Source organism: Selaginella moellendorffii, unplaced genomic scaffold, assembly GCF_000143415.4.
Source record: "Selaginella moellendorffii unplaced genomic scaffold, v1.0 SELMOscaffold_11, whole genome shotgun sequence".
Lineage (NCBI taxonomy): Eukaryota > Viridiplantae > Streptophyta > Lycopodiopsida > Selaginellales > Selaginellaceae > Selaginella > Selaginella moellendorffii.
Genome location: NW_003314272.1, coordinates 2,141,365 through 2,401,009, shown reverse-complemented (window position 1 = coordinate 2,401,009; position 259,645 = coordinate 2,141,365). Strand labels below are relative to the sequence as shown.

Genomic DNA, 259,645 nt, shown 5'->3' with positions numbered 1-259,645 from the left:
ATTGAGTGCACACACCTAGCTTGTACAATTAAGTGACCTCTCTAGGCTGTGGTTTTCATATATTAGTACTATATATTGAAGAAATTTAAAGAGCTTAGTGGTGAATAATATGCAATCACTAGAATATTTGCCAAGTAGTTTGAAGAAAACACATCTATTGTAGGTTATAGTGTATACAAATGAGAAACCTAAAGCCAAGTGAGGTGACCTACCTTTCCATCACCCCAACATGAGCACTAGAGGCTGTAGTGGTGGGGTTGTTTCTTTGTTTGTGTTGTCACCACCATATTTCCCATCTGTGCCACTATTGCAATCTTTGGTAGGATGTTCCACTTCCAAAGTTTCACTATTCATACCATGATATAGAAGCTAGTGTTTGAGCCAAGTTGCAAAGTGTTGGGTCTTATTGTTGTCTTTTAGCAGCCTATATCAAGGATAAATTGCTCCCAATATTCGTCACCACCACTACACCATTATCTATAATATTAATGGCTCTTTATTCTCAAACCTCCTCTTGTTGTGCACTTCCCATATCACTTAAAGCCTAATTACCCTCCATAGGCTTAGCAATTGTGTCTAATGACCTAGGGGTTGCTATCTTGGCCCCAAGTTTGTCCTAATACACTTGAGCTCCCCACCCTTGTCTTCTAAAGAGATTTTACACTATTGCAAATGTGATTGTGCGTATCAAAATTTACCTGTGGGACTTGAACTTGGGTCCAATCTCAAATTTGTGTAAGCAACCAAAAAGAACAACTTAAAAAATGATTAATATGGGTTCAAATATAGAAGGAAAAAGCTTATAAACTAAAATGCCCCTTTTCTAATCAATTAATGGTTTGATGCTTATGGGTTTAAATAATAGTGCTAAGGAAGTTTAAATTCAGGAGTTTATATTTGGTATGAAAAAAATAAAGGTTAAGGGAATCATACCACATATTGATTGACATTTGGTAGGTTTAATTTGCTCTAACTAGGCTCAACCTAAGGGGTAAGGTGTCAAGAGAGTGAAGCTTTTGGGAGAGTTGTGGCTCTTACTTTTCATTCATGAGGGTGTGAACTTGCATAAAAGTGACTCAAAAATGGTTTGATACATGATCCTTAAAGTTAAAATATAAAGGGAAAAGGCTCAGAAACAATATTGCACCCCCTTTCCCAGTTAGTTAAAGATTTTAAAATATTTGGGGTTAACTCGATCCCAACACTTTTGTAAGCTCTTGAGTTTGAACTTCCCGGGAGGTCACTAACCCAGTACTATTCAAACCCAAGGACACTTAACCCCAAATATCCTAAGACCCTTAACCGATTGGAAAAAGGGGTGCACTCTTGTTCATAGGCCCTTTCCCTTTATATTTGAACCCAATGGATCGTCTCTCAAGTCATTCTCTTTGGTTACTTACAATCCACCATGCTTCCCTACAATTTCACGCCCTTGTGAACGGAAGTTAAAAGCCGCAACTCTCCCGAGAGCCCTACTCTCTTGAAACCCTACCCCTCTGGTCGAGCCCAGCAGAAGCAAACTAGACCAGCCAGATGTCAATTAACATATGGTGTGATCCCCTAGCCATCCAACAGAGTCGGACTTGAGACCCCTAAGGCCACAGTGTTCCGAAATGTTGTCCTAAAGGCCCAGACTGTGGAAAGGAAGAGGAGTAGTCCTCTCGTGTAATGACCAAGGATACAGTTGGGTGGTGAGGAAGTTCCAGAGGACTATGGGACTTAGTGGTCAGGTTTGTGGGCCTCGATCCAATGGTAGTGTTGGCAAACACGGCCATGGGCAGAAAGGGACTTGGTGGGGACCGGAAAAGGGATATTAGGGAAGGTTATTTCCCATTAAGGATGCTAAGGAGTGGATCTGGGATGATCACTTATGGATGGAAGGCCCAATCTTTGAGAGATAGGGCTATGATGTAGGTGGTGTCAGACCACTGGTATGACCAAGGTGAATAGGCATGGCCTTAGCGTAACGGGCTGATATGTCGGTGGTACCTTGGGGTGTCAGTCATGGGATCGAACATGTGGAGCACTTGGAACAAGTGCAAAGGTTAAGTGGCATGGATGCCATTCTTAGGGCTAACAAGCCCCTAAGTCCAAAATAGGACTTACGGAGGTTGTAAGTGAGATTCTTCCAAGTTGTTGGAGGTGTGGTTAAGTGACTAAAGTAGAATGGAAAATTTAATCATTTATAACTTGGTATCAGAGCTGTTCCTTAGTCTGACTTTTATTAGTGTTCAAGTATATCACCACTAGTGTTGGCATCGGAAGGTCTAAGGAGTGGGTCTATCCTTGAGGAGTAGCAGGTCAGGAAGACATGGCTCTCCACTACAGTTCATGTGTGAATTTATAGGCGAGGTGGTGGATAGAAAAGGGCCAATAATGGAATGACTTTGGGATCTTAAGAACAGTATAAAGTTGTCCTCAGAGAGTTGAGGATGTGATCCAGATGAGCATTTGACTTAGTAAATTGGCTAATGTAATTGTAGTAAACAACTATGGTTGGGATCAGGGGAAAAATAGAGACTCCAAAATAATAAAGGAGTTACAAGATTATTCTTATATAGTTAAGGCTGGTGCTCATGAATTTGAGACCGAAATTAAGGACCTTGAGAGGTCAAATATGGATAAGGACACGAGTCTTTGAAATGGTAGCTAGGGCTACCCTTTATAAATGTTGGAACAAACCCAAGGAGTTAGGGGTGTGTTCAAAGGATGAATCAATATCCTCATCATATGGACGGATAGTCCTAATGGGCGAAGGTAGCCCACAATTATCAAAAATAGTCAAGTGTTGGAATAACATTTATAATGGTGGTCCTGGTGAGTAGGACATGAATACAAGAAGTTGTATTCCAATGAGTTGGCACCTCAAAAGTAAGACCTTATAGGTTGGGGGATTAAAAAAAATCCAAAAGGCTGAATGACTTAAGTGGAGTCAAGGAATAGTCCTAAAGGACTGATGGAAGCATTTGGATTGAAGTGTGTTGTGCCCCATGGAGGATGGGGAGGATTCATCCCTATGAATACTTGCTAAGGCATGGTAGAATGTGCAAAGTTATTCTCCTAGTCTGGAGGAGAATAATTGAAGGAAACATATGAGGCCAAAAGGCAAATAGTATTGGGATGGAACTGAACTATAAAAATTGAAAGGTATAACCAACAGTGGTTATGCAAGTTGGGAGTGGAAAATCAAAAGGGTGCTCGAGGATGTTATTACTAGCAACTGCGATGCCATAGAGAGTCTAAAATGTAAAATTATCCATGTTAGACCATATAGTAAGTAAGGAGTTTGCAAAGAAAAAACCTTAATAAGCTAAGGAACAGAATTCCTTGAAGGTTCCTAAAGACAATTCTAGGTAGATAAGTACCTAGAAAGCCAAGTGTAAATGATTCCTAGAGCGCGCAAAATTAGAGTGGCGTAGTAGAAGCGTGGTTTTGAAACTGGCCATAAGGCGAGGCTATCAAAATTGGGGAAGTAGTTCCCGAGTGTTCAAAGAGAGGGCTTTGAACAAAAGTTGATAATTAAGGACTTTCACACTTATGCATGAACCATGTTACGGTGGCCGGATGACTTGTTAAGTGAGATTTGCAAGTCAGGGGGACAAATCCCCTAGTTGAAGGTGCTAACTTCAAAAGGGGTGGCCCATGGGGCCGAGCATGGAGGAGTCTATGCATGATCATAGACTTGTCAAGTGAGAGGACTTGGCAGTGCAGAGGAACTAGGTTCCTAAGCTATGATCTATAGCACGCTTTAAGTATAAGTTGGTGCACCAGTGTGGGGAGTCATGCTAAGCATCCTAAGCGATGCCGTCCGTAGATGCATATACAGAGATTGGGTTCGAATTCCGACCCTCTAGTGCTTAGGTTCGAGTCCCAAATCACTAGGGCATGGTGATAGTTTGGAATATGAGGACACTCCTTTTTCGGTGGTCATAGACTCTCAGTGAGGAGACTAGTTTGGGCACACCGCCAAGTGAGGGATACCTCGGAGTCATGATGCACAGTTAGATTGCTTAGTGCGAAAGCTTGGCATATCGATCCAATGGTAGTGTTGGCAAACACGGCCACGGGCAGAAAGGGACTTGGTGGGGACTAGAAAAGGGATATTAGGGAAAGCTATTCCCCATGCCTACAGGCATCCTAAGGATGCTAAAGAGTGGATTTGGGATGATCACTCATGGATGGAGGGCCCAGTCTTTGAGAGACGAGGCTGTGATGTAGGTGGTGTTAGACCGCTAGTGTGACCAAGGTGAATAGGCATGGCCTTAACGTAACGGGCTAATATGTCGGTAGTACCTTGGGGTGTCGGTCATGGGATCAGACATGTGGAGCACTTGGACCAAATGCAAAGGTTGAGTGGCATGGATGCCATTCTTGGGGCTAGCAAGCTCCTCAATCCAAAATAGGACTTACAGAGGTTGTGAGTGAGATTCCTCCAAGTGGTCGGAGGTGTGGTTAAGTGACTAAAGTAGAATGAAAAATTTAGTCACTTACAGCTAGAATAAAATTACTACCAATAGTCATTGCTACAAAAAAACATGTATTACCACCTTTAGTTTGTAAAATTCACGTTTGTTTATCTCGAGGTCAATGTGATATTCTGTGAACCACTTGATCATCGTTATTTATTGGTAGAACCTGATCCAGATCTTGGTTGTTTGATGGTTGAATTGGAGCTTGATCCTGGCTGTCTGGTGGTGGAACATGAACTTGATCTAGAGCTTCCTCATCCTCACCTCTATCGTCACTTATATTGCTATCATTGCTAGCATTGATAACTTCCTTGTGATTTAGTGTAGAGGTCTCCTTCCCTAAGAACTCCAACTCCCAAAGGCATTTTATCTTTTATGCCTTCGAAACTCTTGTAAACATTTTTGGGTACATTCTTCCATCCCTTACACCTTTTGCAACAAGTCGAGTGCAAACTGGTGCCTCAAATGGCATACCTCTATATCAAAGATATTTGTAAACAATATATATTTAAAAAAAGTCTTAGAAATGTAAGCTTTATGTCACATGAAATAAGGCTAACCATGTTGGCAATTATAAATTGTTGTGCTTGTATACTTCTCTGACAACCACCCCTCTTCAATCCTTTCTAATGATGTGTTGATGTAGGTGTCGAAAGACATAAATGTGCCATCTAGATCGTTATTAATATGCAGTGCCAAGAACTTCTCACCTTCACTTATAGTTTGCGTGATGTAGATAACTCTTCGCATCATGTTTTCAAATAGTTTTGGCAATTCTTTCTCTCCGTTCATCAAGTAGACATTGAGGAACTCCAAAGTCTCTATTTGTTGCTTATATAATAGCTTCAATTTTGTGATATTGTAAATCATATTATCTGGAGTTTTATTCACTACAAAAGTAATATATGCATAATTGAGAAAATGAAGTGTGATAAAAAACTTATATCATGAGAAGAAATTTTAGCTATAGTCTCTAGCCACTCCTTCGGCCTACAATTGTTTGCAATGCATACTAATTTCTTCAACTTTGAAGACTTTGCATATTGAATTTTGTGCTCAATTTATACGAACTCAGCCGAGAGCTCTTCCCGACTCTTCTCTAGATATGAAAGTTTATAAGCATCTTGCTCAACCTTCACCAAAGACTAAAAACCAAAACAATTAAAAGAGGCCCTTATAAAATGAAAAGGAAAGACATACCTTGCACTACACAATGAGCATAAAATTGATTGGGTTGTTGAACCAAGTTGTACTGTCATTTCGAGTGCATGAGTGCTGAATAAGTGTTGTGAGATCACCATCATAATGTTGGCAGATGTTATCCTCACTCAAGTCTACCAAAAATTGAAGTTGCTCAATATCATGAACAAAATTTTGCTTTTGAATAGCGAAGTACCCAAGTTTATATTTAAACATGACAAACAAGTTAAAGTGGAGTTGGAAGTAAAATTATAAAACTTACACATTAATCTTTCGGCAGGCCAAGATAAGTCTGTTGACATCCAAAGGTCCTCTCGCATAGACATGGCTGACTGGAACATTGATATGGTAGATAGGATCATTGCAAAAATGATAGTTGATACACTTCATCTAAGCCCCATATCAGTGGTTACCGTCAATAATTTGGAATATTGTCCCTGCAAGTTGTTGAGTCTTAGGATGTCTGATAAACATGTTATCAAATTCCAAGGACTTCCTCCTCCAAGTAGGATCCCAACTATTCACAATCTCAAATGTGATGGTAATGATCTCTATTGTTCCTGGCTTGCAAAAAGAGACTAGAAACATACTAATATTCATTGCAAGGCCATTCTTTTTGAACAAGCTGTATATATCTGAGTTGACATACTTAGATGCTATGCGGAAAAGGTTCATCTACTACAAACAGCAAAGGGGGATTTCTCTGATCAAGTCATAAGGGCCTGGCCACTTGAGTGCATTAAATGTTTGGTGAATTGCTTTTTCCTTTGTCCACATAACAGTCTTTTGGAAGTGCTTATCCACCACATTGTCAAGAAGTTCTACAACTTTTTCAACTTTAGGCTATTCCTCAAGTTTCCTGGTCCTTTTTGGGTCCTTTTTTGGAGCCTTGCTTATTGCTCGCTTCATGCTTGTTCCTCGAGCACTTTGTTGGGAGTTCCACTCCCGCTCTCAACTTTCCAAGTCGGAGCTTTTAGTCCAAACGTGTTACGCTTGTTTGGCTTTCACTTCGGCCACTACCACATGGCACCCTTCCGGCTCCACTTTGGGGCCTAGGGATTTTGTGTCTCACAACTCCACCGCCCATAGATGAAGTTCGATATCCTCATCGAACGGTAAACCCTTTTATAAAGTAACACCCGCAGGTATTACCATTCCCATCCTTGGCACCCAGCCAATATTTGTCTATGGTTTGACCCCGAAGGCTCACCATGCCTTGTCCATCCTCTAAGGAGGATAGTCTCTCCAACTTAAAAACTGATTGGACCACTTGGGGTGGTTCTTTCCGTTTATTGGTTTAGTTCTCGCTAAACCCGTTAGAGACACCCTCTCTAACTCAATTCCACTACTCATTCTTGAGTAGTCACAAATTCCATTGATCTACTTTTGCACTTTGGAACGTTTACTTTTGACTTCTTGAAGTCAATTTCCTAGGTGTCTCCGACACCTTGCTTTGCACATTTTGTGCAACTCCACTTCCCCTCCTAGGAAGTTCTCTACTCGAGGGCACCCTCATCCTCTTTTCTATTTTTGTGCCACCATTGGCATTACGTTCCATTTATCATTATTTGTGCTAGGCCTGTCCATGGCCCTATCTTTTGGCTACTTAGTTGCTCCTTCACTTGGAGCCTTTCCTTTGCCAAATTGGAGCACTTGGGAATCCATCCTTGGAAGTCCACTTCTTTTTCCGCAATTCGTTAGCATGAAACACATTAGTGTTCCTTGGCTAACTTTGCCACTTGGATTCTTTCCAATGGATTCCATGGCCCTATCTTGGGCACTCGTCTTTTGCTCCTATCGTTGGATTGTTGCACCAAGCAACATAGGATTGCTACCTCCATTTTTAAGGCTTCCTTTCGGTTCCATAGCAAACACTTTGCTTTGCCAAGTCCAAAGGGTGTTCACCCCTAGTACGTCTCTTTAACATTTTCTGTCGTGGGCTCTATCCACGGCCCAACTTTTTGAGACCCTCCCTTGGATCTTTTATAGAGACTACTTTCCTTGGACTTACTATGCCATAGCATTGACATAGCTCATTTCCCTTAGGTGTGCTTCCCACTTGGTCACCTCAACCAAGCCACACCTTTATCAATGGTTCAAATCAACACTTTGAACTAGGAATCATATTTCTTAACCCAAACAAAGACTTTGTCCTTGTTTAGCCACAAGATCACCTAGTGATCTTATCTTGATCCCTTAATAGGTCTATCAATAGGGACTAGGTCTTCCAGACCCTTCTAAGTTGTTGACTATGACCCCGGGGGCATCCCCCACACTTGGCGGTGCGCCCAAGCCAGCCCTTCCGGCCAAGGATCCATAGCAACTGAGACTTGGGTGTCCCCATCTCATTCACCACGTCCTTGGTGCCCTTTGCACCAAAGTGTTCAAGTTAGATATGCCGAGCTTTCACTCTAAGCAATCTAACCGTGCATCACGACTCCGAGGCATCCCTCGCTTGGCGGTGTGCCCAAACCAGTCTCCTCACTGAGAGTCCATGACCACCGAAATATGAGTGTCCTCATATTCCAAACCATCACCACGCCCTAGTGATTTGGGACTCGAACCCAAGCACTAGAGGGTTGGGACTCGAACCCAACCTCCGTATATGCATCTACGGAAGGCATCACCCAGGATGCCTGGCGTGACTCCCCATACCGGTGCACCAACTTATACTCAAAGCGCGCTACAGATCACAGCTTAGGAACCTAGTTCCTCCACATTGCCAAGTCTTCTCACTTGACAAGTCTATGATCATGCATGGACTCCTCCATGCTTGGCCCCATGGCCCACCCTTTTTGAAGTTATCACCTTCAACTAGGGTATTTGTTCCCCTGACTTGCCAATCTCACTTTGGCAAGTCCTCCGACCACTGTAACATGGTTCCTGCACAAGCGTGAAAGCCCTTGATCATCGACTTTCGTTCAAAGCCCTCTCTTTGAACACTCGGGAACTACTTCCCTAACCTTGATAGCCTTGCCTCATGGCAAGCTTCAAGACCACGCTTCTGCTGTGCCACTCTGATTTCGCGCGTGCTTTGAACCATTTACCCTTGGCCTTTCTAGGTACTAAGCTACCTAGAATCATCTTTGGGAACCTTGAAGGAACCCTGTCCCTTAGCTTGCTAAGGCCTCCCTTTTTGCAAGCTTTCCAATTACTATATAGTCTAACATGGACAATTCCATATTTTAGACTCTCCATGGCATCACGGTTGCTAGCGGCAACACCCTCGAGCCCCCACTTGATTCTCCACTCCCAGCTAGCATAACCAACCTTGGTTATACCCTTCGATTCCTATGATTCAATTCTACCCCCTTACTTCTTGCTTTTGGCTTCACACCTTTCCTTTGGTCATTCTCCTCCAGACCAGGAGGATATCTTTGCACTTTCTATCATGCCTTAGCAAGTATTCTTAGGGATGAACCTACCCGATAGCCTAGGGAGTGGTTCCTTAATCCAAGTATGCTCACCCTATAATCCCACACACCGAGATTACGTTGTTGCTTATGGGCCTTTACATGCCCATTGCTAGCCTTGCCAAAATTCCATTTTTGGCTTTGTCCAATTCAAGTAGACAGTCTTCTCCTGTCTCCGCCACCTTGGACATTTGGATAGCACCTTCTATCCATCATTCGCTAGGGACTTAGTCCCTTGGGCCTTATCTATTGCCCTTGCAACATCAAACACCACCTCCTGGTGTTCTAGAGCGTTCTGGTGTCCCAATGACGGCTTCCTTGACAATGAGTATTTCCTTTCATGACATTGACTTACCATATTGCAACATAAGCAACTTATCCCCCGTAAGGGTATATCCAACTTCCTTATGCCATTAAGAAGGCTTGGGTAGCTACCTTCTACCCGTTTAACCAATTATTTTGCACCTCTTGCTTAGTTGCCTCATAGTTGTTAAGTTCTACAACTCATTGCTGGTGCTTCCACACCTCCATCATTATCTGGGTCACCACACTCCAACTGCATGCTCTGCAACTTAGGCTATGCCATTCCCATTTCCATTGGGATTCCTTTGGCAAGGGGTTCTCATGAACCCACCAACATAGCCTCAAGGTACCACACCTTGGCACATTTGGTGTGTCCACACCATCGGCTCCACGAGCCTACCTCTATGACACTTCTTCTTTGTGTCTAAGGTTTTGCCAAGACCAATACCACTCTTTCTCATGCCAACCAACCGTTAGTATTGCACCATAGAGGTCACACACAACTTTGTTTCAAAGTTGTTTTCTTTTGGGAACACCCTTCCCACGACTTTAGCATGGCACATTTTGCCATCGATGAGATACCCTCTGTTCTCATCCTTGGATCCTATGAAGCCCCCCATCCTTCGTGGGGTACCACTCAGTCCAAATGCTTCCATCAATCTTTTAGGATTATTCCTTGACTCTATTGGAGTCATCCAGCTTTTTGGACTTTGTCATCCGATGACCCATGAGGTCCTACCTTTGAGGTGCTAGCTCACTGGAATACAACTTCTTGTATTCAGGTCCTACTCACAAGGACCATCTTTGCAAGTGTTACTCCGACACTTGATTTGTTCTCTTGGGGCAACCTTATGCCTCTTAGGACCACTTGTCCATGTGATGAGAATACCAACTCATCCTCTAAGTACATCCCCAACTCCTTGGGTTGTTTCAGCATTTATCAAGGGTAACCTCAGCTACCATTTCGAGGACTTGTGTCCTCTCCTATATTTGACCTCCCATGGTCATCAATTCCAGTCTCAAAGTTATGAGCACCGGCCTCAACTATATGAGGGTAATTTTGTGACTCCTTTATTATTTTGGAGTCTACATCTTTCCCGTGATCCCAATTATAGTTGTTTACCACAACTACGTTAGCCCGTTTGCTGCGTCAAACGCTCATCTGGATCACATCCTCAGCTCTCAGAGGAAACCTTATACTGTTCCCAAGATCCCAAAGTCGTTCTATTATTGGCCCTTTCCTATCCACCACATCGTGCCCAAGTTCACGCATGAACTTGAGTGGAGAGCCATGTCCTCTCGACATGCTACTCCTCAAGGATAGGCCCCCTCCTAGGACCTTCCAATGCCAACATCAATGGTGATATACTTGAGCACCAATAAAAGTCGGACTAAGGAACAGCTCCGATACCAAGTTGTAAGCGACTAATTTTTCCATTCTACTTTAGTCACTTAACCACACCTTCGACCGCTTGGAGGAGTCTCATTCACAACCTCCTTAAGTCCAATTCAGGACTTGGGGCTTGCTAGCCCAAGAATGGCATCCATGCCACTCATCGCTTGCACTTAGTCCAAGTGCTCCATATGTCCGGTCCCAAGACCTACACCCAAATGCACCACTGACATATCGGCCCGTTACGCTAAGGCCATGCCCATTCACCTTTGCCGCACTAGTGGTCCAATACCACTTGCATCACAATCCCGTCTCTCCAAGACTGGGCCATCTGTCCACGAGTGGTCATCCTAGATCCACTCCTTAGCATCCTTAGAATGCCCACAGACCTGGGGAACTGCCTTCCCCAAAGTCCCTTTGTCAGTTCCTACCAAGTCCCTTTCTGCCCCTGGCCGTGTTTGCCAACACTGCCACTGAATCGAGGCCCACAGGCCCGACCCCTAAGTCCCATGGTCCTCTGGGACTTCCTCACCACACAACTGTGTCCTTGGTCACTACCCCAGAGGACTGCTCCTCTTCCTTTCCACAGTCTGGGCCTTTGGGACAACATTTCGGAACACCGTGGCCTTACGCGAGCCACCTGGGTACTCTCCCCACCTTTCGCCTTTAGGTGCTCTAGCCATGGGCTTAGAGCGAGGTTCTGTTGAGCCACGCTTGGTATCCAAGTAGGTAGTGCCACCCACAATTGGACTGGGAGCATCGGCTAGTCGATCTCCCGGGGGAACTAGAGCCGGCTCTTGAACACTTCACCAAGCTACCCCGCTTGTCGGTCCATATTCACTCTAGTCTTGGACTTCCCAGTGGTCAGTTCATCACCCAACACTGGGTCTGGCCTTCCTAGGCCAAACTGGCCTTTCCTGGCAAAGCTGGCTCCACTGCAGTCCTCCCCCTACTATACTTTTGGAGCTCACCAAACCCCTCAGGGTCTGGGAGACGAACGCTTTGGGCTTTCACCCTCTCATACTCGAACTCGGACTCGGACTCGGACTCGGACTCGGGCTCGGGCTCGGGCTCGGTCTCAGCCTTGGCCTCGGTCTCGGTCTCGGTCCCAGTCCCGGTCTCGGTCTCGGTCCCGGTCTTGGTCTCGGTCTCGGTCTCGGTCCCGGTCTCGGTCTCAACCTCGGACTCCATCTCGGGTCCTTCTCGGACTCCATCTCGAACTCCATCTCGGACTCCGTCTCGGTCCATCTCGGACTCCATCTCGGACTCCATCTTGGTCCATCTCGTACTCCATCTCGGGTCCATCTCGGACTCCGTCTCGGTCCACCTCGGACTCCATCTCGGACTCCATCTCAGGTCCATCTCGGACTCCATCTCGGACTCCATCTCGGACTCCATCTTGGGTCCATCTCGGACTCCGTCTCGGTCCACCTCGGACTCCACTTCGGGTCCATCTTGGACTCCATATTGGACTCCATCTCGGACTCCACTTCGGGTCCATCTCGGACTCCATATCGGACTCCATCTCAGACTCCACTTCGGACTCCATATCAGACTCCAACTAGGGTCCGCCTCGGACTCCATCTCGGACACTTCCACGTGTCATGTGTTGGTCCTTTTTGTGTCCCTTTTTGGAGCCTTGCTTATTGCTCGCTTCATGCTTGTTCCTCGAGCACTTTGTTGGGAGTTCCACTCCCGCTCTCAACCTTCCAAATCGGAACTTTTAGTCCAAACGTGTTATGCTCGTTTGGCTTTCGCTTCGGCCACTACCACATGGCACCTTTCCAGCTCCACTTTGGGGCCTAGGGATTTTGTGTCTCACAGTTGCAAAGTGTCACAAGAGCATATATACCATCATAGTGATCATCGCCATTGTTTCCACCAAACACTAGAAAACATATAAGGCATTTTTTGAAAGTGGTAGAATTGCAACAAGTAAGAGGGCATTTTTTTTCACCCAATTTATTGTGCCCTTTGTCATTGCATTTATTTATAACTCATGATCACTATCCTCACTATCTTCTTTTTTATTCTTTGGTTATGTTGTGCAATGGGATAGTTATTGCATCTCCTAGCCCTTAAACCTTGGGAAGAAAAATTGTGAGAGTAAAAATTACCAATACTAGAACTTATAAACATTTGTGTGTATTTCCCTTTTTTCGAATAAGAGTGTGAATGAAGATCTATAAATTTTAAATAGTATGCTATAACAAACCCTTTATTCTAGAAAAGAACTAAGTCTTTCTTTTATATGCAATAAGCTTACATTAATGTTTTTTTTTCTTTCAAATGGTTATATGGCTTTACGTAGAATCTTATTTCGAATTTAATAATTTTTTAGTTCTAATAAATCTAACATTTACTAGCCAAAAAGCACAAAGTACAGATTTAAGGGAGTGACAAGAATACTTTTTCTGCAAATATCTTATTTTATATTCTAACAAACATCCCTATTATAGCATGTAGTAAATATTTAAATTGTTAGAACAAGAAGTGTTCCTTAGAACATTTTTTATCTATATAATATGTAAAGAATTATGAAATTATTAAGTTTGCCATAACCGTAATATTTTAAAGTTTTTAATGTTTGTATTAAAATATAATTAAAACTTTAGCTCAACTCACGAGCTCAACTTTTTAACTCGTGAGCTCAAGTATGGTTTGCACTCCTAGAGATCAAGTAGGGGACTTTATCATTTAATGCATATACCCATAAGTTCTATGATCTTTACCTTAGTCTTATGGGCATCTATAATGAGTTGCTAAATGTGTAATGTTTCATTAAAGGTTTAAATTTAGTGGATGTGTAACAAAAGGTTAAAAAGGATTTTTTAATAATGTTGACTAATGCTATCACTAAGTCTAAAATCTTTTGTGAAAACCACTTATCAACTCAATGGTCAATGCAATGATCAACAAAGAAGTCAACATAATGACCAATTAGCTTATTCAGGGAAGAAATAGCCATTGTTACATTAGAGCTTGAAGAATGAAGATAGCAATGAGGCAAAAAAATTTCATTCAGACCAACGTGAGAGGAATAAAGTGGAGGGTAATTATTTTTAGTGCCACAAAGCTAGACATTAATGCAAAGATTATTTTCTTGAAAGAAGAATATTAAAGTGAATGTGGTGGAATCTATTTCACATCCTGTGGTGAAAGTTTCAAGTTCATATTAACTCAATGGTGCTATATGCAATCAACTTATGAAGGCTAAGAGGGACACTCAAAGTAGTGAATTAATATTCTTTTCAATCCAAATGTTACACATAACTTTTTGATTTTCCAAAGTGGTGAAGAAACTTGGTTTGCTTATGAAAAAGAACTCAATAATTTATAAAGTGGTTGTAACAAATGGATATAGCACTCATGTTTATAGTGAATAGGCTCTGAGTGTTCCTTTGACTGTTTAGGGGTTCCTTGACCATCCTTCATTCTAAGTTATGGATCTTGGTCATATATATTATTCTTGGGAAGGAATGGTTTTATGATAGGAAGCTAAGGATCAATTGGGAGTGCAATATTTAGCATATCACAATTGGTGGCACTATGAAAGAGATTCTCAACACAGAGAATAGTGATACTTGATTGATTAATGCTTTGAAATAGAAGGAGTTCCATGACTTATTTTCAAATAAGTTTCCTAATGGTTTGCCTTTGGAACATGGGATTTAACATAAAATCAACTTGGTTCCTAGAGTTACTCTTTATCATTGACAGCCAATTGATACTAGTCCTATTGAAGATGAGGAGATCAATAAGTAGCTTATTGAATACCTTTGAAAAGAGTGGTTACAAATAAGTAAGTCTCAAGTAAGTCATTTTAGTCTACTCTAGTGATGATGATCAAGAAGGAAAATGGTACATAACATGTGAACTATAAGGGATTGAATGATAGAATGGTGAAAAATATATTCCCAATTCTTCATTTCAATGATTTACTCGATCATCTTCGTAGTGCTTGATATTTTATAAAGATTGATTTGAGGCAAAGGGTATCATTAGATTTGTGTCAAGCTAGAGGATATTCTAAAGATTATATTTTGGATGAGGACAGATGACTACGAGTTTTTGGTAATGCCATTTGGTTTGACAAATGCTTTTGTGACTTTTCAAAGGTTGATGAATCAAGTTTTATAACCTTACTTGGAGAAGTTTGCAATCGATTACTTGGATGATATCTTAGTGTTTAGCTCTACAATGGAGGAATATAAGATGCATGTGCAAAGTGTTTTGCAACTCTTGAGAAACAATAAACTCTACTTAGTTATTCAAGTGCAGGTTTTTTTTAGAGGAGATTGGATATTGTGGGCATTTGATTTTAGTGAGTTAATACTACAAAGATCTAAGTTATCATTTATTAGCTTATACCTTTGATAGTGTATGATTTTTGTAGTTTCCTTAGTATAGCTGGAGTTTTTCATCGATTTGTGAACAACTTTTTAAAGATAGTTGCTCCCTTGATCAATCTTCTTTAGAACATGTCAAAACATGCTATTATTCATGGTTGGGATAAAAAATGTCAAGTGATATTTTAATGATTGAAATAGTGTTGTGTTTTTGCTCTCGTATTGAAGTTTTTTTATCTTAAGAAGCCTCTAATGGTCAAAATAGATGTGAGTGATATTGCTATTAGGGTTGTATTGCTTCAATTTGGGCATCCTCTAGCATACATAAGCCATAAGTGTGATGCCACACAATGGAATTTGAAATAAGGAGTTATATGTTGTGATCATTGTTGTAAAGGAATGGCAACATTATCTATATAAATCAAAATTCTAAATTAGTGTCTCCATTATTTCAGTCATCAAAAGGATATTTGAGGCTGCCAAGAGTTTCTATAGGAAATTCCTTTGTGAAGTTATTTAATGATCTCTTGAATAAGCTTAAAGACTTTGTTGACTTCAACTCCTTTATCACTGATATTTGCATGAAGGTTTTATTGAGGGACACCTCCATAGATTTGAAGAATGATAGAGATATGAGATGATAAACTCATCAAAAATATTTTTGTTGAGTGTTATAATATGCCAAATGCTGGACAGCTAAGGGTACTAAGGACATATGTGTTGGTGAAGAGGCATTTCTTTTAGCCTAGGATGAAATTAGATGTTGAGAAGTATATATGTGGTTATTTGACCTGCCAAGTGGTCAAAGTTGATCATCAGAAGCTTGCTCGCCTTTATCATCCTCTATATGTATCCAAAGATAAGTGGGATAGCATTTTGATAGATTTTATATCACTAGTTTACTTAAGATCTTTCGAGGAAATGATGCTATTTGGGTTATTGTGGATTGTTTAATGAAGATGGCTCACTTTTTCTTAGTGAAGATGACAATTAAAGGTTTTGAACTTTCTTAATTGTTTATAAACCAATTATTCAATCTCTATGGTTTGCCAGGTGACATTGTGAGTGATTAGGATCCCAAATTCACATCTAAAAGTTTTGGCAAATAGAAGCTAGAGAAGCTAAAGACTAGGTTGAGCATAAGTACTGGTGAGCATCTATAATTAGGTGGGTAGACAAAACACATGAATCAACTATTAAAAAATATGATAAAGTTTTTATAGGAAACTTGACTCAATAAAGTGTATAGGAGAAGTAATTACCTTTGCTTCAATTTTCTCACAATAACACTCATTAATAAGTTATTGGCATGTCTCCATTTATTGCAATGTATGGCTATAAGCTGTTTGGTTTAGGTGTCTTATGCTTGTGATTTTCTGGAGGATATGTAAGACAAGTTTGAGTTAGCAAAGTTGAATATAAGACAAGCTCAAGATTGAGATAAAAAAATAGTTAATAAATATTGTGTAAGTGACTAAATTTTCCATTCTACTTTAGTCACTTAATCACACTTTTGACCATTTGGTGGAGCCTCACTCACAACCTCTATAAATCTTACTCCTAACTTAGGGACTTGTTAGCCCCGTGAATGGCATCTATACTATTTAGCCTTTACACTTAGTCCAAGTGCTCTATGCATCCGATCCCATAATAAACACCCTAAAGGTACCATTGACATCTCAATCTATTATGCTAAAGCCATATCCATTTAGCTCTATCTCATTAGTAATCCAAGACCACCTGTGCCATAATCCTATCTTTCAAAGATTGGGCTATCTATCCATGAATGATCATCCCAAGACCATATATTAGCATCCTTAGAATGCTCGGAGACATGGGGAACACCCTTCTGTGATACACAAATCCCTAAGCCCCAAAGTGGAGCCGAGGCGGAAGCCAAACGAGTGTAATAGGTTTGGATTAAAAAGCTCCAACTTGAAAAGTCGAGAGTAAGAGTGGAACTCCCAATGAAGGGCTCGAGGAACGAGCCCGAAGCAAGCACTAAGTGAGTCTCTAAAAACATGGAAATATTGAGATAGAGTCCGAGATGGACCCAAGATGGAGTCTGAGATGGAGTCCAAGATGGAGTCCGAGATGGAGTTCGAGATGGACCCGAGATGGAATCCAAAATGGATGTGAGATGGAGTCCAAGATGGACCCGAGATGGAGTCTGAGATGGATCCAAGGTGGAGTCCGAGATGGACCCGAGATGGAGTCTGAGATGAACCTGAGATGGATCCGAGATGGAGTCCGAGATGGACCTGAGATGGACCCGAGATGGAGTCTAAGATGGAGTTCGAGATGGACCCGAAATAGAGTCCGAGATGGAGTCTGAGATGGAGTCCGAGATGGACCTGAGATGGAGTTCGAGATGGAGTCTGAGATGGACTCGAGATAGACCCGAGATGGACCCAAGATGGAGTTTGAGATGGAGTCCGAGATGGAACTTAGACTAAGACCGAGACCAAGACCAAGACCGAGTTCGAATTCGAGTTCAAAACCAAGACCAAGACTGAGTTTGAGTCTGAGTTCGAGTTCGAGTCCAAGTCTGAATACTAATACAGGCTATTGGGTGAAAGCCCAAAGCGATCATCCCCCAGGGGGGGGGTGGCTGCAAGGGGTTCCAAAAGTATAGTAAGGAGAGTGTGGGGGTTGGACCCCAGTGGAGCCAATTTGGCCTAGGAAGGTTGTACCCAGATGTTGGGTGATGAAATAACCACTAGGAAGTCCAAAGCTAAAGTGAATATAGACTAACAAATGGGGTAGCTTGGTAAAATGTTCAAGAGTTGACTCTAGTTCCTTCGAGATATCAAATGGTCGATGCTCCCAGTCCAAGCATGGGTGGCACTACTTACTTGGATACCTGGCATGGCTCAACGGAACCTCACTCTAACCTCATGGCTAGAGCACCCAAAGGCAGAAGGTGGGGAGGGTACCCATGAGGCCTGCATAGGGCCATGATGTTCCAAAATGTTATCCCAAATTCCCAGATAGTGAAAATGAAGAGGAGTAGTCCTTTGGTGTAGTGACCAAGGATGCAATCACATAGTGAGTAAGTCCTAAATAATAAGAGGACTTAGTGGTCGGGCCTGTGAGCCTTGATCCAATGGCAGTGTTGGCAAATACGGCCATAGACAAAAAGGGACTTAGAGGGGATTGAAAAATGGATATTGGAGAAGGTTATTCCCTATGTTTACGAGCATCCTAAGGATGCTAAAGAGTGGATCTAAGATGACCATTCATGGAAAGATGGCCTAGTCTTTGAGAGATAGGACTATGATATAGGTGGTGTTGGATCACCAATATGACAAAGGTGAATAGACATGGTCTTAGCATAACAAACTGATATGTCAGTGATACCTTTGGTGTCGATCATGGGATCGGACATGTGGAGCACTTGGACCAAGTGCAAAGGTTGAGTGGCATGGATGCCATTCTCGGGGTTAGCAAGCCTCAAGTCCTGAATTGGACTTATAGAAGTTGTAAATGAGACTTTTCCAAGTAGTCGAAAGTGTGGTTAAATGACTAAAGTAGAATGGAAAAATTAGTCACTTACACCTTCCTTAATGTCACTTCTTTAGTCCCTACCAAGTCCCTTTCCATCCACGGCCATGCTTGTTGACAATATCACTGGGTTAGGGCCCAAAGGCCCTACTCATGTGTTGGGTGATGATATAACCACTGAGGAGTCCAAGGCCAGAATGAACACAAATGGACAAGTGGGGTAACTTAGTAAAATGTTTAAGAGTTGGTAGGAGATTGAATAGTCAATGCTCCTAATTAAATATAGGTGGCATTACCTACTTAGATATCTAGTGTAGCTCATCGGAACCTAATTTTAGCCATATGGCTAGAGCACCTAAGAGTGGAAGGTGGGGAAAGTACCTATAAAGTTTGTGTAAGGCCACGGTGTTTCAAAATGTTGTCCTAAAGTTCTAAATTGTGTAAAGGAAGAGGAGCAATCCTCTTGTATAGTGACTAAAAATATGGTCACATAGTGAGAAAATCCTAGAGATCAATAGGACTTAATGATTTATAACTTTCCATAATCATATTAGCCTTTCCTAGCTAAACTAGTTCCATTGAAGTCCTCCCCTTACTATCCTTTTGGAGCTCATTAAACCCCCTAGAGTCTAGGAGATGATCACTTTGGGCTTTCACCCTTAGACTCGGACTTGGTCTCCACCCCAATCTTAGTCTTGGTTTTGGTCTTAGTTTCAGTCTTGGTCTCGATCTTGGTCTCACTCTCAATTTTCATCTCAGACTCCTTCTTAGACTCCATCTTGATTTCCTTCTCAGGCTCCACTTTAGACTCTTTCTTTGTTGCGAATGTGACTTCGGGTATTGAAAGTTATCTGTTGGCTAGTCCTTTTAGATATTCTTTCCTTACTACTATGACAGTAGAAGGTCGGTATTGCTGGTCCCTTTTTCATTCTCCGCCTAAATTAGTTGAGAAATTGGTCTTTGCATATGCACTTGACCAGATGAGCATAAGGATGGAATTCCTAAGTGTTATTAACATACTTGACCTGGTTAAAGAAACTTATTCATTGACTTGCACTTGCTAGTGTTAAGAACCCTAGTGATATTGAGTTTGGTCCTTTAATATTTGCTGGATGATAACTTATCGTGTCTGCCAAACACCTTTGCTATCATGCCCTTTGTGTTAGTCTTATTCCACTTCTAAATGCTATTTATGGAAAATGTCTAGATCTTCTTATTTGGTATATTTACAGAATGTAGAGATTGTAAAGGGTTTTAAAGGCTTGTAAAGGGTTTTAAACATATAGAAGGGATAGTGGGTAAGTTGGGCATGGCTGACTAACTTAAGGCATAATTTAGCTCTCGCTTGCGTGCTTGTTTTTGTTTTGCATCTAACTTAAGTTTAAGCCTAAGTTCCATACCATGCTAGATGGTGGAGTACCCATATCCTCGCATTAGGCCACTAGTATGCTAAAATAACACTAAATTCTATTTAGCTCCGTTTTGCATGCTAGTCCTAACATTAGGATGCTAAATGCTTTCAAACTGTTCCAAGTTGCTTTGTGTTCCTCTCCCTCCGCTCCTTGGGTTGAATTCTCAAGAATCACTCCATACTTTGGTTCCTTCACTCCTTAGCTCCATGCTTAGGAGTTTAGCTCCATTCCTTCATTCAGTGGCTTAAGGCCCTGACTATCCTTTAGACACGTGGTATGTAGCATGTGGCATATGACACATGGCATATAAAAGGTTTAGGTTTCACTTCGTAGTTATGCTATGGTAAATCACTATAGGATAAAGGGTAAAAACCACATATGATACATTTTTGAACTCCTTCTCGAACTCTATCTTCAATTCCTTCTTGAACTCCATTTTGAATTCCTTCTTGAACTCCTTGGACTCCATTTTGAATTCCTTCTTGAACTCCTTGGACTCCATCTCCGATTCCTTTTTGGACTTCATCTCATACTCCATCTTGGACACAATCTTGAATTCCTTCTCGAACTCCATCTTGGATCTGGTCTTGACATTTTTATGTATCATAACACTTGTCATGTGTTAGTCCTTTTTATATCCCTTTCTAGAGACTCATTCCTTAAGCACTTTGTTCAGAGTTCCACTCTTGCTCTTGGCTTTCTAAGTTAAAGCTTTTGGTCTAAACATGTTACACTTTTGAACTTCCACTTCAACCACTATTATATGGCATCCTTTCAGCTACACTTTAGGGCTTACACATTGTCATCATCAAGAGTACAAAGTTGGTGACAAGGTTTTCTTTAAGCTGTCAAATGCATAAAAGTCTTTGAGAGGTGGCAATGTTAAGTTGTTTTCATGGTATTATGGGCCTTAAACAATTTTACAGTGTATGGAGGATCTTGCTTACACTTTGGACTTGTTAATTAATTTAAATATTCATCTAACATTCCATATGAGCAAATTTTAAGTGTGTTTACACTCTAGTGATGTTGCGGATCAATCCATCATCTAGATCTCTGAAATTAATGTTGAAAAGGCTGGTCCAGCCAATATTCTTGCTTAAAAATTGGTGAAGACACACTGTAAGACAACTCAAAAGTTGTTGGTTTAGTGGAATAGTTATTCCAACTTCTATGACATTCTTGATGAAGGGGAGAATTAAATTTTATAGCCATATTGCTATATAATTTGAGTTGTTTGCTTTATTTTCATTCATTTGTTTCTATAACCATATTGTCATGCCAAAAAGTCATATTACTTTCTTTCTTTCTTTCATGGTTGTTTGTTGTGATGTTAGTGTTTTTTGAACATCTTTTCTTTATGGTCATATTGCCTTGGATTCCCTTCATATGAGGCTCATTTAGCTTTTCAAAGCTACTGGTAGTGGTTGGGTCACTAAGGAGATATTCTAAAAATATTATATGGTATATGGGATTTAAAGCCGGAATGCCTTAAAGGGGCTTAGGGTTCACTCCTTGTTTATTTCAAGAGTGATCCTCTTTGTTCAATGCTTTACTAGTATATTTAGAAATATTAATCAAGAGTGCATTGCCATTAATAAATTACAACACTTGTGTAAAGGCCCTAAATCTATATTCACTTATTTCAAATGGTTGCTAATTAATATTTCATGAGCCGATGTAGCTTTCAAGGAACATGTTTGCCTTTGCCTTTATGAGGATATCAAAGATTTTATTCTTTTTCATCTATCCAACATTTATGTGCTAACATCTCATCTTTATTGATTTTATTATTCACTATGATAATCTATTTTAAGAATAGATTGGAATTAGTACATAATTATGGTAAAGCACAATTCTAATGGAAATTAGAGTCATGTGTTGATGGTATCTTTTCGATGTTGAACAATGACATTAGATTGAAAATCACTTTTACATGTATTATAGAGATTTAGATCTTGTCTTCACACTCACCCTTAAGCTTATGCAATGGATGTTATTCTTCTTCTCATCTTGGCTCAATTCCTTTTTCATGGATTTTCATACCTTTTTACATCACCAATTATTTTCAATCCATTACATTTAGTTTCTCTTTTTAAGTTTTATGTAACACTTATGCTAATACAAACTTCATTAATTGGGAGTTTGCACTTTTTCATAGCATTCTCTTTTGATTAGCATAATGTCTAACTTATGCTAAAGTGATGGACAATTGACAAACCTTTTTCATGTTTATCACACATGAGATTGAGTTTTGGTGGAGGATAAAGTGTTTGAAACTCATTACAACATCTCCTTCATCTCCCTTTTATCATTCTTGGTTTTTCTTAATTTGAACTGGTAAACCTAAAAGTGGATTGGAAGTGGCATAATGTTGATCAGACAATTTTTCCTTTTCTAATATTAAATTCTCACAATTTTCTTGTATAAAGTCTAAGATATTGGCTGTCATGATCTTAATTTTATCTTTACAATTGCCTTTATTTAATATCAATTTTATTTATTGAAACTAAACCCAAGGATTAATTTATTATTTTAGTTCTTAATTAATTAGCAGAGGAAATTTATTTCTTTGTCATGTTATATTACTTTAATAAAACCTTCCACAAAATTTCAACGACACCTATTGATTCCGGTAATAATATTATTAATATATGCCTGCTTTTCTTATTATTTATTCATTTAGATTTTAATCAATTACAAACATTCGAAAAAACTAGACCTAAATATACTGAAGTAAAAGTGATTCGCCTACAAATTCTTCCTGGACGACTGGAGTGATCTTGTCTCCCCCATGGCTCTTTAAAGTTCTCTTATTTCCACCGGTGGGTGATAGCGATACGTCCCTTACCTTGCCACCTTGTGTCCATTTTCCCTTGCACGACCTACAAGCGTAGCGCGGCTGGTCACGCTTGCCAGTACTCTTCTCGTTGTTGTAGTAATCGAACCGCGTGTTGTAAGATTGGCACCTTGGGCACTGGTACACGTTGTCCGGAAGGTCGTGGTGCTCCCACACGCCATACAATTTTGATCCCTCACCTCCTCGGCCGTGAGCTTGCAAGCCCTCTCGCTTCTCAGTCGACGCTTCTTTGTCAGCACCATGATACCATCGTCTTCTCTACTTCTCTTGCTTCCTCTCGCCATAGCTCGTACGATCCTAAAGGACTTGACCTTATTTATTTATATATGCACTAAAGTAAAGGCTGGGTTAGCTTAAACAGCGTAGATTCCCACTAATCCTGTGCGGTTTAAGGTAAAAATAGTCGAAAGATGCGGGCAAGAAGAAGAGAGTCTGTCGAGAAGCCAGGCATGCGCAAGTATTCCCATCACAATGTATGGCAAATGGTTTGGCTGTAAATACAATCAAGGCGCTAGAGGTTGATGATAGAAAACTGGTGAAGCTCAAGATCTATCTATAGGCATTTCCATGGGTTTCTGTGAGCTCCTTCGTCGTCGGCTTACTGATGGACAGGAAACTATTTGAGAAAGAGGAGAAAGAAAAAGTATATATTTTTTCTTATCTTTGCGGCTTTTCATATATTTGACATAAAGATTGAAATATAATACTATGTAGGTTTCTATTCATCAAACAAATCTGGAAACCCTAGGATCCAACTATAAATTCTTTTGACAAAAATTTCCATGAATCAGCAAGCCTGTATTTCTGGCAGGTCTGCCAGAAATCCCTCAATATCAAGAAACACATCATTGAATTCTTGAGGTTGCCCCCAGCAATTGGTTTGCACATCTCCACCTTGAACCCCACCAACAAACTCCTGACTAACTTGATCAGCAAACACTCCATCGCCAAGCTCGCTAGCTTGAGCAAACACTTCTTGCACACAATCACCGAAAGGTCCTTGACCCAAGGCTGGCAGAAGCTCCCAACAACTGTTTTGATCAAAAGCCTCGTGAGATATTGGTTGGGCACAATCACCCAGACCATGACCTTGCTCCCAATGAGTAGTTTGATCAAAACCCACAACACAATCACCCATAACTTGAGATGATTCGCCTACAAATTCTTCCTGGACGACTGGAGTGATCTTGTCTCCCCCATGGCTCTTTAAAGTTCTCTTATTTCCACCGGTGGGCGATAGCGATACGTCCCTTACCTTGCCACCTTGTGTCCATTTTCCCTTGCACGACCTACAAGCGTAGCGCTGCTGGTCACGCTTTCCAGTACTCTTCTCGTTGTTGTAGTAATCGAACCGCGTGTTGTAAGATTGGCACCTTGGGCACTGGTACACGTTGTCCGGAAGGTCGTGGTGCTCCCACACGCCGTACAAGTTTTGATCCCTCACCTCCTCGGCCGTGAGCTTGCAAGCCCTCTCGCTTCTCAGTCGACGCTTCTTTGTCAGCACCATGATACCATCGTCTTCTCTACTTCTCTTGCTTCCTCTCGCCATAGATCCTAAAGGACTTGACCTTATTTATTTATATATGCACTAAAGTAAAGGCTGGGTTAGCTTAAACAGCGTAGATTCCCACTAATCCTGTGCGGTTTAAGGTAAGAATATCGGTCCGGAGCGCTGAAAGATGGAAGGAGCGATCAAGGTATGCAGCATCCACATCGCAGAGGGCAAGAAGGAAAGAGTCTGTTGATAAGCCATCGTAAAACGGCTGTATTCCAGGACGTACTTACCGGAGGACCTGACTCAGCGGCCATTAACACAGAGGGGCACTCTCGGAGCTCATAAAAATCCATCCTGCATGGCCAAAGCACAAGATGAGATCGATCTAATATTTGACGGTAGAGAAGTAAACGAAGATGATCTTTCCAAACTAAAATACCTCAAAGCCGCGGTCAAGGAGAGCATTCCGCTTGCATCCGCCGGCTTCTCTAATGGCTCCCCACGAATCACTCCAAGACTGCGAGGTAAACGGCTTCACCATCCCTGCGAAAACAAGAGTGCTGATTAACATCTGGTCGATCGCTCGAGATCCAAGGTGGTGGGGTGAGTCTGCAGGGATTTTTAATCCTGAGAGGTATGGGAAGCACTTTGAGCTTCTATGGATCCGGGAAAAGAATGTGTCCCGTGATGAACTTGGGACGGACAACGGTGGAAATCACTCTGGCTAGGCATTTAAGTGGGAGGTGAGCGTAGGTAACTCTACGGTCTTTATCAAGGCTATGTGATTTTTCTTCGAGCGCGAAACAAATGAATGCCAGCCGTAGGTTCTAGGGCTCTTGGCAAAGGTCCATCGAACGGCTGGGTTTTTGCGCTTTTTTCTTCCATGTGGCTTCCACTTATAGCATTTACAACTTTATTTGCATTTAGGAAGGTGATAAGTGCAAAATAACATTTTTTATATTAGTTATGGCTACTTCAATAGCATGAAAAAAATGAGAGCTTTATATGCTGAGGCGCTTGAGGAATTGTGTCGAAGGCTGAATACAAACTTGCCATACCCATCTGAACAATTATAAAGTAGATTTAATGCAAAATATCAACTCCCCTCTTATTGAAAACATCCTTAAATTCACTTGGAGGGAAGTTGCTAACATTCCTTTTATGGGCATAAAATACATTTATTAATTATTGAGAATGTAAAATAAAACCTTTGAAAATATTCTTTATGATAAATAATATTAACCCTTTCACAAGATCAATAATACTATGCAGCAGAGTGAAATTTCTATGTGGTATAGTCTTGATGCACCCCAAGTGGAGATATTGCCATGAAACCCCACCAAGGCAAGTGAGCAACTCTTTGTTTGATTTGTTTGCGACAGGCCCATGGCATAGAAGTATCTATGAAAGTGTATTGGATCATCGAAAAGGAAAAGAACTATATGACTGTCACGATGAATGAAGATGACCTTGAGTGACCTTAGAGGCAGTGGGAGGACTCTGACTCTCCAGCCATGTATGCGTTGCTTATCCCTAATAAAATTTTACCCTTTGTTATTTCTTTGCTAATAACGGTTTCCTGATGGAGGAGGTCGGTCGTGTCAAAGGAGGGAACACAAAATCCATGAATCGGAAATTATCTGCAAGCTCTAGGAAAAATCCGGAGTGTTTTCAAGCTGGGGTGGGACATAGAACCCTTCCGAGTTTGCCAAGGCCTGAATTCGATCTTGCCTGTGAAAAGAGCTACTTAGTGACTTTAGAAACATAACGGAAGTACCTGTTTGGAGCCAATGTTGAGCTTCGTCCAGGGAACCTTTGTACAGCAAGTCTGCAGACTTGATCTGCTTCGAGTTCGAGTTGCACACGTCAGAAGAGAAAATAAGCATAGCACAATAAAGATCCAACAATCTTTACCAGCTTTCCAATGTACAGCAGAAAAATCATGGAGTAGAGATCATCAGAAAGCTCCAATTTTGCCAACATTGTCGCACGGCCAATGTTATAGGATGACCTACGTCGGGAACTTTCCCTGGATTCGAGCAGTATGTTTCCTTCTCGAAATCTATAAGTTTCCTCTATATAGCTCTCGAAAGGTTTTGATGGTTTTAGCATCTCTTCAATTCTTCTTTCAGAGCTCCACATAGCCCGCTTCAGAAAAATCATTTTCGAATATGGCGTTAGGGCTTTCTTATATTTTAGCAATGAGTTATGCATCTCTAAGTTGAAAAAATTCATTGTCAAATGAAATATTGTCTATAACCCTATAAACAAAATTCGATGCTTTCCTTTGTACTTGAATCTGGGTTTCTTGGAGCTTGAGAGCAGATTTTATTTTTTTCTTTGTTGCCAAAAATTTCATCACGCCCGTTAGTTTGTTCTACACATTACTTGTTTCGCCAGATTCCCAGTTTTGATACAGGAGTGCTGCTGCTGCTCGGGCAGCTGCGGAGGAGCTGTATTTCTTACGAAGAGAAGCCAGCAGTGCTTCGTGAGATTCCTGTGAAAGTTGAATTTTTATAGGATTTAATTGCCTAGCAAGAAAAAATGAGTACCTTGAGCACGCGAACTTCTTCCTCGAGAGCAGTGGCAGCTTCTTTCTGCGGGCTTAGTGTGAGAAGGATTCGTATGTGATAACCGCAGCTTTTACCTGTCTCCTGATCTTTACTTCCAGCTCGAGGCTGCGCTTTCTCTCCTGGACCAGCGCCTGGATCGCGGCCTTACGGTTATATTCTGCAGCTTGGACACTTTGTCGAAGGTCTTCAATTCGTTTCCTCAAGTCAAGCTGGAGATTAAGAAGAAACATTTCATATGAGAAAAAGAAAGAGAATCTCAAACCTCATCTTTGTCATTCCAGTTACGTTGAACGTGAGTTTCACCCGCCTGTTCCTTGATAGCCTCTTCGGCAGACGTCTTTTTCGAGTTCTGAAAGAGCGGCCTCGCATTGTGATCGTTTGTTCTAGAAAGGAAATTTCGAATCCTCGACAGTCTGTTCGCGTCAGCTAGCGTGCTGCTTTTGACACCTTGACCACCAGTATTGCGAGGGGCAAGAGAGATCTTTCTTCTGCTACCCGGCTCCAGTTTGCTGTTGTTAGAACCACCCCTGATTACTTCGCCATCATGTATAACCAGCCTTTCGAACACGGGAAAGTCGGCCTCTTCGGCCTTGAAGTTCTTGCTGGGCCGGAGTAATGCTTCATCCAGTTTTCTTTTCCCGTTCGACGACCTGCTCTCCTTGAACCACTCTGACCTCTGTATTCTCGATTTAACGCCACTTTCCGGGGATCTACGTCCAAAAGGAACGAATTCCCTGAGCTTGAGCATGCCAACGATGACCACCAGCGCGAGCACACCCAGAAAAACATTTGTTGGAAGTGATTTCGATGCTGGAACAATCTTCCATTGAGCAGCTCCTACAACACAAGAGTATTAATCGAAAGATATAAAACCCAAACGTCCTTTAAGCGTACCTACCTTGAAGTGCTAGTGACTGCAAATCGCGAATTTTCTTTAGCAAGTGGACGTCCTACATGATTTTCTTTCATCAGTCCAAGAGCCCAAAAACAAAGAAAAAGAAAGATCAAAGTACCTGTCCCTCGTCCTTCCTAGAGATCCGTCCAGTCCCATTTATCGTGAAAGAAGAAGGCGCGGAAACGTCGCGAAGATTTCCCCGGCGACGAGACGAGGCCAAAGAATTGCTTCTCGGGTTCCTGATCTCTAGCCCAAAGCTACATTCTGCTATATTTCTACCTTGCAAGCATTCCAGCGACAAATTCCAGCTTCCACTGGAGCCGCTGCCACTGCTGCTAGTGCCACTGCCACTGCCGCTAACCCTGCTGCAAGAACACAGACCTGCGACAATCGCTGCGCGGTGGAGCTCGCCGCAAGCCCGCATTCTCGCGCGCGCGCGCTCACCGCCTGTGGATCACGCGATCGCCGTGGCACTTCATTTAGAGGACACTCCAGCCCTAATCCCTGGCCAGTTTCAAAGAGGAGGATTTCTTATTTGATATGTCCGAGCGATGACTTGACACAAAAGGAGAGATTCTTTTTTATTTTCTCTCTCTTTTGAGCGTGCGTGCCTGGCAATGGCATTATTATCTATCTGGAAAGAAGCGAATCTTTTGGGGCAAACTTTTAAATTTTGGCGGGAAGAGCTAGGGCAAGGGCGAGCTAGGGCGCCATGGACGATAGCTGCGCCTCGGGCGGTCTCGGTGTCGAAGGTATGCTTTCGGGATTCTTGTTCTTGTGCCAATGCGATGCTTTGTAGCGAACGGCAAGGAGAATCTCTTACCGACACAACAGGTTTGCTTCTCTCGCTCTCTCATTCTCGCTCGTAGCGTAACAAGAGGTTTTCCAGATCAAGAGGAAGCCTGTCACTGCTGTGAAGCCCCAGGATCCAAAGCGCTTGCGAGTGTGCAAGGCGGGAGGAATGGAGTGTTCCAGCAAGGAATTCTCAGGAACGTTGGGTTCCGAATTGAGCGACGGGTATTCCTCTCGGATTCTTCAGTCGGGCATGGTCATCAACGTACAGCGATGCGGGGAGAGGTCCGCGAGCGAGATCCAAGCAGCAAGTTTGCGTTTTGGTGGCAAGCGCACTGGTTTGAGTCTCGGGGGAGTGAGAGCTCCTTTGGCAAGAAGTCTAGACTCAAAAGTTACGATGGATGAGGGAGATTTTGGGGATGTGACAGAGGTAGAGAAAAGGAGCAAACGAGCACCAGCTGTCGGAGGAACTTCAGATAGCTCCGGAAAGCCGAAGGTCTCGCAGAATTCCGCGGGGAATTTTGTGAAGCTCAATATCAACGGAAAAGGACGTAAGAATCGCAAGTTCCTCAATCGTGCATCTTCTGGCAAGAAGTCGTCTTACCGTGGACGTAGAAGATCCAGTTTTAAGAAGAAGGACTGCGACAATGCCGTCGATGAAGGGAAGGATCAGATTTGGGAGGACGATGGCTGGTGCGATTCTGGGAATGGAGAGCCTCTTCAACGCCAAGATGAAGCTTGCCTCCCCGACGAAGCACTCGCGGCTTTGAAAGATCCAACTGACCACAACTTATTGAAGGTTCTTCGTTCTGTTTTTGGATACGCTAGCTTCCGGAAGGGACAGGTAGAGACGATTCGTTGCGTGCTGTCAGGGCAGTCAACCATGCTTGTTCTTTCCACCGGTGCTGGAAAGTCACTTTGTTACCAGGTATTTCCTTTTCTTCTTTTTCTTCATCTGGTTCTTAAATTCTTGCAAACTATTTCAGCTTGCAGCCTATCTTCTACCTGGAACCACTCTGGTGATAAGCCCATTGTTAGCATTGATGGTTGATCAGTTGCGTCATCTTCCATCGGCGATCCCTGGCGCTCTTATCAATAGTACTCAGGTTTGTTTCCTTTACTAATCCAAGGTGCATAACATTCATGATTGGATAGTCTGCAAAGGAGAGTTTGGAAGTACTAGAACAAGTAAGGACTGGAGCCGTGAAGGTATTCATTTTCTTAGCTGTGAAAGTCGTCCGGTTTTATGGATTTAACGATTAATCATTGGCGCAGGTTCTTTTTATGTCTCCAGAGCGACTATACAGTGAGAGCTTTCTGTCCGTATTAACTGATCTTCCAAGTATATCACTGGCTGTGGTTGACGAAGCTCACTGTGTTTCGGAATGGTTTGTTTATTTTCTGGTACAATTTGCCTGCTCACTAACAACTTCTCTGCAGGTCACATAATTTTAGACCGTCGTACTACAGGCTTGGGAGTGTTCTTCGTAATAAAGTTAAGCCTAAATGCGTGCTGGCTATGACCGCTACAGCTACTCGAAAAACGAAGGACTCAGTTTTGTCCTCCCTGGGAATTTCATCGAATAATGTACTGAATCAGCCTGAAGTTCCACAAAATCTTGTTCTTACGGTTTCCCGCTGTGAAACCAACAAGTACGTGCTGATTCATCTTGGATCTAACTTACTCTCTTGCAGACTGCATGCTCTTGCTCAGCTGCTCAACTCTAGCCCATTTGTGGATGCGCAGAGTATTATCATATATGTCAAATTTCAGGTGACGCTCTCTTTCTCTAATGCTTGCGGGCCAATTTGACGGAATGCGTCACAGAATGAAGCGGACCTAGTGTGCAACTATCTCCAGTCGAAGGGCCTCCTTACAGACGTAAGCACAACGTTCTATGCTTGCTGAATGTACAGCATGGTTGAACTTCAGAGTTATCACGCTGGAAGAACGTTACAAACGCGGCGAGAAGTCCAGGAAAAGTTTTGCTTGAACAAACTTCGAGTGGTAATGTGCTTGCTTCGAGTGCTTTACAGGACTCTTACATGAACCATATTTCTTAGGTGGTTGCGACCGTTGCCTTTGGAATGGGACTTGACAAAAGTGATGTGAGGGGGGTAAGAAAGCTAATTAGAAGGTCATATTGATATTAAACAATGCAATACTCAGGTAATTCATTATTCCATACCATCAAGTCCCGAACACTATGTTCAGGTGAGTTTGAGAATTTTGAAAACAGGCATTTGATTGTATAAACAGGAAATAGGACGTGCTGGCCGCGATGGGAAACCTGCATTTTGTCATCTCTTTCTTGATAACTGTAGCTATTTAAAGCTGAGGAGCTTGGCACACAGGTACATACACTAAATTTGAGGTGCTTTGCTAATGATGAACGAGTGCTGCAGCGATGGTGCTGATGAATACGCGATAAACAAGCTCCTTTCTCGCGTTTTTGGTTCTGGCCGTGGATTGCAATCTTTAAATATCGAGCAGGCATGCAGGGAATTAGATTTAAAAGAGGAGGTAAAAAGTCGCAAAGTTTTGGATTTTAGAATTCTCTCGTCATCATCCTTACATTACAGGTGATAGCTACAGTTCTCTCCTACTTGGAAGTCGGAGAAGAGCAGCAGTTAAGAGTACTCTCTTCTCTTAAGGCCACATGTATCTTACACTTCCACAAGGTAACGTAGCAGCTATGCGGGACCGAATTTTGACGCAGCACATTACAGGGTTCACCGCACGTGCTGGCAAGATCAAATGCATTTTGTTCTGCGGTTTTAGAAAGGTAGGCTCACTTTGAGTCAAGGATCCGACTCAGCTGCGTGGCATGCAGGAAACAAGAAAAGAACGGCGGATACACTCTCAATCTACCATCTCTGGCCGCAGAGATGAAAGTAACGCTGATGCAAATTCAGAGAGAGCTTCAAGCCCTTCAGACAAGAGGAGAAATCGCGTACGAGCTGAAAGATCCAGCATTTTGCTACCAAGTCCTGGAATCTCCGGAAGACATTTGCATGCTCACTTCAAAACTTGCGGACTACCTTTCACAAGCCGAATCGTGCAAGGTTAATCTACTCTGGTTATAGAGTGTAGTTCTTTTAACGCTGCTCCACAGGTGAGAAAACTGGACGCGATGTACAATGCCGCAGCTTTGTCAGTGGGACCTTCGGCTGAATCACCTATACGAGCCAGCATAAAGGCTTATTTCGATTCCAGCTCCGACCAACAAGCTCTTACGATGCCAGGCTTTCTCAAAACCACAAGGTAAGCAAACTTCTCTTTTTCACATGCAGCTAAATTCCCCCTCACTTGCTGCGATTTTAGCTCCTTTTTGCGTGCTGATGTCAAGGTCAGTTCACTCGACTTCAAGCGAATGGTGTGAAGCTGAAAACATTTGGCTGACAGGTTTTCCTACGCTCCAACGAAATGGACTTCACTGGCCGTGCCATTGCCAGAATTTTCCACGGGCTGGGAAGTCCCATGTACCCGGCTTCCTCATGGTCCAGGAACCATTTCTGGTACGTACGCTTAGCACCAGACATTGATTCTCCTGTTCTTTTTATTGTTCTTTTGTTTCTCAGGGGCCGACACATGGACGTGGATTTCTATGCCATTAGGGAGGTTGCCACCGCGGAGCTCCTTGCTTGTCGCAGTAGCAAGAGATAACAAGGTCCCATCCTAAATATTTCATGATCTTCACCTCATCGAAAATCCCAGGAGGAGGACGAGGAGGAGGAGAGATAACCGTTTGGAAGAGCGTGAACCAACTGCCAAGCTTATAACTATAGGTACATAGAAACAGCTGGTCTCAAAAATGGTCTCACACTGCTTTTAGGGTAAAGGATAAAGGGACAGCTGAGTGAGGAGCGAAATGGTGGAGCGGTAGCGGAGAATTGGCATTGGATCTCGTTGGGTTTCGAGGAATCTGGCCAATGGTGGTGGATCTGCGACGCTAGATCTTGGCTTCTCTTCTGGGTAGGCTCGCAGAAATGGCTCCGACGAGCAGCAAGGATAGGAAGGCAGTGGCCGATGTGGGCGCTTGGCTCTTCAATGTGACTACGTCTGTGGGGATCATCATGGTGAACAAGAAGCTCATGGACCACTACGGCTTTAGCTTCGGTCAGTGGAAAGTTTGGATCTGCTCGTTTCTGATCTATCTGGTGCTGAAGTTTTTTGTTGTTTTGCCTTTCGTTTTTGCAGCCACGACACTGACGGGCCTGCATTTTGGAATGACCACGCTAATGACTCTGGTGCTCAGATTCCTGGGTTTTATCCAACCGACCCACTTGCCATTCGTCGATCTCGCAAAGTTTGCTCTTTGCGCAAACTTCTCCATCGTCGGCATGAACGTCAGCCTGATGTGGAACTCCGTTGGCTTCTACCAGGTAAGCTTGTCTTTGCTCTTTTCTAGAGCCTGAGTTCTTGTGCCTCCTTGCGCAGATTGCAAAGCTCAGTATGATCCCCGTCTCTTGCCTTCTCGAGGTCCTTTTCGACAAGATACGCTACTCGCGAGACACAAAGCTAAGCATCGTGGTGGTGTTGCTAGGAGTGGGAATCTGCACGGTCAGCGACGTGAGTGTCAACACGAAAGGATTCGTGGCGGCCGCCATAGCAGTGTGGAGCACAGCACTCCAGCAATATGTAAGTGTTTCAGAAGACACTTTTCATTGATCCACTCTTGTTTGTTTACTGCAGTACGTGCACTTTTTGCAAAAGAAATACGCCCTCGGCTCCTTCGATCTCCTGGGCCACACCGCTCCCGTCCAAGCCGGCTCGCTCATCCTTTGCGGCCCCATAATCGACTACTGGCTCACTGGCCTGCGAGTCGACTTGTTTCAATTCTCCTTCCCTTCACTGGTAAGTGTAGCTTAGCTGTTTTTCTTTTTATCTCATTCCATCGATCCAGCTTCTCAAACTCGTTGGGAATTCTTTTGCAGTTTTTCATCATCCTCTCGTGTTCCATCGCCGTGGGAACCAACCTCAGCCAGTTCATCTGCATTGGGAGGTTCACGGCGGTGTCGTTCCAGGTGCTGGGACACATGAAGACGGTGCTGGTGCTGGTGCTGGGATTTTTCCTCTTCGGCCGCCAGGGACTTAATCTCCAGGTGGTGCTGGGAATGCTCATGGCGGTGGTGGGAATGGTGTGGTATGGCAACGCGTCGTCCAAGCCCGGCGGCAAAGAGAAGAGAGCCTACGTCCTTCCCATCAAAGTCTCTAAGAACAGTGTTAGTAGCGAGGACGACGAAGAGCTTGTGAGCAACAAGACTTGATCCATCGATCGATTCTTTTGTTCTTCTTTCCATATTTTTTTCTCCCTACGTCCTTTTTATCTCTCTTATAGGGAGCGATCGAGAATAATTCTTAGAATAAGTGTATCTATTTTGTTGCCTAGAGTTAGGGTTTTTGGGTTGCGCCAGGCGCCAGCTCTCCTTCCTTCCATCCAGATCTGCCACAATGTGGAAGAATTTCAAGGAGAATCTCTCCCAGATGGCGTCCGAGGTGCTCGAGACGGTCGAGGAGCTCGATCCGAAGGCGCATCGCGAGGAGGACGAGGAGGGAGATTCTTCGCCGGCGGTGTCTGGCAGCTCCAGATCGCAGCAGGTATGGGCGAGTGTGGCCGGATTGTGATCCAGGGCTGAGGATTTTGTGCGCAGGCCGGCAGAGGATTCCACAGCCGGCGGAGATCTGAGGATGGTTTCCAGAATTTTGATCATCGCTCTTGGAGGAATCGGGATTACAAGGAAAGGAACGGCGTGGGAGCAGACGATTTCGGGGACTACGAGTCACGCTTGCTGGAGAGCCAGAGGAAGTGTCAGGATCTTGCGAATCGCGAGAAGGTATGTGGTTTCTTTTGCTTTTGTAGTGGTAAACTTTAGATTCCAGGAGCTGCTAGATCAAATGCGGGGCAAGGAACAAGCGTTCCGGGACCTAGATAACAGCCATCGTAGTGCGCAGCAAGAGCTGGAGAGGCTTACGATAGAACTGGAGAAAGCTCGTTTGGAGTTACATAGTTTCCAACAAAGTGGCTGTCTGGGAAATCATGATGAGAGGACTGCTACTCAACCAGATGCTGAGAAACTACAAAGGGAGTTACAAGAGAGGGACGAAACAATCAGTCAGCTTCGAGAATCAATATCAGCACTGACGACCGAGCGCAGTCTCTTCCAGGTATAGTGTTATATGTTTTTCTTTTCTTTTCTATAGATATGTGTATGTAGGCAGAAAAGGAACAGCTGAAAAAGGCTTTAGATTCACGCGAGCTTGAACTGCAGCAGCAAGCTACTTCTGCAGAAAAAACGACGAGTGAACCAGAGGTTGTCCAGATTGAAATGTTGAGAGCTCAAGCTCAACAGGTATGTTCTCTAGAGGGATAAGTAGCTAAAAGCAAATGCTGTATGCTTGTAGGCGGATGTCCTTTCAGTGCAACTGCGAACCGCGGAGGAAATTCTCGAGAATGAGAGGAACGACTTCAGAAAGAAGCTCGAGGCTGTCACATTGGAGAAGGATAAAGCTCTTAACAACCTCAACAGGTTAAAGCAGCACCTTTTGGATAAGGTACGAGAGCATGTCTGTTTCATTGTTTTAACGCTGGATTGTAAACAGGAAAATGCCGACTCAGAAAAAATGGACCGAGATAGCGAGCAGATTGCTATACTTGAAGGAAAATTTTCAGCAACTTGTGCCCGTGTTATACAGCTGGAGCAAGCGTTAGCGCAGGCTTTATCTTCTCAAACTGATACCAGTAAACGATTGAATGAAGATTTGCAGGCATCGAAGGTGGAGATTGAATCTCTAAAGTCTAAGCTTGTGAACTCTTATTCCGTCTTGGAGGCTAGAGACAAGGAGATAGCCAATCTCCAAGTGGCACTTGGGCAGTACTATGCAGAAACTGATGCGAAGGTACTCTTGATCGATTGGGAAGCTGCTTAAGTTGATTATTGCAGGAGCGCCTTCAACGAGAACTCAATACTGCAAAGGAAGATCTCAGGAAGTTTTCGGACAGTTTGGAAGTAAGTAGTCGGTCAATGGAAGATTCAACTTACATATTTGTTCAACAGGCAGCAAAGCGGATGGTTGAGGTAGTAGAAGCACAGAAGAAAGAAGCTGTAGAGAAACTACACATCGAGGAACGACAAGGGCTTGAAAATCAACAAAAAACACAGAAAATGCAAGAAGACATGATCAGGTTACGCCGTGCTCTGGAAGAAAGCATGATCCGTCTAAACAGGATGTCTTCAGATTCAGATTATTCCGTAGACAGGTAAAGAGGTTCGTATCATGTACTGGCTAAATTTCTTCTTTTAGGCGCATTGTCATCAAATTGCTCGTGACATATTTTGAGAGAGGACATAACCGCGAGGTAGTTGGAGCTTTTTGAAATTCTGACTTTCTAATATTTCTAACAGGTTCTTGATTTAATGGCCCGTATGCTGGGGTTCTCCGACGATGATAAACGAAGGGTTGGACTCGCTCATCAAAATTCTGGGAAACCGGGTGTTATGAGAAGCGTTTTTGGCCTCCCAAGGCGTGTCGTCGGAGGTATCTTATCTGGCGGTAATGACAATTCGTCTTTTACGACAAGCAATGATCAGGTAATCTTGTTCATGGTATTTTCCTATTCAATTCTGTTTTCGTGCAGTCATTTGCGGACCTTTGGATCGATTTCTTGCTGAAAGAATCCGAGGAAAGAGAAAAGGCTCAAAACTCAGGGTTGGGTGCAAGAAGCCCGCAAAGCGATTTTCATTCTTCAGCTTTTAACACCGGGTTTGAAAGTGATGGTGGTTTAGAAGCTGACATTTCAGGAGTTAGAGGCCACAGGAGGGTCTATTCCAAATCCTGATAGAAAGTTTTCCAGTTGCTCTTGCAGCTCGAGGCATCCGGATGTTTTTTTCTTATATATTCCTTGCCTGGATATGCAAAATTAACTGGTACGTGTCCTGTCAATTTTACAGTTGATTCGTCTGGAAATATTGTTTTGTTTAGTCGTAAATTGCTGCTTTTGTTTGTTAACTATTACTTTCATTGTGTAGATTCGATACAATCGATTTGATTCTTTTGGCTCTCGTGCTCCAGGTTTGGCCAATTTCATTGTCTTCAAGCGTGACGGCGTTGATGTGGGTTTCTGTGAACTTTCAGTAACAATTCCGGCTACGCAACTACCCTGCAAGAGAGAATAAAACAGCGGTCTTGCAACGAGATCATAAGTGGGATAAGCGATGGTTGTGGTGGCAATTCCCATATTCAACGGGTTCACAGCCCTGGATGCGATCGGGCCTTACGAAGTTCTACACAGAATTCCGGGGGTGCGGGTGGAATTTGTGAGCGAGACTGCTGGCCTGTACCTTGCCGATGATGGTCATCTGCGAGTGGAAGCCCCGGTTTGTTTCGAGCAAGTTCCAAGCCCCGATGTGCTCGTGGTTCCTGGCGGTCCTGTCAAGAACCTCCCTCTGACGAACAAGGCTTTTCTCGATTACATTGTCAAGGTAATGGAAAGAACCTCGCGGCCCTGGTTGTGATTGATTGCTTTGGTTTCACAGGTTCACAAAACAAGCCTGTACACCACTTCTGTGTGCACTGGAGCGCTCCTCTTGGGAGCTGCTGGAATCCTCCATGGCCTCAAGGGGACGACGCACTGGGCAGCTTTTGACAACCTCGCTTCTTATGGAGTTACTCCTGTTCATCAGAGATATATACGTCAGGTGAGTTCGCTAGATTCGTTTTCTGGTGGGCTAATGAGCTCAATTCGTGGGATGCAGGGGAAGATTATCATGTCCGCCGGCGTGTCGGCTGGGATCGACTCGAATTTGGAGGTGGCAGCCTTGCTAGCAGATGAAACAATGGCCAAGGCTGTCCAACTGGCGATTGAGTATGATCCCCAGCCGCCATTCGATTCGGGCAGCGTGGGGAAAGCAAGCAAGGAGGTTGTGGATCTGGCTAGAAAGATCACCGCAGCCTTGCCTTCTCTTCAAAATCAGTGATCTCGTTTATTCCTCTGAATAAAGATTCTCGAATGGATTCGCTATGCTAAATCTCTTGTGGCATCTGATAATTAAGAAGGCATAAAAATCACGAACACGATGTCAAAGTGAGATTTTTATCATTTTTTCCATCTTCGTGTAGAGCTTGGTGTAGAACTGTTCCGAGAGCCTGGACTCGAGGAATCAAAAATATACAGAAGCTAATATGTCTCAAACAGTGTGCTCAGCTAATTGTTCTTGCTGTTTGTATTGCCAGCAACAAGCCACTCGTGTTGCCTCAAGTTGTCACACGTGTTGCCTCACAGTCGTCACAGAAACACTGTCAGAAACATATTAGCATCAGCAATTTGCTACAATTTGTTATGAATTATCACAAAATTTACTTCTGCCCATGAGATTTGAGCTGGCTGATAAAATCCCAAGCCAACAGAGACAGAGGGACTGCTGTTTTCTCCAGCAGCAGCCCAAGCTGATGAAGATCTGATCCGAAGGTGTAATAGCAGCCTTCCCTCAGAATCGTTTGTGTTCAGCCGGTCAGAAAAGACTCACCAACATCACTTGGCTCTCCAACCAATTGAGATCAATCAATATAAAATTCCTTGTTGATAAATAGTCACGGATCACGTTGTCCATGTGAATGTCCTGATGAACCAAACCTGAAGAACAAAACAGTACAGCTTTTCAAAAAGAAAAGAACAGGAAAAAATCAGCTTTTGCTTTTTTTACCCAGACAGTGTAGAACATCCTAGTGCAGATAATAGATTGGACACAAGCTTCTAAACCAAGACTTATGGAGGTTAACAGTGAGATTCTTCCAACATGATTAAGTGATTAAATTAGAATTAAAAATTTAGTTGTTTACAGTTGGTAAATGAACTAATTTTTGATTTTTATAATTTATTTTAATATATATTTAATAGATATGTGGGTTGTTGCTGCTCGAAGTAGACAAATATTTTGATTGAGGCATTCCATGCAAATATAAAGGTTATACTCTCGTCTAAAAAATATATATATTCATAATTGAAGGATAGATGGGGCAATTCACTAATTTATTACTAAGGTTCATATGAGGTATTGATTTATTAATTATTATAAAGATCATGGTTTTATTCGAATCTATGCATACAAAAAGCTAATCGATGGTGTGATTGTTAAAGCAAGAAATATTAACAACTTTCAAATAAAATTTGACAAGGACAATACTCACAAATTCCATGTATAATCCTCTTCAGATCCAGTTATATGGTATTTTGTTGTCAAAAGTAAAAAACACAGTGATTGAGCTTTTCTAACTTAGTATAATTATATATGGGCAACCAAAAGAAACTTTTATAAGCATGAAGCAAAAGTTATTATATCAAACAAGAAGAGTAAATTAACTAGACTATGAAACTCAACTATCACATTTATATACAATCTTAAAACCTGGGTCAGATGACTTATTTTATTGTTAACAAGATTTTAAAAAACTTGACTTGGAAGCTATAACAAAGGTAATTCACTTATTAATTATAATTTTAAAATACTTATAAAAATTTGAGCAGGAAAATATTCATTGAAATGTGCAGCATTAAAAAGAATTCAACTAAAGACTACTATAAAGGTAATTTATACTAAAAAAAATTTAAATATGGAGCAGGAAGATATCACTTTATCAAAAGTTATAAAAGCAACATTGCAGTAAAAGATGATGGATATCTTACAAAATTTTCTTAATGAAAATATTATTTTATCTATGATTTAATAACAATTTAAAAATGATACAATAGAAGCTAAATGATATTATTCATCCTATATTAAAATTTCAACAACATATTGATAGTTATAGTACATCTTTAAAGTAGTCAAAACCTTTGGTGGAAAGAATTATAGGTAAAAATATAAAATTTTAGTAGTCCAGAGTGGTGGCTGCTGCTGCCATCACCTCATCACTAGTGGAGCTCAAATAATTATATCCTGCCGAGATGGAAAACCCTTTCAAAGCTGAGACAAAGAAGATCATCCATGTCAAGGTGAGAAGGATTTCTTAGTGCCAGTGGAGCTCAAATAATTATAGCTAAATGCAGGCAGTGGAAAGGTTGGAGAGCATCACATACGGCGCAGACTCCACGGGTTCCAGCAACATAATCTCGCCCCCAACCCAGGCGCCAACTTTCCCATCCACCAGAACAGTGCTGCACACGTTTAGTATCATGTTCCATGGAATCACGCCCGGATGGAAAGGCATGCTTACAGTCAGCTCCACACCTCGCTCGAGCTCCCCCGCCCGGCACACCACCTCCACTAGGCAGTGGTAGTGCTCGGCTCCAGCGGCGATCCCATGCTCCGCCATAAGGACGAATAGCTCCCTCGCCTCCTCCACCATCCCCGCGTAGCCACAGGCAGTGAGAATTCCCAGGAATGCGACACTGTCCAGCTCCATTCCCTCGAGCAGCATCCGGATGAAGAGCTCCACCGCTTGATGGCCATGCCCATGCCTCGCCAGCGCTGCGACCATCGCATTCCACCCCGACACCGCTGCAGGAGGAGCCCCGTGGAAGATCTCCCGGGCTCGATCCAGGCCGCCGCCACACTGGCCATAGAAGTTGACGAGTGCGCTTGCGAGCGAAGCCTTGATCACCAGATTGGCAATGGCGATATCCCGGTGGATTTCCATGCCTTGCTCGAGCGCCGAGGCAATGGAGCACGCCTCGAGGATGCTCGCAAAGGTGGCATCACTGGGAGGGATGCCTTCCTGGTCCATGCCGCAGTAAAGCGCGATGGCGGCCCGTGGCTCGCCATTGAGGGCCAGCGCCTGGATCATCGAGTTCCACGACACAATGCTACGAGCGGGCATGGCGGCAAAGAGCTCCCTCGCATCGCCGAGGTGGCTGCTCTGAGAGAGAGCCGCAATGAGGATGTTCCAGGAGAAGCTGTTGCGCTGCGGCATGGCACGCGAGAAGATCCACACTCCCTCTGTGATGCGACCGGCCTGGACGTAAGATCGTAGCAGCGCATTCCACGACAGCAAGCTCCACTGTGGCATTCGATCGAAGACCCGGCGAGATTTCTCAGGCGTGGACGAGTCCGCGAAGGCGGATACCATTATCGTCCACGAGAGATCGTCCCTCCTCTCCATCCTGTTCTTGAAGATGCTCCAGGGCCCGTGAAGGTCCTTCTCGATCGATGGCGAGCATCGTTCGCGAGCGTGGGCCGAGAGGAGAGCGTTCCAGGAGATCTCCGACACCTGCGGCATTTTGCTCAACACGAGCTCCGCGCTCGAGCTCTGCTGGCTATGGCCCAAGGCTGTGATGAGCACCGTCCATGACACACCGTCTGGTTTCATTGTTTTAACGCTGGATTGTAAACAGGAAAATGCCGACTCAGAAAAAATGGACCGAGATAGCGAGCAGATTGCTATACTTGAGGGAAAATTTTCAGCAACTTGTGCCCGTGTCATACAGCTGGAGCAAGCGTTAGCGCAGGCTTTATCTTCTCAAACTGATACCAGTAAAAGATCGAATGAAGATTTGCAGGCATCGAAGGTGGAGATTGAATCTCTAAAGTCTAAGCTTGTGAACTCTTATTCCGTCTTGGAGGCTAGAGACAAGGAGATAGCCAATCTCCAAGTGGCACTTGGGCAGTACTATGCAGAAACTGATGCGAAGGTACTCTTGATCGATTGGGAAGCTGCTTAAGTTGATTATTGCAGGAGCGCATTCAACGAGAACTCAATACTGCAAAGGAAGATCTCAGGAAGTTTTCGGACAGTTTGGAAGTAAGTAGTCGGTCAATGAAAGATTCAACTTACATATTTGTTCAACAGGCAGCAAAGCGGATGGTTGAGGTAGTAGAAGCACAGAAGAAAGAAGTTGTAGAGAAAGTACACGTCGAGGAACGAAAAGGGCTTGAAAATCAACAAAAAACACAGAAAATGCAGGTTACGCCGTGCTCTGGAAGAAAGCATGATCCGTCTAAACAGGATGTCTTCAGATTCAGATTATTCCGTAGACAGGTAAAGAGGTTCGTATCATGTACTGGCTAAATTTCTTCTTTTAGGCGCATTGTTATCAAATTGCTCGTGACATATTTTGAGAGAGGACATAACCACGAGGTAGTTGGAGCTTTTTGAAATTCTGACTTTTCTAATATTTCTAACAGGTTCTTGATTTAATGGCCCGTATGCTGGGGTTCTCCGACGATGACAAACGAAGGGTTGGACTCGCTCATCAAAATTCTGGGAAACCGGGTGTTATGAGAAGCGTTTTTGGCCTCCCAGGGCGTGTCGTCGGAGGTATCTTATCTGGCGGTAATGACAATTCGTCTTTTACGACAAGCAATGATCAGGTAATCTTGTTCATGGTATTTTCCTATTCAATTCTGTTTTCGTGCAGTCATTTGCGGACCTTTGGATCGATTTCTTGCTGAAAGAATCCGAGGAAAGAGAAAAGGCTCAAAACTCAGGGTTGGGTGCAAGGAGCCCGCAAAGCGATTTTCATTCTTCAGCTTTTAACACCGGGTTTGAAAGTGATGGTGGTTTAGAAGCTGACATTTCAGGAGTTAGAGGCCACAGGAGGGTCTATTCCAAATCCTGATAGAAAGTTTTCCAGTTGCTTTTGCAGCTCGAGGCATCCGGATGTTTTTTTCTTATATATTCCTTGCCTGGATATGCAAAATTAACTGGTACGTGTCCTGTCAATTTTACAGTTCATTCGTCTGGAAATATTGTTTTGGTAAGTTGTAAATTGCTGCTTTTATTTGTTAATTATTACTTTCATTGTGTAGATTCGATACAATCGATTTGATTCTTTTGGCCCTCGTGCTCCAGGTTTGGCCAGTTTCATTGTCTTGAAGAGTGGTTGACGTGAGTTTCTGTGAACTTTCAGTAACAATTCCGGCTACGCAACTACCCTGCAAGAGAGAATAAAACAGCAGTCTTGCGACGAGATCATAAGTGGGATAAGCGATGGTTGTGGTGGCAATTCCCATATTCAACGGGTTCACAGCCCTGGATGCGATCGGGCCTTACGAAGTTCTACACAGAATTCCGGGGGTGCGGGTGGAATTCGTGAGCGAGACTGCTGGCCTGTACCTTGCCGATGATGGTCATCTGCGAGTGGAAGCCCCGGTTTGTTTCGAGCAAGTTCCAAGCCCCGATGTGCTCGTGGTTCCTGGCGGTTTTGACCTCCCTCTGACGAACAAGGCTTTTCTCGATTACATTGTCAAGGTAATGGAAAGAACCTCGCGGCCCTGGTTGTAATTGATCGCTTTGGTTTCACAGGTTCACAAAACAAGCCTGTACACCACTTCTGTGTGCACTGGAGCGCTCCTCTTGGGAGCTGCTGGAATCCTCCATGGCCTCAAGGGGACGACGCACTGGGCAGCTTTTGACAGCCTCGCTTCTTATGGAGTTACTCCTGTTCATCAGAGATATATACGTCAGGTGAGTTCGCTAGATTCGTTTTCTGGTGGGCTAATGAGCTCAATTCGTGGGATGCAGGGGAAGATTATCATGTCCGCCGGCGTGTCGGCTGGGATCGACTCGAATTTGGAGGTGGCAGCCTTGCTAGCAGATGAAACAATGGCCAAGGCTGTCCAACTGGCGATTGAGTATGATCCCCAGCCGCCATTCGATTCGGGCAGCGTGGGGAAAGCAAGCAAGGAGGTTGTGGATCTGGCTAGAAAGATCACCGCAGCCTTGCCTTCTCGTCAAGATCAGTGATCTCGTTTATTCCTCTGAATAAAGATTCTGGAATGGATTCGCTATGCTAAATCTCTTGTGGCATCTGATAATTAAGAAGGCATAAAAATCACGAACACGATGTCAAAGTGAGATTTTTATCATTTTTTCCATCTTCGTGTAGAGCTTGGTGTAGAACTGTTCCGAGAGCCTGGACTCGAGGAATAAAAAATATACAAAAGCTAATATGTCTCAAACAGTGTTTTCAACTAATTGTTCTTGCTGTTTGTATTGCCAGCAACAAGCCACTCGTGTTGCCTCAAGTCGTCACACGTGTTGCCTCACAGTCGTCACGGAAACACTGTCAGAAACATATTAGCATTAGCAATCTGCTACAATTTGTTATGAATTATCACAAAATTTACTGCTGCACATGAGATTTGAGCTGGCTGATAAAATCCCAAGCCAACAAAGACAAAGGGACCACCGTTTTCTCCAGCAGCAGCCCAAGCTGATGAAGATCTGATCTGAAGGTGTAACAGCAGCCTTCCATCAGAGTCGTTTGTGTCCAGCCGGTCAGAAAAGACTTGCCAACATCACTTGGCTCTCCAACCATTTCGAGATCAATCAATATAAAATTCCTTGTTGATGAATAGTTACAGATCACATTGTCCATGTGAATGTCCTGATGAACCAAACCTGAAGAACAAAACAGTAGAACTTTTCGAAAAGAACAAGAAAAAATCAGCTTTTGCTTTTTTTATCTAGACAATGTAGAACATCCTAGTGCAGATAATAAATTGGACACAAGCTTCTAAACCAGGACTTATGGTGAGATTCTTCCAAGATAATTAAGTGATTAAATTAGAATTAAAAATTTAGTCGCTTACAGTTAGTTAGTGAATTAATTTTTTTATTTTTATAATTTTTTTTTCTTTATATTGGATAGATATGTGGGTTGTTGTTGCTCAAAGTAGACCAATATTTTGATTGAGGCATTCCATGCAAATATAAAGGTTATACTCTTGTCTAAAAAATATATATATATTCGTAATTGAAGGATAAATTAAGAAATTCATTAATTTACTACTAAGGTTCATATGAGCTACTAATTTACTAATTATTATAAAAATCATGGTTTTATTTGAATCTATGCATACAAAAAACTAATCAATGGTGCGATTGTTAAAGCAAGAAATATTAACAACTTTTAAGTAAAATTCAACAAAGATAATACTCACAAATTCTATATATAATCTTCTTCAGATCTAGCTATATAGTATTTTGTTGTCGAAGGTGAAAGACATAGTGATTGGGCTTTTCTGATTTAATGTAATTATCTATAAGCAACCAAAAGAAACTTTTATAAGCATGAAGCAAAAGTTATTATATCAAACAAGAAAAGTAAATTAACTAGACTACAAGGCTCAACTATCATATTCGTATGCAATCTTAAAACTTAGGATAGATGACTTATTTTTATTGTTAACAAGATTTTGAAGAACATGACTTGGAAGCTATGACAAAGGTAATTCACATATTAATTACAATTTTAAAATACTTGTAAAACTTTGAGCAAGAAGTTATTCATTGAAATGTGCAACATTAAAAAAAATTCAGCTAAAGACTACTATAAAGGTAATTTACACTAAAAAAAATTTAAATATTAATATGAACTTTGAGAAGGAAGATATCACTTTATCAAAAGTTATAAAAACAACATTGCAATAAAAAATTATAGATATTTTACAAAATTTTCTTAATGAAAATATTATTTTATCTATGGTTTGACAACAGAAGGTTACAACTTTTAAAATTAAGCCAAATGATATTATTCATCTTATAATAAAATTTCAACAACATGTTGATAGTTATGGTAGGTAAAAATTAAAATTTTTAGTAGTCCAGAGTGGTGGCTGCTTCTGCCATCACCTCATCACTAGTGGAGCTCAAATAATTATATCCTGCTGAGATGAAGAACCCTTTCAAAGCTGAGAACTTGACGAAGAAGATCATCCATGTCAAGGTGAGAAGGATTTCTTAGTGCCAGTGGAGCTCAAATAATTATAGCTAAATGCAGGCAGTGGAAAGGTTGGAGAGCATCACATACGGCGCAGACTCCACGGGTTCCAGCAACATAATCTCGCCCCCAACCCAGGCGCCAACTTTCCCATCCACCAGAACAGTGCTGCACACGTTTAGTATCATGTTCCATGGAATCACGCCCGGATGGAAAGGCATGCTTACAGTCAGCTCCACACCTCGCTCGAGCTCCCCCGCCCGGCACACCACCTCCACTAGGCAGTGGTAGTGCTCGGCTCCAGCGGCGATCCCATGCGCCGCCATAAGCACGAATAGCTCCCTCGCCTCCTCCACCATCCCCGCGTAGCCACAGGCAGTGAGAATTCCCAGGAATGCGACACTGTCCAGCTCCATTCCCTCGAGCAGCATCCGGATGAAGAGCTCCACCGCTTGACGGCCATGCCCATGCCTCGCCAGCGCTGCGACCATCGCATTCCACCCCGACACCGCTGCAGGAGGAGCCCCGTGGAAGATCTCCCGGGCTCGATCCAGGCCGCCGCCACACTGGCCATAGAAGTTGACGAGTGCGCTTGCGAGCGAAGCCTTGATCACCAGATTGGCAATGGCGATATCCCGGTGGATTTCCATGCCTTGCTCGAGCGCCGAGGCAATGGAGCACGCCTCGAGGATGCTCGCAAAGGTGGCATCACTGGGAGGGATGCCTTCCTGGTCCATGCCGCAGTAAAGCGCGATGGCGGCCCGTGGCTCGCCATTGAGGGCCAGCGCCTGGATCATCGAGTTCCACGACACAATGCTACGAGCGGGCATGGCGGCAAAGAGCTCCCTCGCATCGCCGAGGCGGCTGCTCTGAGAGAGAGCCGCAATGAGGATGTTCCAGGAGAAGCTGTTGCGCTGAGGCATGGCACGCGAGAAGATCCACACTCCCTCTGTGATGAGACCGGCCTGGACGTAAGATCGTAGCAGCGCATTCCACGACAGCAAGCTCCACTGTGGCATTCGATCGAAGACCCGGCGAGATTTCTCAGGCGTGGACGAGTCCGCGAAGGCGGATACCATTATCGTCCACGAGAGATCGTCCCTCCTCTCCATCCTGTTCTTGAAGATGCTCCAGGCCCCGTGAAGGTCCTTCTCGATCGATGGCGAGCATCGTTCGCGAGCGTGGGCCGAGAGGAGAGCGTTCCAGGAGATCTCCGACACCTGCGGCATTTTGCTCAACACGAGCTCCGCGCTCGAGCTCTGCTGGCTATGGCCCAAGGCTGTGATGAGCGCCGTCCATGACACAATGTCTCGCGCTGGTATCTTGTCGAAGAGATCTTTGGCTGCTCCGGCATCCCGGTGAGAAGAAGCTTGGAGCATCATGTTCCACGCACAAGTGTCGTGACTTGGCATCCTCTCAAAAGCGAGCCTTAAGGACGGATCCACCAGATCTTCGCTGCTTGATTGCTGCGAGAACAAACCGATCGCCAAAGTCCAGGTCAAGGCGTTTCTCTTTCCGGCTCGATCGAACAGTGCCTTGGCGTCTCCCAGATGCCCGTTCTGCACATACGCCTGGATCATGGCATTCCAGGCAGCAACGTTCTTTTCAGGCATGAGATCAAAGATATGACGAGCTCGAAGGAGATCACCAGCTTGAGCATATGCATTCATGACCACGTTGAATCCAACAGAACTTTCTTGGGGCACAGTTTCCACCATCGCCAGAGATTCAGCAAGATACCCGCACTGGGAATAAGCTAAGATCACTGCATTCCACGAGTAACTATCCTGCTGTGGGATCCTATCGAGCAAAGCTAGTGTTAAATCCAGTTTACCATGCAGCGCACACGCTTGCATCAGCGAGTTCCAGGAAATCAAGCTCCGCTGCGGCATGGCTGTAAAGAATTCCTGGCACTTCTCCAGATCCCCCTCCTCGGCAAATGCCGCAATCAGAATGTTCCACGCAATCACGTTTCTCTGGGGCATCTTGTCAAACATCTGGACCGCCACATCGATTCCTCCAGCGCGGGTGTAGAGGGTGATCACGGTGCTCCAAGAGATCACGTCTCGGCGGGTCATCCAGCCAAAGAGGACAAGCGCCTCTTCCAAATCGCCACTGCTGGAGTACGCCTGGATCATGATGTTCCAGGAGCTACCATCTCTTTCGGCCATGGCATCGAAGATCCTTCGCGCCTCGCCGATCAGCCCCTGCCGTGTGTGTGCAGTGAGAAGCAGATTGAAAGACACGAGATTCCTGGCGGGAGCACGGTGGAACGCGCGTGTGGCAAGATCGAGGTCGCCATTCCGGACGAGCTGCGTGACGAGGATGTTCCACGAGTAGACGTTTGGCGCACTGATCCGCTGGAAGGCCTCGATGGCCTCTCGCAGGGATCCGCAGCTACCATACATCTGGACGAGGAGATTGCCAAGATGGGTGTCAGTGTCGCGGCCCCATCGCGCGATCCGAGAGTGCGCTCGGCGTCCCTGCTCTAGCGCGAGCTCCGCGGCGCACTGGCGGAGTATCCAGGCGCAGGTGTTCCAGTCAGCGGCGGCGCCATCATCCAGACGATCGATCACTTCCGCCAGACACCACAATTCACGGGAGGCGAAAGCTTGGGGGAGATTGCGAGGGCGTATGATGCTACAAGAGGAAGGAATCATACGCCATTCTCCATGGTTTAAAGTTTAAAGGGATAAGCATTACAAATTAAATTCCCAATTGAATTAACTTTTAAAACTTTTTTGTTTTTTAATTAATTATAAATAATGACTTAACCACAAGGTCTGTAAATAAATACACATCCATCTTTACTAACTTATTTGCAACTTGATTTCGAATGATATATCAATTGTCTTTGACCTTAGAGAAATAATTAGGCAATGTCTTGCAACATAAACAATCTTTTGAATAATGTTTGTGTTTGATCAGCTCTACTTGGTTTTGCACATACATTTATAATAGTGTCCAAGGAATTGTACTTGTTTGTGTTCAAGGAATTGTAGCTGTTTGTATGTAGCCACTCTATTTCAAAATAAATTTCCAAAACCCATAACAAACCCAAAATCTCAAATATAATGGTGTAATTTATATTTATATAATTGTTTTGCCTTTTCCATGTCAGTTTGATAGAAGCTCTTTGAACAAATCCATACTCTACATTTCAATGCTTAAACACAATCACTGAAAAATTACATTCCAATGCCACCATTTAATGCTTGTATAAAACTTTGTTCACCTCAAACATATCTAACCCAAAAGGCATTGGCCATTTTTTATATAAACATAAATGTACACTCATTATTTACTTTATTTGCTCAAAAGAACTCCTCACCGTGGAAAGCTGGTACACTGTTCCACAAGCATGGTGAATTCCAAGTGTTTGAAATTCTCTACATTCCTTCCGTGCTGTGCGTGTCGTCGCACTGGACCTCGGCCACCTTGGGCAGCGCCAGGGAGCTGTATCCGCGAGTGGGCGGCGACAAATACCTCCCATTCCCCAGGTTGGATTGGTACTCGCTCATCTTCTTGCCATACATTTGCTCAAACTTAAACATCTCGTGCGCGTGGAGGGCCTTGAGCTCTCTCACGATGTTCTTATGCCGCTGAAAGGAGGGAGAGACGATTGGATCAAGAGCTTCCAAAAAACGCACAGACCTGGTGGATTCGCTGCAGATCTTTGGCTCGCCCTTCTCTTAGCTGGTCCCGGCCTTTGGTCGCCTTTTGGAGAAGCACCTCCATCTCGCTGTGCTGCTTGGTTCTCAAGGCTTGCTCCTTCAGTCCCACTTCGGCCTGGTATGACTCGATCGTCGCCTCCAGCTCCTCGTGCTCCAGTCGGTCGGCTGTTTTCTTCACTCTCAGCGCCTCCGAGTACTTGCCTTGCTTTCCCAAGTATTCCTGCAGTGGGAGTTGAGTTGAGAGCTTCCTTCCTCTCTTCCTACCTGGACTTTTCTTTGGTTCAAGAGCTCTGCCGACCATTGTGGCTTGCAAGGTTTCTTGGAAGCCATTTTCGTCCTGAAAGTATCGAGGATAGTCGTGTGCTGACGCTTGAGCCGTGAAGCGTGTTCCATGACATCCTTTTGGAACAACGTGATCTTGTCATCCCAGTACTGTGTTCCATCTTTGCCAGGCGGATTAGCGATGGAGAAGATAACCAGCGAGGATGAGAAAACTTACTTTGTTCCTGTCGTCGACTTCGGCCTTGTATGCCCTCTCCGCGCTTTGCCTCTCTTGCATATGTCTATTTAGCATTGCTCCCCTCCTCTTGTTGTTCTCGAGGATCTACAAACGTACTCAAAATGTAAGAATCTGGAAGCTCAAGAGTGACAACGTTTAACGTACTTTAAGTTCGTTCAAGCGTCGAGCAGTTGATCGCGCCTCGACGTAGTTCCCTTCCCTCTCGCATCTTTTCTTGTGGTGCTCTAGATCCTTCATCATCGTCATAACCTGAGAGGAAGGCAAGCGTAAGATAGTCAAGTTTCTCACAAGTCAAAACTCCAGACCTGTGGCTCAAGACCTGGATAAAACTCTTCTATGTCTGGCTTTCTAAGGTTGGATTTCTGGAGGCTCTTCCAAACAAATGGTGGTCCAGTCCTGCGTAAGTTTCGGAATCCATGAAAACTCGAAGAAGATATAGAAAATGTACCTGGAATTGAAGAAGGATTTACTGTTGTCTTTGCGTTCCAGGTGCATAGCCACATGTAGCAGCAAGTCCCATTTCAGTGGCTCCCCGGGATCATATCTCTGGTCTAGCTTGTGAATTATGGCCAGTAGCACGTCCTCGGTTGGGACCACGAACCTCGACGACTCCAGGATCTCTGGCAACTTCCAAAACACCCGCACAAAAATCAAACTGAGGAACTCAAAGCAAAAAGTATCAAGCAGATTAGAGCAGTGAAAGTATGAGCAAGAGAAGAAGACACAGAAAGAGAGTAATGGCTAAGTACCAACTGTAGAGGAACTCCTTCCTTCTCGTTCTCCGGATCCTTGAAAGCCGCGTAAGTCATCTTGAGCGAGCCAATGTGATCAAACCGTGAGGCTCCCGCGGCCGACTTGATGCTCGACGCCCTGCTGCCAGCGGCACTACCATGGTCGCCATACACGAGCTTCCTCATCCCCGGCCCCCCATGCCCGAGCACAAGATCCCGCAAGTTCTTGGACCCCAGGCCGGATATGAGCGACAAGTCGGACACGCTCGTCTCGTCGTCCGCCGGGGAAGAGATCTCTCCTTTCTCTTTGTTCGGCACCACCGCCGCCGCCACCGCCGCTGCGTCCCAGTGGTGGTGCGATGCTGGCGCTGTGGATTCCAATGGCGGCCCCGGCTCCACGTACACTCTCCTATATCCCCTCTTTCTCCCTTGCTGGAGAGGCGACCACTCCCCTCCAGCGTACTCCGGGACGGCAACGTCGTTATTTGGCGTCCCGACCTCCCACACCGAGTACTCGCTCTTGCCATGCCCATCGTTGATACCCATTCTGGAGAAATGCGGGGTTCCTGCAAGACCTCAGCGAACCCACATCCAGATCCGCGGCCCTGCCCAGGAATTGCGACGGAACGAGAGCTCTGCCGATGATCTCGCTGCCCACGACAAGGATCGGTTGAAACAGCCACTGGGCATCTGGTCGCCAGTCGCGCGTCCCTGTCTGGGAGACTCACTCATACCTGGCGATCCATGAGGAGTTAGCTTGCGATTGCTGCTAGCTCGCAGCGAGCCCTCGGGGAGGGTTTTGGGCGGTTGAAGATGTCACGGCCGCGGGACATTGGCATCGTCAACCGCCCAATATTCCAACGGTGGAAATGCATCAACACTTCATAGTGAATCAAAAAACAATATGTTTCAAGTGATCAACCCTAGGGGTAGTGGTTAAGCCCGGGGAGATGGGATAGTCCTATAGAGCCGAATCCCAGGATCGAGACCCTACCCTCTTGAAACTGATCACTCCTTTTTATTTTTTTGATTGAATTTAAGCACGACCCAACTTAGACGTTTACACACAATACCTCCCGGTCGTCCATGGTTACGCAGTGTTTGCTCTAGTTCCCAAGACTTCGTCTCCTAGTTCTACCATCATCTTGTAGAACTCGTGTAGCTCCGTTAGATCCGACGTCTTCATCGATTCCATCATCGACTTGGCAGCCGAGCGACGCTGCTTGAATCTCTGGAGCCTCTCTAAAAGAATGGTCGAGTTTCTTACTGTGGCTCCCATTTGCTTGAGCCTCTCCATTTGCTCGAATTCATTGAACTGCGCAAGAAAGATCTCACATACCAGAAGAAAGAGATAGGTAGGTCGTACGAACCTGTAGAAACTCCGCGCCTGCTTCCAAGTCACGGCTGCTCTTGACACGGCTCAGCTGAGGAGTTTTGCCATCGCTCCTCATCTTGCAAACTTGCTCCTCCTCGTATATGTGCTTGGCCAGCGAGAAGCTCCGAATCAGCTTTTGCCTCTGCTTCTCCATGTCGCCGTCGAGCTTGACAAGTTCTTTCGCTTTCTTAGGAGATAGTAGCCTCTTTTGATATGCTATCACAGCCTTTGCAAAGTCCTGCATTCATTTTTAAATCAAAGAGATGAGCCAGACGTGAGAGCTTACTTGATAAGCACGATGACATCCCGGGTAGTCGAACTCGTTCTCCAGCAGAGCTCCATCCGAATCAGATCCGCCATTCTCAGGGTGTCTCATACGCTCCGGATGAAACTGGAGGCCAACGATGAACTTTCCTTCCGCGGGATTGTACACGTCCGGATCAAAAAACGCTTCTACTAGCCCGTCTGGAGCGAAAGCCATTGGTTCGAACCTTCGAGCTAATCTCTTCACGCCCTAGAAACGTACAAGAAAGCCAAGCATGAAAACAGGAAGAAAAGACAGAAAAAAAACTGTGTCTCTTACCTGGTGATGGTAACTGTTCACATGAAGACACTTGTCTTCGGAATTGCTAAGCGATTTCTCAAACCAGTCGTGCAAAGGAGTGCCTTGGACAACTTTCACAGGGTGTCGGTGTCCGTCATAGTCATCGTAGTTGATATGTTTGACTTGGACGCTGCTTTTGCCTGAAAGCTCCTTCTCAACGTCCTGGAAGAAAACACCTTCATTGAAAACCAGAAAGTGGAAAGAAAACTCTCTGACCTGATAGAGTGATCCTCCACATGCAACGTTGAGTACCTGGGAACCGCGGCAAATCCCGAGATATGGAATGTTTCTCTCGAGGCACCGGCGAGCAAGCTGGAGCTCGATCGAATCCTTGTTCCGGTCGATGAGAATGTCACTGGTGTGCGTTCGCTTGATCTCATCCACGTCCTCGGGTGTCAAGGCCGAGACATCACTGTCGTACAGAGTGGGATCGATATCCTCACCCTCGCACAGTAGCACGCCGTGGATTGGCTCGAAGCTGTCGAGGAGCGAGTTTAATCCGGAAACTCGTGGAACAATGACTGGAACCGCCCCATAGCTGACGATCAAATCCAGATGGTATTCTCCTGTGAGAGAGAAAAAGAACGAACTGTTAGCTAGCTAGCCATGCTTTCTGTGAAGAAGTCACAAGAAAGCAAGCAAACGGTAGGTCCCCCGAAAAAATTTCCAGGGATTTTTTTGATCGATCAGGAAACAAGAAAACAGAGAAAACAGGAGATTTAGAGGATGGAATCGAGGTCGACATTTCAATGACAAGGATTGAAAAGGAAATCTAGAATCGGCTGGGAGAGGAAGAGATTTCGATCCATTCTCAATCAGTTACCAACGAAATCCACGAATTTGTTCTTGCGGACGGTGCGCCTGGAGACGATGAGGACGCGCGGCAGCACGGAGGCGAGCTCCGCGGCAACAGCGCCGTCCATCCCAGCGCTCTCGCCAAACCCTTCCTTCATCGCTTCAAACGCACAATAATGCCGCTCGAGAGAAACAAAGAAAAGAATACTTCCTAAACTATCTATATGAATCCATGGCTCAGTTCTAATCCTTCCAGCCTTCACCGACGTGGCGTTACGCGGCCACTCGACATGTGGGCGGCTTTTGAAGCATATTCGAGAAAAGATCATCGCTGACCAATTCTATTGCTTGTGTAGTTAAAAAAGAATGTAAATCGCGTGGTGACTCACTGGTCGTTGAGAATGGTCGCCAATGGTCACCGTGGTAGTACCATGACCATGCCTTCAAGGACGTCCTGGGTGAGGCTTGATTGGCTGATGAGGGATTGGATGAAGTGGCCGAGTCTTGATTGGTTGATGTGGTGGTAATGGACACCCTGATTAAAAACGATTAAAAACCCGTATAATCAAGGAAGGGACTTACGTGGTGGCGAAGGTGTCATAGGCACAGGTGCTTGTTTGGGGGGGGCCGATTGTCCTGTAACTTGTGGAGCTGGAGATGGTGCAAATGCTTTGGGCGTTTCAGCTGCTGGTGATGGCGATGAAAGCGACGATACAATCGCTGGTGGTGCTTGTGTTGGCGATGAAACTGAGGGTGATGACAATGCGTGTGAAGATGCTGGCGAAGAAACTGGTACCAGCGATGGCGATGGTGCAATGGATCTTACTGGGGAAGAGACTGGCACCTCTGATGGTGAAAACTCCGGGCTTGCGGATGTCGGCGAGGGTGAGATTGAGCGTGACAAAGCTGGCGATTGGGCGGTAGTATAAGCCGATGGTGGTGGCGATGGTGCTTGGCTTGGAGCGGCAGAGGAAGATGGCGTTTGAGAAGGCGATGGTGATCGGCTTGTGGAACATGGCGTCCGAGAAAATGATGGTGGTGGCGATGGAGCTGTAAATCTATCTGAAGACGTCGGTGCCAAGGAAGGAGTAGCAAGTGGAGATGGCACAATAGGCTGCGAGCTTGCTAAGGGAGACACTGGAGAAGCTTGTGGAGCGAGCAATGGTGGGTTTGATTTCGGCGAATGCTCCGGGGCAAGGAATGGAGAAGGAGCTGGTGAAGCATTCGGTCGCACTGCGTTCACTGCCGCAAGGATTGACAAGATCGAAACGAAAAGAGCCAGCGCCATTGCTTCCTCTGTTCTTCCGCGGTTTGACATCCAGCTTTATACTAATGCGATGCTCCTCGTTTAGTGAAGCTAAGATTATTTTCTTTTGATTATTTTGGGCAATTGGCAAATCTATGAACAGGAGCCAATGCTTGGAATCGATACGTGAATGCACGAGCTTGTCCGCAGCCCTAGACATCCATTCTCGTGCTCGTCACCTTCTCTTTCGAGAGGACGACACTTTCCTCACAAACAAGCTTATTGAAATGTATGGCAGATGCCGCAGTGTGGAGAATGCCCGCCGGATATTCGACTCCATGCAAATCAGAGATTCTTTTTCGTGGGACATGATGTTGTATGCCTACTCTAGAAACGGGAATACGAGCGAGGCAAGGGCCTTCTTAGATGAAATGCCCAAAAAGAGCCTAGTGTCTTGGAATGCATTGCTAACTGCATATGCCGAATATGGGCATCTTGATGAGGCCACTTATCTGTTCTACGAAATGCCAGAGCAGAACTTGGTAACCTGGACTGCCATGTTGGTTGCATATTCGAGGCATGGAAATCTTGAGAAGGCCAAGAATATTTTTGATTGGATGCCACAAAAAAACCAAGTGACGTGGAATGCCATGCTGGTTGCATATGCCCAATCCGGGCGTCTTGAGGAAGCTTACAAAATCTTTCGAAAGATGCCCGAGTGGAACCAATTGGCTCTCAACGGGCTCCTGTCTGCACACACGAACAAACGGGACGTTGTCCGCGCGAGAAGTTTCTTTGATGACATGGTGGAGAAAAACCTGGTGACATGGACTGCCATGTTGGCGCTATATGCCCAGCACGGGAAAATGACTCAGGCGAAGAAACTATTTGATCGAATCCCTCAGAGAAACCTTATCACCTGGAACGCAATGCTGAGCGTCTATGCTGCGAGCGGCGATCTCCAAAGTTCCCGCGAGCTGTTTCTAAAGAGCCCCGAGTGGGACTTGTTCTCCGCCACCACCATGCTCGTTGCTAATGCCGAGAGTGGAGACGTCGACACTGCCAAGGAGCTCTTTGATGGCATGCTTGAGCGGAGCCTCGTGACTTGGAACTCAATGCTGGCGGCCTACGCACAAAACAACCGGCTGGAGGAAGCCATCTTCACCTTTGAGAGAATGCCCGAGTGGGATCTTGTGTCCTGGACCACATTGCTCGTGGCTTATGCCCAAAAGGGGTTTCTCGACGAGGCCACGTCCATCTTTGCCGGGATGCCGCGTAGAGACTCCCTCTCCTGGAGCGCCCTTTTATCAGCGTACTCCCTGAACGGGCATATCAGCAAAGCCAGGAGAGTGTTTGACACCATGCTGGAGCCGAGCACCCTGTCCTGGAGCGCAATGCTCGCTGCTTACGCCCAGAAAGGCCACTTCCGCGACACTCTCGATCTCTTCGACTCCATGAAGCTGGTAGCTATGCCGGACGAGTCCTGTTTCCTGTCCGTCTTCCTAGCTTGCAGCCACGCCGGGAAAGTCTCCACCGGGACGTCACACTTCCTGGCGATGCTGCTCGACTTCCAGATCCAGGCCACCAAGCAGCACTACTGCTGCCTGGTTGATCTCTTCGGACGAGCCGGATACTTGGAAGTTGCTCAAGAGCTTATCGCGAGCATGCCGTTCGTCCCGGACGCTTTGGAGTGGAGAAGCCTGCTGGGTGCGTCGACGAGTCACCGGGATCTCCAGAACGGAGCCTGCGCTGCAAAGTTCCTCGGCAACTTGGATCCAGGAGACGCTTCTTCATATGTCCAATTGTCCAGCATCTATACCACGAGTGAGCTGAATCTGGCTGAACCTCGCCCAAATAGTTTCCAACACAAAACATTTTAATCAGGCTTGAGCTAGCAGGATCAAATCTGTGAGATGAAGAAAAACATCTTTGCTATTCTGAAACCAACCGGAGGTACCGAACTCCTCGGCACGGTGCATCCTCAGTTTCGGCCTGAGCCCCGTCAACCAGTTCTACAGCACTGGCTGCATCTACACCACAGGCAGTAGCGAGCTTGTGTAACCAGTGACGGTACTCCGGAAAAGACCTGGAGGATTGCAGAGTTGATGCATATAGCGCAAACTCCCCCAGCACAGGGTGCATGCTTGCGATGGTGATGGCAGCTGCGAGGTAGCCACCTGTGCATTTCCACCCCGCCATTTCAGCCAGGCTCAACACAAGGCTGACGCAGTCGTGAACCTCGTCTTCTTTATCCTTGTACGCCTCCTCGTGTGCACTCTTAAAGTCGACAAGCACAAACTGCGCCTGGGCCTCCACGTAGATGATGTTCTCAGGCTTCACATCCCTGTGCCTGCGCTCCAGGAGATAGAGATGATACAGAGCCAGAAGAATGTCGAAGGCTGCCTTGCATAGTTGCTGCTGCTGCTGCTGCTGCGAGAAAAGCATGCCCTTGACGCAGACGCCCACAGGCTTGAGAACGAGTCCTCCGGAATCCCCAAAGTCAGTCATCATATTCCCACTTGCAATAAACCAACCATACCAAACCATGGCTGGCAAGCTCGGGCATCTTCGTCCTGTACTCGACCTCAGCTTCTCCAGCTCCTCCAACGTCGGACGCTCGGCTGGAAACATGACGGTTTGCTCATAGAGGAGCTTGAGAACCAGCTGTTCCTGGCTACTATCCCCTTCCCTGATCACACTGTAAACCCCTGTAGATGCGGACGTGAAAAGCTGTTGCACTACCTCCAAACTCGCCTGCTGCCCATGGATATCTAGGAAAGTGGCCTTGAAGCCCGCTGGGAAGGGGCCAAAGTAGCCCCAGATGACGAAAGGCCTCACTTCGGTGCCTAGGTCCGGCATCAAGCGCCTAATTGCGCTCAAGCTCAAGCTCTGGTCTTGCAGTTGGCATACCCTGACGGTCGCCGGAACTAGACCATATAGCTGGGCGATCTCGTCTACTGGCAAAGGTTTACACACCGATACCCTCAAGGCTTTCAGCGCTTCCACATTCCTGGCCTGGGGCCTGAAATACACCACCGCCATCCCAGACAGCCCTAAGTCATGCAATGAATTGTTATCATAGAAACTTGTTAAGCCAAGCCGTCACTGATAATAGTCAGGCCGACATCAGTTATTTCCTTTATAACCTGCTTGAATTCACTTGCCCCGGCACCACATTCAAAACACCTCTTGCCGAAGACTGGTCATCACGTTGAAGTTAAGCGTTGTGAGCATATCCCTCACATTCACATCCTGATCAGACTTGTGAGGGCAGCTAATAGCTCAATTCCAAGCAAACGAATCAATCCTCTTCTGCTTCACTGTGCACAGTTTTCACATGCAAATGTCATCTCAAGTCCTGCGTCAGCAATCTGGGCTCAACTTCCGGGGTTTCAAACGTGCTCATTTCACAAAAGTGGACCACCTTCATCAATAAAAGTCCTTTAAAGACTCATTGATCTACCATTCAGTTGACCAGCCCAGCTATGGCGGAACAACAGAGATCTCTCCGAGTGGCTATTCCAATCTTCGACCACCTGACGGCGCTCGACGCTGTTGGCCCTTACGAAGTTCTCAACGCGGTTCCCGGCGTATCTGTGGTGTTTGTGAGTGACAAGCCGGGTCTAATCTTGGCTGGTGAGGCCCAGGATTCCCATCTGGGCCTCCGGGCCACCGCGTCGTACAAGGATGTTCCACATCCGGATGTGATTGTAGTTCCTGGTGGGCCTCCTACCAAGATCCCGCTGCAGCACAAGCCACTTCTCGACTGGATCCGCAAGGTGAGTGCCTGCAGCTTTGTCCATCTCGGCTGGGAAACGGGCTCTTTGCTTGCAGGCTCACGAGACGACCCTGTTCACCACTTCTGTTTGCACCGGTGCGCTGATCTTAGGATCTGCCGGACTTCTCACCGGACTGGAGTGTACCACGCATTGGAGCTCCTACAAAAAGCTCGAGGAGTTTGGTGCCAAGGCCTCCGCAAAGCGCTACATACAGCAGGTCAGGTGTTCCAAGAAAACTTAGAGAGAAAAAGCTTCACAACCTTGTGGTGTGTTGTCTTCAGGGGAAGATTATCACTGCTGCCGGCGTCTCGTCGGGGATCGACATGGCTCTCTACCTCGCCGCTCTTCTGAAAGACAAGGTTATTGCAGAAGGAGTTCAGCTGCTGGTGGAGTATGATCCCCAGCCACCATTTGACTGCGGATCTCGGGCGAAAGCTAGTCCGGAAGTCTTGGCATTGCCATTTATCCGTCCGCTCTTGGATTGAGAAACATGTCTGTGTGACAAAAAGTGAATAACAGAACCTTTCATATATCGATGACTCTTGAGAGCTTCTGTATACGGTTCAGCAAGAAATCTCCCTGCTTGATGGTGGACTGGTAGAGAGCATTCTTGGCGTCGGGTCTGTTAGTCTCTAGCACACCGGCCACTTTGTCAATTTTGCAGTTCAGCTTCCCCTCGGCTATGAAACGTGACAACTCACTGTAAGAAGAAAAGAGAATCCAGGCTAGATTTGAGTCCCAAGAGAAGGAAACCGAGGTACTTACGTATCGAGGAAGCTTATGCTCACTCCGAAAGCCTTGGCCATGGCGTCCATTGTCACACTTTTGTACGACTCCAGGAACTGTGCATAGACCACCTTGCGCACTTCTCTCATGTAGTATCGGAAATGTGGCGCTAAATAGCGGTCCAAACGAACTTGCTCTGTAAGCCGAGCTGCAACAGCAGAATAGTTACTACACAGAAAAGCCAGGCAAGGATCTTACAGAAAGCGAAGAAGAACGTTTTGTACTGGCAATTGTAGAAGGCGTTTAGAAAATCCGACAGATGTGGAATCTTCTCAATGACAGTAAGAACCTCCGGAGCATCCACGACCTGCAAGAAAATGAGGTACTGAACAGATACTTACAAACTGCTCATCCATACCTTTTGCTTCAGAGCAACGCGGTCCAAGGAGATGATACTTGTCACCACGCTGTAGAAGACGAAAGTTTCATACGAGAACAGCTCGTAAGTTGTAAACGTGGAGATGGAGTCCAGGAACAACTCCGCAGCTTTCTTGAAGTTCCGGGTCGCCATGCAGTAGAGCCCCTCGTAAACTTTCAGGCGGTTCTTTCTTTCCCAGTCACCGCCCTCCTCGAACAAGCTGAGGTCAAACATGTCAGTTCCAAGTAAACAAAAAATCACAAACATCCCACCTCTTAGCCTTCTCAATGTTCTTGGAGATGAGATCACAATCTAAGAAAAAGAACGCCAGCCTTAGTGTGTGAAACACGAGATCCATCTTGTGACCAACGGCAACAGTTTTTGCCTCTGTAATCTTCAGCTGCTCTAGCGTCAGCTCCTGGCAAGAAAAAGAGACAGAGAATAATTAAACGAATCCACAAAAATCGTGCGTTTCTTACCTTCTCACCAATACGAATGAAGAACAGCGCTTTTGCCAAAAGAGCGTCTCTAACTTCACTTTCTCCCAGGTTCTCTTCGGCATCAGCGATTCTAAGGAAGAAAAGAGAATGCGAGGCGTTTGATTCAAGCAAAGAGACAGAAACGCGAGCTACTTACTTCTCATCCAGCTTCCTGACCTCCTCGTCGATCTTGGCCCGCATTTTCGCCAGCAGCGCGTGATCGATCTCCCACCCAAACTTGTGACACCAGCCCTCGTAGGGGCCAGCCATATCTACACACCGCCATGAGGCTGGAATCCCTCAAAACCTCACCGAAATCTCTTACCGTCTTCTCTCGCTGCCGCAATCACATCCTCCTTGAGCTGGACCTTCTCGATGTCTGGAATCTCCGGAGCTGAGAGCAAGAAGAGCTTACGTGCGAGCTCCAGCCGAGGATCCTGGCACGCCTCCTTGTCCGCCTCCATGGCGCTCACCAGTAGAAAAAATTTAGGGCTTGAGCTAACCTAGCTAAACACTATAAACCCCAAGTTCTCGATCGGCATGGGGAGATGCAATCGTCCTGGAAGCGCTGGAATCACAATGTGAGTCTTACATTTTCCAGTAGCAGCTCTTCATTCTCTGTCCGCTTCTCGAGCTCACGAACGAGCTCTCTCGAATTATCTCCGAGATCCATCGCCGAGATCCTTGCGGAGATCAAAGCCTGTAGCCGATCCAGGGATTTGGAGAGAGGGAGGAGACTTCATGCCCGATTATCTGGAGGAGGCCGAGGATTCGAGACGAACGCCTTCGTGGCGAACAGCTTGGTGGACATGTATGCAAAGTGTGGAAGCCTGGTGGACGCTAGAAAGGTTTTCGCGGGGATGGGACTACACAAGACAGTGGTGTCGTGGAACGCACTGATACAGGGATATGTGGAGAATGGCCAAGCAGAGATGGCCTTGAAGGTCTTCTCGGCCATGCAAGAACAAGGATACTCTCCAAATCCTCGAACTTTTGGTGCTGCTATGAAGGCCTGCTCCATCCTCGCGGCAAAAGAATCGATCACACAAGTTCTAGACCGTGGAAAGGAGCAAGACAACAACGATGAAGAAGAAGTAGAAGCTTTTGGTGTGAAGCTGGAGTCTCTGAGCAAAGGAATGGAGATTCACTCCCAGGCAGCGGGATTGAAAGGGTGTTTGGAGGACATCTTCGTTGCAAACACACTGGTGGACGTGTATTCCAAGTGTGGCAGCATGAGTGATGCTCGGCGAGTTTTCGACCGGATGGAGTGCCACGACGTTGTCTCGTGGAACTCGCTGCTGCTCGGATATGGCGAGAACGGGCAGGGGGAGCTGGGGCTCGAGCTCTACGTAGCCATGAGAGATCAAGGTTGTCCTCCATGTCCTCGAACTTTTGTCAGCGTGCTCAAAATCTGTGCTTCTTTGGCAGGCGACGAATATGGCAAGCCGGTAGCCGGGGAGCTGGTCAAGCTGAAGTCTCTGGAGCGAGGTATGGTTGTTCATTCTCATGTTGCTAGCGCTGGTTGTGACGACGTTTTCTTGTCTAGCACCCTGGTCGATGTCTATGCAAAGTGTGGGAGCTTGAGGGACGCTCGGGCCGTGTTTGACAAGATGGATTTCCACGACGTGGTTTCATGGACGGCTTTGATCCTGGGCTACGCAGAGAACAGCAGGCCTGAGCTCGCGCTTGAGCTGTTTCTACACATGGAAACGCTAGCAAATGCGCCGACTTTCGCCGGAGCAGTCAAGGCTTGCTCGTTTCTGGCACTTGAGGAGGAAGGCAAGCTAGTCGGAATGGATAACAGGGGGACTGTCAGGATCAGAGCTTTGGAGAAGGCCATGGCTATTCATTCCCAGGCGGCAAGCAGTGGCTACTTATCGGACATCTTCCTGCAAAGCTCTCTGGTAGATTTGTATGGGAAATGTGGGAGCATGCTTGACGCTCGCCTCGTCTTTGACAGGATGCAACACAGGGACGTTGTGTCGTGGAACTCTTTGATCCTGGGATACGTAGAGAACGGTGAAACTCACCTGGTTTTCGATCTACTGGCTCGGTTGACAGAAGATTTCGCACCAAATGATACCAGCTTTGTTGCTGCTATCAAGGCTTGCGCAACTCTAGCAACGACTCACGACGGGAATGGGAGGCCTCTCAAGGGGGAGGCTCTGGAAAGAGGCACTAGCATTCATGCTCAGGCAAGGGACAGGGGGTTTGAGAAGGACAAGTTCGTCACAAGCACGCTGATCGACATGTACGCGAAGTGTGGAGCCTTGGAAGACGCTCGCAGAGTTTTGGAGAGGGCGAGGCCGAGAGATTCAGTGCCTTGGACTGTGCTGATGCTGGGATACGTAGACAACGGAGAGGAGAGGCTAGCACTGGATCTCTTTGCTGCGATATTCGGCTCAAGCAGCGCTCAAACGAGTTCTCCGGCGTTCGTCGCTGCTCTCAAGGCGTGCATCGGCTTGGCTGCACGAGAAAGCACCGACGCAAAGGTGGCGAAACTGGAGAGCCTGGAGAAATGCATGGAGATCCACAGGGAAGCTGCGAGATGCGAGGTTGAGCTGGACATCACCTTGGAGAGCACTCTGGTCGACGCCTACTCCAAGTGTGGAAGCTTGCTAGACGCCCGCATGGTGTTCGACAGGATGGAGGCTCACAGCACAGTATCGTGGACGGTCATGCTCAACGGCTGCACGGAGAATGGAGACGAAGAGATGGCGCTAGATCTGTTCGAAAGTATGGAGCTCCAACTCCAGCTCGAGCCAAATCCAGTCACCTTCGTCGCTGTGCTCAAGGCCTGTGCTGCTGCCGCTGCCAAAGAAGCTGGCAAGGAGATCGACGATGACAAGTTCGTGAAGCTCCGGTCGCTGGACAAGGCCATGGCGATCCACTCACGAGCTCGAGCGAAGTTTGGTGGTGGTGGCGAGCTCGACCTCGTGGTTGCAAACACGGTGGTCGATCTCTACGCGAAGTGTGGGAGCATGACAAGCGCCCGGGGGGTGTTTGACGCGATGAAGCTCCACAGCGCGGCTTCGTGTGCTTCGCTTGTCCGGGGCTACGCTGAGAACAACGAAGGGGAGCTGGCTCTGGAGCTCTTCTGGCGGATCAAGGAGAGATTTTTAGCGGTGGAGGGCGGTGCCGGATTCGTGGCGGCGCTCAAGGCGTGCTCGAGCCTGGTGGATCTGAGGGGCTGCCGGGCGATCCATGGCGAGATCTCGCGGCACGGCCTCCTGATCGTGGTGGAGAGCTGCCTGGTGGACGCGTATGGCAAATGCGGCAGCACGACCGATGCGCGGCGCTGCTTCGAGGCCGTGGCGAGGAGGCGGCTGATCGATTGGAACGCTCTCATGGCGGCGCACTCCCGCCAGGGCGATTGGCGCGCGGTGGCGGAGCTCTTCCACGCGATGCGCGACGAGGAGCTCGCGCCCGACGCGGTGAGCTGCCTGTGCGTGCTCACGGCGCTGAGTCACGCCGGGATGGTGGAGCTCGGCCATGGCTTCCTCGGCGCGATGGAGACGAAGTACGGACTCCGCCCGGGCGTGGAGCACTACACGTGTACGGTGGACATGCTGGCGCGCGCGAACCGGCTGGACGCCGCGGTGGCCGCCGTACGGGGGATGCCGTACGAGGCCGACACGGCCACGTGGACGGCGGTGATGGCCGCGTGCTGCCGGTGGAAGAACGCGGCCGTGGCGGAGGTCGCGTTTGGCGCGCTGCGGGCGATCGATCCGGGCGATGGCGCGGCATTCTCGCTCATGGCGAATCTCTACGGGAGCTTGGGTATGTGGGAGGAGCAGTCGCGGATCGAGGAGCTGGGGAGGAGCTGCGGCGCGCCGAGGAGAAGTGGGCGGAGCTGGTGGATCGATGATAAAACGGGGATCCTCCACCGGTTTGGGGCTGGAGATGTGGGCTGCGGCGACCGCGCGATCGCGGCCAAGCTCGCGGAGATGAGGGGCTGGATGATGAGCGGTGATGTGGGCGGGATCGCGCACAACATTGGCGAGGAGGACAAGAGGGGCTTCGTCCTGTGCTCGCACAGCGAGAGGATCGCCATGGCGTGCGCGCTGGTGAGCTCGCCGCCCGGGACGACGATCCGGATCGGGAAGAACCTGCGCGTGTGCGGCGATTGCCACGCGGTGAGCGCCGTCGCGTCGCGGATGGAGCGGCGCCGGATCGTGTGCCGCGACGCCAGGAGGTTTCATGTCTTCGAGGGCGGGAAATGCTCGTGTGGAGATTATTGGTGAATCGCGGGCTGACACGTGGCGCAATGTCTGGTGAATCGCACTTTGGCACGTGTCAACATGTTGGTGAGTCGGGCGCCAACACGTGGAAAATTTTGGTTGAATCGTGCTTTGGACACGTGGTCGCGGTACATGAGGCGCATTGAAGAGAGACCACTTGGCCGAAGATGAAGCTATAGGGTTATTCCATTGTTGGATAGCGCGACAAGGAGCAAACAAGGTGAGATCATCTCGAGTTTTTTGGCGGTAGCTCTCTCGCGTGATCCTCGCATCGATCGAATCTAGGACAAGGTAAGATCTCTCCCAATCGTCCTGTTCCAACGCTTGGATTCGCGAATCGCGTGTATAGGAGGCGCAATGCAGCCACACAGAGAGGACTCGGCTCCCAATGCCGCCGCAGTGAGCGTGGAGACGCGGCTGGACAACTCGGAGCTCGGCCCGGGCATCGCCACGGGCTCCACGGTGGACAGGACCGACATCTCCACCGCCTCCTCGGCGGGGCTCACGGCAGCAAAGAAGAGCTTCCCCCCCAAGGCCCCGCAGCCGCGCAAGGGCGACGAGGAGGAGATCAAGAGGGGCGGGAGTGGGATCCAAGGCAGCAGCGATGGCGTTGGCGGCGGGCTCCAGAGGGAGGACTCGCTGGAATCGGCAATGTCCAAGACATCGTCGTCCTCCACCACCACCATCTCGCCCATTGTGCCGGTGACGAAAGAGGCGTACGGTGGCGGGATCTATGGCAAGGACGACGAGCCCAAAGAGAAGCGGAGCAATGGCGGAGGTGGTGGTGGCGGCGCCGCTCCTAAGGTGTACGAAGATGGTAGCGCGATTCCGTACATCCAGTAGTATAGAGAAAATACTCTCTCTCTCTCTCTCTCTCTCCTGTGTTCTTACTCTTTTTTTTTGTGGGATTTTTTTTCTCTCTCGAAGCGTTGGTTGACAGCTTTTCGCTGATCAAAGTCAGAATATGTCTGTGATTACGCTTGATCTTGACATGCAAACGAACTAACAATTCTTTTGGCGATTCATGCGCTCTGATCCAACCGCGGATTAAAGAAACTCGCTGGCGAGCGAGCAGACAGTGGAACATGTGCAGCGCGCTCGCTTTTGGCTTTCAAGAGAGAATTGGAAGAACAAACAAGGCCTTGAATCCAAACCAAGGAATACAAAAAGGAAAGAACGAGCAGACAATCCATCTGAGCCACGACGCCTGGATTCCTGTGCATTGAATTGGCCATCATCTTCCTGCCACCATCCCTTCCAAATGGGAAGCTTTTGGCGATTGGGACACGCCCCACCTTTTCTCCTCCAAGAGAGGAGGGACCCAAATGGTTTGGTGTGTGATGCTTGTCTTTTGGCTAGCAAGGTCAGACGGTGCCAAGCTACACAGCTACACGTTTCTTTCTAGTCTCGCAATTCCTCCTCCCTTCTATCGTATTCTCCTTTCCATTTTGCCGCTTAAAACCATCGCCACCCCCTTTAGCCAGCGCTATTTGTTTTTGGCCATTTTTGCGGATCAATGATCATGGACCACCACTTAGCAGAAGTTTCTTCCTCTTCCCGAGTATATAAGTAGCGGGGCCTGGCTAGCACTCTCTAGAACAGGGTAGAGAAGAAGAAGAAGAAGAAGAGTGTACCACTCTAGAGCTTTGCATTTTCCAAGTTCCAAGAGCCCAAGCTTTCCGGAGAAGAAGTCTAGAGCGTTTGCATTTCCAAGCTCGAACGATGTCAACTATGGCGAAGATCCACAACGTCCGGATCCTCGGCCAAGGCCGAGAGCTCGTGGTCCTCTCCCACGGCTTTGGAGCCAGCCAAGGCGCGTGGGAGGGGCTCCTCCCGCATCTCTTGCCGCGCTACTCCGTGCTGCTCTACGATCTCCGGGGCCATGGAGGAGCTACTAGCGACGATGACTTTGATGCGTCCAGGTACCGGAGCATGGAAGGCTTTGCCGAGGATCTCATCGCCATCCTGTCCGAGCTCCAGCTCGGCAAGTGCCTCTACGTCGGCCACTCCATGTCGGGCTTGATTGGCTGCCTCGCCGCCGCCGCTCGCCCCGACCTCTTCTCCAAGCTCGTCCTCCTCGGAGCTTCGCCCAGGTACTACTGCTACTCTTGTTCTTCGAAGTTCCCTTCAAAGTCCTCGATTGATCTTGCTCCATCCAGGTACATCAATGACGCTGGCTACGAGGGAGGCTTCGAGCAGCAGGACGTTGACGAGCTCCTGGCCGCGATCAAGCGAGACCATGCCTCGTGGCTGCAAGGATTCGCCCCTGCCGCTCTGGGACCCGAGGCGAGCGAAGAATGTATCCAGCGCTACATGGCCTTCCTGTCCGTCGTAAAGCCCGACTTCATGCTGCTCATAGCCGAGACCATCTTCAAGAGCGACCTTCGCAAAGTACTGTCGCTCGTCACTGTGCCGTGCCATGTTATCCAGACCAAGGAGGATTTCGCGGTGCCGCAAGCCGTGGCCAAGTATCTCCACCAGCAGCTGGGAGGGGAGCTCGAGATCCTGGATGCCCGCGGACACCTCCCGCACGTCACGCATCCTCAGATCCTGGCTCCGGTTCTCACGAGGCTTCTGAGCGAGGAGTAGTCGAGCAGAGTGTCGAGTGTGAGTCCATGGATCCAGTTGCTAGATTGCCTGGAAAGTTTCTGCAAAAAAGTCTTTGCTACGAGTTTGTCGTCTTAGGATCTGGAAAGCTACCTCGAGTGATGGAAGTGAATCGATTGCAATCGTAAAAGCTGTGTAGGAAAGGAAAGGAGGTCGCCTCCACTCGACGGTGCTGCTAGAGGACAAGCTGCGCCGGAGGAATAGTTCGTCACAGAGACTGTAACAGAGCTTTCAATGCTGCTGGAAACATAAAAACAAGAGCTTTGCTTACCACTGTTTGTCATCTTTGTCCGTAAAGTCTGCTACGAAAAGAAGGAAAAGAACAAACAAGAACTTTAATGCTGATAGAGGAAAAAAACCAGCTTTTTGTTACTTTACATTGTACCCTCCTGCGAATCAGTGAGTGGGTCTTCGCTGCTGAATGAAAAAGCACTGCGTTATTGATCGGAAGAAACAAAATGTAGAAAGGAAAAAGTACTTACGGGTATCCAAGATCATCAAGCTTTCCACTCAGCATCCGCGTGTTCTTCTTTTGACTCCAAGAGGTGGTCCTCGACAATCTTGACGAGATCAGTATCACCGCTCTTGGTCATGCGGTGGCCCCTCTCGCTCGCAACCTCCACAATCCTGCGTGCCGAGTCGGTCCTCTCGGCGTCACACAGCGCGGCAACCAGCCCCGCGAGCGCGCGGCATATGTTATCCCCGGCCACCGTCACCTCCATCCCGTGGTACATACCGCAGGCCTCCTCCAGCTTCCCGGCTCGGCACAGGCTCGTGATAACCATGCTGTAGGCCGCCGCGTCGGGCCCCTCGCGGCTTGACTTGATAAGCTCGAACAGCTTCACGGCCGAGTCGAGCATCCCGGCCTTGGACAGGCCGTTCATGATGATGCTGTAAGTCACCACGTCCGGCGAGCAGCGGCTCTTGAGCATCATCTCGTAGACCCTGTGAACCTCGTCCATCTTGCCGCTCTTGCACAGCCCGTCCATGACGCTGTTGTAAGTCACGACGTTCGGCGGCGACCCGGCCGCCTCCATGAGCTCCAGCAGCCGGAACGCGTCCTGGAACTTCCTCTCCTTGCACAGAACGTTGATGAGCGTCGAGTAAGTCACCACGTCCGGCTTCACGCCGTTCCTCCGCATGTCCTCGAGCAGCTCCAAGGAAGCGTCAAACTGGCCCGCCCGGGCGAATGTGTTGATGAGCATGCTGTAAGTCACCACGTCCGGGACGACCCCGGACTGCCGGAGCTCCTCCACAGACTTGCGAGCTCGGTCCAGGTAGCCCGCCTTGCACAGCGCGTCCAGGTAGCCGGGATACGCCGCTGCCTCGAGCGAGCCACCTTTTCGTGCCTTCTCCTCCTCGAAGAAACGGATCACCCGGTCCAACTCCCCGTGCTGCCGGAAGCCATGCACGAGGTTGCTGTAAGTCACCTCGTTGGGACGGACTCCCATCTGTCGCATCTCCTCCATGAACTTGAGCGCGTCGTCGAGCCGGCTGGCCTTGCACAGCCCCCCGACGATCGTGGTGCACGTAATCACGTCCGTCGGGAGCTCCAGGCTGCGCTGCTCGATCATCACACGCAGCGCCTCGTCGATCTCCCCGGCCCGGCTCAGGTGCTGGATGAGCGTGCCGTAAGTTATCGGGTTTGGCTTGCAGCCGTTTCGCTTCATCTCCTGGAACACCTCGCGCGCCAGCTTCGTCTTGTTGCTCCGGCACAGCCCGTTGAGCAGGATGGTGTACGTGAAAACGTTTGGAACGATGGACTCCTCCACCATCTTCTCCAGAACTTTGTACGCGTCCATGACTCTGGAAGCCCGGCACAAGCCCGTGATGATCCCGTTGTAGATGAAGAGCGTGGGAGTGTAGACGCCGCTGAGCTCCCGGACGAGCTCCAGTGCCTGGTTCGCCATCCCGGCGCCGCAAAGGCCGTCCACGACGAGCTTGTACGTGGTCTCGCCATAGACCACGCCTCTGGACGCCAGGAGCGTGAAGAGCCGGACCACCTCGGAGAACTTGGAGCGCCGGAAGAGCTTCGTGGCGAGGAGCGTGAAAGCCTGCGAGTCGACTTTAACGCCAGCTTCCACCACCGATCTCTCCAGGAGCTTGGCCGCCATCTCCAGCTTGTCCGCGCGAGCGAGCGCGTCCACCACCACGCTGCAATCCACGCTCGCCACCTTGAAGTTGTGATCCAGCAGCGCTTGCAAGCATCCGGCGGCGACGTCGATCTTGTCCGCCTTGCAGAGCGCGTAGAGCAGCGGGTGGTGGTCGGCGGCGATGCCCCGCGAGAGCGCCTCGCGGGAGAGCTCGAGAGCGTCGTCAAAGCGGCGGTGCCGCGCAAAGGCGTCGATCATGCTCGAGTAGGCCTCGGGCGGCACGGTGGCGGCACTGCGCACGTAGCAGAAGATCTCCCCGGCCTCGTCGATCTGGCCGAGCTCGACGTAGGCGCGGAGGAGCGCGACGAGGCTGTGGATGCTGGGCTGGAGGCCGTCGCTGCGCATGGCGCGGAGGAGGAGGAGCGCGGCGGCGGCGTCGCGGGCGTCGCAGAGGCGGGCGATGAGGGACTCGTAGGCGGCGGCGGAGTGGCGGTAGCCGGAGGCGCCGCTGGTGGAGCGAGCCCAGTGGAAGAACTCGAGGCCTTTCTTCCGGCTGGCGCGGCGGATGATCTCGAGGACGACGTCGTGGGAGAGGTAGCGCGCGAAGGGAGCGAGCGCGGCGGCGTTGAGACCCACCTCGGTAGGATTGAGCGCCGAGAGGATGCTCTGGACGACGAAGGCGAATGCGTCGCCGCCCCCGCCGCCGCTGGCGCAAGTGGTGGAGCTGCTTGATCGTCGCGCCATTGCTGGAGTGCGGCTGGGGCGACGAGCACATAGCCTTGTCAAGAGCGCAGCGCGCATGGGCGAGAGATGTGGTGGCACTCATAGCCTAGCTAGCAAGGAATGTGGCTACCTGTGATCACCCCCGGCATTGCTCTTCCTCTTCCTCTTCCTCTTGCTCGTAGGGTGTAGGGTTTTACGATTTTAGGGCATATCGTTAAAAATGAAAGAGTGCGAATCGAACGGTCGATCAATGTCCTAGAAATTTTAAAATCTAGATTTTAGGGTTTATGGGGCAGGAATTTTTAGACGACTCTTAAGTCTTGTATTAATCAACTTAGGTTTTAGGTTGCGCATACCTTCTTTGCTATTATGAGAGAAGGCTCAGGTCTAGCTTGACACAATCCAACCAACACTTCATCAAAACAATCACGCTTTTCACCATAGTTGGCCGTCAAAACTGATTTGAACTTTTAGCTAAATGGCAAGGAGACCTTTTCAGCCTGCACGCTCGAGCTCGCTCTTCTCGACTTTAGCTCCTGCGCCGCCAGGCAGCTCTCCGGGAACACATTCTTGCCCGCCACTCCATACGCATTGCTACACCTCGCATCAGCATTCGCCCCCTTGGTTGCCTGAGTGATCTCCACGTTGTCCAGCTCGATTCCGTCGCAGCCCACAACTTGGCTACACCTGAGCGTGATCGCCGTCTTGGTCTTGGAGGTACCGCTGATGTTCTTGTACCTCACGCCACTGATGCTCACGCCACTCACCTCCTCTGCCGCCGCCTCCGCGCCACAGTCGTGCTCGTGCGCGTCGCAGTAGGCCTGGTCGATGATGATGGGGTTGGCCACCTCGTCCATCCTCACGTCCTCGAAGCTCACATCGCTCACCGCGCCATGCCCATTCTTGTAGCTCTTGATCCTCACTCCGTTGGTGGTTCCAATCAGATTAGCGTTGCGGACTCTCACACCGGACACCACGTCGCCACCTCCCAAGCTCCCAATGCTGATTCCATGGCCGGGGCCGCACACGATGGAGCTCACGTCGATGTTGGAGGAGCCCCCGACGATGGAGACGCAGTCGTCACCCGCGGCAACCATGGCGTACTTGATCACGACGTCCTGCGAGTTCGTGATGTGGATACCGTCGGTGTTTGGGCTGTTGCCGGGGGAGTTGATCCGCAGCCACTGCGCGGCTACGTGCTGGCAGCCATTAAAGTTAACGTGCATGCGCGGGCTATTGACCACCTCCAGGCCGTTGACCCGGAGGTTCTTGACCGTGTTGAACTCGATCGAGGTCGGGGCTTTCCTACACGACGTCGACCCCGGCGTGGGCTTGCAGGCCCGAGACCACCACGATGTGCCGTTTCCGTCCAGCGTCCCGGTTGCCTCCACCTTGAGGCCTTCGAGGTTCTTGATCTGGATCCAGGGGGCGGAGTTGGAGTTGCTCCACGAGGATGCGTCCGGGGCGTGGATGTTGCCCTCGATACGTATCTTTGTGTTGGGCTTGCATGGGCCCTGGAGTGAGACCTGGGCGATGAGGAACGTCTTGCCACCGGGGATGAGAAGCGTTGCGTCTGGAGATTTGCATGCATCTTGCCATGCTCTCTCGAGGGCTTGCGTGTCATCTGTGACGCCGTCACCTTTGGCACCGTAGTCTTGCAAGTTGAAGGTCGTGCCACCGATCAGGCAAGAGGGCTTGGAACTGGAAGCGGTCTTGCTCCCTGATGCAAGAGCTGCACAAGTCCATACCATGAACAACAATAGAATTCCTTTGAACATTGCTACGTGAAACCCTACTATAGAGGATGTTATTATATAGTTTTTGTCACCTTTTTCACAATTAGTGGATATTCTGGTCTAACATCCTAAATAAGATGCGTGTTATAGAAAACTTTTCCCTATAAGTTCAACTTACAGGTCGAATATATTTTCTATACAAAATATATCACTTTTTTAGAGAGAGAGAGAGATTGGGTGTTGAGTCTCTGAGTAGAGAATGATGCTTTGTGGCGATCTGGCTCAAGTGGATCTAACGTGGGTTTTATATTCAAATATCTGGCTGCAAAGAAGATTCTGCAAGACTCTATTTCATAAGATTCTTTGGTTTGTAATGAATATACTAAGTATAATCGAATGGTGGCTTGTTTTTCTCTTTATTATAGGTAAAAGATGTCTATCACGTTCTATATGACGTGAGGCTCAACTCCCTGGGATCTTTTGGGCTGAGAGGGATCTCCCTAGTCAGGCTGCTTTGTGCCACTTGGCTATCTACTTGCGTAGAACGGAAGAGATTCGGGTGGCTGAAACAAGAGAGTGTAGGGTGTAGTAAAATTCCTTTTGTTCCTTCCAAGTGATCTTTATCTCGAGATAGGCTTTAACAGATTATTGCCAATACAATTTCTCTTTCTCTTGGTAATAAAACACTTATACAAACTCTAGATTTGATTGAGTTTCTCAAGTTGCAATACTCCACATACTAAATGGATAAAAAAAATCTACTGTAAATTAAATATAAAACCTACATGGACTAAGAATTTTTTAGTTAGTTTAAGCCAAATGTTTGAAAAAACTCTAATCAAGTTGTTTCTTTTTGTTAATAGGGTTATTACTAGAAAAAATTTCTGGGGGAGAAAGAAAAAGAATCATAATGTTTCCTTTTCACTCTGCTTTCGACTTTCGTTGCCTTCGTTCGGCTGCCGACATCTTTCGGCCCACAAACTTGAGCAGCTCGTCGATGAGAATGACGGGAAAGGAGACGATGATCACCAGCAGCCACTCGTTGAAGCTGAGCGGCACGATGCCAAAAATGTTGGCCAGAAACGGCACGTAGAGGATGAGAAAGTGGAGGCCAAACGACACCGACATGGCCAGGAGCAGCCACGGGTTCACCCACGGCGGCATCACCAGCAAGCTCCCGTCCTCGGACAGCGCGTTGAGCGAGTTGAACATCTCGATCGCCACCAGCACCGACAGTGAGAGCGTCGACGCCTTCACCTTCCCGTCGGTGAAGTAGTCGCACGGGTTCTTGTCGAACGAGAACACCTGTGACCCCGCCGCGAATGGAGCCACCTCGAAGCCTTGCCACGACGGGCACTCCCCCCAGCTGGTTAGCTGCGAGAACGTCACGAGTGTGTGTCCATCCCCGGAGATATCCAGCCCCAGAAAGGAGCCGTGTGTGTACCACAGCGCGAAGATCCCCACTGTTGCCAGTCCGACGTAGAGGCCGATCACCTGGAACATAGATTCTTTCGTGAGACAAGACGCGGATGGGATTTTCTTGCTACGTACCATGTATCGGAAAAACACCCAGGAGTTGATGAGTTTGTCGTCGCTTCTACGGGGAGGCTTTCTCATGATGTCCACGTCAGGGGGATTGAATCCGAGAGCTGTAGCGGGCGGTCCATCGGTGACGAGATTAACCCACAGCAGTTGCACGGGAGTTAATCCTTCCGGCATGCCAACAGCAGCCGTCAAAAATATGGAAGCGACCTCGCCAATGTTGGAAGAGATCATGTATCTAACGACGAAAAAGAAAGTTGTCAGCAAATATCAAATCGAGACACACTAAGCGCACCTGATGAATGCTTTCATGTTGCTGTAAATCGATCTTCCTTCGGCAACGGCACTCACAATCGTGCTGAAGTTATCGTCAGCGAGAACCATGTCTGCGGCCTCCTTGGCAACCTGCAAAGTAGAGTTAGATCTTACCGCAAAGTGAAAAACCAGTGAAAAACCAATGAAAAAAGTATACCTCAGTTCCAGTTATTCCCATTGCAATGCCGATATCGGCGAACTTCAAGGCCGGAGCATCATTCACACCGTCGCCAGTCATAGCCACTACTTCGCCAGCTTCCTTCAGCATGCGCACAATTTCTTGCTTGTGTCTGGGCTCGGCACGAGAAAACACACGGCCACCTTTTCCGGAGAGGACTTTGCGTCGTTGATCATCAGGAAGGGATAAAAAGTCTCTTCCCGTAAAACTTTTCCCACTCAGATTTTCACCTGAATAGAAAATCCCGATCTCGCGGCAGATTGCTTCTGCCGTCTTTTTGTTGTCACCAGTAATGACCATAACCTGAATGCCAGCTTCTTTACAATCCTCGATGGCAGCCTTAACTTCCCCACGAGGGGGATCCTGAATAAAAAAACATAACGAGGTTACAACTTGTTCTCCCAGTAAATAGAAAGTACATACCCGCAAGCCAACCATCCCAACGAAAATAAGATCGCTTTCAATATCCGGGTAGTTTGCAGGATCTTGAAGCACTACATGAGCAGGGTGAGTCGCACCATTGTAGCTAGAAAAATCACCAAGATTATCCTTGTATGCAAAACCCAGGCATCGCAAGGCTTTGGAGCTCATCGAGTCCAGTTTTTTTATCCATGCGTCACGTGAATTCGAGTCGAGGCTGACAATGGAGCCATCTTTGAGTTGCAGATACGAACTCCTTTCCAGCAAATTTTCTACAGCGCCCTGAGAAAAAAGAGAGAATTTTTTTAAAATACGAGCTGCTACAAATGCTGCATTTCTTTACCTTAACAAGAAGACGATTCTTTCCAGAAGTATGGGCAATAACACTCATAGATTTGCGAAACCGGTCGAACTCAAGCGAAGCCAATACTGTTGAGCGAGAATTCCACCAGTCGCAGCAGCCTGCAAACAAATACATGAGGACCTCTAACAGAAAGAAAACAGACAGAGCTTACTCAATTCAACCACAGAATGGTCCACAATGTGGTTCTGATAATCAGAATTATAGTTGTGTGGAAGCTTCATCTTCTCAACCAAAACCTTAAGAAAAAAAAAAAAAAAAAACAACAAAAAAGGTGAGCCAAAAGTTCTGCAAAAGACATTCTGAATACCTTTAGAGCAGCTTCAGTTGGCAAGCCCGTGGCACGAAACTGGTTCCCCTTGCACATAATCCCCGCGTCATTGCAGACAGCCGCTATCTCTGCAAGGGACTGTAGATTCTTGCTCATCATCCCCGGATTGTAGCCCGTGATGCCTCCATCTTCCGGGTTATACGTCGTTCCCTCCACTCTAAACTCCTCCATGTCAGCCGGGTGGATTCCACTCCCCACGAGCTGCATCACGGACATCTGGTTAGTCGTCAGCGTCCCCGTCTTGTCAGAACATATAACGGTGGTACAACCGAGCGTCTCCACGCTCGGAAGCTTGCGAACTATCGCGTTTTTCTGTGCCATCTTCCTAGTTCCCAGAGCCAGGCACGTCGTGATCACCGCCGGGAGGCCCTCGGGAATGGCAGCCACCGCCAGTGCCACCGCGATCTCGAAGTAATACGTGCACTTCTCAAAGGAGAACCTGACGTTCGTCGGCCAGCCATCAGCGTAATCCCACGTCAGGAAGTACTTGTAGTTGATAATCCATACCAGTAAGCAAATCACACCGATGACCACCGTGAGGCGCTCACCGAACTCATCCAGCTTCTTCTTGAGCGGCGTGTCATCGTCTTGCATGGAGGCCTCTTGGATCTGTGCCTGGATCTTTCCAATCTCCGTAAACATGCCCGTGGAGACCACCACCCCGACGCAGCAGCCATTGACAATGGTCGTCCCAGAGAAAACCATGCACTCTTTCGCTTGGAGCTCGACGTCGGCCAGCTCCACCGCCTGTGTGCTCTTGACCACCGCAGCGCTCTCACCCGTGAGAGAGCTCTGTTCCACTCGAAGAGTGGAAGTCCTGAGAACCGCGATCCTCATGTCCGCCGGTACCTTGTCGCCAACTCTAAGCTCCACAACGTCGCCAGGGACGAGCTCCCTGGCTGCCAAGTCGGGGATCCAGTGACCATCGCGAAGAACTTTGGCGTGCTCTGGTTGCATCTCCTTGAGCGCCTCCAGCGCGCTCTCGGCGTTGGTCTCTTGCCACACCCCGACCACCGCGTTGATGATGAGGATGAGGAAGATCACGAGCGGCTCCACGTACGCTGTCAAGTCCGACTCGCCGCTCTTCTGGCCGTCCAAGTAAGTGAGGAAGAAGGAGAGCACCGCGGCCACCAAAAGGATCTTCACCAGCATATCGTCAAACTGTTCTAGCACAAGCTTCCACATTGGCTTGCCGTTCTCCTTCTCGAGCTCGTTCCAGCCATAGAGCTCCCGCCTCTTCTCTACCGAGCTCTTGCTCAATCCGTGCGCCAGATCGGTGATGTACTCATCTACGCACCTTTCTACGCTTCTACTCCAAGCTGGAAACGGTGACTTCGCCGCCATCCCCATCGGAGAGTGCCTGGAATCCTGAGCTCTTCCTTGAGCTCGCGAATTCATGAGACTACCGATCGACACGTCGCGCTGCCCGAGGCGCCGATCGCCGGATCCTACAACCCTAATAGTCCAGCGCCCAGCGGTTACACCGTAAAGCTCCAAACCCTAGTTTCCGCCATAGCCAAAAAGAGATATAAGTTTCGAAAAGAAAAAGGAAGAGGAGGATCCATCCCGGTTGCTTCGGTGAAGGACTCGCCCAGCCTTTACACACAGGCTTACGTTGCCTGACGTGGCGGAGCTCCAGCCCTTACAAGTGCCACGCGGGCGAGATGCAACGCACTAACCAGTGTCAACGCTTTATAACGAGAAAGAGAGGAAGAAAGTTCGCGTTCAAATGGGCGAAAATAAAATTAGTAAAGGAGTGACTTTGCGAGCCTCAGATTTTTCCGCATCTCCACTCAAGATCCAAGCTCTCTTCTTTTTCGTTTTCTCGGTGGAGTGGTGTCGGATCTCCACGGCGCTGTTCTTGAGAAAAAGACCACTGCGGTGATGGAAAAGGCCAGCATAGTGAAGCTGGCCTCCTCGGTGGCGAAGCTTTTCATAGCTAGGAATCAAATCCCACGCCGTTCAATCCATCCTCTCTCTCATGATGCCTCTCCATGTCGAGACTCAAGTACCTCCATGTCGGAGAGACTCTCACTTCACTTCTTCTTCCTGTTGTTCATTTCATTGGATTTGTCAATCCTTATCACCACATTGTATTTTTACACCGGCCGTTATTCACGAAAGAAAACGAGAATGAAAATTTCGAGAGCGTCGACTTACGCTGTCACGGTTTGCTTCTTGCAATAGTTCTCCAGCCACCCCATGGTCATGCTCTTTGGCCTTTCAATTGGAAGACCAAGTGCGCGATCCCACACCAGCTGAAGGTACGATACAAGCAGTCAATTGGAGAGCTTGGAAGCACAATGGTAGTACCTGTGCAAGAACGCCTAAGGCCCGAGAGACGCCAAACAACACGGTATAGTAGCTGCGAGAAGAAAAGTAAAGTGGTCAGAGCCTTTTTTCCTTTAATGAGAAAAAAGAGAGGAAAAAGAGGAAAAACGTACTTCTCTTCAGTCAACCCGAAGTATTGTAGAAGCACTCCGCTATGCGCATCCACGTTAGGCCAAGGATTTTTCACCTGGAAGGGGGGCATTATGATTGCCGTGAATAGCGAGTATTACCTTTCCCGTTTCAAGAAGAATATCAGGCACAACTTCGTAAAGATTGGATACCTGTGATCAGAGTGTGGCCAAATGAGAAAATAAAGCAACAATTGAAGGCTACCATTTTGAAGATCGGATCGTCGGGCAGATGCTTTAGTGCAAATTCGCGCTGGCAAGTGTACCTAGGGTCCGTTTTACGCAGCACTGCATGTCCATAGCCTGGAACCACCTGTACAGCAGAGTTAAGCAACTGATTTTTTAAATTTTTTTCATTCCAAACAAAGCTGACCTTTCCACTATTCAAAGTATCTTTTACGTATTTTGTCAGCTTTTCCTTGGAAGCATCAGCTCCGATCGCTTCAACGGCTTCATTAATCCAACGCAACACTTCCTGATTGAGTTTCAGACTTCAGGCCAGAACACACGATGATAAACTCAAACCTGGTTTGCAAGACCATGCAATGGACCCGCCAAACCATTCATTCCGGCCGCAAAAGAAAGGTACGGGTCCGATAGTGCACTCCCCACCTAGAGATAAATAGTCATCAAGAGTATTTTTGGAGAAGATCACAAAAACTTACCAGCCGCACGGTATGTGCACTAACATTTCCTCCCTCGTGATCGCTGAAAGTCAATTACGCCATCCTCATTTCACGGCAAAGGAAACTGTAGCAGACTAACCTGTGAATAGAAAGATACAGGCGCATCAGCTCATACATTTTGGGCTCCTTAAAACCCAGCATGTGAGCAAAGTTGGCTCCATAATCCAGCGACTTGTTTGACTCAATCAGCTTGCCTCCATGGTATGTTCTGCAGCGAAAACATTTAGCATCACTACAAGTTGCAAATTATGCAAACCTTTGGTAGATGTAGGACGCTAGGCCTGGCAACCTAGCAATCAAGTTCATCGAATCTTCGTACACTGGTTCCCAAAACCTAGACACACCGCTCAATTATCAGGAATATATATAACTACGACTACTCACTTTGATTTGTGAATTCCCTTCTCATACGCCTTCTGAAACTCGCTGTCGGTCTGTAGCACGAGCTCAGTAACTGTTCTTGAACTATGTCAAACACTTACTTGCAAAGCCATAACTCCAGCAGTCAACTGTGTCATTGGATGCGCATTAATCGGAAGTGCATTCACAACGTCATACACATGACCTGAATGAAACACATTTCTGTGAGACAAGCAAAAAGATTGTAATCGAACTTGCCCGGAATGTCAGAACGAGAAGCCCAGTCTTTCGTCAACGTCGCAGCTTGTTCCTTACTGGGAACCTGAAGGGAACAATGTATAAGAAAGTCAAAACATTTGAAAGCCTAATGCCTTACCTCACCAGTAACAAGCAGCCAAAACAGTCCTTCTGGTATCGGTTCACCGTCGGAAACGGCAGCTGGAAGCTTCTCTTGACACTCTGGAATGGACAAGCCCCGAAAACGAATACCCTGTTTGCCAAGGACGCTGAAACAGCAAAGAACAAATAAATCCTTGACTACCTCTTCAGGATCGAGCAGGGACGTTTCCCAAAGCATGCCTTTAATCCCTCGCATTCCACCAATGGCCTGAAGCGAATAGAGAGATCATAGATATGACTAACTAGCTCAAACAAACGCATACCATATCGACTGTGGTTTGGCCGAGCGGAACTGATCCATGCTCCTTTTTCAGCTTTTTCAGTCGCTCCTATAGAGAAGACGATAGTGCTCATCTACCGCTTTCCAGGAAAGCTCAGTGACCTCACCTGTTCTCCCGGAATCAGTTCCGCCAGCCGCGATCGAAGATCCTACAAGAATTGCCAGCACAAATCACACGCCAGATCCCGAAATATCGCACGGGCAAGCGCCTACCGTCGTCAGCAATCGCCGAAACCACCAATGCGGAGCAATCTCGCAACCAGCCTGCACGGATCAATCACAGGAGCTAAGACGAGGTCGAGAGATGCGACGACACAGACCGAAATGCGGCGAAGCTTGGACGCCACACCGCGCGCTCTGCCGCCCATTGCCATCGCTCTTCCTCTGCCCCAACCCTAGCGCCTTCGTCTGACGCTTTTGATCTTTTTGACCTTGCAACGTGGCGCCGTACGAGCTAAACCCCATCTCCCCTGTTTTTAGGGCAAATGGGGGAGGAAGGGCCGCCGTGCTACCTCCCAGAGTTCGACGAGGAGGACGAGGTTTGTATAGGAGAGCAATGCTTCACTCGGCCGTACAGATTATATGTACCTCCAGTTCACTACAAGCGCGTTCGATCGCGGGTGAGCTAGCTTAGATCTAATGGATACCCGCATTTTCTTTCATAGGGACTAATTCCTCTTGCAGGAGTATAGATGGAAGCTGGGAGCGAAGATCAGCCCCGCGAATGGATTTCTTGTCAAGTTCCAGCGCGCTCTTGCGTTTCCAGATTGCTTGGGCTTGTGTGAGTGTTCTTTTCCTCCTCTTCTTTCAAATGGTTCTTACTTTTAGTTTGTAATCCAGCCGACGATGCAAGATGGCGATGGCAGTGGTGTCCCCTCTCCCTTGTCTTGGGGATCAAAGTGACGAAAGAGGACTGGAAAAAAGAGGACTGGAGAATGGATTCCCCGCGCACATTTGCTTATGCGAAGATCAAGCCAATGTCACTGTTTTGCGGGAAGCTAGGTACTGCAGCTTTTATTCTCCGAGTGGTTTGATCTTTCACTTTTTCCATCGTTTAGTGATTGAAGGGTGTTGGGCTGTGCAGCCCTGCGTCCTGTCGTCGAGCTTTTTCCCGTGCCTGCGCTGAGCATAACGAGAACGTTTGATGCTGGTGGTGGCGAAGCGAAACTATGTGCAAGCGTAGAGGTTTTGGGCATGATTGTTTTGTGGTGTGCTAAGTAAGGTGTTCTAGTTCTCTGACAGGTTAATGGCTCACTTGGACCTCAATGGAGATTAAAGCTCGACTGGCAAGCTGCAAATCTGGTAAGCAGATATTTATATTTGGGGAAACCATTGCCAACTTTTCTGCAGTTTAGAGTATTAGTTCAACAAGGAGAGGATGTTTTATCAATCCAGTACTCGAAGCGGATCAAAATCACAAAGACATGTCAAGCGGTGAGTTGGAAACTCTCGGCAGTGGCGATTTTCACTGGTCATAAGACTTGGTTTCCAGGTTGCTACTGGAGAATTAGATGTTCCATCAAATGCGTTTTGTGGAAATTTCGCAACCAGCTTGCCGGCTCGACTAAAAATCGCTTCTATCAAACTGTCGCAAATCTTAAGCAAGCGGGTACTTCGACTTTATCTTAAAAGTTTGTCTAGTGATTGTCTCTGTTTTGGCAGACAAAAAGGCACAAAGTACTACCTACGTCTACATACCTCAAATCCTCGCGTGAAATTGGTAAGAGTGACCGAATCACAGTCGTTCCAGGTCATTGGATAGATCCTGGATATGAACCTGGTGCTCCTGGCGAGCGGGAATTCAACCTTGATGTAAGTTACGCTGGTTGTAGTGAACTTCTAATGTTTTTTCTTTGTTCTCCAAGGTCGTCAATGTCTTGGAGCGACAACTTCGTCGTTATGGCTGGCAAGTTTTACGTCCTGATCGCGACGCTCCAAACCTCTCCTGGGAGGAGTATTTGAATTGGGCGTCTAGACAGGTAGCATCAATTGTTCTAAGATCAATCGTGTTTACCGTTCGTGTAGAGTTTGAAGGGAACGCCAGTTCTAGAGATTCACGGACAGGTTCGTGTTCTGGTTTTGATGATACGATTTCTCATGTATTTTTCGTACTGCAGGGATCGAACGCTGATTATAGAGGCTATGTGCTTGGAGTAATTGGCGACCCGGAAACACCTTTGGGTCGGGTATATTACTTCCCTCCTGCTTCTAGACAGTATAAACTCCTTGTTTTGCTCCAGGAACTTTCCAAGGACTTTGGAATTTTTGACATGGACTGGTCGGATCTTGCGGTGCCCTGTCGCGGCGGGATAATCCTCGAGAGCTTCAACTCGGACGAGGTAACCTGGAGAAATCATCTGAAGCTCACCATAGCTCACACCTTGTTTTGTTTGAGATCCAAAGGTTTTGGAAATGGCACCTTGGCATCGAGCTTGCGCTGTGAGGAGACTCGCCAACAGGATCATAACTTGCATCGAGCGAGCGAGCTACGCGAATCGAGGCGCTCGAGGGATGATCCACGAGACCCGGGCGGACGGCGGCGATTTGAGCACATTAGAATATCCGGAAATTTAAAAACGAATAGTTTAGAGAAGCTCCAGCGCTAGAAAGATCGATCCATGAATAACATATCCTTGACGAGAACAACACACACAAGATTTGTGGGTACGCCCCTCGAAAGCATGCCAAGATTGGGCGCCACGCCCTTTGGGCAGGTCATTCGCATTGTCGTCCTCGCCCACTCCCCTAGCTCTTGAAATAGAGAGAAAATTGGCGCGCCATTGCGATGAGAATCCTCCAATCCCGGCAGAAATCCACGATGCAAAGCTCCGCGCTGGTGCTGCTGCTGGCGCTGATGATCGCGCCAGGTAAGAAAAAAAGAAGCGAGATTGGATGATCGATCGATCGATCGCCCCAATCTTTCGCGCAATTTTTAAAATGTTTTCTCTTGAATCTTCTTCTTCTTCTTCCTCGCGCGCGCGCAGGGATGGGCGCCGACGAGACCTATCCCTACTCGTTCCTCCGCGACGCCGCCGACTCCCCGGTGTACGAGCAGTACGACTACATCATCGTGGGCGGCGGCACCGCCGGCTGCCCTCTGGCGGCGACGCTCTCCCGCTACTTCCGCGTCCTCGTCCTGGAGCGCGGCCCCTCGCCCTATGGCAACGCCAACATCACGCGCATCGAGAACTTTGGGCGCAGCCTCAACGACACCGAGGGGCAATTCACGCCCGCGCAGGCCTTCACGTCCACCGACGGCGTTCGCAACACTCGCCCGCGCGTCCTGGGCGGTGGTAGCTGCCTCAACGCTGGCTTCTACACGCGCGCCAGCCCCGACTACGTGCGCAGGGTTGGCTGGGATGCGCGCCTGGTTAACCAGTCGTATCCGTGGGTGGAGAGAGTGGTGGCGTTCGTGCCGCAGCTGGGAGCGTTCCAGAGCGCATTTAGGGCGGGGCTGCTGGAGACCGGGGTGACGCCGGACAATGGCGCCACTTTCGATCACATCTATGGGACCAAGACTGGGGGGTCGATCTTCGACCATCAGGGCAACCGCCACACCGCCGCCGACCTCCTCCGCTACGCCACCGCCAGGAATATACTCGTGCTCCTCCGCGCCAGCGTCCAGAGGATCCTCTTCGACACCTCAGGTAAATTTCTCCACTTGTTGTCATCGACTTCTTTCTCTCTGTCCGATCGATTCGATTGATTCGATAACTCCTCCTCGATTCTCTGCGATTGGCGTGAGCCACCGAAGCCCGATCTCTCAGATTTTCTCGAATTTCTTGCGCTCCAGTTGGGATCCCCTGTTTTCTTATTTTACTATCTTTCTCTTCTCGGCCGGATCGTCGTGTGTGTAGGTTACCAGCCGCGCGCGATCGGGGTCCAATACCGCGATGCCAACAGCCGGATGCACATCGCGCGCCTCAATTCCAATCGCCAGAGCCAGGTGATCCTGTCCGCGGGCGCCATGGGCAGCCCCCAGCTGCTGATGCTCAATGGCATCGGGCCGCGCGCGCACCTCGAGAGCATGGGCATCCGCGTGCTCGTCAATCTCCCAGGCGTCGGCCAGGGCATGGCGGACAACCCCATGAACACCGTCTACCTCCTCTCGCCCGCGCCCGTGGAGACGAGCCTCATCCAGGTGGTCGGGATCACGCACTACGGCAGCTTCATCGAGGCGGGCAGCGGCGAGCTCGATGGATTGAGCGCGGGCGTGCTGCTCGAGAAGGTGATCGGCCCCAGATCGAGCGGCCAGATGACGCTCACCTCGCTCGACGCCGCGGACAATCCCCAGGTCACCTTCAATTACTTCCAGGACCCGGAAGATCTCCAGAGCTGCGTGGAAGGGATCAACCAGATCGAGGAGATCATCCTCTCCAGCTCCATGCGCCGCTTTCGCTACGACGCCCAAGCTCTTCCCTCGGGCGGGACGGTGGCATCGCCGGTCCGCGCGGATTCAACGCTCCGGTCGTCGGTCAATGTCACGCTGGCCAGCTTCTGCAGGTCGACCGTACAGACAATCTGGCACTACCACGGTGGCTGCCAGGTGGGCAGAGTCGTGGACAGCGACTACCACGTGTTAGGCGTTGATGCGCTGCGCGTCATCGACGGCTCCACGTTTAACTTCTCGCCCGGTACGAACCCGCAAGCGACGGTCATGATGCTGGGAAGGTAAGTGAGATATTCGTTTTTTCTTTGATGTGATTGGTCTTCCAGGTATATGGGATTGAGGATTATTGCCGAGCGTATGCGCCGCTAGATAGGCGAGATTCTAGCCCTCCATTCTTTTAGAAGAAAGAAAACCGCGAAGCTATGTATCCGTTAAACCATTCGAACCGAAAAATCTTGGTCGCATCGTCTTCTCGCGAAGCCCTAAGGACGTGTGCTAGGGTTTCTCGATTCTCCGCCCAGGTATGATCGCGATGATCCCTCCATCGCTCGCTGGATTCCACCGCTGGTGCGATTGGCGGATCGCGCGCTAGAGCGGCCGCGATTGTCTCGCAAGGCAGAGAATGCGGGTGGGGGATTAGCTCTCCTTGGATTGAGGCAGTGCCAGAGAAGGATGCCAGGGTGAAGATTATGGCCAATGGTCGGGGGCTGATTGATATCCAGGATCTGTGCTCCAGTGCAGCTTCTCGCGCTCAGGGATTTGCTGCCAGTTCCTTCAAATGCATCGTGGCTCATGTCAAGCGCCCGCGATGCCTGGCGTCTTTCCTGGCCTGGAACCTGGGATTGACGGCGCTGGAGATCGCGCTCGGGGCAGCAACGTTTGAGATGTCGGCACCACCGCTCCAGAAGCAAATCGTCAAGGTGATCGTCTTCCCACTCTATCTCCCTCATGCGGTGGGCTTCGCAGTGGCTTGCAAGAAAGGATGCTTCGTTCTCCTGGGAAACTTTGCTGGGCTCTTCGGCGTCAGGCTCTACTTCACGGACAGGGGCGCGGAAGGCCTGAATTTCTTGAAGTCGGTGGTTCTTTTGGGGGCTGCTACTCTCAGGACGCTCGAGGTCCACTTTTGCAGCTGGATGGTGCGTAGATTTTTGTGCTCCGAGACCAGGCTGATACCGACGATCGAATCACTTGGGGATGCTCTGTGGTACTTCCTCGTCACCTGCTTTCTCTCGGCACCTTTCGAGGCAACCATAGCTTTGATCGAGTGTGTCGGGCGCATGGTGCCGTGGAAGGAGTTTACAATCTGCTGGGCAACATGGTGGCTGGGTGTGGTAGCTGCCTCCATCACGGTGTCACCTTTCGTTCTCCACAGCTTCGTGTGGCAGCCCAAGCCGGGGATGTTTAGGCCGGGGAAGATTGTGGAGATTTTTTTGGTCGGGTTCATCACCGTGCTGCTGCTGATAACAGTCTACACGCTCGTCATTCCTACGTACGTGAAGCCGCTGCCTTATCTTCTCTTTCCAGTCATCGTCTACAGTGCTTTCCGCTTCAACCGGATGGGATGGGCCTTCATCTTGTGCGGGATCTCCCTGTTTTGCACTTGGTCGACCGTGAAAAAGAAGGGTGCTCTCTACAATATCTCTGGAGGTGGCCCAACCGTGGAACCGCGGATTGTCATGCAGGTAGAGCTTTTTGTATCTGTTAGCTCAGCTGTAGCTGTGTCACTTGCGGCTGCTGTCAGGGAGAAGCATCAATTAGCTAAAAAGCTTGAGAAGCTCAATGAGGAGCTTGAAAGTTTAGTGCTCCAGAGAACGCATCAGCTCGTCAAGGCAAATGAAGAGTTACAGACGTCGAAGCAAGCAGCAGAACTGGCGAGCCAAGCCAAGTCCGATTTCCTTGCCAACATGAGTCATGAGATCAGGTTTGATTATTCGTCTCGTTCTTTTTTCGCAGTGCCTTAACATACTTTGTTTTTCCTGTACAGAACTCCTATTCACGGAATACTTGGAATGTCAGCGTTGGTGCTTGGAACTTCTCTCACAGATGAGCAGAAGGAGAACATGACCACCGTCAGCGAGTGTGCCGAGTTGCTCCTGCATATCATCAACAGCATTTTGGACCTGGGGAAAATCGAGGCTGGCCGTTTTGAAGTGGAGTTGATATCTTTTAATCTTCATCACGTCCTGAAGAGCACTGTGCACATTCTACAGCCGCGTGCGCAGGCACACAACCTTCGGCTGAGCTATGAAATCGACAGCGCTGTGCCCGAGTTTCTGGTCGGGGACTCGGGAAAGTTGAGGCAGTGCCTGTTGAACTTAGGTGAGGCGGTGGTATACACAGTGAGCAACTAACTCTGATCCTCCGTGCAGTTGGAAATGCTCTGAAATTCACACCCGATGGCGAGGTCCGAGTTGAGGTTTCGGTTCACAGGTTCGGAATGCAAGACGATTCGGTTCTATCGAGACTTAACGCCTCTCAGTGGTCAGACATGTTAGAAATGATGCTGGAAGTTACAGAGACGAGAAACCTTTTCATGCCTCAACACACGCAAGCTCACACCAAGTTTACCAACCGGGGGTCAGCCGACGAAGTGACCATTCTTTACAAGATATCGGATAGTGGGATTGGCATCAGCAAAAACAAGCTCAAGGATGTCTTCAAGCCCTTCACTCAAGCGGATGCTTCGATTTCTCGCTTATATGGTGGAACAGGACTCGGTCTCTGCGTGGTACAGAGGTAAGTTTTGGTTTTTCTAAGAACAATCTGGCTAATAAGGAAACTGCAGCTGACTTCAAACTCGTTAACAGCTGCGGCGATTTTGCAGATTTGTAGAGCTGATGGGAGGTCACATACTGGTGGAAAGCGAATATGGAAAAGGCAGTAGTTTTTACATCGTTTTGCCTTACCTCTTGAACAAGGAGGGCGCTGCCCAGGAAGCATCTGGTTTCTTCGCAACAGCTGCCTCCGTGACTTCTCAAAGTACGTATTTTTTGTATAGGCAACTTATAAGTATTCTGGTTTGTGTAGGAGCCGAGACTACGCAGGGAAAACCTGTTAGTACTGAAGTCGTAAGCTCAGATGCAGATGGTCACGAAGCCCCGGCACCTCGGGAATCTACGGACGATACGACTTCCCGCGTCATGGTCGCCAAGGATGGCACTCAGCAAGCTCCCAGCCCTGTGACTCCGAAAGAAGAAGTCACTCTAAGCGTCAAGGACCCGAGCATTGTACAAGAGGCAGAAATATCGGTTGACGTAACCAAGCGCATACTCTTGGTGGAGGACAACCTTGTGAATCAGAAGGTTGCGTCTAGACTCCTCCAAAAGCATGGCCACATTGTGACCGTTGTGGGGGATGGAGTCCAAGCGATAGCGGCCGTGGACGCAAACCGGGACAACATTGATTTGATCCTCATGGACATCCAGGTAGCTTGTTCTTTTCCAAGTTTCCAGTTTCAAGTCTTCTTTCCAGATGCCGATCATGGATGGATTGGAAGCAACTCGTAGAATACGGGAACAGGAAGCCAGGGATGGTCTGAGAAAAATGCCCATAATCGGGTTAACAGCGCATGCCATGCGTGGATACGAGGATACATGTTTTTCAGCGGGAATGGACAGTTACATGGGGAAGCCTTTTGAGATTCGCAAGCTTTTAGCTGCCATCGAGATGGTTGCCACTGGCAAGCAAGAAATCCACATCGACGTTCCGGAAGAATAAGTTTCGAGGAAGCCAACTTATCATTTATCATCTCAAGGATCCAGACAGAGGGAGCTAGCCTTTAAACTGATCCTTGGCGGCTCTCAACGACGCCAGCAGCTCAACCGGATCGCTCTCTCCCATATGGACTTGGAACTCCTTCACGTTAACACGCATGAAGGGATTGGTCTGGAGCTCCTCTCGGATGGTTGACGGGACCGTAGGCTTGTGATTCCGACGCTGCTCTTCCGTCCAGGCAACCTTCTGCTTAAGAGCATCATTGTGGGGATCGACAGACATGGCGAACTTCAAGTTCTTGGCGGTATACTGCAAGGGTGGATTCGAAACGCTGAGAGACGGAAAGTATACAAGAAGTGGAAGACAGACCTCGTGTCCGCAGAAGACTCGAGTAGCCGGAGGCAACTCGGCTAGAACTTCGGACAGAGAGTGGTACATATCCTGAGCTTTGCCTTCGAAGAACTTGCCACAGCCGGCGACGAACTGCGCAGCGCAAATTCTAAGACTACCAAGAAAGAAAAGACAGGAAGTACCAGAGTGTCGCCAGTAAAGACGGCAGGATCTCCAGACTTGTGGGTGACAAAGTAGCTGATATGGCCCTTGGTATGGCTACGAATGCCAAGAGCAGCTCTCTCAGCATCACAGACGAGAAGAAAAGAGAGGACATTTTACCATGGAGTGTGGAGGGCCTTGATCTTCACATCCTTGGACAGCTCAAGCTCCGCTCCGTGCTCCAGAGGATCCGTGCAGCCTTCCACATTATCCTTGGCACCACCGAAGACTTTGATCCCTGGGACGAGCTTCTTGATCTCGTTGTTACCTCCAGCGTGGTCCCTGGTAGAAAAGCTTTCTTGCGGAGGAAAGAATGGAAAGCTAGCTCTACCAGTGCTTGTGGGTGGTGAGAACCATGGTCACTTGGGCTCCATGCTTCTTGGCTGCCGATAAAACGCTCTCGGGTTTCACGGGATCAACCGCCGCTGCCTGCTTGCTCGCTCCATCGATTATCCTGATCAATCAATCCAGGGAACTTTCGTCAAAGCACTCACTCTCGAGAGCTTACAGATAGGCGTAATTGTCGTCCAAACAAGGCACCGGTATCACCTCCATTCTTCCTTCGTTTGTTCCCAAAGAGGGTTTTTCTCCTTCTCTTGAACGAGTCACGCTAATACAAATGGCACTGCCAGAACATTTCATCTCTTCTCTTAACAACAAAAAAGTCTTTTACGCGTCACAACAATCTTTCACTCTAGTGCGACACGCTCCAGGTCCCCAACCAATTCGTCGAACTGCGAAACCATGGTGTTAAAAGAGAAAGAGCTAAATTCTTGAGAGCATTACCTTGAGAATGTGGCGGACAAAGATCTCGCTAAAACGCTTGGTAACTTTCGGCTCTGCTATGTGTACAACATCCTGGACGAAAGATAAAGAAGAGATTTGAGCTCTCTGATGAGTGAGAATCAAGCGAGCAAGCAAATCCCAACCTCGTCAATGTAGAACTCGACGTCCGCGGTAGATGCTACGCTGCCATCGTCGTCAATGTAGTGAGTCTTGTGCTTGTAAGTCATCAAAGCCATCCTGCCAAGTCTTAAGTGCTGAGAACGCAAGAAGACAAACGAAATACAAGCTACCTCAGCGTGGCTTCGTCTACCTCCACAAGCGAGGCTAGCTTTGCAATAGATATCGTGGTGTAAAGCTTCACGTAGTTTCTGATCTTGTTCAGGAGCTGCTGCTGTCGGACTTCAGATAGAAAGAGCTTCAACTGCAGCCTGTATGCTTCCTGTGGATTCCAGGTGCCCGCTTAGAACTGAAAAGATACGAAAAAAGGACACACTTACCTGGCTGTAGTTTCCAGAGGTGTCACTCAAGTCAGGTAGCGATGGAGAGATAAACTTCGGGCAAGCGTACGAGAAACACTCGTCAAAAGCGGCCTCGTCATTCTTGTGCATCTTGGATAACTTCTCCCCACGCTTCTCCTTGAGCTGGTGAGTCACGGTCTCATTCCTCTGAGAATCGCTCCTCGCATTCTCGGACTCTACGAGGTGCCACTGGGGGCAGAACCACAGGCAGATCGCAAGCAACGCGTACATCTGCTCGTTCTTCTTGAGGATCCATTCAAACTGCGACGACTTCTGGTGGTACTGCCTCGTCTTGGAGATGTACACAAGCACCTGGTTAAAAGTCTTGATAGCATCGATGTACCTTGGTAGCAAAAGGAAGGTTTTATCAGCGAGGAGAGCTCACGCTCGAAAAACTCACCTCAGCATCATCATGTTCGAAAACCCGTAGTAGTACGCCGCGGTAATGTGGCAGCCGATCACAGAGCTGTATACTCCGTGCTGCGTGAGATCAATATGAGCGAGGCGCTTGAGAGCCGTGTGGTAATCCCCAAGCAAGCAGTGCACCCGCGCAAGCCCAATGATGCTAAAGTATCCCAAGACCTTGAGGACGTTGCTGCCACCCTCGTAGTCATATCCATCGTTGGCACTGAAGGCCGTCACCGCCCCGTCCTTCTCCTCCTCCAGGACTTGCAGAATCTCCGACTTGTCAATCAGAGCCTGGAGGAAATTCGCCACACCATAGACATTCCACACCTGCGAGAACAAAACCGAGAAGGAAGAAATCAGTGACACACTGAGGAAAGCTTCTTTGCTTCCAGACCTGTTCGTCGTACTGCTTGAGCCAGCTTAGCTCCTGCTCGGTCTTGTTCTTGAGCTTGGTCCGGTACTGGCAAAACGCCTGGAACTGATAGATGAACTCGTCCACCATGTCCCAGAGCCACTGGTTGGGCAGCTGCATATTCACGTTTCCATGGAGGATGACCGTGAAGAGGTTGCAGTAATTGTCCCAGGATTCCAGCCTCTCCTGGAAGGTGACATTGAGCTTGGCGTAGACGTGCCTGTAGTACATCTCCTTGTAGAGGAGGCAAAAGACGTGATCGTTGTCGACGTAGGGCGCCACGAGCTCCGCCGAGGGCCAGTGCGACTTGGAGAAGAAGCGCTCGCTCAGCTTGCTAAAGCTGCTCTCGTACATTTGGTGTACCTCGTAGACATTCTTCTCGCGGATGCTGCGGTAGAGGTAGCCGACGAAAGACTTGACATAGTCGGGGACGTAATCGGGCGGGTGCGCGTCGTCTGGCCGCTCGTCGTAAGAGTCCTCGTAGCCGCCATAGCCATCGCGCTCGTACCCAGCCGCCATTGCCCGCCCGCCCACCTTGCCCTGTGCCCTATCCACGCCTAGGGTTTACAGATTTACATTAAATGATAAATACGTTAGTATAGCAAGGATGCTTGAAAATTGACCAACCCTGTCTTGGAGTGTCTCAAACCACCTCCCTGGATTGTATAGTAGAACACCCCACAAATGCATAGTGGATTACCCTAGTGTTGGTTCCCACTTCCGTAGAGAGAGGAAGCTCATAAACTGGTTTACCGATCTGATGTGAGATCAATGCTCACTATGAATTGAACAGCTATGATGATCAGCTTCCCAATTTCGTCATCACTCCATCAGCATCTGAAAAGTTTATGTTTCCAAGGTTGAAAGTAAGTTGGAAGGAAGCCTTTATTGTTCTGGATGACGCTTGCCAGCACATTTTTCTCAAGTCCAGGTACTCTAGCTATGCCCCATCCGCTCAACTTTTTCAATCCTACTACACTTCGGCTGTATAAATTCTCTTGACAAAGCTTGAGCAATATCTTATACCTTCTTCAGCATCTAGGAAAGCCGTGTCCAACTTCGTCAGTCTTGCATTCCCCGTTGAGCTATCCAGCCATCTCATCATACTGGGCAAACTTCCTATCCACTTCATCCCAGCTATTGTCCCTCGCAAGAATCTCGTGAAAGTTTAAAGGGGGAGCGCATAAAAGCCTCCTTTTCTACTTCCTGTGACAACTGCTCACAACAGGTACAAAGCCCCTCAAGAAACAATGGTACATATCTGTCAACTCAGATAGTTGCTTGTCAGACTTCTATGCATTGCTGTATAGATTGAGTTACTTGCGTTGCTGTATAGATGTGTGTGGAACGTTTGGAGGTGCTGTATGCCCTGTATTTCGGCGAGTTTGCTCTCATGAAATTTCTCATTCTGTTGATCGTCCTCGCCAACACGGAGTTCCGTAAAGTGAAACCTAAAAAACCCTAATGCGGGGCCAACACGGTACACGTGGCAGATATTGCCACATCAGCGATAGTCTAATTCTTGTGGGGAGGAATCGATGGACGCCGCTGCGCGTGCGAGTCCTTCATGGGCTGCCGCGTGATGCCCGATCAAGTGGCGTCGGCCCTTGATTATGGAGCCATAACCTTGACAAAAAACCAAGAACATCTATATGATCATAGACAAAAGAGAGAACTTGATGAACAACATTCCTGTGGACCAAGTTGTTCTGGCGAGGCGCTGCTAAACGGTTTGGATCGAGCATCTGGCCAGCGTCTGGCGAGTCGGGAACGCGTGGGAATTGATGACCGAATGGAAAGTGGCTATAGCTTTGTCTCACACTGGAAGGTTCTGCCCCGGCTGTGGACACCTGAAGACGCTTGCGCTGTTCCGTGATCCATTGCGATGAAACTAAGTGCTCGACAACCTCAGCGGCTACTTACAAGATGATGGCTGTGTGAGCATGATTGACACAAAGAGTTTCACGTACGGGGCCCGAGTATTGAGATGGAGTCCTTACGTGCCGGAGATGAGCCAGTGTAAAGGTGACGTTTTGCCATTTTAGCGCTTCCACCATCCCGGTCCCTCTTGAAGGCGTCTCCTATAAAGTCACAAGTAACGATCTTATCGTTGAAGTGACGCTCTTCGTAAGCAGCAGTTTCTTGCACGTCTCCCTCATGAAACGAGTCATAGCCTTGCTCATTCACGCCCAGGATCCTTTTGTCGAGGCTGTTCTTGAGAGGCTGCCGGCGACCAAGATACGATGTGAAAAGGAACTTTCACCAGTATCATGTCTAGAGTCCAGTTGAATACCGTGCCGGGTTCGTTGAGATCCACTCCCTCGTTGTCCAGGAAGTAGAGCAATGGAAGAAGCCCTTTCTAGAGAATCTGCCTCCTCCCTGGAAGCCACGAGTAGTGTGCGCATCTATCTAGAACTTTGCAAGCGCACCTCCACGGCCAGGCGGAGCTCAGCTGGCTAACCACATTTATCACCAAGCTACCTTGAGAGCCGCATGCGTACTTCCGGCGGAGTGTAAATGGACGTAATGCGTCGGTGCAGCTGCTTGTTAAATTTGTGTTGCAAAGCCCATAGCTGCTGGAGGCTGTAGTCCTCAAAGGCTTTGGGTGGCATGCCCGTCTAGATACATTCCAGGAAGCATCAACAGTCATACGCCACGCTCCTGGCTTCCATCCGGTGCTTCTCGTTCAACTTACTCATAAAACTGGCGGTTTTCTTTTTTACTAGATGGGTATGAATTACTGGTACGCATCTTACGGGACTCACTGTGGACGCATCGTCAAATCTGTCGAGTTTAGGGCATACGACGATGCCCTCACCGCCTACAACGCCAACTGGGACCATCACCCTCGACCACAGCACGTCTGCACCTTGAGCCCCAAGTCATGTGACGTCTCTCTGCTCCCCAGCTCCTTCTTCGACATCGTCACCTCCTTAGTTTTACTAGGGCTTGGTCTACGCCCGGTGAAGCCCATTGCCGGTCAATCGGGCCCCAGTCTCGGCGCCACGGGCAAGGAGCTCGGAGGAAAATGCTGGCCCATTTTGTCCAATGTGTGTCAGCCATGAATCTCCATCCACTTCCAAGGAGAAATCCCCTCCCTGGACTCTAGTAAGTTCCCGTTTGCTACCATGGAGGAATCTTACGTTCCATTCAGGTTCTTCGCTTCAAAGCCATCAGTGTCACGATGGATCACACCGAAGTTGCTCCTGGCTATGATGCCATTGGCAAGAAGCTACTTGGATGCCTTCTAGGAGTTTGCATTAAGCTGGCTCGCAGCAAGATCAAGGTTCTCAAGGACGTGAGTGGCTATGTGATGCCGGGTTCCATGACTCTCGTTCTCAGTTCGCCAGGTTCGTGACCTTGATTTTCATTGTTTGTGACCTTTTCCTTCTAAACAGGCAGTGGGAAGAGCACTCTCCTCAAGGTAGCATGGTGATTGTTTGGAGATATGATGCTTTGTTTCGTATGCTACATTGGCTGTTAATTCTACAGACAGTGGTGATAACAGGTGATGTGAGGAAAGCTACGTCCCAACAGACGACTCAGGCTGGATTGTCGTCCAGACTTGCTATAAAGTGGCCGATCACTTATGTGACTCAACACGAACAACGTGTAAGTACGTGTTGATGTTTCTCAGCTGGCCTACACTTGCAGGCATTTGTTGTTTTTCACAGTCCGAGAAACTATCGAGTTTGTTCCCTATGGCAGCGTTATATGCCACAGTCCGATGCCGCGACTCTTACGAGGACTACATCCTATACATGTTTGGTCTCATAAAGATCGGGTTGGCACTCTTGCTGATGGCATCAAGGATGGCGACCGAAACAGACTGGCAGCGAGATTGCTATGGGTTCATATCGCTGGTTCAGATTTCACCTGAATTCTTTGATCTTTTCGACCGTGTTATCCTTCTCAGAGAGCGGTCAAGGCCCACATCAATGCGTCGAGAGCTACTTCTTGAAGCTTGGAACATGGTTTTTAACACTTCGTTCCTTTTTTACTTTTGTCTGGCAAGGTAGACGCCGGAACGTTTTACAGGTTATTGCAGCTGGCGAGGGTGGACAGTATCGTAGAGCTTAATAAGTTTTATAAAGCACCATGAAATTTCTTTGTTTTTGTTTGTGCAGCCCATTGTACCTTGTCCATACTGGCATATTATATTTTGTCTAAAGAACCACCATTCAGTAAGTTGTTACGCTACTCGCAAGCTTTTTCACTTTTGAAATCGCTGTCCTGGTTTTTAATATGTTATTCGCAGATGCAGATGAACTTTGAGATAAAGAGTGGCTCACATTTTCACCTATGGATAGAATCAAAGCGAGAGACAATGAACCAAGAAAATTTAAGAACAGGAAGAGCCCATGCTAGTCTAGCCAGAGAGCCAAAGGAAACTAGGAAGCTTTAGTCGCTGAGGGATATTTGGTTCATTAACAAAAAGAAACAGAGTTCGAATATTCAATCAAAAAATGAAAAGGAGTGATCAGTTTGAAGAGGGTCCCTCCTCTTCCAGGGTCTCGATCCTGGGATTCGGCTCTATAGGACTATCCCATCTCCCTGGGCTTAACCACTACCCCTAGGGCTGATCACTTTAATTTATTATGAAGTGTTAATGCATTTCCACCGTTGGAATATTGGGCGGTTGACGATGCCAATGTCCCGCGGCCGTGACATCTTCAACCGCCCAAAACCCTCCCCGAGGGCTCGCTGCGAGCTAGCAGCAATCGCAAGCTAACTCCCCATGGATCGCCAGGCATGAGTGAGTCTCCCAGACAGGCACGCGCGACTGGCGACCAGATGCCCGGATTTTTTCGTGAAAGCGGCTGTTTCAATCGATCCTTGTCGTGGGCAGCGAGATCATCGGCAAAGCTCTCGATCCATCGCAATTCCTGGGCGGGGCCGCGGATCTGGATGTGGATTCGCTGAGGTCTTGCAGGAACGCAGCATTTCTCCAGAATGGGTATCAACGATGGGCATGGCAAGAGCGAGTACTCGGTGTGGAGTTTTACTCGCTGCGTGTGTGTTTGAAGCGATGAAGGAAGAGCGCTGAGATGGACGGCGCTGTTGCCGCGGACCTTGCCTCCGTGCTGCCGCGCGTCCTCATCGTCTCCAGGCGCACCGAGAACAAATTCGCGGATTTCGTTGGTAACTGATTGAGAATGGATTGAAATCTCTTCCTCTCCCAGCCGATTCTTGATTTCCTTTTCAATCATTGTCATTGAAATGTCACTCCCGATTCCATTCTCTAAATCTCCTGTTTTCTTTGTTTTCCTGTTTCCTGATCGATCAAAAAAACCCCTGAAAAGTTTTTCGGGCTTTCTTGTGACTCCTTCACAGAAAGCATGGCTAGCTAGCTAACAGTTCTTTCTCTTTTTCTGTCAGGAGAATACCATCTAGGTTTGATCGTCAGCTATGGGGCGGTTCCAGTCATTGTTCCACGAGTTTCCGGGTTAAACTCGCTCCTCGACAGCTTCGAGCCAATCCACGGCGTGCTACTGTGCGAGGGTGAGGATATCGATCCCTGGATGAGATCAAGCGAACGCACACCAGTGACATTCTCATCGACCGGAACAAGGATTTGATCTAGCTCCAGCTTGCTCGCCGGTGCCTCGAGAGAAACATTCCATATCTTGGGATTTGCCACGGTTCCCAGGTACTCAACGTTGCATGTGGAGGATCACTCTATCAGGTCCAGTTATCACCATCTATGCTCGGGCTCCTGCAAGAAAAAGCTTTGTTAGCTTCCTTTGGGAAATAAAATAAAAAACTCAAGTTACCTTCTGTGGTTCCATAAGCTGAGGAGTCCTTGCTGGTACATCCAAGCACAGGAAAAGAGTAGCGATGTGTGTCTAATGTCCAGCAATGGCCCCTGGGAAGATCAGCAAGAAAACTCTTTAAAGCTAAGAGCATTGTTTTGATAATCACAAACCATGTATGCAGCCACGTCATATGGATGGAGAAGAGCCAAAAAAGAGCTGCTGTCAACCCACTGGAACAACTACTGCGTTGTCCTTAGTTGCATCCATCTGTGACCACTCTTGGTAGACCACTGGACAGCAGAGTTGGGGTCACCACCACTCTGGCCTGCTATAATATGATACCAAGGAAGGAGGATGCCATGTTCTTGTCCACCTGGTGGAGCCTCCACTCGATTTAGCGACCAGACACAATCTCCTGGTCCCAGAAGGTTTTGAGCAAAGCCAGAAGGTAGTTAAGATTCAAGCCAAGCCCGGGAAGATTGTTGCAGATCTGAAAGCAGTACCTTGTCTTGCAGAACGCATGACAAATCTGGTCATGTAGAAAAACTACTTACAGGAGAGAATGCCATGGCAAGTTTCGGACAAAAGCACTGATCAGAAATGAATAGACCTTGTATGCCTTGCTGATTGCATCTTGCAATCCTTGGGATCCTTGGGAGAGTTTACTCTAGAAAGGAGGTCAACTTGTTTAGAACTTTAAACCCCTCTTATTTGTGTTGCGAGCAGCAGAACAGGCCTAAGCAATGTTTAATTTCCCTGAAATGTTGTGAATGGCCTCTTTCCATTTTCTTGGATGAATTGTAGATAAGGGAGCATGATAAGGAGTGATTGATGATGTATCTTTGAGCTGGTAGCTATGGAGTTTTTTGCTTTGTTTTGAGTATGTTTGAGAGTGAGAGATGTGCTACTTGCACATCAAAATGGTGACCACAATGGGATGAGTTGATTCTTAGTTAGCCCATCCCATTTCCATTCATTTTCTTTCTTATTTCTTAAGAGTTGTGAGGAATTAGAGCACAACTCTCATTCTCAGTGGTATAATTCACATCTAGGGGTGCCCTGAGATGGGTTTTTCTAAGCATGGCATTCTTGCAGATTTATTAGCTTTTCTTAATTTTCTTTGGGTTTTGGGATTCACGACTAAAAATTTTGTTCTAGTGGTTTATTTATTTATTTTTTCAAATTTTTATTTTTTGGCAAATTGAGTAGATGGTCTTGTATATTTCATCTTTCTCTATTATTTAGCATCACAAATCCACAAATTTAGTGTAAGAATTGGGACATGCAAGGAGATTTGAAAAGCTCACAGATAGGACCATATTAGACACTCTTTACAAGCCATTATGTTCTCAGGTAAATCTGCTCTTAAAATTTCCAAAGAGCTCTTTCTTTCTTGATTCAATTCATTCCCTTAGAAAGATTTAGTCATTTTTTTAAATTATTGAGGGGTTCTTTCTCTTTATCTCGTGGTTTCTAGGAGTGTTTTCCTTGGATTTTTTTCTTTATAATCTAAAGAAAGCTTTCTTTTAAGTCTTGTTTTGTGAATTTTGGTGTGGTGTGTTGAGAAAAATCTAGCATCATTTCTCTTTTTGTGTTGTCCTTGAGGAGTTTGGAGCTTTTTCTCCTCTTTCCTGCTTGGATTTTCTAAGATTTATTTTGTTTGAGAGTTAAAGCAAATAGCTCATCAAAGAGTTATATCTCATGATTTTTCATGTTGTGTGTCGAGACATCTAACAACATTTCTCTTCTTGTGTTGTCTATGAGGAGTTTAGAGCTTTTTCACCTTTGTTCTGCTTAGAGTTTTTTGAGATTTTTCTTATCTAAAAGATAGGGTAAGTCAAGAGCTTTCTAACAAGTTCTATTTCACCCATTTTCATTGTTTTTAGCTCTGGTTTTTCAATTTTCACACTCACTCTTGTTCTAGATGTGTTGGTTAAGGCAAAGGTATACAATTTTCTTTAGTTTGTGGCATGATTTGGTATTTGCCATTTTTAGGCATCTGTGGTTCTTGTTGTGTGACTGAGGAGTAGCTCTTTAGAGTACATGTTTCAAACTATTCACTTATACCAAGCATAAGGATCACAATAGCTAGAAAGGTGGTAGAGGGTGCATTACTTGACTTTAGCTTTGGGAGCAGCGTCATCTCCCTTCATTAGCTTGGCTTGGAGATCTCTTTCATGATAGCAATTATGTTAAAGACCTTTGTAAATCATATCTTCTAACACTAAGTAGTGGATTGTGAGACAAAATGGCATTTAGGTATTATGATAATTTCTGATTGTGGCATTATGCAACTTTTCTCAACAAACATGGTTGGCATCTTCAATTTAAGAAATCTAAGGCTATAAACACCTTTGAGACATAGCCATCAAAATATAATAATCTTCCAGTGGTTTTCCCAGAGCTTCTTTACAATAAGAAATTGCCTAAACTGGAAGTTTATAATTACTCAAAGCCTTTTAGAGAGATAAAGACTCCCCAAATAGCATTCAAATTTTTTTATGTTTTGCCACAACTATTATACATGGCCTTTACATCACTTTCATTATATTTTCCCTCCCATTCTTTTGCACTTTTCATAATCACTTTTTGCATTCCATTCATTCCTTACACCATTGCTTATTCTTTCCATATTACCTCTTTTATCTTTCCCCTTGGTACCATAGTTTACTTTGGCATTCTTTAGTGGTTTATAGACACAAAATGTTTATATACATGTCCTCCATCATTTAATAGAGTTCTGGTAGGAAAGATGTAATCATCTCCAACTTATAGCAATAATTTTATGAACTTAGAAGTGGAAGCAAAGGTTTTTAGTGGCTGGTTGGTGTTTCATAGCATTACTTGTAGATCAAGTATGGCTAACCAATTTAAAACATTATTTAGCTATATTTATCCTTCTTTTGTGTTTATTTTGGGTTTAAGCTTAAATTCTATACTATGTTAGCTAGTGGAGTACCCATATTGTTATATTATACCACTAATATATTGAAGTAACATTAATTCTATTTAGCTCCATTTTGCATGCTAGTTTTAGCATAGAATGTTGAATACTAAAGGAATATTTTAATGTCACTCCATACTTTTTTTCCTTTTCTCTCTAATTATATGTTTAGGAGTTGTTTTGTACTTATTATTGCTATATACTTAAAATTTTAATTCCATCTTTTTATTTGGTGGTTTAAAGTTCTAAAACTCAAGTCCTACTCCATTGCTCTTGGCACACATATCCAAGGATTTGGTTTCACTTTATGGTTAGTTTATGGTAATTCATTATAGGATATAAGGTCAAAACTATATGCACTACATTTGATAACAAAGGATTAGTCTTAATGAGTATTGAAAATGTTGTGATCTAATTGGGAGAAATACAAAAGAAACAAAAGAGAGAGAAAAGCAATTATTTGCTATTAAGCTTGCTTTCTAAATCTTGCTCTCTATTGTAGCAATTCTTTAGATAAACAGAAATAAATATGCAAAGAATGAGAAAGAAAAGTGACTTAAGTCCTTTAATCTCCAAAAAGTTCTAGGTCACGAGCAAGGATAAACTTAGCATCACTTAAATACTTTGGATCTTGAGCATGTGGATGTGCATTGATGATAGAAGGCTAGAATACAAAAGAGATAAAAATAGAGTTTGAGTGTTAACTTGGCCTTCTTTATCTAATCTTACATAATGGGTATCTTCTATGATAATTAATGGTTACTTTACCTTGAACTATTAGATCTCATTGCAAAGTTTGATATTCTCCTTAGAGAGTTTTTCATTTATACACTTAGTCTTTGCGCAAATGAATCTCTAGAAACCCATACCTCAAATGCTTCTCTTGAGCTGAAGAATGTCACTTTAGATATTTATGAGCTTTGCATCAATGAGCTGGTAGATGATGGCATTGATCATCACTTGGACTCCACTCATCGTGGAAAAACTTTGCAAAATTTGCTAATATTGCCATTTTGTGGAGTTGGCTGGAGGCATTGCATTTCATCTATAAACTAGAGAGATGTTAAGTTCAAGATCCTATGTGGAAGCTTGAGCTCATAGCATTGCTTTTGCTTGGGGCGCTCTCGGCTATGGTGTTGACAGTGATGCAGCATGTTGTTAGTGTTGATGTTGAGAGCTAGATCTTGTAGTTTCACTTGTGTGTAGCCGAAATGTTATAGGCTGCTTAGTTACTATGGTGATATGCAATAAAATTAATCTTGTGTTTATAAATTATAAATATGTTTATAATCTATAATAATAAGGAGGAGTTTCTGAGCCACCAAATCTAGCCAATGGCAACCATTCGATGGGGGTAACTATCAAAGGGTTATATCTTTAACCATGTTTTAGCAAATAATCACTAATGTTTGCTCTTAGCCAATGGGAGGTGGTGTAAGCAATTAAAGAGAACGACTCGAGAAACGATCCATCGGGTTCAAATATAGAGGGAAAGGGCCTATGAATAAAAGTGCACCCCCTTTTTCAACTGGTAAAAGGTTTTGGGATAGTTGGAGTTAAGTGTCGTTGGGTTTGAATAATATTGGGTTGGGTGACCTCTCGGGAAGTCTAAATTCAGGAGCTTACATTTGGTATCAAAGCGGTTTCAGGTCCGACTTTGTTGGTTGGCTAGAGGAATCACACCACATGTTGATTGACATCTGACTGGTCCAGTTTGCTCCCGCTGGGCTCGACTCAAGGGGTAGGGTGTCAAGAGAGCGGGGCTCTCAGGAGAGTTATGACTCTCAGCTTCCGTTCATGAGGGCGTGAACTTGCAGGGAAGCATGGTGGATTGTAAGCAACTAAAGAGAATGACTTGAGAAACAATCCATCGGGTTCAAATATAGAGGGAAAGGGCCCATGAATAAGAGTGCACCCCCCTTTTCCAATTGGCCAAAGGTCATGGGATAGTTGGAGTTAAGTGTCCTTGGGTTTGAATAGTATTGGGTTGGGTGACCTCCCGAGAAGTCTAAATTCAACCGCTTACAGGTGGCCAATTGCATGGGGTGAGAGAAAAACATATATTGCATGCAATGTGTTGACCATGATTACATTTGTCAAACAATGATGGCATCCCTCACATATGAATGGGAGTGCCCCTCCACAATTGCAAGTTTGGAGGCGGCATAGAAAGCATGATAACAATCCCAAGTATATCAAGTTACACTTATATGGACCCCTTGAGTGTTTGAGATGGAAGTTGCACTTAAAGAGAACATAATTAATGGTATATCAAGTTCTCTTTTCTTTTCTTTGGTTATGCTGATAAACTAAATATTTTCTATGCAATTGAGCTATGATGACAAGACAATACCCATTCCTTTCAATAGATGCATTCTTGAGTGGGCAAATGAGTCTTGCCGCCTATGGTTCTCTGCAAAACTTCCAAAAGATTTTAAGTTCTACAACATCTATGGCACTTCATGCAAAACTCTATTCCATGTCTAGTATATGTTCTTCGTTCTTGATAGCCAACTTTCATTGGTGACTTTTTTCCATTGTTTCCAGCTATTGGAGTGAAAAATGCCCTATAATTGAGCTCAAGGAAATTCTCCATACTGAGGTAATGCAAAGTTCTTTCTTAATGCTTACTCAAAGAAACCTTGGACTTTGCAAGTTGAATGACCTAGTACCATCCAAGTCTTCCAAAGTAGCCCTCTATTTTTACCACTTGGTTCTGAACTCTGCTTTCTTCATAGGTTGATGGGTTCACTGCAACTACAAGGCATAGAGTTCCATGCAACCATCACAGTCTACAAAGATCAAATGAAGTATTCCTCCTCTTCAAAGACATCTTGGAGATCAAAGATGAAGAGAAGAAGTTGGCAGTTCATGCTGCCCCACACAAGTCTAAGGAAGTGATCAAGAAACAAGCACACTTTTGTCTCAGTGACACTGCCATCTCCCACAAGAATAGTGCATAGGACACAAACTCCAAGGACAGCCAAAACTACAACAGTGGTAACGAGAACAAGGACAACACCAAAAACTTAGTAGTGTTCACCATCAACACCTAGGATGCTAGAGCTCAAGCTCATGCTAGAGCTATACCTCATGAGCCACATAAAGGATTCAAGCTCCATCACCTCAGCACTTCTGCTACTAGTGTTGCAAAAGGAAGCAATCGAGAAAAGGCTGCCATTGTAGTGGAGATAACTATGGCTTCCACCACTGCCAAGCTCATAACATTGTACAATATGTAAAAATATGGAAAAATACCATCTAAATTCTGTCAAAGTGATGTTCATCTCTTCTTTCCAAGGTTTAGGCAGCTTCTAGGTTGAGATAATTCGCTTCAATTAGGAATAGGTATCATGCTTCCATTTTGTGGAAAAAAAAAAATCTCACCAAAACTTTTTCTTTTGTTATCCAATGGGAAAAGAAGAACAAATGCAAACTAAACATCACATAACACAATGATTAGTATAGTGCATTGTATTAATTTTAGCACTAAATTTACCCTCGCTAACTTTTGATGGGCAAGTACTAGTTATAGTTATAAACTTCTGATTGATCAATTGTATTAATAAATATAACTAAACATGAATTATTAAGCAAAGTTTTGAATGTAAACTAACCTTCCTCAAAAACCATTTTACGTTATTGTGAGTCTTCTCGGTGTTTCTGTGGTAGCCATCGACGCACTTCTACTTCCTCCACTTTTATTCGCTCCAAATACGTTGGAGAAGACAGATCATGGCCCATGTCAACTATGATGTACAGCACCAACAGTGTCTGCAAGCTCGATTGACATGTGAGAGAGGATCTTGCTTGAATGATCGTCTCACCTTTGCTACACTGCCGCACAACCGGGTCATACCTTGAACATCCGTCCATGAAGCCAGCCTGCTCTGGGGATCATCTACCGAGATAACAAGAACTGCATAGCTGCAAGACCATCTTTTGTCACAAACGAGAGAGCAAAAGCTTCCAATAACTGCGTACTCTGAATGCACCAAAGTCGGGTGGTGCCTGTATGCCATGAAATCGGCTCCATACTGTGGACCAGGACGAACAACCCATCGCTTGTTCCTTAGGTGAGAGTAAGCCTTGTAGATCTTCACAAACTCCCTGTTGAATTCTTGCATCAAGCACCACAATTCCTCGAGTGTAAGATCCACACGGCCCTGCAAAGCAGAGGACACACACAAAGGAACAAAGAGATGAGAGCAAGCAAAGAGAGCTAAACCTGTGAGCTTTGGCGATGGACGCGAAGGCAATCTAGCTCGTAGCTCAAGTAGAAAACTTCCTCAAGCATCAGCTGAAAGACGTGTGTAGTCGCCAAATCCTCGCCATCTCCACGACGATCCGGAGCTGGCGATCACAACACTGGCACTAAATCTCTGGAAATCACACACTCACTCGAGAGCACATCGGATCCAAAGCCTGTAGCGCAGAGAAGGCGAGCTTGCTGACGATTCGCCACGAGCGTCCCCCCGGAGGCGCTCAATGCGCACTCTAGACGCGCCGACCATCGCCTGATCTCGTCATACAATCCAGACAGCGGCGCCGCCTCGGCCACCGCTTTCGCCCCTCTCCCCTTCCATCGGCTCATCGCATAAACCCTAACAAGTAAGCTTCATTTGAATGTAGCTATGGCGGAGGCGTGGCGGAGTGGAGGCAGCGCCGTGGCGGCGGCGGCGATCGCGAGATCTGGTGCCGCCGCGAGGCAGTCGCTGCTGGCGGCCGATCCGCCGTCGATGAAGAAGCAGCAGGCGCCGCAGCACAACCCCCAGGGCTACATTGCTCGCGTTCTTCACGCGTTCCAGTCGCTGCCAGGGTTTGTGTCGAGGATCGTGTCCAGGGAGGGCGAGAGCTCTTCCTCGGAGTCGGAGGGATCGCTAGGTGCCAGGGTTTTGGCACGGCGGGGCTGGATCGCCGTGGCCGTGTCCTTGGCTCTTCTCGGGCTCTTGTTCTTTTGCTTGCCTCTTGCGTGGGGACATTTGGTAAGATAAACAATATCCATGCTCGCTACGTAGTCTTATAGATTGTTTATTTCTCTTCTTCTTTGGTTTAGAATCGTCCATATCTCTGTCGGAAGGATGGTGTGATGCTGCATTGTCCACCGGTAAGCTTTCATCTTTGATCTCCTTCTTTCCAGCTTAAGAACCAAAAAATTGGAATTTTTTGTGAAGGTTTCGGACACGCCTTCTTTGTGGCACAATCCAAAATCTGCAACTAAGTCGTGGCGGCCTTGCGCCGAGGAGCGAGCTTCTAAACACATTGGTTCGTTCGCTTCTTTTCTTTGTTAGTTCTTTCGCTTCCCTGTGTCTGATTCAAGCGCTCTTTCTTTTGTATAGTGCCTCTAGCGGAGGATGAAACAAATGGTTACCTCGGCATCCATGCTGAAGGAGGACTAAATCAACAGCGCATTGCGGTTAGTTGTTTAACAGCAGTTATAGTATGTGTTTCAAGAGCTCCATAAAATTTGCAGATTTGCAATGCTGTTGCTGTTGCAAGGATCATGAACGTGACGCTCATCATCCCGTTGATGAAGCAGGACCAGATATGGAAAGACAAAACGTAAGTTGTGCGCTCCTACTATTATCAAAGTCCGTCTGATTGCACACGAATTCCAGGAACTCCTAAGTTAAAGCTTCTGCATGCAGGCGGTTTGAGGACGTCTTTGACGTGGATCATTTTATAGAGTCCCTCAAAGATGACGTGCGGATTGTGAAAGACATACCGTCGTGGTTGCCGGATAAAGGCGATTTGTATACTAGTCTCAAGTAAGCCCGGTTTCACCTTTCTTGTTTTTATAGCGAATTTGCGAATTTGACTTTCAGGAGGACTGTTAAGAACATCCCCAAATATGCATCGGCACAGTGGTATTTGGACAACGTTTTGCCTCGTATCAAAGAGAAAAGAGTGATGGCTCTAAAGCCTTTTGTCGACAGGCTTGGGTAAGCGTCTTTTGTACTATGTTGTGTATGTTTCTACCATCTGTGTTTCATGCTGTCTTTGATCAGGTATGATAATGTGCCAGCTGAAATTAACAAGCTGAGATGCAGGGTCAACTACCACGCTTTGAAGTTTTTGCCTCATATAGAAGAAATGGCGGATGTCCTAGTTTCCAGGATGAGAAACAGAACGGGCTTATTGAAGCCGTATATGTAAGTCGCGTCATCCCACTACTTGACTTCCTGTAACGCAGCATTTCAGGGCCTTACACTTGCGATTCGAGAAGGGAATGGTCGGACTTTCATTTTGTGATTTTGTTGGTAACCGCGAAGAAAAAGCAATGATGGCTGCTTACAGGAAGAAAGAATGGCCTCGCAGGTTCAAGGTAAGCCGTCTTTGCTTTTGTGTTTAGCTCATCCAATCCTTCCTCGTTTCAGAACGGGTCACATTTGTGGCGTCAAGCTCTACTGAAAAGAAAAGAGGGAAGGTGTCCACTCGAGCCGGCAGAAGTTGGCGTGGTTCTCATGGCCAAGGGGTATCCAAAGGAGACGCAGATTTACGTCGCGTCGGGCCAAGTTTATGGCGGTGAGAATCGCATGTCCCCGCTACGAAACATGTTCCCAAACTTGGTAAGTTTTTCCAGAGTTTGTAAATTTAAAATGGTTTTCCTTTTCACAGGTGAGAAAAGACGATCTAGCAACGAAAGAGGAACTCAAGCCATTCAGACAGCACGTCACCAGCCTCGCTGCTCTCGACTTCCTGGTGTGCGTCAAGTCCGATGTCTTCGTGATGACGCACGGTGGAAACTTTGCCAAGCTCGTCATTGGTACCAGGAGATACATGGGACACGAGCTCAAGTCCATCAAACCGGACAAGAGCCTCATGGCCAAGGCGCTGGGCGATCCCACGCTGGGATGGCCGGCCTTCGTGGACCAGGTTGCCTCCACTCACGAGTTCCGGACGGGTTTACCCGAGCCGACGTTTCCAGGATTTGATATCTACGAGAACCCGCTAAGCCACTGTATGTGTAGAGCTTGATCAAGGAATATCAATCGCATTGTCTATGATTCCAGTTACTTGCCGAAACTTACACAGGCCTCTTCGATTCTCTCCGAAACAATCCCGGACAGACTGGATCATCTGAAGAACTACCTCAACCTTGGAAAGCTTTGCATCCAAGTCCTGCCAAAGCCAAAGTTCATGAAATCAACAACAAACCACTATTCCAACTGAGAAAAATAAACGGCTCACGAGAATGGCAAGTCGGTCGTCGATCCCTCCAGCATTTTCATCACTGTTCACGAAAAGCCTTTGATAAGCTCGCCTCAGGCTGTTCACCTGAGAACAAAAGAAAGGAATTACAAAACCAATGCAGAAAAGAAGTTTTTAAGAGAGTACCTCGATCTCGGAGAATCCACGCCGTCTCAGTCCTTCCAGATTAAGTCCCCGAAGCTCTGCACGATTCCCAGCAACCATCATATACGTTGGAACATCTCTGTCCACCTGATGCAGCAAAAACATACAGTTTTGGTGAAGATCTTGATAGGTGATTAAAAAAACAATGCGGATCATTTACCATGGAACCGCCTGCCAAGAAGGAGTAAGAGCCGATGTGACAAAACTGATGCACTGCCGCTCCTCCTCCTGTGTGGATACAATTCTAAACCAAAACTTTTTTAAGTGTCGCGAAAAACTAGATCGCTACCTCCACCACGACGTGACCGCCTAGAAGAGTACCATTTGCCAGAATGTTGCTGTTACCGAGCTTGACGTCGTGTGCAATGTGACAGGCTCCCATTATAAGATTGCTGTCGCCAATTATCTGAAAGATAAAAGAACTTCGAATCAAACTTGAGTTCTTGGGACAAGAGAAAATAACTTTTTCGAATCAAACTTGAAGTTTGAGGATACAACGTACCGTGCTATCGGTGCTTTTGGACGATCTGTGAACGCTGGCGTGCTCCCTTATATCGTTATTATCACCTATTCGAAGAAAGCATTCGTCTCCATCCTGGAATAAAAGTCTTAATGGAGAAGAACAAGAACTTGGATGTTTACTTTGTACTTGAGATCTTGGCACTTCACTCCGACTACCGCATAACAGCCGATGCTGTTATTCTTGCCGATGACCGTCTCACCAGGAATGTCAGCTCCAACTATTGCTCCCCTGTGATCAATGGAAGACAGAGAAAAAGAGAAATGACGTTCATGAAAAGAGCGTTTCGTTGCAACTCACGGGAAGAGCGTGGAGTTGTCGCCAATGTGGGTGTTTCCAAAGATGTGGCTGTTTGGGTGGAGTGTGCAGCCACTGCCAAGCTTTGCACCGGGACCAACGCTGCAAAATGGACCAATACTCACGCGCTGCACACGGCCAGAAACTTAAGATACGTAGAACCACAAATTCACATCACCAAGAAAGAATTGCACGAGAAGCTGGAAAAACCACGAAGGAAACTCACGAAGAACACCACAAACCACTTGGAACTTAGAAACCACGAGAAAGACAGACAAAAAGATGGAACTTACCTCACCGATGGTAGCTTGAGAGTGAACAATGGCTGTCGGATGGACCCTGGAGCTTCCTGGTGATGGTAGCAGAGAAGGCTCAGAGCTAGAAATCCCAGAATTTTGCCTGAAAGCGACTCAAATCAGTGGCTCATGGGATTGCGTTACTCACAGATCATCCCTGCTCGTACTATGGATCATCTAAGATAAAAAAAATTATCCAGAACTCAAGCAACCAAAAGCGATCACCTTACCTCAAATCGACATCGTTTCGCGATGCTATTGAATGTGGTGCTTGCGGCGGGTGGCGCCAAAGGGAATGGCAGCAGCTGCGCACAGATCCGCCGGGAGGAGCGACGAATCCACAGCATTCCCTCCCAGCCAGTTAAAACAAGTAAAACCCAAGAACCCTAAATTCTAGGGTTTATGCTACAGGACGCGAGGCGATGGATCCCGCGCAGGTGCGCGCGCTCTACCGGGGTTTCCTGCGCGAGGCGCGCAAGTTCACCGACTACAATGTGCGTGAGTACATCAAGCGCCGATCCAGGCAAGGATTTCGCCAATCCGGCAATGCGGCAGAGGCATTTGCGAGCGGTAAGGAGCAGCTCGAGGTAGTGAAGCGCCAGACGGTGGTGTACTCGCTCTATGCTCCTCGCCTCAAGAACGTGATGGAGATAGGCAAAGCCAGGAAAGCTTGAAACGAGTGGAAAAGTCTGGTTTTGATCTTCAGTGTGTTCTTTCCTTGCCTGTGATCAATGCAGTCGCTTCTTTCGCTTGATCTTTTGTTTCCTTGGCGCTTGCATGCTTTACAGGATGTTCGATCGAAAGTCTCTGGATTTTCGTTTCTACAATGAGAGAAAAGCTCGCCTTCCAGGCAAGTCACAGTTTTTATCTTTCTTTCTTTCTTTCTCTCTTTTTTCTCGAACAGTGCATGCTCTACACAGGACGCTCGATCGAAAGTCTCTGGTGTTTCGTTCCTCCAACGAGAGAAAAGCTCGTCTTCCAGGCAAGGCATAGTTTTTTTCTTGTGTCTTTTTTCTAGGCCACTGCTCAGCTTGTTTTCACTGCAGGAGCTCCGTGATTCCCTTCAAACGAGCGCCTCTACATTAGCCTGCGTAAGTGTGCTAGCTTCTATTTTTCTATGGAGAAAGAAGCAAAAGGCCAATCCACTAACCTTGGCGTCTTTGTTCCGTGTCCTTCCGGATTTGATAACTGGATCGATTGACCACAGACGAGATTCTGGACACGTTGCAAGTATGAAAACAGCGCAGGACTTCCTTCTCTCTTGTTCTAGTCAATCACTTCCTCCACTTCAGTTTTGCAGTTCTTCCATCGCAGTACTCTCCTGCAATAAGCACACGAACAAAGCATCAACCAGTCCAGAATTTTCTTCGCACCGTGACACCAATCATCAAACACCTGAGTGATTCCACTCCACTCTCGCCGGGAGAAAAAGAAAAAAAAAGAGAGGAGAGAGATCCATCCATCATCCATCCATGGCAGACTTAAAACGCCACAGGTAATATGCGCACTTTCGCCGTTATAATAATTTCTTTCGTCCTGGATTGATTCCCTCGCATATTCAGGCTTGCCAGATCTTTTCCTTTACATAGGCCAGCTACACGTGCAAGCGATCCGAATATTCAACGGTCAAACGCGGAACAAAATCTCCATCCCACGCACAGAACACGGCAACGGTCAAACTTCTCTTCCATTGGTTGGTTTTTTTTTTCCATTTCTTTTTGTTTTTATAGGAGTATTGTTTTTTTTCTTGGTTGCTTGCCTTTGTTCTTCTGGTTCTGGTCCACCACCACCATCATTTCCAGGGACCAAAATGACAGTCACAACAACATGTCCCCCATTTTTTGGCTTTGTTTTTGAGCCAAACCCCTCTCCCTCCTTTTTTTGTGACTTGTGACCCCAACAACAAGGAGAGGGAGGGTCCCCTTGTTGGCATTTGTAGTGGCCACACAGCTCAAGAAGCAAGGAAGTAAAAAAGAGAGGAAAGCAAAACAATTGTTTTACAGAGTGTAACCTCAAAAATCTACTAACTTTGCCTAGCTATCAATTTTTTCCCTGTTGGCTGGACAGCCATCCCCTTCACACTTGTTACCAAGCAAGAAAGAAGCAAGCAGCAGCATTCCAGAGGGCTTTGACCTTTCACTGAGCTTGGACTGAGACCATCCTCTGGCAAAATCACCACAAAAAAATACATTGCCAGAGTGAGAAGCACACACACACACACACACACACAAGTCTTGAGCCCACAAACACACAAATTTGCTGATGCCACTACTCCCACCCAGAAAGAAGAGAAGAAAAAAATAACATTACAGGTGGCATGACAAAAAAATTAGGTATGACACACACTTTCTGTTTCCTTCCCACAAATAATCTCACACCAAGAAGAATCTCTCTCTGATTATTATTCAGCCATGCATCCATCACCAGGTAGGCCTAAGCTTGTTTTGTCCTTGGATTTCAGCTAATTGCATTACAAGCGACAAAGACAATGCTGTATTTGCAGCTTCCAAAAAGATCTCTTGCTACTGTTTCTGCAGCTGCTGCGCTGGTGCTGCTGGGCTGTGTGCTGTGTGCTCTCTCTGCTGTCAAAAATATATTGACACAATATATACACCATGGTGTTGGAACATGGATAAAGAAGAAAATCTCAAGAACCTCACCCAAGACTAAAAGCTGGCCAACTAGTACGTAGTGTAGTTTGCGTAAAACCCCCCAAATCACAAAAACAGCACGGAAAAAACAACCCTCCTCCCTCCCTATAATCGCTTAAAATGTACGGTGTGGGCACGTAGATAGTAAAAGTACCGGCATTGCATTGCGGTTCTCGGTCGGTCTCTTGAGCACTGGCGGCATACCGCGCGGTGTGCCGCTGGCCGTTAGCTAGAGCTGGGCGCCGTACCGCCATCGCTTAGAACGCCACCACGTCCGTCCTGTCCAGCTCCGCCAGGCACGGGTCCTCCGCCCACCACCGCCGGAGCAGCTTGAGCAGCTCCACGGCCTTCCTCTTTGCCCGATCCGTGCAGTCGCTCTGGATGAGCAGCAGTAGCTGCGTGAGCACCCCGGCCTCGGCCGCCGCCAGCTGTACCTCCTCGCTCCCGCTGCATACCGCCAGTAGCGTCCCGGCGGCGCACTCGGCCGCCTGGAACGAGCTCCGGCACTGGATGGCCGCCACCAGCGCCGGCACCGCCAGCGCGTGCTGCGCCACCACCTCCCGCCCCGCCCGCGTCCGGCACAGCAGCTCCAGCGCACCCAAGGTCCGGTCCGCGTCGCCGTGCTGTGCCGCCGGGAGGTGCTCCACCAGCGCCGCCGCGGCGCCGGCCGATACCGCCCGCTCGCTGTTGGATGCCGCGCTGCACAGGCACAGCGAGAAGAGCGCCTTGACGCCCGACTTGGGCGCGCGCGGCGACACAGCCGAGTGGTCGCCCCGGAGGAGATCCACGAGGCCCTCGAGCAGGCCGGGGATCTGGCCCATGGCCAGCTTCGCCGCCTCGGGCGCGTCCGACGCGATCTTCTCCACCAGTACCGCCGCGTTGATGCGCGCGTCCATGCTCCGCCCGCGTCGCACGATCCGCGACACGGCGCCCAGCCGCCGCCGGCACTGCGCGATGGATCGCCGCTCGCTGTCCTTGAGCGGGAGGAGCACCAGCACCGCCAGCGACGACTCCTCCACGTCCAGGGAATCGCCAAGATGTTGGTCGTGATCTAGCGGCGCGCAGCACGACAAGGAATCGGGATCGAAGGAGCAAGAGCACGACGAGGAGAGATTGTCATCGTCGTCGTCGTCGCTGGAGGAGGAAGGGATCCTAAACATGGCACGGATAAGAGCCGAAACCGCATTGGCCTCCACCATCAGACCTCGGTTCTTATCGTTCTCCTTGGCCAGCGCGCGGAGGCTGCGCAGTGCCGGCAGTAAGAGCTGCAACGCGGTACCGCCGGCGGTACCGCGCGTCACGTCCCGGACGAGCGCCGCGACGCGCTGCGGGTCCGCGGGCTGCTTGGGCGTGGGGATGCGCTCGATGCCACGCGAGCGATTGGCGACGCACCACTCCTGGATGAGGCGGCGCAGCGTGTGGTTTGGGATGAGCGTGAGATCGGTGAGGCGCTGCATCGTGGCCGGGCACGTCGCGTTGCCGTCGCTCACCCATTTCTCGATGCTGGAGCGGTCATACGTCTGGCCCGTGGCCACCGTCACCGGGTCGCGCATCAGCTCCAGCGATATCGGGCACCGGAAGTAGTGGGGCACTTGCAGATTTTGGACCTGCATCTTCTTGAGCCCCGGCATCTTGCTCGCCAGCTTGATCGCTCGCCGGATCGATCTATCTCTCTCTCTCAATCTCTCTCGCTCGATTCCCTCCCCTCTCCCTCTCAATTCGATGCGATCAATCACAAGGGGCTCGTATTTCTCCTGGCTGATCAATCACGCCCAAGAAGAGCCCATCTTGCTCGCGACAATCGATCGATCCCCGATCTCGATCGATCAATCAGACCCAAAAGCCAAGATCTCTTGCCTTCCCCGCCCAACCCCGCCAAGAACCCTAAAATCGCCATCTCCAGAGCTTCATCGCGGCCGGCATTCTTCTCCTTCCTCCTTCCTTCTCTGCTTTAAACCCTTGCTAATTTCTTTTCTCGTTTTTCTTCTCCTTCTCGATACACACATGGCCCTGTTTGTTATAAGTAGCCCTAGCTGCCCGGGAGCGCTGCCCGGCCTGCCCGCGCGGGTCCCCATTGGTCTCGCCGCTGCCACCGACCGACCGTGATGTTTTCCTCACTTTGACGGGAAACTTACACTACTTTTTTAACACGGGTGTACCACCTTTTTTACCTTTGCCCTAGACGTGTTGGTTTGACCTTGACTGACGGCTCCGTCACCGTCAGTCAAGAGGGCCGCCGTCCCGTTGGCCTTTATTTAATCTAATCGCTTTCTTTTGATTGGTTTTGCGCACTCAATGTAACTGAGCGGCTGTCCTTACAATTAGTGTGTTGTAATCTCTCCAATTAATGTGGAGGGCATGCGGGTGGTAAGAGATTTGCGATTTTTTATTTTTACTTTGCTTGTCGAATTTTACGGGTGGTGGTAAGGTGACCAAACACCAAACAACCAGCCAGAGATGGTGTGGTGTGCGTCCAAAGCTTTGGTCTTCTGGAATCAAGCGCTTGTTTTGTTTGTGCAGGGAGATTTTTGTTTTTCTTTTTTCTTCCAGACGAGAGTTCGTGGCGGTGGTCGCTGTCCAATGCGTGCATGTCGGATGTTACGTAGAAATGGATTGAGTTTGGTGGCTAAAGGCGCAAAAGAAAAATGAAAAAACGCAGGAAAAAAAAAAAGGCGAGGACAGGACACAAGTCTAAGTCTTGATGAGATCTCTCCTCTCTTTCTCGAAGAGGCCCGAAGTTTTCTCGCACAGCCAACCAATCCCAAACCTTTGATCTTGCGAGAAGTGCTCTCATATTCTTTTTTCCCCCTCTTTTGTGCAGTGTTTCGAAGTCAAAAGACCAGATGCCCCTATCAAATCTTTTCATCACAATCGATCGTCCCCTCCTTGGGGGGAGAAGAAATTTTTGATACATTTCGGTCTTCCACGGCAACGACCACGGGGAAAAAAAGATCAAAATTAAACACCAACGTACAATTCTTGGGGCCCAATTTCATCCATTCATGGTGGCCAAATCTCGTCATGAGCCACGGTCAAAGCTTATTTTGTCAAGGATAATGCGTGTTCGCTCTTTTGCGTGCTGTCCCCATTGCTACATTACATTACAGGCTCTATAGCGACGAGAAAGAGAGAGTGAAAGAGTTTGTAACGTTTTTGCCCCCGATTCAATCGCCCATCATCGACACAATCTAGCAATCCAAGGAAAACGTTACAAGCACGAGCTAAACAAATGCCGATTAAACAAATGCCCCCGCAATCAATCCTTGCACAAAAGTTGGCGACTAGAAAACCATTCTTTTCTCCTTGTAATGTGTTGTTTACAGCCAATTCCTCGAAGAACTTTCGCCAAAGAGAGAAAAAAAAAGATAACCTCTCTGACCGACGAGGGTGAGAAGAACAAAGGTCACCTTTCTTTCTGTCTTTCACCTGAACCAGGGAATCCGCTCGCGGCATCTCGAATCTTCCCCTCTCCAGGATTTTCAATGCGTTCCCAGATCAATGCCAAACCATGTGGGTTCGTTATTGTGGTAGCGTCAATTTTAATCCCCTGCTAGCTTGTCTCCCTTGACAAAAACACCCACTATGATTGTTACTCGCTATAAAACTCAAAACAAAGATATCGTCTTCTAGAAAAAAAAAAAAAAAAAAACGAGCGAGAGTTTAAAAATACAATTTTGATTCAATCGGACCTTTGTACGATGAACATAACATATGCGCTAGCTGGCCCTGGAATATATATACACATATATACAAGCTGGTTCATCCAGTTTAGCTAGAAGTTGCAAGAGTTATCAATGTGCCTGCAAGCAAAAACACAAAGCCAGGCAATCAAAGTAAGTGCCCCGCACTGCGCTCAGGTTTTTGGCATAATAAATCCACACACATACCTGTAACTTGTTGCTTTTAGCAGCGCCAGAGTCGCAGCACACGGGAGAAAGGGACAGCGCCAGGCCAGCCCGAGTTGGTGGTCCGAGACAAGAGACCGTGGAAGGAGTCCCCGACCCGAGCAACGCACTATAACCGGAGAGGTTTCTTTTCCCGGCAGACGACCACAGTTCGCTATATTTTACCAGCGCAAAAAGCTTTAGCCGAGAACGAGGACCAGGCGCAGACCTGCAAACAACACAGAGACGAGCATGAAAAGATGAAAAGGAAGAAAAAAAAAAAAAAAACCAAAGAGCTCAACGACTACTACTACCTCACGTGTGCCATTACTTGCTTTGCAGCTCCTTTTTCTCGTTTTTGTTTTTTGGTTCGGCTTTTTTTTTTTTTGCTCCCTTCGCTTTGCATCCTGTTCTTGTCCCTGTTGCTATTCTGGCTCTGGCATGCTGCCGCTGGCTGCTGCTGCTGCTTTCGGTTTGATGCTGATGCGGAAAGATCTACCTACACAGAGGTAATGCAATTCACCACCTTCCTGTGCCTGCCTGTCTTGTTTGACTGGAGTTAAAAGAAGAAAAACAGATAAGTAACAAAGAGACTCAGGCATGCTTGCCTCACGCCTTCCCGGATCCGCATAAGCCTCATTACTTGCGTGACGTAATGTTGAATGGATTGGTCACAAAGATCCTCATCAGCGGAGGTACTTTCGCTCTCCAAGCATCACATCTCGATAGCTCTTTTTTACCTGCATCGAAATAAGACTTTCAGCTTACAGGACGACAGAAAATTCCGTAAGAAAGGAGCTAACCATCCCGCCGTATCCCGGCAGTATCCCACCCAAATTAATGAGTTTGTGTCTTCCTGCCTCGCTTTCAGTCAAAGGCTGCTGAAATATCATGATCAAGGTTGATAGTCTCCATATGCTTGCTTGGAAGGCAAGGCTTGGAAAATTGCACGGCGTGAATAGCGAAACACTGCCTTCCGTTCGGCAGTGCAAAGTCGTTCGTCATCTGCAAGTGACACGGGAAGAAAACTTAGCGAATCGAGGAGACAAAACGTCTATAGAATGTACCATGAAGAAAAAATAAATAAATATCTCTGCCCATAAATCTGGTCACTGCACGATATGTTAGCTTCGTGCCGAGCAGATCTGCTCCCAGATCTTTTGTGGAGCTCGTCACCTGCAAGCACGTAACAGTTACAGTAACGAAGTACCAAAGTGAAAAGGCGTACCTACAGAAGCCTTTAAACAAGTCAAAAATTGCGCAGCAAGATCTCGTCCCGACTCCCGAGCTACTCCGCAGAGCGCAGAATTTCATTCACACCGCACGGAGCTGCTGGAGCGCAGACTGCAAAGTTAATTGCACAGATTCCGCTACTGCCCGCAATCTCCCACTTGACTCTTGACCGGCGGCAGCAGCTTCCAGCACTTTGGTTCTCTCTTTCAGCCTCTCCCACTCGTCACCCCTGGACCAGCAAGCCCTGCCCCCATGACTGCCTTCCAAGCCCACCAGAAGCACCCGCCTTCCACCTTCGTTGTAGTAGTATCTCATCCGCACCGATACACACTGCGGCAGCCACCCCGCACCTCCAGCAACGTTCACGTTGACGTGAGGACCCAGGTCCAAGAAAACAGTCAGAGCGAACTCCACGATTTCTCTTTCTCGATCGTGCAGTATGCTGCTCTTCACGGACGTGCTGCTGCCAGCTTCCTCTTTCATGGTGGTGTTGATCACCAAACGATTCTCCAGGCACAGCTCAATCCTCGGCCGAGGGGTGGCCTCCACGGCCTGGTTCTTCTGGGCCTCTTTCATCCATGATATCAATCCAAGGAACTCCCGAAGGACAGCTATCGGTAGCGTCAGGATCGTCACGAACGAGGCCAAGCGGGAGGCATCATACGGTTCAGATGCGACTCGTTGAGCGAAGAACTCAGTTATTTCCAGCATTTCACCATTTGTCAGGTCCGCGTCTGCTCCTGGGGGGTCTGTTTGTAGCTCGGGAGGCGGTTGCTGAAACTTCTTCACGTTCAAACCTTGTAAATACAGCTGGTGGCGATGCATATTCACAGCAAACATGCAATTCCTGCACAGCGTGACAAGTAAGTCAGTACAGAGGTTATAAGCCAAAAGTTGACGTACCCGATATTGAATCGCAAAGCAGGTTGCTCAGGATCCAAGTGGAGAAGAGTTCCATCTCTCCCATTCATAACGGAGCCAAGTACCTCGCGAATAATATTGGGGAACTGCGCAAAGAGCCAGAGGACACCGAGATACTTAAGAGTGCTGCGCAGGACCTTTTTGAGAGCAGGAAGAGGCACCCATGCACCGCTGTAACCTCCATCGTCACTCACGCCGCAAAACGCAGAGTTTAGCTCACCCCTGTAGCTTGGATAACCGGGCCCCCCTATGACGAGGTTCCGACCAGATGCCGCTGAGCTTGGAGTATTCCGAGTAGCACTTGCATTCGAGCGAGGATTGGCAGATGCCGGACCATTTTGCTGTACGCCGGTGACCACAGTCTCAGAACTGTTCAAAACGTTCTCCATGACGAACGGCCGAAACTGCGGGCAAGGTAAGGAACCGCCTGCGTCGGGACCAGCACCCTGAGGCGGAGGAGCTGGCTGCAGCCACACTTGGTCACCTTCAAAGCACCTCATATCCACCGAGAATTGCTTTCTGTAGACTATCCTGATCCAATATGGCGAGCGCATGAGAACGGAAATGTCCGTTGGCAACAGGGAGCTTGGAACTATGCCTGGACCAGGCCCTCTCCCGGGGCCGGAAGTGATAGTTGGAATCTGGATCGAGAGTCCTGTAGCTCTGGACTGAGGCGTGGCGGAACTATTTGGAGGAGAAACCTGACCTGGTGGAGAAATGGCAGAAGCGACAATGCTCGAAACAGGTGCTGTCATTCGTGCTGGACGGATTGCGCCGGCAAGTGCATGTAAAGGACCAGCCGTTATCCGGATGGCATCAAGTAGAAGCTCCACGTCCCCTCCATTAATCAAGTCCTCCAGATACTGGAAAGTTTAAACCTGTTAGAAGATCAGAGAAGCTGGAACTCGGAAAAACATACCTTCGTATGGGGCCACAGTTGTTCCGGCGAGACATGAACTATGCAACCCTCTTGGTCGGATGCCCATTCTACCACAAATCGTGCAAGTATTCCTGGCATGCTTCCTGTATAGCTGAACCATAAGCTCGTAAGGCCCAAAGCCTCGACTTTGAAAGCCCTGGTAATTGCTTCCCATTTCGTATCTGTCCGCGAAGCTCCTTGGTCTCCCTCGTCCATCCTGTCCTCCAGAAGCTTCTTCATGCAGTGTGCAAACGCTCTAGCACTCCTTAAGCGCTCTAGATCTGCTAAAAGCTTCTTGATACTGTCGTCTTCCACCGTGCTGTAGCTAAGAATCAAGCCTTCTTGACTACATTTGATGTGAGCATCAGCCTCCGACAAAGCCGCGAGCTGAACTCCAGCTCCCCAATCCGCCACCTTTTGCTTCTGAAGGCTCCACAGGCTTTTATAGTGCGAATCACGGACTTTTACTTCCCATCCATCGCTGCCGTGCTGTCCCAGGCTCAAAGATATCCGCTGCCAAGCATTGCAATACTTTCCCATGTCTCCTCTCATTCGTGAAGTTGCCAAACGGAATATGAGTCCCGCGGATGATGAAAGCCTGCCTTCTTCGACGTACGATATGCCGAGTGAATCCATCTGGTTCGTTAGACGAGCGTGCTTTATCACCAGCCAGGACCTCTTCACGACGTGCAGAAGTACGGCCATATGTGTCACCGGAGGAGCCTTCCCTTGATTTGCAGCGGCAACAACGGCAGCATAAGGCTGTCCAGAGAAAACTTCCAAGGCGTTCGATGGCGCTTCGACTTTCTGTTTCTTCCTTGCTCCAAGGCTTAGTCGCTGCAGTGACGGGAGAGACGAGAAAATGTCCGACTCTGGCTTGCGCTTCAAGGAACTCAGTTGACGTGAAGGGGCTGGAAGAAGATAAGGCGACCGATCCATATCCTTCGCCAGAGGTGATCCCAACCCATCCGGTAGGCCCTTGCGAGGTACAAGATGTAGAGACTTCAACGAATTCTTAGAGGCCGACTTCACCGTTCTCGACGACGGTGACGAATGAACCTGCCTTAAACCTGTACTGGCCATGTTATCCGTTGCTGGTCCACCCGTTGAGATCGACTCGATCAGCTTCGAAAGATGATCGTCGTCAAGGTCCGGAGAGGCGGGATTATCCACGTGAAGTAGAGGGGACTTTAAGCGACCATACTCCAGCTCCGGTAACTTTGTCGATGGAGACATCCGGCTAAATGAGTTTCTGGCTGGGCTTCCCATGGCTTGAGACACCAACGCTAGCAGATTATTGCTTGATGACGATTTTCTGTTGTGGTTGCCAAAGCTGGCTCTGCTGGATGGACTTCCCAATGAAACTGAAGGTGACGCATGATAGCGTTGCAGCTGTCCCATTGCGAAGTTCGGCTGTTGCTCCGCCTTTTCCAGTTTTCCTACTTGGTTGTCGATCCTGTCAAACCCATTCCTCACTTCAGCTGTCTTGGGAACTAAGCTCCTGCCTCCACTTTTTACGTTGTCACTTAATAAGCTCAAGTTTTCATCGTTGCCAGCCAAAGAAAATTTGCTGATGTCGATGTTCATGTACCTTCGTATGACCAGATGCTTTGCTGCAACAGTTGTCCGATTTGGTAGCGGCGCCAACTTTTGAGCTTCCAATAGAACAAAGAGTGGCATAAATGCTGGATCGAGATGCACTGCTAGGAAGTACAAATCGCCGGTGTTGGGAAATCCCAGAACAAGTACGTCTGAGCCAAGCTTAGGTCCATCCTCCGGAAATTTCAGCGTTATGGCACCTTTTTCAAAGACCTGCACAAAGCTTCTCTGAGAAAAAAAAAATTTAAGACAAGTACTACCAACCTTCAGATTCATTGATCCGCCCAAGGATGTATAGTGGTGGATAATACTTTGATTCCGCAGATTGATAAAGACATCAACGACCGAGGTCCCCTGATTTATCGCCTCCTCCATCTCTTGAACTAAAGACAATGAGAGTAATGTTGAGGGAGCTCGAAGTACAAAACGTCCATTCCTATTAAGATCCAGTGAATTTAGTTCTCAACAAGGCAAAGAGCAACGCACCTGATACTGATACTAAGACAGATATATAGATCCCCATAAGCGCGCACATGAAGGCTATCTTCACCGATGTCCGAGGTATCCTGCACAGGAAAACAAAAACAAAAACCATTAGGAACGCCAAGAATGTAAGCTTTATCTCTCACTGACCTGCGCAGAAGATTTCAAGAACACATCGTCTTCCACCCTGTGAATATAAGTGTTGGCTTTTAGACTCTTCTGGACCTCGACGAGCCGGGAGTGAATGTTGCAGTTAATGACTCGGAGTATCAACTTCTCGACGTCCAGGCGGCTCTGATCTAGTGCAAACTCAGCGTCGTTGCCAGTCCCAGGATCCGTGAGTGGCGGCTGGTGCTGGCAGGAGATTCTCTGGTCACTACCCGGCTCGATCCTCAAGCTCGGTAGCAAGCTCTCACCACCCTTGGCCATGTCGAGCCAGTAAGTTATCTTCACGCCATGAACACGCGACTTGGACGGATCCGCCTCTGCGTCAGCGGGAGCTTGAGTCGCCGGATTCCCAGACGCGGCCGTCTCAAACGAGAGATCCAGCCGTATAGCGTCCTTCCACCTTCCGTGCCTCAGCGCACGAACTTGGCGCCAAAGCGTGTCCATCACCAGCGCGGCGCAAAACTCGTGAAGAACCGTGTAGATGATCCCAAACGGGTTTTCCAGAGCCGACATCCTCCGCTCCAGATCGTCGGAGAGCGCGAAACGTTGCATGTCCGAGAACTTTGCCGGCCTGGAGCTCTCCCCGACTAGCAGCTTCAAATGGAGCACCCTCCACAGCGACGCATTCCCCCGGTAGCCGAGAGTGAGCTCCACCTCAAACTCTCCATCCACGCGCAGCGTGAGCCGGCCATCGCGCACCGAGACCGACGTGAACTCCTTTGGAACGGCGATGTCCAGGAGCTTGGATCGCAAAAGGGTGTCGAGCTTTTGAAGAACGTTGTCCTTTTTCCACCCCTCGAGAACCGGCTGGACGTTGAGATCCTCGATGCACTTGGGCATTCGTGGGAAGCCGCCGGTGAAGAGCACGTCCATGGCGGAGGCGACATCGTACATGGGCGCTCGCGACTGCTGCAAGCTCTCGTGGAGGTAGAACATGGAATCGGCCGCTTGGGTGAAGCTCATGTCGTGATTGGAGAGCGTCCCCATGAGCTGCTGGCATCGCTCCACGAGAGGAATCTAAGAAAGCAAACGAATAAAAAATCACACACATTCTCGAAAATAAATCGACATTTCTACATTCCGATCGCCCGATCGATCGATCGATCGAGACAAGGAAGCTCACGGCAATCGAGAGATATTTGTACCTGGCGACACCATTTGCAGATGACGAGAAGGCGGAGGAGGCGCTGGCGCGTCTTGAGGATGAATTTGAGAAGGCTGATCTTCCTCTCGGCGTCGGATTGCTCGGGCGCCGCCTCGCAGACCTCCTTGAGCCCGGTGTAGGCGGCCTCGGCCGCGCGCTTGACGAGCAGCGACAAGGGCACGGTCTCCTGCCCGAGCGCCATAGCTAAAAAACCCTAGCCCAGCCCATCACAAGGAGTATATTCCCGGTAAAATATTTCTCTTTACATGGGTTTGTTAAAGGACTAGAATCTTTGGTGGATAAACTTTAGCTTGAATAATCTAGCTTGATCAACACTTTCGCTTCGATTTACCTAGAGAGCTCGTCTTCGATCATCCTGAGCTTGCTGATAAATGCGAGCCCATCTTCGATCTTCCTCTTTCGTTCACCACCACCATGGCTTGCTGCCGGCGCGATCAGCTTCTCCTCCCAGCTGATACAAATCCGACTCGCCAGTGTACGCCCCGAGCTCGTCCTCGTCCCAGTCCCGGAACTTGAGCTTTGGCTTCTATCCATTGGGAAGGACTTGCCGACAGCAGCGATGTTAATCCTGTCATCTACAACTACCTTGTCCCTGGCCTTTTATTGCATTTAAAAGAGCTCCAGTTGATCTTTAACGCATTGTGAGACGTGAAAGTGATTTTAGAGATTGCTTGAATTGGTTCTGTATTTCTTTTTCTCATATCTTTTACAAAGTCAAAAAAAATTTGGTGTGCATTGCATGCACTAATGATTGATTTACTTAATAGTAGTGTTATTCTTATTTATTAATTTAATTGATCAAATGGAAGTTTGTTTATCATTTATAAACAAAAGATTATTTCATATCAACCGTTAACCATTAGATGGTAAAATAAATAAGAATATACTAAAAAGTGTTTAGGAAAACTTATAAATTATAAATGTAAAATTAATCTAAATGAATAACAACCATTAGATGGTAAAATATTTTAAAATATTCAAATATATTTTAGATAGTCCCTCTAAAAATTTTCTTAAGAAAACCAAAAACCAGTAAGCATACTTTGTGAATTTACAGGATTTTTGTGATTTGTTCCATGAATTCTCTCATCAGTAGTGTGTACGTGTGCTCCGTTGGGTGAATTAAATCCCAGAAAACATAATCACTTGGATTCTTGCACAGCCCGCTCAAGGTATTTTTGTGTGATAGGCAATTGGGGCAACAACCCCCTCCATTCTTGAATCCAAACTTAACTGGGTTCTCCACAAAGGATTTGATCAGTGAATAGCCATCAACAAATGTGCCTCTCATCCCTGGGAATTTTCTTGCCACCCCCAAAACAATCTCCCGAGCTTGCCCATTGAATTGCTCTACTAGATTGTTAATTTCTCTCACGCAATTTCCACCCGACGTGACAACAGGCGCACACCCTAAAGGCCCAACGCTCGAGTAGACAATCTTCCTGAATCCATATTTATAGAGCTGCTCCAAGCCTTTCTCCAATAACACTAGCATTGCTTCCAAGTCTATCTCAGCAGTGTTTTGAAGATTTGCTGCAATGTCGTTACCACCCGAAGATATCACAACAACAAAATCATTGAGATTCTTCTTGGAGATCTTGTTGGCTAGCTGCCCGAGTTGTTTTAGCTGCTCGTTAAACGACACAACACCCCAGTCCGAGTGAGTAGAATCAAGTAATCCACTACCATCCGACGCAAAGTTGATGCTCAGTGGGGGTTGGCTCCCAGCTTTCAAGCCCAAGAATGGTTTTGAAAAGGGCAAACCGATCACTTGGTTTATCAGATCTGGAATTAGAAACCCATCGCTACACCTTCCTGATGGCTTGTTATACCTTGTCTTCCCATATGGCACAAAATCACAACGCGAAACAGAGCTTTTCACGTACTTGTTGGTTCCAACATCAAAGATTGAGTCTCCCATGTAGATAGTCCGAAGCTGAGGAACCGACCTCCCATACACGCACGCGCAGAGAGCCAAGATCGCAAACACAAACACTAAAATCTTCGACCACGTCTTCATCTCGCCAAAACCTTTAGTAGAGAACCTAATACGCAGAGCCCATTTATATAGTGAAATAGGAAAAGGTGAAACTCATTCATACCTTTTTGGACGAACAGAGCCTTGAACAATTTTTTGTCGCTCTTGTTCTTCTTCTAGCTCGCCAGTAGCTGCAATCCACAAGGATTTCTCCATGCCGCTCGCAGCATTGGCTCGCAAGTAGAAATTTCCAGAGCCTGGCTATCTTTTTCCCAATAAGACGAGCTCCAGAGCTTAGAACAGGGAAATGGAGCTCTCCTTTGCGCAAAGGCGATGGAACTGCGATCCAATCCAACCCGCCGCCAAGTGGAGCTCTCGGCTCTCACGCACGCTTTGTTGGGCCTCTTTTACACCTCGATCATTCTTGTCGAGGATTACGTGTAGATCGTAGGCGGCATGATTTCCTTGGATCGCAAAGCGGTCTCAATTTTTTTTCGGGCAAATCTTGATCCTCCAGATCATTCCGTGAGACCTTCGTTGGGTGGAATCCATCCAGGAAAATTTTGCTTCCTTTCCTCAGTCTCGCACCAGGGGCTGCTGATCACTGTCTTGGTCTTGAGGCTTCCACAGGTTTTCCACTTCCTCGAACGACAGTCCTTTCGTCTCGGGGACGAAGCACGCAATGAAGACGATGGCGATCAGAGCAATGACGCCGAAGAGCGCGAAAGTGAGCGACGTCCCCACGGCTTTCACCAGCGACAGGAACGTCTGAGCCACGATCAAGTTGGAAATCCAGTTGGCCGTAGCAGCGATTCCTCCGCAAACTCCTCGGTACTTGAGAGGATAGATCTCCGAGTTGATCGTCCAGGGCACCGGGCCCATTCCCGGAGAGAAGCAGCTTATGTAGAGGGCCAAGCCGACTAGAGCCAACCAACCGTATCGGCTCGGGCAGCCTTGCGAGAACCAGCCACCTCCATCGGCTCCGCAAAACTTGGAAGCGGTGGAGACGAGGCAGCGGCCTGGGAGCATCTGTAAGACAAAGAATCAGACTTCCGGAAACCAAGACAGAGGAAAAGTTTGAGCCAACCTGGTTGTTCTTGACAGCACAAAAGCCGCATGTAGATTGCAAGCAGTCCATGCAAGTCCATGGAGTTAGTCTCGAAGGTGATAGCGCCGGGCACATTAGATCTGGAGTTTCAAAAGAAGCATGCGTGCTTACTAACGGAGCATCTCTGGCAGTAAGGTAGAATGCCGAAGACAGTACTGCCAGCGAAAAGACAACGCCAACCAGGCTAGAGATGCCCAGCTTCCTGCGGCCGGCGTGGTCAATGACAAAAATACCTACGACGGTCCCAAGAGCGTTCATTCCCGCGATTACAAGGGAGAGCAGCAACGCTGTGTAGTGCGAGGCAAAGCCCGCGAGTTCCACGATAGAAGGACTGTAGTACATAACGGTGTTGATGCCAACCAGTTGCTGGAATATCTGAAACACTTCACAGTTTTAGATTAAACAAGGAAGACACACGAAACGAGATACCTGCAGTCCCACGCCCGCTCGAAGGGCCAGCCTGATTTGTTTCGACCCCACTATGTCCCGTATCGTTAGCATTCGTGGCGCCTCTTTCTCTTCTTCCAGAGAGGCTCGAAGACCATTGATTTCATGTTTCACCTGCTCTGCCGGATATATCTTCTCCAACACTGACACTGCCTCTTCGTATCTTCCCTGATCATTCGAACGTAAGAGCGCTGAAAGGCAAGTACACATCTCTTACCTGGTGGAACAACCATCTAGGCGATTCAGGCAAAGAATACATTAGTATAGCTTGTACAATAGCAGGTATTCCAGCAACTCCTAGCATCCACCGCCAAGTGCCAGGTACCTACAGAAATTCAGCCGTAAAGGTCAGCTCGACTATGGTAGAAGCTTTACCTGGGTGAAGGCCAAGTTGATGAGATAGGACAAGAACTGACCACCTGTTATCATGAGCACGTTGGTACTCACTAAAGCCCCGCGAATTCTGTTCGGGGAAGCCTCTGCAATGTAGAGCGGAGCCGTCATTGAGGCCACGCCAACTCCCAATCCTACGAGAAAGCGGCCAGCAATCAGCATATATGGATTGGGCGCAGCTGCCATGACGACTGCTCCAGTTGCGAAGACAGCGTCTGCAGAAAACATTGCAAACTTGCGTCCAAAGCGATCATTCATGTGTCCTCCAAAGGCTGCTCCAACAATTGCTCCAGCAATAGCCATGCTAACTATTGTCTCCTACAAGAACAATAACAGTGGTTGTCAATGCTTTCACACGCAAACAAGCAGAGGTAGCTTACTTGCAAGAAAGTGCTCTCATTCACGGATTCAAAGTCATCGCGAATGTAGAGCAATGCTCCAGATATCACTCCTGCACGGTGCGCAGCCGGCGATTGTGAGAAACATGAAAAACAATGTGTGACAACCTGTGTCATAGCCGAAGAGGAGGCCCCCGACACCAGCAGCCAGCGTCAGCCGAACAAGCAACCAATTGAGCGAGTGGTAAATTCCGGTGGCTCCCTCATTGTCATCTCCGAGGAGACTGCTGGAGCTTGCTTGCGAATCCATGAAAGAACCTGAGAGGACCAAGGAAATGATTAGAGGGGGCGATGAAGAGATCTCGATTGGAACCTGATCTACGTGGGTTGCGTCGTAGTAGGTGAATGCGGCATTATAATTCCTGAAACACGAAAAAAACAAAGTTGTGCTCCGCCACAAACGGACGAGGACGAACGAGGAAGAACGCCATAGCCAACACTGAAATGAAAACTCCCAGTCATCAAGAAGAAAAAAAAATGAAATACACGAGTGGTGGATACGAGTGAGCCGGAGGAATCGAACCCGGGACCTCCTTCCCAGATTCGTCTCCTACACGAGCTCAATGTAAGCCATGGGAGCATTGTCGCCTCTCCGGGGCATTGTCCTGATCACCCTGGTGTATCCTCCACTTCTCTCTGAGTAGCGCTCCGGGACCTCGGCAAACAAGGCGTGAACCAGCTGCTTGTCATAGATGTAGCCCAGAGCTTGTCTTCGCTGGTGGAGCGATCCTCCCTTGGCCAGCGTGATCATGTGATCGACGTGGGGGCGCATCGCCTTGGCCCTGGCGCGCGTCGTCTTGATCCTGCCGTGCCGGAGGAGCTGCGTGGCGAGGCCGCGGAGAAGCGCGCGGCGCTGGTCCGGGGGCCGGTTGAGCTTGGGGACCTTGCGGCCGTGCCGCATGGCAAAGAATCGCGAGCCATTGCCAATGCCAATGCCGAAATTCCGGCAACCGATCGACGCATCGACATAGATGCCTACGAAATATTTCGAGAGATTGTGAGGAGGTGATAGATCGAGGGGCTCACTCACCGGAATCCAGGCAAGTTCTTCCACTAAACGATGTCAATGCTGCTCCAATGCAGCTAGTGCTGCTGCCGCCGCTGCTGGATCGCGTCCATTGCGAGGGAATGCCAATCCTACTCCTGCCCTGGACCACCGCAACAATCCTGGAACGCGAAGAACACGAAGGAGCGTCGGGGATTCTCTGGCGCCTGCTCGCGCAAGGCAGCGCCACCGCCATGGAGAGCGCCATCGCTCGCGAGAAGGATAAAACCCTGGCAAAGAATCAACGATCACAATGTGGCCACCTAGCAGGCTGCCACGTGTAGCGAATGCTTCAGACCAGTATATCTAGGGTTCTTCCTGGCTGCACGAACGCGGCACCAGCTTCCTCTAGGCGCTGGGCGCTAGGGTTCTCGCGACGAAGAGGTCAGTGCCGTGCGCGTCTTTGCGATCGGGATCCTTACATTTTGGTGCACAGTGTTCTCGAATGGAGGATAGCCATCGCCAGCAAGCGATCAACGCGCGAGGAGGAACTAGGTCTACAGGCGGCAATGGCGGTGGCTTGAGGAACACGGAATCCAAGCCAGGTGAGGCGATGCCGCAGCACATTTCGAATCGAAGAGGCGGCACCAATGGAACATCGAGGCAAGCGTGGAGAGAAAGAAAGCTGCCGACCTCTCAAGAACAGCCGCCATCACTACCAGCGCATCAGTTCGTGAGCTCCGAGTTTGCAAGATTGAGCATGTCGACCACGACGGTCATCCCCGCCGGCGCTCTTCCTCAGCTAGCTCAGGGACTTCTGGAAAAACTGCAAAAGGGGGAGATGGAATGCATGATCTGCTACGACATGATCGGTCGAAACGCCCGCGTGTGGTCTTGCTCGGGCTGCTACTCCATCTTCCACCTTACGTGCATCAGGAAGTGGGCTCGAGCTCCAACCTCGGTGGATCAGAGTGGCAACTGGAGGTGTCCCGGGTGCCAGGCGATTCAGCTCTCTCCAGCGAACGACTTGCAGTACTGGTGCTTTTGCGGGCAGCAGCTGGAACCCCCGGTGGATTTCTACTTGACTCCACACTCTTGCGGTGGGACTTGCAAGAAGCCTCTGGACAAGAGCAAGCTGGGCCTTTGCCAGCACATTTGCACGCTCCAGTGCCATCCCGGTCCGTGTCCTCCCTGTGCGGCGTTTGCACTCCCGGAAGCTTGTGGCTGTGGAAGGAAAGTTGTGACGAGACGCTGCATCGAGAGGGACGAAGGTGTGGTCAGCTGTGGATATCAGTGTGGAGGGATGCTCTCGTGCGGTCGGCATTACTGTACCCGGGTTTGCCACAAGGATGAGTGTGGAGGGTGTAAGGTGGTGGTCGCAGTGGCGTGCTTTTGCCGAAGGAAACTGGATCGTGTGGTTTGCGGACAAGTCCCGGTACCAGGAGACGTCGCAGGCAACGGCATTTTCTCCTGTGGATCCATTTGCGGGAAGCTTCTGCCTTGCGGCAATCACGTATGCTCGAGGGAGTGCCATCCCGGCGATTGTGGTGACTGCGAGCTTTCTCCAGAGAGCGTATCGACATGTCCATGCAAGAAGACGACTCTACGAGCTCTTAGGAGGAGCTGCCTCGATCCGGTTCCAACATGCGGTCAGGAGTGTGGGAAGTACGTGAGCTGCGGAAGGCACGAATGTATCAACTTGTGTCACCTTGGGCCTTGTCCGCCGTGCGAGGTGCTTGTGGAGCAGAAGTGCCGGTGTGGTGCCTCCTCTCGCGTTGTTCCCTGCAACGTCGCTACTTCAACCAGCGACGAGCATTCTTTCATCTGCGACAAGAAGTGCGAGAAGAAGCGAAACTGCGGCAGGCACAGGTGCAACGTCAAATGCTGTCCGAGTGATTCAGGGGATAACCATTTTTGCATGCTCGAGTGTGGAAAGAAGCTGCGGTGCGGGGAACACTTCTGCCAGGAGCTGTGCCATTCGGGGCACTGCCGACCGTGCCTACAGTCCAGCTTCACAGATCTCTCGTGCGCCTGTGGAAAGTCATCTATTCCGCCACCGGTTCCTTGCGGCACTCCTCGACCGCGTTGCGACTTCTTGTGCCTCGTTCCTCAGCCGTGCGGCCACCCTGCTACTCACACTTGCCACTTTGGAGAGTGTCCGCCGTGTACCGTGCTGGTCGCGAAGGAATGCGTGGGACAGCACGTCACCATGCGGAACGTGCCGTGCGGCTCCAGGGAGATCAAGTGCAACAGGCCGTGCGGGAAGCTGCGCAAGTGCGGTGTGCATCCGTGCGGGAAGACCTGTCACTCGGATCCATGCGACAGTGATGACAGCAGCAGCCTGTCATGCGGCCAAGTCTGCGGGGCTTCTCGCAGGGAGTGCTCCCATACTTGCGTCGCGGCTTGCCACCCGGGGTCACCCTGTCCGGACGTTCGATGCGAGTTCATGGAGACCATCACCTGTAGTTGCGAGCGGCTCACGGCTGCTGTTCCGTGTGAGATGGGAGGCGCTGCTACCAGAGACAAAGCTCCGGCTTCTCAGAGAAAGCTCAGCTGTGATGACGACTGCGTGAAGACGCAGAGGCTCAAGTCACTTGCCGATGCCTTGGGGATAGAGACGAACGGCGATCCCTTGACAGCGTATGGCAGCTCGGACTGCGTCCAAGAGATGGCGAAGAGGGACTCGCAGTTTGTGACGGCGGTGGAGGACAGGTTCAAGTATTTGCTGCTCGGCCCCAAGTCGGTGGCTTGCGTGACGGGGCTGCGCGTCCACGTCTTCGCGCCTCTCCCGAAGGACAAGCGGGAAGTGATCTATCAGCTGGCGCAGAGGTGGAACCTCTCCTCGAGCAGCGTCGGCTGGGAGGCGAGACGCTACCTGGTGGTGCACGTAAACTCCAAGTCGAAAATGCCGGGCCGCCTGATCAAGCTCAACGTCGTGGCACCGTTGTTCAACCCCGGCCTGGACGTGGACCCGAAGCTGGTGGTGGCTCTTCTGGATCTTCCCGGCGAGGGGGACATCAGCCGCGTGGTCCTGAGGTTTGCCGGGGAGTGCGAGCTGATATGGCTCAACGACAGGAACGCTATCACCATCTTCACGGATCCTTCTCGAGCTGCGACGGCACTGAAGCGGGTCGACCATGCGACGCCGTATCACGGTGCGTTCGTCCTCCCGCTGCTCGGGAGTGGCGCGGTTGTGCATAAGCAGCTCGGCTGGGGGGCGCCTTCCAGTTCCAGCGCGAGAGCTCCGTCGCCACCTCGGGCTCACGGCCACCGCGGCGACGAGGCTAAAGTCGAGGAGCCGGGAAGAGGTGTGTGGCTCAAGAGGAACCCGGTGACTCTTGTGAGCAACCCGTGGAAGGCTTTGGAGCAAGACAAGGGGAGCTCGAGCAGTGGCTCCGCAGCGTCCGGGAGTGTGGAAGCTCGCTCGCTAGCAGCAAAAGCTGCGGAGGATGATCAAAACGTGGTGGATGATTGGGAGACTGCCTACGATTAGAAGAGAGAGAGAGAGAGAGAGGGAGTGAGAGCTCCATTTGGAGCTGTGAATTTTTTGGAGGGGGAATAATTTGCTAGCCGTGGAAGTATATGATTACTATGAGGTTTTAACATTCTTTTGTGTCAAGCTTAGAAGGATGCTTTGTGGCTGAAAATCTTCATCCTGTCCAAGTTCTCACTTCCCACATACACCTCCCAAAACCACAATCACAAATTGGTTGCCATTCCAATTATTTATATATTGTTTACAAAGTCTAATGATAAAACTGAAGTAACATAAAAGTATATTTATCTATTTACAACCAATACAGTGAAGATAATGTAAAAGGTCGAGCGTGTGGTTACTTGATTGTTAATGTTTCATTTTGTTTTGTTGTTTTGATGATCTCTTATTTTGACACTAGTGGGTGGCCTAGAAGCCTGCAATATATATATATATATATATATATATATATATATATATATATATATATATATATGTGTGTATATATATATATATGTGTGTATATATATATATATGTGTGTATATATATATATATATGTGTGTATATATATATATATATGTGTATATATATGTGTGTACATATATATGTGTGTGTGTGTGCATATATATATATGTGTGCATATATATATGTGTATATATATATATATATGTATATATATATGTATATATATATATATATATATATATATATATATATATATATATATATATATATATATATATATATATTATAAAGAAAATATGTATGTGTTTAATTGTTATAACGTATCTATGTGACTCATGAAATAATATTTTAAACACAATGTTTTTTTTTTTACACATGGGCATGCATTCATATGTCAGCACCACATATACAATTTTTTGTGCTACATAAATTTTGACAAATAAATTAGTAAATTCCTCAATTTATGGCAAATACACCAAGCTCTTTTAACTTTACATAAGCCAAGATTGATATATATATATATATTAACCATAAATAGAAAAGGTTCCTTACAAAATTTAGAGGATGAATTTTAGTTCTAAAATCTATGGATGGCATATACTTTTACTATAATGTATGGGGCAATTACATAATTATATCACTAAAGAATCTAAAGATTGGATTTATGGATAAAGTATTTTTGCACCATAAACAATATCTAAAAATAAACATCTCTAAAATCTTTGAGTAAGCCTTGGTGGGACAAAAGGCTAAATTAGCAGATTCTTACACTAAAGGTGCACATCATTCATTACTTATACAAAACTTCTGGCTTCTCAATCATAAAAAGAATTTAAAATGATACATTAGTGTATGTATTGGAGACAAATGTTCATAAATTTACTTATGTGCAAGTGTTATGTTACAATACTTCTCACTCACCATAATACAATCACTGTAGTTGAAACTAAAAAGCCAAACCTAAGAAAGAAAAGTTTAAGCTATTAATTGGCAGCACATCAAACCACCACAATGCCAAACATTTATGCATATGATTATAAATTTGAAAATGAATGAAGTTAATATTTTACCACAACTACAACAAAATCCATTTACTTGCATAAAAACTATCGTGTTCGATAATTCAAAAAAATGTTTTGCCATTCCCTTTGTGCTCCAATTGATTGCATTCACCCCATGCCAATTGATCACTACTTAGATTATGGCTTTATATTAGGGGTTTATATTGCAAACAAGCAATGAGAAATGAGAAGCACTTGTGACAATGATTGAAGTACCATATTTATATTAAGGTGCATTACAATTAAAATACACTTCCAAGCCACAAGAAATAAGCTATAGTTATATGAAATAAGAAAAAAAAGATGATAATAATCAGGAGATCATAAATTTGTATTTAATAACAAAAGAATGAAAAAAAAACCCTCATTACATTTATAGTGATATCATATTTTTGTGTCATATCCTATGATAAAATAATTATATATATACATAATATGTATATAATATTTTTTTATGCAACGTAGAAAAATAAATAAATAAATTTACATATATATAAATATGTAATACATATTTCTCCTTCTACTCCACCATCACTAAACATTATTTTGTGATTTTCTTCACAATCCACCACTGCAAAGATATAGGATCTTAGAGATGGTAGGAGATATTCATTTTCTAGATATTATTTCTAACATGAAAATACTCTCAATACTTTTAATACTGAAAATAACAAGTTTTTAAATTTTTGGCGAATATAACTATGTAATTACTTTATATATTGTAGAAAAAGAATATGCCATCTACTAGTTTAAAGAGTGACCAATTTATTAATTTGCTAGTCAAAATTTGAGTAGCATAAAAAATCACATATATGGCATTAACTTTGTGAGCACCAATACTATGTATAAAAAAAGTAGTGTTTAAAATATTTTTTTGTGAGTCATACATATGTGTTACAATAATTTAAACATACAAACACAATACTTTATATTATTTAGTATGTATTTTTTAATATATTTTGCAAACTTGCACAATTTTTTTTGCCAAGTTACCCATCCTAAATACACTTCCTCTTTTAGTACTTTCCCCCCAAAATTGCCACAATAAATTGTTTGTTATAAGTTTATCTTTTTATGCATTAATAAATATACTTTCACTTGTCCTTTATTCTCTCTCTCTCTCTAAATAATATTATAATCTAACTGTTACTTATTTGTAGAATCCATTAATCTAATGGATTATGTAGTGAGATAAATAACATTTATTTAGTATCAAAACATTTATATACTTCTATTTTATATTTTAAATTTATAATTACAGAAGAGTTTCTTATATAATAATTATGCATTTGTTTCTCAAACTTTAGACACTATAGATCATTAATTGCATATTAATAAATAAATGAATCATATTTTTATACCTATCAAATGCATTTTGCATTTATTTACACTTGTTTGATATGAATAACCATTATACCTCACTCAAAAAATTTCAAACTCCATACTTTGATATTTAATTACATTAGTTTAAATTTAAAAAAATTTAAAATAAATGTGTTTTATTTTAAACTGGTTAAGTTTTACTAAACATGCTAAATAAAATAAACCTGGTTCCGTGCGGCAGCTCCACAGAGTCCGGAAGTGTGGAAGCTCACTCGCTAGCTGCAAAGCCGTGGAGGAGGGCAGTGGATGATTGGGAGACTGCCTAAGATTAAGAGTGAGCGAGTGAGAGGAGCTATGAATTTTTTGGAGCGGGACTAATTTGTTAGCTATTGACGTATATGAATACGACGAACGGTTTTAACATTCTTTCGTCCCAAGCTTTTCTAGAAGGATGCGTTGTAAGGGCCAACTCCGCCAATGCTCAAGCTGGAAGACGCGTACTTTGGTGGTCGCACGATCTTGTCAATAAGGCCGTAGTCTAGAGCCTCTTGAGCGCTGAAAATCTTCATCCTGTCCAAGTCCTTGTGGATCTACAGCGAATAAAATACGTGATCTCCAATGTTTCTCTTTTGGATTTACCTTGTCAACTGGCTGGCCAGTGTTGATGGCGAGCTGCTCGTAGAGACAGTCTCGCAGTCGTCCAAGCTCGTTCACCTCGGTTTGGATATCATCTGCCTGTGAAGAAGCAAACGTGCTTGAAACTTGGGTGATAGATTTCTTTCGAGGTCTCAAACCTGGCCTCGAGTTGCTCCCTCCGGTGGCTGTAATGCGATTCTCGCCAGTGGCATTGCCATTCGCATTCCCTGGTTTTAAAAAGTTTAAGCACGAGAGAACCATTTGTAAAGCTATGAACCTTTTCTCCAGCTGCGAGGAGAAAACCAGCAATATCATAGGCAGCACCTAGAGCCAGAGTTGCTATCCCACTCCTCACACTTCCCATGGTGTCATAGATCGCCATGGAGGGAGTTAACTGCGAGAGAAACAAACCATAAACTCGAAGAACTCCAAGCTCTAGCTCTTACACTCCCCCCCGGGCAACTGATGTAGAAGTGGAGGTGCTTGGACGAATCGACACTGTCAAGGTAAAGCATGGTGGCCACCACCCGATTCGCCAAGTCGTCGTCTATGTGCTGCCCGATGAAAACTATCCTCTCTTGATACTGGAAAGATCTTCCATGACTCAGAGAAAGAAAAAAGAAAAGCAAGAAGAAGATGGCACTACAAAGTTACCAGGACGTTCCAGATATCAACGTATTGCCAGCTTCCCTCGCTGGACGCCCTGTATGGAACTTTGGGTACTCCAAGCGGCATCATCACCACTTGAGCTCGGCATTTTCCTCCTCTCTTGCTGTGCGAGAGTTCTCCGAGAGCTGGCAATTTTCCTAGGAGCCGTCCTCCTGGAGAAAAAGATCTCAAAGCTAGGCCAAGAGAGGGAGAAGAAAGAGAGGACAACGATTTAGCTAACCTGGTGATGAGGAGCTCCTCAAGGACATTCTGGGAGGGAAGCTGCGGCGCAAAGATCAGTAGGGCTGCTAATGCGATGGGAGATTACCTGGAGGGGACGCATTTTGCAGGGGACAGCGCCAAGCTTGATGTTGCCATGTTTGCCCTAAACTAAAGGAAAAGGGCTCTAATTTAAGATCATTGCGAGAAACAGGCGTGCTTTTGCCAAAGCATCCCAGCCCATTGCTCTCACTTTGAAAGCATCATGCCAACCTCCACTGGGGATGGCAACCGGCCATATACCCACATTCATAAGCCGGGATCAATAGGTTTTCACAGAGAAAATGAATACTTAGTTTTATTCATTATTTAATCATCAAGTGTCATGCTTATTATGAAGAGGTATAATCTCAGGCTTCCATCGGGACCACTGCAAGATTGCAAGATTTAAGAATAAATGCACTTAGAGCTTATAAGCATGAATCTACTCACCATGGATCACAAGCTTAACTACAGAAACAACTTTTACAATTGGAACGACAAGTACATATTGTGAACGGGTCTCTACAAGTAAATCTTCGACATCGGCATACAGCTGCTAAAGGATTATAAACTTCATCATTTGAGATCTCAATTGCTGGAGTGTAAAATTCCCTTGCAGTGGCAACAACACCAAGGAGTAAGAAAACATAAAGCAAACCCTTAACATTTGCCATTAAAAGCTGCATGCTGTGACCAAATAGCTTGTATTTATACTGAACCTTTTAGACCTTTCTTTTGAACTTGGGCAATAGGAAAAGCTGGCTTTTCTTCATCGCACATTGTTCGTCCGCCGCCAGGACCTACCCAGACTCATATTTTGGTTTGATCTAAATAATAAATATAATCTAAGAATAATCTAAAATACTTTTAGAAGACGTTTAATGGAAAACTTGTAATGTGGACATATCTCTTACCCAGAGATGAAAGCTTCCCCACGCATCTCTTGATGACGAACTGATTTATAGTATAGATCACGCACGAACCAAAACCAAGCCTACTGCAGGATAGACTGAATACGACCTTCACGATTATGACACTGCTCGCCTGTAGACGGCCACAGCGAGGCCCAAGATGGAAGTCAACGACTAGTCACTATAAAGAAGACCGACGCACCGTGGATAACAGCCAAATAAAAGTCATGCCACCGCAAAGTGGGGTGCTCTGTGGATAGAACAGTCACGCTTCCGTGCAAGGTACAGAGTGGAAGCTGGTCCAAGCAGCGGAGTAGTGATCAAGGGGCCAACATGGATTTCGACATGCGGAGATTGTTCCAGTGTTTGCAAGAACGCCCTCCCGAGTCCGTATGATGACCGAGATGATCAAATCCGCTGGAAGATCCAGGGTCTTCATCATCTCTTCAACAGGGTACAGCATTCGATCATTCGCCTCTAGGGCTTTGCTGGCTGCCAAGCACCAGGTCTCTCACAAATCATAGCCTGAGATAGAATGAGAGTGATCCTGCAATGTACTAATCGTCCAGAAAGCTCATCAGACACCTGCTCATAAAGAGCCGATCCTGGGCATTTCACGAGTTTCAGATGCAACTGTGAATCAGCCTTGCTGTTTCTTTGCTTGATTCTTGCTGTACTCGATGAACTCCAGCAAGTTCTTGTGGGAGGATCCACCTTGACTGGCAGCTCCTTTAGCAGCCTCGCTTAGCTTCATTGCATTCGCCTTGAGCTCTTTCGAAACCTGACCCCCATCCATCACCGCATTCATCACTTGCACCAGCTTGTCCGGTTCCACAAGCGCATTTGGATCGTCATTGTTGATCTCCAATCCGATCTTCCACTTGTCCACCACCATCTTGGCATTGAGATTCTGCTCGGCGAACCGTGGCCAGGTGAGAAGTGGCACCCCAGAACAAATAGCTTCCATAGTCGAGTTCCATCCGCTGTGAGACAAAAATCCGCCCACTGAATCATGGCGCAGGACGCGCAGCTGCGGCGCCCAGGGGACGACTCTGCTACCTTCCAGCGATTGCGCCTTCCGGAGAAGCGCGTCATCGTCTGGATCCTTAAAGACCCATAAGAACCCAAACTTCGCAGCTTCCAGCGCCTTTAGAAGTCGATCCGCTTGCTCTGTGGCGAGGCGAGCCCCGCTGCCGAATGCGATGTAGAGAATCGAGCCTGGAGATTGCTTGTCCAGCCAGTCGATGCAGCTCACATCGCCTTCTTCCGTGGGCTCAGGCAAATGCTCATCCTGAAAGAACCACGAAGGCAGCAGGGGGCCGATTGGGAAGTATCTCAGCTTCTCTTGGTTCGCTGCGACTGCTTCAGCTTCTAGCTCCTCAAATGTGTTGCCGATCACGCACAATGCCTCCACTGTGCGCTGGCTGAAGCTGGTCATCAACTCTAATCCCTGAGCTTCATGGAGAAAGCAGTGTGGGAGATCCTTGCGACGAGCTGGATGTAGCCCGGGTATGATCGTGATCAGCTCGTGTGCGTTTTCTGGATCTGCAGGACAAAGTAAAAGCAGATATCTCCCAAGAACAACATATTACAGCAAATGCCCAGTATGGGCATTTTTCTACCTTTTAGAGGAACGTAGCCTCTGGAGATGAGAAACGGCAAGTTGAAGTACAGGATCTCGCAGGTTGCAGAGGAAGCCCAGAAGCAGACTCTAGGGATCCCGAATTTGTCCGCAACGTCCTGCATCCACCCAACGAAGCCATCCGCGATGATCAGAGTGGCCGGAGGATCCAGACTCTGCAGCAGATCTTCGAGCGGCTCCCGCATTCGGTCAAGCGACTTGAAAACCTCACCAATCGACTTGAATCCCACGTCTGCGCGGCCGTCGGGGACGCCAACGAAGCCCATCCGCGGATGTTCTCGCTCCAGAGGAGCCCGATTTCGATCCACAGTGACTTGGGGCAAAACGACAGTGATCTGCAACCCGTGTTCTTCATCCGCTAGTCGATCCGACAGCGGGAGCAGAGCATTGAGATGGCCAGGCCCATCGATTGGAAAGACCAGAGCATGCCGATGTGGAGGAGCAGCCATTGAGACAAGAGATCAGTTTAGCTACCCTTTTGTTCTTTTCTCCACCACTTTTACTTTTATGGAATTATTGCACAAAATATTTTCCTAGAGGTTTGTCCCGTTTACATGGCATCTTCTATTAGGCACCCAAGTCAAAATAATAAGATAAAAAAAAGTATACAATCAAATGATATTACTTTAGCCAATTAATTTAGGGTGTAAGGGATAAAATCTTAACATTAGTATCAGAGCTTAATTCAATTTTGAGTGGGGCAAGAATATTTTGAAAAAATATTCAATATGGAAAATTTAATAAACCCTAAGAGAAGGGCTATAGTGCCTAAAAAGTAGAATCTTAACATCTTCTTGCTGCATGACTCCATAAACCTTTTAAACAAAGCATAAACCTTTTAAACAAAGAGAACACAACAAACAATGTCATAAGAATGATGAATAACTTGAATCCCAGGAGGGACCCACTGATCACTCCTTTTATTTTTAATTGAATATTTGAGCTCTATTTCATTTTGTTCCTCAACCAAATATCCCTCAGAAACTAAAGCTTCCTGGTCTCCTGGATTGGCTCTCTTGCTAGCCTAGCATGAACTCTCCTCTCTGTTTTTCTGTTCTTAAATTTTCCTGGTCCATTGTCTCTCAGTCCAATACTTTATCAAACTTTATAAGCTCTGACAAAAGTAAAAAGGAACAAAGTGTTAAAAACCATGTTCTAAACAAGCTTCAAGAAGTAACTCTCGATGCATTGATGCAGGTGAGGAGGATAACACGGTTGATAGATTCAGGGGAAATCTGAACTAGGAATATGAGCCCATAGCAATCTGTTTCAGTTGCTATTGCCTTGATACCATCAGCAAGAGTGCCAAGCTGATCTTTTTTATTTCATATCTCCAAACAATCAGCATGCTACCTTGATGAGAGGGCTCTTCCCAGGTCTCAAAAACAACAAAAAGCAAGGTAGAGTCATGAAACCTGGCCACTCATGTCCTTGAGAACCTTGATCTTGGTGGATTTCTTCTAGAAACAAGCCAGCTTAATACAAACTCCTAGAAGGCACCCAATAGCTTCTTGCCAAAGTACCATAGCCTGGATTGTGATCCATTGTAACATTGATGGCTTTGAAGCAAAGAACCTGAATGGAATGCAAGATCCCTCTATGGTAGCAAAAGGGAACTTACTAGCCTTGGATACCTTGTGGCACACATTGGGGCCTTCGAGCTTGCCCAAGGTGCTGAGACTTTGACTGGTGATGGAGACAATTCTTCCTGAGAAGAAGAGCTGCTCACCAGGCGCAGCATGACATAGAGATCCTAGAAAAATTATAAAGCCATGTGGCATCCTTACATTTCATAAAAAGCAATACGTTTCCATGATCAGCCCTAGGGGTAGTGGAGTAGTTTTATAGAGCCGAATCCTAGGATCAATAAACATATATATACATTACCCTAGTCCTAAAGGGATCAAAACAACATTGAGAGTGCACTCTTAGCAAAACTATGAGCGCTAATGCCCAGTGCTGTACTTAGGCCATATACCTTCTAGGTGACTCCACTACAAAACTTGACTACTACGCTCCATGACTTGCGAGACTCACCACGGAGCACTCCACCACGAACGTGTTTTTGATGCCAAATTAGTGTCCAATCATGATAAAACTCCAACTTGTAACTCCATACAAGGTGTGAACATCCTCCAATTCAAGGCTGGAGTGTGCTATTTTGCCTCCCACATGAGACAAATGTGCTATCTCATCTTTGCTAGAGTCCTAGCCCTGCAATAGGGACTAAAGAAAAGGCATGAACCTCCTCCTAAGGGAGCAAAGCTCCAGAACATGTGTTGGAAAAGAAATGTATGGATCCCCTACACGTGTAATACTGAATTGACTCTGTTTGCCGCTAGCCTCAATTGTGGCAGCAATCCCTACCACTAAATTCAAAGATCCTCCCTTTCTAATTATCCTCAAATTGAGACACTATGCATGGTTTTCCAAAGAAAATTCAAAAAGCTAAGAACTTTTTCAAGTCCCAACTGCTCCAATTCACCCCTAATGTGACATCCAATCCTTGACTGCTATTGTCTTTATCATGTGTTAAGGCAAGCAAGATTATATAAATTTTGGCAAAGAACTCCATTTCTAAAGCTTTTGCAACTATCTATCCACTGTCGAGATGCCTTAAAAGAGCCTCCTAGGAACCACCAGCCTTAGCCACCAGGGTGAACCCTAACCCTAACTGCTGCCCAAGAACCCTAATTCCAAAGTGTAAGCTAGGGTCGTCTAGATCTCTTGGATCCCAGATTTGAGTGAAGTGCTACTGCTAGGAGTGCTTCTTGCCACTCCCTAGATGTTAGCTATGAAGTCGAATCAAGAAAAAGAGCAAAATCCAAGTTGTGGGAGTGAAAAGAAGAGAAAATCATCTTTTGCAAATCCTAGGATTGAGACCTTGGGACCCTCTTCAAACTGATCACTCCTTTTTCTTTTTTTGATTGAATTTAGGGCTATATATATATATGACATGAGGGCAATCCTTGCTAGCATGCCACAACACGACCCAATTCTCTTGAAATACGACGATCTCAGGAACTTCAAAGTATGTAGACGTTTACATACCAAATTTAAAAAGAGATTCACAAATTGCAAACTTGTACTTGATCTTGGACGATGCAAAATTGATGAGGTACTGGGAGTCAATGGCTTTGGGTCTTTTTTGAGGTGTAATAGCATCCACGAGATGCCATGAGATTGTGCTCTAGTAGCTCTTGCTCAATACACCTCTCCCAAATTCCTCCCCATGAGCGCAGTATCCACTAGCTTTTCTAGTTCAATATCGACAGCGCAAGCTACCAAAGCATATGAGGAACTCCACCAAGCCACCCGTAATAAGTGTTTGCTACCTAAACCTTGCCTCGTCTGTCAGCTTTGCTGCCATTACTTATTGTTTGCATTGTCTCCTTGGTGTTCATGAACCTCATAATGTAAGCGACTAATTTTTCCATTCTACTTTAGTCACTTAACCACACATCTGACCAATTGGAGAAGTCTCACTCACAACCTCCATAAGTCCTATTTCAAACTTGGGCTTGCTAGCCCCAAGAATGGCATCCCTGCCACCCAACCTTTGCACTTGGTCCAAGTGCTCCACGTGACCGATCCCATGACCGACACTCCAAGGTACCACCAACATATCAGCCCGTTACGCTAAGGCCATGCCCATTCACCTTGGTCACACCGGTGGTCTGACACCACCTCCATCACAGTCCCGTCCCTCAAAGACTGGGCCATCCGTTCATGAGTGATCATCCCAGATCCACTCCTTAGCATCCTTAGGATGCCGACAGACATGGGGAATAGCCTTCCCCCAATGTCCCTTTTCTGGTCCCCACCAAGTCCCTTTACTGTCCATGGCCGTGTTCACCAACACTACTACTGGATCGAGGCCCACAGGCCCGACCACTAAGTCCCACGGTCCTCTGGGACTTCCTCACCACACGACTGTGTCCTTGGTCACTACCCCAGAGGACTGCTCCTCTTCCTTTCCACAGTCTGGGCCTTTGGGACAACATTTCGGAAGACCGTGGCCTTACGCGAGCCACTTGAGTACTCTCCCCACCTTTCGCCTTTAGGTGCTCTAGCCATGGGCTTAGAGCGAGGTTCCGTTGAGCCACGCCTGGTATCCAAGTAGGTAGTGCCACCCACACTTGGACTGGGAGCATCGGCTAGTCGATCTCCTGGGGGAACTAGAGCCGGCTCTTGAACACTTCACCAAGCTACCTCACTTGTCGGTCCGTATTCACTCTAGTCTTGGACTTCCCAGTGGTCAGTTCATCACCCAACACTGGGTCTGGCCTTCCTGGGCCAAACTAGCCTTTCCTGGCCAAACTGGCTCCACTGCAGTCCTCCCCCTTACTATACTTTTGGAGCTCACCAAACCCCCCAGAGTCTGGGAGACGAATGCTTTGGGCTTTCACCCTCTCAGACTCGGACTCGGACTCGGACTCGGACTCGGACTCGGACTCGGACTCGGACTCGGACTCGGACTCGGACTCAGACTCGGACTCGGGCTCGGTCTCGGCCTCCGCCTCGGTCTCGGTCTCAGTCCCGGTCTCGGTCTCGGTCCCAGTCCCGGTCTCGGTCTCGGTCTCGGTCCCGGTCTCAGTCTCGACCTCGGACTCCATCTCGGGTCCTTCTCGGACTCCATCTCGGATTCCATCTCGGGTCCATCTCGGACTCTGTCTCGGTCCATCTCGGACTCCATCTCGGACTCCACTTCGGACTCCATCTCAGACTCCACCTCAGACTCCATCTCGGACTCCATCTCGGTCCATCTCGGACTCCGTCTCGGTCCATCTTGGACTCCACTTCGGACTCCATCTCGGACTCCACTTCGGACTCCATCTCGGATTCCATCTTGGTCCATCTTGGACTCCATCTCGAACTCCGTCTCGGTCCATCTCGGACTCCATCTCGGACTCCACTTCGGACTCCATCTCGGACTCCATCTCGGACTCCGTCTTGGTCCATCTCGGACACTTCCACGTGTCATGTGTTGGTCCTTTTGGGTCCCTTTTTGGAGCCTCGCTTATTGCTCGCTTTGTGCTTGTTCCTCAAGCACTTTGTTGGGAGTTCCACTCCCGCTCTCGACCTTCCAAGTTGGAGCTTTTAGTCCAAATGGGTCACGCTCGTTTGGCTTTCGCTTCAGCCGCTACCACGTGGCACCCTTTCCAGCTCCACTTTGGGGCATAGGGATTTTGTGTCTCACAACTCCACCACCCATAGACGAAGTTCGATGTCCTCATCGAACGGTAAACCCTTTTATAAAGTAACACCCGCAGGTATTACCATTCCCATCCTTGGCACCCGGCCAATATTTGTCTATGGTTTGACCCCGAAGGCTCACCATGCCTTGTCCATCCTCTAAGGAAGATAGTCTCTCCAACTTAGAGACTGATTGGACCACTTGTGGTGGTTCTTTCCGTTTATTGGTTTAGTTCTCGCTAAACCCATTAGAGACACCCTCTCTAACTCAATTCCACTACTCATTCTTGAGTAGTCACAGATTCCATTGATCTACCTTTGCACTTTGGAACGTTTACTTTTGACTTCTTAAAGTCAATTTCCTAGGTGTCTCCGACACCTTGCCTTGCACATTTTGTGCAACTCCACTTCCCCTCCTAGGAAGTTCTCTACTCGAGGGCACCCTCATCCTCTTTTCTATTTTTGTGCCCCCATTAGCATTACGTTCCATTTATCATTATTTGTGCTAGGGCTGTCCACGGCCCTATCTTTTGGCTACTTAGTTGCTCTCTCACTTGGAGCCTTTCCTTTGCCAAATTGAAGCACTTGAGAATCCATCCTTGGAAGTCCACTTCTTTTTCCGCAATCCGTTAGCATCAACCACATTAGTGTTCCTTGGCTAACTTTGCCACTTGGATTCTTTCCAATGGATTCCACGGCCCTATCTTGGGCACTCGTCTTTTGCTCCTATCCTTGGGTTGTTGCACCAAGCAACATAGGATCATTACCTCCCTCCTCGAGGTATTCTTTTGGTTCCATAGAAAAAGATCTGTTTTGCCCAGACTAGGGTGTTCACCCCTAGTAAGTCTCCCCAATTGTTCTAGGCTCTCTTCCTATCCCAACCTTGTGACCCACCCATGGGCCTGTCTCTGGAGACTATTTTCTTGAACTCATAATACCATTGTATTGTAGTAGTTCATTTCCCTTAGGTGTCCTTCCCACTTAGTCACCTTGACCAAGCCACACCTTTATCAATAGTTTAAATCAACACTTTGAACTAGGAATCATATTCCTTAACCCAAACAAAGACCTTGTCCTTGTTTAGCCATAAGATCACCTAGTGATCTCATCTTGACCCCTTAATAGGTCTACCAATAGGAATTAGGTCTTCCAGACCTTACTAAGTTGTTGACTATGACCCCGGGGGCATCCCCCACACTTGGCAGTGCGCCCAAGCTAGCCCTTTTGACCAAGGATCCATAGCAACTAAGACTGGGTGTCCCTATCTCATTCAGTACGTCCTTGGTGCCTTTTGCACCAAAGTGTTCAAGTTAGATATGCCAAGCTTTCACTCTAAGCAATCTAACCGTGCATCACGACTCCGGGGCATCCCCCGCTTGGCGGTGTGCCCAAGCCAATCTCCTCATTGAGAGTCCATGACCACCGAAATATGAGTGTCCTCATATTCCAAACCATCACCACGCCCTAGCGATTTGGGACTCGAACCCAAGCATTAGAGGGTCGGGACTCAAACCCAACCTCCGTATATGCATCTACGGACGGCATCACCCAGGATGCCTGGCGTGACTCCCCATGCCAGTGCACCAACTTATACTCAAAGCGCGCTACAGATCACAGCTTAGGAACCTAGTTCCTCCACACTGCCAAGTCCTCTCACTTGACAAGTCTGTGATCATACATGGACTCCTCCATGCTTGGCCCCATGGCCCACCCCTTTTGAAGTTATCACCTTCAACTAGGGTATTTGTTCCCCTGACTTGCCAATCTCGCTTTGGCAAGCCCTCCGACCACTGTAACATGGTTCCTGCACAAGCATGAAAGCCCTTGATCATCGACTTTCATTCAAAGCCCTCTCTTTGAACACTCGGGAACTACTTCCCTAACCTTGATAGCCTTGCCTCATGGCAAGCTTCAAGACCACGCTTCTGCTGCGCCACTCTGATTTCGCGTGTTCCTTGAACCATTTACGTTTGGCCTTTCTAGGTACTAAGCTACCTAGAATCATCTTTGGGAACCTTGAAGGAACTCTGTCCTTTAGCTTTTTAAGGCCTCCCTTTTTGCAAGCTTTCCAATTACCATATAGTCTAACATGGACAATTCCATATTTTAGACTCTCCATGGCATCATGGTTGCTAGCGGCAACACCCTTGAGCCCCCACTTGATTCTCCACTCCCAGCTGGCATAACCAACCTTGGTTATGCCCTTCGATTCCTATGGTTCGGTTCTACCCCCTTACTTCTTGCTTTTGGCTTCGCACCTTTCCTTGGTCATTCTCCTCCAGACCAGGAGGATAGCTTTGCACTTTCTATCATGCTTTAGCAAGTATTCTTAGGGATGAACCTACCCGATAGCCTAGGGAGTGGTTCCTCAATCCAGGTATGCTCACCCTATAATCCCACACACCGAGATTACGTTGTTGCTTATGGGCCTTTACATGCCCATCGCTAGCCTTGCCAAAATTCCATTTTTGGCTTTGTCCAATTCGAGTAGACAGTCTTCTCCTGTCTCCGCCACCTTGGACATTTGAATAGCACCTTCTATCCATCATTAGCTAGAGACTTAGTCCCTTGGGCATTATCTATTGCCCTCGCGACATCAAACACCACTTCCTGGTGTTCTAGAGTGTTCGTGTGTCCCAATGACGGCTTCCTTGACAATGAGTATTTCCTTTCATGACATTGACTTACTATATCGCAACATAAGCAACTTATCCCCCGTAAGGGTATATCCAACTTCCTTATGCTATTAAGAAGGTTTGGGTAGCTACCTTCTACCCGTTTAACCAATTATTTTGCACCTCTTGCTTAGTTGCCTCAATAGTTGTCAACTCCTACAACTCATTGCTGGTGCTTCCACACCTCCATCATTATCTGGGTCACCACACTCCAACTGTATGCTCTGCAACTTAGGCTATGCCATTCCCATTTCCATTGGGATTCCTTTGGCAAGGGGTTCTCATGAACCCACCAACATAGCCTCAAAGTATCACACCTTGGCACATTTGGTGTCTCCACATCATCGGCTCCACGAGCCTACTTCTATGACACTTCTTCTTTGTGTCTAAGTCTTTGCCAAGACCAATACCACTCTTTCTCATGCCAACCATCCGTTAGCACTGCACCATAGAGGTCATACACAACTTTGTTTCAAAGTTGTTTTCTTTTGGGAACACCCTTCCCACGACTTTAGCATGGCATATTTTGCCATCGATGAGATACCCTTTGTTCTCATCCTTGGATCTTATGATACCCCCCATCCTTCGTGAGGTACCACACACCTCAGTCCAAATGCTTCCATCAATCCTTTAGGATTATTCCTTGACTCTATTGGAGTCATCCAGCTTTTTGGACTTTGTCATCCGACAACCCATGATGTCCTACCTTTGAGGTGCCAGTTCACTGGAATACAACTTCTTGTATTCAGGTCCTACTCACAAGGACCATCTTTGCAAGTGTTACTCCGACACTTGATTTGTTCTCTTGGGGCAACCTTTTGCCTCTTAGGACCACTTGTCCATGTGATGAAAATACCAACTCATCCTCTAAGTACATCCCCAACTCCTTGAGTTGTTCCAGCATTTATCAAGGGTAACCTCAGCTACCATTTCGAGGACTTGTGTCCTCTCCTATATTTGACCTCCCATGGTCATCAATTCCGGTCTCAAAGTTATGAGCACCGGCCTCAACTATATGAGGGTAATCTTGTGACTCCTTTATTATTTTGGAGTCTACATCTTTCTCGTGATCCCAATTATAGTTGTTTACCACAACTACGTTAGCCCGTTTGCTGCGTCAAACGCTCATCTAGATCACATCCTCAGCTCTCTGAGGAAACCTTATACTGTTCCCAAGATCCCAAAGTCGTTCTATTATTGGCCCTTTTCTATCCACCACATCGTGCCCAAGTTCACGCATGAACTTGAGTGGAGAGCCATGTCCTCTCGACATGCTACTCCTAAAGGATAGGCCCACTCCTAGGACCTTCCAATGCCAACATCAATGGTGATATACTTGAGCACCAATAAAAGTCGGACTAAGGAATAGCTCCGATACCAAGTTGTAAGCGATTAATTTTTCCATTCTACTTTAGTCACTTAACCACACCTCCGACCAATTGGAGAATTCTCACTCACAACCTCCATAAGTCCTATTTCAAACTTGGGCTTGCTAGCCCCGAGAATGGCATCCCTGCCACCCAACCTTTGCACTTGGTCCAAGTGCTCCACGTGACCGATCCCATGACCGACACTCCAAGGTACCACCAACATATCAGCCCGTTACGCTAAGGCCATGCCCATTCACCTTGGTCACACCGGTGGTCTAACACCACCTCTATCGTCCCTCAAAGACTGGGCCATCCGTTCATGAGTGATCATCCCAGATCCACTCTTTAGCATCCTTAGGATGCCGACAGACATGGGGAATTGCCTTCCCCCAATGTCCCTTTTCTGGTCCCCACCAAGTCCCTTTACTGTCCATGGCCGTGTTCACCAACACTACTACTGGATCGAGGCCCACAGGCCCGACCACTAAGTCCCACGGTCCTCTGGGACTTCCTCACCACACGACTGTGTCCTTGGTCACTACCCCAGAGGACTGCTCCTCTTCCTTTCCACAGTCTGGGCCTTTGGGACAACATTTCAAAACACCGTGGCCTTACGCGAGCCACCTGGGTACTCTCCCCACTTTTCGCCTTTAGGTGCTCTAGCCATGGGCTTAGAGCGAGGTTCCGTTGAGCCACGCCTGGTATCCAAGTAGGTAGTGCCACCCACACTTGGACTGGGAGCATCGGCCAGTCGATCTCCTGGGGGAACTAGAGCCGGCTCTTGAACACTTCACCAAGCTACCCCACTTGTCGGTCATTATTCACTCTAGTCTTGGACTTCCCAGTGGTCAGTTCATCACCCAACACTGGGTCTGGCCTTCCTGGGCCAAACTAGCCTTTCCTGGCCAAACTGGCTCCACTGCAGTCCTCCCCCTTACTATACTTTTGGAGCTCACCAAACCCCCCAGAGTCTGGGAGACGAACGCTTTGGGCTTTCACCCTCTCAGACTCGAACTTGGACTCGAACTCGAACTCGGACTCGGACTCGGACTCGGACTCGGACTCAGACTCGGGCTCGGTCTCGGCCTCTGCCTCGGTCTCGGTCTCGGTCCCGGTCTTGGTCTCGGTCTCGGTCCCGGTCTCGGTCTCGGTCTCGGTCTCGGTCTCAGTCCCGGTCTCAGTCTCGACCTCGGACTCCATCTTGGGTCCTTCTCGGACTCCATCTCGGATTCCATCTCGGGTCCATCTCGGACTCCGTCTCGGTCCATCTCAGACTCCATCTCGGACTCCACTTCGGACTCCATCTCGGACTCCATCTCGGACTCCACCTCGGACTCCATGTCGGACTCCATCTCGGTCCATCTCGAACACCATCTCGGACTCCGTCTCAGTCCATCTCGGACTCCACTTCGGACTCCATCTCGGACTCCACTTCGGACTCCATCTCGGACTCCATCTCGGTCCATCTCAGACTCCATCTCGAACTCCGTCTCGGTCCATCTTGGACTCCATCTCGGACTCCACTTCGGACTCCATCTCGGACTCCATCTCGGACTCCATCTCGGACTCCGTCTTGGTCCATCTCGGACCCCATCTCAAACACTTCCACGTGTCATGTGTTGGTCCTTTTGGGTCCCTTTTTGGAGCCTCGCTTATTGCTCGCTTTGTGCTTGTTCCTCAAGCACTTTGTTAGGAGTTCCACTCCCACTCTCGACCTTCCAAGTTGGAGCTTTTAGTCCAAATGGGTCATGCTCGTTTGGCTTTCACTTCAGCCATTACCACGTGGCACCCTTTCCAGCTCCACTTTGGGGCATAGGGATTTTGTGTCTCACAATAAACATGATCAAGCTCCATCATGTCATGATCGTCCTAAATGTTGTTCCAAAGAGCAGCCTTGGAGCTCACAAGCTCATTTCTCCAACTCTTCTTCCTCCTAGAGCGTAGTCAAGGTGTCAAACTCGTCTGGATACATGAAGACTATAGCAAGTGGTCTATCTGAGCATTTTTCACATTCTGGGGATTTAGAGATGTTGTAACCAGCACCTTTTAGCCAAACGCTTAGCCTTCTGACTGATTAAGTGCTAGTGGAGGCATTCGCAATACATTTGCAGTATATTTTAAAATAATTAAATTACTTTATGTAGCGCATGTGATCATGGGATGAGATTTGGATATACTGTCACCGTGGATCCTTGGAACCTTGGGGGATAAATGGGGATAAAATAGCCACTAAGGGCTCTCTCATCAAGCAATTGCCCCTTTTCCAGTTGGTATCAGAGGCATAGTCTAGCTCCCGCTTGCGTGCCTGTCCTTGTTCTGCGTCCGGCTTGGGTCTAAGCCCAAGTTCCATTCCATGCTAGCTGGTGGAGTACCCATACTCTCACGTTAAGCCACCGGTATGCCGAAATAGTGCCAGACTCCGTTTGGCTCCGTTTTGCATGCTGGTCCTGGCATTGGGATGCTGGTTGCTTCAGGACTATTCCAAGTCACTCCAGGCCCCTGTCCCTTCGCTCCTTGGGCTTTATGCTCGGGAGTTGCTCCGTGGTCCGGTTCCATCACTCCTTGGCTCCACGCTTGGGAGTTTGGGCACCATTCCTTTGTTCAGTGGCCCAAGGCCTTGAACCTCGGGTTCTTATGGACACGTGGCATGGACATGTGGCATGTGACACATGGCATCTGTCACGTGGCACAAAGAGGGTTTAGGTTCCGCTTCGTGATGTTATCCTATGGTAAATCACCATAGGATAAAGGGTCAAAACCACGTGCGCTACAGTTGGTATCGGAGCAAATGGCACGAGTTCGATTCCCATTGATTAGTGGCTACTTAAAAATATAATATACCCTTGAGCAAGGTATATTCCTACCCTTAAATTTGAAATCGTACGTATTGGGCATCCATGCGTACGTCATTCCTCTTGTGTGGAGTATTCACGGATGAAGGTATCCACCGTGGGATTGCGGTACGGGTGGATGATTAGTTGCCTCACATGGAATAGCTAGTTTATACAATGGAAGGATTGGTAGATTGAGTGCGGAAATGGAAGTGCTGGTTCCCCTTGGCTCAGTAGGGGTTGTTAGTCAATAGTCAATGAGGACATTGACATCTCTGAAGGGGGGGTGAGTGTAGTGCATGTGATCATGGGATGAGATTTGGATATACTATCACCGTAGATCCTTGGAACCTTGGGGGATAAATGGGGATAAAATAGCCACTAAGGGCTCTCTTATCAAGCAATTGCCCCTTTTCCAGTTGGCTTAAGGGGAGAGAGATAAGGTGCGCTACACTTTACATTAAGATTTAGAATATTTTTGAAAACATTTTTATTCACATATAGTGCTAACTTTAACACAATGTTTTTCACTTTTTAAAACATTCAGACCAGAAAATCAATGGGGGGGAGGGGTTCTTTTAATCTTAAAATATTTTTAAAAGGAATCTCCAAGATTCCCTAAAGATTCCAGCACCTTGAGTAGGGCGTTTCAGTTTTTTTGCCGAGAGCTGGGATTGCCGTTAGCTCAATAATCGCAAAGGTTGGCTCCCTAAGTTAGATCATGTTGGGGATTCGGTGGAGGAAGGAGGAGCAGCCAATTTTGGGGAAGGAGGAGTTGTAGGGTTTGACGAGGAGATGGTGCGGGTTTAGGGCAGTGGCATCCAGTGCGGAGGTGCTGCTTGTGGAGTGAGGAGCAACTGTAGTGGAGTCGCATCCAGGGCTAGAGAACAAGGATCAGGCTTAGCTATCGCTCGAGGAGGCAGGCGGCCTCGAGGCCGAGGCCGTGGAGATGCCAAGCTCGTGGATCTTGGCCTCAACTAGGGCAGACCCAGAGCTGGAGCATGGGGAAATGGAGCCTCTCCCCCCACAGCTTCTAGAACTCGATTGTTCTCTAAATTCTCTTCTACGACAACTAATAAGGTAAGCTTCATCCCAAGTTTAACTCAAAGTTTCTAGGAGAGTGGTTTTGGGTTTAGGGTGGTGAAGTAGGTGACCTGGAGTAGGAGCAATCACCAGGATATTAGTATATGCAGCTGTGGTTTCATAACTTGGAGGAGTAGGACAATGTTGCCATTGAGCAAGAGGCAGAAGAAGATGATGGGGGTGATGAAGAGGAGGGCGATGACGACAAAGAAGGGGAGGTAGGTGTTCATGTCACAAAGAAAGTGAGGAAGAAACATGGGAAAAACTGAGGGGACAATGAGATAGTTTCCTTCATTGACTTCAAATGGGAAGATCATCTTGGAAAGATCGGGGTAATGCAGGGCAGTGAGGAGACAACATTGACAGCAACCACTCACTGGAAGAGGATTGCAAAGAAGATGTAAGATGCCGGCATACAATGGGACTAGAAGGCTTGCTAGACTCACTGGAATAACCTTTGCAATGACTACAAGTGTGTTTGTGATTTCTAGAGGAAAATTGGGAACCCCAACTACTTCAGCTTGAGCCACAAGGATGTGAAGTAGTTTATGCCTGTGACGTTGAACTTGAAAGTGTTCCCAGTCAAGTACTTCAACATCATGGATGAATTCTTGGCAAAGCAAGCATCGACATCTCCAACATTTCTTACTGATTCAAATGCTCTGGAGGAGGAAGCTCACAAGGAGGATCCCGAGGATGGTGTTGATCCTCTTGGAGATGCTACACAAGTGCTAGAGAGTTCAAGGAAGTGGAAGAACTCAAAGAAGGCTGAGAAAAGCATGAGTAAATGCTTTTCAAAGCATGAGCAAAAGCATGAAAAGCATTTGCTTAGTGAGAGGAATGCTCTCACTATTGCTCGAAATGAGTAGAATCTAGCATGGTGAAAGGAGAGTATTGTTTGCATGAAGGAGAATAGCCTGGTTGAGAAGGAAAAGGTGTGAAACACAAAATCCCTAGGCCCCAAAGTGGAGCTGGAAAGGGTGCCACATGGTAGTGGCCGAAGCGAAAGCCAAACGAGCGTAACACATTTGGACTAAAAGCTCCAACTTGGAAGGTCGAGAGCGGGAGTGGAACTCCCAACAAAGTGCTCGAGGAACAAGCACGAAGTGAGCAATAAGTGAGGCTCCAAAAAGGGACCCAAAAAGGACCAACACATGACACGTGGAAGTGTCCGAGATGGAGTTTGAGATGGACCCTAGTTGGAGTCTGAGATGGACCCGAAGTGGAGTCCGAGGTGGACAAAGACGGAGTCCGAGATGGACCCGAGATGGAGTCCGAGATGGAGTCCAAGGTGGACCGAGACGGAGTCCGAGATGGACCTGAGATGGAGTCCGAGATGGAGTCCGAGATGGACCCGAGATGGAGTCCGAGGTGGAGTCCGAGGTGGACCGAGACGGAGTCCGAGATGGACCCGAGATGGAGTCCGAGATGGACCGAGACGGAGTCCGAGATGGAGTCCGAGATGGAGTCCGAGATGGAGTCCGAGAAGGACCCAAGATGGAGTCCGAGGTCGAGACCGAGACTGGGACCGAGACCGGGACTGAGACCGAGACCGAGACCAAGACCGGGACCGGGACCGAGACCGAGGCCAAGGCTGAGACCGAGCCCGAGCCCGAGCCCGAGTCCGAGTCCGAGTCCGAGTCCGAGTCCGAGTCCGAGTCCGAGTTCGAGTCTGAGAGGGTGAAAACCCAAAGCATTCGTCTCCCAGACCCTGGGGGGTTGGTGAGCTTTAAAAGTATAGTAAGGGGGAGGACTGCAGTGGAGCCAGTTTGGCCAGGAAAGGCCAGTTTGGCCCAGGAAGGCCAGACCCAGTGTTGGGTGATGAACTGACCACTGGGAAGTCCAAGACTAGAGTGAATACGGACTGACAAGCGGGGTAGCTTGGTGAAGTGTTCAAGAGCCGACTCTAGTTCCCCCGGGAGATCGACTGGCCGATGCTCCTAGTCCAAGTGTGGGTGGCACTACCTACTTGGATACCAGGCGTGGCTCAACGGAACCTCACTCTAAGCCCATGGCTAGAGCACCTAAAGGCGAAAGGCGGGGAGAGTACCCAGGTGGCTCGCGTAAGGCCACGGTGTTCCGAAATGTTGTCCCAAGGGCCTAGACTGTGGAAAGGAAGAGGAGCAGTCCTCTGGGGTAGTGACCAAGGACACAGTTGTGTGGTGAGGAAGTCCCAGAGGACCATGGGACTTGGTGGTCGGGCCTGTGGGCCTCGATCCAGTGACAGTGTTGGCAAACACGGCTAGGGGCAGAAAGGGGCTTGGTAGGAACTGACAAAGGGACTTTGGGGAAGGCGATTCCCCACGTCTGTGGGCATCCTAAGGATGCTAAGGAGTGGATCTAGGATGACCACTCGTGGACAGATGGCCCAGTCTTGGAGAGATGGGATGGTGATGCAAGTGGTATTGGACCACTAGTGCAGCAAAGGTGAATGGGCATGGCCTTAGCGTAACGGGCCGAGATGTCAGTGGTACCTTTGGGTGTCAGTCTTGGGACCGGACACGTGGAGCACTTGGACCAGGTGCAAGTGTTGAGTGGCATGGATGCCATTCTTGGGGCTAGCAAGTCCCAAGTCCTGAATTGGACTGATGGAGGTTGTGAATGAGACTCCTCCAAGTGGTCAAAGGTGTGGTTAAGTGACTAAAGTAGAATGGAAAATTAGTCGCTTACAAAAGGTTGCAGCTGCAATAGTTTTAGCTAGAACCATCTCTAACCTTGCAAGCTCCATCTCCAACTTCTTGAATAGGGCTGCATCCAGGAGTTAGCCATCTTGTTTTTGGGATTTTAGGGGGACGTATGTTTAGGCTATGATATTCTAGATTTCTTTTAACTATTTTTTTTTTCAAGATCTTACAATAATTGAATCCGAGGAAACAGAAAATACTTTCAGGGAAAACCAAAAAAAAGCTTGGGAGGAATGTGGTTCTTTCAACAATCAAGCAGCAATCATCGATGCCTTGTTGAGAAACAAGGTAATCTTGCTTCTTTTGCAAGTTTTGCTTCCCGTCATGCAAGCTTTTTGATCCATCATCGATGACAAGATCCTGGTGGCACAAAAACTCTTCCGGACAAAGAGGAGGATGAAGACAAGCTTCGTCAAGTAGTATTGTCCAAGCAACTTGACACTGGTATTTGGTGGGTGAAACCACGGTATATGACAACATGGAGCAAGCTCTTCATGGAGTTGTATGACCTCGGTTGATGGAAGCAGAAGTTGAGGATGAAGAAGATGACACAGGCTTTGTGGCATTCTGGAGGCTGAAATCTGCAAGCAGGATATGAAGCTTAGGAGAGCAGTGCCAACGGATGTTTGTTTGGGGGTTACCTTGTCCAAGTTGTTCAAGAACACCGACTACTCTAACCTGTCTGACAAGTTTGGGATCGGGGAAGCCATTACACATAACATTATGGTGCAGACAACTGTTGCAATTGTTAAGTGCCTCAGTGTAGCGCATGTGATCATGGGATGAGATTTGGATATACTGTCACTGTGGATCTTTGGAACCTTGGGGGATAAATGGGGATAAAATAGCCACTAAAGGCTCTCTCATTAAGTAATTGCCCCTTTTTCAGTTGACTTAAGGGGAGAGAGATAAGGTGCACTACACTCAAGTACAAGATTTGATTCTCGGAGACAGCAGCAAAGGTTAGAATTGTGGTGGTAGATTTTCAACAAATTACTAAGACCTATCTCCCTAATATGGCTGGGGCAATTAACTGTACACATTTCAAGATTATCTGACCAGTTGTGTAGTGCACCCTATCTCTCTCCTCTTAAGCTAACTAGAAAAGGGGCAATTATTTGATGAAAGAGCACTTAGTGGCTATTTTATCCCCATTTATCCCTAAAGGTTCCAAAGATCCACGATGACAATATATCCAAATCTCATTTTATGATCACATGTGTTACACTCACCCCCCCTTTAGAGATGTTAATGTCCTCATTGACTATTAATTAATAACCCTTATTGAGCTTAGGGGAATTAACACTTCCATTTCCGCACTGAATCTACCAATTCTTCCATTGTGTAAATTGGTTATTCTATGTGAGGCAGCTAGTTATCCACCCGTACTATAATCCTACAGTGGATACTTTTGTCCGTGGATATTTCGCATAAGAGGAAAAACATACATATGGATGCCTAATATGTATAATTTTAAATTTTAGGGGTAGGAATATATCTTGCTCAAAGGTATTTTATATTTTTAAATAATCACTAATCAATGGAAAAGGGGCAATTGCTTAATGAGAGAGCCCTTAGTGGCTATTTTATCCCTATTTATCCCTAAAGGTTCTAAAGATCCATAGTGACAGTATATCCAAATCTCATCCTATAATCACATACGCTACAAGTTGGCTTAGATGGTGAGGGTTACTTTGATCGAAAGCAACAGTATTCGGTGATCTTGTAAGGGGTGTGCAATGCTCAAAAAAGGTTCTTGAGTATCTATGCAGGCTAGTCAAGTAATTACTTTTAATTTTTTTCTTCTATACATCTAATTGGTTTATTTTTCTCCCTAGGGAGTGTTCATGATATAAGGGTTTTTTGAAACTCCAAACTATGTCACAAGATCCAAGCAAGGGCATTACTCATAGTTTCTCTGGAGTTTGCTTTTGACGAGTGGATTGAGCCGTACTTGGTGGGAGACAAAAGCTACTAACTGCAGCAGCACTTGATAATCCCTCACTTAGGTAAACTGATTGGTTTTTTTTTCAATTATTCTTTTGAAATAGGTTCCCAGTTGATAGTGACTAAGGCAGAGTACAACCAGCAACACCATTTGGCCCGGATTGTTATTGAACAAGCATTTGGACTCCTAAAAATGACATTCAAATGCTTGGATCAAAAACAAAGGATCAAGTTGAAGTATCTGTTGAAGATCATCAAAGGTTGTTGCATTTTGCACAACTTGTTAATTGATGTTGGTGAAACAAACATCAATGCCAAGATCAAGGCATAAGAGAGACACATTCAAGCCTTCAAAGAAGTAGAGATTTTCAAAGATTACAAGGATCTTGTCATAGCTAAGGGAGAACCACAGAAAGACTTGCATGGGCCAGAGGATGCACAGGATGTTCAAGAGAACTTAACCGACTTCCTATGTTGATTTCTATGTTCAAGTTTACTATTTGAAATTTGAACTTGAAATTGAAATTTAGGTTAGTATTTCAAATTTGATTTGAATTTGAAATTTTAAAATATTTTAAAACATGTTTGAAAGACATTTTAAAGTAAGTCAGGTGCGAAGTCACTAGTGTTTTATACCAAAAAACCTATGCAGGTGGGAATGAAAATGTTTTAAAATGCATACTTAAAGCTTAAAACAACCTAGAAACTACTCAAGTGCAAATGCAGCAATCACAAAAATTAAAATACACATTTTAAAATATTTTTATATAAAGTGCAAAGTGCAAACCGATAAACCCTAAGTTTTGCAGAAAGTAGTGTTCTTCAAGTAATGCAGCGCTTCCTGAGCACTCCGGAACCCGTGCCGTAAAAGCCTAGCCCGAAACTCCTTGGCCTCGGGTGACAGATCACGAAAGCTCTCCATAAGCCTTCCAACAAGATAGAGATCCGAGGACCGCGTGTAGAGGCCGTCAACCAATGTGTTCTCGTCCCAGGCGCGAAGCCAGCAACAGCTCGGCTTACAGTCTGTCTTCCACACCGTCTCAAGATCGATGAGCATCCAACCCTCATTACTAGCCGGACACTGGAGGACGTTTCTCCATCTGATGTCCCTGTGAACCAAGCCCGCGTGGTGCAACGCATGCACCCCGTGAAGCACGTCCTGCATGGCCGGCCACAAGTCATCTTTACGAGAAATTATGCGCTCGTATCCCACCGAGTGAATGACCACGCTGTATCGCTCACCCCTGACTTTGACGTCGCCGGACACCAGCCCCACAGCGCCAAGCCCGTATGCTCGCGTCACCAAAGCCGTCGTAGTGAATCCCTCCGCAACATGCTGCGACCAGGGACGAATCTCCTTGATCACCTTGGGATAGACGATCCGCAGAGTCCTGGCTATCTGGCCGAGGGAGCCGTAAGAGGCGGGAGGAAGCACGTTGAATGGCCGCGGCAGAGAATTCATCCCGCTGTAGAAGTCTGAGATTGTCAAGGCAATCCGGAGGAAGTTGACGGAGAGTCGCAAGCATGTTGCCTTGTCCCTGAGTGACACCATGTTTAAGCGCCCAAACAGATCATCTGGTGCATCTTGCCCATGTCTCACAGCCCATCCTGCCATCTCCGGACCTGCTAGTGCTACCCCAAGCATCCACTGGACGGGTCCATAGTACTGCGGTGGGAGCACGCCAAGTTTCTTTGTCAAGTCCTGGAACGCCTCTTCCAGAGTTGCCCGTTTCTCCTCAAACTTGACGCAGAGCCTGCTCGAGATCCAAAGCAGCAAATCCGGACGGGCGTCTGCGGTTGAAGCACCAGAGAGCTCGGTGACACTCCGGTTGAGCTGAACGCTGGTGATCTCCGACAGATACAGCAGCTCCATCCACAAGTTGCAAAATGCCGAGTCCCAGAAACTTTGATTCTCGGACATGCCAAACGCCACCCTCGAGTTCATGAAGGTGGTGACGCAAGCGGAGATCCTCTCGGCGGGGTACTGGCTGGTCGGAATGAACTGAGTGGCAGAGCTCGGATACAGAGTTGCGTATGTAGCAGGACCAACAGGGAGCGGCAAAGACAGTGGCTCCTCCAACGCTCTCCGCAAGTCGGCAACGCCTAGGACAGCAAACGGAAATGGGCGTAACACAGTGCGAGCCCATTCCTTGCTGTTATCACAAGCATCTGCGCGAAATGAGAGGAGTAGCATGCCAGACAAAATCAAACCTGCGAAGAGCGCCTTGCGGAGATGGAGCTCGAATGCTGGGGGCAGCGGTGGTGCAGGATCTGGCATAGGAATTTCCATCCATCCCTTGGAGGTAAGGACCGCGTCCACTGTGAGAGCCGTCTTGAGCCAGCTTGCAAGCTCGGCCGAATCCTGGATGTCGAATGGCACGGCCCGGAATGCTACCTTAGAACGAAGATCGTCCACATTCCTACCACGCTCCTCCGCCGGATGCACGTACACAAGGCGCACGGGAATCGGAAACACATCGTCCATTGCCTAGAACCCTAACCCTCCTTTCCCGCCATTACCTTTAAACCTTTAACGATGTTCCTAGTTTTTTAGGGTTCTTAGTTATTTCAGGGTTTTTTCGATCTACTCTATGGCTGTCACTGTGGAGGTGAAGGAGCTGTGCTTTACGTACCCGGGGATTGATGGAAATGCCGCACCAGGAGCAAAGCCGCTTGTCCAGGGATTTTCCCTCACGCTGCGAGCCGGGGATCGATGCTTGCTCATCGGCGCCAATGGGGCAGGTATCGCATTCTTCTTCGTTTTTTCGGGCAAGAATCACGAAATATCGTGAGGGATTCGGCAGGGAAGACTACTGTGCTCAAGATTATCGGTGGCAAGCACTTCGTGCATCCGGATATGGTGCGCGTCCTCGGCAAATCGGCCTTCCACGATACCTCCATCACTTGCTCTGGCGATCTATCGTACCTTGGCGGGGAGGTATGATAGATACCTTTTTTTTCTCCTTTCTCCTCGGAGAGTTTTGAGAATTCTTTGTTGGCCAGTAGTGGAGGCGAGATGTCGCGTTTGCGGGATTCGATGTACCAATCCAAATGGACATTTCCGCGGGAAAGATGATTCTGGGAGTAGCTGGTACCGACGAAGAGCGTCGAAAGAAGTTGATTCAGGTGATCATTCGCGTGTCTTCTTTTCCTGGAACTTGTTTTTTTTTCTCTGTGCATCGTTTGTACAGGTTCTTGACATTGATCTCAACTGGAGAATGCACAAGGTCTCTGATGGCCAGCGAAGACGCGTCCAGATTTGCATGGGTCTCCTGAAACCATTCAAGGCAAGTAACCACTTTAAAGATGTTTCAAGCTTCTCAGCTTACTTTCTGTTTCTTTTCCTTTGTTTCAGGTGTTATTGCTAGATGAGATCACCGTCGACCTGGACGTGCTCGCGCGATCAGACCTTCTCGCGTTTCTCAAGTCCGAGTGCCTGGACCGTGGAGCAACTATCATCTACGCAACTCATATCTTCGACGGGCTTGAGTCATGGCCTTCTCATATTGTAAGCTCTTTGGTCTTCATCTTTGTGCATCTCATTCCATTCAGGCTTATCTGGCAAGCGGTAGACTCCAGATCATGAAACCTCTCCACGAGATTCCAGAGCTCAAGGAGTTATCTCTCATGGTATGGAAAGCTTGCATAGCAAAACTTCCATTATTACTAACTCAATGGAGCCTCGACAGAGAACGGTTGAGAAATGGTTGCGGAAGGAGATTAACGAGCAGAGAAAGGCCAGAAAGCTCAGGCTAGAACAAGGGCTGCCAGAATTTGAGGACCGGATCGAAGGTAGCCGTGTCATTGGCGGAAGAGAAAAGGCGTTACCACTGAACAACGGATGGATCGAAGGCAGGATGACGTCCAGCCTTGCAGGACAGGAGGATCCTTTCAACCTCAGCTCCAACCGAGTTCTTCGACTGTGATGGTAACTTCCAGTAGCTCCAGCAGCGACAAATAAGCTCAGCGTGTTTTTACGCAATCTTTTTCATGGATAGATCGCTCGTGACGCTGGTCCGAAACGCGAGTGATTTGCTCGAGTTGGCGAAGGCTCACGAGCTCGTTGTTTCGAGCGGCCACAGCGACGATCGCTTCCTGGCCAATCTCCTCGTCCAGAGATACGGCAAATGCGGCAGCGTGAGAGACGCCCGGGCAGTCTTCGATGGGATTCGCTCGAGAAACGCCTTCTCCTGGGCGATCATGCTGGCGGCCTATGTCCAGAATGGACACGACTCGGAGGCGCTGGATTTGTTCGCCCAGATGAGCAGAGAAGGTGCCCAGCCGGACGAGTTCGCGTTTGCCAGCGTTCTCGGGGCGTGTGGGAACCTGAAGCAAGGCAAGGCAATTCACGCACAGATCGAGAGCTCTGGATTGAGGCCTGACGTCGTGCTTGGAACTGCGCTCGTCAACATGTATGCAAAGTGCTGGGCTGTGGAGGAAGCAAAGGTGGTGTTCGACCAGATGGCCGAGAGGAACGTAGTTACGTGGACAGCCATGATCACGGCGTTTGCCCAAGGTGGGCTTTTGCACGAGGCACTACAGGTGTTGAAAGGGATGGACTGCGAAGGCCTGAAGCAGAACGACGTGACTTTTATCAGCCTGTTGGGAGCTTGCTCTTCTGCTCAAGACGTCCACCGAGGCCGGGAAGTTTACGCTCGAGCAGTGGCTTGCGGCTACCAGTCTCACACCGCTGTGCAAAACGCCGCCGTCAACATGTTCGTCAAGTGCGGGAGCGTTCCCGCTGCAAAAAATGTTTTCGAGGGGATGGAGGCGAAGGATCTCGTGTCGTGGAACGAGATGATCGCGGCATTCACGCAGAAAGGCCTCGACGACGAGGCCGTGGAGCTTTTCTGGAGAATGAACTTGGAAGGCTTCCGTCCCAACGATTTCACTTTCAGCAGCGTCCTGGGCTCCTGCTCGGTCGAGCAAGGTACTGTAATCCACCAGTGCATTGCTTCCAGCGTCTTTTCCTCCGATACTACGGTGCAGAACGCGCTGCTCAATATGTATGCCAAAGCCGGGAAGATCCAGCGCGCAAAGGACTTGTTCGATGGGATCCAGAAGAGGACTCTGGTTTCCTGGACGACCATGATAACCGCGTACTCTCAGCACGGCCGCCACGAGGAAGCCCTCGAGATCTTCAAGAACATGATCCTCGAGGGGTTTGAGCCGGACGATATCACCTTCATCAGCATTCTCAACGCTTGCTCCCACGCGGGACTGCTCTACCAAGGTTGGTTCTACTATACGTGCATGTCCGAGGATCACAAGCTCCCCGTGTCGCAGGAACATCACGCGTGCATGATCGATCTGCTCGTCAAAGCGGGCTGGATGAGTCATGCGGAGGACTTCCTACGGAGGCTGCCCAGCCATTCCGACCCGATCCTGTGGCGGATTCTTCTGAATGCGTGCTCCATGCACGGTGAAGTGGCGAGAGCAGCGCGGGTTACCGAGATCATGTCCAAGCTGGAGCCCAACGACGACTCGCACTTCGTTTTGCTGTCCAACGTGTACAAGACGAGCTTCTCTCAAAGTTTCAGAGTCCTGGGCGGTTGAAGGATGACAAGTTGCTTCCTTCATTCTACTTAGCAGGAGAAGAATTCGTTCATCACGCAAACAGGCAAACATTCACGTATTACTAACTGTGTCTTCTTGTCTTACAGGAGTAGCCGCTGCCTCTACCTCTGGCGCGGCTTTATGTTCCATGCTCTCCGGAAGGTCAGAAATCTGTTCAGACGCCTCAAAGAATTCTTCCGGTTTGACTTCTTCCTGGCCTTGTGCAATGGTGCTCGCATTTACTGAAGTATCGACATCTGGTGATGGCTCGACATGTAATTCTCCAGCATCCAAAGATACGTCGGCAGCGGCAGCCTGATCACGAGCAGGTTCACCTTGTCCACTTTCTTCCTTGCTTTGGGCGTTCCTGGCCTCGTCAGGATCCAGAGCCCCAAAGTCCACCTTCTCACTTGAGACTTTATTACTACCCTCTGCAGCCTCCGCCGTACTTCGAGGTTTCGATGCTCCCGTCTCATTCGTGTCGACGTTGTTTTCAACCTGCGCAATAGATATATCACGAGTACAAAGATATCGTAAATCAATCGTACCTTCTGAAGGATATCGGTGTCTCCACCAGTCTCGCCTACAGGTTCGATGCTCTCGCTGTTTTCATCCTTACCAGGTTCTGCTTCGTTTCCAGCTTCAGCCGCAGCTTCATCGTTTTCAACTTCATTCTTACCATGAGGTACTGCTATTGCTTCGTTTCCAGCTTCAGCAGCTTCAATTTTACCATGTGGTACTGCTACTGCTGCTTCGTTTTCACCTTCAGCCGTAGCTTCATCGTTTTCAGCTTCATTCTTACCAGGTGGTACTACTTCCTCTTTTCTTTCATCCTTACCAGGTGGCACTATATCCTTGTCGTGAGCAGCTCCTGCTTCTTCGTCCTGACCAGGTGGTACTCCTACTTCTTCGTTTCCAGCTTCATCCTTACCAGGTAAAGCTACTACTTCACTTCCAGCTTCCTTACCCGGCGGTATTACTACGTCTTTTTCAGCTTCATCCTGTACCGCTTCCTTCTTACTAGCTACTGCTTCTTCTTCCTCTGCCCCTTTGGAAGTGGACGTCTTCTCTTCAACCACTTGGCCTTGGCCGGATCCAACAGCCCCTTCGCCTCCGAAGATCTCGATCTCAAACTTCTCCGACTCTTGTGGCTTGAGGACCAGCTCGAACTTGTCGGATTCCTGCGTTATCAGATCAACCTGCTTCTCGTCCATTTGCTCTGATCCACTGTCAGCCGGGGGGGCAACGGAAACAACTTCCTCTTTATTTGCTGGTGCTGGTGAAGCGTCAGCTGGTGGAGATTTGTTAGACTCGGAAATCTCGGGTGTGCTCGGCCGCTCCTCCTCAACATGCTCGACTTTCTGTGGTGGGGCTTCGCCTCCTTTCACAGCTCCAGTGCCTTCCTCATCAGCACTAGTGGGATCGCGCTTCTCGATCTCAGCAGGAGCAATGACACCACCAGCATTTCCAGATCCTTCCTCCTTGCTGCTATCCTCGGCTATTGTCTCCAAGAGGACAACGCCACCCTCGACCGCTGCTGCTGCCTTGTCCGTCGTCTCCTCCTCCTGCTCCTCGGCGGAGCTATCTTCCTCTGGAATCCGCTTGAGCTGCCCGTTCTCCTCTTCGTCCTCCCGCTCCTCGTCCTGCACAACGGCAAAGACAAAAGGTAACCATTTTTATCTTGAAACATATCTCACTCGCTCGCTCACTATCACCTCCTCTCTACAGGAGCAATAATTTTCTCTCTACCTTTGCGAAGAGCTGCTGGAGGGAACGATCTGATCCCTTAGCCGGGGTAGCAGCAGCTGGTGTAGACTCTCCAGGATGGCTATCCGTCTTGGGCTTTTCAGCTGGAGGATCCACCGCTACTGGCTTGCTGATACACTTCCCCATATTCGAATGGAGGGAGGGATACGGATTTGACAGAAGCACACACCTGGCCGGAAAGACTACACCAAGACAATGGCAGCAGAGAAAATTCGAAGGCCCTCTTCTAGTCCGCCAGGCGCAAGTCTTTAAACTCTGGCAGCCCAGCACTTAAAGAAGCTACTGAGAGTAAAGCAATGCTCGCCTCGGCCACCATTACCGTATCTCAGGCTTTGGATCCTCCCGGAGTTTCCCGGAGCACGGCGGCACTGGCAGAGAGTGGCACAGACAAGAGCGAGCTAAGATTTGAACAAGCTCTACATTCTTTCTCCCATTTTATTGCCACCATGGCCGCTGCTGTGCTGCGACTGCTGCTACTGGCCACTGGTGCCAGCAGCCCTTATGGACAAAACTCTGGTGGTTTTTTAGTATTAAACATTTTTTTTTGCTTTAGAGTGTTCCTTGTTCTTATTCTTATTGCTAGCTTTCAAGAACAGTACTTAGTATCAAACAAATTTTTCTTGCAGAAAGTGTAACCTTAGCTTGCAATCCAGCAACTTTGCTGCTGGTCGTTTTCGCCAAGATGCATAAAAGATAAAAACCAACCCAGCGCAGGTCCTTCAAAGGCAAGACAGGAGAAGCGTACGGACACCTGATCCTGAGAGATATGCTGAGTACGAATATCTCCTGTGGAAGAAAAACCCGCTTAGTAGCTCATGACAAGTCCAGCTCGAAAAGAAAGTTTTTAACTTTCCAGGCTGTACCCTCGTGAAAAATCCAGCTCACGCGAAACTCTGATCTTTCATATTGAAAACACTCCTCCATGGATCTAGCAAAGAGCAGTCAGATCGATTTTTTATCAGCTGGAAAAAAGCTATCCCAAGTTACCTTGTTGCTTTCCATCGCTTGCTTTTCTCTTTGTGTGGTGTATGGAAAATGCCAGCGCCCTTGTTGACCCCCAAAAGGAAGATGGAGTCAAAGTTTTCACCTTTTTTATTCTCTTCTGGAGGAGTCTGGACAGAATGATTTCTCCGAGAGCCCAGAGCGGCATCCTGATGAGCTCAGGTAGTGATTTACAGCCACGCCAATTATCACCACCAGTATCACCTTGATCACTCTCATGTGCTTCTCATTTCTCAGCCACTTGAACTTTTGGCTCGGAAACCCCGGCTTCTTCCCTTCTGCTTTTGCCAAGAGTGAATGGCGTAAGAATGAGCCTGGAATGAATGGATGGGGAGAAAAGTCTACCCTTTCTTCCTCGCCTGTTTTTCGCCTCACAGCGAGCCAAAGTACAGTGCAAGAGCCGTGCTTGTCAGGTGGCATGCTGAAATCGGGTGTGGCCAGTTGCATCAACGAACTTCGCTATAAATCTGCTGTCTAACGAGAAAAATAAAACAAAACTCAGACCGGAGAACTCCAAGTGATGCCGAGATGCACGAAACGTTTCTCCCCGGTGAGAATATCCGGATATCAGAGACTTCCATGACACGGATCTCTCGTCCATGGACTGGAAGATATTCAGCCACTTCTACAAAGCCAGCGCTAGCATACGCACCCAAGATTGCGTTCCAAGAGATTACATTGGGATGTGGCACTCGATCAACATTAAATCTTGCATAACCAAAATGCCCATTTAAGGCAAATGCGGCGTGTCAACTAATCTTCCAAGATGTGCGTTAGCCGCAGTAATAGTGCTCCACGACACCAAACTCTCTGTGGCATCCTGTCGAAGAGAAAGCTCGCGAACTGGAGCTCCTGGGAATAGGCCGTAATCATCGTGTTCCAGGCGATCACGTCTCTCTCGCGCGATCTCCAAGAACCTGCGAGCGAGGCCCAACTCGCCGTCCTGGACTATTGATCCGAGCATGGCGTTTCACGGAACGACACTCCACTGCGGCATGCTCTCGAAGAACAATCGCGCGAGGCGGGAATCGCCCTCCTTTCGGGCATAAGCGCTCACCATCGTCGTCACGACACGAACAGCGCCCTGGCCTGCCGGATCTCGCCGTTTTCCACGATCACATTCCAGGAGAAGACGTTCTTTGCGTGGATCTCAAAAGATTCCCGGGATTCCTGCAAATGCCCACACTGGGCATACTTTTAGACGAGAGCCTTAGTCGAGGAGCTCGTCCTCCTACGTCTCTTGCGATGCCACACTGCCTCAATCGCGATGCATAGCTCTCCACGACGAAGTGCTTGGAAGTGGCAGTAGATTTGAGGCTTCATCCATGGACGAAAATTTCTAACTAGTATTTTCCTTTGACGAAAGTCAACGGAATGTGAAAATCAAGTTGATCGCCCTTGCATATCTCGTTCCGTGGTGATTCTACAAAGTTTTGGCCAGCCCCTGCATAGCTCGAAAGTGAAGCGACGTTGGCATGACAAGGGGTACCGCAAGTGTCCTAAGGTCATACTCGATGAGACTGTTCACCTTGCCCACGAAAAGCTTGTTGCAGAGCGTCATGTAGGGCGTAATACCATCCTTGTGTTCCACCAAGGTGGACACTATGGTCTTCCAATTGTCCTTCGTCCAGTACGGCTTGTTAGGCTTGTTGGCAGGGAGGTCCTCTGGAAAGCAAGCAAGCAAGCTGTACCTCCAAACGGCAGCTCGAGAAAGATGTCCTATGACTACGCTCCGAGCAGCTCTGGCTAGTAAGCCCATCCGTCCATATATGTCCTTCCACAACTCGTCGGACACCCCTTGGTAGGCGCGTATCAAAAAACTGGCGAGCTTCCGCTTCGTTTAAATCGCCTATGTTCAAAGTGTCCGCTCGGAGGCTGCCTATGTAGCCCTCAAGCCAAGTCCCAAAGAAGTTCTCCGAGGATGCCAGTCATGATGCACTCCTGCTTCGTCACCATCACAAAGAAGGCAAGCAGCTGCTTGAGAACTTTCTCTGTGGCCCAAAGTGCAGAACCTGTTGGTCTCATCCAGGAATTTCTGCGGAAGCAAAGTGAGGGTGAGTACCCTATCTTGACATGCGTGATACGGGCTTGGTTATTCAAGTCCAACTTTTGCCCTCCGTCAAGGGCACTCTCCTTGGATAGTAGATAAAAGTATGGTGTGATTCCCTCTATCCAATAAATAGAATTGGATTTTGTGATACTAATCTATCCTAATAATACTCACTCATAAATATAGCTTTTCTTTCTTCCTTAATAAAATATTTTTAAATTGTTCCCTTTGGTTATTTATATTATTTTATTGCTTATATCCTTTTATTTAATCTTCTTTCATTTTTGTGCTTTCATCTCATCTTTGGGGAATCTTGAGTTGCTACAATTTGTGTATTGTGTTTTGAACTTGTAGTTTATCACTAAAATAAGTGTCAAATTAAAATTTCTCAGAAAATAAATTTAAAATAAAAATTAATTAAATAATATTGTAATTCAAAACACTTCAAATTTAAACTTGAAAAAGATAAAATAGATTCCTAGATTTTAAATTTTCTGGATCAGTTTTAATTTCTTATGAACCACATGGATATCTTTATCAAGATTAGGATAAATTTAAATAAGCATCACATAAAACTTAACCTATAGATCAATCCTTTGCTTATGAAGCTTGTTGAAATTTTATTCTATAAAAATCAATTTGGTATACTTACTTTTTGTAAGACACAAACCCAACCAAAAGTGTGTTATATGGCAATAATTAAAATGAAAGTTCAACAAGCATCAACTTAGAAAGTTAAGTATGGAAGTGAAACTCCCAAAAAAGTGTTTAAGGAACAATCTATGAAACATAAATCTTTAAGCCCTAAAGTGGAGTAAAAAGGATGCCACATTGAATTGGAAGTCTAACAAATGTAATATGTTTAAACCAAAAACTCTAATTTAGAAAGTCAAGAGTGGGAATGGAATTCTGAATAAAGTGCTTAAGGGATGAACACGAAGAAATTGGTGAATAAGTCTCTAAAAAAAGACACAGGAAGTATTGATATATGATAAGTGTTGTAACACATGGAAGTGTTAAGAACAAGTTTAAAAAGGAGTCCGAGATGGAGTCCAAGATAAACCTGAAATGGAGTCTGAGATAGAGTCCAAGTGTAAGCTCCTGAATTTGGACTTCCCGGGAGGTCACCCAGCCCAGTACTATTCAAACCCAAGGACGCTTAACACCAACTATCCCAAGACCCTTAACCGATTGGAAAAGGGGGTGCACTCTTGTTCATGGGCCCTTTCCCTCTATATTTGAACCCCATGGATCGTCTCTCGAGTCGTTCCCTTTAGTTGCTTACAATCCACCACGCTTCCCTGCAAGTTCACGCCCTCGTGAACGGAAGCTGAGAGCCGCAGCTCTCCCGAGAGCCCCGCTCTCTTGACACCCTACCCCTCGGGTCGAGCCCAGCGGGAGCAAACTGGACCAGCCAGATGTCAATTAACATGTGGTGTGATTCCCTTAGCCAACCAACAGAGTCGGACCCGAGACCTCTCTGATACCAAATGTAAGCTCCTGGGTTTGGACTTCTCGGGAGGTCACCTATGTAAGCAACCAAAGAGAACGACTCGAGAGACGATCCATGGGGTTCAAATATAGAGGGAAAGGGCCCATGAACAAGAGTGCACCCCCTTTTCCAATCGGTTAAGGGTCTTGGGATAGTTGGTGTTAAGCGTCCTTGGGTTTGAATAGTACTAGGCTGGGTGACCTCCCGGGAAGTCCAAATTCAGGAGCTTACATTTGGTATCAGAGCGGTCTCGGGTCCGACTCTGTTGGTTGGCTAAGGGAATTGCACCACATGTTGATTGACATCTGGCTGGTCCAGTTTGTCCCACTGGGCTCGACCCGAGGGGTAGGGTGTCAAGAGAGCGAGGCTCTCGGGAGAGCTGCGGCTCTCAGCTTCCGTTCACGAGGGCGTGAACTTGCAGGGAAGCGTGGTGGATTGTAAGCAACCAAAGAGAACGACTCGAGAGACGGTCCATGGGGTTCAAATATAGAGGGAAAGGGCCCATGAACAAGAGTGCACCCCCTTTTCCAATTGGTTAAGGGTCTTGGGATATTTGGGGTTAAGCGTCCTTGGGTTTGAATAGTACTGGGATGGGTGACCTCTCGGGAAGTCCAAACTCAGGAGCTTACATTTGGTATCGGAGCGGTCTCGGGTCCGACTCTGTTGGTTGGCTAAGGGAATCACACCACATGTTAATTGACATCTGGCTGGTCCAGTTTGCTCCCGCTGGGCTCGACCCGAGGGGTAGGGTGTCAAGAGAGCGGGGCTCTCGGGAGAGCTGCGGCTCTCAGCTTCCGTTCACGAGGGCGTGAACTTGCAGGGTTCACGAGGGCGTGAACTTGCAGGGAAGCGTGGTGGATTGTAAGCAACTAAAGGGAACGACTCGAGAGACGATCCATGGGGTTCAAATATAGAGGGAAAGGGCCCATGAACAAGAGTGCACCCCCTTTTCCAATCGGTTAAGGGTCTTGGGATATTTGGGGTTAAGCGTCCTTGGGTTTGAATAATACTGGGATGGGTGACCTCTCGGGAAGTCCAAACTCAGGAGCTTACACCAAGGTCAAGGTCGAAAAAGAAATCGAGACCAAATCCAAATCCAAATTTAAGGGTGAAAGCCCAAAGTGATTGTCTCTTAGACCCTAAGGGGTTTGGTGAGCTCTAAAAGTATAATAAAGGGAAGACTTTAATAGAGTTAATTTAGCCCAGGAAAGCCATTGTGACTAAAGAAATTTATACTTACATATTAGGTAATGATATAACTATTAAGAAATCCAAGGCTAGAGTGAATACAGATAAACAAGCAGTATAGCTTGGTGAAGTGTTCAAGAGCTAATTCTACCTCCTTTAGGAGATTGGGCTCTCAATGCAAATGTGGGTGGCACTATTTACTTGGATACTTAATGTAGCTCATCAGAACTTTATTCTAACCACATGGTTAGGGCACATAAATGTGGAAGGTGAGGAAAGTACCCATAAGACCCACATAAGGCCACGATGTTTTGAAATAGTGTATTAAAATCTCAAATTGTGGAAAGGAAAAAGAGCAACCTTTGATGTAGTGACCAAGGATACGGTTATATGGTGAGGAAGTCTTAGAAAATAGTAGGACATAATGATCAAGCCTTTGGGCCTTGTCTCAATGGTAGTGTTAATAAACACAATTATAGATGAAGAGGAACTTGGTGGGGACGGGAGAAAAGACATTGGGGAAGGGTGTTTTTTATATCTCTAGGCATCCTAAAGGTGTTAATGTGTGGTCAAGGGATGACCATTCATCGATGGATAGCCCAATCTTTAAGAATTGGGATGGTGATACAGATGGTTTTGGACTATTGATGTGATAAGGGTGAATAAACATGGCTTTAGTGTAATGGGTTGATATGTTAGTGTTACCTTTGAGTGTCAATCATGGGATCGGACACGTGGAGCACTTGGACCAAGTGCAAAGGCTAAGTGGCATGTCCCCATGTCCTAAATAAAACTTATGGAGGTTGTGAGTTAGACTCCTCTAAATGGTGAAGTGTGTGGTTAAGTGACTAAAGTAAAATGGAAAAATTAGTCACTTATATAATCATGAAATTATCGATAATCAAGTCTCTAGAAAGGGACATAAGAATGATTGACACATAACAAATGTTGTAACACATAAAAGTGTTAGGACTGAGTCCAAAACCATGTTCAAAATTAAATCTAAGATAGAGGTCAAGATTGAATCTGAGATGGAGTTTGAGGCCAAATTTGAGATGGAGGCCAAGATCAGATCCAAGATGAACTCCAAGTTTAAAACTAAGACTAATACCAAGACTGAGATTGAATTTGAGTTTGAGTCCAAGGGTGAAAACCCAAAATGGGTTTCTCCAAAACCCTAGAGGGTTTGGTTAATCTTTGCAATATAGTAAAGGGAGGACTTTAGTGGAACCAATGGGGCTAGGGTGACTAAGGAAAATTACACTTCCATAGAACATTGAAAATCCAAAGCTAAAGTGAATATAAATAGATAAATATAGTGACTTGATAAAGTGTTCAAAAGCCTAATTTTAACTCTCCCAAAAGATCAAATAATTAATACTTTCAATCAAGTGTGGGTAGCACTACTTATTTAAATACTTTGTATGGCCCATCATAATTTCACTTTAGCCACATGGCTGGGGCATCCCAGTGGCAAATGAAACATTCCTTGTTGGCATGATCGAAGATAGTCCTTATTGTCCACACGCTTTGAGAACTAAAACTATTGCAAGTGGCTTTATCTTCTCTAGTGTCTCCCACTTTCATGCTTCTCAAGAGGGAGTATTTACAAAGTTACTACAGTGTTTTGATTCCAAAGTCTAAAATTATGGAAAGGGAGATGAATAATCCTTTTACTTGATATAAATATATAGTGAAAAAGTCTCAAGAGGTTAATGAAATTTAATGGACAAGCTTTGAAGCCCAAATCAATGATGGTGTTAGTGAGCACTACCATGGATAAAAAAAAAATTGGTAAGGATTGAAAAAAGGATATTCAGTGTAAAATGACCATTTATGATTTTTGAAAGATGAGACTATGAGGTTTTCTAAGACAAAAGTGAATAAATATAACCTTAATTAATAGGTTAATATATTAGTGATACTTTTGGGTGTTTATGATGAGATTCAAGAATATTTAGATTAAATGTGAAAATAATATATTTTTGGGGTTTTTGCAAGTACCTCAGAAGTTCTTCCAAGTGGTCAAAAGTGTGATTAAATAATTAAAATATAATAGAAAATTTAGTCACTTACACTTTTATTAGGGTTCTAAAACCATAACCTAAATTTCCTTTTCTTTTTGGAATTAAAGACTTTGGCAAAAGGGAAACCTTGGATTTTGGATAGCTTAATTATTAAGTTGGTAGAATGACTGGCTAACTTGTTAGGAAGAGGAAATTGTGGATAAAAACCCATGAAAACTCTGAAAGGAAGAGAACTCCACTAGACTACTGGTGGAGCTTCTCTAAAGGCATGGAAAATTGCTATAGAAGAAATTGATGAGCCTCCCCTTATTTTGGCTATCTCCCATAGCTGGAATATGGTAAAAAATATAAATGTTAGTGATGGGAACAAGAACTTAAGAACCCTGGATCCCCCAAAGGATGTTAACAAAGTCTTCGTGCTGTGTCCTGTGCTAGTCCATCAGAAGATTTTGGTCTGTCTTCTTCATTCACAATGCTCTCACAGTTAAAAGAAAACCACATCTCCGAATAATGTATCTCATGCAAAAGGGATCTACTGCCTCCATACTTATCACTATTCAAGATCCCTAAGAGTTTCCTTTCCCGACTTCAATGAAAGCTCTGATTGATCTCTTTATGTGTAGTAGGATGAAAGACTAGAACAAATCCCGTAACTTACAGTGCAGAACTGGAACTTGTTTAGCATCTTCACAAGATCAAATACTTCTCCCCTTGTTTCCATCCAATTCACCTTCCTCTTTCTCACAACTTCTTGTGTCCCCTTCGCAAAATTTTCTGCGCTTTCTCCGCACTTCAGTAGGATCATTTTTGTCCATTTCTCTCCCGCGCTTTGAAAATTCCACTGCTTTTGGAACTTATTCTACTGAGGAGAGTTAATCGTGGTGTATAGATCCGGCTCTAGCCGCAGCTTGAGCAGATTGAACCCACTGGGTGTACGCCTTCGTAGAGAAGAAAGAAGCCCAGTTAGTCCCTCGAACGACAAAACTCTATCCATAAAAGCTTGCCTCTTTCACAAGTTCGTTCACCATCTTCATCCCCAGCATTTCCACTGCCATTCCGACCACGAAAAACTTCGTCTCTTTTAGATGTTTACTATCGGAAGAATCCTGTGCCTTCCTTCGTGAGCCAATCTCTTCCTCTTCTTGCGATGCTTGACAGGGAGCATACATGAAGAGCAAGAGAGAGAAGAAGAGCAAAGTTATGCTATGGCACACGCAAAACAGTCAGATCCACACAAACTAAAATCAAACGCAGTAATGCCAAAACAAAAGTTAACTACTTAAAATATCATTAGAATGGAATAAACATGATCGAAAACATAGTACGCAATAAATCTTCATCGCCGCAATCTATGTTCTTTAAATTTCACAAAAGAGAGAAAAGTTCCACTTCAAATTAGTGATATAGGCTCGCGCATTCACAACAAAAACCAAACTCTCTACTCCGCAAGAGCACCAGGAGCACTGGGCCCTCCGAAGCCACCACCACCGCGTCCAAACCCAGTTCTCGGCCCCTGCTCCCCACAATCACACCCGAATCAGCCACGAAACCACAAAGAAAGAAATCGACCGTACCCTGAAAGAAGGTTGGAATTCTGGTGGAACTCCTCCCTTGTCCCCGAATCCTCCTCCTCGAGGGCCGCTTCTGTAGCCCTCACGATCGCCAAACCTCGGCCGGTCGCCCTCGTATCGTGGAGGACCCCTGAAAAGAACAGGGAGAAAAGCTTAGAACTTCGAGCTAGAAAGAGAACTACCATAAAATCTAAGAGAAACAAAGAGAAAAACGAACCTCGGGGGCTGCTGGGGCATGGGACGCCCAGGTGGCCTCGCGGATTTCTTGAGCGTCGCGGGCACAATCTCCGACGGGAGATTCAAAAACGTCCGCAAGTACTCGATGCCATCGTTGGTGAGGTACCAGTAGTAGTACGTCCACGCGAACGATTCCTTGACATACTCCTTGGACTTGAAGCTCTGCATGAGCTTGATCACCTGGAGATTGGGGACATCGATCTCCGGGTGCTTGGGGAGATTGTAGTCCTTCTTGGCGTAGAGGACGCCCTCTGCGCCGAACAATTGGGGAGAAATCTCGGATTAGAAATGCGTGAGCGCGAGCGCGCCAGGAGAAGCTAGATCCCCTCACCTTTGAACAGGTACTTGTACACCTCCACGCGATTCTTCTTGGAGATCAACATCGCGGCGCCTCCTCCAGCCTCCGCGCAAGCGCCGCTATCTAGGGCCGGCCACACAAACCACACAAGAACCCTAAAAGCCCCCGAGGAACCCTAGGTTTATAACAATTATAAAAAGCTCCGTGAATTTCAATTGGGCTCTCTGGCTATGGAGGATACCGGCGAGGAGCCGCTACTCGGGCAGCAGCAGGGGCAACGCGCAATTGGGCTTCTCAGGGCGTGGAGAACTCTCACCGCCTACAAGCGCGCAATCTCCATCGCGCTCGGCCCCCTGGCCGCGCTGCTCATCCTCTTCTGCGTCAAGATTCACGGCGATCGCGGCGGCCCCGCGTCGCGAATGCTGGCGATCCTGGCCTGGATCTGCATCTGGTGGGTGAGCGAGGCCATCCCGATCGCGATCACGTCGCTGGCGCCCCTCTGCCTCCTCCCGGCCATGGAGCTCGCCAGCGCCGACGACGTCGCCATGAGCTACATGAACGACACCATCACCATCTTCATCGGCTCCTTCGTCCTCGCGCTCGCGGTGGAGCGCTACCAGGTCCATCGCCGCCTCGCGCTCCGGATGCTCCTCTTCTTCGGCGGATCCAAGATGGATCCCCGGCTGGTGCTGCTGGGATTCTGCGCAGGCCCGGCATTCGTCTCGATGTGGATCTCCAACACCGCCGCCGCGATCATGATGGTCCCCATGTCAATCGGTGTTCTTCACAAGCTCGAGAGCGGCCATATCTCCTACATCCAGTCCCACTCGCTGTGCCCGACCTGTGGAGCCGAGGACGTCCAGCGCCTCGAATCGGTCCCTTCCATTCCATCCGGCAACCTTCCTCCTCTATCGCCCGCCGGGGGGGCCGAGGACGACGATCGCAAGAACAACCACTCCTCGAGGCTGTCCAAGCAAAACTCCTTCTTCTCCCGCGACTTCAACATCCATCTCTTGATGAACAAGGAGGAGGTCGCAGCGGAGGTGGCGCACATCGCCAACTTTGGCCGCGCGGTGGTGATGGCGATTATGTTCTCGGTGACCATCGGGGGCCTCGCGACGCTCACCGGGTCGAGCACCAATATGATACTCTCGGGGATGTGGAGCCGGGAGTTTCCATCGGCCGCTCCCGTGACTTACTTGCAGTGGTTCTTGTTTGGCTTCCCCTTGGCGCTGTGCTTGCTGATCTTTTGCTGGGGGATGCTGTGCCTTCGCTACTGCCGGGCCGCAGCTGTTCCGGCCATCTCTCACTCGCTCAACCGCGCTAGCATCGAGGAGGAGTATACTTCTCTCGGTAAGCATTCTCTGATCGACGTCTTTCTTCTCGGATCAGGCATTGTTTCCTTGTTCCTCTTTCGACGGCGTTGTGTTCTTGCATACGAAGTCACGGTTTTGGCGTTGTTTGAGTTTGTTTCGAGTCGTTTTCTCTTTCTTCTTCGCAGCTTCATCCCACTTTCTCTGAGAGTTTATGTTCCTTTGAGCTCATTCCTTTCATCTCAATTGGAAGCGTTCTCATGCTCTTCGCTCTCCACACTTTCATGATTCTCTCAAAGCTGGGGCTTGCGCATTCAAGACTCTCTTGTTTGTTTTGTTTCCTTTTTCCTTCTCCCGTGTAGCATCACACTTGTCGCGTCTGGTGTTTCTTCAATGCATGGTACGTATGCTTCGATGCTGCATGTCCATGTGCAGATCCGGCATAAACATCACTGCTTCGGCGGCTTGCAATTGTCTCGTATCACGATATTACCTTCCCGGCTTATATTATTTTCTGATCGTATTCTAATCGTCGTTTCAACGCTGCAGGGCCTACAAGCTTTGCCGAGGCCTCGGTGCTAAGCCTCTTCGTCATATTGGCCGCATTGTGGCTGACGCGGTCACTTGGAACTGTGGGAGGATGGGGTCAGCTCTTCGATGGCTACGTTGGCGATGGCAGTGTCAGTGTAAGTAATCAGCTCAAACTCTCTAGTTGCCGCCGGCACCTCTTCCCTTTTCTTCCGCTTTTTCTTTCCAATCTCTATCGATCCGTGGCCTGTTGTTGGTGTGGGGTCTTGCTGCTGGCTGCTATGATATTTCTCTCTTTCTTTTTCTCGCTTTTGTTTTCGTGGTTCGCGGTCGAATCCAAGGAAAGCGTGTTCTCGTGAAAGCTGACTCTTCGTTTGTCCCTTTTGCTGGATCGATCAGATTTTGGTGGCCACGCTTCTTTTCGTCATCCCGAACAAGCTCGCTCCTGGAGAAATGCTCATGGATTGGTCTAGCTGCAAGAAACTTCCGTGGGATATTGTCTTGCTCCTGGGTGGCGGTAAGCCCTGTTTTAAGCCTGACTCTAAGTCATAACTTAGAACTGTAGAGAACTAACCTTCCGAATCGAAACCATAGATCATGGTGACCATGATCGCGGTGATCAAGCTTCAACCGCGATTATCCCAATCTCTATCTCACAGATGAGAGAACGCGCGGTACGTTGAACTGACTAGCAAAAGGCTCTCTTCACAGAACTTGTTATAATCCATAGACGTAGAGTCCTCACTTTGATCATCGATCTAAAGTTTCTTCTTTTCTTATCTCTCAGGCTTTGCTCTCGCGGAGGGGATCGAGACGAGTGGATTGTCCGCATGGATGACTCAAAACATGGGCTTCCTCAACTCGGCTCCATACTTGCTCGTCGCCCCGGCGGCCGGGCTGCTCGTGAGCATCACCACCGAGTTTACGTCCAACAACGCCACCGCCACCATCTTTCTCCCGCTGCTCGCCGACATCGCGCTCTCCATTGGAATCCACCCCCTCTACATGATGCTCACGGGCACCATCACGGCATCCTTCGCGTTCATGCTCCCGATCGCCACTCCTCCAAATGCCATCGCCTTCTCCACAGGCTACTTGAGAATCGTTGATACTTTAACCATGGGACTGGTGCTCAAGCTCTTTGGCCTCGTCGCTATCTCGATTCTCATGCCAACTCTCGGTAAGATTTTTATTTTATTTGATCTTTTCGTTAGCTTTTTTGCGCACTTTTTCTCTTTTGTTTTCTCGCGAATTTTTTCTGACCATGTGCTTTGTATCTCTCGTACAGGAGCTCTCGTTTTTGGACTCAATCAGCCACTTTCAAAGTGAGAGACTTTATACGAATCAAAGTATATGGCATCACATATGCTGTACGACATGTTAGGTGGCAGCCCCTGCCACCGGCTGCTCCCGGTCGCTTGCGCTTTTCGCCGGTGACCTGGACATTACGTAATAGAATTGCCTTCCGTTACGCTTCCGCATTTTAGTGGCCAGAGCACTTCCTTGGGCGGCTGTGTCGTTGGCGGAGAAGAAGAGGGGAAATGGGCGATGGCGCCGTGCGTCACTGTTTGTGAGAGGGAGGTATCTTCGCGGAGCACTGCGATGGTCATTAGTACGGGCGGGCGATCTTTCTAGCTCCACCGATCGCCATTCCAATCGGCACAGCAGCAGGATTCCAGTAAGAGCCCTAATCTCTCTTCTCCCCGTGTAGCAAGATCGACTGGAGAGCCAGCGATGGCGATTCCAGCGGTCAGCGCGTCCAAGATTATGGTGCTGTGGCTTCTCCTCTCCTGGAATCTCTGCCTCGCGCACCAGCAGCAGTGGCAGCAGCAGCTCGGGTGGAGGCACAAGAAGAAAATCTCCGGCCCCATCAAGACCGTGGTGGTGCTGGTGATGGAGAATCGTTCCTTCGATCATATGCTGGGCTGGCTCAAGAAGCTCAACCCGGAGATTGACGGGCTCCAGGGCAACGAGTCCAATCCCCTCTCCACCACCGATCCCGCGTCGCGAAAAATCTTCGTCGCCGACACGGCCGAATTCGTGGACCCCGACCCCGGGCATTCGTTCCAGGCCATCACCGAGCAGGTCTTCGGCTCCAACGACACCTCCGCGATCCCCCCGCCCATGAATGGATTCGCGCAGCAGGCCGAGAGCATGGTGGAGGGCTTCTCCGAGACGGTGATGAAAGGCTTCCGCCCGGAGCTCGTCCCAGTCTACACAGCTCTGGCGATGGAGTTTGCAGTGTTTGATCGGTGGTTTGCGTCCACGCCGACGTCCACGCAGCCCAACCGGCTCTACGTCCACTCGGCCACCTCTTATGGAGAGATTAGCAACGTGAAGAAGGACCTGGTGAAAGGATTCCCGCAAAAGACCATCTACGATTCCTTGGACGAGGACGGTCTCTCGTTCGGGATCTACTACCAGAACATCCCGGCTTGCCTGTTCTTCAAGAACTTGCGCAAGCTCAAGTACCTGACCAAGTACCACAGCTACCGCGCGGCCTTCAAGCTCCATGCCCGGCTCGGGATGCTTCCAAACGTGGCGGTCATCGAGCAGCGCTACTTTGATCTGGATCTCACTCCCGCCAATGACGATCATCCCTCGCACGACGTCTCCGAGGGCCAGAAGCTCGTCAAGGAGGTTTACGAGGCGCTGCGCAGCAGCCCGCAGTGGAACGAGGTGTTGTTCGTGATAACTTACGACGAGCATGGGGGGTTCTACGACCACGTCCCGACTCCAAACGTTGGAGTCCCGAATCCCGATGGTGTTTTGGGACCGGAGCCTGGCTTCTTTGATTTCGACAGGCTTGGAGTTCGTGTGCCGACGATCATGGTGTCGCCTTGGATCGAGAAAGGAACAGGTACTCTTTGTTTTATCGTTGTCATCCACTTAGTTTTTCTTCTGGCCCTTTGCAGTTGTCCATGAGCCAAATGGCCCGACGCCTACTTCACAGTTCGAGCACTCGTCACTGGCAGCGACTATCAAGAAACTTTTTGATCTCAAGTCGGACTTCCTGACGAAGAGAGATGCCTGGGCGGGGACTTTTGAGAGCGTTGTCTCTGGTCGCAGCAGCCCCAGAACCGATTGCCCAGGTAGAAATTCGTGAGAGACAAGTGGATTTTATTCTTACTGTGAGCTTCTTTTCAGAGACGCTTCCAACGCCTCCTTGGTCGCTTCGTCACAGGGCAGTGGATGAGGACGCGAAGCTGACCGAGTTCCAGGAAGAGCTGGTTCAGCTGGCGTCGCAGCTCAACGGCGACCATCGGCTGAATGGCTACCCGAATTTCGGGAAGGGGATGAGCGTCCGGCAAGCGAGCGATTACGTAGAAAGCGCGGTGAGGAAGTTCTTGGATGAAGGTCGGCTTGCTCTCAAATCGGGAGGACAAGCGGACGACACGACGGTGTTGGATGTGAATATTAGAAAATCGACAGTGTAAAATCAAAAAACAATGGAATTAAACAATTGTTACCTTTGAAATATTATGTAGTTTTCAAGGTCGATTATAAGCTGTAAATTTGACAGTAAATCAAATAGTTGTTCTTGACAATTAATTCAAATATTCATTTGATACAAAGACGATGGGTATGAGTATTTGTTGCCCACCATATTTCTTTTGATGGTTTAGATGAATATATTACAAGATTACAATCATTCTGGACTGTTAAAAATGTAATAAACTTACAATGAGATAATTTAGAACAAAATTTATCAATAGACCATATTTTTTCTTCTAATGCTGAATATAATATAAGATTGCCATTTTTTTTTAACAGAAGTTTACAAAATCCTTGATAAGTTCTTGAATTTTTAGATATCCATAAATTATTCGTTCCAGAGTATAATAAAAGTTTACAATCAGATGATATATAAAGTATATTTTTACCATTTGGAGATATTAAAAATTCAGAAGCTAACAAATGATCTCTAGGAAATCCAGCATATAATGTACTATGAGTAACATCACAATTTCTATAATCCAAATAAGCTAAGGGATTTGTAAGAGTAATTTCAAAATCATTTTGTATATTACTATTATTCCACCATTGATCAATAATATATCTAAGTCTATAATTACGACTTGTAATATCACACATGCTAGAACATGCATTGATAATTTGATTTTTATATGTTCTTTTTATATACTGTATTCCAGATCTAATTGTACTACCACTAATTTTAGAATTAGATATATCACCTACTAGACAATTTGGTGGGTTTCCAATCATTCGTTCAAATAAAATAATAGCAGACCCCTCATAATTAATTGGATAATCATTATTGAATCTATCAATTCGTTGTTCAATACTTAAAAATCCATTCTCAACAATTCTTCTAACTTCATTCTCTAATAGTGTATTATTAATTCCCCAATCTACTTTTGCCGGCCATCTACCATAAACTAACTCTAAAAGCAAGATAGCTTTAATTATAATTATTAGCATTATTATTTATTAAAGCAAGAAATTGTTGTTAAATGTAGAAATAGTATGTTTAGTTGTATAAATTCAATTATGTATGGTTGTATAAATATATATATATATATATAGATATATGGAATATATACATACTTGACTTTAAACCAATATAATTGCTGAAAAATTGCTTTAAAAACTTTCTATATTCCATGTGGTATAATAGAGGAATACAGAAATTTGCAAAACCCAATTATCCAAATTAAAACCAGCCACTATTAAAAAATTTCTACATTAATATTAGTACATGACATTGTAGCCATACATCATAGACCCAATTTATAATAAATTATACATTTATTCTCTAACGATACTAACAATACTCCTATGTAGTTAATTGTTAAATGGCACAAATGCCCCTGTCTGGATTGAGTGCATAAAATATTATTAAAGGGAATGGTTTTATTGATAAAATTTGGATATATGAACAGGAATGACCCAAACGATCTTTTGCATGACGTCCGCGTTTGGGTGGCGACCCATGCACGTACATGTCAAGGAGACTAACAGAGAGCACTTCTTTAACTAAAGTATGGGCCAATGCGCCCAGATCGAAACGCACTCGTCCGGCGGATCAAATCATGCAGCAGCCTGCCTGCAGCAAGGGAACTCCATTCGCGCCTCTGCCAATCGCTAGCAATCCACCGCGACGCCCATCTGGAAAATCTGCTCATCGAGATGTATGGCCGCTGCGGCAGCGTCAGCGAGGCACGGCGTGTCTTCGATGGGATCACGGCCAAGGACCACTTCACCTGGGTGCTCATGCTGGGAGCGTATGCCCGAGTCGGGTATCTCGAGGTCGCCAAGCAGATCTTCGACGCCATGCCGGACTGGAGCCTCATCGCCTCCACCGTGATGCTGTGCGTCTACTCCCGCCACGGCAGCTTCAAGGAATCGAAGATGCTCTTTGACTCGATGCCGGAGGTTGATCTTATCTCCTGGACCGCGCTGCTCACCGCATTTTCCCGGCACGGGCATCTGGATCAGGCAAAGATTGTCTTTGAATCCATGCCGGAGCAAAATCTTGTCACCTGGAGCGCAATGCTATCAGGCTTCGCACGCAATGGTGACGTGGGTTCCGCAAGTAAAATGTTTGCATTGATGGAGGAGAGGGAGCTAATATCTTGGAATGGTCTCTTATCAGCGTATGCCCAGAATGGGCATCTGGATAAAGCGAAGAAAGTATTTGATTCCATGCCCGAGCACAACCTTGTATCTCTTACCTCGATTCTCTACGCGCTTTCGCAACAAAATAGACTCGAGCAAGCTCAACACATCTTTGATTGCGCTCCAGAGAGAGATCTAATCCTGTGGAACGCGATCCTTGGTGCATACGCCCAGGCCGGTGATCTTCCCCACGCATCCCGCGCCCTGGACGCCATGCCCGAGCGCGACCTCGTCTCCTGGACCGCGATCCTGTGCGCGCATGCCAATAGCGGCGATCTGGATCGAGCCAAGGAGCTCTTTGATGCCATGGATCACCGCGACCCAATCCTCTGGAACACAATGCTCTCGGCATATGCCCAAAACGGGCAGCTCGCAGCATCCAGGGCACTCTTCGATCGCATCCCCGAGCTCCAGCCGGTGGCCTGGAACTCGCTGCTGGCGGCCTACGCCCACAACGGCCGCGCCACCGCCGCGATCGACCTCTTCCTTGCCATGACAATGATCCATCTCCCGGACGAGATGGCGTTTGCGTGTGTGCTGCTCGCATCCAGCCACGGTGGCGAGATTGAGCCCAGCATTGCGTGCTTTCGATCGATGGTGGCGGACTACTCAGTCAGGCCATACAAGCAGCACTACTGCAGCGTGATTGATTTGCTTGCGCGGCTGGGCCGGCTCGAGGAGAGCGAGGAGCTCATCACGAGCATGCCGTACAAGCCCGAGGTGGTGGACTGGCGGTGCCTGCTGGGCGCATGCGCCCGTGGGCGGACCCTCAATCAGGAAAGAGGCGTGCGGGCCACAAAGAGGATTTTGGAGATTGATCGCCAGAATGTTGGCGCACTTGTCCTAGCTTCAAGCCAAGGTTACAAAATCTAAAAAATAATTTTTTCTAAAATTTTCTGCGAATTGATAATTATAAAACACAATTTTAATCTTTATCAACCATTAAATGGTAGAATAAAATTAAAATATACCAGAAAGTGTTTTATAAATATAAAATTAATCTAAGGTAAGATATCCCAGAATATTCAAGCATATTCCACTGGTTTGGTTAACCAAACCAAAAATTGGTCGCTTCTAAACAGACTTTTCAGATTTTCGTTCATGTTACCACAGATGAAACCATCACATATCCGCAACAGACCACAGATACGCCGTGTCCACCATCGCCTTCTTCTCGTTCTGCTGCTTGAACAGCTTCTCCTCAAACCCATTGCTGCGATCCACGCCATCCCAGTGCCTCCCCGGCCGGATGTTATACCGGTTTGGCGTCGCGGCGTGGCCGCGCTTGAGCCAGCTATGCGCCGGCACTCCCTGCGGAACGTTAAACCCGGACTCCCTCATCTTGTCGCTCCTGCCAAAGTCTTCCAGCCCCAGCAGTACCTCGTCCGTCTGCTTCACCAGATGAGCCATGGGATCCCCCCAGCGCACTCTGTTCTTGTAGATGGCGTCCAGATCGTCCTTGCTGCGAGCGAAAGGCTTGTCTTTCTCGGCCTCGATCTCCTCCCGCCGCTTCTCGGCCTCCCTCTTCTGCGCCAGCCCCGTCCCCCACTCGAGCGGCTTCTCCGGCTCCTTGGCAGGGCCTTTCTGCTGCTTCATCAGCTCCTCCAGCCCCGCCAGCCTCCGCCCGTGCTTGTCCCTGTATACCGTCTCGGCACCACGCCCCGTGAGCGTCGAGTCGAGCTGCTTGAATCTCCTCGCGTCCTGGGACTGCTTCTCGGTTATCTCGTGCCGGAGCTCCGAGCCTGTCTTGAGCCCGGCCTTGGCCTTGTCCGAGGCGTCGTCAACCCGGCCACGGCGTGGTGGTGAGAGGTCGCTGGTGCTCCGACGATGAGGCGGAGATAGATCTTCTCCCCGGCTTCGACGAGGAGATAAGTCCCCGCCGCCACCTTTGCGACGAGGAGGAGACAAGTCCCTTCCACTCTTCCGGCGAGGCGGAGATAAGTCCTCGGTATCTGTCCGCTGCCTGCGACGGGGTGGAGATAAGTCACTGCCGCCAGCTTTGCGACGAGGCGGAGATAAGTCGCTTCCACTCCTCCGGCGAGGAGGAGACAAGTCCTCCCTGCGACGGGGTGGAGATGTGTCTGTCCGTGGCCTGTGACGGGGTGGAGATAAGTCACCGGCGCCAGCTTTGCGACGAGGAGATAAGTCGCTTCCACTCCTTCGGCGTGGCGGGGATAAGTCCTCAGTGTCTGTCCGCTGCCTACGACGGGGTGGAGATAAGTCGTCGCCGCCAGCTTTGCTCCGGCGTGGCGGGGATAAGTCCTCGGTGTCTCTCCGCTGTCTCCGACGGGGGGGAGATAAATCTACTACTTCTTCTGCCTGGTTCCTTCCACGAGGACTCTCAGACCCCCGCCGCCGCCGCCTCCGTGGCGGAGATAAATCTTCTGCCTCTGCCTGGCTCCTTCTTCGACGAGGAGGACTCTCTGATGCGTCTCTCCGCCGAAGAGGAGATAAATCTTGTTGGAGTTCTGCTTGCCTGCTTCGACGAGGAGGAGATAAGTCCGTTCTACGAGGTGGCGATAAATCCTCGTCTCCACCCCGAGCAGGAGATCCACCACCTCGAGACCGTCGTGCTGGAGACAAATCTGGAGTGCCCTGACGAGTACGTCGAGGTGGTGTTAGGTCCTCCTGGTCGCGCCTTCGTCGTGGAGGAGACAAGTCTTCACGAGATCGAGAGCGGCGAGGAGGAGATAAATCTTCACGAGCTGGAGTTCCGTCTGGCGTGTCCTGACGAGTCCGGCGAGGAGGAGATAGATCTTCCCGAGCTGGAGAATGATCCGGCGTGTCCAGACGAGCCCGGCGAGGGCCCCGAGCCGGAGACAAATCGTCCGCGCATTTCTTCCCTGAAGTAACATCCACCCAGCCGCTGCCATCGTCGCCAATGGCGAGATAAGTCCTTCGCCGCAGGAGATCCATTCGCTTGACCCGCGTTACCTCGTCGTCCTCCTCCACGATCGTCGGGGCCTCCTCCTCGCCCTCGTCGGAATCGTTGAGCTTCTTCTGCCACTCTGCGTCGTCGTCCACGATCATCACGCCCTGGAATTTGCCCTTACCCGCGCTCGCCGGTGCCGGATCCTTCTTCTTCTTCTTCTTCTTCGCCTTCTTGGGCTTGAGATCGAAGCTGTCCTTCACGGCGCCATAGCGCTTGCTGAGATACGCCTCCATTTCTACTCTGGAACTCACTTCCCAGGAACCCTAGTTCTTGAAGCCCTAGAACTAGTTTTTAAACCCTTATGATAAACCCTAAGGGGAATCAAATGTAGCGCGCGGCTATGGCGTTCGTCTCGGCGATCGGCTCTTCCTGTCGCTGCTCGGCCGCGGGGCAGCACATTCCAGAGCTTGCTCCAGCGCCGATCGCTCCGGTAAGAATCTCCTCCCCTTCTTCGATCGAGGAGGCGGCCGCGGCAGTGAGATTGAAAATCTCGGACAAGTCTCCTCCCGAGGCTGCTCTTCTTCCATCCCAGAGCCTGGAAGCGATCTTCGGCAGCAGCGGCAGCGGCAGCGCTGGTAGCGAGCGAAGATTTCCCCTGCCAAAGCAACGGCTGGGCGCTCTGGCGCGCTATCCTCCGGAGGGCAAGCCCTGCGACGTGTCGAAGGCGGCGCATTCGCTGCTCGCATCAATCTCTAAGCAGGAGGATTCTTCCGACGCCACGGAGCTGCTGGGATTCATCGCCGGCGAGCTCGTCCTCACGGATTCCGAGCTCGTCTACTTTGTCAAGGCACTGGGACGCCAGGGAAAGTGGAAGAAGGCGCTGGAAGTCTTCGAATGGATCAGGAAGCACGACTGCTTCAAGCTCCGGGGCGTCGCCACCGCGTCCATCCTCAGCGTCTTGGGCAACCATGAACAGCTCCCCGCGGCCCTGGAGCTTTTCGAGAGCCTCAAGCAGGACGAGAGCTACAGTCTGGACGTGTACGCTTACACCTCGCTCATCAGCATCCTCTCGAGAGCCCGGCGATTCGACGAAGGCATCACTCTCTTCGAGACCATGCAACGAGAAGGCCAGCGAGGGAATGCGGTGACTTACAACGTGATGCTGGACCTCTACGGTAAAAGAGGGGACTCGTGGGACAGGATTCAGTCGCTCTTCCAGGAGATGAAAGATCTCGAGATCTCTCCCGACGACTACACGTACAACACCATGATCACGGCGTGCATCCAGAACAGCCACTGCCAGGAAGCGCTGCGACTCTTCCAGGAGATGAAGGAAGCCGGCTGCTGTCCAAACCGTGTGACTTACAACGCGCTGCTCGACGTCTATGGGAAGGGTGGTATGCACAAGGAGGCCTCGGAGCTGCTCGTCGAGATGGAGGCCGCCGGGATCTCTCCAAACATCGTGACTTACAACGAGCTCATTGCGGCCTACGCCAGAGCCGGGCTTTGCGACGAGGCGGCTGCTCTGAAGAAGAGCCTGCTCTCCAAAGGCCTGTGTCCGGACGAATTCACGTACTGCACTCTCATCTCGGCTTTCAACCGTGCGGAGCGGTATGAGAAGGCTCTGGAGACGTTCACGGAGATGAGAAAGACGAACTGCACGCCCAACATCGTGACTTACAACATCTTGATCGACATCTACGGCCGGATGGAGAAGCTGGACGACATGATGAAAGTTTTCAAGTTCATGCAAGAGAAGAACTGCACGCCGGACCTGGTGACTTGGAACTCGCTGCTCAAGTCGTTTGGCAACTGCGGGATGCTCACGGAGGTGTCCAACGTCTTCAGGGAGATGAAGAGAGCGGGATACATGCCAGGGGTGGACACGTTCAACATCCTGATAGAGTGCTACGGCAGGTGTGGCTACGTCGACTACTCGGTGGACATCTACAAGGGACTACTCAGGACAGGATTGCAGCCAACAGTGCCGACTTTCGCCGCACTCATGGCCTCGCTCGCTCGGGAAGGACGGTGGCAACAGTGCGAGAAAGTCTCGCAGGAGATGGCCGAGGCCGGGCTCCAGCTGAGCGACGCTTGCCACGCCGGGCTCATCCACTCGTACGCCAACAGCGGCCAGTTCTTCCAGCTGCGGAAGTACATCGACGAGCTGGAGAAGTCGGCCAAGCAGCCACTGAGCGGCATCCTGTGCAAGACGTTCGTGCTCGCTTACTGCAAGTGTTGCATGGACAACGAGGCCCAGCTCGCGCTCAACCAGCTCTACGACAACGGCCACTCGCCGGACATCAAAGTCTTCAACGCCATGATCTCGATGTGCGCCAAGCGGGGATGGATCGAGCGCGCGGTGAAACTCCTGGAAGAGATCCGGAAGGCGCAGCTCAAGCCCGACGGCGTGACTTACAACTGCTTGATGAGCATGTATGGACGGGAAGGGATGTACCACAAAGCCGAGGAGGTGATGAGCGAGATGCGAAGAGCAGGCAAAGCTCCCAACTTGATCACTTACAACACGCTGCTCTACTCGTACACCAAGCATGGCAGGATGGACGACGCGGCCCGGGTGTTTGGAGACATGGTGGCTGCTCGCGTGAGGCCGGACAACTTCACTTTCAACACGCTGGTGGGGAGCTACTCGAGCTTGGGGCTGTACAAGGAGGCGCTGAGCGTGATCGAGTACATGACCGAGCATGGCTGCCAGCCGACGCAGATAACTTTCAAGGCTCTCCTGGATGGATACAACAGGAACGCTTCGCCGTCAAGGAGGAAGCCAGGCGGTGATGGTGGTGGAAGGCCGATCGAGATGATCAAAGAGCTGGATCCTGCTAAGAACATCCACGAGTTCCATCCGGCGTGATTGGGCGATCGATCCATCGGCCGCCAAAGCGATCGAGGAGAGTGAGCAATCTCTGGTCGAAGGAGACGAGTTTTGACGGGGAGATTTTTCTGTAGATAAGCTCATCTAAGGTTTAATGGAATATACCTTTATTTGATAGAATCTGGGGTTCTAGAAAACTCTTTCCAGGGTTTTAGACGAAGCCGGGATTTTAGGGTTTGTTGACGATGGCGGCTTTCGCGAAGCTCGCTCCCCTTCTCGACAGAGTGCTCGTGGAGAAGTTTATTCCTCCGGCGGCGTCGATGGGCGGGGTCTTGCTGCCGGATTCACTGACCAAGGTAGAGTGATTGCTCGATTCTTCCTCCTTTTTGTCTGAGATTTGGTCATTGTCACGCAGTACAATTCGGGAACAGTGATTGCCACTGGGAAGCGGCGCCTCCGGGACGGGCAGATGATTCCTCTGTGCGTCAAGGAAGGGGACGAGGTCCTCCTGCCCGAGCACGGCGGCAAAGTTGTCAAGCTCGGCCAAAAAGAGTGAGTGATTCCTTCCCTCGATAGATGTTTGATTTGATTGCTTCGTCCAGGTATACGCTCTATCGCGAGGAGGAGCTCCTGGGCATTCTCGTGGACGATGATTCTAAGAAGTGATCACACCCAACGATGTTATGGTGTGTTTGACAGTGCGAGGCATTTTATCAAAACATCTTGGCAAAGTTTTTACTCAGATTTACATGGCTGATCATAGTTGTGTTAGTTTTCTTATCCAAAACCACGAATCTCGATCGATTACCTCTTCCAAGTAACCTGGCGGTGATCATAGAAGTGTTCCTCGAATGCGATACAGGTGGAACGCTTCCGACGATGACCATGCCTGCCATCAAACAGTAAGAACACCAAAGCTTGAGTTTCTTAACAGAGATACTGACCTCTCGCCTTCCAAAATCTGAGGTTCATGAAGCCTGAGGAACTTCTCGTTGAAGGGATCGCATCGAGGAGAAGGATCAAGCTCTCGACGGACGATGCCGAGCTGCCTCTCTTCGGTAGAACGACCCCTGGCTCGGCGAAAGTATGCCTCACCTTCCTTTGGGCTTGGACTTTTACCATGCCAAAAGCCTGGCTGGTGCTGCTCGTGACTCCGGCCATGCCTGTCAAGTTTGTGGCTCCAGCCTCGCTCCGGTGCTCTCTTGGGGCCGTGATGCTCGAAGCTGAGAACTTTGCCACCAAGCGTGATGGGATGCTTGAGCTTAAGCAGCGCTACTGTGGTCGCCACGGTGTAGAAGCTAATGTAGCTCACGCCGTGTTTCTGATGGTACTCCTTGAACAGCCCGTTTCCGTGCTCTCTGACGGACGAGTCCGACGCGAACGTCCTATCCAGGAGCTCGCGAAGAGCCGCCTTGAGTAACTGCGGTGGGAGATCCGGAAGGCCCGAGACGCTGACTTCACCTGGGTCCTCGTCCTCCACGGTATACATCTTGTTGACCGCGCCGGGACGATGGTAAGACCTGTCTCGGAGGACCTGAAGCGGTTGGCCGTCGACGATAAACTTCTGCGGCTCTTCGACGTACGCATCCATGATGGCGTCCGCCGCAGCTTCGGAGCTGCACTTGACAATCGACATGTTGGGCCGCGGACTGCAGACTTGACAGCACTCGTCCGGTTTTCTCCACAGGAGAAGGGTCTCGAAAAACGTTGCAAGACAAGCTCTATCATCCTCGAGAACCACCAGCTTTTTGCTCGCAGGCATGAGTCGAAGTTGAAACGGAATCTCTTTTCCTTTCGTCGGACGGGGAGCCTTAGTAGTGCCAGTCTTCAAGTTGCCATCGCCTCGGAGCGCCCGAGTATCAGAATCGCTGACCGGCAACTGTGTTTCACCCGCAGCCTGAGTATCTTTCGCCTTGACGGCCTGGACACTATCGGGAAGAAGCCGAATCTCAAGCCTCTTGGATGCCGGCTGTGGCACCTTGTTGCTGTCCGCTGCCTGGTTGATACTCTTGATCGGCCAGTTCAAGTCAGGTATGGACACTACGTCGATGAAGGGCTCCACTTCGTCGTCCGGTGGCATGACCTTGCTACGACAGACCAGGAAATCCCATTCCAAGCACCTGTTCTTGCCGCACCGGTAAAAGAATAGATCCGCTACCAGGTCCGACTCCAGCTCCACCAGTGCGTCCAATCCCTCCGGAAAGATATGCATCGATCGGACCACCTCTCCAACGTTTTTTTCCGGCAAAACTTTCTCAAAGTGCTGCTTGAGGCTGCTCCGGGCCCCGTCTCCCCGAAAGTAAAGCAAAGTTGACGAGGATCGCCACACGAAGTCCACGGAAGGAATCTCAGCCGGCGCGTACAGCCTCTGAACGGAAAGCTCCCTCCCTTGTACCACAGGTGGACTCGTCACGCAAGCCTCATAAAACATCTCCGCCACCACGCCCGACACAAACTTGAAAACTCCACCACTGTCCTCGCACGAAACAATGGCGAGTTCATCGGCCGGCGCTGGAACGATCTCCAATCTGCTATGGAGCAGCCCCTTCAACTCCGAGAGCTCACAGCCTTGGACGACAATCCCCCAGTCATAAGCTTGACGCACTGGCAGCAGCATTACCTTTCCAAAATCTTCAAAGCCAGGAGGGAACTCCGGAAGTTCCTCGTCTCGGCCGGAAGTGGACGCAAAGTTCTCGTCACAAACATTGCTGCAGATTCTCGAGTCCTCGGTGGCCGCAAGCTTCTCAGTAGCCGCTTCCAGCAATAGCTGTCCAGGCTTGGGTCGGCTAGAACTCCAAGCATTAGCCTTCGCCTTCTTCGCTAGCGGGCTGGGCAGTTCTACTCGCGGCACACCAACACGCATGGGATCCTTCTCGACGCACTTCTGTAGAAGAAAGAGCTCATGTATCACGGCCCTGTAGCCATTGTCTCCGATTGCGCTCAAATCCCCTTCGTTGTTCTACCAAGAAGAGAAGAAAAACTAAGAAAAGAGAAAGAAATGCAAGAAAGAAGACATACCTCTAGCGCTCTGGCGGCAGCAATCCTGACGCTTTCGTCGTCAAAGAGCTGATCGATCGGCCCTGTGAAGGCCATCGCATACTTCCTCTCCAACGCCCTCTCGTTGAAGTGCATCCCCCGGAAAACCTGCACGACGTGCTCGATTTCCTCCATCTCTAACGAAATCCGGCAGCGGGGAGGCTACATTCTCGGTCGCGCGTGCGAAAATTCATGGCTTTGGCACCGATCGATCAGGAGCTCCGCACTACCTTTGACATCCCTTCCAATGCATCGTGGCGATCTGCAGCATTGCACAAATCGAGCAGCGAGCAGCAAGCAGCAAGCGGCGAGCGGCGAGAGCGCGTCGTTGCGAAGAACCCTAAAATCCAGCGCGTTCATCATTCGAAATGCAAACGGGATGGTTTTCTAACCGATCGTGGCCGTCCGTATCGAATATGCCAGCAGTCTAAAAGGTATGCTTTACACACCACACTTTAATCGCCTCTTCTCTGTACGATTACCAATGGAGCGCTTTCATCACCATCTGGGCGTGGATAGTTTTCCTTTTGCAAGCGCGAGAGGCAAACTTGGACGGCATCATGAACGCGCACGAAGTACCACTCGAGCCCAATAAGCTCGGGAATGCCTGCTCGATCCAACGTTTTCATGACTTGCTCGTTTGGATTGGACAGTGCCATCTACAAAAAACCAAGAACTTTATCATGGTCACTCCAGCTCTTGAGGAAAATTCGCAAACCTGAATGTTGCGCGACTTGTACTCGAGGTAGAGCTCCTTGATGGCATGAATAGCAGTTGAGTCGACGTAAGTTACAGCTGCTCCAAACGTTAGAAACATCCATAGACGGTCAGAACTTACGAGACATTTCGATGATGACGAAGCGGATGTCTTCGGTCCTGAGGCCCCTGCTGGCTGTGCCTTTAGAGCACAGCTCATATTTCCTCAACCTGCAAGAAGTGCGTGAAACAAAAGTGAAGGGAAAGCACGTACACGCTTTAACAAAAGATAAAGAGAGGAGAGGGTGACCTGTCTTTGATGAAGCTGATGTTTGCGAAGTACATCGGGGCATCAATACGTACAATGACGATCCCATGGTATGTGTACGCGTCTGCATACTGTCTCACGTTTCTGTATACTGTCGTTCCTGGGAGGCGTCCCAGAATGGCTGATTGAAACAAAAAGATAAGACAGTCCAGCGAAAGAAAAAGGAGAATTCCCTCACCAATATGGGGATTTGCTGACTCGTAGATAACAAAAACCAATGAAAGCGTAATCTGCAGTTATGTGAGAGTTAAAAAGGAAGGAATATAAAGGGATTCACATACCGCAATGAGCACCCCAATTTCAACACCAAAAAATAGTGTGTTGGCGAATGCCGCAACCCAAAGACAAAAATCCTTTTTCTTGACTCTCCATAAAAATATTGCTTCATCGTAATCAACCTGTATCCATAACATATTAGCGATGACAATTATCAAAGCGTGATGGCCACGTACCAACCCTGCCACGGCGGAGACAACGATAGCCGCTAGAGCACACTGAACAGGAAGTAAGAGGTAAGAGGAGACTAGTAGCATGTTTCAGTCTACTAACCTGTGGAATATCTGAGAAAAGCGGAGTTAAGAACAGAAGCACGCAACCAATCATGAATCCCGTGACGATTCCCGATAACCCGGTGTGTGCGCCCGCGTCATGATTGACGGCAGATCTAGAGAAGGATCCTGCGCGCATTATATTGGTTTTAGTTCGAAGCTCAGAGTTTAAATAAAACTTACCAGTGGTAGGATACGATTGAAACAATGAACCCAGTATGTTTGCCACACCAAGTCCAAACAACTGAAAAGATTTGTCACAATCAGTCAATAACACGAGGACATCCTTACTTCCTGGTTGGAATCAATCTCGTATCCATTTTTTGCTGCAAGCGTCTTAGCAATAGCAACTGATTCCTGCGAAGAATGTCACGTTAATGACAGTATTTTCTTTGTGCCAGCTACTCACCAAGATCGCTACACCAGTTATTACAAATGCGGTTGACAACAATCCTTTGGCATCCTTGAAATCGTAGTCTAAAGAAAATTGTGGTAGCCCCTGGGGAATCTCCCCTATCTAAAACACATTTTATTAGCTAAAGGAACCAGGTGCTGTGAAAAGGCATACCTACCACACTGATAGATGGCGGACGGAACAGTTTAACAAAAACAGTTCCGATTATAACAGCCGTCAATGGCCCCGCTGCTCGTACAGATCTGAACCGCTTGATTGTTTTCCCCTGGAAAGAAGTTGAAAACTAAAGACCGACAAGTACGAAGAACTTAGCTTACCACATGTTTCATAGAAAGAAGAATTGACAGCATTAAACATCCCATCAGAAACGGAATCGGCTGGAACTGAATACATGAAAGAGGAAATAAAACAGTAAGGCTCAAGCAACAAGGACAAGTATACCTCCTTGTACCCTTGCATAATACTCCAAAGAAGAGGCACAATCTTTGTACTCCTTGAAATACTGTACCCGAGGAAATACTTGGCCTGTGAGAGTCCGATTATGATCGCGGATGCCGAAGTAAACCCCGAGGTGACAGAGTGACTGATGAAACGAACAAGCCAACCCAACCTGTGGATTCAAGACGAAGTTAACAGCTTAAGAGAAGAGGCAAGAAACTGTTTACCTCAAAATTCCCATGGTGCATTCCAAAAGGCCTACCATTAACGCCAAAAGAACAGCAAGCGCCACATATTGCTGTGTGTAGTTTTCAGCTTCCGGAGGGACCATTCCCGAGAGAACATTATACACAAGAAGTGACACAAGAGCTACTGGACCATTTGCTACCTGACGAGAGGAACCAAAGACACCATATGCCAAGTTTGGTACAAAGCCAGCGTCTGGAAAACATTGAAAACCATAAGCACAGACCGAAAGAGAAAAAAATCGCGAAGATAGAAAACTTACAAAGTCCACAGATTGGAGGTAGCCCGGCAAGCTTCGCATACGACATAGCCTATAAGAAACATCGATCAAGCTAAAGAAAAACAAGAGAGAAAAAAGGGAAGCTCTAAGTACCTGAGGTATGAGCATGGTTCCAATCGTGATCCCAGCAAGAATATCGTCCCTGAGATACTCGTGCACTCGATAAGACGACATCCAAGAAACACAAGGAAGCACCGATTCCAGCTTGAATCGTGAGCACAATCGCTGGCTCCATCTGGAATTGCCGTCGTCGCACCCGCTGGAGGTGCTGGAGCTATTGGTGGGGTGTTTGATCTGGAGAACTCTCACTAGATCCTCGCGGATCGGCATCTCCAGCTCGGAAACCCTGGACCACAACTCTTTAGGGTTCTCGACTGGACTTTACTAGGACCCTTTCCACGAAATAGAGGAGCTGAGCATCAGATTGAAAACCAGGATCATCACACGGAGAAGCGACGCGAGCCAATGCGCCAGGCAGCTCTCGCGGAGGCGGCGATCGGATACCTCCGACGCCAGGAGCTCCGCGGAATGCGAGAAGTGCCGGTGCTCTCGGCACCGCATTGCGCCTCCTGGATCGTCAGCAACGCGCCTGGGATCTATCATCATCGCCAATAAACCCTAGACGAAGAACCCTAAAACTCTGCGCGCGATCCAATTCGAGCTAGGGTTAGAGTCCTCTCGCTCGCGCGGCAAGGTATGACGTAGATCTAGCGAACAATCTAAAGCACCTGGAACGGATCTCTGTGTCGTGCGCCGCTGATGATGTCGAGTTCCGAGGAAGAAGATGACCAGGACGAGGAGGAGCTGCTACAGCGCGCATTGGAGGAGCAAGCGCAGCGAGACGTCCGCTACACCCGCCCGCCGCCGCCCTCTCGAAAGCCGCCCGCCGCTCCTCCTCCCGCACAGCGCCAGCAATTAAACAATCCAGCTCCTCATCCAATGGAGGACGACGAATCGGAAGTGGAGCTCCTGAGCATTTCTTCCGACGATGATGACGACGATGCTCCTCGTGCTGCCGCTGCCACTGCCAAGCCGGTGGATGCGAGCAGGGACGCGGATCTTGGGATCGAGGATTTTAGTGACGAGGAGGTGGAGGAGGAAGAACCGAAGTCTTGGAGCAAAGTTAACGAAGAAGAGGTAGAGTGATCTTCTCTCGTTTGTTTTGCTCTTAGTTTTTTTTCGTTCCTCTGCTTTTCTTTCAGCTCCACCGAAGAGTTCGTGCCATGCGTGAGGCAAGAGCTGCTCCAGGATTGCGGAGGTCGACTCTTGCCCGCAGGGCGACCATGGCTGGGGGAGAGGTTTATCCCCGAGAGGATTTGATCGATCCTCTGGGTCTCGGGTGAGTGCTCTAGTTGTTTTACTCTTACTTTTAAACTTTTCGAGACTTAAGCTTCTGCTTTCTCAAACAGGACGATAGATTTGAAGTCCCTCACGTTGATAAGTGACTCAGCCTCTCCGGGAGCAAAAGCTCCAGTGCAAGATGCTCCGGCCCGAGATCCTACAAGTCGAGGTTTCTTAGGAAAAGATAGAAATATTGTTTTTTTTTTAAATTTATGTCTTCCAATGCAGAAAAAGTGCTGTATCATTCGGAAAAGTTCGATCCGAAGTACTTTTTGGCACGCATTCATCAGAGAACCAAAGCCTCCGATTTGGAACACGGAGACGCGGCTTTAAAAATGGATCTGCAAAACCGAAAGCAGCAGCTAAAGCTTCTTGTCAAGGAAAACTTTGAGTGTTTTGTATCGTGTAAAAATACGATTGACGGTATGTGCTGATATTTCAGTGGTTCGTCGCTTACTCCTTGTTGCAGATATACACTCAAAATTGCAACAGATAGAGTCGGATGCCGAAGGCGCGGGCACTGCACACTTAACTCATGCTATTCAGGACTTGGACGAGGTAGCAAAGCGAGCTTTTGGACCTCTCCTCGAGCGGCAGGTATCAAGTTGTATTTTATTATTTTTGGAAATTGCAACTTCTTAGCTTTCAGGCTCAAGCTGAACGAATTCGATCTGTTCAAGGAATGCTGCAACGTTTCCGAACACTATTCAACCTTCCAAGCGCAATACGTGGGCATATCAGCAAATGTGAATATGACATGGCTGTGAGAGAGTACAAAAAGACCAAGTCGCTCGTCCTTCCTTCACATGTTAGTAGCAGTCAGACCTTGGGATTACCTACTAACAATGCATTGCAGGGAAGAATATTAAAGCGCGTGTTTGAAGAAGTCGAGAAAGTTGTGCAAGAATTAAAAGACATGCTCTCGAGATGCATGGAAGACCCTCATGCCGAATTTTCGCAGGTATAGCATTTTTTTCGATATAACAGATGCTTAACCATCTCGATCTGGCAGCTCGAAAATGCAATACGGCTACTACTTGAGTTGGATCCTGACTCTGACCCTGTCTGGCAGTACTTAAGTATGCAAGTAAGGAAGCCTTTCAAATGGGAATCATATTTTAAACTGGTGATAGGAGCGGCGGATTCGATCGATTCTTGAGGCATGCGTCCTAGAACACGAGGTTCAGATGGATAACCTGCATGGACGTTTGCAGCAAAAAGTGGAATCGGATGCCCGATGGAAGCAATTGCAAAGTGAATCGCCAAAGTCGGTAAGTGACGCTTTGAGTGTTAGTGTGTAGCTTATTATGTTTTGGGTTTTGCAGACTGAGGTTGACATTTCCTTATTTATTGTGGATCAAGAAGATGATGCAACGGAAGCTGAAATTAGAGATTTTATCAACGACGAATCTGATGCACTGTTTGGAAGGCTTATACGCAGGCTTTCAGCTGTTATTATTCAGTATGTTCCTGATTTTTGGAGACTGGCATTATCAATTTTCAAGGGAAAATTTGCAAAGGTGAGTGTTCGTTAAATGGTTTCTTTCGTTAGTTGAATGTATAAATGTTTCCCTTGTCAAGGTATCACGTCCAAGTACACAGAAGGCAGAGCCGAAAGACCGTGATCATGAAAACTATCCTTTTGAAGAAAAACCCAAAGTGGTTGTTCAATACACTTCACACTCTCTCGATGAAGTTGTAGCTATGGTCCAAGGAATTGTAGGCTCGTACGAATCTAAAGTAAGAATTTATTCTTTATTCTCAAAATTGTTCTTAAAATGTTTGATTTTCCATGCAAGGTTCACACTGCTTTTACGACACTCGCGGAAGCAACAGAGATGCGTTGGTATATGCGAGAAGCTCTGTGGGAGCTTTCAAAGGCTTGTGCGGCTCTTTCTGGAAAGGATTGTTCTCCTGTCGGCGCAGGTATAGCTTAAAGTTGTGAAATAGTATTGTTAACGTTATGGATGGTTAACAGTTCAAACATTGACAACGTTAAAGATGGAACTTGTGCATCAATTTATTTTCAAGTTTTGCTCTTTGATGCGGCAAAAGGCTTCCGATTTGGTAGAAGAGGAAGACTGGATACCAGTGCCCGCCGTAGAACGGAATGAATCCTCGTATGCGATTTCTTCACTTCCTCTGAAGCTTCGTGACATTCTCAACTCAACGATAGAACACATGAAAGAGTACGCTACCGGCTGATTTTGTTTCCTTTCTTTTAACCGAAAAGGTTATCAACACAGGGTTTTGGATAAGGTGAAACTTGAGCCAACTCCGCCTAATAATCTGGCTACTCAACTCGGTCAGATGCAGGCGTCTTTACAGACTGCATTTTATGAGTGCTTTTTGGACGTTCTAGGTGAGTGACCATTCTGCAAAGTATAAAAGCTTACCTGCTCATGGTGGTTTTGTTGCAGAGCTCTTAGATAAAAAAATTGTTAATATGGCTGCAGATACACTTTCGGCAAATAATAAGTTTGTCGGACTTCAAGTCGGGGTGGAAGTTAATAATCCTCACCAGAAACTCTTGATGGTGCTAAGTAATATTGGTTTCATCAAAAGTATTTTGTTGCCAGAACTTTCGAGCAAACACAAGGATGTTTGGACCCGAGAGAGGTATCAGCTCGCACTTGATCTCTATTTTATCTAAACTTTGTGCGTTTTTACAGAATGAACGCCAAAGAGCCGGTAGTTGAAATTTCACCTACGGAAAGCGAAGTTGTGGCTGCCTTCTCGGCTTTAGAAGACAAGATTTTGAATGAGTACAACTACGTCAAGGTGAGTGGTATTTCTCTTATGACATCATCAGTTATGAAATTTCTTTGACGACGTCCAGGCTTCATCGGTAGGAACTACTGCAGCCAGTTACATATTAGATGATGGGACTCAATGGGCATCTGCTCCTCCTGTCAAGGTACTTGTGGCTACTTCTTCGCTGGCTAGAGTTTCTTTGTTGTGCACGTCTAGGGAATACGTGACGCGGCGGTGGAGCTTCTTCATCCACTGGTTGCTGTACATGCAGAGGTAAGCTCTATCATCTCAGTGTCTGAAAGATTTAAGTTTATCTCCCGCCGCAGGTTTACGCTGGAGCCAAAACCTTTGTCCGCAAGGTCATATGCGTTCTTTTCGAGGGGCTTATACGTGCGCTGCACACCACAGCAAGTGAAAACCTGTCCAAGGCTCTCAACCATCTCGACGTCAACGGGTTCTGTCAACTAATGCTTGAGGTACGAGCTCACAAGATCCGGACATGTGATTTGATCTTCGTGACTTTTTAGCTGGATTACTTGGAGTCCGTTTTCAGCCTGTATTGTACGAGCGATGCAAAGGCCTTGCTAACCTCCCTGCGGGAGGTCCTGCTCGAGAAAGTGCAAGACGTTGGTGGTGAATCAAGCGAAAGCACGGGGCACAATCGTCGTTTGACTCGAGGGAGCGAAGACGAGGAAAGCGTGCAAGCTCCCCCTAACGTGGACGACATACAGGTAGAGAGCGAGCTTTCTCGTTCCATTAAAACATCTTCTAATCCGAGCTTCATTCCATCAGGCTCGCGCTGACGACGTAAGAGCACAGTACTTGCCATCTGAGCTCAAGAGGACGCGCGTCAACGTGATATGCTTCCAAGACAACGGCGAGTCAATCGCTCCGCCAGACGCTGCAAAGCGAGCGGTTGTTTCTCCTAAGGGTGGTGTTTTAGAGAGCGCCAGCGTCACGCAGTCGCCTCGAGCAGGGAGGCACAGGAGGCGCTCGTCGGGATCCAGCTTCTCGGACGAGCCAGGAAAGCCATTCCCCGGCCTCCCTCCACCGTCCCCGTTCCACAGCGAGCCGGCGAGTCGGTTCTCAAAGCCACGCACAGTCTCGCGGAGAACCTCCACTGCGTCCAATGCTTCTTCCGTGGACGACGATCTCAGGTAAACTACAACGCATTCTTTTAGTTTCTCTCGCTTGGTTCCTAGTTTCTTGGAGAGAAAAAATAACAATCACATGGTGTATAAAGAATCGGTGTTCTATATAGACTGTACAAGTGCTTTGAGCTGCTTCCACGCATGAAAGTAAAGAATTGTTATGTAGCTGAGCTAGCTACCGCTACGAATGACTAGAAGTATATGGAAGTATCCAATCCATCGGTTGTAAGTGTTACAACCCATTCCTGTTAGTGTTGTGGTTGTCAAATAGTATCGTTATAGTAGTATAATCGTTGCTGTTGTATAATGGCAGTAATCGTTGTGTTGTCTAGTACCGTGTTGTAAAGGTAGTGTTGTTGCGCCGTGGTGGCCTTACATGAAGTAAGAGAGCTGCTGCTTCTTGCGAGATCCACCCTCGCCGTAGAGCTCGTTCCATTCTTGGAGCTCGGACATGCCCGCTCCTTCGGCGGAGAAGCTGGCAGAGACCTGGGAAGTAGAGGGAGTAAGAACGAAAGGTTTCATGCAACTTGAGAAAAGATTGGGCTTGCCTGTTTCCTGGCCTCTTTCATGTCGTCCATGTTGAGTGGCCTGAGAGACAGATCGTCGGCTGTTTTTGCATCTGTTGGTGGCGGCGCTGGTCCTCCTTTGGCCGCTGCTTCTTCCTTGTCGCTTTTGGAAGTAGCTTCGCTTTCTTCCTTGGAGGAGCGTTTCTTTTTCTTCTAGGAAAGAAAAGACCAAGACTTTAGAACTGGGAGAAAGCGCAATGTGGAGAGAGGGACAGCTTACTGCTTTTTCTTTCTTCTCTTTCTCTTTCTTCAGCAAATCACGTACGGGTCGATACGCAGCCGCCATGCAAAGGTTCTGGAAGACTTGTCCTTGTGAATCATCTCAAAGGAAAAGAAAATTTGAAATATGGACTGGTACCTTCAGGTCGCTTCCGGAATATCCATCGGTCATGTTGGCAAGCTCCGGAAAATCAAAGTCACTTGATAGATGTTCCTTCGAAAGAATCGCCCGTAGGATTTTCTCGCGATTTTGCACGTCTGGTAAACCAACCATGATTCTGCACAAGAGTCAAGTTCAAGTCAGTCAGAAAATTCAGCGTTCAAAAAGCAAACGGATACCTTCGCTCGAATCTTCGGATGATTGCTTCGTCCAAATCAAATGGACGATTTGTTGCAGCCAGAACGAGGACACGCTCAGCACCCTTGGTCAAGAGTCCATCCCAATGCGCCATAAATTCGTTCTTTATCTTTCGCATTGCCTCGTGCTCTCCCACACGAGATCGTTGGCCAAGCATACTATCAACCTGCACAATAGCATCTTTCTTCGGTAAAAGTGGAAGCAACTTGATAGAACACATACTTCATCAATGAAGACGATCGTAGGTGCTACTTTTGCAGCAAGCGTAAACAAAGCCCGTACATTCTTTTCATCTTCACCAAACCACTGCAAGTCAAAAATATCACGTCATTTCTGGAGCTCCAATTTAAGATGCCTTGCTACTTTACCTTTGATGTTATGGAAGACATTGAGACATTGATGAAGCTAGCGCCGGCTTCCGTTGCAACAGCTTTTGCAAGCATGGTTTTCCCAGTTCCTGGGGGACCAAACAAAAGAATGCCTCTGCAAGGCTGATAAAGGCATAAAAAAATTTAGTATGCTCTTCCTCTTCCCTTTTAGATGTACCTTAATCAAGCCACCCTTGTTGAACAACTCGGGCCTTCGCAATGGTAGCATCACAAGCTCTTGCAACGACTCTTTAACGTTGTCAAGAGCACCAATATCTTGGAAGTTCACTCCAACTTCTCCAGCTGGAATAACCTCTGGTCTGATTCTCTTTTCAAATTCATTATCTGGAGGGACGTCCTGTTACAAGGAACAACATTTTCAGGCATCAGTTCATAACATCGAACTATCTTACTGCTTTTGTGGTAACGGGAGCAGGCTTCGTTGTATCAGATGATTTCTTTTCGTTGTCTGGCTTGGGTCCTTCAGGCTTTGAAACTTCGGTTTTCGCCTCCGCAACAGGAACATCTGTTTTGACGTCCGCATTCCCTCTGGTGACTGTTTCCTGAGCTTCCGGCTGTAACACGAGTGAGCTAACTTTCCATAAAATTTGAGAAACACGAACCTTCGAAGTCTCCACCTTTGTTTCTGCTTGTAATTTAGCCTCGTTGCTGTCAAGCTGCCCAGCTTGAAATAATTCTAGGCCATAAGCAAGACTGGACATATATTTCAACGTTAAAACTGAAACGTCAGAAACTAAAAGAAAAACCAACCTTTTAGAAGAAATTACAAGCCTTCCTGAGCGATAATCTGGTTGCTCTGTGTTCATTAGATGATGGGAAATCGCCGAAACCAATATTTCTTCAATGTCTAAAAAAATCAAAGACATTCTTATGAGAGAAGGCAAAGAGACTCTTTCAGCTTACAGTTACTAAGAAGCATCGTGTCACTGAAGCAAATGGATCCAAGGTCGTCACACTCTACGTCATTCGAACCGAGAACCTGGACAGGGAATGATTCTGGTTTGCATATTTAGCCTCATTACGTTATTACCTCTAAAATGTGATTTCGGTTGTCTTGAGCTTGAATAGTTTTCATGTCTTCTTCTAGCTGACTTCTCCAGCTGACAAGAACTGCATTGTCTTCGGGAGGTTTAATGTTGATGGTGTATGAAAACAGGTGCTCCAACTTCTCATTTACACTTTCAGAGTCCTGCCGGAAACGCTTTAGATGCAGAAGAACACATACAAACGACTTGTACCTTAGTTTGCATTATCCTTGATCCCAACACTAAAATTGGGCCTGAAAGCTTCTTCAAACGTTTCAAGAACAGAGAGTATGTCTTTGGGCCTCTCGACACAAGTCTCTCTACGTCACGCAAGTAGAGGACGATCGGACTGGACCCAGAAACGGATGCGAGAACCTGTAGAAGAAGTTACAACATTTGCAACAGCATTCATTATGTATGCAAACCTTGAACAATGCATTAAACAGTGACTTCTCCTCAAATAGTCCCAAGGAATTACTCCGACGCAAAGGCAAGGCTGCAAGAGAACAAAACATTAGGCTGCCATATAAAAAATGTGGAATGCATGTCCGACCTTCTGGAGCTTTTCCCGACTTAGAGAGATTTTCTGGACTTTTGCTAGGAGATGTATTACTGTATAAACACGCATGTGAATAATTTTCCCGGGAAAAGAAGAAAATGAAGACCTTTGAGAATCTGAGGCATTTTCGCCTGATGACCTTGTGATTTGTGTTGCTAAGCTTCCGACGTTACTGGCGAACTGGCTTACAGTTCGAAACAAAACCTCAGGCAATGGCTGTGAACCAGACAATAATTATCAGATTCAAAAATGGGGAACCACAAAAAGCTATACCTCAGAAGAAAATTTCACATCGCCGTGCTTTTTCTGAACCTGAAACATCCACATTTTGCTTGAATATTCTCGTCTATAAAGAAGAGCTTGGTACCTTGGAGACGAAGTCGGAAACGTCAAGGAGTAAGAGTTTAGCTTCGAAATAGTGAGCCAGAGCCCTCGCAAGCATCTGCTGGTAGGCCTCGGCACCTCCAAGTACAAAAGCGTGTTGGCACTCAAGGGAAAAGAGGAGAAAAACGGAAGTCTTACCTGCCGGCCCAGTCAGGAGTATTGTCCGACTCGCTGGTGAGAGATTTCGCGTATACTTGGAGAACTCCCTTTGCTTGAGGTGAACGTAGGCAGCATTCGTAAGAAGAACTCGCGTCTGCTCACTGCAAAACACCAACAAGTCACGCAACGAGAGAGTCAACACAAATTACAACTCAAGCAAAGGTCCAACACAAGTGATACATACTTGAGATAGTAAGGGAACTCGTCGAAAGTAGCGCCACTGTCCTTCCCATCAATTATCTGGCTCAAGAGCTCCAGCTCTAAGACATCCGGCTGCTGCAGCTGCCTTCCAGCAGAGCCCACATTCGGGGAAGACTTCGAACGAGCAAGGCCGAGTCCGAGCCCCACACCAAGCCCAAGTCCGATGGTCGACCACATGACATACTTCTGCTCCATTGTTCCTCAGCTAAACAGCACCGGCTGCGTCGAGCAGCAGTCGTAGCAGCTGCTCGCTCGCTTGCTCGCTCTCGCTCTCGCTCTCGCTCGCTAGCTAGGACTCCTGGAAGAGGGCAACATCTTAGTGTAAGGAAACGAGAATTTAAGCTCGCCCACAATGTAAAAAAAACGCGAAAACCGCAGAAAAATAGATGCGTGCTTGCTTGGGAATCAAACTACCTAATGCTAGCTAAGAAGATCCAACTAGGACCCAATCACCGGGAAGGCAAGTGGAAGTTGCTCGCAAACACTGCCAACCCGGCGACAGGGAGAGATATCAAACCACTAGGCGATAAAGTAGTGCCAGGGAAAAGGACTATGCAAATGGAGCAAGGAATCTCTAGTTGCCGGGGAAATGACAAGGTCCGAGACACTAAAAAATATATATGACTAGGGAAATGCGAAAGAAGGGGACATGTCCGACTTGCCTGGAAAAAACCTGGAAAAAATCCGATGCGCCGGCACCCTGGCACGCACGACTTACAGACGGGCGTCCTGGCTTGGCGCAAGGGAGAGAATGCGCAAATGCGATGAGACGTGAGAGAATCGGATCAAGGAGCGCTGACGCTGTTGCTGCTGCTGTGGCGTGATCGGATCGAGCGCATCGGACGCCGGGAGGATGGAAGATTGCCGCTGTCGCCACAGTGATCGCATCGCATTGGCAAAGAAAATAAAGAACCCTAAAAGTCTACACTTGCAAAGAAGAGGACCAATCGACGGAATATTGTACGAACCCCGGCGGGGGAATGCGGACCAACCACGTGGCAGATTCAGGTATATTCACAACATAGAAAAAGCAACCTAGAGAATCTACATTGTAGATCGATGAGACGAGTGTAGCGTTTATCTCGTGGCAAATCGATGGATGACTTTGAAACTCTCAATGTGTAGAAGCCCATAGTTGCTGCAAAAAATAGTATTTCTTTTATGAATCAATCCCATGAGACAAGGAGAACAATGATCCAGTCAAGAACTTACGCGTCTGCCGGTGAATTCGTCTTTGTTGAAAACGTCGCCGGCTCTGTCTTTGGCATCATACAGGTACTCTGTCAATACTGCGTGCGTCCGCTGCCTGTGAGCGGCGTGTTCACGCGAGGCCTGTCCAAACGAGGCGAGAGATTGGAAACAATCAGTCAAATCTAGGAACGAGAAGCATCGCAGAAACAAAATGGAAAAGGACGAGGAAGCTCTGGTAGCATACCTGTTTACCTCTCACCAAGTTCTCACGAACTTCTTCTCGATCAAACGCGGGGTAGCCAAGCGTGAGCTTCCGATCCCATTTCTGGAGAGACCCTCGTCACAAAAACGGGTCTGGAAGAACTTAGGCAGCGTACCGTCTCTTTCGGATGAAATCTCCCGGCAACGATGTCTTCGTTGTAGTGAGAAATCGGGAATAGCTGCTGGGGTCCTCGTCTGTTTGGCCGGCGCACCAAATCATTGGCATCAATTGTTCCATTTATCACGTTCCGCTGCGTCACTGCAGAGAAAATTTTCAAGATCATGGAAATTTTACGTTACCGAACTTAACTTACCGGAACAGCGATGGGGACCAGAAATTATGTGCTTCCCGGATGTTCTCTTTGGCGGCGACGAATCTCGGATACGACACTAAACACATAGAAAGAAAAACAAAAAGGAGGTTCTGCTTAAGAACAAAATAAACTTTCAAAGAGGAGAAATTTGATACCCACTCCACTGTCGGCAAAATTGTCGTGATGCCCTTGAGGAAAGTATCTCTTTACAGCATGGGTGATGCAAAACCTTCGCTTGATGTCAGGAATGGTCACTGAAGAACAGCAAAAAAAACAAAGGAAATTCACAGTGAGAAAGACAGAAGCGCAACATCTTCTGTGAACTCACATCCATACGGACTCGCTTGGAATGTAGAGCAAGCAACTGGATCGTAAGCCTGGAGCTCCAGAAAAGAAATCAGAAAGACTTCCCTTTGTTTGTCTTGACAACATCAACAGATCGACCAAGACGAGGACGATGACGCGACACATTGCATTCTTCCAGGACTTGGACACTCCAGATTTGAGCGATTTGAGCTTAGCCCTTCCAGGCGGCTGAGAGAAGCCGTGAGATCTTTCCAAGAGAGACACTTACATGGGATCGCCTCATCGCCGCCCTCTTCAACAAAACGCTTCCGCCCTAAAAATGCAATGCCCTTTCGTTTAAACCACAGTTTTGGCGCGTAGCCAGCGTGGCGGGTGACCTGTCTAGCACGTGGCATCCACGTCATATTTATTTCAAAGTCAAACCCTAAAACATCGAGAGAAAGCTCGGCTATGGCGGACGGATCACAGCGCCAATGCATTCCTCATTCTAGGTAGATCCAGGCAAGGCGCTCAGATCGGGAGAGATTCCGCAAGGAAATGTAAGCATGGCGTCGTCGAAATGGCCCCAGCGCCGGATCATCGTGCTGCTCACCTTCGTGTGCACGGCCGTGTGCTATGTGGAGCGCACGGGATTCTCCATCGCCTACACGGCCGCGGCCAATTCCGCCGGGATCACGCAGAAATCCAAGGGTAATCTCCTCTCGGCCTTCTTCTACGGCTACTCCATCTCCCAGGTCCCGGGGGGCTGGGTCGCGCAGCGCATCGGCGGCCGCAGGGTCCTCCTCTGGTCATTCTTCGCGTGGACGCTGGCGTGCATCGCGACGCCCATCGATCCGCGCCACAACAGCGCCGTGATAATCTTGATCCGGGTGCTCGTAGGTGTCGCGCAGGGATTCATCATCCCATCGGTCCACACCGTCCTGGCGCAGTGGGTTCCCCCTCACGAGCGATCCAGGTCGGTCTCTCTCACCACGTCGGGGATGTATCTCGGGGCCGCGTTTGGGATGCTCTTCCTCCCGGAGCTCGTCCATTGGAGCGGCCCCCGGGCGGTCTACGTGATGGAAGCTCTCATGGGCCTCACTTGGGCGATCTTCTGGCACTTCTACTCGATCGATCCGCCACTCTCGGAGCATCCAAAGGCCTCGGCGGCGGGGTTTGGAGCTCCGGCGGACATCGAGCTCAAGAGCATCCATTCCGTGAAGGCTGGCGAGGAGAATGGATTGCTGGCGGCTGCTACGAAAGAGAACTGGAAGAAGGTTGGCGGGCTAGAGATTTCCGCTGCTGCTGCTGCTACTGCTGCTCGATCAAGAACCCACATTCCTTGGAAGAAGATCCTCCAGAGCTTGCCGGTGTGGGCGATCGTCGTCAACAACTATACGTTCCACTACGTTCTCTACGTCCTCATGAGCTGGTTGCCGACGTACTTCGATCAGGGCCTTCACGTCGGCTTGCAACACATGGGAGCCTCCAAGACGATGCCATACGTGGTGATGTTCGTCATGTCCAATGTGGGGGGACTGGTGGCGGACTACTTCGTGACCCGGAAGATCATGAACGTAGCTCACACCAGGAAGTGGATCAACGGCGTGGGGTTTGTGGTTGCTGCTGCTGGGCTGGGAATCATGCCGAAGATCTCTTCCGTCCAGAGCGCGATAGTTTGCTCGTCGGTGATACTGGGATCCTTGGCGCTGGGACGAGCTGGCTTTGCTGTCAACCACATGGACATAGCTCCCAGGTACGCTGGGATCGTCATGGGGATCTCCAACACTGCTGGGACTTTTGCGGGGATTGTTGGTGTCAACCTGACGGGATGGATTCTGCAATCGTCCAGCCATGGGCCGGCGGATCTTGGCAGCTGGAGGCTCGTCTTCGGGCTTCCGGCGGTTCTCTGTGTCTTCAGCGCCGCAGTGTTTTGTAAATACGCCAGCGGAGACAGGGTTTTCGAGTGAAACTTCGACAGGTAAGTTTTGTCGCTGCAATTGTTCTTGCAAGCATACTTGGAAATGGAAATCATTCATTTTTTTCAATCACACTTCAAATAGCGTCCAGGTCTATCTTTGCTTCAAATTTTTTGAAAATGTCGTGATCTTTGTCAGGAAAGAGCTTTTTAGGTAGTAACTTGCAGAAAGTTTTACCGGCTTTGTACAGATTGCCTTACGAAATCTTGACCGTGAGAGTGCTCTTTTCTCTGACTTAGGTGAATCGTTCAACTTGATGTATGGGTGCCTGATCTTGTCTAGTTTTTGCATTAGAATGTCCAAATTCCACTGCTATTGCTTCATCCCAAAACTCTTAGATGGAGTTCCTTGATTTGATGGTTGCACTGTAGTCCTATAGTAGGTTGAATTAGTTGGTAGGCCAGCTCTGCCACATGTGATGTGTTTTCACTTGTGCTACCCACTATGAACAATTATACTCCTAATTGGCCCAACATCATCTAAGAATATTCTTTCCATCTAAAGCAATATACCTTTCTTCTCATATTCATTCATACTTGCATCTTTGCTTGAATTGTCTTATTCTGTTTGAGCACACTAAGAGTAAGTCGTGCAGTAGGATGTACGGGATGAACACCATTATGTTTAGTACAATCTCTACATTTTGTAAATATGCCAAATGAGCAAATTTAAACACTGTCCATAAATAGCATTTAGGATCGAAATGAAACTAACACAAAAGGCATGATAATGAGGGTGTTTGGCAGACACAGTAAGCTATCATCTAGAAATATTGAGGGACTGGTCTTAGGTAACTTATGTTTTTCTTTTTTTATTTTGGGTTAGATTAAGAGACATTTGAGTACAATTTTCTTCCTTAGGGATTCTTTGCATGAGTGAATTTCCTTTATTGTTTTTTACTTTTCTTTGGCTTTACTCATGACTGCAAATCTTATTATTATGATTTATTTATCTTCTTGTTGGCAAATTGAATGGATGGGTTTGTAAATCTTGTTATTCTCTATTGTTTGGAATAAAAAATCTTTAGATTTAGTACAAGGATTGTGACAAGAAAGGAGAATTTCATTTTGATGTCCACCAAGGTATAATTGCAAGTTTATCACGTTCACTATAAGTTACCTTTTCTAATTTTCTTTGTTGCATTTGAATGATCCATCTTTGAGGTTTCCAACAAGTGTCTTCTTGCATCATTTAATCTTTCTTCTAGAAGATTTTATTTAGCTTTTATTATCATGGTTTTTGAATAATTCTTTCTCTTTGTCTTGCAATTTTTAAGGCACTCTCTTGGATCTTTTTCTTCACTTTTAAAGAGATCTTGATGACAATTTTCTTTTAAGCAATTTTGGTGCTTTTTTATAAAGATCTTATCACTTTTCTCTCCTTATGTTGTTTTTATGAGGTTTTGAATGTATTTATACATTTTTTAGCTAGCATTTTTAATCTTTATTTAGATTTTATTTTGAGTTTTTTATTGAGCTATTCTTTATTGTCCCTAAATTGAGATCTCGACATTTATTTGCTATAAGGGTTTTTATGAGGACATTTGTTGATAATATTTCTTCTTTTGAGTTTCACTTCTATTTAGGAGGAGAACAAATAAGTTAGAAAGAAGTACAAGGGCAACCTCTTCTTCCATCTTAGGTTGTACAAGTAAAAATGAAAATTTTAGGACTTCGAATATAACAGCATTAGTTACAAATATTTTAGCTATCAAGACTCCCATTATTCTTCACCTATGTGAGTCTTTTATAGAAAAGAAAATTAATTTATAGTTAAAGCCACCTCTTAAGATTTGAATTCTATTACTTTTGCACACTTTTTGGGAGCAAACAAGGTTTGTATCACATAACCATATTATGCTTGTGAATCTTTAGTTACAATGCTTAGTGATAATTTAGCATTAGAAGTATAATTTAGTATCACAGTAAATACCTCAATAGAATATTATAAAATACCAATACTCTCTATTTTAGATATGTCTTACTAGAGACTTTATTTTAGCTTCCAATAGATTTAAAAATTATAATAAGTAGTAATAACCAAAAGATGACAAGTCTTACAAATGATTTATATATATTGAGTTTATAAAGACCATTACAAATGCTTAACTAAATTTAGAACAGTTTTTGGTGGATTACCAAGACTTTTAACATTTTTTGGAGATTCCCCCACCTCTTATAAAGCTTGAAGTTCCATCCTCCATTCCCATAGTGGTTAGTATTGGAGTAGAGACTATCTTTTTAACACTTAATTTAGTTGCAATAAATGTGTTAATGGAGAATGGCATAATCAAAGGAGTTTCTGTCATTATTTAAAAGATTTTTAATTTAACTTTTGGCATTCCCTTTGATTACTTACAATCTATTATGCTTCTTTGTAAATTCATACTCTTGTGAACGAAAACTAAATGATCGTTAAATAGAGTTAAATATAAGACACTTTTAAATACCAAATATAATGTCAAAATTAATATATGATGTGATTTTATTTAGTTAACGAATAGAATTGGATTTAATGCCCCTCTGATACCAAATGTAAATTTTTTAATTTGAATTTTTTAAAAAGTCATCTAGTTTAATACTACTCAAAGTCAAGAATGCTTAACCTTAAATATCCTAAAACATTCAACCAATTGGAAAAAAAAAAGTGCAGTCTTGTTTATAGGTAATTTCCTTTTATATTTAAACCTTAATGGACTGTTTATTAAATTATTCCCTTTGGTTCCTTACACTTTTTTTCAAGACTTTATGTAACTTTTACGTTGGGATTCAAGTTGACTTTCCTCTTATTAGAGTATTTCCCCAAGGTTTAAATATTTTAGACAAGTTTCTATAATAACTCTCAAGGACTTCACCACTTTATGCTTTATTTCGTTAAAGTGGGACTTTTCATTATCCCACTTATGGTGTGTGGCCACATGCCATTTTTATAACAACAATAAAAAATTGAAGTTTTAACTTTATAATTTATAAATTAAAAACTTTTCATATGATTTTATGTTATAATATTGTGAAATATAAAAAAATAAATTAAAAAACTGATAGAAATATTAATAAATATTAATTAAGTACTAGGAAATGGCATGTGGACACATGCTAATTAATGTCCCACTTTACTGAATAAGTCCCACTTTAACGAAATAAAGCATCTTTAGACAATCATTTGAATTCATCAACATCTTTCTCAAAAGATACATTCTCATTCACTTTATCTTTTTTAAATGACTCATTTTAGTAGAAACTTTTGACTCAACTTGATTGTGTACATGTGTCAATGTGATACCATTGTAAATTTTGTAAATTTTTATATAAATTTTTTATACTAAACAAGCTTTGAGGACATTATTCTTCCCCAATGGTGGCATCTACTTGATGGAAACCTTCTTCATGGATAGGTTATAATTTTCTAGACTTAAAATATAAAGATGGTCTCATCTAAAATATTAGTCGTCCACTAAAAGTTTGAGGCATTTTCATATCTATTTTTTTAGTCTTTCTCTCTTTCTTTTTTCTTATCATCTTTTCTTCACATTTCAACCACTTTTTCTCTCTCTTTTCTTAGGTATAGTTTGACTATATCAAAGGTTCCCATTGGTTATTTCCTAGGAACAAATTAGCACTAGATAATTACTTGATCTACTTGTGGTTGTCTATTGTATTACACCTTGAAGAGAGTGAGATTCAGGAATATTCTAAGAGCGTGGGAGGATACAGCACAGAAGGGCTATATACCTTTCTTCCCTAGTGAGATATGGCACCATACACCCATATATTCACACTTGTATATTTATTTAGATCAAGAGGAACTCAAACACATAAATCCTAGAGATCAAGAAAAGAGCCATAGCTGATATTAATTCGATTCAAGGGTTTATAACAAGGGTTCTATATAATACATTAGACTTGCTAGATTAGCCATCACTATTTAATCTATTTAGCTAACACACTTCATATATGACTAAGTGTAGTGCATGTGATCATGGGATGAGATTTGAATATACTGTCACCGTGGATCTTTGGAACCTTAGGGGATAAATGGGGATAAAATAGCCATTAAGGGCTCTTTCATTAAGCAATTGCCCCTTTTCCAGTTGGCTTAAGGGGAGAGAGATAAGGTGCGCTACAGTTGGTATTAGAGCAAATAGCACGAGTTTGATTCCCATTGATTAGTGGCTACTTAAAAATATAATATACCCTTGAGTAAGGTATATTCTTGCCCCTAAATTTAAAATCATACATATTGGGCATCCATGCGTACGTCCTTCCTCTTGTGTGGAGTATCCACGGACGAAGGTATCCACCATGGGACTGTGGTATGGGTGGATGACTAGTTGCCTCACATGGAATAACTGGTGTACACAATGGAAGGATTGGTAGATTCAGTGCGGAAATGGAGGTGCTGATTCCCCTTGGCTCAGAAGGGGTTGTTAGTCAATAGTGTCGCGAATGTGACTTTGGGTATCAAAAGTTATCTGTCGACCAGTCCTTACGGACACTCTTACCTTACTGCCGCGATGGCAGGAGGTCGGTATTGTTGGACCCGTTATCAGTTCCCACTTGAGCTAGTTGAGAAACTGGTCAATGACTATGCACTTAGATTGGATAAACATAAGGTAGGAACCCTATGTGTTTCTTGCTGAGCATACTCGGCCTGGTTTGAGAAACTTGAGTCATTGGCTTGCACTTGCTAGTATCAAGAACCCCCGCGATATTGAGATTGGTCCCTCAATATCGCTACATGATAGCTTATCGTGTCTACCAAACACCCTCGCTATCATGCCTTTTGTGTTAGTTTCATTTCGGTCCCGAATGCTATTTATGGAAAGTATCCAGATTTGCTCATTTGGCATATTTACGGAATGTAGAGATCGGTCTGAACACAATGGTGTTTGTCCCATGTCCAAATTCACAATCTAGGGACATTCCATATTTAGTAAATTTCAAACTTGTCCCAGAGACTAACTCCTGATACTAAGGGAGGCTTGGGGTGAAAGCCCAAAGTGTGTGTTCCTCAAGGGGGGGGGGGGGGGGCTGTGGGGGGTTCCAAATGTATAGTAGGGATAGTGGGTAGGTCGGGCATGGCCGACCAACCTGAGACATAGTCTAGCTCCCGCTTGCGTGCCTATCATTGTTCTGTGTCCGGCTTGGGTCTAAGCCCAAGTTCCATTCCATGCTAGCTGGTGGAGTACCCATGTCCTCGCGTTAGGCCACCGGTATGCTGAAATAGCACCAGACTCCGTTTGGCTCCGTTTTGCGTGCTGGTCCTAGCATTGGGATGCTGGTTGCTCTAGGACTATTCCAAGTCACTCCGGGCCTTTGTCCCTTCGCTCCTTGGGCTGTATGCTCAGGAGTTGCTCCGTGGTTCAGTTCCATCACTCCTTGGCTCCATACTTGGGAGTTTGGCACCGTTCGTTTGTTCAGTGGCCCAAGGCCTTGAACCTCGGGTTCCTATGGACACGTGGCATGGACACGTGGCATGTGACACGTGGCATCTGTCATGTGGCACAAAGAGGGTTTAGGTTCCGCTTCGTGGTGTTATCCTATGGTAAATCACCATAGGATAAAGGGTCAAAACCACGTGCGCTACATTTGGTATCAGAGGATGAGTCTCAGCGAGTACTCATTGTCAAGGAAGCCATCATTGGGACACCCGAACACTCGAGAACACCAGGAGGTGGTGCTTGATGTCGCGAGGGCAATAGATAAGGCCCAAGGGATTAAGTCTCTAGCGAATGATGGATAGAAGGTACTATCCAAATGTCCAAAGTGGCGGAGACAGGAGAAGACTGTCTACTCGAATTGGACAAAGAAAAAATTGGAATTTTGGCAAAGCTAGTGATGGGCATGTAAAGGCCCGTAAACAACAATGTAATCCCGGTGTGCGGGATTATAGGGTGAGCATACCTGGATTGAGGAACCACTCCCTAGGCTATTGGGTAGGTTCATCCCTAAGAATACTTGCTAAGGCATGATAGAAAGTGTAAAGCTATCCTCCTAGTCGGGAGGAGAATGATCGAAGGAAAGGTGTGAAGCCAAAAGCAAGTAGTAAGGGGATAGAACCAAACCATAGGAATCGAAGGGCATAACCAAGGGTAGTTATGCCAGTTGGGAGTGGAGAATCAAGTGGGAGCTCGAGGGTGTTGCCGCTAGCAACCGTGATGCCATGGAGAGTCTAAAATATGGAATTGTCCATGTTAGACTATATGGTAATTGGAAAGCTTGCAAAAAGGGAGGCCTTAGCAAGCTAAGGGACAGGGTTCCTTCAAGGTTCCCAAAGATGATTCTAGGTAACTTAGTACCTAGAAAGGCCAAGTGTAAATGGTTCAAAGCACACGTGAAATCAGAGTGGCGCAGCAGAAGCGTGGTCTTGAAGCTTGCCATGAGGCAAGGCTATCAAGGTTAGGGAAGTAGTTCCCGAGTGTTCAAAGAGAGGGCTTTGAACGAAAGTCGATGATCAAGGGCTTTCACGCTTATGCAGGAACCATGTTACAGTGGTCGGAGGACTTGCCAAAGCGAGATTGGCAAGTCAAGGGAACAAATGCCCTAGTTGAAGGTGATAACTTCAAAAGGGTGGGCCATGGGGCCAAGCATGGAGGAGTCCATGCATGATCACAGACTTGTCAAGTGAGAGGACTTGGCCGTGTGGAGGAACTGGGTTCCTAAGCTGTGATCTATAGCGCGCTTTGAGTATAAGTTGGTGCACCGGCGTGGGGAGTCACGCCAGGCATCCTGGGTGATGCCGTCCGTAGATGCATATACGGAGGTTGGGTTCGAGTCCCGACCCTCTAGTGCTTGGGTTCGAGTCCCAAATCACTAGGGCGTGGTGATGGTTTGGAATATGAGGACACTCATATTTCGATGGTCATGGACTCTCAGTGAGGGGACTGGTTTGGGCACACCGCCAAGCGAGGGATGCCTCGGAGTCGTGATGCACGGTTAGATTGCTTAGAGTGAAAGCTCGGCATATCTAACTTGAACACTTGGTGCAAAGGGCACCAAGGACGTGGTGAATGAGATGGGGACACCCAAGTCTCAGTTGCTATGGATCCTTGGCCGGAAGGGCTAGCTTGGGCGCACCGCCAAGTGTGGGGGATGCCCCCGGGGTCATAGTCAACAACTTAGAAGGGTCTGGAAGACCTAATCCCTATTGATAGACCTATTAAGGGGTCAAGATAAGATCACTAGGTGATCTTGTGGCTAAACAAGGACAAAGTCTTTGTTTGTGTTAAGGAATATAATTTCTAGTTCAAAGTGTTGATTTGAACTATTGATAAAGGTGTGGCTTGGTTGAGGTGACCAAGTGGGAAGCACACCTAAAGGAAATGAGCTATGTCAATGCTATGGCATAGTAAGTCCAAGGAAAGTAGTCTCTATAAAAGATCCAAGGGAGGGTCTCAAAAAGTTGGGCCGTGGATAGAGCCCACGACAGAAAATGTTAAAGAGACGTACTAGGGGTGAACACCCTTTGAACTTGGCAAAGCAAAATGTTTGTTATGGAACTGAAAGGAAACCTCAAAAATGGAGGTGGCGATCCTATGTTGCTTGGTGCAACAATCCAAAGATAGGAGCAAAAGACGAGTGCCCAAGATAGAGCCGTGGAATCCATTGGAAAGAATCCAAGTGGCAAAGTTAGCCAAGGAACACTAATGTGTTTGATGCTAACGAATTGCAGAAAAAGAAGTGGACTTCCAAGGATGGATTCCCAAGTGCTCCAATTTGGCAAAAGAAAGGCTCCAAGTGAGGGAGCAACTAAGTAGCCAAAAGATAGGGCCGTGGACAGCCCTAGCACAAATAATGATAAATGGAATGTAATGCCAATGGTGGCACCAAAAATAGAAAAGAGGATGAGGGTGTCCTCGAGTAAAGAACTTCCTAGGAGGGGAAGTGGAGTTGCACAAAATGTGCAAGGCAAGGTGTCGGAAACACCTAGGAAATTGACTTTAAGAAGTCAAAAGTAAACGTTCCAAAGTGCAAAGGTAGATCAATGGAATTTGTGACTACTCAAGAATGAGTAGTGGAATTGAGTTAGAGAGGGTGCCTCTAACGGGTTTAGCGAGAACTAAACCAATAAACGGAAAGAACCACCCCAAGTGGTCCAATCAGTTTCTAAGTTGGAGAGACTATCCTCCTTAGAGGATGGACAAGGCATGGTGAGCCTTCGGGGTCAAACCATAAACAAATATTGGCCGGGTGCCAAGGATGGGAATGGTAATACCTGCGGGTGTTACTTTATAAAAGGGTTTACCGTTCGATGAGGACATCGAACTTCGTCTATGGGTGGTGAAGTTGTGAGACACAAAATCCCTAGGCCCCAAAGTGGAGCCAGAAGGGTGCCATGTGGTAGTGGCTGAAGCGAAAGCCAAACGAGCATAACACGTTTGGACTAAAAGCTTCGATTGGGAAGGTTGAGAGCGGGAGTGGAACTCCCAACAAAGTGCTCGAGGAACAAGCATGAAGTGAGCAATAAGCAAGGCTCCAAAAAGGGACCCAAAAAGGACCAACACATGACACATGGAAGTGTCTGAGATGGAGTCCGAGGCGGACCCTAGTTGGAGTCCGATATGGAGTTCGAAGTGGAGTTCGAGATGGAGTCCGATATGGAGTCCGAGATGGACCCGAAGTGGAGTCCGAGATGGAGTCTGATATGGAGTCCGAGATGGACCCGAAGTGGAGTCCGAGGTGGACCGAGACGGAGTCCGAGATGGACCTGAGATGGAGTCCGAGATGGACCGAGACAGAGTCCGAGATGGAGTCCGAGATGGAGTCCGAGATGGAGTCCGAGATGGAGTCCGAGAAGGACCCGAGATGGAGTCCGAGGTCAAGACCGAGACCGGGACCGAGACCGAGACCGAGACCGGGGCCGAGACCGAGACCGGGACCGGGACCGAGACCGAGACCGAGGCCAAGGCTGAGACCGAGCCCGAGCCCGAGTCCGAGTCCGAGTTTGAGTCCGAGTCCGAGTCCGAGTCCGAGTCCGAGTCTGAGTCCGAGTCCGAGTCCGAGTCCGAGTCTGAGTCCGAGTCCGAGTCCGAGTCCGAGTCCGAGTCTGAGAGGGTGAAAGCCCAAAGCGTTCGTCTCCCAAACCCTAGGGGGTTTGGTGAGCTCCAAAAGTATAGTAGGGGGGAGGACTGCAGTGGAGCCAGTTTGGCCAGGAAAGGCCAGTTTGGCCCAGGAAGGCCAGACCCAGTGTTGGGTGATGAACTGACCACTGGGAAGTCCAAGACTAGAGTGAATACGGACCGACAAGCGGGGTAGCTTGGTGAAGTGTTCAAGAGCCGGCTCTAGTTCCCCCGGGAGATCGACTGGCCGATGCTCCCAGTCCAAGTGTGGGTGGCACTACCTACTTGGATACCAGGCGTGGCTCAACAAAACCTCGCTCTAAGCCCATGGCTAGAGCACCTAAAGGTGAAAGGCGGGGAGAGTACCCAGGTGGCTCGCGTAAGGCCACGGTGTTCCGAAATGTTGTCCCAAAGGCCTAGACTGTGGAAAGGAAGAGGAGCAGTCCTCTGGGGTAGTGACCAAGGACACAGTCGTGTGGTGAGGAAGTCCCAGAGGACCATGGGACTTAGGGGTTGGGCCTGTGGGCCTCGATCCAGTGGCAGTGTTGGCAAACACGGCCAGGGGCAGAAAGGGACTTGGTAGGAACTGACAAAGGGACTTTGGAGAAGGCAATTCCCTAGGTCTGTGGGCATCCTAAGGATGCTAAGGAGTGGATCTAGGATGACCGCTCGTGGACAGATGGCCCAGTCTTGGAGAGACGGGATTGTGATACAAGTGGTATTGGACCACTAGTGCAGCAAAGGTGAATGGGCATGGCCTTAGCGTAACGGGCCAAGATGTCAGTGGTACCTTTGGGTGTCGGTCTTGGGACCGGACACGAGGAGCACTTGGACCAGGTGCAAGTGTTAAGTGGCATGGATGCCATTCTTGGGGCTAGCAAGTCCCAAGTCCCGAATTGGACTGATGGAGGTTGTGAATGAGACTCCTCCAAGTGGTTGGAGGTGTGGTTAAGTGACTAAAGTAGAATGGAAAATTTAGTCGCTTACACTATCCCATTATCCTTTTGCCTATTGCATGAGCCTTGATATGCAATTGCCTTTCACTTGAGGCTTATTAGGCTCTTGCTTGTCACCTGAGCCTTGTTAGGCAGTAGCCTTGGTTCAACATTCTAGCCATAGATGCCCAATAGCAAATCCCCCTTTGAGCATCACTAGGAAAGATCCTCTGTGCCACCTAGATATCACATATGTCACCCTATTGCCACCCTAGATTCACATCCTACACATTACCTTTGTTGCCTATTCATTACATCCCTTGCATTCTTGATGTTGAAGGAAGCCTCATTCTACTTTTTCAGCCCTATATATAATTGTACCATTATATTTGGAAATGAAATAATCTATCTAACAATTCTCAGTCCATTCCATAACTTCTTTGAGTGGTGGTAGAGGTATTTGGTAATCTCCCCAAATGCCTCCTCCATGAGCATTTGCTTCATAGCAATATTGTTCTTCACCTTCTAAGGGCTTAGTGATATTGAAATACCACCTTTCATATGATATAATCCCTCTTCTAGGACTCAAACTCATCATCCTCTTACTTCACTTGAATATAAGTCTTGGTCTTGATGGCCTCTTACTTGGACTTCTTGGTGTCACTACTTTTGCTTACAAGTCTCTACCTTCCTCTTGAGTGATGAAGGCTTCCTGGCCTCAACCTTTTATTCATCTAACAACTCCTCCACTAGATCATTGTTGCATGCCTCCCAAAAGAATTCATCAATCTACTTGCTGAGAAGTATCATATATCCAAAATCCCTGAAGAAAATTAGCTTGTACTCCCAAATCAAGGCATACTTAAGAGCAACTTGAGTCTCCTGCATGAGTTCTTTGTTCCTTGCTAGCAATATCTAAGCATCATTTTACGCTTTGATCCCAATATTTGTTTCTCAAAAGCAACCATCCTCTTCATAGCTATTGCTATGAGGCTCTTTAGTGCTTGATGGAGTTCCACACTCTCTTCCAAAACAAGGTGATCCTCAAGAGGTGCACATTGTCGACATGACAAAATATGGTAGAGATCCTGGTCCATTTTTCGTCCCAGTGCAAATTAGTATTTCCTCTTGCAACATGGATGCTTTGGTTGACTTTGGTTCTGGGAGCAAAATTATCTCTCTTGAAGTCACCCTTTCAGCACAGCTACAGATCACTAAGAGCTGCTCAAAACCTTCACCAACCACATTATTCCTCCCGCGGGCATCTATTGTGGTGTCAAAGTTTTAGTGTAGGGTGTCATTTTTGAGGTAGATTTCCTCGTAGTTGACTACCAGCATCTTGGAACATCCTCTTTGAAAGATTATATCATCCCTAGCCGCTCATGGCAAGGTACAGCTCATTGCACCATCAGCAGTGCAAAAGGCAAGATGGAAATTAGCAATGGAACCCATAGCACCACCTTTCTCAACAACCATGGCAAAGCTTTTTCTCAGCACACCCAGAAGGCTTAGGCTAAGACGGTCTCCACACCACACTTTCCTCTTGAGCTCATAGATCTTTATGATAAATGCTTTCTCATGCCATGTGATTGACATTGTTGGAGTTGAGTCAGACAGTTTGGGACATCTCTCAGCCTCACTCTCTTTATTTGAGAGTAAGGTTGAACCTCTAGCCATGCCCTCTTTATTTGCTGGCGGGGCTTATAGGGTACGAGCTTCCATATTTAGCTTTTCGGAGTGTTTCCCAATTGAGGAAGGGCTTCTTGATTCATTTCTCACATGGGACCAGCTCTCTCTCATGGAGCTTGATAATACAGTCACTTTAGACCGGGTCCATCTTTCACAGGATGCAGCTGAACTCAATTCTCTTCAGCAACTATCTAAGGTGTCATATAGCTAGCATCTTCCCACTAAAACCACTGTATCTGACGACTCCAAGCGTGTTTTGTCATGCTATTTCTTTGAGATGAAGATGACATCCAGACACACAATTGGCAGAAAGAATCAAGCCAATCGGACATGCTGCATGCACTTGCCTAACTTGCTAGAGACGGTCTTGCCGGATGTGGTGTCCCTAGCATCTTTATTTGAGGAAGAGGACACTCCTATGATTACAATTTATTTCGATGGTGCTTTCTGCCCCAAAAACCAAGTTGTTGGCATTGGAGTTTGGATGATTGATTTTTCTGAGAACAAAGTAGCCAACCTCTCTATCACTTTGCCAGCAACATCAGCTAATGAAGCAGAGTACTTGGCAACTATCAGTACCATGAAGTTGGCCACAGATCTCAAGTTTAGGCAAGCCACTTTCATTGGAGATGTGCCACTCATCATATGCCAACTTACTGGAGAATACCAAGTCCACAAAGAGAATCTGAAAGAGCTATGGCAGCGTGCAGTCAACTTGCAGGATGAGTTCTCGTGGGTGACTTTTTAAAGTGTCCCTCGTGAAGAAAACTTTTGGGTAGATAGGTTATCACATCGTGAGAGGCAAAGGACACTCCTAGCTCTTTTATTTCCAAGGTTGAGGAGGAATCTAAGATAGATGAGCCCCCTGAGCCCAAGGTTTCTGCAGACTCCAAGGTTCATGGTGTTTTCCTAAGTGATGAAAAAGACCTGGTCTTTATCGCCACATTGCTTGCTTCAACAAATGCAGCAAAGCTCTTGGATCTCCTTCACTGTTTCAAGGATGTGTTTGCTTGGGACTACAGCCAGCTTCTAGGAGTTCCCATGGACACAATCATGCACAACATCATGCTTTCAAAGTCAGCCAAACTAGTCTATCAAAAGATGTGGCATTTCAGCCTAGTAGCTCACTCAGAGATGAAGTTGGAAATCGAGCGACTTCTGGCAGCCGGCTTTATTTACCCTTTGGAGAACTCAGAGTGGGTGGCCAACCTCATCCCTGCATGTAAAGCAAATGGAAAACTTCATCTTTGCATTGACTTTTAAGACTTGAACAAGGCAATTGCAAAGGATCACTTTCCGACTCCATTTATCAATGCGATTGTGGATGAGATGGCCAAACACCATTACTACTCTTTCATGGATGGTTTTTCAAGGTACAACCAGATCTTCATTCATGCTAATCATTGAGATCTTATGGCCTTCTAGACACCTTACTGTGTCTTCACTTTCAACATCCTACCATTTGGCTTATATAACACTAGAGCTACTTTTTAGAGCTTTATGACCCATGCCTTTGACGACTTGATCAGAGGCACCTTGAGGGTGTATATGGATGATTTGTGCACGACCTCTAATTTTTTCGAGGGCCACCTTATACACTTGGAGCAGATCTTCACTCGTTGCCGACACGGAAAAGTGTAAGTTTGGGGTGAATGAAGGCCGGTTGCTAGGCTTTGATGTCTCATAGGATGGGATCAAGCCCCAGATAGCCAAGGCTCAAGAGATTATGGATCAGCACCTGCCAACCAACTTGAAGCAGCTTCGCAGCTTCCTCGGGCAAATGGGTTTCTTTCATTGTTTCCTCCACAACTATGCTGCACATTCATGGCCTCTGATAGCTCTACTACAACACAAAGTTCCATTTTTCTGGGGTGAGTGCTAGCAACAAGCCTTTGAATCACTAAAGCAGTCACTTCACATGGCCCTAGTACTCTAGCCACCAAAACGACAACTTCCTTTCGAAATTTACATCACAACAGGCACAAAGGCTTTTGGTGTATGCCTTTGCCAATGTTCACAGACCAGAAAGCCACCACATGCAACATATTATGCCTCACATTTGTTAAAGAAGTACGTGGATGTAGAAAAAGAAGCAATGGCTATTGTTTACACCTTAGAGCGATTTTGTCACTTTCTCGCTAGAGCTTGTAACCATTTCTATATCTATTTTAATGTGCTGACCTTTCTTTTATAGTGACTTGTTCACAATCCTTGTACTTTATCTTGGATTGTGACCATCCAAGAGTTCCAACCAACTTTTCACATGTGGCAGAAGTGTGTGATGGATTTGAGTGAGTTCCTAGTTGCTGAAGCTACCTCCTTTGTGGCCCCAGCAATATTACAAGACATTGTAGTGTACCTAGATTCAAGCAAGTTCCCATCAGATTCCTCACCTGTGCAACAAAAGGCATTGGAGATCCAAGTATAGGGGTGTTGCCTTCTCAATGGACACCTTTACAGGAGGACTTCTTAGGAAGTTTTGTTGCGGTATGTGGGTGAACATGAGGTCCCTAAGCTCCTTCGTGCTTTCCACTCTTGTGTGGGGCATTTCTTGAGACAAGTCACAACACAACTCCTCTTGCGCCATGGCTACTTTTGGCCTCAGATTCTCTAGGACAACTTGGCCTATGCAAAAGCATGTGAGCAGTGCCAATAATTCAACCCTTGGAGCCATATTTCACGTCTTCCTTTCCAGCTCATCACTTTTCAAGGTCCCTTTTTCTAGTGGGGACTTGATTTCATCGGCCTTATCAACCCATCGAGCTTAAACGGATAGTGATACATCATTATGACGATAGACTATTTCATGAAATGGGTTGAGGCCATCCCTCTGTGACAGGCAGATCAATAATCTATAGCAAAGTTTGTTTGCAAGTACATTATTTGCTGATTCAGAGTTCCTGCTGTTTTGATTTCTGATCGTGGTAGCAGCTTCCTTGGACAGGTGATGCAGCATCTTCTCCAACCGCTGAAAATCAAACACGTGAAGAGTAGCAGCTATTATCCTGAGTGCAATGGCCAAGCTGAGTCTAGCAACAAGATATTGAAGATAGTCATCTCAAAGCTTGTGGAGGATCACCCAAGGTGTTGGCAGGAGCACTTGGTTACGGTGTTGTGGGCCTTTTGGATGTCCTTCAAGACATCCATCTCCATGATCCAAGTGCCCTCACTCTCACTTTTGCTTCGACACGCAGCAGCGATGTAGTTTAGCGATGAGGACAAAATTCATATGCGTGACTTGGAGGTTCTTGCCTTGGAAGAACACCGATAATCCACGACTACACATCTCCTTCAAGGCAAGCAGAAGATCAAGTCAATCATTGATCACCAGCGGTCTGGTGAACCATTTGAGGATGGCAATCTTGTTTTACTCAAGGAGTTCATGTCACCTTCAAAATTCTCTCCTCACTAGACCAGCCCCTACTTTGTCCAACAACACATTGAAGGTGGAGCATAAGTGTTAGTAAATGTTGATGGACAGCTCCCACACACTCACAACCACTCTCACCTCAAACGCTTCATCTAGTGAGGCATTCTTCTTCTCTTCTTTTTCTTTTGCTACCTTTCTTTCACTTTACTTTCATGGCTTCTTTTCTTACTTTTAGAGGGTGTTTCTCAACTGGACCATGGCTTTTGCCTTGGATTTTGTGCTCAAGCTGCATTGCCATTTGTATAGAGGTTCCTCACTTGGCTTGGTCTATGTTTCAGGTTTTTTGGCCCTTCCTTTACCATTACTATACCTCACACATTCCCCACACCCATTCTATATTATCTACACTCATAGATCCATCACCAATCACTCTCAGCAGTTGTAGTGCATGTGATTATGGGATGAGATTTGGATATATTGTCACCATGGATCCTTAGAACCTTAGGGGATAAAATAGCCACTAAGGGCTCTCTCATCAAGAAATTGCCCCTTTTCCAGTTAGCTTAAGGGGAGAGAAATAAAGTGCACTACAGTTGGTATTAGAGCAAATTGCATGGGTTCAATTCCTATTGATTAGTGGCTACTTAAAAATATAATATACCCTTGAGCAAGGTATATTTCTACCCCTAAATTTGAAATCGTACGTATTGGGCATCCATGCGTACGTCCTTCCTCTTGTGTGGAGTATCTACGGACGAAGGTATCAAGCTCTATTTCGTTAAAGTGGGAATTGTCATTATCCCAATTGTAAAGTAAGGTTTCCAAACCTTTATATAGTATATAAATATAACAAAATTCAACTACATTGAGGCACATGCCATTTTATTTTAAACAAGGAAATGTCTACTCAATCACTTCTTCTCCCCCTGCCACTGCTTCACCTCTCTCTTCTCCTTGTCATCATCGTCCAATTTCTTTCCATCCTTTTAATATTGGCTCAGTTGCTCCGAGTCTAGGTGGAGCCCAAGTCCCCATTCAATCTTTACTTTCCCCTTATTAATAAAACAACTTCGTAGACTTCCAATAACATGCTGTAACACTTTTAGTATAATGCAAATCCTCTCAAAGAATTGTCTTTTAATATTAATACAATGGCATGGAACCCCATGCCATAATAAGTTACATTTTTAAATAAATACATGCCATCTCAGACTGTTATTTTTTGCCTCCAACTCCTATACAATAATCTTGGAATTTCATCACTCTCCACACTATCAGGATTTAAACCCAATAGTAATGCCATCTCTTCTCTAATACGTCCACGCTCATGTTCAGTGGTCGAAGAACCCATCCGGTTGAGTAGATTATGGAGATGCTGATAGTGCTTGGCTAGACAATATGCATGCCATAAATGATGACTGGTGTCTGTCCGATCAAATGGCTTCTGATATACCGTTCCATCTGCCATTTGGTTGATTTCTGCAGCCACCTCCTGGACTGGCCGATTCTCTATCACCATCACTCCAAGCCGTTTTGCAAGGTCCCCCAGAACATACGGTTTCTTCTCCCTAGTTTCTATACTGCAAGAGATGGGGTGCATTGCATATGTGTGCGTGTTCGCTGCAGTTTTAATCGGCGAGTCATCGATGATGAGGAGTTCACTTGACCTAGCAGTCCGGTTCATCACTACAGCCTCTGGCTTGACGAAGATGGGCTTGCTACCCCAGTCAAGAATTCCTCTTGCGTTAGGAGAAAGTCAAATGGTAATATTACTCGCGTCTGATCGTGCATCATCTGTAGCAACGTTAATGCATTGTGGCGCATCATGGATGTCCAAACTCCCAATTGCAAATTGAACCCGACCCTCTGTTTTAAGTGTCGCATGGTCATTATTAGATCCCACAGTTTCTCCCGTGTGATTAATGTGAATCTGTCTCTTTTGACCAACTTGCGACCGCAGGCTTTGGAGGGTGCGGTGACATTCGAGGACGAGCCACGCTCATGGGAGAAAAAGACACCGTTCAGATCAAAAACGATACAATACCTTCGCCGTGACTCTGAAATGAAATGCGTCAGCATAAAAAATGGTACAAGTCAATTTTACCATCTACAATATTAGCGAATGGTGCTCCTGATGGTCGTTGAGAGGGTTTTGGTCGAGGAAATGTGAAGGGCAGAAATACTCTCCTCTGCAATGTGGGGTCAATCGCATCCGATGGCGTGTGGGCACATGCCATTTCAGCTGTAGACTCTGGTACAACTGGCTCAATAGTGGCATGGGGTGGTTCCGATGGCATGTGATCACACACCATTTCAGCTGGTGCCTCCGTTGGCAAAGTGGACATGACCGAATAGGCAGTAGGGGCGGTGTAGGGAGGTTCCAACGGCGCATAGTCAGACGATTGGGCACACGTTGAGTTCGTTGGAAATGAGGATATGACCGGCTCGGCGTCTGGGGCGGCCTCATGCAGGTCCAATGGCGCCTGGTCACCGTCAGTTGGATACGTGGACAAGATTGACTCAGTGGTATGGGCAGCATCAAGTGGAGCGTGGTCAGCTTGCTTGGCGTTGATATGGATAGTAGCCTCCACCAGCTCTGATGACTCTTGCAGGCAAGTAGAGTCCACTGGCGGATCCATAGTCCTTCTGCTCTTCCTGCTCATTATCTTTCTCTGGCTCCTCATCCCCCTCTTGCATTTCTTCCATAGGCTGCTCAGGCTGGATGGCTTGTTCTTCTAGGACCATCTTGGGAAAATCATCTGGCCGAGTCTCCATCTCAAAATACAAGACATCCATAGCCTGTTTTAGTGCGTGACCTAGGACCGTATCCTCACCCGACTGTCTTAACATGGTTTCTGCACGTTCTTGCACCCTTCGAAGACGACGAGATGAGAAAAACGTGGCCCTGACTTGAAAAGCATCCCTCATCCATTGTACCTCTCCATTGAGATTGGGGAAGGGGAGTCCGCCATAGGAATCTGAGTCAGGAGGTGGTGACTGGCTGCTTTCACTCAGCCCTTGATCTGCGATGAATGGCATGAGCACACACGCCATAACCGCGAGGCATTACCTATCATCTTTTCGTTGCCCTTCTTCCTTTTCGAATCAAACGCCTCTGATCCCGACAACTGTCCAACGTGCTTTCGCTTTTTATGACCACTGTCAGTTTGAGCTTGGCTAGTGCTTGCCTGTTTTGCCTTTGAAGAAGTGTCTCCTGCAAGGAATGGCATGAGACCACACGCCATTGCAAATATAATTTGTACCTCCTTTTTTCCTATTGCTTGTCTGTTTGTCCTTCTTCGACGCGCCACCAGTGCGCTTTTCAGTCCTCATGTTTGAATATTCACAACGATCTATAATCAAAATGGCGTGAGGCCTCACGTGACCTTACCTTGTGCAGGTTGTGAGCTCGGCCCAACATGGGTATCTTCAACAGTAGCTGTTAATGCCGTTTCAGCATCTGGGGGTGGCCACGCTCCTGCATACAGAGCTTGTGAGATAACATTTAAACTTAAAGTGCATACTCACCAGGTTCGCAGAGAAGATACTGTTTTTCTTTGGCAACTGTAATTATATGCTCCATTGAAGTCACCTCTTCAATGGAGTTTGTCACCGCAACACACGGGACACCCTTGAGTAGTGCGGCTCGAAAGAATAGTCCGCCGCAGTTGTACTCGACAACGCATTTGCCCTTGGAGTCGGAAGCAGGTGACCCACCCGCTATTGCGTTGAAGACCCAGCTGAGCATTTCCCATGTTGCACCTGGAGCTTTCTCTGGATTCGAAAGCTCCATAGCCATCTTCAGTTCCTCAGGCACGGGTAAATTGACCTCCCTCAGATCAATTCGATCGGCCTTGTCGAACGAAGTTGGGAAGTCACTCCAGTCCCACTCTGCTGCAGGACCAATAACAAGGGCGAGTGTGAAGATGCGGACATTCGTCGGTATCTTCTTCTTAGCCATTATCCCATGGATCTCCCGCATCTCCTTGCCTTTCAATCGAGCCTTCACCTTGTTCAAGGCCTTCTAGAACTTGTGATAGGATTCAAAGTCGTAGATCATATAGTGGACTAAAGATTCCACCTCCGCAAGTCCCACCATTAAGTCAATGATGGAGCTGACTTCGTCTGCATGAGTGATCTCCTTGTTTGTGAAATCCATCACACAAAAGATGTTCTTGACCTGCTCATCTCCGTGGGAAACGATGCTCCTCCACCTTTGATCCTCATCCGAATTCACGTATACCCGGTAAGGTTCTCGATAGGCCTCTGCTGCGGGGTCGAGCTGTTTCTGAAGCCGGCAGTCGACATCCCTCTTAATGAAATTTGGATACTGATCCAACTTCTCATTTTTACTTTTCGTGGCATCCCGCAGCAGATCGATGAACTTGGGGGCCCCCTTCACGTACTTGTCGATGTCTTCATTTGACAACTCCAGCTCTTCCATCATCTCTTGCGTGGTGTCGATGCTCACCCTCTCCACGGCCACTTGCTTGAAGATCCAATCCTTCAATAGCGCACGAGCTCTCAGAGTCGTGCACAAGTCCTCGTATGTCACAATATGGCCAGGAGTCATTTTAGTCTTGTTGAAGACTACCTCACCACGTAGAAGAGCATTAGCCACTGTCAGAAGGTCGTCGTCGTCTAGAGACCGCGAGAAACGCAAGGCGTTGAGCTTCAAATCATTGGGCTTCCGGCCGTCCTCCACACCCATTGAGTTTAGCAACTCCCCGTCATGGTACCTCCTCAGCACATCTACCCATTTGTCAAAAACAACTTTTGTCGCAAGTAGAATGTTATGGATGCTGAGTGTGTTATTGACCCCCAGTGTTTTCGAGAGAAGACTCAAGAATTCCTACAATGGAAATGGCGTGAGGCCACATGCTATGCCACATGCAACGAGGCTTACCTGCCAGGCGCTAGTTGCTAGTGCACGTCCTTGTCCTGGTTTTTGTGGCTTCTTCAGTTGAACCCAGAGCTTCCGTGTTCGTGCCAATGTCTCGTGTAGACCCGATTTGTAGCACGTTTCTTGCTTGACATTCTGCGTGTGGGAGATGTATATGATAGATGGGAGGGGCGAGTTGCCTTTTATCAGGCGAACAACTCTTGTCTTGAAGACTTTCTTCACCTCCTCGCCCACCATAATATCCACAACTATCTCTTGCATCGCCAAGCTAGAATGCTGCCCGGAGACAGCATAGAACCGGATGTTCTGATCGTCCAACACCTTCCTATTGATCAAGTCTGGAAACCTCGTCTCGCCCTTCATTGTTCGGTAGTAGGGGATCACGTCTGCGATGTCGGGTGTTATTGGACTTGCCAGCATTTTTCTGCTTCAGTTTCTCCACCCACTCATTAGATACTAGCCTGTGGTTGTATTTGCTTTGGATGTCGATACGGCTCACGTCGATTGTATATACTTTGTTGGAATAGTAACAAGTACTATTATCTGCGACGATTTTTGCTGCCTCTTCTTGCTCTTTCTGCTCTTTGCGGCTCTTCGTTTTGGTGGGTGTAGTGTTCGAACCCGAGGCAATGGCATCACCGAGTAGCTTCTTTTTTGGAGCAGGAGAGTCGGACGTCGGCTTAAGCTGGACCACCCTTTTCTGCTTCGGGGTTGTTTTCAGATCGACCCCCTTCCCCTTTGCTTCGCGAACTGGAGGCACTTTCAACGGCTCAATGTTGGAATATAGTTTTTGAACATCACCGTAGGTGAGGTCCGTGGATTCCATGTGATCTTCATAGACCCGCAGCGTCTTTGAAATTGTGGGCCTCCTGGACAACCTCTCCCTAGCTCCCTCTAGGAATTCCTCATAGCCGCTGCCCCCTCCGGGAAGCCGCTAGAATGTGCAAGGTGGATCTTGAAGGCGGATGCTGTCTCTACCACAAGTGCCAGTCCATATTCTTGCATGGAACTGCATGGAGTGTCTGTCACTTGGATGAGGATCCCCATGCATTCTTTTCTCCCACCATCTGTGTTGTACAGCCTCAGATCCTCGCCTTCCATCCCGAAAGTCCAACTGGTGAGCTCCTCCCCCTTCTCTGCATCCACATTGACAGTGGCTGGAAGAAGAACGCAATTCCTCGCCTGTTCAGAAATGCACAACAATTAGAGTTGACAGATGAAAAGCTAGCAGCTGGAAATAACGTGAGGCCACACGCCATTCACCACTGCATTAGATGTCTTGAGGCTGCATCCTAAGATGGCGTGAGGCTACATGCCATCTGTAACCGGACTGCACTCGAGAGCCCAATCGGTGCATGCCAATGTTACTACTAAATGGCATGTGGCCTCATGCCATTTTCTACTTGGCCTAAAAGACTTACCATTTGAAGCCGAATGGAGGCGTGACAATCAAGGCCGGACTCGCTGGCGAATGTGCACTGTGTGTGCAGCGGATCGTAGCAGCAAGGCTACTCTGCCACTTACAGTTGGAGAGTGGCGCTGAAATCTCCCGGGACGCCAAGTGGGCTGCGTGTGGGTGGCGGAGTGGGCGGCGGAGTTGGCGGCGAAGTTACAAACTGGGTGTGTCTTGAAGTGGACGCCGATGCACACGAGCGCGATGCGAGCGTGATGCGAGCGCGAGTGTGATGCAAGCGCGAGTGGACGCCGATGCACACGAGAAACCTGTAGAGAAGGTAGATGAGCGCGAATGTGAGCGTGATCGCGAGTGGGAGCGCGATGTGAGCGCGAGTGTGCGAGCACGAGTACGAAGAAAAATGCAAAACCTAACCTCACACGCGCGAAATGTCACGACGGTTGGTAATCCCGCAACATCATCATTCCTCGGACTTGGGTGCCACCATTAATTTCTGGATCGCCACGCGCATGCATGCACGTGAAATCCAAAAGAAATCCGCAACGTCATCATTCCTTGGACTGCATGCACGTGAAATCCAAAAGAAAGATCATGATTGGGATATCATTTAATACCCTCGCTATATTTATACCATGCATGATTGGATATTCCAAAGCATCTTGTATTTCCAAAAATGCCAGATGTTCAGTTAAATAAAGAATGGTATACAATGTCCTTTTTGATGACCCTGCAAAGAAGCATCTCGATCAGACACCACATGAGACCACACGAGCCTTACAATGTTTCAGGGGCATTTGCCATAGATCCGACCGTTATTTTGCTCCAAGATTTTACAGTTTGGTGTGCATTGACCTTTCCATTGACACTGCAAAGGGACATCACAATCAGATGCGGGATCACAAGAAACTAACTTCACTAACTCTGGTTTCACCAAGATCTACGTAAGGAGTTATGAAATGAAAGGACCCTCTATTGAAATGTGTTTATGGTCCTAGGGGCATTGTGACATATTAAAGGATTTTGCATCAAGTTCTGTATTTGCATGTTTATCAAGCTATTGAATTGCTAAACCCTAAACCCTAAACCCTAAACATGTGGCAAATGCTACGTGAAGAAAGATGCCCTTTCTGGGCAAATGCTGTAAGAGGCAGATGCCGAGCAGATGTATCTCAGGCTAGCGAAGGGGACAAATGAAAGCTAGCTATAAACATGACGGGATGCAAATAGATTACTAGGCTGGTCCTGCGAAAATCAAAAACCATAATTGAAAACATTGAAAATGCAAAAAGAAAGGTTTATAATATTTTTGAATTTTAAGCAACCAAAGGAATGTAAGTAGGGCATGTGTTTGTAAGTTTAAAAATGCCTCAACCACTTAAATTCCCAAGTAAATAAAGCTGTTTCTATTTTTGGTACAGGTAAACTTTATAGCGTGTGGGCTCATGCAATTTTGAACCCAAAAATGCACCAAAAAATGCTCGACTAGCATTATTCTTTGAATGGCGTGTGGCTTTATATTGCCATAAATGGACGTACACACACAGCATAATTATTCCTTTACACAGCGAATAATCTTGGCGCGGATCGCTGACACGGCATGGCAAAGTTTGAATCACTGACATGGCACAGCTGGATCGAGGCAAGGACATGATGTGACAAAGTTCAACCTCCGACAGCAAAGTCTAGAAGCTACTCAGTTTGAAATTTGTCAGAGGAATCATAAGATCTGGTTTGTCAGAGGATTTGATGTGATGTTCAAGCGTGTGTTATTTTTGAATTCTCAAACTCATTCCTAGGTCTATCATTTTTGTGCGCCGTGTTCTTGGTTCCGCTGAGTGCAATGAGCGCTGCTTGTGTAAGCAGCGTTGTGAGCTGTGGTTTATGCGTCTACGAGTGGTTGCGGCATTGCGAGCGCCATTGCGAGCGACAGTTTATGCGAGTGGCAGTTTGTGCGAGCGGCGCTACGAGCAGTTGCGGTGTTGCGAGCGGCGCTACAAGTAGTTGCGGTGTTGCGAGCGGCACTACGAGTAGTTGCAGTGTTGTGAGCGGCACTGTCTTTGGTGTGGCTACTGCTTCCTCTTGATATTCGGCACTTGTGCTTCTTGGTATGTTCACCATGGAATGGCTTAGGACCACATTTAGAAATGGCATGAGGCCACATGCCATCTTGGGCCCTTGCAATTTCATGGCTAGCGTATTGTCATGTATGTTTTTACTTGCCTGCAGCTGTGTGTATATCAAGATGGCATGAGGCCTCATGCCATCTTTGGCCCCTACTAGCCTATTGCCATATTCCTTTTGCCTTGCTGCAACTGTATATATTTTTGTATGGGTGACTAGTTACGCACACAAAAATATATACAGTTGCAGCAAGGCAACAGGAATATAGCAATAGGCTAGCAGGGGCCAAAGATAGCGTGAGGCCTCATGCCATTAGTGGTACCACTAATGGCATGAGGGCTCATGCCAATTTTGTGAATGCGAAATTTCACGTGGGTGTCAATAGCATGTTTGAATAATGGCATGTGGCCTCATGCTATTGAGGTTGTTTGGTATGTTATGATTTAGGCCATTCTCCAATCATTTTTTGTATGGTCTTAACTTCTTTTCTGCACTTTCAGAATGGCCTCCACAAGTGCGATGCATGTTCCCTCCGTGGATCTTAAGAACCGTGCTACATGGATTCAGGCAAAGGTGTTTCTAAACAACCCCGAGGGGGAGGTGGTAGCTGAGGGCTTAGCCACAGTTGTCGATCCAAGAGATGCGGTTGCTAATCAAGAATTGGGCTGGGATGATATTGGAGTTGTGATTTTAGAGGTTGTTGACACAGAAGAAAACAGTCTGACTATTGGAAGCATTGTGCGGTGGAAATTGAGGCACTTAGTGTTTGAGAATGTGAAGGATTCACAATCAAACACCACTACAACTGATGACAGAACATCTCTTCATGGGAAAAGAAAGTACACCTTCCTAAAGCGCAGCCAAAGGGATCTGAGCAACGAACCGAAAAGGTAGAAAATGGCGATGGAGGTTCGAATGGTCTCGACAGTTGCTTGTTGCAAGAGGAGGTACTGTCAACATGCTGATTGGGATGCTATTGAAGAGGAGAGAGCAAGATACAAGACATTATCCTGGAAGGCAGCTCGCAATTTTGTGTATGAGGCATTACAGTCATCTGTTGATGCTTCAGAATATCAGGTGGGGCGCATGGTTTTCCAGAGGGGTTTGGTCTGCATGAAGGCATGGAGAATCATTTATGGAGTCCCTCGAAGCACATTCTACAGAATCAAAACTGAGTTCGAGGAACAAAGGGTTCAATAGGCAGTCCATGGGAACGACGGTACTCACAAAACCAGGGGTTATGTTGTATATGGAGAGGCAATCTTCAAGAGGTTTGTCGAGATATGTAGCGAGCAGCAACCACATAAAACCCGCCTCTTAGAAGATGGAACTCGAGACACCCAACAAGTTCTCCCTTCCATGTATACCAAGGGGGCCATATTGGAAGATGTGAATCGGGAACTCCAGAGTAATGGCTACAGAAAGCTGAGCCAATCTAGATTTAGTAGATTGTGGAGCAATAGGTTCAGGGATGTGAGTATAGGAAAGTACTCCAACTTTTCAAAGTGTGACGAGTGCACTGCTATCAAAATGGCTTTGTCGAAGAATTCTTGCATCGCTCAAGAGTGAGAGACGTTGGTTAGAAGGCGGCTCGACCACAACATTGAGCAGAGAAGCTACAGGACTGCATATTATCATAACAAGATTCTCTCCATGGAGAGACCTGACTCTTACCTCTGCATCATCCACGACAAAATGGACCAGAAAAAGATGTGCTTACCTCAACTCAATCCTGCCCCCAAGGCAATCTCTTCATCCATGCAGCTGCCTGTGTCTCTGTTTGGCATAATCGCTCATGGGCATGGTGCCCAGAACTATGGGAACTTCTTTGTACCTCTATGGGGTGGTGGGGGTGCAAACATGATGATTGCGTCCCTAGCAAAACACTTAAGGTCTCTGCAAAGTGCGCAGACTGAGCCGAACGGCCAACCCTTACATAAGGCCCTTGTCGATCGAACCCCATACAGGGTTCAGCTGGAGGAGGAGGAAAGGCTTGCAGTATCGCATGGGGCCCCATGCCATCCCAGTGAATATGTTGGCCGTCAGATTGTAGGGTTATCACATGAGGCCTCATGCCATTCCGACGAGGCTGGTTGCCCGGTGAATGCACAGCCTCATCCAAACGAAGCAGAATCTCAAGGAAGTTCTTGCGGCCGATGTGGCCTTCCACCCCATCTTCTACTCCAAACAGACAATGCTGGCAGTGAGAACAAAAACATGTATGTCTTCGCGTACTTGGCGATGCTTGTTGCCAAAGGCATATTTGAAACGGTTACACTTGGCTTTCTCATGGTTGGGCACACTCATGAAGACGTCGATGCCATGTTCAGTCACCTGGCAGAGTCCCTCCGGTAATCCAATGTCCTCACCCTCCCACAACTCTACGATGAATTCCAAAATTGCATCAAAGGCACTGTTGAAGCTGCACTTGTGACAGAGGTTTCAGACTTTAAGGGGTTTGTAAGAGGCTACATCAGGGACGGATCCGAAACGCTGATTGGCCACTCCAAGCCTCTTCAGTTTCATTTCAGCATGCGTGACGGTGCTCCAGTGATGAGGTACAAGATGAGAGAATGGGACACAGTGTGGCTACCAGTGGATGGCATTGAACTCTTCAAGAGAGATCCCATAACTGGGGAACCTATGATTCCTCAGGGTTCCCCACGGCCGATGCACCCGGATGGACTCAAAGACTAGGAAAGTATAGTGGCCGGGATTAGATAGCATATTGCCTTCTGGAAGAGGGGGTTGGTGTTTGGTGGAGAATCCTATTTTAAGAGGTGCAAGCCTTTGCTCGAATACTGGGAGAAGATTATATCTACTATCCAAAATGGGCCGGTTGTATATGAAGAATTGGAAGAGTCCTTTTGGCCAGAACCTAGAGCACCAGATAGTAGTGGAACAATGTCCTCTGGAAATGCAGTGACAGATAACGATGTTGAGGATCACTATTGTGGGCTGAGGAACAAGAAGCTGGATTCAACATTCAATCCAGTACAGGTCTGCAAAGGAATGGTCGTGCTTATCAGACCCAGTAATAAAAAACAAATGATATGGGTGGGGCGCTGCATCACTGATGCAGAGGAGGACGCGGAAACTAACTCCTTCTATGTAACTGTGGAGTGGTTCAAGCCAAGTTCCGGATATACGAAGGATTGCCTAGAAAAGAGATGGGTGCTGAATCCAAGGGATCCCAGCATGAGCATATCGGTGGATAATGTTGTGCATGGTTGGATGCCGAAGCAGAGTGCCACCATCACCTTGCCAGACCATGCAAGAGATGCAGCAAGAGCATTCATAACCCGGGTTTGTTAGGATCTTATCCCTTACACCCTAAGCCAACTGGCTAAAGGGGTGATCACTTGATTGCAGGGCCCTTTCTTTATCCTATTATCCTGACCTGGTGCCTAACAGGGTTCAAGGTGAGATTCATTAATATTCCTTTACTAAGTTTCTAATGTATTTTATTTCAAGGTGAACAATCCGAATCTGAATCAGAGGAGGCGTGATGGCATGTGGCCTTACGCCATTCCTAGGTGAGATGATACAAATAACAAGTATAAATTCTTAGTTGTTCTAGCAAATCTTACTTAAAGTTCAAGGTGAACAAGCCGAATATGAATTCATCGGATTGTTATAACAAATTGCGAGGTGATGGCATGAGGGGATACGCCATTTGAGAGTGGTAGCCATTCCTATATGAGGTGAGTGAAATATTTATTAGAAATACCTCATTCAATTATGCACTTCTAAGTCTTGGTCCACTCAGTACTGTTTGCATGTTTTTATTTTAATTCTTTCTCTAAAATGTTATTTAGCATGTGGCTTCATGCCATTGCTCTCCACAATCATGCATTGAATTTTTCTATCCTTGCATAATACTTCTCCATATATAGAGCATGTGCGCACATGTGATATGGTTCATTAGGCCTGATATAGTGTGTGAGGTAAAACAAAGATGATGTGATATATGCATTTACCAATTACACGTGCATAAATCTAATAATATGGCATGTGGCCCATATTAATGGCACATAAACCCATATTGTGGGCTTACGTGCTTTATGTACCATCATTCCCTTGCAGCGTGTGTGTTGGTTTCCTTTTATAACACAACGAACTCCATATTTTAGGGTGAAGAGCGTTCTCATGGCAAGCACAAAATTTGTAAGTGAGGCAGAAAAGGAGACGGAGAAGGAGATAGGTGAAGATGTAGAATATATAAGTCTTCCAAACTCCCCGTATTATACTCCAGGTGATCATTTTTCTGAACAAACGGCAACATTAACAACTATCAAGAATGCCCCAGTAACGTCAGAGACAACAATCCAAAGAAAAACAACTGACCCGGAGAAGGATGATAGTACCGCTGAGAGTACCAAAAAGGAGGTGTCCACTAGCGCTTAGGCTTATAATGGCGTGTGCCCTCATGCCATTTACTTGATCACCAAATACCTTTTTCCCTTTGCACTAGTATATCTTAATACCGGTCTGAGAAATAGAATGGTATGTGCCCTCAGGCCTTTTACTAAATCACCTTTGAAAGAAATGCAAGCCTCTATGTCGTAAAAAAAAGGTACTAGAGAAATTCCTTAATAATATGAATGTTATTTAGTTTCATGAAAATAAACTAAGGGTCAAATGAGTTAAATGACTTCTCCAGACTAGCAATGCCTCTTGCTACACCTTCACAATTAGATTCGTTAGAAAAAGATAACATTGAATAATATCTAAATGTTCTCACCATTAAGTTATATGTCTGGCTAATAGAAATGACGTTCATCTTGGAAAGCTCACCACACACTCAATGAACAAACAAATAGTGTGTGCGCGCATGCCATCGCTCTTCTTTAGCTTCAGATTCGGCTTGTTCACCTTAACAATGAGATTTATTATACAACCAGATGGACTCAGTCTGGACACAAAGTCACCGCGCTAGTCACCATGCCCCAGATATATCTAGCCCCTGGACAAAAAACATATAATTTCACGTCATTTTCAAATACTTGAAAATTTGTACCTAGTCCCATTTTACTGAATAAATCCCACTTTAACGAAATAGAGCATTATCCACCATGGGACTGCGGTATGGGTGGATGACTAGTTGTTTAACATAGAATAGCTAGTCTACATAATGGAAGGATTGGTAGATTTAGTGTAGAAATGGAGGTGCTGGTTCCCCTTAGCTCAGTAGGGGTTGTTAGTCAATAATCAATGAGGATATTGACATCTCTGAAGGGGGGGTGAGTGTAGCACATGTGATCATGGGATGAGATTTGGTATACTGTCACCGTGGATCCTTGGAACCTTGGGGGATAAATGGGGATAAAATAGCCACTAAAGGCTCTCTCATCAAGCAATTGCCCCTTTTCCAGTTGGCTTAAAGGGAGAGAGATAAGGTGCGCTACAGCAGTATTGCCCGCAGTTACCTCTAGATGTCTGTCTTGCATCTTTTATTCTTTCACCATCATCCACATCTCCATTTGAGGTCATATTTACACCATATCACGGACACACGTACATGCATTAGCAGCAGAAGACACCACCTCATTTGGATGTGCTGTTTTTGAGATGTCATTACGACCATTTGCCGATGATGTGCTAGCTTTTTTGGAGCAACTTTCTTCCAACCAGGTGAATTTTTTCACTCAAGGCACCTAGGTGGATCTTTATTTGAGGCCACAGAAGCCAAAGCCACTTTCTCTTGCTTTAGCACTCAGTGGACATATGCCACCTCTCTTTACTGGCAACCCAGCGACTATGCCATCCTTTTCAGCTACTATTTTCTTCAGTTTGACACATCAAACCATAGGCCTGACACTTTTAGAGATGGCCACCTTTTCAAAGTGACACCACCATCTTGGCACTCTACCATATTACTCCATCTTTCATCATTTTTACACTTACTACCCTTGAGCAATGCATCCCTTCTTCTACCTCTCTTTCTTTATCGATTTCAGCCAATCCTTATACTCATTCTTTTTCCTCTATTTTTCTCCTCTTTTCACACTTTTTCTGCACTTCTTCTTTAACTTTAGGTCTAGTTTGACTATAGGGTTTCCCATAGGTTTTCCTCCTTGTCTTCAAACTTCACACCTACCTCTTTTCTTTCTTTTTCCACTTTGTTTTCTAGAATTCCTACTATTTCACACAGTTACTAACACTTGGCATCAACAACAGAGGTACACTTTACACTCTTCGGAGGGTTCTCATGCATCTAGAGTTAGCATGATCCACCGTGATCGCCACTTAGAGAGTGAGAGAGAGAGGGAATAGTCCAATCCTTAGAATATTCTCCATCTTTCTTGTATAAAACCTTGCCCCACAAGGGCAAAGGGGGGGCATTTGTGAAAAGCATTGGAGCATTTCTTGTGTTTGAGCGAGTGTTGGGGGAGGTGCCCCTCCTTCTCCCAACATGACAAAGACGTTAATCTTCCCTAAGGGGGGCAGAGTGTTATGAATGTGACTTTGGGTATCAAAAGTTATCTGTCATGTAGTCCTTTTAGATATTCTTTCCTTACTGCCACGACAACAAAAATCAGTATTGCTAGACCCTTTATTAGTCCCTCTTGTTCAAGTGTTAGTAAACTGGACTTTGCATCTATACTTGACTGGACGAGCATAAGAACAAAATTCCTAAATTTCTATTTAGCTAAGCATATTTGGCCTAGCTTATTAATTCTCTTTTACTCTGTCTTGCACTAGCTTGACAAGAACCCTCACATATTGAGACTAATCCCTCAATATCACTGAATGATAGCTTACTATGTTTACTAAACACCCTCGCTATCATGCCCTTTATGTTAGTCTCATTCTAGTCCCAAATGCTATTTATAAAAAGTGTCTAGATTTGCTCATATGGCATATCTATAAGAATGTAGAGATTATCCTAAATACAATGGTGTTTGTCCCGTGTCTAAATTCACAATCTAGAAGCATTCCATATTTAGTAAATTTTGAGATTGTAACTCCTGATACTAAGGGTGGTTAAAGGTGAAAGCCCAAAGTATGTGTTCCTCAAGGGGGCAGGGCGGGGGGTTGGGGGTTGTGGGTGGGTTGGGCATGGCCGACCAACTTGAGGCATAGTCTAGTGTTGCTTGCATGCTTGTCCTTGTTCTGCATTCAGCTTGGGTCTAAGCCCAAGTTGCATACCATGCTAATTGGTGGAGTACTCATATCCTCGTGTTAGGCCACCAATATGCTCAAATAGTGCCCCATTTGGCTCTATTTTGTGTGTTGGTCCTAGCATTGGGATGTTGAATGCTCTAGGAGTATTCCAAGTCACTCTGTGCTCTTATCCCTTCACTTCTTAGACTGTATGCTCGAGAGTCGCTTTGTGCTCTAATGCCATTGCTCTTTAGCTCCATGCTTAGGTGTTTGGCTCTGTTCTTTCATTCAGTGGCCCAAGGCTCTGAAACTTAGGTTTTGCACCATTGTCTTTTGGACATGTGGCATATAGCATATAGCATGTGACATGTGGCATGTGACACATGGCATATATTAGGTTCCGCTTCGTAGTTATCCTATGGTAAATCACCATAGGATGAAGGGTGAAAACCATGTATGCTACATTGAGTCAGCCACACTAAGTAATTTCTTTACCTTTGTCTTTTTTGTGATGTTGAATTTCTTATCAATTGCAGCTAAATGCTTTGAGAGTTCTTAATCATTTTGAGCCTGATGTGACTATGCATATACATCTTGCCTAACCTTCACCAACAGCTGAAGATAACACAAACATTTAGTGACAAGAAGTATACTAAGAAACACAAACCTTACTCCACACAGCTGTCATAAAAGCCACTAGATTCTTGTACCATCTATTGGCATCTTGACAACTTTGTTAATGGCGAATAAATGATGCTAAATCATCACCATAGTGGCTACGAATTGCATCCTTGTCAAAATTGGCAAGAAACAGAATCTCCTCGATATCATGCATTAAGCTTTGCTTCTGCACTGCAAACTATCCCAATCTGCAAAACACAAATTGTTAAAAGTGATTGAAGAGGGAAAGGTACTTACGCATTTATTTTGTGGCAAACTATCACAAGCTTTGCCATATCTAGAGATCCTCTCTCATGTACATGCCCAACTAGAATATTGATATGATAGACAGGATCTTTTCAGAAGTATTCATTGATGCACTTCATCCACATATACTGTGATGATTCCTATCGATAATGTAGAACATTTTCCCAACAAATTGTTGAATCTTAGAATGGCTCATAAGCATGTTGTCAAATTCACAAGACTTCATTTTCCAAATGTCATCCCAAACCTTCTTGATTTTCAGTGAAATCAGAAGGGTATTTGTCATTCCTAGCTTGAAGGCCAAAACAAGGAACATACATATATTTGTCCTAATGCTGTTTTCTTTGTATAAACTATAGATGTTCATGTTGACAAAGTGAGGTGAAACATACTGAATAATGCTTGTTTGAGTGAATCGGCATAGTGGAATCTCTCAAATCATGTCTCCTAGGCCTTCCCACTTGAGAGACTCTAGAATTGTGTGAATGGCCTTCTCTTTCTCAAAACTGTCTCCTGGAAGCGTTTGTCTGCAATATATTTAGGTAACTCAACTTCTCTTTCAACTTCAGCTACACCTTCAGTAGCACCATTATCAAATCTAGCCCCCAACTTAGGTCCAACACCCCCCTCAGGCTCACTTGGGCACTACTCCGTAATATAACTAGTTTATGTCATATTTTGCAAATACGTTAAGAGTAGTGGCATTTGAGGTGGTGGCGGCAGCATTAGTGGTGGTAGTGGTGATGATAGTGCTAGTGGTGGTGGTAATAGTGATGATGGCAGTGGTGGTGGTAATGGTGGTGATGTTTGTTATGATCCGGCGCAAAAAGACAGAGATCTAGTCGCCCTAGACTATACTATGCCACCTCTTGAGGTTCCTCACCACCCAACCACCCCCGAGCTACCTCAAAAGCTCCACTGCGCCGCCGCTCCACTGTGAGCCCTAGGGTAGGTTAAGTCCCTTACCCTAACATGCCTTAATATACCCTTGAGCCTCCCTTTGACCAACGTTGACCACGAAGTCAAAGCTGGCGCCTAACAATTCTTCCCCCACAACAAAGTCCTTGTCCCAAGGACAAGTTGTACCGGTGATCACCCTTTCTGGGGAACCCTGCTCAAGCTCCTGGTCCATCTTCCACAGCTGTGTACATCAAGGAGGCATTGGGCCCGTCACTTCGAGATAATACACCTTTCAACTGGCTGACATAAAATACTGGATGAATTTTCACCCCAGCTAGCAGCCGCACCCGATAAGCCGCTTTACCAATACGCTCCAGCACTTCATATGGACCAACATATCTATGGGAAAGTTTATCACTCTTCCTTGTCTGTAAAGGCACCAAGGTGTTCTGCCGCTCACTTAACGGAAAGATCACTCGCACAAAGACGAGATCACCCACCTTATATTCCCGGAATTGGCGATGCTCATTAGCAAACTTCTCCGCTCTATCCTGAGCTACTTGCAAATTCCATTTGCACACCACCAAAATCTCATCAAGTTTTGTGGCCAAATCAGTCGCCTCGGAATCAAGCTTATCTTGAATGTCCTTACTCAAATGCAAACCCAACTCCACCGCTGTTTGAGGATGCCTTCCAAACATGGCAAAGTAAGGACTTAGCTTGGTTCCACTGTGTTGGCTATTGTTGTAAGCAAATTGCACCAACGGAAGATATAAATCCCACTATCCTTGCCTTTGACCAATGCTACAACGTAGCATATCCTCCACCACCTGATTCACACGCTCGGTTTGCCCATCTGTCTAAGGATGATCTCCACTCGAGAGTTTCAAAGTCACTTGCATAACCTTTGCAAAGCTTTTCCAAAATCCACTAGTGAACTTTGAATCTCGATCACTAATGATATCCTTCGGCAAACCAAAATCAGGAAAAACCTTCTCCAAGTATGCTATTCTCCAACTCCAAGCCAACAACCAACAACTTTGAACAGCTCTCCTTCAACTCCAGTAATCAGCGTCTTTGGCATCTTCGACACCCGTGAGCCATAAGCTTGCCTTGGCCGGCCGAGCCCAAGATCAGCTTCCCCAAAAAAGTTCAGTAGATGACAATTGGATCTACGAGGGTTCTTGAACCAGATGGACCTAATCTTCAGACTCCAACCTCGGTGCTACCCGCAAATTCGCAGATTGGTGTCATCGGCACTATGCTCCTCCATATTCTTGCTAAAAACAAAAATATCGTCCAAGAAAATCTCCACAAACTCATGAAGATAACGCCCAAATACCTCCGTCATCAACCGAGTAAATGTGGCCGGTGCATTCGTTAAACCAAACGGCATAACTGTAAACTCAAAATGTCTGAAGCTTGTGTTGAATGCCGTCTTGGAGATAGATGCATCATCCATTGCAATCTGATGATATCCACTCCTCAGATCAATCTTGGTAAACATTCGTGCTTCACCAAGCTTGTCCAAGATATCATCCACACGTGGCATCGGCATCTTATCCTTCATTGTCTTCTTGTTCAAAGCGTGGTAGTCAATACACATTCATATTGAACTATCCTTCTTCTTCACAAGCAAGACCGGAGCACCAAATGGAGACTTACTTGGCTGAATAAATCCAAACTCAAGTAACTCCTTGACTTGTCGTTGAACTTCTTGCTCCTCCGCATAACCTGACCGAAATGGATGCCGGTAAATTGGTCGCGTCCCCGGCTCCAATGTAATCCCATGCTCCACACCTCGTAACGGAGGCAATCCATGAGGAAGTTCAGATGGAAAAACATCAGAAAACTCGTCCAGTACATCCCGTACTACTACTTCTCCCCCACACGTGCCTTGGTCCCCCAAGTCACGAACAAACAGCAAGTAACTCGAAAGTGCTTTTCCATTACGACAAGCTTGCTTCAAAGATGTAGCAAAGAGCATAACAACTGGTGGTTGATTGCCCTTGCCAAACCACACATCTTTAACGCCACCATACTCCAGCGAGATATACTTAATACTCCACTTTATCTCTGGATCCACCTTCACCAACCATGGCATCCCAAGAATGAGATCTACATGATGGATATCCGTGAGATAAAAAGTCTCCACAAGTGTGGTTTTGCCAACCAACACTTCCATCCCCTCGACACAAGCATCAAAATACTGAGTAGAGGTAGCTGCACCTTCCACTGTGTATGGAAGAATGCCACGTGTGACCAAGCCATGCTTCGCAACAAACTTTGCCGAAACAAAGTTGTCATTGCTCCCACTATCCAGTAAAATCCGCACTGGATCGCCACAGAACACGCCCTCCAGTAGTAAAGCTGATTCACGCGTATCCTCGAGCTCCATCTTGTTCCACACACAGTTGAGCTGACGAGCAACGATCGAAAGTCGCTTCCTCCGACCAGAATGGTCATTCTCCTCATCCTCACACTGCAAAGTTTGCAACTTTTAGTATTTGACTTATCGTGAGAAGAAGATTGGCCATTCTTCTTGTCCTGCTGCTTGTTCTTCAATTGCGGACAATCAGCGTTGTAGTGTCCAAGTTCGCCGCAATGATGACAACCCTGTTTATAATTCTTCACAAAGAACTTCTGCTTCTTGGACCCCTTTGCATCTGAAGTAGTCACCACTGACTTCAACTTGTGATGCTTGTTCCCATCCTTGTGTCCACGGCGATCATCACGACGATTCTCGACAAAAGGACTCTGCAAACGCTTGCGAGACTTGTGCTTGTCATTGTCAAGTCGACGAGCTGCATCAAAGAGCTCCTCCAAACTCTTTGTAGGCTGAGAATGACGCAAGTGTTGCCGCATGCTCTCACTATGTAGGCCATCAATGAAGTAGGACTTGTTCTAATCTGGATCCTTCGTTGGAACACAACTAATCAAGTGAGTAAGCTTCTCAATATAGTCCCCGAGCGTCATTTTCCCTTGCTGGAAATGTCGAAGTTCCATACGAGCATTCTCCACATCGTAATAAGGGGCAAAAAGTAAATGGAAAGCAGCCTCAAATTCATCCATGGTAGACACTGGTGGTTTCTTATCTGCAACATGGGACTCCTCAAGCCAATTCCACCATCGAAGACCCGCATCATGCAAAACCATCGGAATAGCCACTAAAGCCTTTGCATCTGGAGTTCCTCTAGCAGCCAAGAACTTCTTCACATTGGCTAGCCAAGCGAGACACTCGTCCACACCACCACCACCGGAAAAAGTTGGAATCTTGAGTCGATCTACCAAAGAAGGCTTACTTGAAGCGCTACCCCGTCCAGCCTCGAGTGCCTCAACACGCCCACGCATGGTATCCATCATGCCATGCATCTCATCTTGCATCTCTTGCTGATTTTTATTAAGGGCTCACAGCTCATGAACCACATCTTGAATGGTCCAAATCTCTGCAGCTTCGTCGGCACCATCATCGGCACCACCATCGACAATAGGATTTTAGCGTTCAGCTTGGTCGGCCATCGCAACAAACTTCTCTAATACCAATGTTATGATTTGGCGCAAAAAGATAGAGATCTAGTCGCCCTAGACTATGCTACATCACCTCTTGAGGTTCCTCACCACCCAACCACCCCTGAGCTACCTCAAAAGCTCCACTGCACCGCCGCTCCATTGTGAGCCCTAGGGTAGGTTAAGTCCCTTACTCTAATATGCCTTAATATACCCTTGAGCCTCCCTTTGACCGATGTTGACCACATAGTCAAAGCTGGCACCTAACAATGATGGTGGTGGTAATGGTGGTGATGAAGGTAGTGGTGGCAATGGCGGTGAAAGTGGTGGTGGCGGTAATGGCAATGGTGGCAAAAATGGGGTGGATGTGGAATAGAGCTTTCAGGTTGCAGAGCTAGCAATGTGCATACCAGATTTATCATTGTAGAAATCTCAATTTAAAGGTCAAATTGGTTATCATCTTGGACCTCATATTCCTTATGTCTTGTTCTCTTTGATCTAACATCCTTATTCTTTTGTAGTTTTTTTTTGTTTCTGAAAACAAGAAGAAAACTCATTAAAAAGAAAAAAAAAAGAAAAGAAAAATGCATAAGAAGTGGTCGTCCACCAGTACACCACTCTGGTGGGCCACCCCGGCGAACTCAGCATGCATTGGCTGGTTCGACTCAGCACCACCGCAGCCCATCTACTACACATGCCTATCCTACGTGGGCTGACTCACCTGTGGTGGGTCAGTTTGCCGGCATACCAGGCCCACTCGAGCTCCTAGAACACGGCTTGATGTGCGTAGTGGATGGGCCGTGGCGATGTTGATGCATGTGTGCAGGCCGGTTTGCCAGCATATTGGGCCCACTCAAGTACCTGGGCCACCCGTCCTACACATACCGAGGTGGGTGCATCATGACGATTCGCCAATGTACTGGGCCCAGCTAAGTGCCCAAGATATGCATCCTGTGTGGGCCGGTTCACCGGCATATCGGGCCCAGCTTGGCCAAGACATGGCGTGCTGTGTGGGTAGATGAGCTAGGATGGTCTGTCGTGCAGCATGATGCCATGGCCCATATGCCCCATGTGGCACGCTGTCCTGGCCAAGCTGGCACCCATGCACGGTTCGCCTGTGTACTGTAGGCTGCGGCATCGTGCTGGGCAGGGTGGGCGGCTGCAACATTAGCCATGTGACATGTCATTCTAGCCCGTCTGCCCCATGTGGCACAATGCCACAGTGCACATTCACCCGCATTGGTGCCACCACGGTCTATCCGCCCTACAGCACGACACCACAGTCCACACATAGCATGCTGTCCTAGTTGAGCCGGCACACCACCCATTGGCACCCCACACAGTACACTAGTGTACCGTGGGGCTTGGCATCATGCGATGCTAGGCATGGCAGCCACAGATGAGGCATGCAGGTCTGGCCCATGCGGTGCAGCATGGGGGGTGGCCTGACCTGCACAGTGCTTGGCTCGACATATGTGCAGCAGTAGTGCACAGCTCAGTTCATGTGGCAAGTGTGGAGGCAGTGCCACAATGGCATGAAGCAATGTTGAGAGATGTAGATTGAGATGTTACTACAAGGAAAAAAATGATTTACTCTTGGTGGCATTGTTTTTGATGTTGATGGATTTCATAGAGTCATTCCCAATCTCCTACTGTACTTTCTGTAAAAATCCTAATGCTGGAGGCTGCCCTAATCCTAACCTAACTTTCATCATGGCCATTCATTATGGATGCAGTAAATTTCATATGTCCATTATGCTAAAATTATTTGCTAGCAATCTACAATATCTACTCCGTCCTCGATTTGATCATGTGACAAAGTCCTTTTGAGTTATAACCTAATATTAGATGTGCACTATAATATCATTGTGCCATAATGTGGAAATAATGTGACAGCCACATGTGTGGAATTGATCACAATACCGAGATTACCCACCGCTTTCTTTCTCCCAAAGTCTTATTTCAGAGAATTTTCTTTACCAATATTTCAATCTTTCTCTTGGTTCTATTTCATTTGGAGGCTGTGATTTGCAACAACACAAGTGTAGTTGAATGATTAGAGTTTCTTCTTTTGAGTGTGGGTGAAGGTGGACAACATTGGGATTTACAACATTCCAAGTCTAAGGAGATTTGAGTTTCTAAATCTCCAATCAAAGTGCGAGGCTATAATCATGCCAAAGCAAATGTAAAGCAAGAGTCAATCATTGTCATTTCCTCCTCTTCTAGTTTTAGTGAAGATGCCAATCTAATGTTAGCCAAAAATCTACTAACACCAACTTCACCAAAATTCAAAGTTGTTTGCAATGCTTTTTAATTCTCCCATTTCTCTATTAACGTGTGCTCATTTTTGCATAGGCCTGTTAACAAGCTCCTATCCACATACAATGGCAACATCTTCTTTGAACTACCATTTCTTGTTAGCTCAAAATGAAAAGGGATGGAGATAAGTAGGACGTCCATAACTGGTGTAAAATCAAGACTACATATATCTAGCATTTCAAAAACATAGTGTCATTGTGATGGGTATTTGGATTGTATGAATGAAACATGTAATTGAGAGTAAGGTAAAAATTTCACTTTTTTTGAAGGATTTATAATCAATCCTCCCATCTATGACACCATTGGTGTTAGATTTAAGTGTTTGTTTTGCAAAAATGCTCCATTATATCATGTCATTTATGGGGTTAAGATGTATTACTTTCTTCCACGGGATGGAAAGGTTAGTAGAGCTGTAGTACATATTAGCATGCACACACATTCAATGTAGAAAGGGATACAAAAGAGTTCAATCAATTGTTTTAAAGATGCAATGCAGATAGAGAGACTATCAGAAACTCATTTGCAACTCTGAAGCATGTTTAAAATATAGTGTTGAAGGTTTTATCACAAACACTCTACTCGATCTAGGCTATAAGAAAACTCAACTGGATGAGGCTAGCTTGTGGGAGTTACTATGATGCGTGCAACTTGTAACTAGCCTCATAAGGTAAGAAAATAATATTACATACTTGTCAAAATAGGATAAAATCTTAGGATAAAATCTTGAATATGTGAATCTCAAGAGGGGAAACTTTAGTAAAAAATCGACAATATCCTTGAACTAAAATGAATTTATCCCTATGAGTTTATCCATGGGAGTTTATTTCTAGATTAAATAATTAGTGAACAAGAGCGCCCTTTTGTCTTCAAAATGTCTACCATGGGCCCTGCCTCTAGTGTAAATCTTGTTTCCCAAATGGATATGTCTAGGTCAAGTAACTTTGTTAATATATAGGTACATTTTGACTATATGGAGTGTGAATCAAGTTAAACAACCATAGGCTCATATGTATGATTTAAGGTAATTATTTTTTTCTTATTGTCTTAAAATGGTTTTAAACATTGCCTTTTTCATAAGCTACATTCCAACTTGATAATTACAATAGCAGAATTTAAAGTGCAAGACTAGATGGCCTTGGAAATATTTGAAAGTCCCTCTCCGACGTTGTACTGAAATAGACTAGTAAGCTTGCCAACTTCTATGATTTCATGGTAGATGGGGTTAGGGTTAATTGGAATGGCGTTCGAGCAGTCTTTAGGAATAGTCAACCTGTAGAAGGTCATGAGAGGTCTTGTGAGTTCCATTTCAAAGCCTAAACCAACACTGCCACCTTATCAAATTAGATTTCTAATTAATATTTAAGGAGTTGTGCAAACAATGGTAGGTTGCACCTTCTCAAGAAGAGTATAAGGCAAAAGCAAATAAGATTTAAATGTCGTGGCATGAAGATGGCTATAACATAAGTTGTCTACCATAACTTGAGTCATGGTTAGGGTGGTGGAAAGTTAGGATATTCCAATGGGGATATCATTCTCTTCATATTGGTTTTTCTTTTTTCTTCTCATTTTATTACCTCTTAATATCATCTTTTCATTACGCTCAACCACTTGAGGATCTTGTATACACCCCAATTGTGAATCTCGTAGAGAGTAAGCATTGGAGTTGGCATTCCTCTGAGGTAGGGAAAGGGAAGATAAGTTTATACAAAGCATGTCTATCGGATTTAATATATGTTATAGAGCAATTTTCAAAAACCTTGGCATTTGAGAAAGGAAAATATATGGGAACATGACCTTTGGATAAGATGTTACATGATCAGATAAAAAAGAGAGGGACTCCACTAGCACAAAAAGTGGCAATTGTAGTGGAGGAAGTGGTTTGCGACACATCTATGGAGTACACTCCTTAGACTTTTATTGGTGACATGAAGACTATCCACTCAAAATGTCACTTTTCCTTTGTTGGTGAAGAAGTTGGTATAAACCTTAGAGCAAAAAACTCTCATAAACTTAATGTTCAATACCATTCTACTCTAGGACACTACCCCCGGACTGAGCCACCTCAAGTGGCTAATGAAGAGAGTGTATTACAGTGAAACTAAAGCAATGGGCAATTTAATTTATGGTGATAAGTCTGTTTTTGTTCCAACCCCATGTTTCCATGGGGAACAAAAGCAAGTAGGATTTTTAGAATGATGTTGGCTATATTGTTGCAACACTGACACCAACCATACAAAGCAACTTGAAGACACTATAATGACTAAACCTGATGTAGTATCTAAAGAATAACTAGTTGCTAATGGGGTTGTTGTAAGTGACTAAATTTGCCATTTTACTTTATCCACTTAACAACACCTTTGACCACTTGGAGGAGTCTCACTCATGAACTCCATAAGTTTTATTCCTGACTTAGGGACATACTAGCCCCGTGAATAGGATTTATGCCACTCAGCCTTTGCACCTGGTACAAGTGCTCCATGTGTCCGATCCCATAACTAACACCTAACGGTACCATCGACATATCAACCTATTACACTAAGGCCATGCCTATTCACCCTTGTTATATTGATAGTCCAAGACCATCTGCATCACAGTCCTAATCTCTTAAAGACTAGGCCATCCATCCATGAGTGGTCATTCTTTGACCATACCTTAGCACCTTTAGAATGCCTAAAGATATAAGGAACACCCTTCCATAATATCACTTCTTTAGTCCTCACTAAATCCCTCTTCATCCATAACCGTGCTCACCACCATTGCCACTGGGTTAAGGCCCAAAGGCCCAACCACTAAATCCCATTGACTTTTAGGACTTCCATACCATGTGACCATATTCTTAGTCACTACACTAGAGGATTGTTCCTCTTTGTTTCCATAATTCGGGACTTTGGGACAATATTTTGAAACACCATAGCCCTACGTGAGCCTCATATATACTCTCTCCACCTTCCACTTTTGGGTGCTTTAGCTATGTGACTAAAGTAAGGTTTTGATAAGCTATGCCAAGTATTCAAGTAAGTAATGCCACCCACACTTGAATTGGAAGCATCAACCATTCGATCTTTCAAAGGAACTAGAGTTAGCTTTTGAGCACCTCACTAAGCTACTTTATTTATCTATCCATATTCACTCTAGCCTTGGACTCTTTAGTGATTATATCACCACCCAACACGTGGATATAGCCTTCCTTGATCACATTGCCCTTTCTTGGCCAAACTGGTTCCACTAGAGTCTTCCCCCTACTATACTTTTGGAGCTCACCAAACCCCCAGGGTCTAGGAGATGAATGCTTTGGGCTTTTACCCTTGAACTCAAACTCAGACTCGGGCTCGGACTCAGACTCGGGCTTGGACTCAGACTCGGACTCGGACCCAGACTCAATCTTGGTCTCAGACTCGGACTCGATCTTAGTCTCGGTCTCTTTCTCGGCCTTGACCTTGGACTCCATCTTAGATCCATCTTAAACTCCATCTCGGACTTCTTCTCAGGTCCATCTTAGGCTCCTTCTTGGACTCTCTCCATCTTGGGTCCATTTCAAACTCCATCTCGGACTCCGTCTTGGGTCCATTTCAAACTCCTTCTCGGGCTCTTTGTTAGACTCCATCTTAGACTCCATTTTAGACTCCATCTCGAGTCCATTTTAAACTCCATCTCGGACTCTATCTTGGGTCCATCTCGAACTCCATCTTAGGTCCATCTTGGACTCCATCTCGGACTCTATTTTAGGTCCATCTCAGACTCTATCTCAGGTCCATGTCAGACTCCATCTTGAACTCCATCTGGGGTCTATTTCGAACTCCATTTCGAGTCTATCTTGGACTCCATCTCAGGTCCACCTCAAGTCTGTCTTAGACTCCTTCTTGGACTCTATTTTGACACTTCCATGTGTTATGTGTTAGTCCTCTTGCATCCCTTTTTTAGAGACTCACTTCTTTCTAAATCCACCACCCATAACTGAAGTTTGATGTCCTCATCAAATGATAAACCATTTTATAAAGTAACCCCATCATGGATTACCACTTTCCTTAGCACCAAATGAATATTCATCAATGGTCTGATGCAATATATATGTACATTACTCTGAGTCCCTTAAGGATTAATACAATATTAAGAGTACACTTTCAGAGAAACTAGTGAAACCATCAATGGTTTGATATCGAAGGCTCACCATGCCTTTCCCATCCTCTAAGGAGCATAGTCTCTTTAACTTAAAGACTCATTTGGTCATATATGGTGGTTCTTCTCCTATGTTCGTTTAATTCTCCAAAACTCTTTAGAAACATCTTCTCTATCTCAATCCCATTATTCATTCCCGAGTAGTTTTGGCTTCTATCAACTTAGCAACCACACTTTAAAACTTTAATTTTGATTTCTTAAGTCAATTTCTTGAGTGTCTCTAACATCTTGCATTACACATATTGTGCAAACTCCACTTCCCCACTCTAGAAAATTCTTTACTTCAGGGCACCATCATCCTTTTTTCTATTTTGTGCCACCTTTTGCACTAAGTTTTAGTTATCCATGATTTGTGCTAGAGCTGTCTGTGGCCCTATCATTTGGCTACCTTGCCACTCCTTCTTTTGGAGCTTTCATCTTTGCCAAATTAGAGCATTTGGGAATTTGTTCTTGGAAACATATTTCCTTTCCCACAATCTGTTAGCATCGAACATATGAGTGTTCCTTGTTTAACTTTTAGATATTTTTTAATGATTTTTATGCCCCAATTTTGGCCACTAGTCTTTTGCTCTTATTCTTTAATTGTTGCACCAAATAATATATGATCACTACCTCCATCCTTGAAATATCCTTTTGGTTCCATAGTAAAGGCTCTACTTTGCAAAATCCAAAAGGAGTTTACCTTTAATAGGTCTCTTTAGCATTTTTTGCTATAGGCTTTATCCATAGCCCAACTTTGTGACCCTCCTATTGGTATTTCCTAGAGATTACTTTGTTAGACTCACTATATCATCACATTAATATAGTTCATTTCCCTTAAGTATCCTTCCCACTTGGTCACCTCGATCAAGTCATACCATTACTAACAGTTCAAATAAACACTTGGAACTAGGAACCTTATTTATTAACTTAGCAAGGACTTTGTCCTTGTTTAGCCATAGAATCACTTAGTGATTTCACATTGACACCTTAACAAGTTTACTAATAAATACTAAATCTTCCAAACTTTTAAGTTATTAACCATAACCGCGAGGGCATCCCCCACATTTGGCAGTGCGCCCAAGCTAGCCCTTCTAGCCAAGGGTCTATAGCAACTAAAACTGGGTGTCCCCATCTCATTCACCACGTCCTTGGTGCCATTTGCATTAAAGTATTCAAGTTAGATATACTAAACTTTCACATTAAGTAATTTAATTATGCATCACAACTCCGAGGCATTCCCCAATTAATAGTGTGCTCAAGCCAATCTCCTTACTAAAAGTTCATGACCACCGTATTCTAAACCATCACTCTGCCCTAGTGAGTTGGGACTCGAACCCAAACACTAGAGGGTTGGGACTTGAACCCAACTTTTGTATATGCATTTACAGATGGTATTACCTAGGATGCCTAGTGTGACTCCCCACACTGGTGCACCAACTTATATCCAAAATGTGCTACAGATCACAGTTTAGGAATCTAGTTCCTCCAAATTATCAAGTCCTTTCACTTAATAAGTTTGTGATCATGCATAGACTCCTTCATGTTTGGCCCCATAGGTCACCTCTTTTAAAGTCAACACCTTTAATTAAGGTTTTTATTCCCCCGACTTGCCAATTTTGTATAGAAAATCATCTAACTAGTGTAATATGGTTTCATGCATAAGTGTGAAAGCCATCTCTTTAAATATTCGAGATTGCCTTATGACAAGCTTCAAGACCACGCTTTTGTTACACCACTTTAATTTTGCGTGTTTCTACGAACCATTTATACTTGTCTTTCTAAGTATTATTAAAATCATTTTTGGGAACTTTGAAGGGACTCTTTCCCTTAGCTTGCTAAGGTATCTCTTTTCGCAAGCTTTTTAATTGCCATATGGTCTAACATGGATAATTTTATACTTTAGACTCTACATAGCATTAGATGCTCCCAATCCAAGTGTGGGTGGCACTACTTACTTTGATACTTGGCATGGCTCATTAGAACCTTGCTCTAGCCACATAGCTAAAGCACCCAAAGGTGGAATGTGGGGAGAGTACCTACGAGATTTAGGGTTGGGTAGTTTTTGAGTTGAGCTTACAAGATGAGCTCAAGTCAATGAAAGTCAATGAAAGTCAATATAGTCCACCAAATACAAAAGTTGTTGTTTAAATGGCTGGTTTGGGACGAACCAACAATTCTATTCAAAACTTAAGACATATTTTTAGTCCAAGAAAAAGCTAAATAATATAAGTTTAATAAGAAAATAAATATCATAAGTCAAAGAAGAAACTCTATATTACCACTAAAAAATTCAACTAAAAAAAAACCAAAACTTAGTCTTCCTTGGGATCCACATCCATAAAAGGAGGAGTCTGTATAGTATTATGCTCTTTAACTGTGGGCTCTTGTTGTATATGAGCTTGTGCCATTGCTTCTACAAGGTGCGGACCATACTTGAGCTCACGAATTGAAGAGTTGAGCTCAATTTTTAATTGTAATTTAGTACAAACATTATAAAATTAAAAATTTTAAGGTTATGGCGAACCTAATAATTTAATAACTCTTTATATATTATATATATAAAAATGTTCTAAAGAACACTTCTTGTTCTAATAATTAAAATATTTACTATATCCAATGATAGGATATTTGTTAGAACATAAAATAAAATATTTGCAAAAAGAGTATTCTTATCACTTCTTTAAATTTGTACTCTATGCTTTCTAGCTAGTAAATGTCAGGTTTGTTAGAATTAAAAAATTATTAAATTTGAAATAAGATTCTATATAAAGCCATATAACCGTTTGAAAGGAAAAAAAAAAACCATTGATGTAAGCTTATTGCATATAAAAGAAAGACTTGGTTCTTTTTAGAATACATTCTTGAGGGGTTTGTCATAGCATACTATCTAGAATTTAGAAATCTTCATTCACACTCTCATTTGAAAAAAGGGAAATACACACAAATGTCTATAGGTTCTAGTGTTGGTAATTTTAACTCTCACAATCTTTCTTCCCAGGGTTTAAGGGCTAGGAGATGCAATAACTATCCCATTGCATAGCATAACCAAACCACACAAGAGAATGAAAAACAGGATAGTGAGGATAGTGATTATGAGTTAGAGATAAATACAATGACAGAGGGTGCAACAAATTGGGTGAAAAAGAATGCCCTTTTACTTGTTTTAGAAAAGTGCAATTCTGCCACTTTCAAAAAGTGCCTCATATGTTTTCTAGCATCTAGTGGAAACAATGGCAATGATGAGTATGATGGTATATATGCTCTTGCAACACACTGCAATATCACGCATCTGAAAGTCTACTATGAAATCTTTTTTGAGATGGTAAAGACAGAAATGGAAACACACAAGTACTATGGGCAGTATTGCAAAAAGAACACTCAGAAGCATATAAAATGAAATGTGAAATGAAAAAGCACATTTTTATTAATTATATAAAGTATAATAAGTTTTATTGATAGAGAATAAACATCGATAGTGTTGGAGAAATCTAGTTAGCTCCAAAAGTTTTTTGCAACTCAGCAATAGTAAAGTTTACTTGGTGTATATGAATATCCACTTTAGGATCCTGGTGCAAGATGTTGATGATGATGTAGTACATATGCTTGCAAGGAGCATATGCCTTCCCATGTTCCTTGCGCTTCGTAAAGTCTAGACATGTGCAAAAAGGAAAGTCGTGAATGGCAATTGTGTACTCTCCACCTTCTGTTTTGACTGTGTACTCCTTTGCAAGCGCAGTGATGTACTTTGTGGAGAGAATCTCACACTCAAGTGTTTGAGCCAAGTTTATTTTACCTTGCTTCTGCTTGGAGACGGTACCAATAAATTTAACTGCCTTACCTTTTTATGCTGGCCTCCTGTGCATCTCTGTAGGATATATGATGTGGACAAATTAAAGAATTAAATCTATATATGATTTTGGGATTGAAAGGTAATCTTGCAAAAAGGCATACTCGTGTGCCTGTGTATATTCACTATTATTATATATGGCAGGCCAACTATATAAAATAAGGCTACATATTAATTATATGCTAGTTTTTAGCTTCTGAAACCCTATAGCCACTTGTCTCTCATAGTAGGTTGTAATTACTAAGACTGACAATTATCATTCAATATAGTGTCATGTCATAATAAAACATCATTCCCAAGATTAAAATATAGTATATTAATGAGAGAATTCTTATTGCTAGGAAGTTTAATTCTTCTTGTGTGTTGCAATGGTTAGGAAGAAGTTTATTTTTGGTCCCGAAGGCCTCTCATATGAGTCTCCACCTCCATTTCCAATCTCAACCAATAATCCACCTTCACCTCTACGCAATAATCCTCCTTTTCATTTTAAGGGCTATTGTGAGGCTCTTCCATTTGCAACCTCGAGTGCAACTGAACAAGAATTCCTTCTTTATGATGTTGTTAAAAAAGTTGGATTGCCTCCAATGCTTCAAGAGCAATATCAATATTTTCTTCAAGATCTTGCTCTAGATATGGCAGGGGAGCTTAATGTAGATACATATTATCTTCATTGTCCTATATGCAACTTTTATTTAAACAAGATAGATGGTTGCATGGGTTTGGTAAATTTTATTGAGCATTGTCGCAAATGCCCAAGAGCAGATTTGGAAGGTGTGCACACGTGGATGTATAAGAAAATCAAGAAAGAATTAAAAACACACAGTTATTATGATTTCATGGTGGAGAACAATATTCCATTAGTGAACACTACATTAGTAAGTGTTGAATATGGGATATTTAGGCCACCCTTTAATGTAATGTGAAAGTCATGCATAGTTTTTTCAAAAGTTTAATTCTTTATGAGTAAAGTGAAGAATCTTATATTTTCGAGAATGATATTATTCTAGCATGTATAAAGATATTATTATATATACAAGTGGTTCTGACACTGTTATAGTTCTGAAGTCCCATTTTTGAGACTGACAATTTAAACTTTCAAGAACCCCTAGATCTTTTCTTGGTATAAATACCAACAAGGGATGCTTTCAACATTGAAATTTCAGTTTGTTTAGAGTGTAGGAATGGTTAGGGAAAATGCTATTGCTACTTGCACTTAACCCCCATGCATTTCATATGAGTCTCCACCTCCATCTCCAACTTCTACCAACATTCCACCCTTCCCTCCATACATCAATCGTTGTGAGGCTTTTTCTTTTGTAGCCCCAAGTGTGACTGAACAAGAGATCCTTCTTCCAGATAATGTTCTAGATGTTGCTACTAAAGATGAATTGCCTCATGTGCTTCAAGAGCGATGCTAGATGTTTCTTCAAGATCTTGCTCCCGATATGGTTGAAACTTTTGAAAGAATGAACACATATTATCTCTAGTGTCCCATCTGCTACTTTTATTTAGATAAAACAGAAGGCTGTATGGGTCTAGAAACTTTTCTAGAACATTGTCACAACTGCCCAAGAACTGGTGCGGAAGGTGTGCATAAATGGATGTATAAGAAAATCAAGAAAGAGTTAAGAACACACAATCATTATCATTTCATGGTAAGGAACAATATTTCGTTAGTAAATCCTACATCCACAAGTGCTGAATATGGTATTTTTAGGCCATCCTACAAAAAATTCCAGCCACTAATAATTCTTACATTGTGATATTATTCATCCCCCCCCCGCCTCTCGCCTTTTTTGTATTAACAAAATTGTATTACCTATAGATAATAAACTGATAATACTAGTAATTATGAAATTTGATAGACTGACACTGTAACTTTGTCATCTCTGACACTGACATTGTCTCTGTCACTAACACTATCACTGTCGCTATCTGCTGCACTGAAACTATTAGTGTCACAATCATTATCACATTGATATGTGACACATCTTTCTTATTGCAAGTGGATGCATTCAATTGTCTTTTAATGTATCATTAATAAATAGATTTTTCATACCACTCCTCAATTTACACATTGCATATGATGTGCCATGCATACCTAGGAAGACTTCTAGAAAACTAAATATATATTATTTATAAGTTTTTAAAACATCATAAATTACCTCCTAGAAGAAACTGATAGAGAAGGACGAAAACCTCGAAGACGGCATTTGGAGAACTCATATTCTTCAATCACAAACACCAATCTACCAGAGTCCCGTGTGTGAGACACAAAATCCCTGGGCCCCAAAGTGGAGCTGGAAATGGTGCCACGTGGTAGTGGCTGAAGTGAAAGCCAAACGAGTGTAACACGTTTGGACTAAAAGCTCCGACTTGAAAGGTCGAGAGTGGGAGTGGAACTCCCAACAAAGTGCTCGAGGAACAAGCACGAAGCGAGCAATAAGCGAGGCTCCAAAAAGGGACCCAAAAAGGACCAACACATGACACGTGGAAGTGTCCGAGATGGAGTCCGAGACGGACCCTAGTTGGAGTCCGAGATGGACCCGAAGTGGAGTCCGATATGGAGTCCGAAGTGGAGTCCGAGATGGAGTCCGATATGGAGTCCGAGATGGACCCGAAGTGGAGTCCGATATGGAGTCCGAGATGGAGTCCGAAATGGACCCGAGATGGAGTCCGAGATGGAGTCCGAGGTGGACCGAGACGGAGTCCGAGATGGACCCGAGATGGAGTCCGAGATGGAGTCCGAGATGGACCCGAGATGGAGTCCGAGGTGGAGTCCGAGGTGGACCGAGACGGAGTCCGAGATGGACCGAGACGGAGTCCGAGATGGACCGAGACGGAGTCCGAGATGGAGTCCGAGATGGAGTCCGAGATGGACCGAGATGGAGTCCGAGATGGAGTCCAAGAAGGACCCGAGATGGAGTCTGAGGTCGAGACCGAGACCGGGACCGAGACCGGGACCGAGACCGAGACCGGGACCAAGACCGGGACCGAGACCGAGACCGAGGCCAAGGCTGAGTCCGAGTCCGAGTCCGAGTCTGAGTCCGAGTCTGAGTCCGAGTTCGAGTCTGAGAGGGTGAAAGCCCAAAGCGTTCGTCTCCCAGACCCTAGGGGGTTTGGTGAGCTCCAAAAGTATAGTAAGGGGGAGGACTGCAGTGGAGCCAGTTTGGCCAGGAAAGGCCAGTTTGGCCCAGGAAGGCCAGACCCAGTGTTGTGTGATGAACTGACCACTGGGGAGTCCAAGACTAGAGTGAATACGGACCGACAAGCGGGGTAGCTTGGTGAAGTGTTCAAGAGCCGGCTCTAGTTCCCCCGGGAGATCGACTGGCCGATGCTCCCAATCCAAGTGTGGGTGGCACTACCTTCTTGGATACCAGGCGTGGCTCAACGGAACCTTGCTCTAAGCCCATGGCTAGAGCACCTAAAGGCGAAAGGCGGGGAGAGTACACAGGTGGCTCGCGTAAGGCCACGGTGTTCCGAAATGTTGTCCCAAAGGCCCAGACTGTGGAAAGGAAGAGGAGCAGTCCTCTGGGGTAGTGACCAAGGACACAGTCGTGTGGTGAGGAAGTCCCAGAGGACCGTAGGACTTAGTGGTCGGGCCCGTGGGCCTCGATCCAGTGGCAGTGTTAGCAAACACGGCCAGGGGCAGAAAAGGACTTGGTAGGAACTGACAAAGGGACTTTGGGGAAGGCAATTCCCCAGGTCTGTGGACACCCTAAGGATGCTAAGGAGTGGATCTAGGATGACCACTCGTGGACAGATGGCCCAGTCTTGGAGAGACGGGATTGTGATGCAAGTGGTATTGGACCACTAGTGCAGCAAGGGTGAATGGGCATGGCCTTAGCATAACGGGCCGAGATGTCAGTGGTACCTTTGGGCGTCGGTCTTGGGACCGGACACGTGAAGCACTTGGACCAAGTGCAAGTGTTGAGTGGCATGGATGCCATTCTTGGGGCTAGCAAGTCCCAAGTCCTAAATTGGACTAATGGAGGTTGTGAATGAGACTCCTCCAAGTGGTCGGAGGTGTGGTTAAGTGACTACAGTAGAATGGAAAATTTAGTCGCTTACACCGTGTTGCTTCGACCATCGAACCACTACCTACTGTGCAATCGATGACAACACCCCTAGTTGGGAAATAAAGCTCAAGTAGGACATGCATTGCCGATGGAGATCAGAACTGATACCCAGACAATGTGTTGCAGATGTCGTCGTCTATGAGATTTGGTATGATGTCAGTAAAGCTATCATACTCTGGCAAAACCCTTGCAGCACGCTCACTATCACAAAAACCGTCATTTTCTCTTCTGCAGAACACATGGTAGGTCCACATCATAACCTGGATAATAAAACTTTAGAGATAACCAAAATAGAAGATGATTTTTTACCTTCTCTGGCATGCCTAGGACACCTTTGGTCTCGACCCCAACACTATCCATGATGCACCCGGAAGAGAACCTCTTGAAGTTGACTCAACTTGCATACCTCATAACGTAGGACATCCAATGGGGGTCATTCGGGAGAATGAAGGCAACTTGACCGGTTGTGTGAAGGAGAATTGCTGCCAAAAGGAATGCATTCTTCAAGTGGTCTTTAGTCAGGTTGTTCCAGCTTGGGACATCACCATTAGCGTTTGGAAGACCATCTGGCATGTCAAAGAGCATGAAGTTTGTGCTCTTGAGCGGTCACCTATGGATCTTCTGACAAAAGCGCTCCCACTTTTGCCGGATAGCCATATTCTCAACATCCTCCTCAAAAGATGCCATCAATGAACTATAGGAGCCAATAAAGATCCTAACTTCACCACGGAATGCCATTGGAGATACAGGGCGCATCTAGGGGGAGAGGACAAAAATAAAATGTGAACTTAAGAAAAATTTACATACCGTCATGTGGTGTGTGGTAGATATAAGTTCCTCCAAGTCCTCTTCTCGAGCATCAAGACGAGCTGGAATGAAGTTACTCCTGATAGTTTTTGCTGCAACCATTTTGAGGAACTAAGAAAAGGAGAGAATTAAAAGAAATATACCTCGAGAAGTTCCTTGGTTACAAGGACGTCTTGGACGATCATCATCACTGTTGACTAATTCCTCCAGATGTGGATTTGCATGCTTTCGTTGAGGTAGAACTTCTTGGACGTTCTGGTTCTCTTGCTTGACTTCGTCTTGAAGAATCTCATTCTCACCGCTATCTTCACTCTGCTCGCCATTGGCACCAACAGGGTCAACATTCTCATGGTTATCATCTTCGTCATCATTGTTGCCTCTTGCAGCCTCATGGTGGGTTGGTTCATAATCTGGCATCTCCAATTCCCAAGGACAAGCATGCTTTATTGCTGCTGGAAACTTCATTGTTGTCGGGTACATGCCTCCATCTCTCACACCATATAATAGAATATAAACAATTGAGTATAGTTGAGAAATTGTATGTTACCTGAAAGCCGCTCGACACATGAAGTAAGGTTGGCCAAGTTGTTTATCAAATGGAGTCGTGCTTGTGGCCTTCTTTGGCAGCTAATCCTCTCTGAGTTTTGTAAGCTTAATGGTGACGATGTCCTTAAATGGAAGTTGCTCAGGATCATCCCCTATGAAAGGCGCTAGAAACATCTCCCCTTCATATACAGTTTGTGAAATGTAGACGATCCTCCTCATCATAGTCTCCATCATACTGACCTTTTTCTCCTTCCTTGAGTCTGCTATTGAGGTCGTTCAGAATGTGTATCTGTTCCTCATATGTAAGCTTTGACTTTGAGATGTTGTAAATAATCTCATCTGGAGTCTTGCCCACTAAAAAATAACTTTTGTGAGAACTTTTATGTAAACACAAACAATACTTACTTTCATGACAAGCAATCTCTGTTATAATATTGAACCACTCCTTTGGGTGTCGAGGGTCAGCCACACTAAGTAATTTCTTTACCTTTGTCTTTTTTGTGTTGTTGATTTTCTTGTCAATTGCAGCTAAATGCTCTGAGAGTTCTTGATCATTTTCAACTCGATGCGACTGTGCATATGCATTTTGCTTAACCTTCACCAATGGCTGAAGAAAACACAAACATTCTATGATAAGAAGTATACTTGAAAGAACATATCTTACTCCACACAGCTGTCATAAAAGCCATTGGATTCTTGTACCATCTATTGGCATCCTGACGACCTCGTTGATGTCAAATAAGTGATGCTAAATCATCACCATAGTGGCTGTGGACTGCATCCTCGTCGAGATTGGCAAGAAACTGGATCTGCTCGATATCATGTACTAGGCTTTGTTTCTGCATTACAAACTGTCCCAGCCTGCAAAACACAAATTGTTAAAAGTGATTGAAGAGGGAGAGGTACTTACGCATTAATTTTGTGGCAAGCTATCACAAGCCTTGCCACATCTAGAGATCCTCTCGCGTGTACATGTCCAACCAGAACATTGATGTGATAGACAAGATCGTCTCGGAAGCATTCTCAGATGCACTTCATCCATGTGCACCAGCAATGATTCCCGTCGATAATGTAGAACATTTTCCCCACAAATTGTTGAGTCTCAGGATGGCTCATAAGCTTGATGTCAAATTTGCCGAACTTCATTTTCCAAATGTCATCCCAATCCCTCTCAATTTCCGGTGACACCGAGAGGGTATTTGTCATTCCTGGCTTGAAGACCGAAACAAGGAACATACCTATGTTTGTCCCAAGTCCATTCTGTTTGTACAGACTATAGATGTCCATGTTGACGAAGTGTGGTGAAGCAGACCAAACGATGCTTGTCTGAGTGAATCGACATAGTGGGATTTCTCGGATCATGTGCCCCAGGCCTTCCCACTTGAGAGACTCTAGAGTCGTGTGAATGGCCTTCTCTTTAGTTCTCAAAACTGTCTCTTGGAAGCGCTTGTTGACAATGTGTTTAGGTAGCTCCACTTCTCTTTCAGCTTCAGCTACACCTCCAGTAGCACTATTATCAGATCTAGCCCCTGACTCGGGCCCAACACCGCCATCAAGCGCACTTGGGCACTGCTCTGTTTCTGCCATATTTTGTGAATATGTTAAGAGTAGTGGCATTTGTGGTTGTGGCAGCAATGGTAGTGATGACAATGGTTGTGCTGGTGGTGGTGATGATGGTGGCGGTGGTGATGGTAATGGTGGTGATGACAGTGGTGGTGGTAATGGTGGTGATGGCGGTGGTGGTAATGGTGGTGATGACGGTGGTGGTAATGGTGGTGATGAAGGTAAAGGTGGCGGTGGTGGTAATGGTGGTGAAGGTGGTGGCGGTGGTAATGGTGGTGGTGGCATCGATGGCGGTGGTGGGAGTGGATGTGAACTGGAGCTATTTGGTTGGGAAGACAATAGAGTTGTCGCTGTGGAAATCTCTATCTGAAGGTCAACTTGATTGTTGTCCTGGATCTCATTTTCCTCATGTCTTCTCTTTGATCCAACATCCCTCTCCTTTTGTAGTTGCTTCCATTCTGAAAATAAGAAAAAACTCATTATAAATTATAAATGCATAAGAAGAGGGCAACAGGGTGTGGGCTTGGTACAGGCGCCGGTTCGCTGGCGAACCAGGCCACCCCCAAGCACCTTGGCCGGCCCGCGCCAAGGCCAACCGCCTGAGAACCTTGCCTTGGCGCTTGGAGGTGGACCAGTTCGCTGGCGAACCAGCCCACCTCCAAGCGCCAAGGCCGGCTCGCACCAAGTGCCAGTCCCGGGCATTTGGCCCCAGCCGGCCTTGGCACTTGGAGGCGGACCGGCGCCCGCACCAAGCGCCAAGGCCGGTGCACGCCAAGTGCCTCGGGACCCTTGGCCTGGGCACTTGGACTTGGCTGGCTCGTGCCAAATGCCCAGCGTGGGCATTTGGCACAAGCACTTGGCGCCTTTGCCGGCCAAGTGCCTTGGCTAGCCTGCACAGACTTGGTGCAGGCAGTTGGCTTTGGCACTGGTTTGCCGGCATACCGGCCTGCCATGGCTGGCCCAGGCGGAGTGCCCAGCCAAATGCCCGGCCTGGGCACTTGGCAGTGGCGGTGCTGGGCAGCGGTGGCCCTAGGCAGTGCGGCGCTGGCGTGGCGTGGCGTGGGCGATGCGGGGCAGCGGCGGACCTAGGCAGTGCTGTGCTGGGCGTGGCATGGCAGTGGGCAGCGCTTGGCAGCCCTAGGTAGTGGCGGTGCTGAGCATGGCATGGTGTGGGCGCGGTAGTGTTGGGCGTGGCGGCGCTGGGCGTAGCGTGAGTGCGGGTGCGCTGGGTGCGCCGGCGCTGTGCGGGGAGGAGAGGGAGTGGAGGAGGAGAAAAAACTTACTCTGCAGTCACTCCCAATCTCCTGCTCTACTTTCTATAAAACCCTAATGCTGGCGGTTGCCCTAACCCTAACCTAACTTTTATCACAGCTGTTCATCGTGGATGCAGTAAATCTTCACTGTACAATAAATAATAAATCTAGCACTGTTATACGCTGTTCATCGTGGATGCAGTAAATCTTCACTGTACTATAAATAATAAATCTAGCACTGTATAATTTCTATTCCGCCCTAGATTTAAACCCAAAGACGCTTAACCCCAAATATCCCAAAACCCTTAACCGATTGGAAAAGGGGGTGCACTCTTGTTCATGGGCCTTTTCCCTCCAAATTTGATACCGAACGGATCGTCTCTCGAGTCGTTCCTTTTGGTTGCTTACATAGATTTGATCACGTGACAAAGTGATAAAGTGACAAAGTGTAATTTAATAATGGAGGTGTGCTCTAATATGACTATATCATAATTTGAAATAATGTCACAGACGCATGTGTTGAATTGATTACAGTACGACATTGTTAGAAAATATAAGATTATTAAATCGTAAAGTGTTATTTCCAAAGCAATGTATATAGATAATTTACTATAGGTGATAGATGGTAGTACAAAGATGGAATATATTTAAATGAGTTTAGAAGAATGTGATGATATCTAGCTTTAATGAAGTACTAAAAATATGTACAATATTTAATTTATTTGGCAACAATTGGTTGATGGTAGATCCTAAAATAAAATCATTCCTATCTTTCATATTATGACACATGCTTGAGGCGATATTTCTTTCCGTTCTACCAAAAGTTAGTGCATATAATAAATTTGAGTATGTTTTTGAATTTAATGTATATAGACTTTTAATATTGTACAACTGTAGCACACCTTATCTCTCTCCCCTTAAGCCAATTGGAAAAGGGGCAATTGCTTGATGAGAGAGCCCTTAGTGGCTATTTTATCCCCATTTATCCCCCAAAGTTCCAAGGATCCATGGTGACAGTATATCCAAATCTCATCCCATGATCACATGCGCTACACTCACCCCCCCTTCAAAAATGTCAATGTCCTCATTCACTATTAACTAATAACCCCTACTGAGCCAAGGGGAACCAGCACCTCCATTTTCGCACTCAATCTACCAATCCTTCAATTGTGTAGACCAGCTATTCCATGTGAGGCAACTAGTCAATCTACCAATCCTTCCATTGTGTAGACCAGCTATTCCATATGAGGCAATTAGTCATCCATCCGTACCGCAGTCCCACGGTGGATACCTTCGTCCGTGGATACTCTACACAAGAGGAAGAACGTACGCATGGATGCCCAATACGTACGATTTCAAATTTTAGTGGTAGGAATATACCTTGCTCAAGGGTATATTATACTTTTAAGTAGCCACTAATCAATGGGAATCGAACCCGTGCCATTTGCTCCGATACCAATTGTAGCACACATTATCTCTCTCCCCTTAAGCCAATTGGAAAAGGGGCAATTGCTTGATGAGAGAGCCCTTAGTGGCTATTTTATCCCCATTTATCCCCCAAGGTTCCAAGGATCCATGGTGACAGTATATCCAAATCTCATCCCATGATCACATGCGCTACAACAACATAGTCCTATATACTTCATATAGAATTTATTATAACAGCATTATTCGATGTTAAATCCTAGAATAAAATCGCCCTATCTTTTCACATAATGGCATGGCACATGTGAGGTGACATTTCGTTATAAAAGTTCAGAGTTCCCAAACCTAAAAGCAACAAAATGGAGGGCTTCCTTTTGCATTACCAAAATCACCCACCGCTTTCTTTCTCCTAAAGTCTTATTTCATAAAGTTTTCTTTGCCGACATTTTGATCTTTCTCTCAGTTCTATTTTATTGGAAGTTGTGATTTGCAACAACATTGGTGTAGTTGAACGATCGGAGTTTCTTCTTTCAGGTGTAGGTGAAGATGGACAACATTGGGATTTCCAACATTCCAAGTCGAAAGAGATTCAAGTTTTTGGATCTCCAATCAAAGTGCGAGGCTGTGATCCTACTAAAGTGAATGTGAAGCAAGAGTCAGTCATCATCATTTTTTCCTCTTCTAGTTCTAGTGGAGATGTTAGTCCAGTGCGAGCCAAGAATTTCCAAACTCCAACTTCATTGATATTCCAAGCTGTTTGCAACGCTTTCCAGTTTTCCCGCCTCTCTATTGATGTTCATTCCTTTCTGCATAGGCCTGTTAGTGAGCTCCCATCTACATACAATGGCAATATCTTCTTTGAACTACCACCTCTTGTCAGCTCAAAACGAAAGGGGATGGAGATGAAGCAGGATGTCCACAACTGGTGCAAGATCAAGACCACACATTTCCAGCATTTCAAAGGCACAATGTCCATGGTTCATTGTGGTGGGTATTTGGATTGTGTAAATAAAGCATGCAATCGAGAGCGTGGTAAAAACTCCATATTTTTTGAAGGATCTACAACCAATCCTCCCCTCTGTGACACCATTGGTGTTCGATTCAAGTGTCGGTTTTGCAAGAATGCTCCATTGTGTCGTGCCATCTGCGGGGCCAAGATGTACTATTTTCTTCCACGGGATGGAGAGGTTAGTAGAGATGCAGTACATATTGGCACGCACACACATCCAATGCAGGAAGGGATACAAAGGAGTTCAATCAACCATTTCAAAGATGCAGTGCAGATAGAGACTGTGAGAAACTCATCTGCAACTTCGAAGCATGTTCAAAAGAT

At 46.8% G+C, this 259,645-nt stretch overlaps 53 protein-coding genes and 1 pseudogene across 68 annotated transcripts; 24 read left to right on the top strand and 30 right to left on the bottom strand.

The window, feature by feature from the left end:
* Window positions 1-26,567: 26,567 nt before the first annotated feature.
* LOC9658911 lies at window positions 26,568-28,379 on the bottom strand. Its single transcript, XM_002968806.2, has 6 exons — window positions 27,985-28,379; window positions 27,870-27,921; window positions 27,234-27,808; window positions 27,046-27,180; window positions 26,951-26,995; window positions 26,568-26,895 (listed from the first exon to the last, which is right to left on the bottom strand). The coding sequence occupies exons 1-6, from the start codon at window positions 28,288-28,290 to the stop codon at window positions 26,776-26,778; spliced, it is 1,233 nt and encodes a 410-aa protein (XP_002968852.1). The 5' UTR covers window positions 28,291-28,379; the 3' UTR covers window positions 26,568-26,775.
* Window positions 28,380-28,541: 162 nt separating this feature from the next.
* On the top strand, window positions 28,542-32,588 carry LOC9658910 (ATP-dependent DNA helicase Q-like 5). 3 transcript variants are annotated; one of them, XM_024673712.1, is made up of 23 exons: window positions 28,542-28,618; window positions 28,666-28,700; window positions 28,756-29,586; window positions 29,645-29,764; window positions 29,814-29,867; window positions 29,934-30,046; window positions 30,099-30,311; window positions 30,354-30,432; window positions 30,487-30,540; window positions 30,592-30,663; window positions 30,723-30,776; window positions 30,829-30,873; window positions 30,919-31,013; window positions 31,065-31,182; window positions 31,242-31,340; window positions 31,389-31,444; window positions 31,493-31,724; window positions 31,775-31,923; window positions 31,984-32,008; window positions 32,065-32,177; window positions 32,241-32,329; window positions 32,377-32,447; window positions 32,495-32,588. In XM_024673712.1, exons 1-21 carry the CDS (start codon window positions 28,579-28,581, stop codon window positions 32,323-32,325), a joined length of 2,682 nt encoding a protein of 893 aa, XP_024529480.1. In that variant the 5' UTR covers window positions 28,542-28,578; the 3' UTR covers window positions 32,326-32,329; window positions 32,377-32,447; window positions 32,495-32,588. The 3 variants fall into 3 exon arrangements, with proteins under 3 accessions (XP_024529480.1, XP_002969144.2, XP_024529479.1); XM_002969098.2 differs by having other exon boundaries at window positions 30,592-30,666; XM_024673711.1 differs by having other exon boundaries at window positions 30,099-30,432; window positions 30,592-30,666.
* Window positions 32,458-33,959, top strand: LOC9658909 (UDP-rhamnose/UDP-galactose transporter 4). Its single transcript, XM_024673714.1, has 5 exons — window positions 32,458-32,778; window positions 32,860-33,044; window positions 33,100-33,300; window positions 33,355-33,516; window positions 33,597-33,959. The coding sequence occupies exons 1-5, from the start codon at window positions 32,649-32,651 to the stop codon at window positions 33,927-33,929; spliced, it is 1,011 nt and encodes a 336-aa protein (XP_024529482.1). The 5' UTR covers window positions 32,458-32,648; the 3' UTR covers window positions 33,930-33,959.
* A 123-nt stretch (window positions 33,960-34,082) lies between these two features.
* On the top strand, window positions 34,083-36,856 carry LOC112345942 (golgin candidate 4-like). Of its 2 annotated transcripts, XR_002992237.1 has the most exons (13): window positions 34,083-34,260; window positions 34,314-34,496; window positions 34,543-34,827; window positions 34,878-35,012; window positions 35,065-35,214; window positions 35,263-35,559; window positions 35,604-35,669; window positions 35,718-35,920; window positions 35,965-36,019; window positions 36,066-36,251; window positions 36,299-36,587; window positions 36,690-36,732; window positions 36,796-36,856. XR_002992237.1 is itself a non-coding variant. In XM_024673713.1 (11 exons), exons 1-11 carry the CDS (start codon window positions 34,114-34,116, stop codon window positions 36,497-36,499), a joined length of 1,908 nt encoding a protein of 635 aa, XP_024529481.1. In that variant the 5' UTR covers window positions 34,083-34,113; the 3' UTR covers window positions 36,500-36,627. The 2 variants fall into 2 exon arrangements, 1 of the variants encoding a protein (XP_024529481.1); XM_024673713.1 differs by lacking the exons at window positions 36,690-36,732; window positions 36,796-36,856 and having other exon boundaries at window positions 36,299-36,627.
* Window positions 36,827-37,754, top strand: LOC9651273 (isonitrile hydratase). Its single transcript, XM_024673715.1, has 3 exons — window positions 36,827-37,142; window positions 37,197-37,358; window positions 37,416-37,754. Exons 1-3 carry the CDS (start codon window positions 36,876-36,878, stop codon window positions 37,635-37,637), a joined length of 651 nt encoding a protein of 216 aa, XP_024529483.1. The 5' UTR covers window positions 36,827-36,875; the 3' UTR covers window positions 37,638-37,754.
* A 1,942-nt stretch (window positions 37,755-39,696) lies between these two features.
* On the bottom strand, window positions 39,697-40,965 carry LOC112345919 (pentatricopeptide repeat-containing protein At2g13600-like). Its single transcript, XM_024673633.1, has one exon. It carries the CDS (start codon window positions 40,963-40,965, stop codon window positions 39,697-39,699), a length of 1,269 nt encoding a protein of 422 aa, XP_024529401.1.
* Window positions 40,966-40,994: 29 nt separating this feature from the next.
* LOC112345943 (golgin candidate 4-like) lies at window positions 40,995-42,566 on the top strand. The gene is given in 9 exon segments (XM_024673716.1): window positions 40,995-41,287; window positions 41,332-41,397; window positions 41,446-41,555; window positions 41,557-41,634; window positions 41,679-41,733; window positions 41,781-41,966; window positions 42,014-42,302; window positions 42,405-42,447; window positions 42,506-42,566. Coding segments are annotated over 7 exon segments (972 nt in total). The 5' UTR covers window positions 40,995-41,011; the 3' UTR covers window positions 42,215-42,302; window positions 42,405-42,447; window positions 42,506-42,566.
* Window positions 42,567-42,585: 19 nt separating this feature from the next.
* On the top strand, window positions 42,586-43,341 carry LOC112345918 (isonitrile hydratase-like). The gene is made up of 3 exons (XM_024673632.1): window positions 42,586-42,846; window positions 42,901-43,062; window positions 43,120-43,341. Exons 1-3 carry the CDS (start codon window positions 42,586-42,588, stop codon window positions 43,339-43,341), a joined length of 645 nt encoding a protein of 214 aa, XP_024529400.1.
* A 2,028-nt stretch (window positions 43,342-45,369) lies between these two features.
* LOC9651272 (pentatricopeptide repeat-containing protein At2g35030, mitochondrial) lies at window positions 45,370-47,979 on the bottom strand. The gene has a single exon (XM_024673631.1). It carries the CDS (start codon window positions 47,977-47,979, stop codon window positions 45,370-45,372), a length of 2,610 nt encoding a protein of 869 aa, XP_024529399.1.
* A 662-nt stretch (window positions 47,980-48,641) lies between these two features.
* LOC9651271 lies at window positions 48,642-50,790 on the bottom strand (annotated as a pseudogene).
* A 450-nt stretch (window positions 50,791-51,240) lies between these two features.
* Window positions 51,241-53,206, bottom strand: LOC9651270 (putative glutamine amidotransferase GAT1_2.1). The gene is made up of 6 exons (XM_002968803.2): window positions 53,047-53,206; window positions 52,440-52,789; window positions 52,203-52,385; window positions 51,906-52,133; window positions 51,615-51,857; window positions 51,241-51,559 (listed from the first exon to the last, which is right to left on the bottom strand). The coding sequence occupies exons 1-6, from the start codon at window positions 53,174-53,176 to the stop codon at window positions 51,335-51,337; spliced, it is 1,359 nt and encodes a 452-aa protein (XP_002968849.2). The 5' UTR covers window positions 53,177-53,206; the 3' UTR covers window positions 51,241-51,334.
* A 4,448-nt stretch (window positions 53,207-57,654) lies between these two features.
* Window positions 57,655-58,577, top strand: LOC9651269 (isonitrile hydratase). Its single transcript, XM_002969095.2, has 3 exons — window positions 57,655-58,043; window positions 58,099-58,260; window positions 58,325-58,577. The coding sequence occupies exons 1-3, from the start codon at window positions 57,750-57,752 to the stop codon at window positions 58,526-58,528; spliced, it is 660 nt and encodes a 219-aa protein (XP_002969141.1). The 5' UTR covers window positions 57,655-57,749; the 3' UTR covers window positions 58,529-58,577.
* LOC9658907 (26S proteasome non-ATPase regulatory subunit 6) lies at window positions 58,468-60,142 on the bottom strand. The gene is made up of 8 exons (XM_002968801.2): window positions 59,992-60,142; window positions 59,824-59,938; window positions 59,667-59,757; window positions 59,460-59,605; window positions 59,188-59,407; window positions 59,028-59,136; window positions 58,809-58,977; window positions 58,468-58,743 (listed from the first exon to the last, which is right to left on the bottom strand). Exons 1-8 carry the CDS (start codon window positions 60,128-60,130, stop codon window positions 58,569-58,571), a joined length of 1,164 nt encoding a protein of 387 aa, XP_002968847.1. The 5' UTR covers window positions 60,131-60,142; the 3' UTR covers window positions 58,468-58,568.
* Window positions 60,143-60,187: 45 nt separating this feature from the next.
* On the top strand, window positions 60,188-64,872 carry LOC9658905 (pentatricopeptide repeat-containing protein At3g63370, chloroplastic). The gene is made up of 3 exons (XM_024673696.1): window positions 60,188-61,034; window positions 61,095-64,198; window positions 64,257-64,872. The coding sequence occupies exons 1-2, from the start codon at window positions 60,215-60,217 to the stop codon at window positions 63,908-63,910; spliced, it is 3,636 nt and encodes a 1,211-aa protein (XP_024529464.1). The 5' UTR covers window positions 60,188-60,214; the 3' UTR covers window positions 63,911-64,198; window positions 64,257-64,872.
* Window positions 64,873-65,128: 256 nt separating this feature from the next.
* Window positions 65,129-66,787, top strand: LOC9651268 (probable esterase D14L). Its single transcript, XM_002969092.2, has 2 exons — window positions 65,129-66,000; window positions 66,067-66,787. Exons 1-2 carry the CDS (start codon window positions 65,630-65,632, stop codon window positions 66,494-66,496), a joined length of 801 nt encoding a protein of 266 aa, XP_002969138.1. The 5' UTR covers window positions 65,129-65,629; the 3' UTR covers window positions 66,497-66,787.
* On the bottom strand, window positions 66,608-69,498 carry LOC9651267 (pentatricopeptide repeat-containing protein At1g63330). 2 transcript variants are annotated; one of them, XM_002968800.2, is made up of 3 exons: window positions 66,997-69,498; window positions 66,786-66,931; window positions 66,608-66,731 (listed from the first exon to the last, which is right to left on the bottom strand). In XM_002968800.2, exon 1 carries the CDS (start codon window positions 69,406-69,408, stop codon window positions 67,012-67,014), a length of 2,397 nt encoding a protein of 798 aa, XP_002968846.2. In that variant the 5' UTR covers window positions 69,409-69,498; the 3' UTR covers window positions 66,608-66,731; window positions 66,786-66,931; window positions 66,997-67,011. The 2 variants fall into 2 exon arrangements, with proteins under 2 accessions (XP_002968846.2, XP_024529465.1); XM_024673697.1 differs by having other exon boundaries at window positions 66,615-66,731; window positions 66,786-66,928.
* A 302-nt stretch (window positions 69,499-69,800) lies between these two features.
* On the bottom strand, window positions 69,801-71,108 carry LOC9651266 (polygalacturonase). Its single transcript, XM_002968799.2, has one exon. The coding sequence runs from the start codon at window positions 71,106-71,108 to the stop codon at window positions 69,801-69,803; it is 1,308 nt and encodes a 435-aa protein (XP_002968845.2).
* Window positions 71,109-71,875: 767 nt separating this feature from the next.
* On the bottom strand, window positions 71,876-75,755 carry LOC9651265 (calcium-transporting ATPase, endoplasmic reticulum-type). Its single transcript, XM_002968798.2, has 8 exons — window positions 74,193-75,755; window positions 74,037-74,121; window positions 73,865-73,983; window positions 73,525-73,803; window positions 73,081-73,464; window positions 72,904-73,013; window positions 72,618-72,846; window positions 71,876-72,560 (listed from the first exon to the last, which is right to left on the bottom strand). Exons 1-8 carry the CDS (start codon window positions 75,609-75,611, stop codon window positions 71,988-71,990), a joined length of 3,198 nt encoding a protein of 1,065 aa, XP_002968844.2. The 5' UTR covers window positions 75,612-75,755; the 3' UTR covers window positions 71,876-71,987.
* Window positions 75,756-75,908: 153 nt separating this feature from the next.
* Window positions 75,909-78,829, bottom strand: LOC9658904 (citrate synthase 4, mitochondrial). Its single transcript, XM_024673917.1, has 20 exons — window positions 78,718-78,829; window positions 78,611-78,661; window positions 78,505-78,546; window positions 78,381-78,446; window positions 78,260-78,325; window positions 78,095-78,208; window positions 77,977-78,040; window positions 77,841-77,923; window positions 77,743-77,792; window positions 77,615-77,692; window positions 77,438-77,566; window positions 77,338-77,380; window positions 77,198-77,284; window positions 77,046-77,147; window positions 76,878-76,985; window positions 76,775-76,825; window positions 76,658-76,731; window positions 76,527-76,578; window positions 76,374-76,471; window positions 75,909-76,262 (listed from the first exon to the last, which is right to left on the bottom strand). Exons 1-20 carry the CDS (start codon window positions 78,769-78,771, stop codon window positions 76,250-76,252), a joined length of 1,425 nt encoding a protein of 474 aa, XP_024529685.1. The 5' UTR covers window positions 78,772-78,829; the 3' UTR covers window positions 75,909-76,249.
* A 50-nt stretch (window positions 78,830-78,879) lies between these two features.
* Window positions 78,880-81,052, top strand: LOC9658903. Of its 2 annotated transcripts, none has more exons than XM_024674050.1 (13): window positions 78,880-79,017; window positions 79,090-79,178; window positions 79,238-79,399; window positions 79,482-79,582; window positions 79,640-79,699; window positions 79,748-79,831; window positions 79,890-80,006; window positions 80,060-80,209; window positions 80,263-80,376; window positions 80,423-80,461; window positions 80,515-80,583; window positions 80,638-80,736; window positions 80,801-81,052. In XM_024674050.1, the coding sequence occupies exons 1-13, from the start codon at window positions 78,980-78,982 to the stop codon at window positions 80,969-80,971; spliced, it is 1,293 nt and encodes a 430-aa protein (XP_024529818.1). In that variant the 5' UTR covers window positions 78,880-78,979; the 3' UTR covers window positions 80,972-81,052. The 2 variants fall into 2 exon arrangements, with proteins under 2 accessions (XP_024529818.1, XP_024529816.1); XM_024674048.1 differs by having other exon boundaries at window positions 79,082-79,178.
* A 331-nt stretch (window positions 81,053-81,383) lies between these two features.
* LOC9658902 (protein HOTHEAD) lies at window positions 81,384-83,331 on the top strand. Its single transcript, XM_002969090.2, has 3 exons — window positions 81,384-82,044; window positions 82,255-83,068; window positions 83,114-83,331. Exons 1-3 carry the CDS (start codon window positions 81,384-81,386, stop codon window positions 83,154-83,156), a joined length of 1,518 nt encoding a protein of 505 aa, XP_002969136.1. The 3' UTR covers window positions 83,157-83,331.
* Window positions 83,173-87,696, top strand: LOC9651264 (sensor histidine kinase AruS). 3 transcript variants are annotated; one of them, XM_024673783.1, is made up of 8 exons: window positions 83,176-84,708; window positions 84,772-85,106; window positions 85,157-85,244; window positions 85,383-85,523; window positions 85,612-85,723; window positions 85,815-85,840; window positions 85,996-86,212; window positions 86,259-87,696. In XM_024673783.1, exons 1-8 carry the CDS (start codon window positions 83,477-83,479, stop codon window positions 86,502-86,504), a joined length of 2,397 nt encoding a protein of 798 aa, XP_024529551.1. In that variant the 5' UTR covers window positions 83,176-83,476; the 3' UTR covers window positions 86,505-87,696. The 3 variants fall into 3 exon arrangements, with proteins under 3 accessions (XP_024529548.1, XP_024529549.1, XP_024529551.1); XM_024673780.1 differs by lacking the exons at window positions 85,815-85,840; window positions 85,996-86,212; window positions 86,259-87,696 and having other exon boundaries at window positions 83,173-84,708; window positions 85,157-85,523; window positions 85,595-85,724; XM_024673781.1 differs by lacking the exons at window positions 85,815-85,840; window positions 85,996-86,212; window positions 86,259-87,696 and having other exon boundaries at window positions 83,173-84,708; window positions 85,157-85,523; window positions 85,573-85,626.
* LOC112345962 (hydroxyacylglutathione hydrolase cytoplasmic-like) lies at window positions 86,506-87,715 on the bottom strand. Its single transcript, XM_024673785.1, has 6 exons — window positions 87,562-87,715; window positions 87,385-87,507; window positions 87,174-87,335; window positions 87,035-87,110; window positions 86,871-86,984; window positions 86,506-86,810 (listed from the first exon to the last, which is right to left on the bottom strand). Exons 1-6 carry the CDS (start codon window positions 87,693-87,695, stop codon window positions 86,559-86,561), a joined length of 861 nt encoding a protein of 286 aa, XP_024529553.1. The 5' UTR covers window positions 87,696-87,715; the 3' UTR covers window positions 86,506-86,558.
* On the bottom strand, window positions 87,680-89,739 carry LOC9651263 (eukaryotic translation initiation factor 3 subunit L). Its single transcript, XM_024673784.1, has 7 exons — window positions 89,160-89,739; window positions 88,758-89,092; window positions 88,337-88,700; window positions 88,130-88,278; window positions 87,983-88,076; window positions 87,840-87,911; window positions 87,680-87,787 (listed from the first exon to the last, which is right to left on the bottom strand). The coding sequence occupies exons 1-7, from the start codon at window positions 89,694-89,696 to the stop codon at window positions 87,743-87,745; spliced, it is 1,596 nt and encodes a 531-aa protein (XP_024529552.1). The 5' UTR covers window positions 89,697-89,739; the 3' UTR covers window positions 87,680-87,742.
* An 11,670-nt stretch (window positions 89,740-101,409) lies between these two features.
* On the bottom strand, window positions 101,410-102,481 carry LOC112345992 (tRNA-splicing endonuclease subunit Sen2-1-like). Its single transcript, XM_024673895.1, has 5 exons — window positions 102,279-102,481; window positions 102,106-102,230; window positions 101,862-102,043; window positions 101,705-101,804; window positions 101,410-101,651 (listed from the first exon to the last, which is right to left on the bottom strand). The coding sequence occupies exons 1-5, from the start codon at window positions 102,469-102,471 to the stop codon at window positions 101,517-101,519; spliced, it is 735 nt and encodes a 244-aa protein (XP_024529663.1). The 5' UTR covers window positions 102,472-102,481; the 3' UTR covers window positions 101,410-101,516.
* Window positions 102,482-102,511: 30 nt separating this feature from the next.
* LOC9651261 (protein PECTIC ARABINOGALACTAN SYNTHESIS-RELATED) lies at window positions 102,512-104,884 on the top strand. Its single transcript, XM_024673893.1, has 11 exons — window positions 102,512-102,862; window positions 102,934-102,984; window positions 103,052-103,142; window positions 103,217-103,293; window positions 103,351-103,439; window positions 103,526-103,645; window positions 103,703-103,819; window positions 103,886-104,029; window positions 104,079-104,202; window positions 104,255-104,446; window positions 104,496-104,884. The coding sequence occupies exons 1-11, from the start codon at window positions 102,512-102,514 to the stop codon at window positions 104,853-104,855; spliced, it is 1,716 nt and encodes a 571-aa protein (XP_024529661.1). The 3' UTR covers window positions 104,856-104,884.
* LOC9651260 (probable acyl-[acyl-carrier-protein]--UDP-N-acetylglucosamine O-acyltransferase, mitochondrial) lies at window positions 104,848-106,717 on the bottom strand. 2 transcript variants are annotated; one of them, XM_002968793.2, is made up of 11 exons: window positions 106,577-106,717; window positions 106,495-106,523; window positions 106,344-106,449; window positions 106,054-106,178; window positions 105,876-105,984; window positions 105,736-105,828; window positions 105,523-105,639; window positions 105,394-105,477; window positions 105,216-105,320; window positions 105,069-105,155; window positions 104,848-104,999 (listed from the first exon to the last, which is right to left on the bottom strand). In XM_002968793.2, exons 1-11 carry the CDS (start codon window positions 106,691-106,693, stop codon window positions 104,856-104,858), a joined length of 1,116 nt encoding a protein of 371 aa, XP_002968839.2. In that variant the 5' UTR covers window positions 106,694-106,717; the 3' UTR covers window positions 104,848-104,855. The 2 variants fall into 2 exon arrangements, with proteins under 2 accessions (XP_002968839.2, XP_024529662.1); XM_024673894.1 differs by having other exon boundaries at window positions 106,349-106,449; window positions 106,577-106,622.
* A 37-nt stretch (window positions 106,718-106,754) lies between these two features.
* LOC112346023 (LYR motif-containing protein 4-like) lies at window positions 106,755-107,100 on the top strand. The gene has a single exon (XM_024673943.1). It carries the CDS (start codon window positions 106,769-106,771, stop codon window positions 107,018-107,020), a length of 252 nt encoding a protein of 83 aa, XP_024529711.1. The 5' UTR covers window positions 106,755-106,768; the 3' UTR covers window positions 107,021-107,100.
* Window positions 107,101-107,109: 9 nt separating this feature from the next.
* On the top strand, window positions 107,110-108,692 carry LOC112346022. Its single transcript, XM_024673942.1, has 3 exons — window positions 107,110-107,196; window positions 107,267-107,328; window positions 107,393-108,692. The coding sequence occupies exons 1-3, from the start codon at window positions 107,124-107,126 to the stop codon at window positions 107,747-107,749; spliced, it is 492 nt and encodes a 163-aa protein (XP_024529710.1). The 5' UTR covers window positions 107,110-107,123; the 3' UTR covers window positions 107,750-108,692.
* A 234-nt stretch (window positions 108,693-108,926) lies between these two features.
* LOC9651259 (U-box domain-containing protein 26) lies at window positions 108,927-110,972 on the bottom strand. Its single transcript, XM_024673941.1, has one exon. The coding sequence runs from the start codon at window positions 110,626-110,628 to the stop codon at window positions 109,255-109,257; it is 1,374 nt and encodes a 457-aa protein (XP_024529709.1). The 5' UTR covers window positions 110,629-110,972; the 3' UTR covers window positions 108,927-109,254.
* Window positions 110,973-112,656: 1,684 nt separating this feature from the next.
* LOC9651258 (mediator of RNA polymerase II transcription subunit 14) lies at window positions 112,657-119,565 on the bottom strand. Of its 4 annotated transcripts, none has more exons than XM_024673787.1 (12): window positions 119,350-119,565; window positions 118,187-119,221; window positions 118,040-118,119; window positions 117,818-117,989; window positions 115,955-117,766; window positions 115,018-115,898; window positions 114,110-114,961; window positions 113,949-114,057; window positions 113,685-113,886; window positions 113,193-113,621; window positions 112,885-113,110; window positions 112,657-112,797 (listed from the first exon to the last, which is right to left on the bottom strand). In XM_024673787.1, the coding sequence occupies exons 1-7, from the start codon at window positions 119,548-119,550 to the stop codon at window positions 114,196-114,198; spliced, it is 4,947 nt and encodes a 1,648-aa protein (XP_024529555.1). In that variant the 5' UTR covers window positions 119,551-119,565; the 3' UTR covers window positions 112,657-112,797; window positions 112,885-113,110; window positions 113,193-113,621; window positions 113,685-113,886; window positions 113,949-114,057; window positions 114,110-114,195. The 4 variants fall into 4 exon arrangements, with proteins under 4 accessions (XP_024529555.1, XP_024529554.1, XP_024529556.1 ...); XM_024673786.1 differs by having other exon boundaries at window positions 113,196-113,621; XM_024673788.1 differs by having other exon boundaries at window positions 113,213-113,621.
* A 778-nt stretch (window positions 119,566-120,343) lies between these two features.
* LOC112345957 (GDSL esterase/lipase 6-like) lies at window positions 120,344-121,582 on the bottom strand. Its single transcript, XM_024673751.1, has 2 exons — window positions 121,472-121,582; window positions 120,344-121,414 (listed from the first exon to the last, which is right to left on the bottom strand). The coding sequence occupies exons 1-2, from the start codon at window positions 121,561-121,563 to the stop codon at window positions 120,421-120,423; spliced, it is 1,086 nt and encodes a 361-aa protein (XP_024529519.1). The 5' UTR covers window positions 121,564-121,582; the 3' UTR covers window positions 120,344-120,420.
* A 235-nt stretch (window positions 121,583-121,817) lies between these two features.
* LOC9651257 (inositol transporter 1) lies at window positions 121,818-124,119 on the bottom strand. Its single transcript, XM_024673750.1, has 8 exons — window positions 124,007-124,119; window positions 123,802-123,951; window positions 123,676-123,746; window positions 123,278-123,613; window positions 123,120-123,227; window positions 122,885-123,070; window positions 122,435-122,830; window positions 121,818-122,376 (listed from the first exon to the last, which is right to left on the bottom strand). Exons 2-8 carry the CDS (start codon window positions 123,941-123,943, stop codon window positions 121,924-121,926), a joined length of 1,692 nt encoding a protein of 563 aa, XP_024529518.1. The 5' UTR covers window positions 123,944-123,951; window positions 124,007-124,119; the 3' UTR covers window positions 121,818-121,923.
* Window positions 124,120-124,141: 22 nt separating this feature from the next.
* On the bottom strand, window positions 124,142-124,992 carry LOC9658899 (50S ribosomal protein L17, chloroplastic). The gene is made up of 2 exons (XM_002968789.2): window positions 124,724-124,992; window positions 124,142-124,668 (listed from the first exon to the last, which is right to left on the bottom strand). Exons 1-2 carry the CDS (start codon window positions 124,944-124,946, stop codon window positions 124,244-124,246), a joined length of 648 nt encoding a protein of 215 aa, XP_002968835.2. The 5' UTR covers window positions 124,947-124,992; the 3' UTR covers window positions 124,142-124,243.
* A 40-nt stretch (window positions 124,993-125,032) lies between these two features.
* LOC9651256 (NF-X1-type zinc finger protein NFXL1) lies at window positions 125,033-128,259 on the top strand. Its single transcript, XM_002969086.2, has 2 exons — window positions 125,033-125,122; window positions 125,175-128,259. The coding sequence occupies exon 2, from the start codon at window positions 125,184-125,186 to the stop codon at window positions 128,169-128,171; it is 2,988 nt and encodes a 995-aa protein (XP_002969132.2). The 5' UTR covers window positions 125,033-125,122; window positions 125,175-125,183; the 3' UTR covers window positions 128,172-128,259.
* A 3,092-nt stretch (window positions 128,260-131,351) lies between these two features.
* Window positions 131,352-132,690, bottom strand: LOC9651255 (ATP-dependent Clp protease proteolytic subunit-related protein 2, chloroplastic). Its single transcript, XM_002968788.2, has 8 exons — window positions 132,616-132,690; window positions 132,529-132,569; window positions 132,294-132,460; window positions 132,086-132,223; window positions 131,917-132,033; window positions 131,798-131,866; window positions 131,643-131,738; window positions 131,352-131,593 (listed from the first exon to the last, which is right to left on the bottom strand). The coding sequence occupies exons 1-8, from the start codon at window positions 132,663-132,665 to the stop codon at window positions 131,447-131,449; spliced, it is 825 nt and encodes a 274-aa protein (XP_002968834.2). The 5' UTR covers window positions 132,666-132,690; the 3' UTR covers window positions 131,352-131,446.
* A 977-nt stretch (window positions 132,691-133,667) lies between these two features.
* Window positions 133,668-135,550, bottom strand: LOC9651254 (UDP-glycosyltransferase 87A1). The gene is made up of 2 exons (XM_002968787.2): window positions 135,082-135,550; window positions 133,668-135,004 (listed from the first exon to the last, which is right to left on the bottom strand). Exons 1-2 carry the CDS (start codon window positions 135,548-135,550, stop codon window positions 134,100-134,102), a joined length of 1,374 nt encoding a protein of 457 aa, XP_002968833.1. The 3' UTR covers window positions 133,668-134,099.
* Window positions 135,551-153,683: 18,133 nt separating this feature from the next.
* Window positions 153,684-154,808, bottom strand: LOC112345916. The gene has a single exon (XM_024673629.1). It carries the CDS (start codon window positions 154,806-154,808, stop codon window positions 153,684-153,686), a length of 1,125 nt encoding a protein of 374 aa, XP_024529397.1.
* Window positions 154,809-154,923: 115 nt separating this feature from the next.
* On the bottom strand, window positions 154,924-155,372 carry LOC9658898. Its single transcript, XM_024673628.1, has 2 exons — window positions 155,099-155,372; window positions 154,924-155,040 (listed from the first exon to the last, which is right to left on the bottom strand). Exons 1-2 carry the CDS (start codon window positions 155,370-155,372, stop codon window positions 154,991-154,993), a joined length of 324 nt encoding a protein of 107 aa, XP_024529396.1. The 3' UTR covers window positions 154,924-154,990.
* An 89-nt stretch (window positions 155,373-155,461) lies between these two features.
* LOC9658897 (ABC transporter I family member 20) lies at window positions 155,462-156,869 on the top strand. The gene is made up of 7 exons (XM_024673675.1): window positions 155,462-155,629; window positions 155,692-155,825; window positions 155,894-156,013; window positions 156,079-156,174; window positions 156,243-156,395; window positions 156,440-156,517; window positions 156,577-156,869. The coding sequence occupies exons 1-7, from the start codon at window positions 155,479-155,481 to the stop codon at window positions 156,811-156,813; spliced, it is 969 nt and encodes a 322-aa protein (XP_024529443.1). The 5' UTR covers window positions 155,462-155,478; the 3' UTR covers window positions 156,814-156,869.
* On the top strand, window positions 156,854-158,421 carry LOC9651253 (pentatricopeptide repeat-containing protein At2g33680). 3 transcript variants are annotated; one of them, XR_002992226.1, is made up of 3 exons: window positions 156,854-157,817; window positions 157,877-158,120; window positions 158,174-158,272. XR_002992226.1 is itself a non-coding variant. In XM_024673673.1 (2 exons), exons 1-2 carry the CDS (start codon window positions 156,878-156,880, stop codon window positions 158,311-158,313), a joined length of 1,383 nt encoding a protein of 460 aa, XP_024529441.1. In that variant the 5' UTR covers window positions 156,854-156,877; the 3' UTR covers window positions 158,314-158,421. The 3 variants fall into 3 exon arrangements, 2 of the variants coding, with proteins under 2 accessions (XP_024529441.1, XP_024529442.1); XM_024673673.1 differs by having other exon boundaries at window positions 156,854-158,120; window positions 158,174-158,421; XM_024673674.1 differs by lacking the exon at window positions 158,174-158,272 and having other exon boundaries at window positions 157,877-158,159.
* Window positions 158,422-158,495: 74 nt separating this feature from the next.
* On the bottom strand, window positions 158,496-160,866 carry LOC9651252 (neurofilament medium polypeptide). Its single transcript, XM_002968785.2, has 3 exons — window positions 160,193-160,866; window positions 158,992-160,086; window positions 158,496-158,941 (listed from the first exon to the last, which is right to left on the bottom strand). Exons 1-3 carry the CDS (start codon window positions 160,334-160,336, stop codon window positions 158,516-158,518), a joined length of 1,665 nt encoding a protein of 554 aa, XP_002968831.1. The 5' UTR covers window positions 160,337-160,866; the 3' UTR covers window positions 158,496-158,515.
* An 8,442-nt stretch (window positions 160,867-169,308) lies between these two features.
* LOC9658896 (40S ribosomal protein S10-1) lies at window positions 169,309-170,251 on the bottom strand. The gene is made up of 4 exons (XM_024673676.1): window positions 170,109-170,251; window positions 169,758-170,028; window positions 169,544-169,670; window positions 169,309-169,482 (listed from the first exon to the last, which is right to left on the bottom strand). The coding sequence occupies exons 1-4, from the start codon at window positions 170,158-170,160 to the stop codon at window positions 169,408-169,410; spliced, it is 525 nt and encodes a 174-aa protein (XP_024529444.1). The 5' UTR covers window positions 170,161-170,251; the 3' UTR covers window positions 169,309-169,407.
* Window position 170,252: 1 nt separating this feature from the next.
* Window positions 170,253-173,387, top strand: LOC9658895 (tonoplast dicarboxylate transporter). Its single transcript, XM_024673670.1, has 5 exons — window positions 170,253-171,428; window positions 171,938-172,074; window positions 172,316-172,433; window positions 172,704-173,096; window positions 173,205-173,387. The coding sequence occupies exons 1-5, from the start codon at window positions 170,306-170,308 to the stop codon at window positions 173,243-173,245; spliced, it is 1,812 nt and encodes a 603-aa protein (XP_024529438.1). The 5' UTR covers window positions 170,253-170,305; the 3' UTR covers window positions 173,246-173,387.
* A 42-nt stretch (window positions 173,388-173,429) lies between these two features.
* On the top strand, window positions 173,430-175,396 carry LOC9651251 (non-specific phospholipase C1). Its single transcript, XM_002969082.2, has 3 exons — window positions 173,430-174,776; window positions 174,832-175,008; window positions 175,064-175,396. The coding sequence occupies exons 1-3, from the start codon at window positions 173,651-173,653 to the stop codon at window positions 175,351-175,353; spliced, it is 1,593 nt and encodes a 530-aa protein (XP_002969128.2). The 5' UTR covers window positions 173,430-173,650; the 3' UTR covers window positions 175,354-175,396.
* A 1,463-nt stretch (window positions 175,397-176,859) lies between these two features.
* LOC9658893 lies at window positions 176,860-183,438 on the top strand. The gene is made up of 4 exons (XM_002969081.2): window positions 176,860-178,423; window positions 178,670-179,300; window positions 179,399-180,336; window positions 180,820-183,438. Exons 1-4 carry the CDS (start codon window positions 176,930-176,932, stop codon window positions 183,298-183,300), a joined length of 5,544 nt encoding a protein of 1,847 aa, XP_002969127.2. The 5' UTR covers window positions 176,860-176,929; the 3' UTR covers window positions 183,301-183,438.
* LOC9658894 (BUD13 homolog) lies at window positions 178,525-180,754 on the bottom strand. Its single transcript, XM_024673669.1, has one exon. The coding sequence runs from the start codon at window positions 180,719-180,721 to the stop codon at window positions 178,679-178,681; it is 2,043 nt and encodes a 680-aa protein (XP_024529437.1). The 5' UTR covers window positions 180,722-180,754; the 3' UTR covers window positions 178,525-178,678.
* LOC9651250 (10 kDa chaperonin) lies at window positions 183,436-184,003 on the top strand. Its single transcript, XM_002969080.2, has 3 exons — window positions 183,436-183,617; window positions 183,677-183,813; window positions 183,864-184,003. The coding sequence occupies exons 1-3, from the start codon at window positions 183,507-183,509 to the stop codon at window positions 183,925-183,927; spliced, it is 312 nt and encodes a 103-aa protein (XP_002969126.1). The 5' UTR covers window positions 183,436-183,506; the 3' UTR covers window positions 183,928-184,003.
* Window positions 183,878-186,530, bottom strand: LOC112345932. Its single transcript, XM_024673668.1, has 3 exons — window positions 186,280-186,530; window positions 184,206-186,220; window positions 183,878-184,150 (listed from the first exon to the last, which is right to left on the bottom strand). The coding sequence occupies exons 1-3, from the start codon at window positions 186,430-186,432 to the stop codon at window positions 184,066-184,068; spliced, it is 2,253 nt and encodes a 750-aa protein (XP_024529436.1). The 5' UTR covers window positions 186,433-186,530; the 3' UTR covers window positions 183,878-184,065.
* A 95-nt stretch (window positions 186,531-186,625) lies between these two features.
* On the bottom strand, window positions 186,626-189,606 carry LOC9658892 (sulfate transporter 4.1, chloroplastic). Its single transcript, XM_002968782.2, has 17 exons — window positions 189,342-189,606; window positions 189,231-189,279; window positions 188,950-189,163; window positions 188,726-188,894; window positions 188,602-188,667; window positions 188,442-188,549; window positions 188,279-188,386; window positions 188,161-188,226; window positions 188,053-188,113; window positions 187,871-187,998; window positions 187,774-187,815; window positions 187,603-187,719; window positions 187,500-187,551; window positions 187,304-187,442; window positions 187,136-187,224; window positions 187,016-187,092; window positions 186,626-186,956 (listed from the first exon to the last, which is right to left on the bottom strand). The coding sequence occupies exons 1-17, from the start codon at window positions 189,576-189,578 to the stop codon at window positions 186,753-186,755; spliced, it is 1,926 nt and encodes a 641-aa protein (XP_002968828.1). The 5' UTR covers window positions 189,579-189,606; the 3' UTR covers window positions 186,626-186,752.
* A 153-nt stretch (window positions 189,607-189,759) lies between these two features.
* Window positions 189,760-194,678, top strand: LOC9651249 (exocyst complex component SEC5A). Of its 2 annotated transcripts, XM_024673665.1 has the most exons (21): window positions 189,760-190,385; window positions 190,451-190,587; window positions 190,658-190,758; window positions 190,818-191,012; window positions 191,059-191,186; window positions 191,239-191,397; window positions 191,446-191,550; window positions 191,602-191,676; window positions 191,723-191,860; window positions 191,915-192,109; window positions 192,171-192,329; window positions 192,389-192,515; window positions 192,568-192,778; window positions 192,836-192,951; window positions 193,010-193,208; window positions 193,262-193,370; window positions 193,429-193,506; window positions 193,560-193,616; window positions 193,670-193,819; window positions 193,871-194,074; window positions 194,136-194,678. In XM_024673665.1, exons 1-21 carry the CDS (start codon window positions 190,008-190,010, stop codon window positions 194,502-194,504), a joined length of 3,390 nt encoding a protein of 1,129 aa, XP_024529433.1. In that variant the 5' UTR covers window positions 189,760-190,007; the 3' UTR covers window positions 194,505-194,678. The 2 variants fall into 2 exon arrangements, with proteins under 2 accessions (XP_024529433.1, XP_024529432.1); XM_024673664.1 differs by having other exon boundaries at window positions 191,239-191,550.
* LOC9651248 (peroxisomal biogenesis factor 6) lies at window positions 194,580-198,961 on the bottom strand. 2 transcript variants are annotated; one of them, XM_024673667.1, is made up of 21 exons: window positions 198,338-198,961; window positions 198,133-198,254; window positions 197,978-198,072; window positions 197,884-197,922; window positions 197,717-197,826; window positions 197,605-197,663; window positions 197,477-197,547; window positions 197,265-197,426; window positions 197,057-197,215; window positions 196,930-197,005; window positions 196,777-196,873; window positions 196,629-196,719; window positions 196,419-196,580; window positions 196,184-196,363; window positions 196,006-196,128; window positions 195,860-195,943; window positions 195,619-195,803; window positions 195,419-195,557; window positions 195,281-195,355; window positions 195,043-195,210; window positions 194,580-194,980 (listed from the first exon to the last, which is right to left on the bottom strand). In XM_024673667.1, exons 1-21 carry the CDS (start codon window positions 198,547-198,549, stop codon window positions 194,867-194,869), a joined length of 2,523 nt encoding a protein of 840 aa, XP_024529435.1. In that variant the 5' UTR covers window positions 198,550-198,961; the 3' UTR covers window positions 194,580-194,866. The 2 variants fall into 2 exon arrangements, with proteins under 2 accessions (XP_024529435.1, XP_024529434.1); XM_024673666.1 differs by having other exon boundaries at window positions 195,043-195,213; window positions 198,338-198,960.
* Window positions 198,962-199,350: 389 nt separating this feature from the next.
* LOC9658891 lies at window positions 199,351-200,830 on the bottom strand. Its single transcript, XM_024673627.1, has 8 exons — window positions 200,695-200,830; window positions 200,449-200,541; window positions 200,280-200,374; window positions 200,121-200,196; window positions 199,923-200,065; window positions 199,790-199,870; window positions 199,567-199,686; window positions 199,351-199,492 (listed from the first exon to the last, which is right to left on the bottom strand). Exons 1-8 carry the CDS (start codon window positions 200,828-200,830, stop codon window positions 199,469-199,471), a joined length of 768 nt encoding a protein of 255 aa, XP_024529395.1. The 3' UTR covers window positions 199,351-199,468.
* A 29-nt stretch (window positions 200,831-200,859) lies between these two features.
* On the top strand, window positions 200,860-202,456 carry LOC9651247 (probable anion transporter 5). Its single transcript, XM_024673671.1, has one exon. It carries the CDS (start codon window positions 200,972-200,974, stop codon window positions 202,373-202,375), a length of 1,404 nt encoding a protein of 467 aa, XP_024529439.1. The 5' UTR covers window positions 200,860-200,971; the 3' UTR covers window positions 202,376-202,456.
* Window positions 202,457-259,645: the final 57,189 nt, after the last annotated feature.

What these genes read in the sequence shown, in the direction of transcription:
- LOC112345932 (XM_024673668.1), bottom strand. Translation starts at nt 186,432, where the DNA reads ATGGAGGAAATCGAGCACGTCGTGCAGGTTTTCCGGGGGATGCACTTC. An exon ending in CTGCCGCCAGAGCGCTAGAG is followed by an intron (nt 186,221 to 186,279) that starts GTATGTCTTCTT and finishes TCTTCTTGGTAG; the next exon opens with AACAACGAAGGGGATTTGAG. An exon ending in CAGATTTTGGAAGGCGAGAG is followed by an intron (nt 184,151 to 184,205) that starts GTCAGTATCTCT and finishes GTTTGATGGCAG; the next exon opens with GCATGGTCATCGTCGGAAGC.
- LOC9658909 (XM_024673714.1), top strand. Translation starts at nt 32,649, where the DNA reads ATGGCTCCGACGAGCAGCAAGGATAGGAAGGCAGTGGCCGATGTGGGC. An exon ending in ACTCCGTTGGCTTCTACCAG is followed by an intron (nt 33,045 to 33,099) that starts GTAAGCTTGTCT and finishes CTCCTTGCGCAG; the next exon opens with ATTGCAAAGCTCAGTATGAT. An exon ending in AATTCTCCTTCCCTTCACTG is followed by an intron (nt 33,517 to 33,596) that starts GTAAGTGTAGCT and finishes ATTCTTTTGCAG; the next exon opens with TTTTTCATCATCCTCTCGTG.
- LOC9658907 (XM_002968801.2), bottom strand. Translation starts at nt 60,130, where the DNA reads ATGGAGGCGGACAAGGAGGCGTGCCAGGATCCTCGGCTGGAGCTCGCA. An exon ending in AACATTGAGAAGGCTAAGAG is followed by an intron (nt 59,408 to 59,459) that starts GTGGGATGTTTG and finishes GTTTGACCTCAG; the next exon opens with CTTGTTCGAGGAGGGCGGTG. An exon ending in AACGTTCTTCTTCGCTTTCT is followed by an intron (nt 58,978 to 59,027) that starts GTAAGATCCTTG and finishes CTGCTGTTGCAG; the next exon opens with CTCGGCTTACAGAGCAAGTT.
- LOC9651270 (XM_002968803.2), bottom strand. Translation starts at nt 53,176, where the DNA reads ATGAAGGAAGGGTTTGGCGAGAGCGCTGGGATGGACGGCGCTGTTGCC. An exon ending in GTGGAGGATCACTCTATCAG is followed by an intron (nt 52,386 to 52,439) that starts GTCAGAGAGTTT and finishes GTTTTCTTCCAG; the next exon opens with GACGTTGAGAAGGAGCTTTC. An exon ending in GATGTCATCGTGCTTATCAA is followed by an intron (nt 51,858 to 51,905) that starts GTAAGCTCTCAC and finishes AAATGAATGCAG; the next exon opens with GACTTTGCAAAGGCTGTGAT.
- LOC112345992 (XM_024673895.1), bottom strand. Translation starts at nt 102,471, where the DNA reads ATGAGCCGATGGAAGGGGAGAGGGGCGAAAGCGGTGGCCGAGGCGGCG. An exon ending in TGGATCCGATGTGCTCTCGA is followed by an intron (nt 102,231 to 102,278) that starts GTGAGTGTGTGA and finishes TGTGATCGCCAG; the next exon opens with CTCCGGATCGTCGTGGAGAT. An exon ending in TGTGCGGCAGTGTAGCAAAG is followed by an intron (nt 101,652 to 101,704) that starts GTGAGACGATCA and finishes TCGAGCTTGCAG; the next exon opens with ACACTGTTGGTGCTGTACAT.
- LOC9658910 (XM_024673711.1), top strand. Translation starts at nt 28,579, where the DNA reads ATGGACGATAGCTGCGCCTCGGGCGGTCTCGGTGTCGAAG. An exon ending in CTCTTATCAATAGTACTCAG is followed by an intron (nt 29,765 to 29,813) that starts GTTTGTTTCCTT and finishes ATGATTGGATAG; the next exon opens with TCTGCAAAGGAGAGTTTGGA. An exon ending in TGTTCTGCGGTTTTAGAAAG is followed by an intron (nt 31,445 to 31,492) that starts GTAGGCTCACTT and finishes CGTGGCATGCAG; the next exon opens with GAAACAAGAAAAGAACGGCG.
- LOC9651266 (XM_002968799.2), bottom strand. Translation starts at nt 71,108, where the DNA reads ATGTTCAAAGGAATTCTATTGTTGTTCATGGTATGGACTTGTGCAGCT.
- LOC9658898 (XM_024673628.1), bottom strand. Translation starts at nt 155,372, where the DNA reads ATGGACGATGTGTTTCCGATTCCCGTGCGCCTTGTGTACGTGCATCCG. An exon ending in CCGCAAGGCGCTCTTCGCAG is followed by an intron (nt 155,041 to 155,098) that starts GTTTGATTTTGT and finishes TTGTGATAACAG; the next exon opens with CAAGGAATGGGCTCGCACTG.
- LOC9651254 (XM_002968787.2), bottom strand. Translation starts at nt 135,550, where the DNA reads ATGGCTGCTCCTCCACATCGGCATGCTCTGGTCTTTCCAATCGATGGG. An exon ending in AGGCTACGTTCCTCTAAAAG is followed by an intron (nt 135,005 to 135,081) that starts GTAGAAAAATGC and finishes TTTGTCCTGCAG; the next exon opens with ATCCAGAAAACGCACACGAG.
- LOC9651261 (XM_024673893.1), top strand. Translation starts at nt 102,512, where the DNA reads ATGGCGGAGGCGTGGCGGAGTGGAGGCAGCGCCGTGGCGGCGGCGGCG. An exon ending in CTCTTGCGTGGGGACATTTG is followed by an intron (nt 102,863 to 102,933) that starts GTAAGATAAACA and finishes TCTTTGGTTTAG; the next exon opens with AATCGTCCATATCTCTGTCG. An exon ending in GATTTGTATACTAGTCTCAA is followed by an intron (nt 103,646 to 103,702) that starts GTAAGCCCGGTT and finishes TTTGACTTTCAG; the next exon opens with GAGGACTGTTAAGAACATCC.
- LOC9651269 (XM_002969095.2), top strand. Translation starts at nt 57,750, where the DNA reads ATGGCGGAACAACAGAGATCTCTCCGAGTGGCTATTCCAATCTTCGAC. An exon ending in TTCTCGACTGGATCCGCAAG is followed by an intron (nt 58,044 to 58,098) that starts GTGAGTGCCTGC and finishes CTTTGCTTGCAG; the next exon opens with GCTCACGAGACGACCCTGTT. An exon ending in CAAAGCGCTACATACAGCAG is followed by an intron (nt 58,261 to 58,324) that starts GTCAGGTGTTCC and finishes TGTTGTCTTCAG; the next exon opens with GGGAAGATTATCACTGCTGC.
- LOC9651264 (XM_024673783.1), top strand. Translation starts at nt 83,477, where the DNA reads ATGGCCAATGGTCGGGGGCTGATTGATATCCAGGATCTGTGCTCCAGT. An exon ending in GCAGTGCCTGTTGAACTTAG is followed by an intron (nt 85,107 to 85,156) that starts GTGAGGCGGTGG and finishes TCCTCCGTGCAG; the next exon opens with TTGGAAATGCTCTGAAATTC. An exon ending in GGTCTCTGCGTGGTACAGAG is followed by an intron (nt 85,524 to 85,611) that starts GTAAGTTTTGGT and finishes GCGATTTTGCAG; the next exon opens with ATTTGTAGAGCTGATGGGAG.
- LOC9651253 (XM_024673673.1), top strand. Translation starts at nt 156,878, where the DNA reads ATGGATAGATCGCTCGTGACGCTGGTCCGAAACGCGAGTGATTTGCTC. An exon ending in CGCGGGACTGCTCTACCAAG is followed by an intron (nt 158,121 to 158,173) that starts GTTGGTTCTACT and finishes CCCGTGTCGCAG; the next exon opens with GAACATCACGCGTGCATGAT.
- LOC9658893 (XM_002969081.2), top strand. Translation starts at nt 176,930, where the DNA reads ATGCGCCCAGATCGAAACGCACTCGTCCGGCGGATCAAATCATGCAGC. An exon ending in CGTGCCGGAGCTCCGAGCCT is followed by an intron (nt 179,301 to 179,398) that starts GTCTTGAGCCCG and finishes AGGCGGAGATAG; the next exon opens with ATCTTCTCCCCGGCTTCGAC. An exon ending in CCGAGCTGGAGAATGATCCG is followed by an intron (nt 180,337 to 180,819) that starts GCGTGTCCAGAC and finishes AATCAAATGTAG; the next exon opens with CGCGCGGCTATGGCGTTCGT.
- LOC9658899 (XM_002968789.2), bottom strand. Translation starts at nt 124,946, where the DNA reads ATGGCGCTCTCCATGGCGGTGGCGCTGCCTTGCGCGAGCAGGCGCCAG. An exon ending in AAGAACTTGCCTGGATTCCG is followed by an intron (nt 124,669 to 124,723) that starts GTGAGTGAGCCC and finishes AATATTTCGTAG; the next exon opens with GCATCTATGTCGATGCGTCG.
- LOC112346022 (XM_024673942.1), top strand. Translation starts at nt 107,124, where the DNA reads ATGCTTTACAGGATGTTCGATCGAAAGTCTCTGGATTTTCGTTTCTAC. An exon ending in GAGAAAAGCTCGCCTTCCAG is followed by an intron (nt 107,197 to 107,266) that starts GCAAGTCACAGT and finishes TGCTCTACACAG; the next exon opens with GACGCTCGATCGAAAGTCTC. An exon ending in GAGAAAAGCTCGTCTTCCAG is followed by an intron (nt 107,329 to 107,392) that starts GCAAGGCATAGT and finishes TTTTCACTGCAG; the next exon opens with GAGCTCCGTGATTCCCTTCA.
- LOC9651247 (XM_024673671.1), top strand. Translation starts at nt 200,972, where the DNA reads ATGGCGTCGTCGAAATGGCCCCAGCGCCGGATCATCGTGCTGCTCACC.
- LOC112345962 (XM_024673785.1), bottom strand. Translation starts at nt 87,695, where the DNA reads ATGAAATGTTCTGGCAGTGCCATTTGTATTAGCGTGACTCGTTCAAGA. An exon ending in GACGACAATTACGCCTATCT is followed by an intron (nt 87,508 to 87,561) that starts GTAAGCTCTCGA and finishes TTGATTGATCAG; the next exon opens with GATAATCGATGGAGCGAGCA. An exon ending in AAGGCCCTCCACACTCCATG is followed by an intron (nt 87,111 to 87,173) that starts GTAAAATGTCCT and finishes TGGCATTCGTAG; the next exon opens with CCATACCAAGGGCCATATCA.
- LOC9658895 (XM_024673670.1), top strand. Translation starts at nt 170,306, where the DNA reads ATGGAGGATACCGGCGAGGAGCCGCTACTCGGGCAGCAGCAGGGGCAA. An exon ending in TTGGCGATGGCAGTGTCAGT is followed by an intron (nt 172,075 to 172,315) that starts GTAAGTAATCAG and finishes TGGATCGATCAG; the next exon opens with ATTTTGGTGGCCACGCTTCT. An exon ending in TGTCTTGCTCCTGGGTGGCG is followed by an intron (nt 172,434 to 172,703) that starts GTAAGCCCTGTT and finishes CTTATCTCTCAG; the next exon opens with GCTTTGCTCTCGCGGAGGGG.
- LOC9651255 (XM_002968788.2), bottom strand. Translation starts at nt 132,665, where the DNA reads ATGGCAACATCAAGCTTGGCGCTGTCCCCTGCAAAATGCGTCCCCTCC. An exon ending in TTGATATCTGGAACGTCCTG is followed by an intron (nt 132,224 to 132,293) that starts GTAACTTTGTAG and finishes AGATCTTTCCAG; the next exon opens with TATCAAGAGAGGATAGTTTT. An exon ending in CTGGCCAGCCAGTTGACAAG is followed by an intron (nt 131,594 to 131,642) that starts GTAAATCCAAAA and finishes TATTCGCTGTAG; the next exon opens with ATCCACAAGGACTTGGACAG.
- LOC9658896 (XM_024673676.1), bottom strand. Translation starts at nt 170,160, where the DNA reads ATGTTGATCTCCAAGAAGAATCGCGTGGAGGTGTACAAGTACCTGTTC. An exon ending in GTACAAGTACCTGTTCAAAG is followed by an intron (nt 170,029 to 170,108) that starts GTGAGGGGATCT and finishes TGTTCGGCGCAG; the next exon opens with AGGGCGTCCTCTACGCCAAG. An exon ending in AATTCCAACCTTCTTTCAGG is followed by an intron (nt 169,483 to 169,543) that starts GTACGGTCGATT and finishes TGTGGGGAGCAG; the next exon opens with GGGCCGAGAACTGGGTTTGG.
- LOC9651272 (XM_024673631.1), bottom strand. Translation starts at nt 47,979, where the DNA reads ATGATTCCTTCCTCTTGTAGCATCATACGCCCTCGCAATCTCCCCCAA.
- LOC9651265 (XM_002968798.2), bottom strand. Translation starts at nt 75,611, where the DNA reads ATGAATTCGCGAGCTCAAGGAAGAGCTCAGGATTCCAGGCACTCTCCG. An exon ending in TTGGGATGGTTGGCTTGCGG is followed by an intron (nt 73,465 to 73,524) that starts GTATGTACTTTC and finishes TTTTTTATTCAG; the next exon opens with GATCCCCCTCGTGGGGAAGT. An exon ending in GGGTGTTTTTCCGATACATG is followed by an intron (nt 72,561 to 72,617) that starts GTACGTAGCAAG and finishes TCTATGTTCCAG; the next exon opens with GTGATCGGCCTCTACGTCGG.
- LOC9651250 (XM_002969080.2), top strand. Translation starts at nt 183,507, where the DNA reads ATGGCGGCTTTCGCGAAGCTCGCTCCCCTTCTCGACAGAGTGCTCGTG. An exon ending in TGCCGGATTCACTGACCAAG is followed by an intron (nt 183,618 to 183,676) that starts GTAGAGTGATTG and finishes ATTGTCACGCAG; the next exon opens with TACAATTCGGGAACAGTGAT. An exon ending in GTCAAGCTCGGCCAAAAAGA is followed by an intron (nt 183,814 to 183,863) that starts GTGAGTGATTCC and finishes TGCTTCGTCCAG; the next exon opens with GTATACGCTCTATCGCGAGG.
- LOC112345918 (XM_024673632.1), top strand. Translation starts at nt 42,586, where the DNA reads ATGGTTGTGGTGGCAATTCCCATATTCAACGGGTTCACAGCCCTGGAT. An exon ending in TTCTCGATTACATTGTCAAG is followed by an intron (nt 42,847 to 42,900) that starts GTAATGGAAAGA and finishes TTGGTTTCACAG; the next exon opens with GTTCACAAAACAAGCCTGTA. An exon ending in ATCAGAGATATATACGTCAG is followed by an intron (nt 43,063 to 43,119) that starts GTGAGTTCGCTA and finishes CGTGGGATGCAG; the next exon opens with GGGAAGATTATCATGTCCGC.
- LOC9651268 (XM_002969092.2), top strand. Translation starts at nt 65,630, where the DNA reads ATGTCAACTATGGCGAAGATCCACAACGTCCGGATCCTCGGCCAAGGC. An exon ending in CTCCTCGGAGCTTCGCCCAG is followed by an intron (nt 66,001 to 66,066) that starts GTACTACTGCTA and finishes TGCTCCATCCAG; the next exon opens with GTACATCAATGACGCTGGCT.
- LOC9651273 (XM_024673715.1), top strand. Translation starts at nt 36,876, where the DNA reads ATGGTTGTGGTGGCAATTCCCATATTCAACGGGTTCACAGCCCTGGAT. An exon ending in TTCTCGATTACATTGTCAAG is followed by an intron (nt 37,143 to 37,196) that starts GTAATGGAAAGA and finishes TTGGTTTCACAG; the next exon opens with GTTCACAAAACAAGCCTGTA. An exon ending in ATCAGAGATATATACGTCAG is followed by an intron (nt 37,359 to 37,415) that starts GTGAGTTCGCTA and finishes CGTGGGATGCAG; the next exon opens with GGGAAGATTATCATGTCCGC.
- LOC112345957 (XM_024673751.1), bottom strand. Translation starts at nt 121,563, where the DNA reads ATGGAGAAATCCTTGTGGATTGCAGCTACTGGCGAGCTAGAAGAAGAA. An exon ending in GGCTCTGTTCGTCCAAAAAG is followed by an intron (nt 121,415 to 121,471) that starts GTATGAATGAGT and finishes TCTGCGTATTAG; the next exon opens with GTTCTCTACTAAAGGTTTTG.
- LOC9658903 (XM_024674048.1), top strand. Translation starts at nt 78,883, where the DNA reads ATGGGGGAGGAAGGGCCGCCGTGCTACCTCCCAGAGTTCGACGAGGAG. An exon ending in ACAAGCGCGTTCGATCGCGG is followed by an intron (nt 79,018 to 79,081) that starts GTGAGCTAGCTT and finishes TTCCTCTTGCAG; the next exon opens with GAGTATAGATGGAAGCTGGG. An exon ending in TCACAAAGACATGTCAAGCG is followed by an intron (nt 79,832 to 79,889) that starts GTGAGTTGGAAA and finishes CTTGGTTTCCAG; the next exon opens with GTTGCTACTGGAGAATTAGA.
- LOC9651251 (XM_002969082.2), top strand. Translation starts at nt 173,651, where the DNA reads ATGGCGATTCCAGCGGTCAGCGCGTCCAAGATTATGGTGCTGTGGCTT. An exon ending in TTGGATCGAGAAAGGAACAG is followed by an intron (nt 174,777 to 174,831) that starts GTACTCTTTGTT and finishes GGCCCTTTGCAG; the next exon opens with TTGTCCATGAGCCAAATGGC. An exon ending in CCCCAGAACCGATTGCCCAG is followed by an intron (nt 175,009 to 175,063) that starts GTAGAAATTCGT and finishes GCTTCTTTTCAG; the next exon opens with AGACGCTTCCAACGCCTCCT.
- LOC9658902 (XM_002969090.2), top strand. Translation starts at nt 81,384, where the DNA reads ATGGGCGCCGACGAGACCTATCCCTACTCGTTCCTCCGCGACGCCGCC. An exon ending in GATCCTCTTCGACACCTCAG is followed by an intron (nt 82,045 to 82,254) that starts GTAAATTTCTCC and finishes TCGTGTGTGTAG; the next exon opens with GTTACCAGCCGCGCGCGATC. An exon ending in ACGGTCATGATGCTGGGAAG is followed by an intron (nt 83,069 to 83,113) that starts GTAAGTGAGATA and finishes TTGGTCTTCCAG; the next exon opens with GTATATGGGATTGAGGATTA.
- LOC9651257 (XM_024673750.1), bottom strand. Translation starts at nt 123,943, where the DNA reads ATGGATTCGCAAGCAAGCTCCAGCAGTCTCCTCGGAGATGACAATGAG. An exon ending in CTAGATGGTTGTTCCACCAG is followed by an intron (nt 123,071 to 123,119) that starts GTAAGAGATGTG and finishes TCGAATGATCAG; the next exon opens with GGAAGATACGAAGAGGCAGT. An exon ending in GAGCGGGCGTGGGACTGCAG is followed by an intron (nt 122,831 to 122,884) that starts GTATCTCGTTTC and finishes GAAGTGTTTCAG; the next exon opens with ATATTCCAGCAACTGGTTGG.
- LOC9658904 (XM_024673917.1), bottom strand. Translation starts at nt 78,771, where the DNA reads ATGGCAATGGGCGGCAGAGCGCGCGGTGTGGCGTCCAAGCTTCGCCGC. An exon ending in TTCGGCGATTGCTGACGACG is followed by an intron (nt 78,547 to 78,610) that starts GTAGGCGCTTGC and finishes CAATTCTTGTAG; the next exon opens with GATCTTCGATCGCGGCTGGC. An exon ending in GCGTCCTACATCTACCAAAG is followed by an intron (nt 77,567 to 77,614) that starts GTTTGCATAATT and finishes TTTTCGCTGCAG; the next exon opens with AACATACCATGGAGGCAAGC.
- LOC9658892 (XM_002968782.2), bottom strand. Translation starts at nt 189,578, where the DNA reads ATGCCGATCCGCGAGGATCTAGTGAGAGTTCTCCAGATCAAACACCCC. An exon ending in GAACCATGCTCATACCTCAG is followed by an intron (nt 189,280 to 189,341) that starts GTACTTAGAGCT and finishes TGTTTCTTATAG; the next exon opens with GCTATGTCGTATGCGAAGCT. An exon ending in ACAAGTCGCGCAACATTCAG is followed by an intron (nt 186,957 to 187,015) that starts GTTTGCGAATTT and finishes GGTTTTTTGTAG; the next exon opens with ATGGCACTGTCCAATCCAAA.
- LOC112346023 (XM_024673943.1), top strand. Translation starts at nt 106,769, where the DNA reads ATGGATCCCGCGCAGGTGCGCGCGCTCTACCGGGGTTTCCTGCGCGAG.
- LOC9651252 (XM_002968785.2), bottom strand. Translation starts at nt 160,336, where the DNA reads ATGGGGAAGTGTATCAGCAAGCCAGTAGCGGTGGATCCTCCAGCTGAA. An exon ending in TCCAGCAGCTCTTCGCAAAG is followed by an intron (nt 160,087 to 160,192) that starts GTAGAGAGAAAA and finishes GCCGTTGTGCAG; the next exon opens with GACGAGGAGCGGGAGGACGA. An exon ending in ACACCGATATCCTTCAGAAG is followed by an intron (nt 158,942 to 158,991) that starts GTACGATTGATT and finishes TCTATTGCGCAG; the next exon opens with GTTGAAAACAACGTCGACAC.
- LOC9658891 (XM_024673627.1), bottom strand. Translation starts at nt 200,830, where the DNA reads ATGACGTGGATGCCACGTGCTAGACAGGTCACCCGCCACGCTGGCTAC. An exon ending in ACAATTTTGCCGACAGTGGA is followed by an intron (nt 200,197 to 200,279) that starts GTGGGTATCAAA and finishes CTATGTGTTTAG; the next exon opens with TGTCGTATCCGAGATTCGTC. An exon ending in ACGAATTCACCGGCAGACGC is followed by an intron (nt 199,493 to 199,566) that starts GTAAGTTCTTGA and finishes TATTTTTTGCAG; the next exon opens with CAACTATGGGCTTCTACACA.
- LOC9651248 (XM_024673666.1), bottom strand. Translation starts at nt 198,549, where the DNA reads ATGGAGCAGAAGTATGTCATGTGGTCGACCATCGGACTTGGGCTTGGT. An exon ending in TGTTTAATGCATTGTTCAAG is followed by an intron (nt 197,427 to 197,476) that starts GTTTGCATACAT and finishes CTTCTTCTACAG; the next exon opens with GTTCTCGCATCCGTTTCTGG. An exon ending in TGAAAGAGGCCAGGAAACAG is followed by an intron (nt 194,981 to 195,042) that starts GCAAGCCCAATC and finishes TCTACTTCCCAG; the next exon opens with GTCTCTGCCAGCTTCTCCGC.
- LOC9651258 (XM_024673787.1), bottom strand. Translation starts at nt 119,550, where the DNA reads ATGGCGCTCGGGCAGGAGACCGTGCCCTTGTCGCTGCTCGTCAAGCGC. An exon ending in GCGGATCAATGAATCTGAAG is followed by an intron (nt 117,767 to 117,817) that starts GTTGGTAGTACT and finishes AGCTTTGTGCAG; the next exon opens with GTCTTTGAAAAAGGTGCCAT. An exon ending in GCTTTGCGATTCAATATCGG is followed by an intron (nt 114,962 to 115,017) that starts GTACGTCAACTT and finishes CACGCTGTGCAG; the next exon opens with GAATTGCATGTTTGCTGTGA.
- LOC9651259 (XM_024673941.1), bottom strand. Translation starts at nt 110,628, where the DNA reads ATGCCGGGGCTCAAGAAGATGCAGGTCCAAAATCTGCAAGTGCCCCAC.
- LOC112345916 (XM_024673629.1), bottom strand. Translation starts at nt 154,808, where the DNA reads ATGTCCGAGAATCAAAGTTTCTGGGACTCGGCATTTTGCAACTTGTGG.
- LOC112345942 (XM_024673713.1), top strand. Translation starts at nt 34,114, where the DNA reads ATGTGGAAGAATTTCAAGGAGAATCTCTCCCAGATGGCGTCCGAGGTG. An exon ending in AGTTTTCGGACAGTTTGGAA is followed by an intron (nt 35,670 to 35,717) that starts GTAAGTAGTCGG and finishes TTTGTTCAACAG; the next exon opens with GCAGCAAAGCGGATGGTTGA. An exon ending in AGAGAGGACATAACCGCGAG is followed by an intron (nt 36,020 to 36,065) that starts GTAGTTGGAGCT and finishes TATTTCTAACAG; the next exon opens with GTTCTTGATTTAATGGCCCG.
- LOC9658897 (XM_024673675.1), top strand. Translation starts at nt 155,479, where the DNA reads ATGGCTGTCACTGTGGAGGTGAAGGAGCTGTGCTTTACGTACCCGGGG. An exon ending in TATCGTACCTTGGCGGGGAG is followed by an intron (nt 155,826 to 155,893) that starts GTATGATAGATA and finishes GTTGGCCAGTAG; the next exon opens with TGGAGGCGAGATGTCGCGTT. An exon ending in GTCTCCTGAAACCATTCAAG is followed by an intron (nt 156,175 to 156,242) that starts GCAAGTAACCAC and finishes CCTTTGTTTCAG; the next exon opens with GTGTTATTGCTAGATGAGAT.
- LOC9651256 (XM_002969086.2), top strand. Translation starts at nt 125,184, where the DNA reads ATGGAGGATAGCCATCGCCAGCAAGCGATCAACGCGCGAGGAGGAACT.
- LOC112345919 (XM_024673633.1), bottom strand. Translation starts at nt 40,965, where the DNA reads ATGAAACCAGACGGTGTGTCATGGACGGTGCTCATCACAGCCTTGGGC.
- LOC9651260 (XM_002968793.2), bottom strand. Translation starts at nt 106,693, where the DNA reads ATGCTGTGGATTCGTCGCTCCTCCCGGCGGATCTGTGCGCAGCTGCTG. An exon ending in GCGGTCACGTCGTGGTGGAG is followed by an intron (nt 105,478 to 105,522) that starts GTAGCGATCTAG and finishes GTTTTGGTTTAG; the next exon opens with AATTGTATCCACACAGGAGG. An exon ending in TCTTGGCAGGCGGTTCCATG is followed by an intron (nt 105,321 to 105,393) that starts GTAAATGATCCG and finishes TTGCTGCATCAG; the next exon opens with GTGGACAGAGATGTTCCAAC.
- LOC9651263 (XM_024673784.1), bottom strand. Translation starts at nt 89,696, where the DNA reads ATGGCGGCTGGGTACGAGCGCGATGGCTATGGCGGCTACGAGGACTCT. An exon ending in TCAAGCAGTACGACGAACAG is followed by an intron (nt 89,093 to 89,159) that starts GTCTGGAAGCAA and finishes TTGTTCTCGCAG; the next exon opens with GTGTGGAATGTCTATGGTGT. An exon ending in TCGAACATGATGATGCTGAG is followed by an intron (nt 88,701 to 88,757) that starts GTGAGTTTTTCG and finishes TTTGCTACCAAG; the next exon opens with GTACATCGATGCTATCAAGA.
- LOC9658905 (XM_024673696.1), top strand. Translation starts at nt 60,215, where the DNA reads ATGCAATCGTCCTGGAAGCGCTGGAATCACAATGTGAGTCTTACATTT. An exon ending in CGTAGCCATGAGAGATCAAG is followed by an intron (nt 61,035 to 61,094) that starts GTTGTCCTCCAT and finishes CTTCTTTGGCAG; the next exon opens with GCGACGAATATGGCAAGCCG.
- LOC9651267 (XM_002968800.2), bottom strand. Translation starts at nt 69,408, where the DNA reads ATGCGCGCTGCGCTCTTGACAAGGCTATGTGCTCGTCGCCCCAGCCGC.
- LOC9651249 (XM_024673664.1), top strand. Translation starts at nt 190,008, where the DNA reads ATGATGTCGAGTTCCGAGGAAGAAGATGACCAGGACGAGGAGGAGCTG. An exon ending in TAGGCTCGTACGAATCTAAA is followed by an intron (nt 192,330 to 192,388) that starts GTAAGAATTTAT and finishes TTTCCATGCAAG; the next exon opens with GTTCACACTGCTTTTACGAC. An exon ending in GTGCTTTTTGGACGTTCTAG is followed by an intron (nt 192,952 to 193,009) that starts GTGAGTGACCAT and finishes GTTTTGTTGCAG; the next exon opens with AGCTCTTAGATAAAAAAATT.
- LOC9658911 (XM_002968806.2), bottom strand. Translation starts at nt 28,290, where the DNA reads ATGCGGGCTTGCGGCGAGCTCCACCGCGCAGCGATTGTCGCAGGTCTG. An exon ending in GCAGTCACTAGCACTTCAAG is followed by an intron (nt 27,809 to 27,869) that starts GTAGGTACGCTT and finishes CTTGTGTTGTAG; the next exon opens with GAGCTGCTCAATGGAAGATT. An exon ending in ACTGGAATGACAAAGATGAG is followed by an intron (nt 27,181 to 27,233) that starts GTTTGAGATTCT and finishes CTTAATCTCCAG; the next exon opens with CTTGACTTGAGGAAACGAAT.
- LOC9658894 (XM_024673669.1), bottom strand. Translation starts at nt 180,721, where the DNA reads ATGGAGGCGTATCTCAGCAAGCGCTATGGCGCCGTGAAGGACAGCTTC.